A 288,358-nucleotide genomic window follows, 5' to 3' on the forward strand; every position below is an offset into this window, starting at 1 on the left:
TTGTCACGAGCTCCGGAATGTATCCACTATCTCTGAAATGATATCTTTAATGAGCTGTAAGCTGGAGAGATTCTGGACGCGTTCCAGAGCTTGCAAAAATCAGTAATAGCGCGACACAGTCATCAGCTGACAAGAGAGACAACAGAGAACAGCGCAATTCACAGATCTGGTGACGACTGCGTCATCAGCCTTTCCATTAGGCCTCTAGGTCCACACAGATTGGTAGCTTCAGCATTTATCCCAGGAAAGCAACAACTTAATGAGCGCTGTGCCCTCTTCGCCAAACATATACCAGGTGTTTCAGGGGAAACTTGAAGTAATTTTCGAAAGTAGGCTTTTTGGGGTAGAAACATGGCTTTTGCGGCATAGTATTGCCAGTGTTGGCGGACACCGGAAAGCCAATGAACTGTCTTATGTATTAAGCTGGTTAACTAATTTACGAAAATTAACTTTTAACTATAACAGCTAGGCAACTGGTTACAATTAGAGATTTGTAGCTGGTCGTTACTAATAGTCATACCAATTTTTAGAATTTCAAAAATGTGATTATCCTCGGCGCTGTGGCTCGATAAAATTTAGCTACATCGTGCCAAAATGCATGCGCTCTTCGAAAAGCATGGAGGCAAAGCAACCTTTACGGTGCAAAAAAGCCAAATTGTGTCGAGCTACAGCGCCAAGGGTAATCGCGTTTTCGAAAGGCTAAAAACATTATTATTATTATTATTATTATTATTATTATTATTATTATTATTATTATTATTATTATTGTTGTTATTATTATTATTATTATTATTATTATTATTATTATTATTATTATTATTATTATTATTATTATTATTATTATTATTATTATTATTATTATTATTATTATTATTATTATTATTATTATTATTATTATTATTATTATTATTATTATTATTATTATTATTATTATTGACAGCTATTACTAGAGACCGGCTACAAATCTCTAATTGCAACTAGACGCCTAACTCTAACAGCGAAAAAGTTAAATAAAGATTGGTTAACCAGCTTACTCCTTAAGACGATTCACCGGTTTTCTGGGGCCGGCTAACACTGCTAATACTATGCTGAAAGAGCCATATTTTTACCTCAAAAAACCTATTTTTGTAAATGACTTAGTCTTCTCCGAAACACTTGGTATGACATGTGGTCTGTAATCATTATTGCTTGCTCTATTTTTTCTTTATTTTTGGCACTCTTCACATTCATTCAGGAACACGCCAGAATAAACAATCAGTTATTAGCACTGTGTCTCGTGAATTTTCTGCCCTCTTGCCTAGGTCTGTGTGCGTGTTGAACACGCCAGAAATCAACGCAAGGTAGCTCTGCTGATGGTGTTGCTATTTTTCAGTACAGAGAAAGTGCAGAAAGAAGCGAGCGACTATAAACGACTGGTCTAACTAGAAATAAAGGAAAATTTTATAGAATTAATCCCGTAATGTACACGTAGTAAAAAAAAATACTTGGAGTGAAAGTTGGCAATTTTTTTATGAGCAGAATTATAAACAAAATGATTCATTTAACCGTGTGATTCCGGCGTATCACATGCGACATAGTGGTTAATAATGGGAATAATGTTCATTTCTGCTCGCAGAACTAGAGTAATTGATGGCATGTTTGCAGAAACCGATATTTACAAGCATATTTATCAAAGTATAAATACAAGTGTCAGCTGCCATAGATGCAGTAGGTCTGCTGAAAGATAAATTCATGCAAAAGCTAATGATAGCGACAAACCAGCTTAAACTTTCCGCGGTTGTAATGCTGTATTTGGCAGGCGATGACATAATTTTGAATTTCACTCTTGACCAGAGATAGGCATACTCACGATGCAAGCCCACATGAGGGCGTCCCTCACCCTCACCCCATGAGGATTTCACTCGGTGGGGGAGGGTGAGGGAGGATGGCCGGATGAAAATACGTGAGGACGAGGGTGAGGGAGGGAAGACATGGTGAGACGAGGGCGAGGGAGGGAAGACATGGTGAGGTAAGAGCGAGGGAGGGCAAGATGCCCGGTCTGAGGGCGAGGTTGATGGCTCGATCCGTACTCCGGCTAACGTTTTTTTCTGCGCATCCCGCTATGAATTCTCGTTTTAAAGCTCTGGTTCTTAGGGTGAAGCTTCCCGGTAAAGACGTAGTTTCTGCAGTCTGGAGGTGCACGAGGGCGAACGCGAAAGGCGGAAAGCCGCACACCTTCGTCGCCGCGATGTACTACACCGCTGACAATGCTATGCCGAAAAAAGCGATCTTATAACTAAAAAGCCTATTTTTATAAATTGTGTAAAGTTTTAGGTGAAGGGACCCTGTATAGTGCGCTAACAAGGGAGGCACTGGATGGGCCGCCGGTCCAACGGGAATCGTGGTACCCGCATTGCATTTTCATTATCAGCCCTGAGTCTGTCAGATGATCACAGTGTAGGTAAATCATGTAGAAATTATACCTAGTAAGTGTTGAATTCCAAGTCTTAAGCCTTGTTTCCAAGAACGCAGTTCGATTTCAGCTTAGAGAGGTTTCACAGAACTCGCTGCAGCGCAAAAATACTTCTAGGAAATTCCATTATCAAAGCAAAGCCTGTTGGCGGCGTTGGTGTGCAAGTTTTTCATTCACACTGTTAGTACTTCAGTGCAGTCGTATGTTTCTTTTTGAGCTGGAATTGCGGTATAGGAAAGCGGTGCCGCACTGTGGTGGGCAAAGTCAACGACTGTAGTCTTATCATGGAAATAAAGCAGCGCCTTGACCACCTTGGTCTGAATCATCGCTCGCTCCGCCTTCCATTGTACGATGTTCTAGAAAAGAAAAAGTTGTGCTGCTCTCCAAATAACAGGAACATCTCTTTGTTTATTTCTTGTCCTTGGTGAGCCGTGTGACCACGTAATCACGCGCCTGATTTTATGAACCAAATTTCTTGCAGGCATGACAGGGAATTGACACTCAGCGCTTAGGTAATGCGTAGACGTGCAAGCGAAAAAATTACGGGCAGTTCAGCTTGGGGTTAACCACGAATTATCGTGCGCTAGCACCATTGGCCTTGGTTTTGCATGGTTTATCTTGAATTTCTATTCTTTTGCTTGACCCGGTGAACTGGCTTATTTCGGTTGATGTGCGTGCGTGCGTGCGTGCGTGCGTGCGTGCGTGCTGCGTGTGTGCGTGTGTGTGTGTGTGCGTGTGTGTGTGTGTGTGTGTGTGTGTGTGTGTGTGTGTGTGTGTGTGTGTGTGTGTGTGTGTGTGTGTGTGTGTGTGTGTGTGTGTGTGTGTGTGTGTGTGTGTGTGTGTGTGTGTGTGTGTGTGTGTGTGTGTGTGTGTGTGTGTGTGTGTGTGTGTGTGTGTGTGTGTGTGTGTGTGTGTGTGTGTGTGTGTGTGTGTGTGTGTGTGTGTGTGTGTGTGTGTGTGTGTGTGTGTGTGTGTGTGTGTGTGTGTGTGTGTGTGTGTGTGTGTGTGTGTGTGTGTGTGTGTGTGTGTGTGTTGTGTGTGTGTGTGTGTGTGTGTGTGTGTGTGTGTGTGTGTGTGTGTGTGTGTGTGTGTGTGTGTGTGTGTGTGTGTGTGTGTGTGTGTGTGTGTGTGTGTGTGTCTGTGTGTGTGTGTGTGTGTGTGTGTGTGTGTGTGTGTGTGTGTGTGTGTGTGTGTGTGTGTGTGTGTGTGTGTGTGTGTGTGTGTGTGTGTGTGTGTGTGTGTGTGTGTGTGTGTGTGTGTGTGTGTGTGTGTGTGTGTGTGTGTGTGTGTGTGTGTGTGTGTGTGTGTGTGTGTGTGTGTGTGTGTGTGTGTGTGTGTGTGTGTGTGTGTGTGTGTGTGTGTGTGTGTGTGTGTGTGTGTGTGTGTGTGTGTGTGTGTGTGTGTGTGTGTGTGTGTGTGTGTTTTATTTTAGAGTTGTACTGCGGTAGAATTAGTCAATTCTCTGCGTTGACATATCCATGGGAATCCTGATTCCGCTCCTGGCGCAGAGGTACAGCGGTCAAACTACGCGACACATGCCTTGCGGTGGCAGATCTTGCCATCGGTGGGGCTTATGAGACCCATGTTGCTCCTGAGGAATTCCTCGCAACTAATCATTAATAGAGCTGTCACGGTGGGCAGTCTGCTCGCAATCCGGTGGGCAGCTTGTGATGACGTCACAACGTCATGTAACCAAGGTGTCCCACGATCCAGAAGCAGGCTTCGAACAGACATACAACTGGTTTTCGACGGAGTGGAAGCGCTAGGGCACTAAAATGACCACCACAGGAATCGTTCGCTGCAGACTCGGGGAGTTAGTGATTATCATTATTCAACCCGAATGCTGCATTTTAGCGACCCGTTTTATTTTTGAGTGTCCTGAATAATGTTTTATTTTAAGCGACAGCCCAAGAGCCTTACTGCAGCGGAAACCCGGCATCGCACTGGGGGAAGACACTAAATAAATGAAAAAAAAACTTCATAGCTGGGAGAGCGAGATCCGAACCCGCGGCGGCGCTTTTTTTAAAAATCAGTTCCGCTGGCCGCAGACCACTACTGCATCGCCACCGCTCTTTTAAGTATAATGTTTTGTTACATTGAAAGTACATTCTATTTAAGTTAACTAAATTATTTACAAAGCTTATAGGAAACGCCACGAAACATATCACAAAAAGACAGAGCAGCAGAGTACTAGACGCGAGGTAAGGCTGAGCACATCACCAAGAGGGAATGCCACTCCGATTTAAAGTCGGTTGGTTCATACAGTTCCTTCAGATGAACGATCAGTTGGGAGAAATCTTAACATCCTGCCTGTATGAACTGCCGAGCTCTCGAGCTGTACTTGCAATGTCGTCGCCTTTGTCATGTACCCGCGTTCACGCGTGTTAAACTGCCAGTCTCTCGCGCTGTAGTTTGAAAGCGTGGTCTTCATTATCTCTCCATCCGTGCGCGTGGAAGCGTCATCAGGCGAGCATGCAACAAACCGTGCTAAATGGCGGGCGATTAGAAGCAGTGAAATTCAGAAGACCCAGTGCTATCGCAATGTCATCGGGTAATGATAATTAAGCGACCTACAAACTTTCCTTGTTATGAGTCTATTCTGTGCTTTGCACCTATTGTAATTGCCGTGGTAAACGCTGTTGCATTGTTTGCTAAATATTGTGGCGTACACTAGTTTTTGTACACAGACACAACAACACGCTGACTCATTTTAGCAGTGCAAGTAGATAACAATGAAATGTTATGAGTGCAGGGGCACGCGTATGCACGAAGTGCGCGCCAGAAGTAAAGGCAGAGTGTTATCTTTGGGCTCAACTCCTAGCTGTCTAGGTTTTGACGCACGTATTAGCTCAAACAACCCATACACACACGTACACGGGCACACACAAGAATATAAGCATCTAGCCTCTCGTCCAATAATGCCATGAGGGCTTGTCTTATATGTTAATTACTCAGTAATACCGCCAGAAGTTGCCAACTACAAAAATAATTCTAGCTTTAAACCAACTGTTAGCGAGGGGAGGGTGAGGGGAGGGCCGGCAATGTAAGGGCGAGGGAGTGCATGCACATTTTTCGAAGTGAAGGTGAGGGTGAGAGAGAGTGGGGTAACTTTCAAAATGCGGGCGAGGGTGAGGGAGGGCCATGGATTCAAAAGTGAGGGTGAGTGGGCAAAGGTGAAAATGAGGGCATTTGCCCACCTCTGCTATTGATTTTCTGTGCCAGCCTGCGTATTTACGCGCAGATTCATCGTCCTTGAGCTATCAGAAATCATTAAATTAACTAAAGTAGTTATGTTGTAATATTAATTTTCTTCATAAAATTCCTGTTTCTTTTGCAATGAAGGGATCACAAATGTGATAAGTAAATCCTGGAAGTTTGTAACTTTTTTACGACGGGTTTGCAGGGTTGATAAGAAAAATGTGAGCCCTGTATATTTAAAGTAAGGAAGTTGTGAAAATTCCCGAACGATTAAGAACCGATAAAAATTCTCATACTCAGCCAAAAGCATAAAATAAAACAATCATTATCATCATCAGCCTGACTACGACCACTGCAGGGTAAAGGCCTCTCGCAAATGTTTCTCCAATTAACCTTGTCCTTAGTCAGCTGCGGCCACCTTATGCCCGCAAACTTCTTAATCTCATCCGCCCACCTAACCTTCTGCCGCCCCCTGCTACGCTTACCTTCTCTTGGAATCCACTCCGTTACCCTTAAGGACCAGCGGTTATCTTGCCTTCGCATTACATGCCCTGCCCAAGCCCATTTCTTCCTCTTGATTTTGACTAGGATGTCATTAACACTCGTTTGTTCCCTCACCCAGTCTGCCCGCTTCCGATCTTATCGTTACGCCTATTTTATTTTGTTCCCATAGCTCGCTGCGTTGTCCTTAAAGGGACTATGCAACGAATAAAAAGTGACTTGTAAATGTTTTCAATGCTTAGAAATGATGCTAAGCATTCACACCAAGTATGAGTCTTCAGAACTGAGCCGTCAATTTATTATGAACTTTTAAAAACCGTGTTTTTCAAAATTCGCGGGCCGATTGGTGTACTCGTAGTGAACGATTTTAGAACTAAAATCGTGGAACAAAGACGTCACTGTACCATGACGTCGCCAGGCCACCACACGCTCTCATTCGCTGGAGCCACGGCAGCCACGACGTCACGGGCACACTTCCGGTAGCCGTGAAAATCGTCTGCTCGTGCCGCCGCGCGACCCACTCGGGCATGCGAGCCAGGGCATTGCCTTCGCGCATATGGTTTCAATTTTCCTGTGCCCCCTCCTTCCATCGGGAGTTCCGGAGCCACTCGCACGGCTCTTAGTGCGCACGCATAGGGCTCGATGCCCAGCGCGGCCGTAAAAGCGAGCAGTCGCACCTCGAGGTCCGGGTTTATTACTGCTAATTACCACAGATGACAAGCACAGAAACCCGACGCGCGCCGCAATCCAGGAAGGCGAAGAGACCGGAGAGATGCCGCCACGCCGCCGACGCTGCTGCTGGGGGGCTAGGAGCGACAACCGGAAGTTGCAGAATAAACGTCAGCGGATGACTTATTCATAGGCGGGGCCCAGTCCCAGAGCTGTTCTCTTTATTTTTTCTGGTGCTCCTCGTGTACGAGTTGAGGGGGGAGAGGAGGAGCGCAATTTTTAATCGTCTGTATCTTCGCTGTTATTGATGCTAGCTCGAAAATTTTTGCACTGGGGTGACAAGTGATCGAATGCCTATCTCTCGTCTGCTTTACGTTATCTCAATTAATTTATTGCATAGTCCCTTTAAGCTGAACCCTTTTCGTTAGCCTCCAGTTTTCTGTCCCACAGGTGAATATACCTGTAATATACCGGTAATATATTTCAAAATAGATTTACCGCCTCCTTCTGAAGCAGTATGACCACTGAAAGTTTACCTGCAAGATTAGGACTTGCAATAAGTGACCGTTCAGCAGGCCTCCTGTATCTCTGGCGGCTGACGCTTCGATCTTTCTTCGATGAATATGTACGGAAGTATTGTTTATACAATAATACGTGGGTAGGCACTGTACATTTGACAGCATCAAATATAGCGCTAATTGAAGCAAGAAAACAGAACATCATAAAAATAAAACTAAGATGATACATTATGTAATCAATCTTTCCATTAATTTATCTCGTGATTCGCGGCCAGTACGGGCTGGTTCTAGTGAGCACGGGTCAGTCGGTCAGTCCTCGTAGCAATGTGCTCGGCGAAAAAAAAAGAATGAAAAAAATCGTTACCTCAATCGACCTAAGGGCTGCATGGTAAGGGTGCAACAACTAATATATTGAAGAAGCCGACAACTGACAAGGCCCGACGATCAGACGCGAAGCATCGTCACCCGCCATGACAACAAGGGAAATGAACTTCTCAGAGCGATAAAATTTGTAAGTAAAAAAAAACCGCGCAGTTTTTATGTCAGGTCCACATTGAAGCGCCTAGAAAACACTTCCGAGGAGTTCTTTGCAGACGTGCTACATATTCTTCTCGCGAAGCTCGGTTCCGCAGTCGCTGGCAAGAAACAAAGTATACGCCGGGAATGAATACGTGATGTGGCGGTCGAGTCTTTCACAGGTAAATATCATTCCCAGAGTAGAAATCTTTCCATACTCACTTCTCCTGACATCGAAGGTGGGACTCAATCGTTGTTTCTGGAGTTTTCTCGACGGCTCCGAAACCGACAAACATTTGGTCAGCGCGTATAATTTTGCAACTCGGGTAAGTCTCTTTTACAGCCTCTGCGATACCAGATTTTCCTGATCCCGGCAAGCCACGGGTGATGAACATCACGCGGCCATAAGAGCGCAAGAACTCTATGCTTTTATCGTTGTTCAAAAAGGGCCAGTCGCAACGTTCACTCATGGCGACAGCAGCTCCTGTTCCGTTGGCTCTAGGATGATGCCACGGTATTTGCAATCCTGTAAGAAAATTCGAGTGAAGTAGTAATCAAGTATTCACTTTATTCAATTATTCAATCAAGTATTCAATTTATGTCCGCAAACTATATTTACAAGACAGCGTCGCAGTACATTAGTCGCTCGAAGAGGAATGTCAGTGACTACAGCACCTCGATCCGCCCAACACTCGCCCTTCCACCAAGCTTGAATATTTTGTGCAAAGCTTGAAAGCCACTAACGATGGCAAAATTTCTGCAAAAATCAACAACACCAAGCACACGGACATTTTATTCTTATTTAAATATTATGACTTCAAAAACGAGAACTATATTAAGTGAAAAAAAATTTTGGGGGGGGGGGGAGGTGGGTCGAAAATTGTTAAAACAAACTTATGGTGAGTTTCTCATTAACGACATGTTTATGCAGCCGGATCTCAATAATTCGAACTCGAATGGCATCGACAATTCGTCCTAATTACATGCAGTACAAATGTAGGATCTTTATTGCGAATTATGCGCAATTATTATGCGGGGTGTTGACGGGGCCAAAGAGAGTATTGGAATAAACTTTATCCTCGAATTAACCAGATTCTACTGCAACAAAAATTTTCACCGTCTCCCAAATTGTTGACACTAATTGATCTGTAGTACTAAATTAGCACGTCATACATCGAAATTCTCTTCATTGCGCCATAAATCTGCGAAGATACTTGCTCTATCGGTATGATCCTGAAAATTCTTTTAAATTTTCTGCGATCAAGCGGTAACGGTGACCAAACCAAATCAAATTTGTATATCGTCTGCACGGTCAGCCACGGTACCTTAGCACCGGCGCACTTTAGAACGCAGCGTGGTCAGAATATGCACAAAATATGCAAATGTGTGTCCTTTTCTCGAGCTTCCTGGGGACCTTATCGGCTTCAGTCATGAATAATTATTCAGCAGGAGGAAATTCTGCAAGTTTTCACATCTCCTCAAGGGACGTACCTATAGAACAGATTTAACGGAAAAGATTCCCACCCTCCGAGGGGGTCCTTACGTGTAAGAATCGTGTCTCACCACTGTTTCCGTGGTATCATTACTCGCGTTTTGACTAATTTATGCCCTGAAAAGTTGTCATGGGAACACATAAGCAGAAGGCCTTTTAAAGCGCCCATGCTTCCAAAACAAGCACACGAAAACACTCACTCACCGCTGCTGGCGTAAAACGCGCAGGAATTCATCCTGAAAACAATTTTGTGCGTTCGTTTCGCGTGTTTACGTTCAGGGTTTACCACGGGTCTTGTCGCAGAAGGTTCTAAATGTAAATTGGAGCCATTCGCGACGCATTACCTCTCAACAGTGACCAAGACCGCGGCCAAATATGATGCTCCGCATGTGGAGACGCTGTGATCGAAGCTGTCGTCAGGGTGCTGATTGATGCACGGCAGTTGCGAGGTGACGCCATGCTCCAAATTGCCGACTACATTATCTCTTCACACGAGAGTGCGCTTCTCCTCATTTAGCCAGCCAGCTGCGATGTCCGAGGACAGAAGAGCCGGTACAGTCATTAATGCGATTGCCTCAATCATTTCGTACCTCTGTTCGGGTCAGTCTGTCCATTATTGCATAGGATACTGAATGCTGGGAAAAGAGAGCGGGGACAAAGAAGTCAAAGGAGACGCCGGTCCCGTTGTCTTTATGCGCCTTCTTTGTCCCTGTTCTCTTGTGCGTCGTCTTCAGAATCTGTCACATTTAATCGTTTCTTTTGAGTCCTTTCAGCGTGACATAAATCAAACAGCACCGTTTCTGGAAACTAATGCTACAAATAATTTCTAAGTAAAAAACGCGGGGCAATCACTGCTTCTCAGGTTTTCTGTCGACATGCTTTTGGTTAGCAGCCAAGCAAAACCACGCTCGCTTACCGTGGATAACAGCTACACCAGTGAGAGCTATGCCCTTCGACGTTCGTCACGCAGCCATTGAGCGAAGTGCGTCGATCAGCACTCTGCACAACTGCTGGCGATTTGATTGTTCTCGTGCGGTTGCAATGCATGTCTTATCTATAGCCTGTTATCTTTCTGTCACCTGTCCCCGATACAGAAAAAGCGGCACCGACAGCAAACGTAATAGTTCTATGGGGCAAATGCAATGGTATGCGACCATGGAGAAAGAAAAAAAGATTGCGGGTGCTCTTATATCATCATATACAGGAAGCCAAAAGCATATGGCATCTGTAATATGCCCCCCTTTCGTGTGCCACCGCAAATAGGCTGCAGCATCGTGCCTCATCTACTGCCGTTTCGATTCAGGTGATGACGCGTGAAAGCTGCCCTCGCGATATTGCGATTCCTTGCATCTAATCAGCAGTGCCCCTCTTGCATGTACACATCTCTAAAATAAGTTTCGTAGGTGGCCCGAGGCTGCGCCGCTGTGGCGCCCTAAAAATCCCTCAGGCGACGCTGCAGTCTCTCGACCAGCATTACGGACACCAGGCCAGTTTTGTAACAGCATCAAGAGGGTGTCAAATAAACGGCCCTAAAGCGCTCTGCGACAAAGCGAAGCAGAAAAAAAAACGGAATGAAGTTCGCACGCATGTGCTTATTATGGTCCGCTCCACCACCTCAATTCGTCACAGGCCGCTGTATGGCCGTTTATTCGACACCTATGTGATGCTGTTAAAAGAATCGGCCGGGCATCTGTGTACAGGCGCGGACAGAAGTAAACGGATCGCGCCGCACAAGAAAGAACTGCTTGTCAGCGCCGCCTAGCCAAACCACACATAAGCTCAAAATTGCGACGCGCATATGCAGGCCCCCTACCGGCGCAACCCTCTCATTGCTCCGCTTGCCTCGCATTCGGCCGGCGTGTATGTCTTGCTGATGATGATTATGGTCAGATGGTTGCGCCCTTAGTAGCGAGCGGGCATTTCGTAACGCACAGACCAGTGCCTTGATGCCACAAATCCCGCGGGGGCAACGCTACCATTATGCCCTTTCATCTGAGGCAGCTGTAGACGCGTTTCCATCGCAAATAGCGCGCGTCCTTCGAACTTTAGTTGCCTCTGAGATTCATTTCCGTCTCGCTATAGACCAAATATACTCAAAACACTCGATCCACCACCGCAGTTTCATGTTCTTTTAATAGTTTCCGTTAATTTCGGCTTGCTCCTACTATGAACCGATGGAGCGGCAAAGCATGCGCCCTGTGTGTCTGTCCTGCAGCACATTGCTCCTGCATTTGGAACCTCGCCTAGGAGGTCAGCTTAAAATAAGACGAAACCGCCGCTCTTGGCGCTTTTTGCAGCGCGATCCAGCTTCTCAAGGATAGTGACTGCTTCCAAATGGGCTGGATACAGCTGTTGAGTTGCCATGTCTCTATTGTCAAACAGACCAATGTCTATATGTAACCGGAAGCAGTGAATTAATACAGCTCACACAGAAGAGTTTGGATCGCTTGCCGGGTTCTGTCGTGGCTCATACTCTGATTAGTGGGCGCACATGGGTATTTATAAATGCCGAATTTCGCACGTGGGGCATGCAAAAGTGACGCACTACTGCCGCGGCGTTCACCTGGATGAGGAAGCGGGTGCTTGTAGTCATCCTAAGATCCGAAGGTGCACGCAAAGTGATTACCATGAGCTCTGGTCCGCACATGATAGCGCGATACGCAGCGCACTGTCTCGGTGGTGATAAGAACAGTATCCAGTATAGGGACAGTTTGCTTCGGGGGAGACAGGCAGGGTGCATGCACTAGCGCTGCGTCGGCGCCTGGCAGGGACAAGGCGAATCATCTCTGGTAACCGTAGAAAATTAACCCAAAACTGCGGTAGAACGCCTAGTGTTTCGGGCGCATTTGGTTGCGAGCGAGACGCAGAAGAGTCCCAGCGGCAGCAAAAGTTCTAAACACGCGGGTTATTTGCGGCGCAAACGCGCCCCCAGCTGTCTCACACGAAGCGGATTAAAGGTAGCCGTCCCCACGCAATTTGCCTTATTAAGACAGCGGTCTGTGTATTCCGAAATGTTCGCTAGCTACACAGAGCGCGATCATCCGATCATGATGATCATCAGCACGACATAGACGCCGGACGAATGCGAGGCAAGCGCAGCATTGAGAGGGTCGCGCCGGAAGAGGGCCTGCACATGCGCGTTGCGATATCGAGCTTTCGTCTGGTTCGGCTAGGCGGCGGGCGCTGACACGCAGTTCATTCTTGTGCGGCGCGCTCCGTTTACTTCTGTCCGCGCCTGTACATGAGCAAGATGGACATGCATGATTCAGGGCTCAAGCCCGTTCAGATCACGCGCACTTACCGAGTGATGCCTCGTGGCGCTATCAGGAGGTCAAGTGGGTCAGTATTTTGGTAAAGGGGGAGGGCATCGCCCGGAGGAATTTTTGTACGTTGGCGAGATAAAAATGTTGGGGGCGTCGTCTTTTGTTTACTGCACGTTAGCTTGAGCGCAGCACTAATGCGGCAGGCAGGGCTGACTTTGAACAGAAGCTGTATGTGGAGCTCCTTCCGCCTAGAAGCGGGCGCATCAGACTCCGAAAAGGTGGCCAAGGTCGTGCAGCAGCGCCACCCCCGGTAACCGACGACAACTGCGCGGCCGCACATTCTGCAGCCTAACAAGCCCCCCATAGGCGCACTAGCCATCTAAACTGCTACGACAGCCGAGCTCCATAACAAGCCTCCCCTACCCCCAGATATCCGCCTGAAAGGCTTCCACTCTTTCCAGTTCCCCAACTTAAGTCCTTCGAACATTCCGCGCCGGAAACACGCAGCGGGCTAGCCGACGGGTGCCAGCGGTTTCGCTCCCAGCAGTCCCGTACGCCCGGCGCATCTCCGCGGGAAAGTGGCACAATGCGACAAGCTCCACCCACGCGGCCCACGCACTGAATTTGCAGCGTTCTGGTTTCAAATGGCCAGATGAAATTAGAATTTTGGGGGACCTGGGTAGCCGCAGCTGATGCATGGTAAGGCTGAGTGGAGGTCAGTGGGAGTGGCCATTATATTCCAGTGGACGTAGATGGCTCGGTGACCATGATGACCTTGAAAGGAGTAACGACGCCAGGACTTACATCTAGGAATGCCGTATAGCGCACAAGCTCAGAAGTGCATATAAAACTTAGAAGTTAAATAGAACAGCGGAGAAATTATATATCAGCATAAGGCTCGCAGGGGAAAACCGCGAATGAGGCAGTGCAGGGAGACATGGACTGGACATTGAAGTGCGAGAAGTGCAGAGTGAAATCTTGTATGAAGCACGGCTGAGGAAGAAAGACGAAAAGAGGAAGGACAGGTATTTGTACAGAAAGAGCATTACTCACAGTCAAGGAAAAGAACTAGAGAACTAACGAATAAACATGCGGGAAACCAGAACTGTGTTACAAGAAGCGTTCAACGACAGGTCATACAGGCAGCGGATGTGTACGTGATAAATTCGACGACAAAAGAGACAACTGTGGACCAATGCAGAATAATCATAATTGGTTTTTGTGGAAAGGAAAATGGCGCAGTATCTGTCTCATATATCGTTGGACACCTGAACCGCGCCGTAAGGGAAGGGATAAAGGAAAGAGTGAGAGGAAAGGAAGATAGGTGCCGTAGTGGAGGCCTCCGGAATAATTTCGACCACCTGGGGATCTTTAACGTGCACTGACATCGCACAGCACAAGGGCGCCTTAGCGTTTTTCCTCCATAAAAACGCAGCCGCCGCGGTCGGGTTCGGATCCGGGAACTCCGGATCAGTGTATAAAGCTTTCCCCTGTCCTTTCTCGCTATTGCCCCCCCCCCCCCCCCTTGTACTTCTTGCTATCCTCTCTCCCTGTCCCTTTATTTCCACCGGCCGCAGCTCTGGTGTTTAAGATATTAGTAATTGCCAGGGCCGGCAACATCTTTTCCTTTCTTTTTGTATTTTTCTAATAATAAACAACTACTTCTACTAAACCAGAAAGGAATTGATTTACGATAATTCTAGTGCCCTACTGTTAGAAGCAAATCGAAAGTGCCTCAGAACGCGCAGATATGAAAAGAAATATGCCCATTGTTGTTGAAAACTATTTTTTTTTTATGGTAATCATAAGTACGTGGGTGGGCCAAGATGCTGACTCATGTGCAGTGTGTGGTAGGTCTGAACAGATAAGACATGTTTTGCTACAATGACGCCGTACACAGTATACACCGATATGTGATGCCAGCATGACCAGCATCAAACACTTGTGCCTCCCACCTGTATTCCGGCCTCACCTTTTTTGTGCCGATTTCTGAAAGGATCAGAGCCTAGGGGTCAAAGATGACGAAAGGAACCAGAAATTCGCGTTAAACGGCAGTAAAAAAAAACTTTTTTGAGAATCTGTGGCCGGAAAGCAGCGAATGAACGTAAAGGAAGAATTTCAAAGCTCAAATTCACTATCGCCTAAATGTTATGAAAATCTGTAGACAAAGGTGAATTCCCACGCCGCAACTAACACGGTTGAGGAAAAATTTTCGGAGATCGTTTTTCAAGAGCATGTTGCATGCTGTTATGCGGTCCTTCCGAACCGCATAACAGCATGCAACACGCTCTTCAATTGCGTTGCGGTTCGTCGAAGGTAGTAGACAGGCCCTTGCTTTCGGAAAGCTAAGAGCGAGCGTTGAGCCCGAGTGCTACTAATTGTGTCAGCGTGAGTAGCTAAGTGTGAAGCTGCTGTTTCTTCTGTACCATTTCTGAAGTTTTGTAAAAGTCCAGTTCGTCTGGCTGTCTGCTTCACGTCCAACGCCAAATAAACGTGCACCTCTAAGCAGTGAGGTGGCGAAGAAGAATCGCGATCTTTACTTCAACCAACACACAGACAAACACTCACAAATGAAAGGTCTTTTATTCGCAATAACAGTTCATTGAAAACTCCTTAAAAACCAACAGGTCTGTAAAGGCAGCGACGATGGCCTGATTACTTCATCCTCCAAAAGGAGGTCCCACACACAGCCTACGAGCAAAATAATAGCATATGTGTAAATGGTTCGTAACTCTGCAGGTGTCGACGGTATGGTGCTGCATATATTTCTCACGTCGTCCCAAAACTCGCGCACCGCGATGCAGCTTCCAAATTGGTTGTGTTGGGTTACATATGAAATATAGGGTTACCGACACCTCAGCGTTTCGCTCTGCAACCTCTACCGAACAACAACCTTCCCCAGTAACGCTTAGCACGAGGCCCCCCGCACAGCGTTTGAGAGTGTGCGTCAAACTCCTGTTCGCTGCAGCAGCACGGCTGCGTTTTAGGAGCCATAGCGGCATAAAAGAAGCTGAGTCGAGCGCGACGTCGCACCCCGAACGCCACGCCCCAGCCCGTGTTTCATTCGCCGGCAAAGACACACACGGACGCCCCAGCGGCCGACTTTGACCGCGTTTGTACCTGTGGCAGCGCCCGCAGCAACTGGCGGGCCCCTGCCATTCATCAGCACGCACTCCGAGGGGACAGCGCAAGACGAGAAGGCAGAGATGGAATGAATTCCCGGTCGGGGACCTGCCCCAAAAGGACAACCACCGACGCAGCACACGCCCCACAGCCAGGCCTTGACGCTTCAAGAGGTGGCCGAATACCGCTGGAGCAGCACAGTCTGACAGGCGTCGCAAACGCGAACGGGCTTCGCAGACGACGGCAGTGGCATCGTGTTGTCCGAACAGGCGTTGCAGAAGATCTCCCCGCAACTGCGGCAATGGTGCTGCAAGAGAAAATAGACAGGTTTAGTATAGCGTACGCAAAACCTTTGCCTACGCAATAAAATAGCGTATGTAGAATACGCATGCGCAGAACGCTAAAGGAAGCTTTGCGTTTAGCGTACGCACGCAATTTTCTGGAAATAGCGTATCGTCTTTGTGGGGCTTACGGAGGCAACATGGCGGCACCCTGCTTGCCCGCTTCGGTTCTAAAATACCTCGTCATTGCGTTATTCGGCGCCCAACTGGCTGTAAATGGTTGCATTCGCTTCCACTTCATGTTATCTCACTCGGACACAAATGTGATAAGTTGTCGGTAATTTTGAGGTAGCAGTCTATTTTCAAGCCTGTAAGCCTAACAAGACTGTTTACACTGTCGCCATGGCAACGGCCGTTTGTGTCAGTTTTGTATGGCTTTTTTTCCTCAGAAGTTTCGGTTTCGCACACGTGTGAGGGCCATGGCCACCAGCCGCGCGCGTTTTTCGGTGGCGGACGACATAGAGCTCCTGCGCGAGGTTCGCGAATGCAACCCAATCGCGAACCCGCTCAAGTGGGCCGAAATCGCAAGGACTGTCAGCGAGTATTCGGCTAAGGCGTTCGCAGTTCGCGCTGTGCGCGAACGAGCTGAGCTGCTGCTGATCCAGTACGCGGGAAACGATCGTGTGAACCTGCGCAAGTAAGTTATTTCGATTCCATGAAAAGATAGTCGAAAAGTGTAGAGTGCAAAGTTTGAAAGCGTTCTCTTGGTTGACACACAGGTCTGGAACTGAAGAGCAGTACAGCGAAAGGGAAGTTTTTTTTTTCTGACGTGTGGTGGCGCTAGGTACTTGCCCAAACGTGGCTGAACCTGGGAGTTGTTTGTCCACTGAGCGCCTGTTGCGGAACGGTCCGCAAACGCTCATCTGAAAGCGCCGTTCGCGCTTTGGATTTAGCGTGCGCAACCGTCCTGCGTGTTGCGTACGCAAAAAACGCAAACGCTATACTAAAATTGTCTATTCATGCGAGTGCGTTAGAAGAGAGAAAAGCGGAATGTGTTCCGAAGCAACGCACAGGGATAATGAGCAAGGCTGCGGGGGAGGGCTTCGGACTACTTTCGAACACCTTTGGATCCTTATTTCCGTATTTCGCGCACAACGAAACTCAAGTCCCGTAGTTAGCTGTCGAGCGAGCGGCATTCGTGTTCAGCAGTGGGGAAAACTGGTCCATCACTGCGATGTTGAGGGCATAATAGACGGTGAGGGGTGGTGTTACCGCAAAATTATCACTTCGCGCCAGTGCTCGATCGGCGTCGCTGCACACGGCACCAAAACCACATTGCAAACACGGTGTGTGCTAAGTATCCAATAAATTGGTGCATGAATGCAAAATGCGGCCACCAAAGCTCCTCAAGCACACCAGCAAGAAGACTCGTTGCAAGCAAGCGTAAATGCGCATATTTACTCTTCACGCACACATCGCTACGAGCCCACACGGCTGTTGACCTTACAAGAAGCTTTTCATGAACCGTTCTTGGCAACGGTATAAGAAAAACGGCCAAGCACTGAACTGATAGCCAAGTTTGGGGTTGCTAACGTCAGGCATCTCTCGATCCTCAACTTGTGACAAAGTTCTGCGGTATCATGCTTTACAACCGCCGCTGCAAGTTCGGCCGTCAATTCAGTTCTACGTTAGGTGAAACAAGCGATCACAACCACGTGACGAAAGAAATAAAACTGACACCACTAGTATCACAAGCACGCGCTTTCGTTCAAAGTTACCAAAATAAGCTCACCTTCCTTCGGGCAACAGAGAACGGCTTGCTACACTGCCGGCAGCAGGAGGCGTCCTTATCACTAGTCCAGACAGCTTCCTTCAAGGACAAGTTGTTTTCCTTCAGGTCGGCCACTTGCAGCTTGGACCTGCGTTTCCATGTGTACATGTGTTTGCTAGTCAGTGAGGCTTGAAAACAGCTATGCTGGGAAACCCTTTTATACTCACAAAATGACGCAAAATGGCACGTCCAAAATGTGTTGCAGAATAAACATAATTCAGAGGCTGCTTGAGCAATAAGAATAACGCCGTGTTTGACTATACTATTACACAAAAAGCTTCCGTACAAAGTCTCTTCAACTGCCAGAAGTTTGTGTGCTTTTCCTCTTCGGGCTGGTCACTGCAGAACTCCTCAGCTACACATACGCATCAACATTACTCATCACTGCACAGAAGCTGGTCAAGACCTCTAAAGTAACTCTTGTCTAAATGCGTGCCACAACAGTGACTATTGCAGCAAGTAAAATGACTCATAGTAATTAAAAACGAAAATTGCTAATAAATGAAATGTACTATGCGCAGAAATGGTTACTCAACACTCTCGTTAACACATATGCCGGCTGAGGACGAGCGAGGAGAGACCGGCGGCGGCGGCGGGCGGCGGTATTGAGCTAACAACATTCCAATTCCGCCGAAAATGCACATGTTTTTTCGACCAACTTGACGCGGCAGTAAATTTCCCTCCAGGCGTGCGACTAAAGCGCCCTCGAAACGGGGCACGCGCTGCTTAGCCCAAAATGCCCAACTCAAAGGATCCGCTGTGGGTGTCTTACTCGCTCAGCTGGCAGCCCAGCTCTTCCAAAGTGAGCTCGTGTTCGGCGCATTTTCTTTCCAGCTCTGAGAACTCCACTTTCAGCCGTTCGTGATCCTGAAAAAGAAGAGGGCGGCGTCCGCGGTTGCAGCCCGGCATTTCTAAATCGGCGTCCTAAAAGCGTTCCACATGCACGACACCGTCGTGACCACCCGCCTTCCTTTCGGCTGACTTGCGGACAGCCGATGCCGACACCTTTAAAACAGACAGCACCAAGTACACTCGCTACCGTTAAACGCAAGCTGCAAAAACCATCTCTCTTGTGCTCGGAGATGCTTAAAGGAAAGGTTCGATTCCCTTTTGGACTTAAATAAGCTTAGAGGCAGGGTCGTACTGAGTCATGTCACACGGCAAGCGCACGAGCAAAATCAATGGAAGGGCTAAACGTGCAGCAGCGAGGCATACGGGGCAGACCTGGGCCACCTGCTGGTAGGCGTCGATGCCCCGCTGCAGTTTCATGGCTTCTTCCTGCTGTTCGGCCACGGTGGCCTGGAGCGACACACGCCACTCGCGCTCAATCTTCAGGTCAGACTCCAACAGCGACCTGGCCACGGGGAGGAAAGAAACACGAAGCAGGTAAAACTGACCACTTTTTGCACCGGAATGACAAATAGCTATACAGCAGAGCCCTGAAGTCGAGCCACTGCACGGAAACGCCGCAGCGACGGCCTAGTAATAGAGCATCCGGCCCGTGCGAGGGAGGTACTGGGTTCGTATCCCGCTACCGGCTTTATCTGTGGACGAACGCTTAGAAACAGAGCCAGGCTGTTACGAAGAAAACCTTTGTTTAAAAAGGTTGTACTCTACCTAAAAGCGGACGAGATTATGGGCGCTGAATGCTGATCAGGTCTTCCCCTCTTGACGTCATTAAGACAGCAAAATGCTTTAAAATTTTTGCTTAGGCAAGGTCCATTAATGCTCCGAGGGAAAAAAAAAGGTCACTGAAGCCCGAAATGAAAGCATATATGGGGCTGCTCGAATTAATAATGAAGCCGCGGTGGCTCAGTGGTTAGGGCGCTCGACTACTGATCCGGAGTTCCCGGGTTCGAACCCGACCGCGGCGGCTGCGTTTTTATGGAGGAAAAACGCTAAGGCGCCCGTGTGCTGTGCGATGTCAGTGCACGTTAAAGATCCCCAGGTGGTCGAAATTATTCCGGAGCCCTCCAATACGGCACCTCTTGCTTCCTTTCTTCTTTCACTCCCTCCTTTATCCCTTCCCTTAAGGCGCGGTTCAGGTGTCCAACGATATATGAGACAGATACTGCACCATTTCCTTTCCCCAAAAAACCTATTATTATTATTATTATTATTATTATTATTATTATTATTATTATTATTATTATTATTATTATTATTATTATTATTATTATTATAACTGGTTTTGGGGGAAAGGAAATGGCGCAGTATAATAATTGGTTTTGGGGGGAAAGGAAATGGTGCAGTATCTGTCACAGATATCGGCGGACACCTGAACCGCGCCGTAAGGGAAGAGATAAAGGAGGGAGTGAAAGAAGAAAGGAAGGATAGGTGCCGTAGTGGAGGGCTCCGGAATAATTTCGACCACCTGGGTATCTTTAACGCGCACTGACATCGCACAGCACACGGGCGCCTTGGCGTTTCGCCTCCATAAAAACGCAGCCGCCGCGGTCGGGTTCGAACCCGAGAACTCCGGATCAGTAGCCGAGCGCCCTAACCACTGAGCCACCGCGGCGCGAATTACGGTACGACACACAGAAAGAATCTACATTTGAAAATGGGCGGTAGCATAGTTCGAAGGAAATAACCTAACTCGCCGTTATTCTACAGAGACATAAATAAATAGCCTTTTTGCAAGCGCCGTAACTAAACACGCTTTATTCAATCACTCCAATTTTAAGACCCGCGTGTCTATGCACCCTGGTAGCACAAAGTTTACCGCTAAACAAGCGCCTTGGTGGGGAATTAAACCGGTCCTCGCCTTGTACTGGCCAAGCATGACATGAATGCAAAGCTGCGACCAGCTGCACAGGAGTAAATGGCGAGTAGAGCATCTGCTTGGGTCGCACGCGGAATGCTCGTCGGGTAAAACGACAGTTCCCACGAGAAATGGTAAAAACATTGATGCTACTGGCGCGATCGAAAGGCAGGCATATGGTAACACTGTTAGGCATTCTACGCGGTCTGCAGCTGCACCCAACTAAACATGCAACCTTAGATTTACAATTTTTTTATTAGCTTATTCATTCACTTACAAAACCGGCACAAACGTGAAGCGTTAACTGAGCGCAAGTTGGGAAAAAATGCAAGCGCGCCTCTGCTTGCGACATTAGGTCGCATCAGTCTCGCACTCTGTCAGCACCACACTAGAATGGATATCTTCGCTGCGACTCATAATACCCTTCTCTCTTTCGGCGAAATAACCGTAAATTCGGCTTGACCGCCGCCGGTGGGAACAATTTTCTCGTTGGCTATACCAAGACACGTTATTCCTTCCCGTTAACATCACTTACGAATACACAAGCTCCATTGCACGAAATGGCGACACAAGTGCCTCAAGAAGCAAGAGGCACTCAAAATAGGCTCTCCCACTCTTACTCTCACCGCGGTGCTGTCGGTGTGAGAATGTCGGCGGCAACGCCATTACGGATGTCAGCGACCAATTATTCTCGGCATCATTCCTGGCTAAAGCACCCGTTCTGCGACGGCCCCAGATATACACTGAGAAACGCACACGCGTTACTTCTGCGGGTATATAGCCACAACGGTCGCTTGATGCAGAAATAAAAAAAGGTGAAATTTCCAAACCTGCATTTCAAATGCAATCGCGGAGCAACATAGGCACTACAAGACAAAGCACACGAATTACCTCTTTTGATCTTTGTCGATGAGCTGCTGTCCTAGGCTACGGGTGGTCTCTTCGAAAGCTTGCTTTTGTTTTTCTACCGACTGCGTTCTGAAAACGATCATTCGACAAGCGGTTAATATCCGTCCAGGACGGGGGTAAAACAACACTGGATACATTCACCTGCTAAAGAAATGATGCAGTCCAATGCCGCGTCATATTCACTGCAGCTCAAAAGGGAAAAAAAAAAAGGGGGGGGGCAGCAGTTTCATGCAAGGCCAGTGGGTTTTTATTTCAAGGTACAAAAATAAAATACAAAGAAGACGGCAGGTGCTGGTGGAAGCCGAACACACGCTTGACACATCACGATTAGCCGGAACAGCACAAACAAAATTAGGTGAAAGAATGGCTACAAAGAGGCTGCTGCTCCAGGCCTGCGTCAAAGCTGCATCATGTACGCCTCATCCTGCACCTTGACATCCCAGGTAGGACCGCTGCAAAAAAGCTCCACCACGCGACGGGGAATGCGACTCGCAATGCAAGGACGCAGGTTTCTTTAGGCACCGGCGATGGAGCAAAGGTGGCCATTTAAGCGGCTTTGTGCCGTACGTCGCCTTCTGGGAGGGTGGGAGAGGCACACAAGTGCATCTGGTTAAATTAACCTAACTGCGAGAATCACTGTCGACGTAGCATTTCGCAACCAGTCGCGAACCGCAAATTCCTGTAAAAGGCCATACAGTAGCTTGCTTGACGCATTCCCGAGCCAAGCACAAAGCCCGCGAACCTCTAAGATGCGCACTGAGAGCTCGAGCTGAATTGTTTCGTATACAACAGCTTGGCGACCATGTCCATGAAGAGAGCTGGGAAGTCACAACGGTCAGACCGACCACTTCGCGATAACCAGCGAAATACTGAGCACACTGCTGCGAGTGCAGTGAAACGCAGCAGCTGAATCTTCCGGATGCATGTGTGACAAACTCCCGCAGTCACTTTAAAAAACTACGGGTGGCAATTACGCCGCAGTTTCCTCCACGCTTCCACGCAGATAATTCCCGCGTAAGGAATGCATGCCGTAGCGCTGCGCGGTTGTGATCGTGCCGAAAGCGCGTTCAGGTTTCCAACCAAGCCAGCTCAGCCATGCAGCATGTGAATTCGAAGTTTCTATGGCCGCGCACCCAGTTCGTGCTTTAACGACTTAACTTTCATGCCGTGAAATGGGTACCAAGCTCAAAACAACGCGAAACACTAACTTATAACTGAATTTTGTGTAAATTCAGAGTATAAGTGCCCCTCCACGTATGAAATACAGCAAAGTAAAGGTAACGTTCTTCCGCAGGACTGCGGAATTGTGTGAACCTGGCACCTTCAACATGGGGCATGACGCGTCAACTGTGGCTTGTGCATGAACGACGACTCTCATTTGGGGCGGCCGGATTTTGCTATCTTGCATAGATCGTCTTGGCTTAGAAGTATGCAAATTGGTCGCACGGGCTGTTGGACCGATTGCAGGCTAACTGAACATGATCGTTACGCCAGCCGGGCTACCCAGGGCCACTCGGGTGTCTACTGTAGAGACTGCGGCTGCGCACCTAAGTTTGCTCGATGTTTAAAAACCGCGACCAAGTTCTTCGTGCCCACACACCTCATCCTGGTGGCGACTGCTATGTCGATATCTCGTCCATGCGGCACTACGGACCATGTTGCGCAAGGTTTCCTTTTCTGTATTTGTGATCTTCGTGTCTGTGCCTTTCGATTTCAAGCACGAGCCCTAATAAGCACACCAACTTGCTTTACAACTTTCATCCCATTGCGCTTAAACGCGACCACCTCAGCTTTACGCGCCACTGCTCTAACTCTCGCTGCAAGCTCAGGAATATACATCAAAACTGAAGTGAACAGAACTCAAGCATTTTTTTTTTCAGCCCGTCAGTACTAAAGACCGCACTCAGCGATTTCCTCACTGTCTGTCTTGCTAACCCCTGGTTGTGGGCAACCTGCCAGCAGGCTGCCTAGGTTGGCCACCTAGGCCTCGTGACCGTGTGACGTCATCCCAAACTGCCCACCGGAATGTGAATGAACTGCCCACCGTGGCAGGTGACAGTTCAATTAATGATTAGCCACGAGAGGTTACTCGGGAAGGGCAACCTGAGTCTCACAAGCCCTACCGGTGGCAGCACCTGCCATTGCAGCTGGGCAGTGGCGCATCGCTTCATCGCTGCAGCACTGCGCCAAGAGTGGTCAGACGACTTTCAGCGATCTATGAATGTAGAGAATGACCAATGCCGCATATGCGGGCATTAACACATTAACGTTACCGCGTCATGCTCGTAAGGCGGAGCTTAAGTGCCTCCTCCAGTTTTAGTGCGCTAGCACGAAGGCCCCCAATCTTTGTCTGAAGCCTGCTTGAGCTTGAGAACCGAGCCTCGACTCGAAACCGAAGCGCTAGCGTACCTAATTCGCGTTTGGGCTACGCATGCTCAATCGTCCATCATTTTTTTACATTCCTCAAACTATCTTTTTTTTTTAATTTTGCCATCTCTCCGCTGGAGATCCCGCACAGCCCCGCTAGTGTAAAGCAACAAGAACGAAGTAAAACGTAGAATATATCGAGTTCTATTACAAAAGAGGGGTAGCGTAACATTTCTTTCAGCCGGCAGGCAACACTACAAAATCGATTTCTTCAACCATCTGCTAGTAGCACGCACTTAAACCCATCCCGCAAGTTTCCCTGCAAAAGCTCGTCACATAAGGTTTCTTTGAAGTGTCACGCTCATCACCAGAAAGTTCACCAGGCGTGTTGGGGGGACCTTGAGTCTCGGACATGTCTGCTGCTGTTCACCAGCCTAAACACCGTTTGACGCGCTCCTAGCAGCGTGCAAGGAAGGAAAAAAGAACATTATGAAACGAGAGACAAGTTGCTCTAATCTGCTGGTCTATATTGGGGATTGCGGAAATGCGGAGAAAGTGACGAAATTGGTGCACATTACGAGAGAAGTGTTCGGTGCGCCCGTAAAACTAACTTCGTGCCTTGCAAGGGCCCAGGTTCGTGCACCTATTCCTCAACCTCTTTTTTCAGAACGTGCACCTCCTCACGCATTCCCCGCTAGGTCAATTTCCCTGAGTTAGCGACGAATTCGTCCCACTGGCTGAAATTTATAACGTTTGCTACCCTCCCCGCAACAAATTCCTGATCAGCCATGGAAGTCTCACGTTTTCAGCGTAATCGTGTAGCGCGTTTCGATGTAGAGTAAATACAGGAAGGAAATTGCACCCTTTAGTCTTTCTAAACAACGCCGGCCCATTCACTGGCACTAGAAGCGTGTCAACCGGAAGCACTAGCCAGCGATGGCACCTCAGCTGAAGAGTTCACAGAAAGACCACCGCCGTGCGTTGTGGGGAGTCAGAAGCCAATGCTGGACTGGATTTCAGCCGACACCCGCTGCGAGAGGGTGTGTTTTTGACGTTTAATAGCACTGTCGGTGTCGCTATTTCCAGTAAAGGGTTCGGCTGTTCACCATACCGTTTTTTTTTTGTCATAAAAAGCCCTGCAATCAAACCAGGACCACACTTTCTCTCAAACAAGCATTTCTTTTCTTACATGGGCGTAGCCAATATAATAGCGTTTTGCTATTGACAGGCGCTGGCTCGAAACAATAGAAAGTTAAAGATATCATGCAGCGCTGCACCCTGACCGTGGTAGGCGGTACATCACCCGGAGTTGAGTCAGGTACGTGACAGTCACAATATCTCTGTAATCAGTTATCTTTTCGTGACTGTCTCTTACGGCTGCTGCGTTGCCATCTGAAAGAAATGCTTTTTGCTGGTTCGTCAAAAGGCACTTTAACCGGGTCGGATTCTGCGAGACAATTAGTAGGTCCTATGGGTTCCAATGGGACGAACATGCGGCTACTTTTAGCGTTAACGTTAACTGTCCCGGCCTGATATAAAATAGTGTCACGTGGCAGTGATGGTAGTCAAGGGCGACAGCAAAGAAGACAAGTATGGCAGGCTCCCAGAGAAATCAAGCGAACTCTTCACTGGGACTACTCGTGGCGACAAAGAATAAAAAAAAAACAGTTCAGCGGCAGAGATAACAGCAGTTGCACTCGGGGATCGTCAGTGCCCGGAGCTGTCAGCAGTGACCCATTCATAAATGAGCGAGAATTTTTCCGATCACGTGCTCACATCATGGCGAACATTCCTGTACGTCGTCGAATCGTCCGCACATGATCGCGATATTGCTCGATCTACACATGTCGAGAACATAAGCAAGATAACTCGCCGCGCGCGGCGAACAGAAAATGATACAGGGCAGCGCGCCGACGGAGACAGAGAAAACCTGGTGAAAACAAAACAGATCAACACTTCACGGCACTGTTTTAGCACCTGGCAACAGATTTCCTTTTAAATAAAAAGTCAGCGATGTGTTATGCAGCTAACAGCACCTACATGTAATAATAAGAGGAACGTGGTCGATGCTTTCCAATGGTTCAAAGGTCGAACCAATATATTTATGTTCCCAGTTCTTGCTCCCGGTAACGTGAACGGCTTAATTTAGCCGGCATTTAGAACGGCACATTATTTTCGTCCCATCAGAAACGAAGTCCCATGGTTATTCCCCTACGCTTTCCTGGGGTTCAATGACTTGGCTATATATAACACGCGAGCACGACAGGGAGGAGTTAGGCAGTAAAATATAAAAAAAACAGGTAGAACATCGCTTACAAGCGGAATCAAGAAACGCCACCTCGCTATTATTAACTACTACGAAGATGAGCCTGCCACGGGGTCATTCACAAATGAAATGAGCATCCGTGATCTCCCTTGCTTTTTGATCGGTGCGCTGGAACAGGACCCTCACCTTATAAAAAAGCGGCTTACACCTTCAGCTAGCACGGTGCACAGCCAAGCGTGATGTAGGAGGGACTTTTAATGGATGACAGTGCTCACATAACCATATGTTCAAACAGCGACCAAATATCTTGGCCGCACGTAAGCGGTATCTCGTAAACAATTTCGTGCTGACAGGGAACGAACTTATTGGCACGCTTCACATCACAGGCATTCCTTCTAAAGTTGCCTGCCTTTTAGATATGAGACAGCTTACTCAAGGCTGAAAAAACGACTTGACGGCAGTACCAATAAGTCACTTTTGTTAGCTGGCTGGGAGAAGCGCATATGGCGACACTTCCGTCTTTTCGCGTTTGCCAGCCGCTTCTCTGCCGAGCTCACGTGCGTCTATACTTTTTTTGTTGTACACCAAGATATTTTTTTTTTTTCAAAATAAACCGATGCGATGACAGTCGCCAGAAAGCCGAAGAGTCTCGAGAAGTGCCTTAACTCGAACAGACAACACTGAAGTTCATCCGGTGAATGCAAGTCTTTGGCACAGCTGAGCGCTAGCAGGGGAACACTATACCATCTTTAAATCAGCTTACAATGCCGAGACTATAAAGTTAAGAAGGGTTTTAGCTGAACTGCGGGAGCACGTACAAAAAACGTGGTCGTTCTGAAACGTGAGCTCCAAGTCCAAGGACTGAATTTCCTTGCCATTCGGTAATTCAGAAATGAAATCAACGTCCATCCCGAGTACCTCGAAGACTTGGCACATTAACAGCTGTATTATCTCAATCCGCTTTATCACACAAAAAAACTAAAATATCAACATAGCGGAGGGACACCTTCAGCATTCCTTCGAGCCCACAAGCAAGCGTTCTATCAACTCTACAACGAAAAAAAAAATGTTGAGAATTGCCATCATTCTAGACTCAAAGCATACTCCGTTAGGCACAGAAAGCCTCGGCCCAGAATGCCTGACAAAACTTATCACAAGATAGCGAATGGAGCAAACAGCCCTTCGGTACATTACACAAAACCGCCCGATTTCGCTATCATCGCACATCGTGTTCTGTCCTTGCGCTTAATTACGCTTTCAGACTTCCATGCCCTATTGCAGGTAGGCTTTCATGTGTAAAAATGTCCAATCCCCCCCCCCCCCCCCCACACACACATACACATCACTAAATTTGCACCATCACCATAGGCGTACGCAGAGGGCTCGCCAGGAGAAAGTGGCTAAAAAAGTGGAAGGGTTTTAACGTAGCTAAACCCAGTATAAGAGCGAAAGCATGCGTTCATTCTTCGCCTCTTCTTTCTTCCCTCTGCATGAATACACGCAACCGCGTTTCTCGCTCTTCATCTCCACACCCTCTCTCCACTCGGCGGCAGCTGGCGCGCTGCCCTCCTCCCATTGGCTATACAGCTTGCGCGAGCTTACCCGAGTTACTCCGATGCTTCACACGAGATTCTTGCTCGCGGTCAATACGTTTGGAGTAGTGCTTTCGCACCTATAGAGATGGGGAAGGGGGGGTGGGGGGCAGATTCTATATCATATTGTTCCCTGCTACACAAGAGATATGAACGGGTGCTACCATGAACTTTGGTCCCCCCTTATCGAGAGACTGCACGCTTATCATTATCATCACGACTGCCAACGTAAGATGCAGGAGACTCGCGGAGCGACGACGTATACCAACAAGGAACGCGACAGACGGAAGTCAAACGGTTTGCTACCGTGACAGTACAAATCACGACTCGGCAGCCAGGAAAATGCAGCAGCCGGAAACATATTAACGAGGTTCCACTGTGCTGCCTTAGGAAAAGTAGCAGAGCGATTTTTGTTTGCACAACACTGCCAGACACGCATTATCTTCTACTATCGAGAAAAATATGAAAACATGTGTATATATTTGGAACCTTCAATTCCACAAAAATAACATTAATGGCTCGAAAACTTTAGGAATTACACGCTCACGGAAATGCAGCCCTATTTTTTTTAAGACATTTATGTCCACTTAGCTATTTTCTTTGTCATCCGAAGCTGATTCCGCAACGAAAACCGAGCTACAGTGTCCACTAGTAAACCATTACATAGCGTGAGAGAAGAAAGTTACAGCACCAGACAGCACTACCTAGACGCACCGCAGAACTCCGCGAAGTCCATCTCTATCTTGTTTTTGAAAAGCGATCCTTTTTTTCTACACTCGAAATGGTATTATACAGTCGAGCCCGGATATATCGAACCTGGATATATTGTTTATAACGAACAGTCAAAACATAGCCTTGAAAATCCCAAACAAAATTAGAGCACCGTTCGCGTATATCGAACCCGCGTACACCGGAACATTCGCTAAATCGAAAAGTGTGCCGTGTCCCTGCCAGCGGCGCTTTTAACGGCACTTTTGGATAACTTTTCGGACGCGGAGACGGGTCGGCTGCGCGAGCTTGGGCACCTGATGGCAACGCTAGCGCTATGAAACTGCATGGGGCCTGCGTGTGGGTGGCCTTCAGTCTTCTGAACTCATTTTCCATGCAACATCGCAGTCATTCGATGAAGCCAACATAACTGAAGCCTAGCGGCGGTCGTCGCCTGGCGTGCTTCGCTCGCTATGCTGCCGAAGGCGTTGCGGCTGCGGAAACAAATTGTATTTTAATACGACTATTCTGTTCATGCTGTACTGGTGACAAGATCAGGCATAATATGATAGGCAGTGCCTAGTTCCAAAGCGCACTGTCCACTGCCTCTTCAATGCGAAGCAGGTTAGGCCTAACAACGTCTTGTGAGCGGTGCGCTGCTAGCACGGCGGCAAGCAGCTCGTCGCTGCAACAAGCACGTCCCTGTCGTGGGCACAATATATTCTTGATTTCAGGTTACAGGCAAGCTTATCTATTACCATGTTTACGTATCAACGATCACACGTTCCCCTTCGAGTTCACATGGTATACCAGGGACGTCGTAGTGGAGGGCTCCGAAAATAGCCCATTCTTTCCGGCAGGGATTTCAAATGCAGCCAGCATCACTGACTTCGTGAAAACAGCTCTAGATGCTTCGAAAAAAGGAACCTCGAAAAGCCGCGTGCACAATCGTAGACACCGTGCCACAAAGGATAAAAAGTAACAACCACTCGGACTGCCCTCGTGAATGTACTCTAGCCCTCTTCGACCCCACCCGCTTCCGAGATAGCGCAGCGATGGGGTTGGATTCGGTTCACTCGTACAGAGTTGGTTTAAACCAGATCAAACGCATCGACACAGAAATCATAAATACAGTGCGATAAGGCCCACGCCTTGAAAAAGGTCTTTGAGGTTGTCTATAAAATGCTCGCATTGTGTAGAGTACAGGCCAACGAGCGTTCATATGCCACGTACAAGACCTCAAAAGCGAGCCGACAATTTACAATACAATTTTTAAAACTCCGATTCCGCGCCTAGCTGCGACCTGCGGTGCTGGGCCTTCGCCCGATTACGCGCTAGTTACATCAGCATCCGCGCTCGTTACATCATGTATCCGGCGCAGGGGACGAGTGCGAGGGGCCGGCGGAGGAGCGCCGACATTTCAGCATGCAAAAAGTGACGAGAGGAGAGGGAAAGGCGCGAAGACGCGGAAATCCAAATTTTGACTAGAGATAGCTCAGCTTCCACAAAACACATCTAAAAAATTCTCGCTGAAGGATACTAGCGAAGCGGCATCCTTTAGCATCCTAGGCGCATCGCATCACTGTTGAGACCCCTTTTTACAGCCCCTTTAAGTCTAGGTCTCTCTGTCTCTTCCAAAAGAAAAAAAAGTTAATGAACAGCTTTCATACAGTGAGCGTTCTAGGAACGCTCCACAACAACACTTGCGTTCAAACGAGCCTTCCCAAGCTCTAGCGAAAACCTCCTGTAAGGCACTGTGCTGTTCCTGTTGTTTTTTATGTAGATTTGTTCTGGACACACCGGAACTTTCTAATGGCGGTTTCCAGTGGTCGAACAAGAGCAGCAGTGGAGCAGCATGGACAGACGCTGCAGTTTTAAACTCCATTCCTGCTAATCTTCGGGTGCTGGAAATAGCCAGTTTACAATCACATTTTGCAAATAGGTTCGCTTGAATTGGCATTACTGCGGCCGCTATCATGGTCAATCATGCAAAGGCGCCGTTGGAAGCTGTGCGCTGCCGAGTCCGCTTATATTCAAACTGCGGACAAGGAGTTGCACACGAATGGAGTTTACGGAAGTACTTGTTAGCCACTTGTGGGAAGGCAAACCGCAGCGCTCCGATCACCGAAACATTGGGCTGTAAATTCTTGACAAAGACTGTACGTTTGATATCTATGTCCTTGAAAACGAAGTGTATGTCCTCGAAAACACAGGCGGCAGGTAACATTCCCGCTGCTACCTACAGTAACCTATCAACGCAAGCACGATCACAGAACAGTTATTCGGTTATGCCGTAGCATATGATCCAACAATTAAGGCGCAGAATTTCGGCGTTCCTGCACTGACGAGGTAATTTACAGCACGCATCCGGCCCAACAAGTGGCGATTCGGAACGCGCGTAGTTTCAGGCGGGGAACCGCGGCGCGTCAACGGTCCGCGGTGAGCGGGAAAGGTCATTACCCCGCCAACTCCACTGCGCTCACCGATGAGTTGCGCAAGTGATCGATTCGCGCGGCCGTCCCTGTCGCCCGCGCACTCCGCAACAGGCGTCGAACTCTCCAGCTAGACCAACACTCCGGCCGGACACGCTGACTCAGCCTCCTCTCCTCCTACGAAACGCTTTGGCGCGAAACTAAACATACTCACGCGTACGATTTCGTCCCAATATCGCAAGCAATATGCAATCGTTTCGTGTGGAGGCAGGACTTTTGCTGCATGCAGCGCCCACATGCACCGCGGCGCTGGGCTGCCGTGCGCAGATTGGCGGCTTATAGAGCTGCCACTAGCGGCCAGGAACGGAGAAAACGCAGCTTAAGAGCACTAAACAAGTCGAGAAGCATCCTAAAAGCAGGCCTACTTTTCTCGTTCACTTGAGCAAACACTTTAACACTACACTAAATTATCTGTTACTGTTAACTAAGTGCAGAACAAGGGCGTAGCCGGAGGGGGGGGATGGGGACTTATGAGGCTTCAGCCCCCCCCCCCCCCCCCCCCCCCCCCCCACCCGAAATTTTTTCGAACTGTCACACACCACTGAAAACAACCACCGGCGCCAGAAGTCATTCTGGATTTTGTCACCTACAGTGGCTTTTTCAGACTAGAAAATAAATTTTGGTGCGAACACTGCTAAATCGGGTTGGATTTCGTGGAAATGCAAATGCACCTCGAGTCATGTAACGCAACGGGCCCCATCCTAGCACAAACTTTCAAGGGCCTATCGATGGCTCGTTGTTGCGACTAAAATTTCGGTGCAATTACTTACAATACATGACCGGTGACAGCTGCCGCTGCGCAGTACAGTGGAACGAAGGATGGCGTCATTGAGATTTTTCCCTGGCCGTTGCATGTGTACAAAAATGTAAAGGTTCTTGAGCGACAAAAATTCATTAAAATATTTGTCCTCTACTTGCTAATTTCATGGCCTTTACGTTTTTCATATCAGCGGCATGCACTGCTTTGCTGGTTCCGGAACGATATAGTTCTAGACTTTGTGTGATATTTTATTTACTTATTAAATACGCAAAAACATGGAAGCATTGGTATCAGTTATGTCCGCCACGAGTGAACGATAAAGGGATAGTTGGTATGACACGATTACAAGAAATAAAATTGAGCAGGGGACAAGACACAGGAGAGAAGCAAACAGGACGAGCTCGACCTGTTTGCTTCTCTCCTGTGTCTTGTCCCCTGCTCAGTTTTATGTCTTGTAATCATGTCTGCTACGTTTTTTAAAGACATACGAATACATTCTTTTATTTTAAAAAATACATATTTCACTTGTTTAGACAGTGCATAGCGTTATCTAATACACAATGGCATTGTCAATGGCAATGCAGTTATTATTGTTGCGTTTGATCCTTCCACAAATTCTATGAGGAGGCTGCGGTGCAACATGAGTCCCCCCCCCCCAAACAATATTTCTGGCTACGCCTCTGGCCATGGAGGAAGACTATAAGTAGTGGAAACTCTGCTGTCTGCGGCGACCAGAAAAGGTCGCAAGCCTGCGGCGCCAATATCCTGCTGGCGGCATCTGGCAGCCAGGAAAGGAACTACTGACATACAACGTCACGGAGTGCCCACTGAAGCAAACACCCGTGTCGCCTGCTTGTCGTCTGCTCTGAGCGCGCGCTGCCGGAGAGCGCGCCGGAGCCGCCTGCCCGGGACTGCATTTGTTTTGTTTTTTTCGCTACGGCTTCTACGAGGCGCCGCATGACGCCGCCACTGCATGCGACCCCCGTCGACGCATAAAATTGTGAATTTATCTAGTCGCCTGCGCTCGCTGGCGCTGACGGGAGTTTCACCTCCTATACAGTCTTGCTCCGTGCCACTGGCGCAGAAGACATGCTCACAGCGATGTTGTCAGTGAAATGCAGCCAAGAGCAGTCTATCGAAGCTCTCAATGCTGAATTCTGCAGCACACTGGAGCATTTGATCACTACTCTTCTTTAGCCCTCCACTGACATACCAAAGCTGGCCCATTCAGCGTTAGCAACCATTCAGCATTAGCACACAAAACATTAAGACGCACAAGAATCGTGCAAGTCTCTCTGTTGCATAATGTGTTACAGTATTGGGCAAGTACCAGATAGAAAAGGAAAGTGAGAAAGAAGACAACATCGAATAGGCAAAATGCAGGATGCACTACAGTCCTAACATCTGAACTTGACGTTTTTTTGCACAGCATAAGACACCTTATTTAGAGACCAAACAATTTAGCTGGCCCTGCTTACAACGACCACATGTATAACAAACACTTAGTCTACATGAACCAAACATGTTCCGCTAATTAAACGTGTCTGGGGTTACGGTAGCACATCAAGCACACTGGAGCTGCAAGAAACGCATGTGCAGAGCCTCTAGCACTGCTGCAGCTTTTACTGTGAGCAAGAAACATGAATGCCAGTTGTTTGGGGCCAAATAAGGCTTTTACACGTTGCCAAACATGCCTGCATAGGGAAGTAGGCATGCTCAGCTTTTACAGGCTCCTTGACCAAGGATAGGAGGACTGCCCTCACAACTGTGTTTTTTAAGAAAAAATTGCAAAATCCGAATTTTTTCATGCTTTTACGAGTGCTATATTTTCAGTGTTATCAGCTAATCTCAGATATAACGTTTTCCAACAGCCTTTGCCATCCTCTGGCCTTCTATAATCACCATTGAAAGTATTCAGCTATTTGAAATAGTTGCAAGAAAAAATATTGTTCCCTGCATCCTCTATTAGTTATATAAAAGCTACACGTGTCGTCAAGATGTGAAAATATTTTTCAGAAAAAAAAGTATGCTGGTAAAAGTAGTCTAAGTGTAGGAAACCTGTGAGATTTTTTCCAACGAAATTCATGGTCGAAAAAACGTTAGGTCATTTGGCGTGGAATGACCCCATACAAAAAATATGCTAGAATGAATGGGCACCATGGCAGAAGCCATTGGAATATCAATGGTGTGTTCATGAAATAACACTTTTGGATGAAGAGGCGTGAAATTTTCCTGCTAATGACTTCACTCGCTTACCACAACACTTACAGCTGTATAACTGATGGAGCGATTCTTACCCTTCAGTATTAACAGAAGGGCTCGATCTTCCTGTGTAGTAGAAGCTATGCCCTGCACCAGAAATGTAACATATGCATGCTCCTGAACACTCTTTCTTGAGTGCACAGGTAGCAATTTCTTGTTCAGTGTTAGACCTCTGAAACTCTTTTCAGACACCCAAGAATGCTCGCATCAAGGCTTAACCTACTATAATTTGCAATGCTGTCAAAATGCTGGTTACTTGTGGCTAGCTTAGGTGGTGCAGAATGGTACCTCTGGGAAAAAGCTCTTGCTTCGGAGCCTTTCTGCACAGCCTCATTAATTTTCAGCAGCATGGTGCAAGAATTATAATTTAGCCCAGTTTGGTACAATTGACCCGGCAAATGGTGCTAAATCACTGCACTTTTTGGGGCTCTCAAAAAAAGTTTTACCAAAATGAGACATGTGCATAAAGACAGGTTTCCGATGAGTGCCTTTAGTAGCTAGAAAGGTGCTAGTTTCAAAGCACAGCACAAGAAGAGTCGATGTAGCTTTGTTTATTGGCTCTCCGTATATACATTAGAAACACTCACTGCAAGATGAAAATTAAGAAAACCAGAAAAAGGAAAAGCTTGCACACATGCAATTGTGACAGGCACATACTTTGCTTCTTTTCTTGCCCTAGCGTGGCCACATATTCCTTGAATGAACATATAAGTGTGCTCTCACAGATCAGTTTTTATCACATACTGAGCAGGCAATAAAAAACAGTGCTTGTAGACACACAAAACTAATTATTTTCCATCATTATTCAATGCACTGGACTGCAACTACATTTGCTTCTCCATCCAAGCTAGAGTTGTACACAAAGCACTCACAGACAAAGGTGGCACATGTGGAAGTGACAAAGTGTTGCCCCAAGTAATGCATGACGAAATAACACATTTTTCATCACATAAGGCTGCCTCTAGAGTAGGCAGACAAAGAACTCACTGTAGACATGAGACAAGCAACAATCACAATGTTGTTGCACAAAGGACAAACAAGTAAACAAACTAGTATGCTGTCAAAAATGGCAACCAACCACTGAATCAATGCAAACATATGAAACAAATACCATCAGCAAACCAGCACCCAGTTCTGAACAGAAAGGAATGCAACATCGTATGAGGCGAAGAACCCATTTGACAAACCTATCATACCTGAAGTTTTTCACAAGTTGCCAGCTTTGTGCAACTCTTATTTCACTGATGCATATGGATCACCAGCTGCACAGCGCTTGGTGAAAAAATCCACTTCATCGAGGTTAGTAAAATACTACATCAGTATTTCAAAATAACCAGCAACACATTTCAAGAATACTGCAAAAATGAAGAGCCAAGCCACAGAAGTGGTTGTTACCTCTGTTACCATCCTTATATAGTGAATATGCATATACATTTTAACCTGACAAGTACTGTCCACACCAGTAAAAGCTGCCAGCGAATGCAAGAGATATTCATGTCTATGGCAGAGTACAGGCAGCAATGTCTTGGCTAATATCGAAAGACATCAGGTCAAAATCATGTTCTCAGGCAACCACTTCACCAATCAATGCATGAAAGTTGCATTAAAAAAACAAATAGAAAGTATGAAGCATGCAGCCTCTTATGACACCTCCCAGAAAAGCTGCAACTTACTTCGCCTCAGCCTCCTTTAGGCTACTTGTCAGTTGTGCCACCTTTTGTTCCAGCTTTGCAGCTTGCTCTGTTTTTGCCTTCAGTGAAGACTCACAATCCTAGGTTTAAAGATTTAAAAAAGACCAAAATGAAGGCATTAGAGATGGTGCAGTTGCAAGAGGGGAAAAAACAAAAATAAGTAAGACCAGTAATCTTGACATCTTCACAAAAGCATAGCTGCAATGTCACTATTTCCTGCAAATGGATGCACAGAACCATGTTCAAATGAAACAGTTTAAGGTTTTTCATTGTGTTCTGCATGGCGCTACAAGCCAACCACCCACAGAGCATCAAATTGGGCTAGCTGGTTCATTATTATGTGGAACAATAGCGCAAGTAAATGCCACATTAAAATTTTAATAATTTCATGCCAAAACATTCAATTACTGATGATGATTTGATTTTAATAGTGGAGGGGTAGCTTGACCAAAGAATGCTATGGCTAACAAGTTTTTTGTCCTGCACGAGGCAGACTCAATAACCAATTTTCCCAAGCATTTCACACCAGACAATCCGAGCACCAGGTCAGGGGAAAGCCTGTACCTATCGGAAAACTGGTAGGTGCTCAGTAGCACTGGGGATCAAATCCCATAAGCACTGAATTAAAGTTTTTATAACTTCACGCTGTAACAAAAAGAACATGTTGCCTAAATACCAAAAATATAAATGTAATATGGTTGGCATGAATAACAGCTTTCCATGACGACCTCTTTAAGCCTTTGTGTTATACATTCTCCACAGTCGTCATCGTGATCAAGAACTATATTCTGAACTTAAAGGGACACTGAGGAGAACCCTATCAAAATTTTTTTGTTAGCAATATCTGATAGTTCGGCATTTCATGGCTTTGTTGATGCTTATCCGGGAGCGAAAGATGCATTTATTTCAAAGAAATTTGGATTCGAAGTTGAAAAAGTTTTTCCCGCCACTCCGATTCAAACTCGAGAACTCTTATGACGACACGGAGAACTCTTATGACGACACAGAACGGAGTGACGTGAAACGTGACGTAAACGGAGACTCCGTGATTTCTGGTGGCTAGCGGTGCGGTGCGCAACCTTCATTTGCAAGCCTCAGAGATTCGTGACATCCATGAAGTAAGGAAAATTCCTCCATGGTGGCGCCTCTTGTCCTAGGAAGTCATCACTCTTGTACTTGCGAGATTGGCCTATGGCGGCGATACCTGTATTTTGGTTCTTACTATTTTCTACATTACAAGAGCTTTGTTTTCAGGAAGAGTGGCGTTTTTGTGATCAGGAGCTGGTATTCTATGGATACAAGCCAACTTCAATTTCTCCTCAGTGTCCCTTTAAAACTTCACAAAGACAGACCACTGCTGTGCACAGTAATTTCTTTTTACCATGCCGCCCTGAGTTTTGATACTTTACTCACTCTACAACTCCCTCACTGTTGCGTTTCCCTTACTATGTCCATTGAGCACAGGTTACTGGTGACCAGGGTGTAAGAAAAATTGGCAGTGGCTTAGCTCGGCTATGCCAGGATATACGTAGCGAGAGGTGCACTTCCCTGACTGAGCTTGTTGTGGGCACTGTATGTTTAGCAATGAGAGACATTGGGCTCCATCTCGGCGGCTATGCACCGTCTATTACGCTCGGCAGTCTGGCATCTCCGTTTGGCAAGCCGTTTCTCTCTGTTCAGGTGTCTCCGCTGCTCTCTTCACCTTCTTAAACACTCATTCTCTCTTTGCTAAGTAGCCAAGTGCCAGATGACAACCTCAGTATCAGAAGAGCTAATCTTCTCTTGTCTATACCCCCATTTAGCAGCGGCTGGAATCTCCTTATCTGCATCCATGTCAAACGTTGTGATACAGCCTCCCATTATACCTCCGCCTTTTATATGCAATGATGCGCATGCCACACGCAGTTCGGGTGATAGAGTGGCGTGTGGTGAGGCGGTGACGAAGCGCGCAGTACACCTGTGGGGTCTTTCTGGTTACCATGGTATCAGCACATGCGCACAACTGCTCATCCACGTGACGTCACGCACGGCTCCAACGGTGGAGCGGGCGCGCGGCCGCTGCGACGGCGAAACACACGCCACACCTGCTGCTCCTCTCTGGTTGCCATGGTATGCGAACAACTGGCCTCTCCTGGCCAACACGAAATGCTCGACTGGTAGCCCAGTATAGCTCTCACTACAATATATTTAGGTGTTGACACTATGCTCGACAGCGCGACCAGATCTTGTTCGCCGCTCCTCAAGCTCCTTTTGAGCGCAGACAGATGGCACCATGCGATGTAGGCTTGTCAAGTTGCCGAGCTGCAGTGGCCGTACTGGCGGTATTGCAGGATCGTTCAGCAGCACGGCGGCATGTACGTGTGCTTGATTAGTGCGGCAATGCACAGAAGATTGAAACTGACATCGGCACCGAGTCATTTTATGCTATTTCGTGTTCTACTGGCTGGAAGGATGGAACAAAAGTGGAGATGCAAGTCTGTGATCCTTTGGAGCTCGTTAACAACATACATTATTTGCAAGGCTGTTATATTCATCCGCAGGACTGCTGAGAGCACTGCATGAATGGGCGGAACAGCAGCAAGGACGTGGCCCTGTGGTCCTTAGGAGTTTGTTATCAAAATACATTCATTTCAAGGCCTTTTTGTTCATCTGCATGACTGCTGAGATCATGGTTAACTATTACACCTCTTAGAGATAAACGATTGGCCTCAATGCACACACTCCCACATTTGGGCCAAAGAGCTGCCACTTCACAGACTTATTGTGTTGGCTAAGATAAAATAGGGACATTTCCAGTATTATGGCTATTGTAGTTGCTGTGTGTCTACATCACACAGCCAAGATTTACTGTTGCCATCTCTTCAGAGACTGTAATTTTGCATGAGGAAAGATTCTGTTCCCTGGGATGGCACTGTACCATGAAGCTAATGATAATGTGCAGTGAAGCCAAATGGATAATGAACTCAAGTAATGTTTTGGAGCTGTTTTTCTCAATAGAGACAATACAGATCCAGTCATCATGAACAGCTATGTCTGTATGCTCATCCTGAGCAAGCAAGGTGTCATTTGATGCCTGGCTCAACTAAAAAAGTATGACTGAGCTTCTACGGCTGCATCTCTACTAAAGTGATGCCAACATTTCACAGGGCATTTTACTGTTCTGGGCATGTTGCATGTCTGTACATGTCTGTCAACATTAAGGATCTGTTTTGCCCACTAGAATGTGAGCCTTAGACAGTGAAGTTATTCTTTTGCAACTCACAACGTTTTTGAAGTAATACTACTATTTTTATGTGCAGAGTTTAGTCATTTTGATTTAAAACATTCGGCACACCTGACACATATTTGCCAATTTTTCCCTTCCATGATATTCACACATCTTAAGAAATTTTACTGTTGTATTCAGAAAATTTTTGTACCTTAGACATTTTCTTGTGTATTGCTATTCTACATGTTTTCTTTAGATTCAGAAATACATTTATATAAGCTGGTATCTCAATGTGTTTGTGTTTTCCAGCAAAAATATTTGGACGAAATGAAGGCTTTGGTAGTACCTCCAAGAAATAGCTCTAGCTTCTATAAGGCAGCAAACACTGATAGCAAAGACTGATCCCAGCTAAGCACTGATAAGCCAGAGGATTGAAACTTTCAGGTGCTTCAGGCAGTAACATAAACAACCCCTTGTATATTTCAGAATATATATATATTAATTATATAAGCATAATGTTTTAAGTATAGGCCATAATTTACCATATAATGGCATGTATAAGTAGACTCCCAATAAATGTCTATCCCCAAATTTGCACCCTGCTGGCTATAAAAAAATTTAAGTGCAAATATAAGTCGATGCTCCCCCACACAGGCAGTCAAAGGCGAAATACGTCTTTAGGACATGTTTTGTTACTTATGGCATACTCGAAGTGGCGATCTGGAGCAGGTTTTCTTGCTCTGTGAAGCTGAAGAGCAAGTCTCAGTGGGTGATTTGGATTCAGATTCTGAGTTCTGATTCGAGCACAATGAATACTGCGCTCCTCTGCAGATCTGGAGAGCTGATCCCGATCACTGAATGGAATACGCCGTTAGTTTCCCACTGTATGGAATTGCTGCATGTGCGTAACTCGAAAAAACACTTAATGATGGAATCGCAAGAACAGCACGGATCAAACGTGATCAAACGGCATAACTTCCTATTTGTGTGCAACCCAGCTGACTAACCTACCAAGCGGCAAACCAAATTGCTGACGGCCGTATAGTTTTAGATTCCGGTGCAACGTGCACTTCAGGGGGTGCCACAAGCTTGCTCTGGCGTTATCTACTGCTCGACCAGAGAAGTGACTGTCAATACAAGCGAGCCCAGTAAATAGCAAACAGTTCGAATTTTCATTAGCGGAGTCAATTTGCATAACAATAAACATTTTTTTCTTTCATTTTTTAATGCATGGAGCTTTGTGCATCCTGCCGGGAACGGGCACAAGGACAGGGCGCATACTACCCCCGGCTCGGCCAAAGATACTTTAGACTTTGAGACTAGGTACACTCTGCATATAGGTAGACCTCCCAATTTCAAATGGTCATTTTAGTAAAAAAAAAAGACAGAGACAGAGAAGTTGACTTATATGTGGCAATATATGGTAACCAAATTTTTCATAAGAAAAAAATAATTTAATGTTATTGTCTTGTATTTCCCTTTGAAATGCATATTATGAAACATGACATTTATATTTAGCTTCATTTTGATGTGCTGCATGTTAATATAACTAACATATACTCCTGAACAAAAATTATATTAAAACGGAAATGCAGCAAGTGTCTATTTTCTCCACGATAAGGGAAGAGTTAATGATATTTTTGACTTTAATGAATATGTTCACAGCATTCTTTCAGGTAAAGGCCAGGATGCACACTGCATGTCCTGCAGTAAAGCAGTCTTTTCCCGTTAGCTTTACTTCGTAACACCCTATATATTCTGACGAAGAAACATTATTGTTCTCCTCCCCCAATTATCTTTACTGGCAGAGGGCTTACACAAGCCTATTTCGTAATATGCATAAATGTGCTTAACATCAGAAAGACATAGCACTAAAGTAATCCAGCAGAATTTGTGCTTCCCTCACATGGTAAAACTGCAAAAATGTATCATGAAAGAGCTCCTGAAAAATGGCGGTGCATGCTCAGACAGGAAAAGCAAGGTAGGTCTTGGAGTCTGATGCTAAACAGGTGCAAAAGAGCTTGTTGGCTGCTGTCCCGAGATATGACATGAACCCCTCTATGCTGGGATGCCAGATGGGAGCTGTATGACTAAGAGAAAGCATTAAATGCATACTAAGAGCCTGCAGCTTAATTACTGCATCATTGCTGCAGGACAAAGGCCTCTCTCAATGATCGCCAATTAGTCATTTCATGCGCCCGCAGTGGCTAGCCCGTACCCAAAAATTTCCTAATCTCATCTCCCCACCATACTGTCCCCTGCAACAATTTTCTTCTCTTAGAATTCCCTCTGAAAACCTAACACTATCGACTGTCTATTTGAATTATACATAGTGCCTACGTCAATTTCTCTCCCTGTCTCTTAACAATACCCCCACCGTTTTCCTTTGTATATATATACTGCTGTCCTCTACTGAATTTCACTGCAAGCATTTTCATTCGTCGCCAAGCTTCAGCTTCATAGGCAAGTGCTGGCAAAATACAACAATTATCACCAAGCTTCAGCTTCATAGGTAAGTGCTGGCAAAATACAACAATTATGTACTTTCCTCTGGAGGTATATTTGTAAGCTGCTATCCATGACTCATTATTATTCTCCTGGTAATTTCTCTCTCAAGGTCTAAATTTACTGTCAGTACTTGACCAAAAAAGGAGTATTCTCTTACCTCTTCCAATGCGTCACTGACTGCCGTGAGGTGCTGTTACCTTTTCAGACTGTTGACATTAGTTTTCTTCGTATTAAGATTTATATTTGCTGTCCTGCTTTGTATGTTCACGTCCCCAATAATGTGCTGCGATTCCCCTCCTCCCCTGAACTGAATAATAAAAATCAATTAACTGCTTAATTACCTGAAGTTTGTTGTACATTTGAAGGTTGATAGCTTTGATGTCTTCCAGTTGTCGGCGTAGGCTCACTATGCTGTCCTGCTTTTCATGAATGTCCTTTTCGAGCAATTTCAATGCCATCTCTGCTTCCTGGAAAAAACAAGCAAGAACTTCAGCAGTGATAACCGTAACAAGCATTATAATATTGAAGTAATAGTGAGAATTAAAGCTAGAAATCTGAGACAAATTTACTACATGGCACAAACTTTTTCTGCCTTGTAAAAGACATCCATTAAATTTGAAGCTCGGCACAGACATGACAAAAGGTCTCTCTTTTGTACCTCCACATGTGTATGCACACTTTGTATGTAACAAGTATGTCTCTTTCTTGAAACAAAATTGAAATGAAGTCAGTTACCACATTGTGAACTAGGCTAGAACAGATGCCTCCAATACTAATGCACCACTGACATTTATTTGCAAGTTTTGTTGTTACTAAAATGAATATTCCCAAGCACTAAAAAAAAGAAAGCCCAAATTAACTTTTTTCCTCCCCCTATCCACAACTGAAAAATCAGCATCTTTGCAAGCACTTTTTCAAATCATCTGGAACAATAGGTTCAATAATGAATGGTAACTTCAGCACTAGGCTCTCGTGCAGCATCTTGTGCCAGATGCAACTGTAGAACAAGATGTCAAAATGTAACAGCACCACTTTTTAGCTTAATTTAACCTTTAACTTTTCTTTCACAGCATCATGAAATTGAACAAACATACTGCCATTAAGAGATGCAGTTATGACATTATTAGTTGGAAGGTACTCAATCAGCAGCAAGTTCTCGTCCCACTACCTTCTTCAAATATTATTGAATATTCGCACAAGCCTACCAGTCAGGCAGACCAACAGCCTCCACACTGTTTGACCCTGTACATAATGAACCGGAAAATATTGCATTAATAACAACCAAAAGTCTGCACCTTGAGGTAAACAGCATTAAACATGAAACTAAGAGAAAAACTGCAAGGTGCTCTTCAGCTTATTCTAAGTGCCACTGCTACGCAAGCCAGCCTTTGATCTTGTATAATTCTGTCTTCTCTGTTGATAAGATTGCAGCATAGCCTGTAATTGTGTACGTCTCCTCGGTTATATGGTCAAACCCGCATATATCGAACTCGCAAAAAAAAACAGAATTAGTTCTATATATCGTAAATTCGATATAGAACGTTTAAAGAAATTGACAATGTACAAAACGCACCTCATTAAAAAGTGTTCTTTAATTCCTAAAGACATGTACGGCGTGCTTATTAGCGCGAGAAATAGTAGCCGATTGTCTTCTGCTTTTTCGCTTTCAAAGAATTGTTTAGCATGCACTTTTCAATGTTGTTGAGTGACTGGGAACAGCCGAGTCCACAGCCTTCTATGGACGCGCAGTGGCGACAAACAACGCTCAGCACATGAAGTGCTTCAGAACATGTAGGCGGGTTGGAACTCGTTGGGTCCTCACAGTTACCGTCGCCGGCGAGATCCCTAGCCAGATTGGCAACAATATCTTCGTCAGCGAGCTCTCCGGTACTCGCAACATCGTCGTCAACGGAGACAAAGTCTGTAGCTGCAGTCCCATCACAAACGGCACCTGGGAACTCTGACAGCTGTGTTAACAAATTGTCAAGTTCCTCGAGTGGTTCATCGACGTCGAGGGGTTCATCGCAACTTTTAGTTGAGCTGGCGCCAGTCTTGCCGGAAGCATAGAGTCCACAGTGACGGAAACAATTTCGAATTGTTTCTTTTTTCACGTCGTTCCACGATGCATTACACATTGTTATTGCGCCCAGGAGGTCAATTTTCAACTTCGGCCAGTGCGGAGATTTAGCAATAATCGTTGCACAAGGCGCTTTCTGTAGCCTGCCTTCAGTGCACGAATGACACCTTGATCCAAAGGCTGCCGCACCGACGTTGTGTTCGGTGGCAGGAAGCGAAGCTCTATGTTGCTGATGCTGACCTTACAATGGTGAGCAGAACAATTATCAACGAGAAAGCAGACCTTTCTGCCTTTGCTTACCAGGTCGTCGTCCCAGGACTTCAGCCACTTGCCAAAAACTTCGCTTGTCATCCAAGCTTTTCCGTTGGACACGTAGGTCACCGGAAGAGAGAGTGCATTCTTCAGGCAGCGCGGCGATTTGCTCTTGCCAATCACAAGTGGTCGAAGCTTGCTCGATCCATCGACGTTGGTGGCAAGCAACACCGATATTCGGGCTCTGTTAACTTTCCCGCCGTGGGACTTATCATGACACGCCAGCGTTTTGTTGGGCAGCATTTCCCAGAACAAGGCTGTCTCATTGGCATTAAATATATCGCGGGGATGATATGTTGCCATGATGTTGCTCCAATTTCCGTCAATCCATTTCTGCACGCTGCTGACGTCCACCACGCGGCTTTCACCGGTGACAGCCCGGCCGATAATGCTGTGGCGCTCTTTGAAGCGCTGCAGCCAACCCGAACTGCCTTTGAAGTCGGGTCAGTTCAGCATGAAAGCGAGATCCTTCGCTTTCTGCTCAATTATGGGGCCAGAAACAGAGATGTTCCTAGACCTGACATCAAGGAACCACTTGTACACTGCTGCCTCTGCGTCTTCATATGCAGCCGTGCGTACGCGGCGGGCGCCGGTAGCACCAGGCCTCTTGTCCGCCTTAGCCCTAATGTCGGCCTTATTTTTCAAGACCGTATACTCAGTGTGCTTCTTGGGATGCTGTATGCTGCGGCGACATCAGACTTCTTTTCTCCACGTTCAACTCTTTCGGTAATCTCTATCTTTGTGGATACTGTTAAGCTCTGCCGTTTCACGGCAGCCATCTCGTTAAACAGAGCGGACGAGCACTACGTTCCGAGGACGCGACTTGCAACTGAACTGTGTGCAGGCGCGCTTGCCACGTGGCTGTGACAGAGCGAAAGATGGGTCGAACCACTTTTTCTAGGGTGTGGCTGTCTGAGGGAGGGAGAGCCGCGCCACACACACACAGTTGGGCTAAACCACTTTGGGAGAGGGGTGTTGGCAGTTGGGCCGGTTGCCGCGCGAGAAAGCCAACTTCTGGGGAAATTTTGCGGTGTTGAAGTTCGATATATCGCTTGCGGCTGCAATTTTTGTTCGATCTAACCGTACTTTTTCCTATATGTTCACATTGTAACATTACGGTGTTTAGAAATTGTTCGATACACGGGGTAATTCGATATAAACGAGTTCGATATAGTCGGGTTTGACTGCACTCGCGGACAACTTTTTATGGCAATGCAGCAGAGATAAGGAGACGGTCCTTTGTTCCAGAGCCATGGGGAGTGGACTCTAGCACTAGCCACCCTGCCTCTCTCCAACTTCCCCTCCCCCGCACCCCTAGCCTGAACAATGAACAGCCCACTCCCTGTGGCATGGGGACAAAGGACCATCTCCTTATCTTTCTTGCATAGCCTCAGCTGCATTGCCATAAAAGGTTCTCCGCGAGTATAGACCTTTCTATCGTGCGAGGAGGATGTCAAAACGCCCCTCTCTGGGCTGTTACTTCTGTCGCGCTAGCACGGGGTGCACACAACAGACCAACGAACAACGTGGTGACGCCTAGGAGCCGTTATTGGAAAGGCCTATAGCTGCCTGTTTTGAAGGAGAAGCTGAGTTTTTAAGGAGTCAATGCAAATGCCAAGTCAAAGATGGAAAGAAAGGGTGGCTTTTGCTTCCAGGGCCCGTATTAGGGCTTGCACTTCGAATGTGGAGGCGCTTGAAGAATCATGGAAATTCCCCGTGGTGCATGCTATCGAGTTTCATTGGCAGTGACATCAAGAGCACCTGCTATGGCTCCTTTGCTATCGTTAGAGGTGGTGGTGGTATATACTAGGATGGTTTTGTAGGTAGGCTTGCAATTGTATTTGATGTTGTGCCTTTTCTCTGGATTCATGCCAGCCACTGGTTTCACTTTTGTAGAGCAAGCAACAGGCATAAGGGTTAGCAGTAGCGATATGCAGTCTAGAGATGCCGAAAAACTGTGATATGAGTGAAACTGATTGCTGGTGTGAATTTTATCACACTGCATACGCTACTACCTTGTTACATTTTCGTAGCAGCAGACCTGGTCAACAGCAAGATACATTTATGAGCTGCTCATTTAGGAGCACTGACGTTACAACCCACAGCCAAGTGGTCATGTGGATTGTTTATATGAATATTTTGTGATCTTTCTTTTCAACACAAAAAAAAAAAAACTAGCTGCAATAGGCACAAAATTTGCGAAAGTAATTAAATAGGTATTTTCTAGAACGCTTGTCAACTTTTTCACTAGGTGTTTGAGTCGGAATTTTACATTAAATTGTAAACTTGAAAGTTATTTAAACCTAACTAACAAATTAGACAGAATACAAAATACTGTCACCAGTTCAAACTGGCAAGTTCTGAAAACCTCAGCTTAAATTACGAAAGATACCTAATATAATAAGGCAGACAGCAAATTTGTTTAAATATTCATGCAAAATAAAGACTACTTCTTTAACTTTATATTGAAGCCTCCTAGTGCAGTGAATGCTGGTTCACCACATTCAAGGCGAGAAGGTACTATATTGTTTTTAACACTTCTTTAGTAAAAGGTGCACCGACAGAGCAGAAATGCGTGTAAAGAATAGCAGGCACAGCCATTTCTATACATTGTGTCAGTTGAAACTGGAAGATATCTAAACGGAGACAAAAACTGTGTCTACTTTGAAGCTCCAAGAAATAATATTTCTGCCTTCAAAAACGAAAAATGCAAAGGTGGGAAAGTTAAAAAAAAAATTGAGGGTGGATCAATTGGATTGATGTGGAGGAAATACAATAGCATTCTTCTCGTTTTTTACTTTGTGTTCTTGTTCTGCAGTCTGGAGTATGGTACCACTATGGCCACTACTGCTACTTGTAACTTCACTCAGCCAATATCATCCCTAGAACCCAATCACTACCACCTGTCACTGAAGGGTCCTTACCAAGTTGTTATCGCCGGTATTTCATTATAATCTGTCTTTCATTATAGCCGGTTTGTCATTAGGATTCCTCAATTTGGCTGCATTTTCTGCACTACAAAAGTGCCATGCCAGTGCAGTGCCAGTTCTTGTGACGTGAGTGAAACTTCACACTAGGGAGTCCGAGTGCAGCGGCCAATTGAGTGCACATATATAGAAAATTTCGTCTGTTGAGGCCATGTGCTGGTGTTTGTCGCGTGGTTGCACATATGCACGGGATGTGCTAGTTGTATTGAATGCTGTGCATTTGTTCGAAGTGGCGCATCTCGTGGCGCAGCTATGAAATTTGTTACTTCCAAAAGCGATAAATTTGATACCATCTTTCCCTTTCCGTTGTGCAAAGTGGCCCGGGTCAACCATTACCGAGTCAATGGGTACTTTGAAAAGGCAACAAATGAAATACTTGGACTGAATTCAAGAGGTTATTCAGACTCTCGCACAAGACGACCTTTGACAGTTTGTATGTGTGGTTCAGGATGTCGCCGTTCTATATGAAAAGTGCCCACGGTGGTCTGCCAATTACAGCACAAAGGGATTGCCTGATAACTTGGACTTGTTTGAACTCCACAACACTCGTTCACTGTCGGTGGATGTTGGCAGCGGACTATCAGACTGACTGGTAAGCGAAGGCATGGGCTGGCTGGCAACCTCAAAGCCAGTCGCTACTGTAGGTGGAGATGCAGATGATGTCGCAACAAGTCATCACAAACTATCACCCACATAATAAAAAACAACAATACCACACCTTCTGTCTTTTATACAAATGCTCCATTATGCTGCATGTAAAATTAACATTTGCACACAAAAGAAAAATATTGTAAAGCAACGTGCGAGGCTGGATGGAAAGGTGAGAACCCAGATGCAGTGAAACTACCAGCCAGTTGTTCTCTCTCTCTCTCTCTCGCACGCATGCACGCACGCACGCACGCGCGACAATGCCATTTTAGCTGTTTGGTGAGGGCATGGCGCAGATGCTGTGCTACCACGTATACCATGTGTATGTGGCCATTTGAACACCGGTCACTAAAACAAGCATGGTAGCGCAGAGCCGTCTGCTACTTGTCTGCTACAGAGAGAGCCAAGCACCTTGCACTACTTGCTCCAGAAGAGAACTCGCCACGAGGCTAGTGCAGAAGTGCAAAATAACTCATGCAGCACTAAGTCAAATTGAGTGCTGAAGTGCAGGTGCTGCCAGCTGCACTCAAAAATCAAGTGCGAGAGTGCTGCCCCACCTGAACTCAAGCAGCAAGTACAGCCAAATCGAGAAGACCTATTATAGCCAGTGTTTCATTCTAGCTGGTGTTATAGAAAGCAAGAGGTGGAGGTGGCATTTAGAGGGAGTTCCCCCTCTCCACCTGCCATGGTTGGCAGATGCAGACTTCACAGGGGGGCTGACGCTGGACCATTCCTACCTTCATGGCTCTCCTAATGCTCTCACATTAAAAAAAAAAAGACTGCATAATCTCTTCACTGCAGATGTCACATGCAGTGAAAAGCTCAAGCCTTTAGTGATTAGCAGGACACAGAACAATTTCTTAGTCTAAGAACACTGTAACCTTGCCTGTTCCGCATGTATCAATGCAATGTTCTCTTTTTGCAAGCTACCTCAAGGCAGTGGCCCTCAATTTTCATAAGAAAATACTGCTTTCACCACTGACAATTGCCCTGAGCATGAAGCCTGCCTTGTCTGAAGCCTTGTGCCCGGAGCTTTTAACTAATAATACAGTGTAATGCAGCAGTACTATTGTAGTAGATTGATCAGGTGATTTAAGGCCCCAATGCTCACTTCTGCGAAAGCCTCCTGTAGATGATGCTGATATATGTGGACTGCAACAAGGAATACAAGGTGGATGTTTTTCAAGCTGTGTACCAACACCTAGAGACAAATGGCAGCACGTACACCTGGCAGTTATTATAGGCATGCAGGATTAGCCTGATGTGGGACATGAGAATGATGTAGCTGAGGGGCAAGACAGAGGGAAGCAGAGTGGATTGAAGAGCTCCTAGCCGACTATTGGCACTCTCTGTGTGCTCCTTTCAACACCACCACCATTCATGTTATTAGCTTACAGTGTGCTACAGAAATCACAGAAATAACGTGAAAACACCAGCCAGCTCCTTTGCTTGAGAGGAGAGGAGAATGTGCTCACAAACACACTAAAAAATAAAAAATAAAGAAGCAGCAATGTGGGATTGTACAAATGGTCAAGCAGTAGACAGTATACTCTAGGTACCACTGTAACAGACAGTGTAGTCTAGAGTGTAGTCTAGGTACACTGTGGCCTACACTGCAGGTCACAGTTAGCAAAACATTTATTAAATGGAACACACTTTTCGATCCCTTCAGGTTTTTTTCATGACGATTCCACCTACAGCATGCTCTCGGTTTATCTAATAAGAGTGCTTCCAGTAGCTTTTCCCAATTCCAGTAAATTCCAGTATACAGTCCACAAGCTATACATGTTTAAAAGTTGAAATTCTCTGCTTTGCGAACCATCTACAGTTACAGACTATAAAGAGGTTTTTTTTCAATATCGCCCAACATAGCCTCAAATGCCCCATGAAATCCTATCACAGGTTCTGTGATACTTGCATTCTGCTTCTGTTACCATTACATGCCTGGCTAGTTTCACGCACACAACAGTATTTACTTCCATAACTTAGGCACTTTTTTTTCTCTAAATTAAGGCTTCAAAAAGGAGATGTGCAAATTACGTGAAAATTTTCTGAACACGTTCTAAAAAACACAACAAAGGTCATAACACGCAGTTTATACTGAATTATGGCGTCTATACGTAGACCGGGCCCCCATCTCACATCCTTCGCTGGCAAAAAAAAAAATGACTCCAAATACAACACGCATACCAACTACCGCCCCGCCCCACCCCACGTTATGTAGTTCCCCGCGAGATAGCATAACGGCATATGCGCAGCTGAAACAATAAACGCGCAACGATAAAATTGTGAAGCCAGCCATGGGAGGCAAAGGAGGTAACGGGAGCGATAAAATGGCGCCCTCGCGTACGGCCTGGCTGACTAGCGGCAAACCGAAGAACAAACCTTTCGGTACTTTTGGATTCGGGCACGTGCGCAAATGATCGTCCGGGAGAGCGATCGCCAGCACGAGCAAGCTAGGTAAATGGCACATAATTCGTACCCTTGCTACTCGCAACTTTAGCAACTGCACACGGCGACGCGGCTGCACCAGTCTTCCCAAGCCTGCCTTGCGCGCACCTGCATACATGCTGGTGGTCTGGCACAGCAAAGCATACAAAATATGTGCGTAAAAGTTTTTTTTTTTTAAGAATCCGGGTGAAAAGTTGGGGGTACACAAATTATGCGAGTAAATACGGTAATTAGCACTAGTTGTTCTCAATATTGAGGACCATGAAGCAACACAGACATGTGCAAGTGGGTGGTAGGATCCTGGAAAGTGATCTTTTGTCAAGTTAGCGTCAATGGCTTTGTTAAAGCCGGCTTGGTAAACATCTGCGCTCGGTGAAGATAGTAACAGTGAAGGTACCAAAGACAATTACGAGTCTTATTTCTTTGTACAAAAGACAAATTCGTTTTGCTCCAACAGCCCGGATCATACAAATCAGCATGTGCAACCTAACTTTTATACGCGGATTGCACACGGCCCCTGTAGACTATGCACTGTGTGTGGACTATCTAGCAAAAAAAACTCTCTAGTAGCCAAAATTTACACTTGCAGACTATACACCAGGTATGGACTGCATACCAGATATTATAGTACACAGTTCAGAGAGAGGCGGGAGGCCAGACTAGAAAAGTTGAGCTGTTTCAAGCATCCTTGTGCACCACTTTGACAGCATGAATGCATACTCTGCCTCCTGCGATACTGCTTAGAAAAGTAAAGATGCTTCGCGCACGTGTGAGTTGGGTTCCCTTCAAGTGGCTGCACCAGGATGAAGTCTCCTAAGCTAAAAGATATGACCACTGTCCTTAAACCCAAGCTTTTCTCTAGAATGAAAAATCCAAATGACAAGCGCAGACTCGTGGTGGCACACTGTCTCAGAGAGCACACAGTGAGGCTGCATGCATGAGCGATATGTGGCTTAGCACTGGGCTAATGGGTTCCTAGAGACGTCTTTTGACATGGTTTACACTTCTAGCAAAAGGCTAAATAAAGGTAAAAAAATGCTCTGCATGACAAATTTGCGGTAGGGAGAAACTGTTACTCCTGTAACCTGTGACCTGTCATGCTGTCTCTAGTGTATTCTCCTGAGGTGCTTTCAAAGCAGCCTTTCTACAGCTATTCCCACAGCTGTAGCAGGATTTCTCACAATGCAAAGCAACAAGTGCATCTCTAGAAACTTGCCTGTCTCCTGTCCACTTCCTCGGAAAGCTGCCTCCGGACCTCTGTGTACAGCGAGTCCAAGCCAGCCTGGTTTGCCTGCAACGTCTCCCGTTCAGCACACATGTCTGCCTTTGCATTCTGTTTCATTAGGGCACAGGAAACCAAGAAAAAAAAGAAAGAAACTAGTTATTTTCCACTGACCTTAAAAAATATGACAAAACAAAAGCTGCACATGTCCCACACAAGTATAAAATGTTTATTTCTGCATGATATAGGTACATTTTACAGTAGTGATTCACAGAAAAAAAAGAAACCTTCCCAAGTGGTTAGAAAAAATTCAATTGGCTTTTCAAGAAGGAAACAGTCGTAACAGTTTCTTTACATGCGGTCACACACCTTTTCAAAGCTAAGGCACGGACACACAGCTGGATGTATTTATGTTGCACTCATTTGCCAAAATGCAACAATTAGAGCTGGTGAGAGCATGTGCTAATCTATCAGCTTGTATCTTGCACTAGGATGTATGTGGCAAAACACAGAAAATACCGTAGACATGGCTTTCTTGTACATTATTATGGGTGATGGCATGTAGACACAGTAAACAAGATACACAATATTAGGATTTCAAGCTGGTGATAACTGATTTTTAAAGAAGGGAATGCATGATTTCCATGAACTGTTACAAGCTCAGAGATACTACTTCACAACAGAAGAATACTGCGTGCCAAAAATTAGCCACTTAAAGGGGACCTATCTTTCCATGATTCTCCCAATACTATGATACCTGTGTTTAGCAGGTCATAAAATGTGGCATACTAACTTCCGCTATTCTGCAAATAGGCATAAGTGATTTAGTCTGTAATGCAGCAATGCAATGCAACAATTCAGCAAGTATTTTAGCCTCAGTACCCAAAAAATGTCAATAAACAAATAAGGGACAACCCCCAACACAAACTTCCAAATTCCTCTATTTCTACGGAGTCAAAATAAAATGCAAGATGAAAATGATAGGGCAAGGGCTCTTGCATGCCTGCAGTGGCAAACCATCATCAAGAATTTGTCTCCATAATAAAAAAATCAAAAGCCACAAAAACACTAAAAATCTTCACACAATACAAAAACATGACTGGTAGTATATCAGCACATCATAAATTTCTTGACTGAAAAAAAAAAAAAGGGAAGATGCCTTCTTTAAGGGTGGGTGGTGTCAGCACAGGGCAATCGGTTGTAATTGCAGGCATTCATGGGGCTTTTGCCTTGTCATTTCCATTTGTCTTTTGAGTCTTACTTGCATATTTTTTCTGTCCCTTGTTTTGATGTCGAGTATTTAACGCCTGCTCTATGAACTGAAAGTAAGTTGAAAGTAAGCAGTACTGGTTGCCTCCATTTCACTTGTCTACATTTCTTTTTGTACTATGAATACCAGGGCAACCACGTCACACTTTTGGCAGTAGGTGTTGGCATCTGTGTTGCTTCTTCATCAACAACAAGTCTTAAAAAGTGTCTCAGCTTATGTAATAGGCCAATGGTCAACAGGACAGCAACAAGGATGTGTTGTACTAAATTTGACAACTGTCTAAATATGTTGAAGCACCACCTTGAAGGTAATTTGAAGGGGGCCGTTGACTATCACAAAATCATGCGGTCGTGTCGTGATACAGCAAACACTTTTTGATTTTTGAAGTGAACGGTGATAAACACCAGTGACACGAACGAGGGGATGCAACTTATTGACTGCACGCTTCTGTTGCTGTTGATGATGAGGACAGATGTTGGACTGACGGATGGACGTATGATATGAACTTTCGACTCTTAAAAAAAATCTGTCGCAACTTTTTTCCGTGTAATGAACCCTCCCCCCTCCCTTCACTAAATTATTGTCTCCTTTTCCGGAAACAAAAAAAAAGTAGCTTCATTATGCGAGTAAATGCATAATGAGTTCTCTGTAACACTGCCATGCCTGCAATCATTACATTTTGCCTCCATCAAAATGTGGCCGCCGCGGATGGGATTCAATCCCATGTCCTTGAGCTTAGCAGCCGAACACCTAAACCACTAAGCCGCTCCAGCAGGTCCGCACCTTTATCTTACAGTCGCAAACAGTGCCACCTGGGAGATGCTCGCGCCGCCTGGGAGTGCGGCCTCTGTGCCAGGGAGGCCAACAAGCGCTTGCATCTCTCGCACCTGTTGACAGTGCCCTAGAAGCAATGGCTGACCAACTCAAGTTGGCTGACACGGACGTGGTGAAAATGGTGGTAGCTTTTCTTCTGGTGAACTATTGTCCACATGACACCATTGTGATATGGGGAAGCCACCCCAGCTGGCATTTGTGCTGCCACAGTGTGCTGGCGGTACTGTGAGGAAAATCTAACCTAACTGGTGTTTGGTGCTATTTTTTCCATCCTCCAAAATGGTGCTAAAACTTCCATTGTCTAGAAGTGGAGGTGGTGTAGTCTAATTTTACAGATCCACAAAAACAATGTATAGATGTCATAGCCACTTGCTTGGGAAAATGGCCGCAACAGCAACATCTGTATTTAATTTTTTGCTTTTTCTAGCTTACACCAGCTACATTTTCAGTGAAAGTAGCCTCTTTAACATATAAATGCGGCAATGCATCATATACGCCAACAAGAATTTGTCCTCAGTGTCCCTTTAACTCTTTCCTTACCGTGGGAAAACAGGCAATTTCAGGGTGGTGCGTGTAAAAAAACTTATTTACCTATAAATTTAAAATATTTGCTTTATTGCAAGCATATCATAGTGTAACTAATAGAGCTCCCTTTGTAATGACATAAGGAAAAAGCAGGACATGCATTGCTTACAAAGAAAAAAAAATCTTTGGCAAAGTTTGAGACACACAAAAATTCACAATGATATTGAATCTATTCAGTCAGAAAATGTCAGAAATGAGTGTTAAAAGTTACAGAGCTCTTCATGCTAAACTTTCCCATCAGAAAAAAATTAACTGCTCGCACGAAGTGCTTTAGGCTAACCTGCAGTGAAGTGCCAAGGTAAAACCCTGGCAGTCTTGGAGAAATTTCAATCTGTTACGCTGCTGGTGGCACGGAATCATTCAGAACATGCCCAGTACCTTCAGAGAGGCTTGGAAAGTAGCAAACATCTTCAGCAATGGCAGCAACAAAAGTTACAGATGGGCACTGTCTATCGTCTGGGCTGGACGGAGCAGTCATCTCTGTCCGAACTAAAAAAAGGCAAATGAATGTCACCTTTACGCACAAAGCTGTTGCAGCTACAAGGCCAAGTGCCAGTGCAGTGGAATTGCAAGAACACTGCCACTGCTGAGCATGATCAGTGCAAGACGAGAATGTCACCTCAAATGGCATGCTCGCTGTGATCGCTCCACGTTGACACGTTTTGCGGTAAGTATAAAAGTACTCCCTAAAATGGATGATGAAAAAAACCAGATGGGAAACTACCGGATCCTTTTCAAACATACTACAGTAAAACCTCGTTACTACGAACATCAGATTAACAAAATTTTCAGATTTACGAATTTTTTAAAATCCCCGCCAAAATGCCTATATTTTAAATGTAAAAAACTTTCACTACTACGAATTTCAAATTACCGAATATTTCAGAATAACGTGTGTAATTTAATCTTGCAATCATCGCAAGACGCTTCGTTATTGCGAAGTTCCGTCAAAGTTTCGTACCAAATCCCTGAAGCTGACGCCTATCATCATCATCCGAAGCAGCAGCTATGCGCTGGGGAACCCGTTGCAACGGATACAGCCCCAGCGGCATCGGCATCAACACTAGTGTCGCGTTGAATTAATAATAATAGGTGGCGCAAGCTGCCGCCCGATACAAAGGGTAAGGCCATTATCATCCATCCAGCGTGTGGTCGCATACTGCGCCGTAGTCAAGCCTATTCAGCGCAGTGTCACAACGTCGACAGCGAACGGTAGGATCTGCAAAGTTATCGGCGCTGTGATTGTGTTGTGCATTAGCTTTGCTGACAATGAGTTCTCCTGGCCCCCGCGTTAAAAAGAAGCGACGCCAGTTTTCGCTTAAAGAAAAAGCGGACATTCTGTTGCAGCTGAATGCTGGAAAAAAGCAAGTGGACTTGTGCAGGGAGCTTGACATCACACAGTCAACAAATACAACGATGCTCAAAGATCGGGACAAGATCATAAAACTACATCGAGAGTAGCTCCCTCAAGAAAACGTCTGCGGCTGGGCAACTACCGTGGACAGCGACTTTCGAATTATGTGGACAGCGACAGTGTGGCGGCTACATCCGCGGAGCTCACCACCGAAGACATCGTGAATCAAGTGCATGAGCAAGAATGTAGTAGCGACGAAGACGATCCCGACACTGGATCAGCGCACGAAGAGGAAGGGATTGTTTCCGGCTCGGATGTCCTAGTCTTTCTAGAAAAGACCCGATCATTCCTCGGGCGCTGAAAAGATGTCCCCGATGACGTGCACAGGAAGGTCGAGGATGTGGAGGCGTTCGTCCTGCAGCGCTTGTCTACTCGCCAGAAGAAGATAACAGACTTCAAGCAATAAATTGTACCCAGCGTTATCGTTTATTATTTACTTACCAATACATAAATCTGCTGCAAAGGTACGTAATTTTAGTTCTTGTGATGCATTACTGACATGAAAATAAAGGTTTTTCAGTACTACGATATTTCAAAATAACGAATTAAATTCGGCGGTCCCGTGAAGTTCGTTGTAACGAGATTCTACTGTAATTGGCGTTGCTTGTCCAGAAGCAGGTCGGATCACGCAGAATGAGCGATTTCATGATCTGAACGATTTGAACAGGTGTGGTAAGGAAAGAGTTCAGAACCTCACCAAAGGTGCATTAAAGTTAATAATGTGGTTTAATGAGTGTTTTGGAATGATGTATCAGCCCTATTGCAAAACATAATACAGGTGACATGCAAGCACAGGTTGTTAAAAAAGAGAAAATGTTGCTTTTGCCAATCCTAGTGAAACCATTCCATTCCGAAACTGGTAACTATTTCCTACTCCATAGTTAAGCTTTCCTTTGAAAGACACTAAGAGCCACTGCAGACAGTCAACATATGGTTCAAAGAGACACTAAAGGATAATACCAAACTAGACAAAATGGATACATTATTCCTCAAGAACATTGGCGACATTTTTTCTATGTGGAAAGGTGGCTGTTTTGATAAAAAAAAACTGCAAATGAAAGTCCCGAAACACCCACATTCAAAGTGCCTGAGGAAAATGATATGCCGCAACGTCATTTCTATGACATTTTTGCAATCCAACCAATCAGAGGCTTTCAAACACAGGAAACCTGGCCGGAAACCGAAAACCGAAAGTCAACATCAGTGGCCACGGCGAAAAGGTGCAAGTGCAGACCGCCTCTGCTCAACACTACTTCGATAGGGGCTCTTCGCTGCAATTCGTACATCTGCAGCTTGTTGCAAGCTTGTGGGTGCTAAAGAAACTATGTGAAGTTATCGAGTTCACGTGCAGCCGCAGACTGCAGAACAAACTGCTGATTGCGCTCACGCATGTACACATCGGCGACAATAACGCGATTGTGTAGCCTGTGGTGCGTTGTCTGCTATTGTGAATTGTATCTTCAAAAGCACGCAAGCAGCTACCGTGCTCTAACATATTCATTCAAAAGACATTTGAGTAAAAAATTGCATGTGCATTTCTCATCAAGTGAAGCACTGTGCCATCGATTATCGCGTGTTTGTTGACTATTATGCAGTAAGTATGATTACAGACAACCCTTGAGATTGACTCTGTTGTGCACATGGTCAGTGAGATTTCTATCTTCATGAATTGCTTCCTGTTGGCTGTAAGCAGAAACGAATCAGGATATGTTGTGCCCAACTATGATCTGCCACCTGCCAGCTATAGCTGTAGGCAGGGGATGCACGCAAAATCTTGATGAACACCTACCAGCTGGCAGAACGTTTTTCTGGCGGAAAACCATGCCTCGTGCGCAGGTGCCTCATGTATTATGGGCATGACGACCCGCACTAGGAAACTTTTTAGTTTAATGAGCCAAATGAGAGGTGACGGTGCATACATGTTGTACTGATACTTTACAGCAAGAGCATATTTGCCTTTCCACTGTGCAGACCGTGCGCTCGCATAGCGTTTCACACGTTGATGATGTGCGTGTATGTGCGTCTGCACAAGCACATACAGAAAACAAGCACTTTGCAATTTCATAACGCCTACAGCCTGCAAAATAGCTGATTCGACAGCTGAAGTGACAACGAAACCTCTTCACCAGCGCGTAGCAAGCACATAGCATGACTATCGTTGAAAGCTAGCAGTTCTGAACTCGCTGTGCACAATGGCTACATGCAGCCCGAGTGCACAGAATGCGAGGCAAAAGCTTCGGTGCTGGTGTTTGCAATTAACCTTAGTCTCCGTCGTCTTCTTTGCACTGTCTTAATTACGAAACTCTTCGCACTGCCAGCTATGCTCTTTGCACTGCTTTCTCTGGCCGGTGTGGGAAAGGCAGGGCACCATCGCACCTATGCTGGCGCAGAGACATGACATGGTCAGACATCAGCATCATGCACATGTCGCGTTCTGTACATTGCCTCCCGCAGACTAAAAGATGAGTATGCTTAAAGTTCACCCCCTTGTTCAAATAGGGCTTAAAAACTCCGGGGCCACATTTTCAACAGACGCGGCATTGCAACATGCATTTATCCCAGCGTAGAGGTGGCCAGATATCGTTGCCATGCACACCGCCTGCAATGTACGGAAAGGTGTGTATGTGCCTGCTCGTGGAATGGGTAACTATGCCGCAGAAGAAGCAAGACAAGAGAGATGCGCGGCTACCCTGCTGGGCACCTTCGAATCATTCGGTGCAGGATAGAAGGCAAAAATCAGAAGAAAACACATAAATAGCAGCCACTGTGGGATACAGTGAGAAAAAGAAACAATAAAAAAGAAAAATACCAATGCCATTTTCAAATAAGATAAGTTTGTTTCATGCTCTGTCTTCACCTCATTTCACATACAGTGCAATAAATGCTCTATTTGCAATTATCCTCTCTGAAAGGCTATTTTATTAATTGTTTTCATGTAACATGTATTTCGACACACCTAGCATGCTCACACAACTTTTATAGGGGCACTTCTGTTAAGGCGAACTTCTGACAAGACGAACAAATTTTCTGGTTTCTTCAAGGTCGTCAAAGGAGGCTTCTGTATTTCGACAGTATTTGCCCATCGAGACTGTGAAACAGCGTTCACTCATGAATACGTCACTTGTCGCTGCTGCATGAATCTGCAAATGGCAGCGCCGTGTGTACCTTGCCTTTAGAATTTTCTGGCTTATAAAAGCGTTGTTTTTGGTAAAAATAATCTATTTGCAATCAGGTGATCCTACCCTATCAGTTTAGCCTGACTTAGTATGTATAGTATTCCCTTTTAGTGTCCCTTTAAAGCACAATATGCCACTTGTACAGTGTACTAAAGCATAAAAAACTAGCAGTTTATATTTACATTTTGTGATAAGGCACCACAACCAATAATGGAAACTACAAATAGTGCAGAAAAAATTTTTTCAGAAGTTTGGGGCAAATGAAAACAGTCCTGCATGCTTTCTTCTAAAGAAGATAGAAAAGTGCAAAAAAGGCACAGGGCAAAAAAAAAAAAAAGCACAGCATACCTGAAGCTTGCGCTGATGGTCTTCAACGATGGAATCTTGGTGCTCTCTAAGAACACGATTCTCCTCCTCCAGAGAGAGTATCTGATTTTTGCTGATGGCCAGGTCTTCCTTCATGAGTGCATTGGTTGTCTGTAGCTGTTCTACTTTCTGCTGCAAGTTTGTTACAGTAGCACTAAAACGAGAAAAAAAAAACAGCCATCACAAAACACAAAATGTTAGTAAAACCTTAGGAACCTATCTTAGTGCAGCAGAAAATTACAAAGAAGTAGATTACTCACTAATTAAGCAGCAAAAATAATATGCACTGTGATGCTCTAGTGCAGTGGAGCTCAAAAGGACGACAAATGAGTACAGTGACCAAACGAAAATTCGGACCCCTTAATTTTTGGACATTCTCGATTAATTGGACTTTTTCACAGAACTGCAACATGCCCTATAGAGCCAATGTATAAGAGCGACGTAAAATTTCGGATGCATCACAACTGATTGCGCAATTTTTTTGGACCTCAGTTACACTTGCCAGAACACCGTTGCCAATAGCCAAGCTGCCATATAATGAGTACAGTGAAATCTCAAAAAGGGGATGGAAAACTTGATCGAATAAAGTTGAACTCAAGCTTAAAAGCAGCCATTTAAATGACGGGGCTGATAGTCTCAGTCGGTTGGCACACTGCATACGCGTATATGGTTTTGAGAGTTCTTGCCGTGCTTAGACAGCTTCTGCTGCACAAACCTGAAGCAACAGAACTCATCTATGACGTCTTTTTGTCCCGAATGTACAAAGAGACAGCAGCAAAATTAGGCCTGTGCAAATATTCGATAATTTCGAATATTCAGTCAAATAGTAAATGTTCGAATCGAACCAAATGTTTGGTATTCAAAATCTTGAAATATTCGTCCCGAGAGAATAACGTTTCTGTAACTCTCCCTTCGTAGTCCGGGATCACAACGACGCACGCGCCTAATCGAAGTCCCGACTCCGCGTCGCATGCCAGCGCTACCGCACATATTGTGGAACCGGTCTGCACATGCTCGCGGCAACAGACGCGAGCAGGCGGAAGCATACTGCCCAGATCTGTAATTGCCAGATGTCTGCAGCTGCGCTGCCCGCGGTGTGAACGCGCCGTAACCGCGCTCGGTGGCGTGCATCAGTAGAGAGATTTAGCATAGCGCGGTCCGTTTCCGTGCGCCACTATTGCGCACGCGCTGATTGGTCCCGACGGAGCAAGGGCGCGAACAGCTGGCCGGTGCCTGGCACCTTGTGACATCCTCAGGACACTTTGCGCATGCGCAGGGGCTCCCCGCGGAATCGGATTGCACTCTAATTGGAGGGCGCGCGGTTCCCTTGATCTTCGCGGAGCAAGTGAGACTGCAGGTGTCGCAGCCGCTCTTCTCCCCGTGAAATTCGCGAATCAAGCACGACGCGAGCATGAGAGGAAGCTAGCACGAGGCACATTGTGACGGAGGCGGCACTGGGCAAACAGTTTGTACGATTAGCAGGCATATACTCCATCCCATAACTAATTTGCAGCACTACCTCCTCAGCCAATCGGGAGATCATGTTAGACGTGTTCTTCCGTGCCTAGCCACCTGCATGTCGTCTGCTCGCATTAAACGCAAGCATTTTGCTAAACGCAAGCTAAAGGGAAGCAATGTACGCTAAACACAAGCATTTTGCCTCACGTTACACCACTGGTCACGTTCGTAGCTTTAGTTCAGCGCATGAAAATGGAGACAGAACGATATGATGAGCCTAGTGGCGTCATCTGGCGGTTAGCATGGAAAGCATTTTTGCCAACAAACTGATGCTTCCCTTTAGGGCTAAATGTGACAGAATCGTCACTCTTAATAGAAAAAATTAAGTGAATCTATCATTCATACGCTTTATTATAGGCGACATTAGTCAAAGCGAAAGCCAGGTGTCCAAATTATGGCCAGTGAAGGTACTGAAGACGGCAGCAACAACGCCGAATTCAGTCCGAGGCGAGAGGTCCTGCTTCGAAGGGCGCAGCCATTTTGTAAACGACATTTTAAAGCACGTACGCAAAACTCGGGAAATAGCGGAAATAGCGCCAGCGCGAATGATACGAGCACGAGAGTTGCTCCTGTATCCTAAAGTACTAAGCACTGCGAACACATCTGCAACGTAGCAAGCGAGCGGTGGCGTGCACTCTGTATACGTCGTTGTCGTCGTGATCTGTCAATCACATGGTACACACCTCAAGCAGTGAGTGGTGGCCATAAATAAATCCCATCTGCCATAAACAGATCTGCATGAATGCATTTCCCATACTTCCACATACTGATTTGTTTGGATGATACAAATTTTGGATGAAACAAATATTTGTATCATCGAGATTCTACTGCATATCTTGCTTTCTAAGGCAAGCATAATGCAAGGACAGCTGTCAATTTTCCCACATAAAAGCTAAGCCTGTCAAGTACTGTCAAGAAGCATGGGGGCAAATTCCAAGCCTTCACAATGGCCCAAACTGCATGCCAAGCAAATCAAATATGATGCCTACAGAGCTAAACACAATGTATCCTGAATTAACTGGGACTGCAAACCTTATTTTTTTTCCTTTGAACGATACCAGAAAAGTGACAGACTTTCTAAACATTTCTATAAGTGAAAGTTGCCATGGTAAAGCAGGCTTTACAGCAGAAGCACGTTCTCTAGCACACGTAAAATAGAAATACTAATTTACAGATTTGTCACCACTCATGCATACTGTTGAAAATAAAAAGGAATAACAACATGTGTTCCACTTGCAACAGTGCCACCTACATGTCACTACACAAATGAGGTTTTGGTTAAAAAGGCTCCGAAAGGGGATCTCAATAATGTTGCGATATGTCTAGAATGATAAAGGGTGCCGCTTCACACATATCCTCCAGCCAGAATTTTTTAATGCGTTTTGTGGACGCTGACTTATCTGATGTTAAAATTTGAATTGCTGCGTTTTCACGCCTTTCTCTCTTTCCTCTGGTCACTTTTGCACACTGAAATCTCGGCGCTCCCCCACCAGCCCCACCCACTCGGCCCCTGCGCTGGCTGCCGACGCATGCGGGATACTCCAGGGGGTGGAACTTCCAGCCGTAGCCATGGTAGCTGCGTGACGTCAGAAAGAGTTGGCATGGCGAACCAATGATTGCCCTCCGCTGCTGACATAATGAATGCTGCATGACACGTTGCGCGCAGATTCGGGCGAAAGCCTGGCACCGCTGGTCGCCCCGAGGCATAGAAGCGCGAATTTTTAAAAATATATTGTAAATGATCGGCTTGCTTTTGAGGTCTTGTACACGGCATGAACGCTCATTGGCCTATACTCTACATAATGCAAGCGCATTATAGCCAACCTCAAACATCTTTTTCAGAGACCCTTTAAAGCTGTCCACAGCCTTTGGCTTAATGAAGAAATATAACCTGCATAAAATTGACTTGTGGTGTTTAACGCCCCAAAGCGACCTATGCATTATCAGGAACGCCATAGTGGAGGGCTCCGGATTAATTTAGACCACCTGGAGTTTTTTAACATGCAATGACATTACACAGAATAGGGTGACTTTTGCATTTCATCTTCATCGAAACACAGCCACCATGGCTGGGATTAAAGCTGGGTTCTCCCAATCAGTAGCGAAGCACCGCAAACCACAAGCCACCAAATTAAAATTTGGATAAAAAGCAAAATAAAAAAATCAGCTGCTTCAATTGGCAGTTAACAAATTTACGCTTCCTTGAATTAATGCTAAATGTAAGCATTGCTTTCGACTGTGATGTGAAAAGCTGAAATACAAAACCACCAGCACCATTTTTAATATCGCAATAATGAAATGCAGTTCTAGGCTTCTTTGCTTCACATGATTCTATTAACTAAGAAGCTCACACAGCTTGGCAAACAGACTGATGCCTAACATCCAGTGATTGAAAGAAAGTTCAATTTCTTCCTAAATGTGCTGAAAAACTCCAACTACTAATTCATCTGGAATCCTCAGAAAGAGAATCCAAGGCAAAAAAAAAAAAATTTCTTACTTCAGGTGACGGTTCAGCTCCTCAATGTAATTTTTTTGGTCCAACACTGCTGTCATACTTGCTGGTTCCACACTGTAAAGAAGGAGTCAGATGAGAAAGAATACACTACAAGTCAACGATGCAGCTTTTTTTTTTTTACTCTCCTCAAAGGTACCTAACTACACTTAGCCAAAAACTTTGCCATCACTAACTTGTACAGAGCTATCCAAGAAGCATTTCCCACTTCAACATTTCAAGAGAGTCCCCAGCAAGGATGTTTCAAAACTGTTAATGTAATGTAGCTAGTTGCAGGAATCTTAAGGAAATGAACTCAGCCTCCCTGCTTACTGTTACCTTCTTCCTGAATGATTGCCCTAATCTCAGTGCAAGAGGCTTCTGCACATTTTCTGAAAGGTGTGAGAGCACACAGGCTGCTGCACATTTTGAAAGTTGTGAACACACGTCAAAGCCATTAGCCACACTGGCGCTACTTTAATTGTGCATGTGTTTTTGCTACACCATGATCTCAAATCTTGGTTACTCTGACTTTGTATGCTCTGTATCCGTGAACACTGCCAACTCTCACACAGTTTCTTACAGTCAATGCAAGCCACTTATACTGTTTATGCCACAATGCCCTCGTTACACAGCTACTAAGTGTACACAAATGACTGTTTGAACCTGAAGACTCCCTGTGATACATTAAACGGTAATATTTGGACATAATCATGTGTTCCAGATATTGTGCACATTTCCTCACAATGTCCAAACCTGTTCAGGGCCCTTAACAATTGACTCTTTAGGGTGTTTTGCAACAGTTTTTCCACTGCCTCCTACTGCTCTCCAAAGGGCAACTCTCATTCACTGGCAAGACAAATGGGAGAAATAATTATAGAAATCAGCCCATGTAAAAGAAGGTTAATCCACATATAAAACGCTAGGCACTAATAGACCAAGGGGTCAGAAAAAATAACACTGCACAAGCCCATTTCATCACTTAGTGCCAAAGTGGCTGCCACCAATCAGTACCCTGTCTTGTACACATGCAATGGAAGCTAGCATGCTATGGGTGCCTTGCCAAAGTAAAGCAGCTTCAGTGAAATGGTATAGATGCACTTTGTAACGGTGTCGTCATTTTAAGTTCATCTGTACTGGGCGCGAGCTCAGCCACTGGAGCGAATGGCGCTAGTGTGGACTTTGTGCCACAAGGGGGATCGTGTGACTCCTTTTGCCTGCGGACCAGAGGGTGCTGCAAAGAATCTCTGCTCTTTAAAAGACACAGGTCGCACTATTCTGTTTATTTTTTCAGGTTAGCAAACTCCTGCACTGCGCATTGCGATCATCTGTTGTCATGGTAATGGCAGCGCATTCTTGACGAGTCTGTCACAACGGTTTATTAGTGCCTCAGTGCCCAAATCATGTGATAGAGCTCTGTGCCAGCTACAATTTTGATTCAAAAGATAGAAAACTGTGAGAATCATGGTTACTTACGCAGGCAAAAAAAGCACTGCAAAAAAAGCAAGTTCATACTAAGGTGTGAGCAACAATCATTTCAGTAAGCAAGATTATGTTCATGTGTCACTAAACTGCTTGGTAAGTAGCAGCCGACGCTGAAGGCATAGGCTGAAACATGACTCCACAGTTTAAGCATTTAAGACATCCAAGAACTGGCCAGTTTAAGCCATCCAAGAACTGGCAATATCCCCACTATCCTACTCGCCTACTTTAAATTAGTTCAAGCGTGCAATCGAGCAGCACTGCATCCGCTGGCACAAACCGAAACCAACTGACCTTAATTTGATTTTTACTGTACATATATGGCTTGGCATTCTGCACAGCTTGGCATTCTGCACAGCTCAGCATCTACCACATAGAAATTCCTTTTTTGCCTAGGTTTAGTGATCTGGTGGCCATCGCTTACCTCTAGTTATTAGTGCAACAGCTTTGGTGTTGTCCGTAATGGTAACAACACATGTGCTGAATGAGAGCTGGGAAATGTTGGTCGGTGCACAGTTTTGGCAGCAGATAAAACTTGCCGTGTTATTTTGCGACAGCTCGTTCTCTCAGCAGGAATGCTTTGTCGCCAAAAAAAAGTAGATTTAATGCCTCAGATGAACTGTAAACGGGACAGCAAAGATGTAAACATGAAAGCTAAATGGCCTGAGATATATTGAAAAGCAGGACAGCGACACACATGATCACTCTTCCAGCACCACGCAGGCACTGCTGAGAGGTGGCACCACGGTATGCACTCACACCCAACAGGCAGTTCGAGTGGAGCAGGTGTGAACATAAAATGGCTCCTGATATACTTTAGATGCAAATAGGACCGGGAGGCTTACATTTTAATTTTTTAGCCTCTCATCTCCCCTTAGAGGCTCTTATCTACACCCTTTTCTCTTTTTTTTCTTCTTTTGTTTTCTCTTCTGTTTTTTCAGCAGGCCTTTCTTTTCTTTTACTGTCATCATGGCATTTTCAGAATACATAGCAATTCCAAAAAGAGATCGAAGTGGGGTGGCAAATTGTGCCCCCGCAGTTATTTGTATCCTTTTTATGTGGTTCTAGTGCTTCTCCATCCTTTTCCTCTGCAAGATGCTGCTCATGAGTTGTTTTGTGGGTTCATTTGCAGAGCATGCAACAGCCACTGCACCAGTCAATGCACTAGCCAATGCAGCAGCCAATGATATTTAACCATGTCCCAGCCTCTGACGATAACTTCCATTAAATTTCTACATAACCAGCTCAAAACATCTACTTCTGATGTAGATTAAAATATTAAAGACAAAAATTTCAGCACTAAGGCTGAGTGTCAAGGCATTGCCATGTCATACACTATAGACAAACTAAACATAAAACTACATGCTTTATATGTGACACAGGGCCCCTTTGAAGGCATTGTTCCTGACAAGGGTTGCTCTGTGCAGAAATAATGACGGCAGTATCCTGGTCATGCCAAAGGCAGTGTGCACCACATCCCAACTGCATTACTGTGTATATTACTAAAAATCATGAGCAATTTTACTAACACAGTAATTATCATTCAAACATGACACATTAATATAACCTCAATTATTTAGGCTTCTTTCCTTGACTTGATCATGACGAAATCCCATGAACAACAAACATGGATTTGTTTATCTTTTCATAACGCTATGCTCTGTAATAACAAAACCGATTGCTATACCCTCAGCAGGCCTGTATTAACAAAGGCCTATTGTTCACATGAAAAATAAAAGGGCCTCAATCACAATCCTACTAACTAGCGTGGCACCAGACTTTTAGCTTTCACTGACAGATGCAGGGTCTATCCGAATTTCCAATACAAAATCGGACCAAAATCTGAGTAGGAGCCAAGGCATTATTATAGAAATACAAAGAAACAATCACAGGCAAGACAGCAACTCACCCTTCTTCAGATGAATCAGTGTGAGCATTTTCCCGAAGGTAAAGGCCAAAGTCAATGACTCCTTGCTAGAATTGGCAAAAGGAAAATAGCTGCAAATGCGAATCTTGGAAGCCAGGTGTCAGATACAAAAATGATTACACACGCAGCTGCGTATTCACTATTTAATCCCTGGTTACACAAGACAATACACGGCACTGCAAATTATTTTCAAGATGAAAAGACACTCCACAATTATACAACAATAATAACCATAAAATATAACACATCTCAAAAATAATTTTAACCTCTCTGCTATTTAAAAATACATTACATTTAGAAAAATATGAAGCAGTTGAGAATTCTTGGCAATACAGACGAATAGTACTTTAACTGACCAATTATACAATGCAATGTTCAGTTTATCAAGTGGATTTGAACAAGGAAAAACCCTGATAATTGGAACCTTCAAAACAGTTATTTGAGCAAGGCTATCCAGTAGCATAGAAAGCTTCTAGCAAAACCCTTCTGCAAAGGCAAGCCCTATTCTTTGCTTGCTACCTCAGTAGCACGCATAGATGGAGAAAAATAACAAAAACAAAAGGAGAAAAGGTGATATGATTCAGCGGTGTTTTCTGCCAGCAATGTGGTTCATTTGATTCCCTCAGAGACATCCAGAACTCATGATCAATCTAAAAAAGAATGACATGTGTCCTACTCTGTGGTGCAGGATAAGTGATGTTTTAAATGTCAGAAATATAAAATAATGGTAATATAAATATACAATCTTACAAATAATATAGAAACATAAACTAATGGTAAACTAAGCCACATAATAATAGTTCCTTATTACCATGGTGCAAAGCACACAAGAACCAGAGATGGGCGATTAGAATACCAAGAAAATACCAAGCTCGCTGCTAGTAATCTGTACTGCAAAGCACAAGGGGACCAGAGGAGAAGAATAGGGCAACTGGTCATGTGACGATTCCCCAAGGAAGCAGACACCAAGGCCACCGCAGGCGCCTTCTCAGCAGCACCCAGCTGCACGGGGGAAAGGGAAAAGATAATAAACACTCCCCCGCTTTTAAAGGAGAGGGGCCAGTCTGACTCCCGCCAGCAACATGTACTGTCGGTTTACGGGGCGCTCTTCCCGCGCCCTCCTCAGGGCACGTCGGTGACCCGTTTCAGCATTCGCTTCTAAGCTCACCCCCTTACAATACTATAACAATTCTGGCGACGAGGTAAAAGTTTTCCGGCATCGCATCATCTGCAACCATGCCAACCTACGGAGCATTGGAGCCATTCCACGGGGAAGGAGGAGCCTGGACGGAGTACTTGGAGCGAGTCAAGCTGTTCTTCGACGCCAACAGCATTCCAGAGGAGAAGAAAAGGTCCGTGTTCCTGACATGCTGCGGGTCCAGTACCTACTCCTTACTACGGAGCCTGCGGACGCCTAAAACTCCAGATCAAGTCTCTATCGACGAGATATTGTCTGTGCTTTCGGGTCACTACATTCCGAAGCCTTCCGTGGTGGTCTGCCGCTTCAGATTCAATAGTCGCTCTCGCCAACCGGAGAAATCAGTTAGCGACTACACCGCATCACTGAAAAAGCTTTCAGCAAATTGTGAGTACAGCACCTTCCTTCTTGACATGCTGCGGGACAGACTCGTTTGCAGCATTAATGACGCGTCAATGCAACGACACCTGCTTGAAGAGCCAAACTTGACGTTCAAGTCGGCAGTCAAGCTTCTAATTGCAATGGAGACGGCTAAAAGAGACTCAAGCATGTTGATGCAAGCTCACGGCATGACCGAAGCGCAGACAGTTCACAGTGCGATGAGCAAGCAAATAAAACAGACGATAAGTTGTTATTGCTGTGAAGAGCCGCACTACGCAACAGTATGCCAGCACGCCAAATCCCGGTGCAACGCATGCAGCAAGATCGGGCATCTGGCCAGAGTATGCCGCTCAAAGGCTGCCGACACGAAGCAAAAGAACGTGTCAAGGAAGCACAGTACGCAAAGGCAAACAAAGCAGCCAGTTCACAGCCTTGAGGACAGTGGAAATCTTCCTGAAATCCAGTCACAGGTCTACGGGACGTGGCAGATGAACAGCGAGAAAACAATTCCTCCGTTTGTAGCAGTTTTGCAAGTTGCAGGCAGGCCTCTTAGAATAGAGCTAGACACGGGGGCCAGTGTCTCCGTAACAGGGAAGACCGCATTCCAACAGCGGTTTCCCGAGCTCGCAGTAGACCCATCAGACGTAATTCTAAAGAGTTATTGCGGAAGACTGACACTTGTTAGGGGCAAGGTTACCGTTTCAGTCCAGTTCGGACGAAGAGAGGCAACACTGTCCTTGTTTGTAGCTCCGGACCAGTGCCCAACCCCTCTCGGACGAAACTGGATCAGTGCACTTCAGCTCGACCTAAACGACGTCAGATCCGTCGACTCACTTACGTGCGTTGACGAGCTGCTGACTTACTACAAAGAAGTATTTTCAGACAGACTAGGAACATTCAAAGGTGTGAAAGCCAAAATTGTTGTCAAGGAAGATTCACCTCCAAAATTCTTCAAACCACGAACGATTCCTTTTGCATTGCAAGACAAAGTTGCAGAAGAATTGCAAAGAATGCAACGAGAAGGGGTACTTACACCCGTCAGAACGTCTGAGTGGGCAGCCCCAATTGTTCCTGTGCTCAAGCAAGACAGCCACGTGCACATATGTGGCGACTTCAAGGTCACAATTAACGGTGCCACAGTGCTGGAATAATATCCTGTGCCGCGAGTCGAGGACCTCTGGGCGAAACTTTCAGATGGCAAAAAGTTTATGAGGCTGGACCTTAAAGACGCTTACCAGCAGGTAGAACTTGACACGAGCTCACAGAAGCTAGTGACCCTCAATACACCTCAGGGCCTCTTCCAGTACACCAGACTACCTTTCGGAATAGCTTCAGTGCCGGCCATATTCCAGAGAGAAATGGAAAATTTGCTACAAATGCGCCATGTCACCGTGTACTTTGATGACATCTTGGTAACTGGATTGGACGACGCAGATCACTTGAGTAACGTAGCCAGAGTACTACAGCGTCTACATGAAGCAGGCCTCAAGCTCAAGCTACAGAAGTGTTCATTTATAGCGACAGAAGTTGAGTACCTGGGCCATGTCATAAATGCGGACGGACTGAGGCCAACACCAAAGAAAATAGAAGCTGTCGTGAATGCTCCATGTCCCAAGGACGTCAAGCAACTTCAAAGCCACCTTGGACTCATTCATTTCTACAAGCGTTTTCTGCCTAACCTTTCGACAGTTCTCCGGCCCTTGAATCTGCTACTTACAAAAGAAACTCCATGGAAGTGGACAAGCGTAGAGGAGCAAGCTTTCAGAAAAAAGCAAAGCTCTCCTGACTTCTGCGCCGGTACTACATCATTTCGATTCTTCCAAGCAAATCGTTCTCAGTTGCGACGCTTCACCGTACGGAATCGGAGCTGTTCTCGCACACTGAGATGAAACAGGGGAACGTCCCATTGCCTTCACATCGAGAAGCCTTCTTCCAGCAGAAAAGAATTAGTCAGCTGGACAAAGAAGCCCTTGCCTTAATTTTCGGCGTATCGAAGTTTCATAAGTATCTCTGGGGCCAAGATTTTGAAGTGGTGACTGATCACAAACCACTTCTGGGACTTCTTGGACAGGACAAGCCTATTCCTGACAGATCATCACCGAGAATGATACGCTGGGAAATTACCCTGTCAGCGTACAAGTATACGCTTATGTACCGCCCTGGCACCAGCATCAGCAACGCCGACGCGCTGAGCCGACTACCGCTTCCTACAGAGCCAGGCACAGTACCAAAGCCTGCTGATATCTTCATGCTTGAAAGTACATATCCTCGACTTCTTTCACCATCCGCCATCGCAAAAGCTACAGATCGTGATCCTGTTATGTCACGCCTACGACTGGCGCTCCTTACTGGTGAAGAGCTGCCAAGAGGAACTGATTGGACACTATTTCAGAAGAACCGTACAGAGTTTAGTGTTCATGAGAACTGCGTCCTGCGAGGAACACGAGTCATCGTTCCTAAAGAACTACAAGAAGAAGTTCTTGACCTCCTTCATGAAACTCACCCAGGTGTGGAAAAGATGAAAGCAGTCGCACGGAGTCATATTTGGTGGGAAGGACTAGACAGCAGCATCACACAGAAAGTTCAACTTTGCAAAATCTGTCAAGAACACCAGAGAATGGGATGGAAAGCACAGTCTAATCCGTGGACGTTTCCGAAGAAACCATGGTCTAGACTGCATGCCGACTTTGGTGGTCCATTTCAAGGACACTACTTTTTCGTCCCAGTCGATGCCTACTCTAAATGGGTAGAGGTGGTTCCCGTTCATGCACCTTCAGCGGATGCCACAATTCAATGCCTGCAAACCATATTTTCCACACATGGCATTCCAGACATCATTGCCTCCGGCAACGGCACCGCATTCACCAGTGAGAAGTACACTGACTTCCTGAGCAAGAACGGCATTCGGCGAATCCTGATCCCGCCATACCACCCAGCTTCGAACGGAGCAGCGGAACGCGTCGTGCAAACAATTAAGGGGAAACTCAAGAAAGCGGCGCCTGGAGATTTCCAAAGAAATATCGACAGGATCCTGCTTTCCTACAGAACAACGCCGCACGCATTTACTGGGTTCCCTCCCGCTGAGCTCCTCATGGGCAGGCAGCTGCAAATGCCCATTCAGCGAATGCACACCGGCCTAAGGGCGCATGCGGACTTCAAGCAATTGAAGCAAAAGATGCGCTGCGACAGTAACGCACGCAAAAGCTGTTTGCCTTCGCCCGGCAAGCCCGTCTTTGTTAGAAACTTCCGACCAGGCACAGCTTGGATCACCGGAACGGTTCGCCATCCCACAAGTTCTTCGTCGCTTCAAATAAAACTCGAAGACGGAATGCTGTGGAACAGGCACGCGGGCCACGTGCGACCGCGAAGGACGCCCGGCGTTCTCTCAGACGACGAGTAGCCTCCTCCTGCACTAGCAGCGACAACGGACACGGAACAGCTGTCCCCACCTCGCTGCTCATTAAGCACCGAGCCGTCTACAACAGCATCGGCGCGGCAACAGCAGTCAAGTGCGGCCCCTTTACACCCCCAGCTTCGCCTTCTACCCGGGTCCGAAAGCCTGTTATCTACTACGGACTGTAGAGGCGTAAACAAGACACGGCTCGTCCCCAGTGCTGTGCAGCAGGCTTCACAACAAAGGGAGGGGTGTGACGATTCCCCAAGGCAGCAGACACCAAGGACACCGCAGGCGCCTTCTCAGCGACACCCAGCTGCATGGGGGAAAGGGAAAAGACAATAAACGCTCCCCCGCTTTTCAAGGAGAGGGGCCAGTCTGACTCCCGCCAGCAACGTGTACTGTCGGTTTAAGAGGCGCTCTTCCCGCGCCCTCCTCAGGGCACGTCGGTGACCCGTTTCGGCATTCGCTTCTAAGCTCACCCCCTTACAATACTATAACAGGTCAAAACATTTATTTATATATAAAGTACTTATATTCAAGTATCACCATCAGGTTATGTGGCCTATGGCTCAGGACGCCCACCGATAAATGTGTAAAATATATACTGTGAAAGCAATACTAGCATCATAATGCGAAAAAGGTGGCATCTGCCTATCTGTAGCCTCGGAGAGTGAAACCTCCTCCCATCAGATGCATCACCCATCAGCCACCTCCCCACTGCACCCCCCCTAGATTCCACCCTCGATCCACCTCCCCACCCCACTTCCACCCACCTTCACCTTTCAGACGCCTCATCCACCACCCACCCAACTCAACCCTCCAAAAGTTCCACCCGCCGCCAGCCCACCTACCTTCACCCTCCACAAGGCATACAAGAACCCATTAGAAGAAGCCCATGCAGCAGCAGAATGAAAAAGCGATGGCAAAATCGAATTCAAAGATGCAGTGGGAAAGCCAGCTTCCCTCCAAAAGCACCAGCCACCTCCCCAATCCCCAAAAGCACTGCCTGCCACCCACTTATCACCACCCACCTTTATTCCCCAGAAAAATTATGTTGTATGTGTGAAGTGTCGACTTAGCATAAAAACATTTATCAGAGTAAAATCATCAAAGTAATCATCAAGGGTAAATCAAACTGCTTTCATTGAACTGCCTCATCATATGTCCAATTGTCCCATTAATCTTTTATCAGAAGACTTCCGACACTTTTGGCTGAAATATCTACTTTGCGGCAGAATGAAGGTACAGCCATCACAAAATAGGCACTAGTTCTCTACAATTACAAAACATGAACTGAGGACGCCAAATGAACTTAATTAGAATCATTCTCACTTGCAGATCAGAACATATCAATCACACAATTCTTATCTGTTCTGAAGAATTTGTTTTAGAAAAAAACATTTTTCCTCTATATTTGTCTAAACTAGGTAGAATAAGCAAACAGAACACAGGACATAAATGCCAGTATAGCACACCAGCTGGCTTTCTGAAAATGTTAGGTGGATACCTGGTTGGCTGCAAAAGGGAAAGATACACACCTTGCAACAATGTAACATGAGTAGGTTGCAAGATATAGCAGTAAGCAACTACATGTGTCAAAGAAAGGCAAAGCCTAGAAGAACAATATATTTGCATTTCCTTTCCTTGTTTCATCAGCCCTCTTCCCTAAGGTGGACTTCAGACTTAGATGCTGTGGTCAATATAGCTTTACAACAGCTTGTTTCCCACAACTAATGCCACCGATAAAAAATAACATTCCCCTTAGCTTTCCTTAGTTTCAAATACTGTTGGCTTCGTTTGTTATAATTGCCTCATCCACAACCATAGCCACTCGGTGGCTCCTCATAACAAAGTTCTTGTGGGACGTATGTTTCTTTAGAAGGGAATAAAGATCAGCACTGGCCATCGCTCCGCCCTTGTCTTTCCTGTTTCACTTGGGACTTGCCCCATTAAAGCCTGTCATATATAACATGTTGCACACAAGTTGCTATGTGATAATATCCTTTCAGGTCTATCATCTCTCCTATTCTCATCTGCTCATAGCATAGCAAGTTTCTCAGTTCAGGCAGCCCTGATGCCATAGGTAATATAAGAAGGCTCTCGTACAGCTGCTGTTTTCCACTTTCAACCATGTTCCATGTGGCCCTTGTGGTGTAACAAGTCATACCACGTCCACTATGGTTGGGAGTGCCAATGGTGAACAACTTCTCAAGGTTAGGCTACAGCTAGCATTAATATATACCTTCAAAGTAGAGGGCAAGATAGCTACCATCGTAACTCTGTTTATAAAGCAACATATGCAACACGCAGTGGTAAGTGAGTTTTGCTCCCATTAATGGCATGTGGTAATCTTGCTTTCTACACCCGTTAAAATTATCTCTTATCAAAAATTATTACTTGATTTCCTCCTACAATAAACCAAAATGATAATAACTTTGCTTCTTTTATGTATGCAATGTGCTTCTAACACACAAATGGATGAGTCAACAGCATCATGTGAGAAGCATGACTGATGTGCACACCTGTGAGTCAAGGTCCTCTTCCTTAACACAGAGATTACAATCAATCACATTCAGTCCAACCAGAAGGCCCCCAATCACAACAGCTTCTTCAGACAGGATCAAGGCATCATCCTCATAGAAGTCCCTAAGAAAAATTTCACTCTTGAAGTTGTGCACACAAAATTAGTAGTGTAGCAAAATAGGAACATTTAACCGCTATTAGTGCAGCAAAGTAGGAACACTGAACTGCTTAATTTGACTACAACCAAAAACATCAAATTCAAACACTCATAAAGAATGCTGAGGCATCCGTTTTGCAATCACACAGCACTGACCATATGTGATATACAGTCACCAACCTTATTGAGATGCAGAACAGGCTCTATAGTTTAAAGGCCAACTCCAGGGGATTTTAGAACATTTTTAGTCGATAATCCCTTCAAATTCCTTGGAGTCCCCTCACTCCAGCACAAAAAAAAAACATTTTCAAAAATTCCAAGTAGAAGTATTTAAAAAGAGCAAAAACCAAGAAAAACAAAACTGGATTTTGACCAAACGATGATATCACAACAGACCGTCCTATGAGATGACGGGTACTCTCACAAAACCTATCGTGTGCACGCTGATTGGCTAAACTGGAGACTACAAGCGAGAACTCGGGTCATTATTTGTCTGAAATGACCAAAAGCCAGCCCGAAATTTTGTCCTTCAGCACATGCAGAGCGAATATCAACATCGGTGTGTCCAGTGACGTCATACATGCAAAGTTGCCAGTAGAAATCACCCGAATTGAGGTCACGAAAAGGGAAATTCTAAAATTTGTTTGCACAGCAACAACATACCGCTAAGCTGTGAAATTTGGCACAAAGGACCAGAAAACTATGGAGAACGTATTACGAAAGTTTCAGTAAAATAAGACCAGCTAAAAAAATGCCGGAGTTGGCCTTTAATATTCACAATATTAGAGAGATTTAGTACAGCGTTAGCATGGTAGCGGATCTAAGGGCAATTACGTTAGCATGCCTCAAACAACTCATTCCCATGAACAGTTTTAGTATAACGTTCTGAAAATGCTAAATGCAATCTGCTTGACATGGAGGAGAAAGCCCTTCTAAAATGCCGCTAACTTTAATATCATATTTCGGAGTCTTTTAAGCCAATTATTGCAGCAGTGCTTATTTCGCCAGAAAAATGGTCCAGAAATTGAAATAAGTGAAATAAGATATGTAAACCAGTGGCACCATCTAGTCAACACAATGCTAAGCACAAACTGTTCAATCAAGAATAGGTATTTCCCATCACATGACGTGTAATGCTCAAAAAACTTCTGTAAACTTAATATAAACTATTGTGTTAGATTATTTAAGTACATATAACACCGTGACAAAGCCCAAAATCTATTTTTGTTTCGTTCCGGACGTTTGTGTTACGTTCCGGGGAGTTGCAGATGGTTCCAGCACAGCTTGTGGTCCCATTAGACTTGAGCGCGCCAGAATTGAGAGCGTATCTCATAACTGCGCTGAATTGCAGCTTAAACTTTAACGCCGAAACAAGGTACGTCATAGCAAAAAGCAACGACACCAGCAGTTTCTGGTAAACATGCTGACCAGAATCTCAAGGACTGCTGAATCAGCTGAAGCGGGCGGCTCTCGCTTGGAAGGACGCCTCCATGTTTTCATGCCAAGGGCGCAACTGCCGCAACGCTAACTTCTGATAATTGCGTGCATATGCCAACGCTATTTCCTCGTTAATGTTCTGTGCATGGGCACTCTGGACCCGCTATTCCACTATGCATGCAATCATGCAAAGCCCGCAATGCTAAAACTCTCTATTATTATCCATTCATTAATGCACCAACAGGCTTTCCGAATAAAATTAAGCAAAAAGAAAAACCTATACAGTGACGAACTCTACACTAATAGAACCCAATTTTGTTGTTAATAGTCACATGTCCAAGTCCTCAATATTCGACTGTGCCTCATAAATAATCAATAAAACTGAGCAAACAAACAGTTGGATAACTGATTCAATAACCCAGGTGTCAAGTAAAAGCTGTAGGCAGTGCTAAGAAACATCCAAATGAGGTGCTTCTGACAGGCCACGCTTTGCGAGATTCTTTATTTTATCCTGATGAAAATCCTATGAAAAGATAAATATACTATTTGGACAATAACATGAGCGCATGCAATGACTAAAGCCTCCTCAAACACACCAAAACATTGAACTGGCTCCATCACTGACAAGTTTCCCCTGAAATGGCATTATGCCTGTGCTGGACTATTTAGTTGCTGCTCGATTAGCATACATGATCAACTAAACAAACTTTTAAATGAAATTTTCCACAAGACACAACCTCCTTGGCCTACCTTGCTGAACAAGGATATAACTTAGAAACCTGACCACATCACTATTAACTTTATTAGAATTGGCATGAAAAGAAACACACGAGTTAGACAAGCACAAAAAGAGGAGGATACGAATTGGTTTGGTTTATGGGGGTTTAACGTCCCAAAGCAACTCAGGCTATGAGGGACGCTGTAGTAAAGGGCTCCGGAAATTTCAACCACCTGGGGTTCTTTAACATGCACTCACATCACACGGTACACGGGCCTCTAGAATTTCACCTCCGTCTAAACTCGACCGCCGCAGCCGGGATTGAACCCGAGTCTTTCAGGTCACTGAGTCACCACTGAGCCACCACGGTGACGCCGGAGGATAGGAATTAAGTCTGTACATGCATTGCATCAGCTAAAGGAGAAAATTCAAAGAAATTAAGCAGGTCACTTACCTAAGGAGCTCATCCTTTTTGTCAATAACTAAGCGAAAATAGTCGGCAAGCTTCTTCTGCATCAACGCAAGCCTCAGCCATGCTCGGGCTCTGCCCAACTGGCTCCTGTACGAAGTGGAACGATAAAGCATTAACACCAAATAATAAAGAATGCAGTGCAAAACCAGGAACATGCTCTTGCAAAAAGAAATAATGCTCATAACACATTTCAGCAGCACTTTTGTTTAAATTAGTCACCCCCCATTGCTGGAAGCACAGGGCTGGCACAAAAAAATGAGGATTACACAGTTCTGTGTTCTTGTTCTTGTAACTATAACAAGACATTTTCTTTTTATCGTGTGTGAATCTGGTTTTCCTTTTAACAGTTTACCTCACCTGCGCCAGATGATTAACAATTGATATTATCTTTCTGTTCCTGTCCTCACTTTTTTGCCTACCTCACATTTCCAAATGACAAAAAGGACCGCAGTTCCAAAATCTGTACACCTACAGCAAAATCAATTGCAGCAGAAACTCTTCTCCCTTCATCAAATATGTACCAACTAGCTCCAACTAGCTCAACTCTTCTTCCGTCGAGTTTTGTCAAGCAAGTTCTATCTAATCTTCAGAATCACCTTAATATGTATTTTCTAGACTCAAAAGACATCCGTATGTGCATCAACATTTCACTTGCGAAATGAAATGGCCATGTTGTAAAACTCAGAACATATACCCATGCATTCATCATGCACTCTGTCAAAAGCAGTGTCCAATTCAGAAATTTTGTCCAGTTCAAGCTACAGATAGTAGTTCGAGACTTATATGTTGAATGCATTAACTCTTTCCTTACCACGAAATACGCCATCGGTCATATATGACGAACGTTTTTAACCGGCCAGCAAAAATTCAAGTCTGTGCTTCTCGATAAGCTGCATCACATAGTTTGCTTCTATAACACCATCTCTTAGGCTTCATTTCGGTTTTTCATTTTCTAATGCAAGGAGGTGACGTGAAAAATTAAACTTTGACCGAACATAGTTCGCCGCTCGCAGATCATGACGTCGATTTCACCGTGCACTCCTCAAAGGCAAAAGGCCACACTGAGCACTTTTGGCGGTTCTTATGCTGTCTTTTCTTTTTTTTAAGAGCAGCAGTGGTGAGTTAGACAACCACTTGGAATGTAGTACAGCACTCATATTCGCTAACTTGAAAAGGCCACGGAAAGTGCAGTGTATTAGGTACGCAGTTGAAAATTACAAGAATGGTAGCTAAGAACATGTGCAACGTTTGGTATATTTTATTTTTTTTGTAATAAACTTCTGGCTCAGCACCTCAGCTGCTTATTTTTGTTTTGCTTGTATTCTTTTTTGTGTTACCAGCATATTTAACCAATAAATTTTCTAAAAGTTTTGCACACACAACTCTGGCGTTTTTTTTTTTTTTGTTCGGAAGTAGCGTACTTCTGTAGATAGTTGCATCGGGCAAACAAATTGTCGAAACGCCTCCTCTGAGCACTGTCACAAACCAATTCTACTGCCGCTTCCCCTGTGCTAGTGCCAAGAGCATACGACAGTGTAGTGAGCCCTATGCCGATGCCTAGAAAGCACTTATTGCAAAGGCCTAAAAAACATCCGATTATTCTATGTATTCGATCAGTGTTTGTTGAAAGTGAGCAAGGTTACAGGCATGCACACATTGACTTTCCTCCTTCGCACGGTGAATTATGAATGTGGTCGCACTAATAGCCACAGAATATGCTTTTTAATAATGATGAGGTATGGAGGCACAAAGACACAAGGACACAGCTGAGAAGTGGACAGTGCTTGCATCTCTGCACTTGCATACCTCACCATGACCTACCAACAGGCCCAAATTGCTACAATTCTGGGCTTTTTAATAGACAGTGAAAAATAATGCGGCAACATTTCAGCAGCGCAACATATTACTGCTTTGAAGATATCAGTTGATTCTGGCATTCCCGCAGCTACTGCCGGCACTGATATAAACTGGCGCGTGGGGTTTGTGATATGTTTATATGTAACAACGCACTAACATTCTGTTCTCTTTATTTGTTTCGTAGAACAACACATTAACATTCTGTTCTCTCAGAAAGCAGCATGAGCTCGCGAGACAGGTCCTCAAAAAACAGCGGCTTGTGCCACGAAGCTTCCCATGTAATAAGCGCGTCTATTTTTCCGCTACTAGACCACAGGGACATTAGCTCTACATATTAACGCAACAATACACGACATCTGTACCACAGCCGGATTTAAGAGTCTCTATACATTTGTACACAAGCTGCGCAGCAGCGGTTCACCCTGCACACCAATGTTGTTAACGACAGCTCCGAAGGCCAGGAATGGCAGCCGTCCTAATGGTGCCACCTGCTGTGGACAGAGTGAACTGCTCTCTGTAAACGGTATATAGCAGATCCCTGGTCAGATGCCAAAGCTCTCCCCTCCCACCAATGCATCCCCAGATTTCACCCATGCGTAAAAAAAGCACTACTGCTTGCACCTCTAGCATTCCAGTACTCTATGAAAAATGCAATTAACAATAAAAATGCTAGTTTAGTCAGCTGTTATAAAAATTCATCATGTAGAGCTGGTACAATTTTCCACCATGCACAAGCCACTTTTCTCAAACGCCGTAGCAAACCACAGAAGAGAAATGCCACAGAAACTGTGAAAGTGCCATGAATGCTCCTTTTAGAACTATGCTCATGACAAACAGCAAATCATCATTAGCAGACAATGTTTACAGTTATTTGCTCATTCAGCACAATGCTTAGAGAAAAAAGTTTTGCCCACAGCGTATAAGCTGCTAGAGTTGGCGGCCACTACAAAGACTACTGCCGATTGCAGCCAGAAATGTGAAAATATTTCATTAAATGCAAGCCCATAGCAACGCACCTAACTACACTCAATTGAGTCAGTATCCTAAACAAAATTTCTGGTAAAACTAAATTTGTAACTTGCAAGAGCTATAATCAGATCAGGAAGATGAATCAATAAGCTGATCGCTTTGCTGTTGCTCGCTATAGCATTACGTGATTATAATAAATTTCAATAGTGAGTCCTTATTAATAAACACTTTCTAGCCACAGTATAGAGAAGACTGCATGGTGTGAACATGCACAAGCAGCAATAAAAATAAAGCATGCCAGCAACTAACTTGACGGTTGGCAGATCTCGCACACTGGTCGTGATGTCAGCAGCTTCAGGCACAAACTTCTCAACTGCTTCAAGAACATTCCATAGTTCCTTCTTGGGTCCCAAAATGCCTTTTTTAGCTGCAGAAGTCACACAAGGGAACATTACTGTTCAAATCTCATTATACACAATCTGCCTCCCAGTCCATATACAAAGCAGAAATTTCAGCTGATGGACAGCAGCCCAGTTTCAGCGCTTGTGCAAGCTAATCAACAAGGATTACAACATTCCAGCACGATATAGAAGGTAATGAGGGAAGACAAAGCACCACAAGCAGAGCTCCCTGCTTTTCAAAATCATCAGAGGTCAGAACTCAGCACAAAGGTTTGAAGTGTGCAACACACTTATCTTTTGCAGGCACCCTGCATATCTAAACGCACCTCCAAACATGAATAGTGCAATGTTTGGTACACATCAACTTGACTTGTACAGAGCAAAAATTCCCCATAGTGACAGAAGATTTCTACATTGAAACATCTAGAATGTTGAACAAGTAGACATAAAAATGCAAATATCACGCAACATGCACCTGCATGAATATTAATCCGGTTTACGTCTCTGCAAAGGCAATCTAACCTCAGGACACGAGAACAAAAAGAAAGGGGGCCACACGACATTTATGCACCATATGCCATTTTATATCACAAATAAAAACCGTGCACCTTGATGTGCACAAAACATACCAAGTAAAAAAGATTAAAGGGGTACAGACACAAAAGTTTTTCAGTCAGCTTTTTTGCTTAGCAATCATGATTATGGGCCTAATCATGAAAATGAGCTTAGTGGCTTTGGTGACGTCACAGCAGTGGGGGCAGGTGAATCTTGATGTTACTCAATGTGGGCGGAAAATGCCAAGCAGCTCCTCAGACAACATCCAAAATAATATTAAATTATGCTCCACTCAACGCCTGCGACTGAAACTTGCTAGAAGGCATCTCCTGACACCCATGAAACAAATCATATCATTCGTTTGCATTCAAAATTTTGTGTCTGTACTCTTTTTAAGTGTGCTAAAACTGTATTAGGAAAAAAAAAAGTGGGATACTATACACACACCTAAAATGGTTTAACTGGAGGTCTTTAATGATGCCTCAGAAATGGATGTAAAATGTTACAAATAAATCAGCAGCCTAATGAAATATAATTAGAGCACTCAGTAAGAAGTTGAGCCCTTACCGATATTCAGCTAGAAACACCCATTACAATGGTGTCACAAAAATGCCAATTTCTTTGAGCAACTAAAGAGCTCACCTACTAGGTCATTTTCAATATTTAAGAAGACGAGGAAGCCATACTCACGCTTTAAGCCGTGTCTCAGAACATGCTCAAGCAGTATAAAGAAATGCTGCAAAGGAGGATGGTCCGAGTCGAGCATACGCCCAAACTTGAGAGATGATTCTATGAGCTCTTTCACAACAAGTTTTGTCAAGTTGAGCAGGTTGGAGCGCTCTATAGCCACAGGATCTCGATCTGGAGTTTAAGCAGACATGAGCAACATCGAAAAGCACACACAAGACAAAAACCAAAAGGCTGTTTGCAAGCAAACTTCGTTGTGTTTTACATGGTCAGCACAGAAAACAAAATAAAGTTCAATAAACAGCTAGAAAATGAAATAGCAGACTCCTGGTGTCTACCAAACCAACCACTTAAAATCCCCCACTTATCTGTTTTTCCCTCTCCAGTTCAGTTAAAGCCACTGTCTAAAGGGTTTGAAAATGCCAAAAGTAAAAAGTAATGCACAGGAACACTGTATTACTGTGAACTGGAGCACATTCAAATACCTTTGCCAGTTTGAATGCAGGCATAATGAGGTAAAGTAAGAAGGCATCTGGATTTGCACCTATATAGCATCTATAGAGAAGCCACTTAGAATGAAAAATTCATGTCCATTCCCACTCTGGGCTAACAAGTGTTTCTATTTCTTACACCGAGTAACATTTACTAGCTTGTGCACAGAATGCAAATGAGAACAATACCAATACCCACCGTTCAATACAATACAACTGCTCAGCCTGTCCTGCCACTATAGTACAGTGCACATTGGGTGCTTGTATGACCGATTTTCCCTAAAACCAACTTTCATTTATTTCCTTCAGAGATCCCTAAACTTCTCAAGCAATTTTAACATTCCCAAATGATTTGTGGGTTTCCAAGCTGACATACACCCTATGACTGCCAATTTTGCATTATCAAACTATTAAATTGGCTCAGGTGACCTGCATATCAAACAAAAGTTGTGTTCTTTATTACAAACGAATAAAAAAGATAAAGCAGCTTATTTTAACGTGTGTTTAGTCTCTACATAATATTAATAAATGCCTAACAAAAGTCTTTCACATATACTGTGTCCAGTTTGCTAAAGCACCCTTTTTTTGCACACCCTCTTGTCCACAAAGCTAAAATTACAAACTTAAGCAAAGATCATATACACTGACATGAAAATAAAAATTCAAATGAAAAAGGCACAAAAGGCACAAAATGGAGATTTGCACAAGCATCTGTAATGTTCTCCCAGATGCCACGAAAGGCCAACTGTCAAAAGAAAGATTTTATGCTCACCACTTCGCTCAACACAATATTAAACATTACCTTAGGGTGAGAAACATCCCCATCCACAAAACTTCCTTTCACGTTCAAGAAGTACACTTTAATGGCGATGCCAAAGTCATTTAAAATCAAAGCTGGAAACTCTACTAAAAAATACAAGATACTGTGTGAGAAGTCTGCATATATTTTCTCCCAAAACATATTTGCTGTTTGCTTCACAAATGTTGATGTGTTTTAGTCAAGATCAACAAGCTACATTACAAAAACAATAGGCCTCACCAAGAACATAAAAAGAATTTCATATTTTTCATTGTAAACGTTCCAAAAGAGTTATAATTCTACAGCCCTCATAACTGCTAAGAAATACTAAAACGCAATAGCACATCCCATGGTAAGTAAAATAGAGAAGCAGTCTATACTGCGTAAACGACTCACAAGAGCTTGTGAATTATACATCAGCAGAACACAAAGTTGGACATGTTGGTACGATAGCATGGTGCACTACATTCAACAGGAAAAGTTTATCAAAAATGCCCAAAATATTGTCTGGAATAAGTGCAAAATGATGGTCAGCAAGCCATTAAAAGCATGACAAATCCAAGAATTTAATTTCATGAATGCCACCATGTAATGCGCTTTCAGAATCTTTACAGAAGTTTAGGTTTAACATTTATTACAAATTAATTACACCTATGTACATTCACATCCATTCAACACATATATTCCGAACCCTCCCAGCCGTCATACTTTGTCACCTTGCTCTACATCTTTACCACTAGGTACAGTTATGCATCTCCATGCCAATCACTACATCTGCATGACAGACAAGACACAGAAAAACAGCTAAGAAGTCTATTCACAATTCTGTTAACTTCTTAGAAATCACACAATGTCAGCTCACAGAAATAGTCTGAAAAAAATAATACAGTGAAGAGAACAAAATGTGACACTACAGAAGAAGGAGCACTGTCAGCTCTCACTATATAGGCGGAGTACTGTCATACACAGCTACTCACAAAAAAGGTATCTATTCAAACCAGTAATAAGCATGGTCCAGCAAAAGGTTATATCAGAAAAGCACATTCTTTCAGGAATGAACCAAAACTTCTGCACAGGGGTATAATCCAGAGCCAAGGCCATGCCCAAATGAAGCACAGACCCTCGAAGGTATATGGCGTTGTCACTGCAAGCGGCTTTTGAGTGTCGAACTGGACATCAGCTAGCTCCTTGAGGCACAGCCATTCCCCGTCAACCGAGACTCGGAAATTGCAGAGGTAGATTGTGTCCTTGGCCATCGGCCGGCTGGACGTGGCAGTGTTAAGGGTCTCAAGTGACCACAGAAAAAACAAATAGAAAGAAATAGCAGTGCACGAAAGTTAATTAGTCTAAAAATACTCACTTTCACCAATGCAATAAAAGTATCTATGTTCCTTATACAAATTCCAAGGCAGTAAGCAGAAGACAGCTAAAATTCTCAGCTGTTCATATGGAACAACTAGGGATTCAGAAAAACTTTTTTTTTCATTGTAGTTTTCAGATATGCAAATATGAACTCAGAAGTTAGAAACACATTCTTCACACCTGAGAATGACAACAGAACATTTCAGGCAGATTTTTGGCAGACAGGACATATCTGGCCTACCGAACTGCGCCAAAGGCCATTATTGAGTGTGGGCATAAATACAGCTTGCTTGCCAGACAATAAAATATACATGCGCAGAACAGTGTCAGCGGACAACCATATGGTTTAAATGTGTGAAAAGGAAAATGACAGTAGCACAGTGCATATTGTTCCATGAAACACAAGTTAAAAATATGAACTGAACAAAATTCATAAAGAAACTAAAGGTTTGAAAAAATTATTAATATTTTATAAGAGCTAAAAAACATAAATATGCTTCAGGACAATAGCAAGGTGGTCTCAGAATATATTTATGGTGTTCGCTCTGCTGCGAAATGCATGATGACAGTTGAAGGTGCACAATGTAAAAAAGAAATGTGCATGCTAGAAAAAAAAAGCTATGTCTCACATATGTGAGGAAAAAGTTGCATGCTTCACATGAAATGTGCAGTGCAGTACAGTGTTCAATATATGTTGAAAAAATATAAGATGACATGCTGAAAATCTAAAAACGTTTTTGTGATGCTCACGGATCTCACTTAGCTATTAAATTATTTTTCTTGCCGACCAAACAAATACAAACAACAGAAATCAAGGTGTATCACAAGTTGACATGAAAAGGCAGTTTTGAATGAGATACATATGGGTAGTCAGCATCAACCAATTTATAAAGCCGTAATCTTCACTACAGCACATTTAACAATTTATAAAACACTAATCAGCACATTACATAGTGTGCTGAGATTCTTGCAGACTATAGTCGGATACAACTTAAGTCTGCAGTGAAGCTCCGCCCACACTCAGGACCGGCGCACAGAATTCCTCCACGACAAAAATGTAGGCCGTTGTTAAAGCTTCTCTTGTCACCTAAACAAGAAGCTAACCATGAGAAAAAAGTTATAAGCTCTAGAATTTTGATACCTGGCTTGTTTAATAAAGTCAAATATTAAAAAGCTGATTTCGTTCACTTTTGTGACTGGCTAGCGGAGTAATACAGTACGCCGCGGACCGTGGCCCAGTGTTAACAACTTCTGTTTTTTTAAGTTGCATCCTTCTATAACACAAGAAAGCACTTAACAGCTGCTGCCATTTTAAAAGATGGGGTCTGACAGAATAATGTAAAATTCTGTTTCAAAACCTTCAACTGCGGCAAAAACGCACCAATTATTTACATTGCCTCTATATAAACACCGTTGCACTAAAGCCTTATTGCCAAAGACCACATAAGTGGTTTTTAGAACAGCGAGGAAAGCACATTGTAGCAGTACCACATGATTTGTCATATTAGTATTGCTCCACTGTGCCTCCTCCTCCACAAATAAAAAAGGAAGGACGACGGATGAGTTAATGATCTATAATCCTTGATATCCTACAACAACAAAATTACTCGAATACGGCAGTCTGGTCTTAACGTCAAACAAAAGCACTGCTTGCATCTGTTGTGCAAAATTATCCACGAAATACGAGCTCTGAAGTGCAGTCAATGATTTGCTAACACAGTATAATGACACTAAACGTGCACTTGCATGCTTTATTTCAGTGTACATCGACCAACACCGAACCGAAGAAACCGAAATACGGTAACCGCAAGCGATGCATCAGCGGGGGGAAACACCCTAGAGCAAGCGCTCATCTTGGTCACCGCACATGCGCCTGGTGTCCGCTCCGGACGAACGTACTACATTAAAAACGACCAATGACAACAGATTAAATGCTTCATCGAGAACCGAAACTAACGACATCGGGATACAAACTTCCCTACCTGCCATTTTGAACTCCACACAACCGTGTTGCGAACAAGGATACGATAGCTCGGCGCTCTCGGGATGGTCTTCGCCGAGCGGACTGCGGGTGTCTGCGGCGCTTTGCGAAGTCGGCATATACACGAGAATCGCAACCTTCGCTCAAACAGCGTACTGGCGAGCGGCGGCCCCCAGAACTACCAACATGGCTCCTCTTTTCTGACACAACATGGAAATCTCCGAAGGCGTAAAAGCAATGGCAACAAAAAAAAAGGGAAACGGGGGGAAGGAAGGGAGGACGAGGCATCGATCGGGGCGCTCGGCTGCGTGGACGCCGCGAGCCTGCTTCCCAAGCAGCTGAGAAGCCAGAACGTTTATTCAAATAACACATCGCAGGTGTGTGCTCTACGCTCATAATTTCTAGCATATTTCGAAATGCTTCAGCCACCAGAGTGCCTATCGATCTGTAAACAAGCAAACCGCAAGCGTGAACGCTGACAAGCGGCGCAGGGTGACTGGTAAACGCGTTCCCCGCTTCCCGCAGTGTCCCGCACGATACAAGGCGAGCAATAAAGCGCGGACAGAAATACACTTCATAAAATTTAGGATCACATTTCAGAAATTTCTTTGAAGTTTCCGCCAATCACGAGCGGTTACCGGTTAGCTTTTCACACACAGTGCGACACCGAATGCCACAAGAATGCACAAAAAGCACGTACCAACCGAGAACACAAGTAAACATACCAATATAAACACATTACAGCGTCTAAAATATAAAGACGCATCATCCTAAAGTCTAAACAAGGATCACACACGGAACAACGCTACAGCCCATAGACTGGCTCAAGGCCCATGCCACCACATCATGAACCAAAGAGACTATTTGTATAAAACTTATTCGAAAGAGGTGTATTAGATTTGACATGTTCACCAACACAGTTCACAAGAAATAATCATCAGCTAGCTATGAGACTTAGAAAAACAAGTCGGTCGTCACTAGGTTCACAACCTGACTGATGTGGTTATAAGTTAAATCAATCTAGCATTCTCACGCACATGTATGGCATAGAAAAAAATATACGCTAACGAACCCTTTACAGATGTTATCAGGAGCCCGAAAAAAAAAAACAACGAATACATGGAAGCTGACAAAAACTAACCATAAGCCAGCTCAGAGACGTAGAAAAATAAGCCAATCGTCACTACGTTGACAACGAGGCTGATCTAGCTAGTTCAATCAAAGTAGCTTTTCAGGTACACATAATATGACAAACAAATACATAACGCGAAAAGAGTTTTATTTTTGCAGATGTCACCAGGCGCCCTAGAAAAGGCAACGAAGGAGCCAGTGTGGTGGCAATGTACTACTACTCTAGGAATGCAGTCCCAGATTACAATCTGCGACGAATTTATACAAACAGCTGATGCTCGAAGGCGTACATTTTAAAAAAACAAAACCTCCCGTGGAACCAAACAGTGACAGCGCTAGCGCTGTTTGGTTCGAACGAAAGAGGAATCTGCGACAACGAAGTGTCAGTCTAGTTCTTCAGCTGTCTTGTTTGTTCTATGGCGCTCCACATAACACGAGGAAAGGCACCGTAAACGCAAGCAGCGTTGAAGCGAGGCAGGAAATTAGTGCGAACAGACGTCAATGTTCGGCGAAACATCAGTAGCGATACCAAGAGCACAACAGAGCGCAGAGCGTGACAGCACCACACATTTCAGTCATCCGATCATTAGGAAATGCTTTGGGGCTGCCCAACAGCCTAACCATACGGCCTGACAGTGTAAGTAGAAACTATATTGCAAAACACGAATAAAATAAATACACCTCGATGGGTCCGGAGGCCACAGCTTCAACAAATTCTTTCACGCTGAACGCTGTCGCAGACAGGAAAACACCCACCAAGTTTCGAGGTCGCAAGATTAAACTCCAGCTTTTCATACTGTTCGCGGCAGATCGCTTCATATATTTAATTATGTAGCACGAAAGTGATACAGGTGAGAAACTGAACTTGCACCTCTGAAACAAATGACTGCAACTTTTGTGACTCAACAGCATGCATATAGCTGTGATCGAAACTGGTGAAGGGCTGATTTCAATGCTAGCGGGACACACTTACTTGCTCGATAGTACTTTTCACGGCGGCTGTAATCAGCTGACAACAAGAAAATAGGATGTCTTTCGCTAGCAGATGCCTGGTTGCTTGTACTGTTCGCTGAGGTGGCGCTGGTAGATTTGTCACCTTTTAATACGTTCGTTTTTTCACCAGTATCAACAAAGCTGGTCACTGTAGAAGCCGCCATGACACTTGTGGCTTGGTTCGCCTTGGCTCGGCTAGCATGGCTCCGGAACCGAAACGATCTTTTTCGGGGGTGGGGGGAGAACCAAAACGTCTGCGCAAAAACGAGAACGCGCACGAAAAGATACAAAAGAACGTTGTTGAGAAAGAAGTATAACATCGCATTTCCCAGCCAGAACATTAGTTTCGCTTAACGAGTATAAAAGGGGTTCTTCTTGCCTGTCTGTCCGCAACCACAGAAAATAAAAAATAAAAGGCTGCGCGGAGGTCGCTGCTCTTTCACACGCTGTCATTCCAGGAATCCAACAAAGCCGTTATCAGCAATCTAAGCGCCCCCCCCCCCCCCCCCCCTCGGTCCTCTTCGGTTCCTGAGTGGCAGTTAGCCCGCCCGTTGCTCTTTCCCCCAGGAAAGGAACAAACACGCCAAGTCGTCAGCAGGGAAGTGCCCCTCGCCTTCTCGCACAACTCCCGAATAGCCTTCTTGCCATTTTCTTTCTTTTTCCTTACTTTCACGACATATGTCTTGAAAGCAGCTAGTTGTCTGTGTGTAAGCAGGGCGCGGAAGGGGAGAGAAAAAAAGCAGTTTGAAAGGCACCATGTTTTCAGCCGTTCTCACCACCGCTGTTTTGGTGGGTTTGGAAGCCAGGGGAAAATGTTCAGTCATTTTGAGCCTCTCCGTGCAGAAGTACGTCGCTTCGCTGCGAAACAAGCTATAGTCAGTCACGTATTTCAATCGAGGCTAAGTGCAGATTTTGAGCAATGTATTTCAAGATTGTCATGTTTCTGTGCTTAATTTTGTACTCGTGTTTTAAACAAGGAGCGACTGCGGAAAAGGGCAGTTCTGCGGACGAACCGGAGATGGACTTCGAAGCAATTCACCAAAACATCGAACATGTCATGAACCAGCAGATGCCTCACAAAGACAAGGTAAGAAGCAAACGCAGCGTTGGCCCCACAGGCAAAGTAGCGCACATCTTAAAGATGGAAAAACAGCGCAGAAACACAGCACGAAGAAAGAACACGACGGCACAACGCGCTGTGCCGTCGTGTTCTTTCTTCTTCCTGTGTTTCTGCGCTGTTTTTCCGTCTTTGTGCCGTCGTGTTCTTTCTTCGTCCTGCGTTTCTGCGCTGTTTTTCCTTCTTTAAGATGTACTATCAGCAAGAAATGAAACGCGAAGAGCAAAATGAGAAGACCTTAGCTGGAGGGATAGAACTATATAATCAGGGTGATTTCAGTTCGAATGCAAGAACACTGTCATTTAAAAGTGTTAATCAACATCGCTTCTATTTCCTCTCAGGAGCAAAGAATGGTTTTTCTGTGTTGGCATTTCAGTTCTCTTGTTCGCGTTTCATTTGTTTCTGATAGTACCGACTTGCCCAAATAGTACCAACTTGCCCGGTGTTAACATATAGCATACACGCTGATAGGCTTTTGTTGACAGGTTATTCATTCATGCCGGCAAATACATGGCAAGTGAAGTTTTTCTCTTTCTTTTTCTGGGCAACTGAGCAAGTTTCTTGCTGTGAAGCGATTCTTCACCTTTACCACGGTGTATCGGCTCAAGAAAAACGTCTCACGCGTCCCGTCCCAAGTAGCACCGAAACATTACAACAATGTGGCATTTTTGTTTTGGTCCAGTGGAATTTCAAAGTTCCTAATGTCCTTTTTACCAACGCTTGTGTAATGTTACAAATAACCGTTAGGATAACCTTCCCCTAACATTAAGGAAATATTTTCTTCCTCCTCCTCCTCCTTAAACAGCGTAAATGTGACATCAATGTAACATTCTTGAAAATGGTTCAGCCGCCCTGCACGAGCATGTAGGCGCGCAACAGTAAGTAAGCTTCGCAACATCACAACGCTTTGCAAGTACCAACAACGAGGACGACACTTGAGCTCCACAATAGGTACTGTACAAAGCAACTCCTCCGAACGGATAGCATGGAGCCAGACCGTCACTGGAGGGTGGCCCGTGGGTGATACTGGCGAATGGGTAATAAGCAAAGCTTAGCGACAAAATAATGGGGCTGTGCATGCAATCTATGACGGGAGCAGTCAGAGGTTTACAATCGAATTCACTCATAATAACGGCCGCAGTTATAACAACGCTCGCTTACACTAGCGAGGGTGGTGCTGCCGTCAAAATATGCATTCTGGCAATGGGACTGCGGCTCAGAAAGAACGAACAAGCGTAGCGGCATAACTCGGTTACGAACGAAGAGGAGCCGTTAATTCGGCCAGTAGTCGAAAACTCCGCGCAACCGCTAAGCGCGGAGTCTGAAGAGCGCCTCCGAGCCCCCGTGACACCCGCCCTTGAAAATAATGTGGGGACCTAAAAAGGCAACAGTAAAGGCGAGACACTGCCGACAAAACGGCACAGTCTTACCAAATAGTGCCGTCAAAAACGATTGCCTTGAAAGGCGACATCTGCGCTTGTGGAAGGCACCGCATGCTTTCCTGTTGACGTGCTTCTGTACGCAAGGATGAACGGCTGCGACCGGCGGGTCCTTTGTCATCGGCAAGTCTAGCAAATTGTGGTACTTTGGGAGGCATGCTTTCGTACTCTGCAGGTTGAAGACAAAAGCTTGCATAATGCCTCACTTTTTGTTCTCATTCGAGGAGTGTGCACGTGCATAAGTTTCATATGGATAATGAATGATTTTCTCGTCGAGTGGCTTGTTGAGTTCTATTATAACAGCGAAAAAAAAAGGGGGGGAGCTCCTGCTCGTGCTTGACAACTTTGCTGCGCACCACGTAATGCCCCTCTGACTGCGGCGACAATTAATGCTGTCCTCGGCACCGAATGAAAAGTGCAAGATTCAGCCACTGGACATGGGCGTTATTCAGGCGCTCAAGATGTCCTAGCATCGGCGCGCTACGATACAGGTGATAGCATCGTTCCTGTTCGGATAACTTTGGTGGCCGCTGGGACTGGTGGGACTGATGGCGGAATGCATGGTTTATGGGCAAAGAAGCGACTGAATGCGCTGTCGAACCTCCGCGTGACTAGACGCATGTGGATTTGTAATAACGCGTTGTTGATGCACTGAAGGCCGGACATGATTTCGCCTGGGACGGCTTCGTGAGGTGCGGATTATGACGCCGGCACTGAAAGTGATACACTGACGAAGCCATGGTACGCGAAGTACAAGCACTCCGCGGCTGCTAAGAATCTGGTGACGAGGAGGCCTACCTGCCACCGGTTGCCGTGAACGCTTTAGCCGTGATAGGTTAAATCGTGCACTTAAAGCAGCGTGTTGCTTGGCCTCGGCCAAAAACTTATGTACGACTGCACTTTAGAGCTTCTCTTTCGATGAACCCGAGACGCAAACGAACTTTAGTGAGAAACAAAAGCCAGTTTCATCGGTCTTCGTATTTCTAGCTGTCAAATGAAACGTCCACTTACTACGAACCTTGGATACAACGAACGCAATCCGAGCGACCCTTAGGTTTGTTGTAAGTGGGCTTGACTGTAGTTGCAAAGTACTGCTATAGTAGGATACAACTTAAAAAGACAGCAGTTGGTAACACTGACCACGGTCCGCGGCGCCCTGTATTACTCCGCTGACCAATCACAGCAATGAACAAAATCAGCTTTGTAATGGTTGAGTGGATCAAACAAACCAGAGGCATCAAATTTCTTGAGCTTAGAATTTCGTCTCATGGTTAGCTTCTTGTTTGGGTAACAAGAAAAGCTTTTACAACAGCCTACTTTTTGTGACGAAGGAATCCATTCGGCGGTCCTGAATGTGGACGAAGCTTTTAAGTTGGGTCCGACTGTAGTAGTGGCACATGTTTACGGCAAGGAGCAGTCCAAAAAGTGGAACCATGAGCTTGAAATATATTTGTAATGTTGTTTTATAGTTATGATTGAACTAATATAATAATGTTCACAACGTTATATTGAAAATGTTTTATTGGAACGGGCACGTTACACAATGCTTATTATACAGCATATAACGTTATTTGTTAATTTATAACATTATAAGAACATTTAAAAGTGAGCATAAGAATGATGTTTACTTAGAATGTCAAACTAACGTTTTTGATAGGATGATATAACGTTATTTGTTAACTTTTAACATTTATGTAACGTTTCAATCCAACATCTACAGTAAAAGTAACTAACATAACATTGTTATAACATTATTCCGATGTTCGGGGCTACCTGGATGCCGTCCGAGCCGTCTTGATTGTTTGAAACCGACGGAAGTTCACGTACGCCGGCACAGCTGATTCATTAATCATTTATTTTGTCATCCGTATGAGGCTATCACTGCATTTCATATCGCCACACCAACAAATAAAAAGCTGCATAATTATAAAGTCACGGAGCTTCTAAGCGAAGTGGTGCTGTCCCTTTTGCAAATGTGGTCTAAGATATGTACACTCTCAAGGAACTATATACTTCTGCTCAAGCGATGTGGTGTTATTGCCATAGGCTAGGGCCTATAGTCGGATACAACTGAAGAAAGAATGCAGCGGCTTTTCCCCGTCAAAGGGTTCCCTTCCAGCCAATGGCGTCGGCTGATTCCCATGACCCTGGTAGTGCGACAAAGCTGGTAGTGCGACAGGGAGTGGTAGATGAAAGGGGATAATCCCTTCCCTTTATGGTCGGGGATACACCCCTCTCTCTGCATTTTAGCGCCGCTCCCTTCATTGTCGCGCTGGCCGGGTCATGAAAATCGGCCAACGCCATTGGCTGGAGGAGGGTCCTTTGACGGGGAAAAGCCGCTGCGCTCTTGAGTTGTATCCGACTAAAGTGAATTTTACAGGGTATTATTGCACAGATTGCTAGAGTTAAATATAGGAGTGTGATCCAGAGCCTCGTTTCAAAACCTCATACAATGGTCTTTTTTACCTGTGAAGCGTTTAAGCAACTCCAGTGTTTTTTTTTTTTTTCGTCCGCGCATATTAAGCATTATATGACACGACCAGCGGTACTTGTTCGTAAAACGAGGCGCCCTGAATATCAGAAATTAAGCAAAACATGGATGAAAGGGGACAGAATCAACCTTTACTGGTTACAATACGAACTTCGATAAGCCTGTCGACCACATGACTGATTGGGCCAGCTACTCGAATTTGTGCAAGGATGGTAGCAGGGCAAAGTGTTGCAACAAATATGTCATTGCAATAGCATTAGGAACGATCAGAAAATTTGCTTGGATTACGTCAGCGTTTCGTGAGAGTGCAATCCACCATGCAACCACATAGCACCAAGCATAAAAATAATGTTTTAAAATTGTTTTGTGACTTACAATAACGTTATATGTTCAAGTCTTATTTTTATGTTGAATAAATAACGTTAAATGTTGCGTTGTAAACATTAGTTTAACCCTCAGACCAGAAATTTCGCTAATGCTTCTTCTAAATGTTATTGCTATGTTAAAAATTAACGAATACAGTCGAGCCCGCTTACAGCGAACCTCACGGTGACCCGTATATCGTTCGTTGTAGCCGAAATTCGTGGTAAGTAAACCTGCCCTATACTGCAGGCAAAATATACAAACTCACACAAAAGTAGCGTTTATTTATTTAAAAAAGGGCGTTGTGTATGTCAGAATTTCTTAAAATTAAGCGTTATCAAGCCTCTTTCTAAGCTCTCCAGCGCGGTCATGTGCTCCTTGCCGAAACCGTTGCTGCGGACGAGCCGTTTTAGGGACACGATAAATGCAACAGCGATTGAGGCGTTCACGTGGCTGCAGGTGGTAAATCGACATCCACGTCCTCTATGCTCGCACCGCAGCGTATGTGCGCGCGGAACGTACGTACTACGCGCTGCCTGCGCGCGGTAGCAGTGCCGAAGGAGGGGACCGGACGCACGCCACATGATCTGCAAGAAGGCACGCCTCGTCACTCGTATTCAAACCTCTCACATCGCTGGCATTGGTCAATCACCTGCCGTGTGCACTATATAGTTTCGCGTTTGTCGCTGCGCCTGGGTCGGGAATACCACGCGCTTGCTTCCACTTTAGACGCTTAGTTCAGCACGCGCCGATTGACCTTGTAGCCTGTCGGATTGCGCCCGTCCGGCGGTTAACTTTAGGTTAACTGCAGCTTCAACGCCACCTTTTACGCGAGAGCGTAAAGGCCCCGTGTCGCAGAAAAGCCGGTGTCGGTGTTGCCGTAGGCGTGACGGAAAAAATTAAGACCAGTCGATTACAAGAGGCTTCCATAGATGGAGGCAGCCACACCAGCGGCGCATCGGAAGCCCCTGACCAACACCCTCTCAATGCTAAGGCCTCTCCACCGGCCGCGTGACGTCACGCCAAGGGACCGTGCAGGCCCCGCGCTCCGCGATTTCAGCGCGCCGCGCCCGTCTGCACTATTCGGGTACTGCCGTACGTAGCTGCCTTATAAGTGATTCCTTCATTTTCATTTTTGTCGTTGCTGCAGAAAAGAAATTCGCTAGTTTGTGCGCGCCTTAGGCTATCATTTTATCTGCTTTATATATTTTTTTTATTGCAGAACACCTTATTGTCAAGAAAGTTCGAGCTGCTAATACAGTTTTTTATAATAAACAATTTAGCATACGGCCGCCAATTTCGCATTATTGGTCATTATAATAAAAAATTGATTAGTTAATTTCAATTAATCATCTAATTATTAGGTTCTATCACGTACATGATGTCTGCCGTGCGGTAAAATCCATCCGCACAGACCGCACATGCGTATATCTAGTTGTTAAAGTAGAAGTTCGTGAACATTGAAAAAAAAAACACCGTCTACTGCGCATTGTGTTAGTTTTATTCTGTATTGTGTTTTGCTTAAAGCTTTCACACACAGCAATAATGACACTCACAATAATGTTGCGCTGTTGAGTATTTGTACAGCTAATCTGACCCTTACAATAAAAAACGACGAGACACCAGCAATGAAGTGTGCGCAAAGCATTTTTATTGCTTGGGAATAAAACTTACTTCTTCTTAAGCGTTGCTGCTTTCCGGGCTGCGGCCTTCTGCTGCGCATTGTCTTGTATGGCATCATTTCTTAGTTTGCAAAAGTTGTTTAGAACAACGTTGGTTGCAACGCGTACTACCAAGCGCAGGAGAGTTTGTGCAGTGTGGCCATTTTCACATGTCTCAATGTCGTGTTCGTCCAGGAGGGAAATCGTCTGTGAAATCACGACACCACGTTGATTTCTACAGGAGAGAAAATCTTCCGCGGTTGCTCCAAAAGACAACTTCTCTGCAACTAGTTTAGTCATCAGTACCATGTGAACTGTGCATGGCTGGGGAAACTACAGCCCTCCTCTCGACAGGTTAGCTATCATGGCAGTATTTTCCGCTTCGATCTCTCGATTTTCAATCACCAATGTGCTGAAGCAAGCAGAACATGAAAGCTTCTTTAAAGCAGCATGAGCAGCGTATCCTGCAATGTAGACAATAGCATCCATGTCAGAGTGGGCGTGTGTAATATCGTCGTCGCTGACAGCCACAGAAAAGTTGCATGGGACAAGATCCTCACTTACGTCTTCAAACTCTGTTTCCTCGCGTGGAAATGTCAAAAGTTTTTGAAGACGAAGCTTCTTCTCACATTCGTAGAGCTGACGCACGGAAATGTGGTACTGTGATCCTGCCAGCTGGCGGTAACGGCCGAACCGGTCTTCTAGCGCATCCGTCTGAAATTTGCCCAGCAGTACGTACTTGAAGTGAAGTTCTTCTAAGCAGTAGCGCGAGAGTTCTACCAGAGAATAGCATGTCAGTCGCAAAGCACTGTGAGTCTCTTTCGTCAGCGAGCCACTGGTGATGTTTATTCTTGCCCAAGCGTCCAACCAGTCCACAACGCCGCTCAGGAAAGCTAACTGTGTGTCATCAACAGACCTTACAGGGTCTTGCATGCTGTCCCTTAGCCTCTGGCCTTTGCAAGGGGTCTTAACATTGACTATTTGCCACCATGTGAGGATAACGTCAATGAAAAGAGCAGTCGACTCAGCTTGAGGAATCTTGAACGCGGAACCATGTGTCCTGAGGGCATTTGAAACAAACTGATTAATGACGTCGAGAGCGAGCTTTACATTTTGCCGCTCCATTGAGGTTGGATTCACGGCTTTTGCGTTCAGTCTGTAAGCAGCCTTCACAAGCGACGTCTTCTCTGAAGAATAAAGCTGCCGCACAGCTGCGAAAGAAGCAGCTTTCATACGAGGAGGCCCTTCGGGCATTGCTCCACTCAAGTCCATTTCAGGGAAATAGAGGCATGTTCCAGGGTTTTTCTGGTTAATCCAATTGTTCCTAATGCACTTCAAGAGATGCACAGGATCGACCACGTAGAAAAGAGGGCGAGCGTTATCGGCTGGATGGGGATAGACAATGCTCACCTGAGGACTTGTAGCAAATAACGACATCATCTTGCGGTTCAGAGCATTGTTGTCCGTTATCACAGCGATAATTTTGAGCCCCATTTTCTCAACATTAATGATTATGTTCTTAGCATGCTCGTGCAAAATTTCTGCGCTCAGTTTGCTCACAGGTAATATGTGAATGACGTCCTTGTTTGCAGAAAGGAGTGATTGTACCATGAACACATGGGCTGTTGTTGCTGGTTCCGTTGAATGAACCGACGATCCTACTATTGTGCCCCCTTTGTAGTCGAAGTATGGTTTTATGTGGATCTCATCGATCATCAGGGTCACTGTCTTCTCGTGGTCTTTCATTGATTTGACTCGTTCTCGGATGTAGGAGAGACAGTGCGGTTGATTTTGCTCCACAAGAGGGTCAGCTTTGTAATTTGAGCAAACACGGCGCAGTGTGGAAGGATGGGGCAGAATGATTCTTGATGCAGCTCTTGTGAAGTGATATGCGTGAGGAGAAATTGAATTCAAAATACTGGCGAATACCAGCAGCTCTGCGCTATACACATGCTGTTTCGCGAGGAGAAGCTCTATCTGCTCAACCAGAAATTTCAGCAAAGAAGACTGTTCTTTCGTCGTATCACTGTCCTCAATGAGGTCTGCAAGCAGTGAACCGACAAACTGCAATACTTTAGTATGTTTCGACTCTTTCGTCACCTCAGGTATATTATGCAAGCCTATCTCGAGTTCTTCTAGCAGCAAGGACAGGCTGGAGGTGTCGCATACTTGAGCTGGCAGAATCCTGCCTGAAGGAAGCGACAGAAGCTTCACTCCATTCAAGAAAACAGAAAGTGACAGATCAGGGAGAACTACCAAGGCGCATTTCACATTAGGTGAAGGATCATTCTCGATGAGAAGGAACCTAACGCACTGCTCATCGACAGAAACGGTCCAGAATTTCGTGTTGCAGATTCCAGGCAACTTAGATTTGAACTCCTCGTAAGATGAAACTTTGTTTCTTTTCTGTTCAAGCTCATTAGACTGAAGTGACTTCCTCATAGCCTCCTGCAAAGCAGCGTTTTCCCTTCTTGCTTTTTTCGTCTCTGGCGATTCACTCCGTCCAGGCGTTGAGGACAAGTATTTTGGGCAGTTTGGAAAAACAGAAGGCGCAGCATCAATCTTCAACTGTAGCCTGTCACGCTTCACCTCTATTATTTTCCCTGTCAGTTCATCTTGGTGTGACAACGTCGTAATGAAGTCGCCTGCGTGGAAGTGCAGTTCACACACCTGCACGAGAAAATGAAGCAAGGCCATTCGCCATGACTCTCCATTGCCTAAAACACTAAGTAAAAAGAGTCTGAATAGTGAACAGCTTTTACATATTTACACAGCTTTTACACAAGCCTTATGCACATCCACAGAACTAAATGCTTCCTGGACAATTCATACATAAGTGTAAGAAGTGATATCATTGCCTACAAAGACAGCATGCCTTTCCGGGAGCGACAGCTCACAACTAAGATAATTACCAGCGCCTATTAAGCAATATTTCAGAGTCTTACCCTCGAATGCTCTGTAGGTGTGAAATCCTTCCGTGGAATGGCTCGCAACCAGGCTTTTCTTCGTACTTCGTCTCTTGGGAAGCAATAAACACGTACTTTGGGACCATTCTGGTAGTTCCCGCGGCACCCGGGAACACAGCACCGGCCCATGTTTCACGAAGTTGCACTCGCTACACGGCAGGCAATCAGTTTCCCATTCGTGCGCTAGCACAGGTACGCACGCCACACAAGAAACGGCCACACGAAACAGACACAGCCGTGCGAGGAGCGAACGGAAATGCACCCAACGCCAGGCTGAAAGACTCAAGCAGCAGCTAGACGCTCACTGCAAGACTGCGTTCGTGTCTGTGCTTGCCCGGGCAAGCGCGAGCACATCGAGGGAGACAACCGAGCGGAGCGGAGCCGCGCTTGGTGAGCAGCCTGACCGGACACTTGGCGTGACGTAGCGCGTGTGGAAAGGAGGGCCTGGAGAGGCCTGAAGAAAGTATTTAGAGGGTGTTGCCCTGACCCTCGGATTGCGAGTCAAACCCGCTACCTCTATACGCCACGCAGGCACGTTCGTGCGGCTTGGCTAAAGCGGGGCTTTATATGCATGTCGTGTGGTCTTTCACGTAATGATTGTGTCTGTGAAAGAGGAAACAGTGTCCGTGAATGCGTGGGCAAGAGGAAGCGCTGTCGCGTCACATTCTTAAAGGGACTATGCATTAAATTAATTGAGATTACGTAAAGCAGACGACAGATAGGCATTTCATCACTCGTCACCCCAACGCAAGAATTTTTTAAGCTGGCGTCAATAACAACGAAGATATAGGCGATTAAAAATTACGCTCCTCCTCTCCCCCCTCAACTCGTACACGCGGGGCACCAGACAAAAATAAAGAAAACAGCTCTGGGACTGGGCTCCGCCCATGAATAAGTCATCCACTGACGTTCCTTTTGCAACTTCCGGTTGTCACTTCTAGCACCCCAGCAGCAGCGTCGGCGGCGTGACAGCGGCGCGCGTTGGGTTTCTTTGCTTGTCGTCTGTTGTCGTTAGCAGTAATGGACCCGGACCTCGAGGCGCGACTGTTCGCTCTTACGGCCGCGATGGGCATCGAGCCCTATGCGTTCACGCCGTACCGGCTGAACGCCAGCGAAGACAGTAGCGACTCGGCGAGCCACTGCGAGTGGCTCCGGAACTCCCTACAGAAGGAGGCGACAGAGGAAAATTGAAACCACATGCGCGAAGGCAATGTCCTGGCTCACGATTGCCCGAGTGGGTCGTGCGGCGGCACGAGCAGACGATTTTCACGGCCACCGGAACTGTGCTTGTGACGTCGTGGCTGCCGTGGCTCCAGCGAATGAGAGCGTGTGGTGGCCTGGTGACGTCATGGGTGTAGTGACGTATTTATTCACGATTTTAGTTTTAAAATCGGTCAATACGAGCACACCAATCGGACCGCGAATTTTAAAAAAAACATGGTTTTTAAAACTTGATAATAAATTTCCCGCTCAGTTCAGAAGACTCATACTTGGTGTGAATGCTTCTTAGGATCATTTCTAAGCATTGAGAACATTTACAAGCGACTTTTCATTCATTGCATAGTCCCTTTAAAGGCGGAACTTGAGTGTCTCCCAACTTTTTATTCTTTTTTCGGAGGACGGCATGCACTTTCTTTGGGAGGGGTGCACGGTAACTGGAAGACACTCTTCGGTTTTCGCGCTGGCGGGCGGGAAGCGCTCATTTTTCGACTGCGGGGGCGAGGTTACGGCTCCTCTTCGTTCTTTACAACCGAGTGGTGCGGCCACGCATAGCCCTAATATATATTTTGATGGTAGTTCCGCCCAACGTTTTTAAACATAATGGTTCCGTCCTCGTTCGCAACAAGCGAGCGTTCGTTATAACTGCGGCCGTTATAAGTAGACTCGACTGCATACTGCTATATATTGTATCGTAAAGATTAGTTTAACGTTCAACCTAAACATTGCTTTAAAATCGCGTCCTAAATGTCGCTATAATGCTTAGATCATTGGTACAAAACAACATCACAGATATATTTCAAGCAATTGTTTCAGAACTTTTCCCTCTATTCTTGCGAAGTAAAGATCTCCTTCAACTACCAGTAATTTGCAATAAATCTCTTAGATTGTGCCTGCCATAGGCCACATGCACAGCCCCATTCTTTTGCTAAAAAACATCGCTAATTACCATTCACCTCTATCTCTCATGGGATACCCTTCAATAATGGCTATAAAGGGTGACTCACCTAAGGTTTTACACAATTTTTAAATATAGTCTTTTTTATTTAGAAGCACGCTGTTTTCAGCATAGTACTGCCAGCAGTGAAGTACATTGGAATACGGCAAAGAAGTGCTAACTAGCAGGCTAATAAGTAATATCCATATTAGTTTTTTTTTAGGATTTCGAAAATGCGGTTACCCTCGGCGCTGTGGCCCAACAAATTCTGGCCATTTCGACGAGTTACGTGCATTGGAGAGGTTCCTTTGCCTGCAAGCTTCTCGAAAGCGCATGTATTTTGGCGCGATGCAGCCAGAATTTGTTCGGCCACAGTGCCGAGGGTAACCGCTTTTTCGAAATTCTAAAAACTGATATGAATATTACTTAAGTTGGGGTATACACGTCTTTCAATAATTAAGGAGCCTAACAGTAATAGTTAAAGCAATAGTCAATAGTTGTACATACGCGTGGCATTCTGCTGAAGATGCCATTCATATGTACAAATACGAGGCGCCAGCAGGAAAATGAAATAATGAAAAAATATAAAGGAAGAAAGGGAAAACCATCAGCATGAATGGCACAGGGTGATAGTGCACCAAGGTCCTAATCACCATCCATCCAAAAACCTTAGCTCTTTCTTGGTCGAGGTAAGTGATGGCATGCCTACACACCCCTCTCTTGCACTAGCTATATTATCCGCTTAGATTATCTAACACACTGATATTAGTGTCGAGCAACACTCCCGCTTCTTTTGAACGCAGGCACGCATGGCATATATATTATGACGACGTGTAGATTCTACTCCGCATTTAGGGCAGTGCAAGCTATGCTGGCCCCGGTTACCGCCATTTATATTCTTGTTGCGCTCTTTTAGTCTGATATTTATGCATCTGCCTGTCTGTCCAATTTATTCGCGTCCGCAAGACAACGGCACGCGATATACGGCACCCGCATCGTAAGTGACAAAACGATTTTAGTGTCGAATCATGCACGATTTTTCTCTTTGCTCTTGCAGGAGTTTGTTTCCTTGCGAAGAATTGATAGTTTTAGCGGAGCCGAAAATAGAACATCAACGCCTACGCGTTTTCCAGTCTCCTTCAGGCTGTGGGAAGCCTGGTGGATATACGGAAAAACAGCCATTTTCTTGCGTGCATTCAGACCTGTAAAATGTTTGATCTCAAACTGCCAGACATTTTTCATTTTTTTGAAACAAGCCCTCTTTTTGACTGTCTGTGTAAATAATGTATATAGTATATTTATTTTGCATTTATAGTGTTCACTTTTAATGTTTTTATGCAGTGTATATCTATTTTATGTAGTGTACTATTTACCTCCCCCCATGTCTTTCTTCTGTCCCCTCACCTCTTTTATTTCATTTCTCCCACCTGCCTGCTATCCTTCTTTCCGCTGCCCCAGCTCAGGTGCCGCCGCACGTGATGGCAGATGCCGGGGCTAGCAAAATCTTTTACCTTCCTTTTATGGTATTTAAATAAACCACTACCACCACCACCACCACAAGCCCTCGATCGGTCACAGACACCACATAGGGTTCCGGGTATCCCGCGTCAGACAGCCGTCTATTTTGCAGTGCTAGACTTTCTTCGGGCATGTGTTTGCAAGATTTTGTTAGCGTGTTTGTAAAACTGCACTTAACAACGCTTCGCTTCACGGGCTTGGAATGGGTAGATACAGCGGATAATAAAGCTTTTTCTCGCTCCTGGTTCATAACCCAAACATACGTGGTCATTATGAAGCTTAATTCTTAGGTCTAAAAACATTATAAAATTCTTGTCAGGCAGTTCACGGCTCAGCATTAAAGGTGTTGAGTTTCGCTTGAATATGTCAAGCACGTCACCAGCTGTTGATGAAAATCCGCATTGGCGTTGTCAATGATGATTAAAAAGTCTACAAATCTAAAAACATTGAATATGCTTGTTCCTTGGAGACATTTGTCGATCTTCCTGTCATGCATGGCTAAAAACATGTCACTAAGGACAGGGAAAATACATGACCCAATGCAAATTCCGCGTTGTTGCAAGTAAATACCTTTATCGCAAGTGGCAAAATAAGATCCCAGCTACAAATCGAGCAATTCCAAAAAAACCACTAACGGATACTCCACAATGGTTTTAAAAGAGAACGGCCCCAAACCTGTCAGTGGCCTGTTCAACGTACGATAGCAGATTACCTTACGATAAAGAGTGAAAAAGGTCTTTTATATCTGTAGAGAACCTGCGCACGATTCTTAACTAGGAATGAGTCTTCAATTTTAAGCATAATCAACTTATCTTACAGAGAAAGAGCTAAACATTTCTGCCACGTTTCTTTCTCTCAAATAATGACGCAAAGCGGACAGCCATCCTTGTGTGTTTTCGCGGAAAAGAACATATCTAAACAAATTTTTTTCTTGTCCTGGATTTGTTTGACAAGTGTTTGCATTCCTAACCGTTTGCACAGTTTTGTCGCCATTGCCTTAGCTTTTTTAAGACGCAACTGGTCCATTCTTTTGAAATTGATGTTGATAGCTTCGGAAGCTATCAACAAAAACAGTAATAAATAAATATTTACCGAGCCGTAATGAGCATTGCTCGAACCAGTAGAGCAGTAATAACTCTTAGGGTTCAGTTTAACAGAGCGTCGTTGCAATTATGGCAATAACATGTAGTTAACTACCATGTCTTAATGTGTCCCTCAAAATAATCAGTCTAATTAGCAATTTACAAACTACATCATTGGATAGTGATAAGATTTCAATTTGCGGGCATATCGATTACGTACTTCATTCCTTCATGATGATTCGAAGTGCGGACAATTTATGAAAAGCATCTGATCGAGAACTGTGATCACGAAACCTCGGGGAGCCGCCCTTAAATGTCAATATGCATTGCTTCCGCTACTCACCCACAAATAGGGGTATTGAGTCTAAAGCATATCGTGACTGTAAATAACGCGAGTTCCATCCTCTCAGGTCTGCTACGACGTGGTGGGCTGCTTCGACCAGAAGGGCCTGCTAGCGCACATCCAACTGCTGCCCAAGCCTCCCAGCGAGATTGCTACTCGGTTCCAGCTGCACTCGCGCAGTGGCAGCGACGTGCTCGACATCTATGCCACCGGTGGGATGACCTTGTCGCGAGCCTACAGGCCGGGCGCACCGCTCAAGGTCCTGGCGCACGGTCTAGGCGGCAGCGGGAACCTGACTTATCTGCACCAAATGAAGGACGCATTTCTCAGGCTGGTGGGGAAAAGCGCCTGTGCCCATCGCTTATGCTCCACATAGCGTGATTTACCTAGCACCATGGTGATTAGCTACACCTCACCATGACAGTTATTCAGCCTTACTTATTCTTCATCTGAATACACGGTAATACACACAACAAAAGAAAAAGCACCGATATCTATATGTGCGGCATCTAAAGGGAAAAGTTGAACTGCGTAGTAGCTAATAGAGTAGTAAGTGGTTTTTACTAAATTAATAATAAAAAAGGAAGGAAAAGTAGCTAATGGAAGCATAATTTTTTTCTGGAGTACATAAAATATTGCGCCAAAAACTTGAAGGATGCAAAATTTTGCAATTTTGATAACTTCGGCAGTTTCTACAAGAACGGCTCAGATCAAGATTGTACAGACATATAGTTTGGCTTTTCCCTAGACTGCAACAAATTTTATTGGAGTCAGTTGGCCGAGAGTATGCATATATGTGCAGTAGAACCCGCATTCAGGAAGTAAAATCGGGAAGGGGAAAGAAGAGAAGCTTCCCTATGTAAGTGCGTATTTTTGTTTAGCTATGTAGCGGGAATCGTCGAGCATCAGTTTGAGATCATAAAAGCAACACAGCTTTCTGTCTCCAGCAGCTTGCTACCCTGCTCCTTTCCTCCATATTCGCGATGGGTCTGAACTCTGAGTGCTTATACCTCTACATATCGTTCTTTTTCCGTCCTGTTTCTCTTATTCCTGTTTTCTTTTTCGTTACCTCGAGTACAGAGCTTTTGATTCTCATTCTCCTCTCTAGCTCTCGGCTAGATGCACCTCTCCAAAAAATGCTCACTGCCGGTCGCCATGGTAAGTGTTTGACGTTTGTAAATGCGTGCTGACAAATACGAAGCCAGTGGCAGCGCGAGTTTTTTTAACGAATCTGCACTCGCACGCATGCCTTCTCGGTAGCAGAGAACAATATGGTATAAAATTCGCGCCCCCTACCCCATGTTTATAAGGATTCACTTCTCCACTTTCCCTCCCCACTGCGAGCTCCTATGTCTGCTATGTACCGAAGAAACATATCTCGGTTTCTGCTGCGAAGGCGTTGTAAGTACGTTCACACATGACATGAACTCATGCACCGTATGGTGGGCTTCAATACGCTAGCTGCTTCTGATATACCTGTCGACTCTTGCTGCGGGTGCTATGATTATTGCGGTAAATATTATGCCCTCAACGATGCGGCGCAGATACCAAGGTGGTAAGCGCACGGGAATGGACATTTTCCCTGACCCTTGTCTCGTTGTCAGCGACCTCTTCCTCGAGCCGTCGTCGAATGTGCAGGAGGACGGCAACGTGGTGGTGGTGGACTGGGCTCTGGGTGCTTCGCTGCGGGACTTCGTGCAGGCGTGCGCCAACGCGGAGCTGGTGGGCCGCCAAGTGGCCTTCCTCGTGTCCTCACTAACGCACAACGGACTCGTGCTGCCCTGGAACGTTCACTTGATTGGCTTCAGCCTGGGCGCCCAACTGATGGGCTTCGCTGCCAGGAGGCTGGCACGCACTTACGGCCTCAAGGCCGGGAGGCTTACGGGTACGCAACCGTGCACTCACGAGGAATGAGCACGCTACGTCAGATTGGAGCAAACAAGCCTATAACTAGGAAGGCGTGGGGCCGAAAGAAAATGTTAAGTTGACTGTACAACGGATACTGCTCTGTGGACCGTGCCAACCGAAACTCTTGACAATATATACGTGGATTCAGTACGTTACGTGTGAGATTTCGCTTTGCTTGGAATGGTAGTGTGGAGATAAAGCACGTGGGCCGTACGGTAGAGCACGTAAGATGATATTTGGCTCTGCAGCAAAATTTGGCTGCCATGAAGCTTACGGATAGGAAACGGCAAGTTTAACAAGCATATCGTCGCTAGTAAAGCCTGGCATCAGTACGGCGACCGCTTGATCTGCCGCCTTCAAGCGCGTATATGCTCAAGCGCGTGGCCGGCGCAACAACTAGCGCCGCATAGTGTTGGCCGTCAGGCGGCACCTGCCGATAGCGGACGAATGTACGTACTGCTCACCCCTTTTGCGCGCCGCCGGCTTGCACGTCGCAGCCGTAGTAGATATCTCTGTTGTCGACAGGTGCCGCAGCGGGCCGTGCTGCTCGTGCAGCTTCCAGGCGGTGATGCAGATTCGTCAGAAATTTGGAGCCCACGGTGTTTTGCTTCTTGGCCAAGCCCAGTACTTAAAGTCAGGGGGGCCTCAGACCCCCCCCCCCCCCCCCGTGCTAGAATGTAGGTACTCCATGAATCCGAAGCAAGCAACCATTTTTATTCTTCTTTTGAGTGGTGGTCTAAACATTTATTCTCTATCGTTTTGAAAATTTCGCTGTGAGTTTTAGTAAGAGTCACATGTTTCCTACAACCCGAGACGGATAACAATACCAAGTTGCCAGCTCTACACAAATGGTGGAAGAAAAAGGAAAACCCGTGCCCTCACATCACGGGTCAGTCCAGAGCTGGCCGCTCAGCTCTAAGGCTACACAGCAACAACGAGCACACTAGCAGAGCGTTGGGATCGTTTGTTCCAGGCCTATGACATACACTGAGCAAACAACGTCCTTTAAAAATGATTTTTCAACTTCGCATAAGAACATGTGTATAAGAGGCCGCCAGATGGTTTCTCTCTCTCCCTGTTATTTCCCTCTCTACCTGTGCTCGAATCACTAGATACCCCCCTTCGATGGAGCCAAAATTTAAGCACAGGCTACGTCGTGTGACTCATTTGCATTCCCAGCCTTTCAAATTTCTTGAAGATGAGAGCAACGCTCGTCCTCACCCTCCAAAGGTCAGGACTCCCACGGATGCTACAAGAGCCTTACCACACTGCTTAGATACAAATCACCTTGCTTGGGCTCTAAACTTTTGACAAACGTTGCACGTTCGCGCTACTATGACTACTTATCGGAGAAACTTATTAGAGGACCGACTAATCTTCCATGCATGGTTCCTAAATTCAAACCCATGCCTCCCGCATGCGAAGCAGGTCTTGGCAGCATTATATAGACAGTTCATAAGAGCGCTGCCTAGGCGTGGCCGTACTGCTAGCTGGACTGCTATGGGCACTTGGCGCGAGCATGGTGGAAACTACGCCAACCTGAGCTCTCTGCGCATGTTTGCACAGTACCTGCGCAGCACCGCCTATATTTTAAACTCACGTCGACGAGAATATCGCCGCAAAGAATTGTTTCGTCCTTCAAACAGCGCAGTGGGCATGGCCGAGAACCTAAAAGCACACATGCGGACTTTAAAAAAAATGAAAATTGGTTTTGAGGATAGGAAATGACGCAGTAACTGTCTTACATATCTCGGTGGACACCCGAACCGCGCCGTAAGTGGAGGCGAAACGTAAAGGCACCCGTGTGCTGTGCGATGTCATTGCACGTTAAAGATCCCCAGGTGGTCGAAATTACTCCGCAGCCCTCCTGTACGGCACCTTTTTCTTACTTTCTTCTTTCAGTCCCTCCTTTATCCCTTCCCTTACGGCGCGGTTCAGGCGTCCGCCGAGATGTGAGACAGATACTGCGCCATTTCCTTTCCCCAAGAACCAATTTTCATTTTTTTTTTTACTGACTTCCTGCATGTTTGCAAACAAACGAGGTGGCGCTGCAGTCGATAGCGGGCTCGCGGTAGGCGAGATGCCAGGGAGCGGTCGGTCGTCACGGGGAGGTCTTGGGCGTGGGGTTTCAAGGCTTGTAAGCGCTTTTTCAGTTTCTTCGACTCACAAGAGTGGTCCATGCATTGAACATAGTAATTTTGCTCGACGTCCAAGGGCTCGCTTTGACCTGGTACAGCGTGTGCTGGAAATTATCTCGGCACTGAACATTGTATGGTGAGCATTGTTGGTGGAAAACAGAAAGCGTTGCTGCCACTGATTTCTACCCTAAGAACTCAATAAAATCGCCAGTCTTTGACATACTGCACTAGCCAGCACTACGTTACTTCGAGACAGTAGTGAGAAGAAGCACTGGCATTGTCGCAGCCGAGGAGACGCGCGCTCACCGTCTGCTGACACACCTGCCTTGCGGTACGCTGCCAGCTAGCGCTGCAGTTAATAGCTTAATCCCCAATATCTCGTTACCGTGCTTCACCCGACAGTTTCTGTTACTGAACGAGTCTGTTGCTGAGCATCACAGGTGTTTGGAAGACGCAACGGCTCAAGTCGAAAACTACCACTCGCCTGCGAACTACGTGTGGTGGACACAGCAAAGCGTGTTCGCAATTAATTGTTTCCCCATGCCTTATAGTATCCTTTGTCCGCCACTGTCGTGCGATGACAAAAACGAATACCAAAGAACGCTGCAGCTCGGGCAATTCCTGCCCGAGGATGTTTTCTTGCAAACAAGCTTAGCGGTCACACACGACCTCATGAAGCAGATTATGACACATAATGCAATGAAAAGAGCTAAACGTACTTACGTGGCTTTTTGCACACGTTAAAGAGCGCTGTTCTAAACATGCCAACATGATCGTGCAAGAGTAGCACAACTTAACCATGAATAAAATATAATTATATCGTTCGTGTTAAGAAATAGTCCAAAGCGAATATTAAATGCAATGAACGCTCCCTTATATGTTCGTATGAATTCCACGCACGTTATATATGCTGTGCTATCTTTGGTCGCGAGTGAGCCGGCCGGTGCCCCGTGCACATCAAAACGGCTCCGGGTGATAATTGCGTGCGCGGCTAAATATGTGTTTGTTTTTACTTGCGCTGTTTTAAGCGTACCATGCAGTTGAATAGGCGAGTGAGCGTAACATCTTCCCCGCTGCGAATCCTTTGTAGTCTGGCAGCGTCGATCGAGACCCAGACTGAGTTTTATACGGCGGCCTATTGAGGTATTTATGTGCGAGAAACCTACAGAAGCTTTTTTAAATTTTCCTTTTTATGCTACTGCGCGGATCCCGCACTGACGCAGCTGGTCACTACCTGCTGTTTCTGCAGTGCGCGGGCACGATGCAGCCGGGCCGTTCTGCAGGTATCGATGGCATCTACGGCAGCTTCAGTAGATGGCACAGCCGGACGGAACCTATTTTGCCTACCGTGCGAAGGTCGCTGCTGACATCAGCGCCACCGCATTTTCGCGACGTCGCGGCCTGAAGGAAGCGTATAACGACATCTACCTCATTACTAAAGTTACGAATACTCTTAGGTCAGAGAAGAACCTGGTATACGAGATGTGTCCACTGCCTAGAGTGAAAACTTGTCTCCCTACTCACTTTGCGCCACATTCGCGCTGGCAACGCACTTTTAAGGCTCGTGTTTATGCATATGAAAACGCAAAACCTTAATCGCTATCGAAACTCCCTCAGAATAAGAAAAATGCTCATGGAGGTATAAAAACCAATTTTCACGTCAGTGTACACAAAACCCAACGAACACATCGCGACCTTTTAAAAAAATTAGCCTTCGAAATCATCTTGCATTTGTAAATCACCGAAGCATTTTAAGCTATGAAACCCATTATACTTCAGAAGTGGTGTAAGGCACCAGCAGAAGGCCCCCGAAGCGTGGGCAGCCTAATGAACATGTTAGGGGAGGACCTAAGAATGTAGCTAACAGTTTTACAGCATTCTACAAGGTGCTCAAACAAACTGTTACTTCAGAACATGCAGCGGAACATCCATATGACCTGCAGTGCACCGTTCTTTAGATCCACGTCCAAATAGTATTGTAGGTGTTGGGCTCGAACCCACCGACTTTCTAATGGTTACAAGATTTCCCCCGACCTGGTGCTCGGGTGTTCTAGGGTGAAATGCTGGGAAAAGGGCCTTTGGTCACCTCACCTTGCCTCGATGGAAAATCTATCCTCGAGGGACCAAAATCCGCCTTGTGCAGTAAAGCCCATTGTGGCTCCTTTTATCGGAGTATCTGTTCAAGCCCGCAGTGACGGGATTTGAAGGCGCAGGCTCCTTTCCCAAACCATGCAATCATAGAAAGCCGAACACCAGGCCGGGACATAGCTTCTACCCATTTTGAGAAAACCGGTGGATACCCGGCCGGCAACGGGAGTCGAACCCACCACCTCCAGACGCCGAGGCGGGGCTCAGGCTTGTAGTGCGCGACGAATTCAGCCTATAGAAGCTGCAACCGGAGCTCCTAACTTGCGCTGTGCAGGGTCAGTGCTGGCGTCGACACACAGTTGTTATGGGAACAGGCATGTACGTGCGTGTTTTTTTTTTTTTTAAGGCGAGCATTTTTTAAAACCTCAAGTACTTATGTTCAACAAGTGTTTTCGAAGTTGGGTGCCTTCAACACAAGCATGTTGCTACATTGAAATAAGAAAAAATCAACGAGCCTAATACTACAGCCAACTGTGTATTGCAGATGTAACAAAAAGGTAAAAAATTAGCGCTTTTGGCTTCTATCACCTCGTTTCCTGTTTGTAAACTTTGAGAATTATTTTCGCCGATAACCACCGCTTTTAGCGGTTCCACCGTACAACTAGCCGAAAAACTGTGGGTTTTCAAAAAGAAATGAACGGCGAAAAACCTCAGTCGATTTTTCTCAAAAATAAACGGCGTTCAGTGCACGCCTAGGTGTTGAACCTCGTTATAACGAAGTTGAAGGGACCCGGCGATTACTTCGTTATAGCCATAACATCGTTATGGCCCGTGTTGAAAGATCGAGCTTCCAAGAGGAATCGTCATTCCTTCTTTATATGCATTATTTCATTATTTCGTTATAGACCGTTTCGTTATAATGAGGTTCGACTTGTAACACTTCTGCTCTGATGTAAAGAATGTGCGTGTACATCGATTAGATGACCGCCATTGCAGTGTAGTAAGGTTGTACACTACGCAGCTCTGGATTGCGCCGCGCCACTATTTGAGCCCCGCGGTCTGCACCCCCGCAAGCAGGACGTGCTGTACCTGGACGCAGTGCACACAAGTGCCGGCACCAACCTGCTGATGGGCCACGTGGGGCTGCGAAAACCTTTCGGCCACGTGGACTTCTACCCAAACGGGGGCATCCAGCAGAAGGGCTGCGAGGGAAAAGGTGCGTATGCTTCACTCGAGGGACCTCGGCTCAAGGATGTCGAGCACTCGGATTTCATTGAGTAAGACGCAGAGGCTAGGAAGAATTCCGGGGATGTTTTACGACTTCGGTTCCCTGATCATTTTCCGTTTCTTCTAGCGTTATTCCTTTCCCTTCGAGGCCTAGCAGTGACGTTTGCGCGCCGTTTGTTTATATCTGCTTCCTTTACAACACGGGCGCGGCAGCGCAGAAATTTAAGTGGGGGGTCTGTCTTTTGTGTTCGCTGCGGACATTTTCTGACTACAAAGAATTATTAGATATAAGCTTACCGGCTTAGCGCATCAGTCAGCGAAAGTTGATTTGAATTAGCGACCGAGAGGTGTGGAGTGGCAGGTCTGTTTTGACGTTTTATAGGCGACTGCCCGGTTGGGCTTCTCACAGGCCTGTTTTGGCGTCCATACGCTCACGTGTATACTTGGCCTTCTTCCACTTCTGGTCTTTGGTTCGATCGCGTTCCGGGCACACTCCACGTACCACAGGACCCGCTTGCATAAATCAAATAGTCTAGTTCCCAGTGTTGTCTATTTCGCAGTATAAGCCCTCCGTTGGTTTTGAGGAAGGAAAGGCGCATAACTGCCTTACTGCGTCAATGGACACCTCAATCGCACTTTGAGGTACGTGGCGGTGGTGTCTACCCAACGCGTTACACAGCTGCCGTTGTACCCCCTATATTGCTTCTGCTAAATGAATTGCACAACACTAGTACAGTTTTCGCTGTAAAATTACCACGCCTTTCACAGGAACCTTTGTTTAGAGAGCTGGAAGATGCTGAATGCATGCCATGGGCGGAAACAGCTAATTCATACTTTGTCACAGTGTCTGCCGCGCTTCAAAAATCCGCACTCTACTGCAATTTCTGCTGGAATGCGCGTATCTGTGCAGGCCTGACCTGTTCGCACCAGCGTGCCTACCTCTTCTTCGTGGAGTCGCTGAGCCAGTGGACGCGCTGCCGTTTCAAATCTATCGCTTGGGCCGAGGGATGCCGCTTCTTCAGCGGCAAGCGCTGCGGCCGCGGTCCTACTACGGGACTAGAGTTCGGCCGCATGGGTTACTTCAGCCCGTCGACGAAAGCTCGCGGCGTCCACTACCTGGAGACAAACCCGGAACCGCCCTTCTGCAAGGAGTGAGCAGCAACTCGCGCTGCGATGCTCTGGAAGAGGAAGCGGCGGCGCCTTACACGATGCATACTACGTTTTGGAAGCGAAGAAAAGGGTTTCATGGGAAATAACTCTACCGTACTTCAATAAACAGGCTGCGTCAAATGCATCCAGGACAGCGTGCATTTGTTTGCACATAAAACACAGAACATGTACTCGCGAAAATATGCGGAACGCTCGCGCTACTACTTGCTCCGTGCATATAACAGTCCACCCAGCAATATGGCAAAGCGCAGAAAGCTCTTCTTGAACAGATATTTGAGTTTTTTACGCAAAGGAGCCAGAACCAGTGCTCTTTGGCTTGTTTCGGGCACGTGCACAAGTTCTGGCCTCTAGCCTCATTAGCATGCGCACAGAAAAGCTGATTAAAAGCACAACGCACACCAATGCTGCTAAATCCGTGGTACACTGATGGCGCCATTCTGCATGCGTGAAACGATTTTAAAACAGGAGGCCCAGATTTGTCATTTAAATGCTTTAGACGCCTCCATCGCAACTGCCTTCAGCCATCCGCGTAAAGTACTACTGCGCGCACCTGGCGCGAAAGGTAAGCGGAACCCGGTTCTAAGGCCGCGCTGACGCCCCAGAAGTTCAAAATTCGGGTCTGTGGGACGTTCATGCCCCAATATGGCCCTAAAACGCACACAGAGGCGCAGCGTACCACTTCGTCTTTCCTTCTGGCCTGTTTTTATTCAGGTAAAAATGGACGAAGTGGGTATAGTGTCTGAAGTCAAGGGTCTGACGGAATCACGTCTGGTCGGGATGGTGCAGTACGAATCTGGAAGACACCGACCGAAAGAATGAAGATGGAAAGACGTTTCAGCTCCCGCACGGGTGCCTTGTTCACAATGAGGCAAAACGTAGTAGCGTCGCTTTTTAAATACGGCGCATGAGCGAACCCAGGTATCTTGCGTAGATTGGGGGCAATTTTTCGTCATTCCGATTAAGCGTATGTTGTCGTCTGGATGATCAGTGATTCTAGATAGAGCCACGACTTCTTATCCCATTCTTTTTCGATTGATTTTCTCTTCAACGGCAAACTGTATGGCATGTTCCAAGTTGCTCAGGTGGACAGTAAAATTTGTGCAATGCTTCTTTTTTTTTTCAGGGTACAAAAGCAGTCGTCCACGTATCTCAGGAGAACTTTAGAGGCAGGCGTACGTGAACGTTGCGAGTGCGCGGCCTTCAAATTATTCCATTGTTAAGTTAGCGATTGTTACGTAAATAGATGCACCCACATCTGCTCCGTGAATCTTGTATGGTACATCCTCGAAAGTGGAATACGTGTTCGGCAGACAGAAGCGGAGAAGACGGGTCAGGTTGTCCACATCGATCGGAGTTCTCTCTGGTAGTGTCGGGTCGACCTCGAGGGCAGCGGTACAGACGCTTGTGAAGAGAGATTTTACGTCGAATAAGAACATGACGTCTCCGGTGTCGATTTCCAAGTGCCGAACGTTTCCGATGAAGTCCTGCAGGTGTTTCGTAATGTGTGTAGAGCTCAGAGATGGGCATCCTCACGAGGGCGAGCCCTCATGAGGATTTCACTCGGTGAAGGTGAGGGAGAGAAGATAGGATGAGGTGAGGGTGAGGGAGGGTAAGATACACTGTCTGAGGGCGAGGGTGGTGGCCGGAATCGTGCTCCGGGGTAACGTTTTTTGTCTATGCAGCCCCTTATGAATTCCCATTTTAAAGCTCTGGTTCTTAGGGTGAAGCTTCCCGGTAAAGACGTAGTTTCTGCAGTCTGGAGGTGCACGAGGCGAACATGAAAGGCGGAAAGCCGCACACCTCCGTCGCCGCGATGTACTACACCGCTGACAATGCTATGCCGAAAAAAGTGGTCTTCTAACTCAAAAAGCCTATTTTTAAAATTGTGTAAAGTCTCGGGTGAAACACCCTGTATAGTGCGCTAACAAGGAGGCGCGGGCCTGGCCGTGCGGGTGGCCGCCGGTCCAACGGGAACCGTGGTGCCGCAGTCACCATTTTCATTATCAGCCCCAGGTGTCAGATGGTCAGAGTGTAAACTAAAGCATCTAGAAGTTATGCCTAGTAAGTCTAGCGCAAGAAATGAATCTTCCAGATTGCGCTAATTTCAGTTTTGTAGTTGGCCAAAACTTTTGCGTGCTATTTATACAAATGCCTATATTTACAGCTTCCTGTAGAAGTTGGTTGTTAGAATGACTTTGTTAAACCAAGTGCTAATATGGACCCCGGCACTCATCTCTTCCTACACCTTGGAAGTACGGCGATGAGACAGAATGAAGCGTTGGATCTGTGCCCCCAGATCAAGGGCAAAAGGGTGCTTGATAAATAGCGTTGGCTTTCGGGTTAAATGCATTGAAGCTGTTATTATCTGCGGTGGTCTTCGGATTGAATAGGCTGGCAAGTGGATGAAATGTTTGGTACTTGATATAAATAGTGTGGCGTACTAGCTAATTAAACTGATCGGCGTCCAAAATATTTTAGTTAGCTCTTGCATTAAATTACGTATAAAACCTGTAGCGCCCTTATGGTGTTTTCCGAGGACAGTTAAACCGCACCGCTGGGAGACAAGAAGGCTACGCACACGTAATTTTCGACAAACGACGAGAGACAAGAGGAAGCTACATTAACAATTTTTTAATTCATGATTCAAAAAAAGGTTTACAGAAAACTACAGGAAAAATGGGGGGACAAAACTCACGAAAATTGAAGACATCATCGCACGTGTGCGATTTCCACGCAATCAATAAAAAAATGCAGGTTAAACCCTTCTATCTATGCATTCGATCTCATTCATGCTGTCTAGTAATGAATAATGAATGAATGTTTAGTAATATATAGCTTTGTGAAAACACAGCAGAAGGTACAAGATGCTTCGTATTTTTTGATGCCACTCGTTGTCCTGTGCCTTTCACTATGTTTTTAAAATTCAGTACCAACTAGCCCGTCAGCTTGCTCTTGTCGTACCGAGCCATGAACATTTCGAGAATTTGGCGTTCTCCTTTTCTCTTCGTGCGCGCTATCACTCGTGTATCAGTAACTGTGCATAAAAGTGTAGCTTTTGTGCGCAGTTATCGATGCAGCAGTTAGATTTCCATAGCGAGATGACTTGTTAGATTAATTGTGTTGTATTGGATTTAATGGCGTATAAGTATCTAAGGCTATCATGTGCGAAGCTCAAGGATTGTTGTGAAGCATGTTTATGCTCCCTTTGACATGCTATCATATATATATCAAACATCTGGTATATATATATATATATATATATATATATATATATATATATATATATATATATATATATATATATATATATATATTAAAGGAAATGAGGGGCCCGTTTGACAAATTTATGAAGGAGCCAACAGTCACCGAAACCAAGGTGCATAGGGGAACGTTAATTTTTTTTTTTTTTTGAATGTGTTATGCTTATCAGTAGGATAATAATTCTTAGATTAATAAATTGCTTAAAGAAAATTACTTATAAAGCAGCAGAAAAAACAACCATGCCGCCGGTGGGATCCGAACCCACGACCTCCGAATATCGCGTCCGGTGCTCTTACCAACTGAGCTACGGTGACGGCTGTCCAATCTGCTGCTCTCGTGGGTATTTATGTTTACTGGGTGTAAGCGAGCCTTGAGAGTGTTCACCAGCGCCACCCTCGACCATAGCGGCGGACGTAGCACGTCCTGTAATACCGCGAGCGTGACGTAGAACGTCATCTAACGGCGAGGGCGGAAACTGTGCGAGAGCCCTCTTATGCTACCTTTGGCATTAAGACTGCCAGAACCGAGACCCTCGTTAAGCTATCAGCATACAAGTTAAAGGAAATGAGGGGCCCGTTTGACAAATTTATGAAGGAGCCAACAGTCACCGAAACCAAGGTGCATAGGGGAACGTTAATTTTTTTTTTTTGAATGTGTTATGCTTATCAGTAGGATAATAATTCTTAGATTAATAAATTGCTTAAAGAAAATTACTTATAAAGCAGCAGAAAAAACAACCATGCCGCCGGTGGGATCCGAACCCACGACCTCCGAATATCGCGTCCGGTGCTCTTACCAACTGAGCTACGGTGACGGCTGTCCAATCTGCTGCTCTCGTGGGTATTTATGTTTACTGGGTGTAAGCGAGCCTTGAGAGTGTTCACCAGCGCCACCCTCGACCATAGCGGCGGACGTAGCACGTCCTGTAATACCGCGAGCGTGACGTAGAACGTCATCTAACGGCGAGGGCGGAAACTGTGCGAGAGCCCTCTTATGCTACCTTTGGCATTAAGACTGCCAGAACCGAGACCCTCGTTAAGCTATCAGCATACAAGTTAAAGGAAATGAGGGGCCCGTTTGACAAATTTATGAAGGAGCCAACAGTCACCGAAACCAAGGTGCATAGGGGAACGTTAATTTTTTTTTTTTTGAATGTGTTATGCTTATCAGTAGGATAATAATTCTTAGATTAATAAATTGCTTAAAGAAAATTACTTATAAAGCAGCAGAAAAAACAACCATGCCGCCGGTGGGATCCGAACCCACGACCTCCGAATATCGCGTCCGGTGCTCTTACCAACTGAGCTACGGTGACGGCTGTCCAATCTGCTGCTCTCGTGGGTATTTATGTTTACTGGGTGTAAGCGAGCCTTGAGAGTGTTCACCAGCGCCACCCTCGACCATAGCGGCGGACGTAGCACGTCCTGTAATACCGCGAGCGTGACGTAGATTGGACAGCCGTCACCGTAGCTCAGTTGGTAAGAGCACCGGACGCGATATTCGGAGGTCGTGGGTTCGGATCCCACCGGCGGCATGGTTGTTTTTTCTGCTGCTTTATAAGTAATTTTCTTTAAGCAATTTATTAATCTAAGAATTATTATCCTACTGATAAGCATAACACATTCAAAAAAAAAAAATTAACGTTCCCCTATGCACCTTGGTTTCGGTGACTGTTGGCTCCTTCATAAATATATATATATATATATATATATATATATATATATATATATATATATATATATATATATATATATATATATATATATATATATATATATGTGTGTGTGTGTGTGTGTGTGTGTGTGTGTGTGTGTGTGTGTGTGTGTGTGTGTGTGTGTGTGTGTGTGTGTGTGTGTGTGTGTGTGTGTGTGTGTGTGTGTGTGTGTGTGTGTGTGTGTGTGTTATCCGGCACAGTGATATGCTCGTATATATGATATATGATCGGATGAGGCTTGAATGTGCGTCTACATGAGAATTGCATTTTTTCGGCAGCACTATTTCTAATATTAGTGCCGCGATTATTTCGGGCGATGCACAACTCCATATAACAGTCATTTGCTTCTTTCACTTTCTTATTAACGGTGCTATTGACATTGTTGTATTTGTCGTTCACACGTACAGCTGTTTTTATGCTCATTGTGTAATTTTGATGCTTCTGCATGGTTGTGCTTTAATCATGGGGCCAGAGACATTCTTGTTCGGCAATTTCTTATTAAGATCATCTGTTTTCTGGAGAGCTTGCCAGTTTCTTGCCTGGCTACCGTAGCTGCTGATTTAAGTATCCACCCTATGCTTTTATTCGTAAAGTTTTCATTCATTGCTTCTACGGCATTCTTGTATTTCTCGGTTGAAGCCAAATATCTGTTCTGGGGCGAGATGCTAAACCACTGCACTTTCCCCCTTATCACCAACTCGTTTATCTGCTTACTCTGGACAAAATTCCTTCGCAGATTTAAAATCTATGGGGTAATTATAAACCTCGCGATTCTATGATCGCTACAATTCACCTTGCCAAACACTTTTACATCTGGAACCACGCCGGAATGGAATATATTGCACCACTTATTCGTCCGCCGCGGGGCCTGAGTGGTTATGGTGCTCGGCTGCAGGCCCTAACGGCGCGGGTCCGATCCCGGCCGCGGCGGTCGAAATTCGATGGAGGCGAAATTCTAGAGGCCCGTGTACTGTGCGATGTCAGTGCACGTTAAAGAACCCCAGGTGGTCGAAATTTCCGGAGCCCTTCACTACGACGTCTCTCATAGCCTGAGTCGCTTTGGTACGTTTAACCCCCTTAAACCATAAACCGTGATGTTTATTCAGAACTTTGGCCCGTTGAAAATATAGTTCTCGAGGTATAAAAGAAAGGTTCCATATCCACCCGCTCGTGCACCGCGATAGCACCGTTCTTAAAAAAAAAGCAGTCGATGGACGAATTTCGCCCCAAGCCTGCCACCAAGGCGCCAGGCTAATTGCAATGACGCAGGCAACGCCAGCGCCAGGTCCAGAGTATCGATTGAATCACGGGTGCGTCCGCAGGTCATCTACCACGCTCTGCTTTCACAAACCGCTGCGCCCGCTGTTTCGCCGCCATTAGATTGCAGTGAACGCTAATAAATGCTATGAGGTGCCGAGTGTTAAGGTGTTCATGAAAAATCAGTCCGTTTGATAGCTCGCAAAAAACCGAGACAAGTTCCAATAAGAGATAGAAAAACAATTTTTTGCTTGTTATTTAGGCACGTTTGCCTAGGGGGAGCGGTTAGCTAAACAAGCTCGGTGCACTATGAGTGAGGAATTGCAGGTAGGAATAAAATATAAGGAAGCATATTTAATTGCGTTTCCGGCAGATATTATTAATTCAAACAAAAAAAAAAGGTGAAGCTCACCTTATTTTTTTTCTCAGGCGTTCAAAAATGAAGTTAGTTAGGATACCCGCAGAAATTGACCACATTATGATAATAAGCAGCACAGTTATTTCATGCACTTCTCCAACAACCAAACACGTACACGCACACACCTGTTAAGATTTGTAGGAGGTCCTCCTCTTGTCTGACTTTCGGACCTCTTTCTGCATTTCTTATGTGCCTACACTAATGTTTATATAATACACTTTCAACTTTTAAGGACCCTTTACTGGGTATTTAAAAAGGAGAGGGAGGCAGGTCTTCGTAAAAAAATGCTAAGGACACGAGATAAAACATGATGCAACATATATCCGATCAAAACAGATTCAACAATTACGAACACAGCAAGAAAAGTACAAATGAGTTGTTCAAGTATACTTCAGCACTTGGGATATGTGAAGGCAAATTTACATAACTCTATTGTTCAAGGTGACACAGTAGCCGCTCTTTGAATTTCACAGCATCACGTTCAATGACAATTGAATCAGATAGTTTGTTCCAATCATTAATTGCTACAAGAAAAGGTGATTTATTAAAAACAGAAGTTGATTCATGCAGGAGCTGTATACTCATCGTATTGCATAAACGACGTGACGTACGTGCTGGTGGAGGAAGGAATGAATGGCGCAGTTGGCGGAAGTTGTCGAAAAACTTGTGAAATAGACATAGCCGTGATATTTTGCGTCGTAGGATGGCCGGACAGCGTTCCTTCGACTTGAGAATCAACAGATACCAGATGTCGAAAGAATCAAGATGATATGGCTAATAGTAAACAACAAAGGGAACAACGAAGAAATAATTAGGAAGCTAAACGCTGTTACGAATCACGCAGCACGCCTGATCAGCCAGGTGTCGGGCTGGAAATTCGGAGTGAAGCAGTGAGAAGTTGTAAGTCTAGTTCACGCCTTCATCACAAATAGAGTCGTATATTCAGCACTTTACCTAAGTTGGAAGAACGACGAAGAAAAAATCGGCACAATTACACGAAAAGCGGTCAAGATAGCACTAGGGCTCCCAAGCAACGCCAGCATCGCTAAACTCACGAAAATGAGGTTCACAGCACTCGACGGAATCATTGAAGGCCAAATGTCGTCGCAGATCTCCAGGTTATCTGACAGTAAAACCGGTCGTCGGGCACACGAACATGCCCGCATAGAGTGTCAGCCTACGCACTTACAGAGGAGCGACTTTGACCCATACATCTTGCAAACCATCTCAGTCCGGCCGATCCCTAGGAACATGCACCCAGGGTTCCGCCGAAGCAGAAAGCTATCCTGGAAACGTGGAGATCCTAAGAAAAAAATCTATATGTAAATGCAGCCGGACCCATCTAAGGGGCCATGACTCTGGCTTGCACGGACCTAGAGATTAAACTCCTCAGAGCAGCCTCCATCAGATGCACAAATATCACACAGGCAGAAAAGGCAGCGCTAGAGCTCGCCATCTCTACGAGAAGTCCCTACGCAAACAAGTATATAGTCACAGACTCCCAAGAAACATGATCGAGATCATGATGATGAATTTTTATTGGTCAAGGGCATCTGTAGCCAAAGAGTGCCAATGCAGAAGGTGTTTTCGTCTACTCAAACTGGGCTCAAAGACCCATTTTCCAAGCATTTCACCCTACAGAAACCGAGCGCCAGACCAGGGGAAAGCTTGTACCCATTATATTACCGGTGGGTGCCCAGCGATAATGGAGATCGAAACCTGCACCTCCCGCATGCGAGGCGGATGCTCGAACTACCTGGCCACCGCTGCGGACTCCCAAGAAATATGTAGAAACTACAGGAGAGGACGCCTGGGCAAACATGAGCTCCGCATCTTCCGAATAACACAGGATTCAGACTCGCTCTCGACCATCACATGGACTCCAGGACAGTCCTCCAACGGAGGGAACTAAGAGGCTCACGCCGCAGCCCGCGCATTACTCCTTCAGGCACTATACCGCTATGAGGATACCACAGCGGATCCAGTGACAGGGTACAGAGGCATTCTCCAGCACCACAGATTAAGTAGAAGAGGATATGCTCCACCGGACCCGTCTCTCACCAAGGAACAAGAAAATAACATTAAGACGCCTACAATCGAACATATACTTAAGACGAGCTAGACTTGACTCTGTACCCAGCAGACATACACCTGCACAGTATATCCTGTGAGCAGGTGACCTCCCTTTACCACGTGGTATGGGAGTGCCTTGGAAATGCATAATTAGACCGGATAACAGACCCAACTACGGAGGACTAGGAGGCGGCTCTGTCCAGCTCCGACCCTGAGATGCACCTACGGCTGGTGTGCAGGGCCATGACGGCAGCCGAAGCCAACGGATTCTTGGGGTATGGAGCCGACCGTCACCCTTTACAAAATCATAAATAAACATTTTAAATCGATCAATCAGCCTAGCTAAAGGCACAATCGGCGACAGTCAGTGAGGCTCTGCAGTCGCATAGGATTTCGCATTTCATGAGTGGCTGACGCCTCGGCTATCGTGTCGTCGGTTATATACCCGTCCTCCAGCGTGCGGGCGCCGGCCGCTCACGAAGCCGTCTTGACTATTGGAGGCGGCAGCTTACAACACTGCAGTGTATTTTTTTAGAGAAAGCACTGTATATGGACAGCCCCAGTCTGGTCAACGTCTATATACGACGAATGTATTATAATAAGTGGTTTGCGCATCCACTACATCATTACCAGTGCCGCTAAGCCTAGCAACCTATAGCGTTTCAATGGTATGCGACTTAGTCATTCTCTTTCTTTGTTACGTCACGGATGATGTCAACGCGCTATTGCTGAATGTTCAAAGCCATATGCTCCACCTGGATGCAGCAAGGTGAACTCGAAGAGCTTAGCCCAAATTGCCGGTAATGGCAGTGGAAAGGTTAAACACTCATTCAAAGAACGCTTCCGCTTAGCGTTTTTCTGTCTCTGCAGCAAAAATGAAACAGTGTGCCCATTATTGCATGGCTTACGTCAGAATGCCCTTTAGACACGCCGGCGTCGACGACCGTATTGCAAGAGGCTGCTCTTTTGAGATCATTGTGCTCGTACGTGAAGTGTATACTGTTATCCCGGGGCTACACGATAACAGCATCACCCTCAGTTGGTCTGATGAAGCTACATAGAAACGCTGAAAAACAAATAAGAGTGCCTTGTACTTGCGTCTCGCGGTCGGCGCAAAGTGTATGTCGCAGAGGGTTGCACCGACGCCCTGGGGAACACGACCATGACCTTGTTTGTGCGTCGCGCCACCCTTAGCGAATCACTGCGTGTCTTATCATCGCGCCTCGTCGTTACCGTGGTGCACGCAGTCGTGAACAGCGAACTGGGCAATCAGCTGCGGCAGTCGACTCCGTAACTACCGTACAGCAGTCCAGATGAGCAGCAGGGCTCCGGAAGCGCAGAACAAATGCATGAAAAGGAAGCACGGGAGCATTGGTTTTGAAGAGCTGCAAATAGACAGCTATCGTCCGCGAAGCAAAGCAGGCAGTAATTTTTTTTATATATTTCTAGTCATTTGTGGCAGCACGTGTTGTAGAACGGTTTTGGTGCCTTCGCGCAAGGTGTAGCAATGCTGGGCCCGTCTCCACGAGGAAAATGAGGACAAAGTGACGAATTTCGCAAAGGCGTCTCCTGGCGGAAACATATATGGCGGTGCCTGTTGAAGCGACAACCACTCGCCGCACGAGAAATCCGACTTTGTTTCCCCTCTGTACGCGTCGTGGTAACAAAAATCAAATGGTGCATGAGGCTTTCGCTCTCTTGGTTCGTCCGCACTGCGAAATTTTTTGGGGAAAAAATAGATTTTCTCAAGACTGCATCTCAATTTCGCGCGACTGGAAGCCTATCGGAACACCAAGTATATGCTATGAAAATACGACGCAAAAGGAGCGCATACGCACGCACGCATCACTTTCATCCAAAAAATTTTAGGTAATAATTTCCCTTTCTCCTCCGCATTTTCACTCCGCCGCTGCTAAAACATTTTCCACTTACGAGAAGTGCCAGCTTTTGCTACTAGCTTATAATAAGGTACTCTGTAATGAGGTGCTACCGTTTGGTACTGCTATACAATACTCTACAATAAGGCCCTTCTGCAGTTCGATGTCATAACGGGAGAGCCCCATGGGTTTGGCGTCTCTTTTCTAAGTGCGGCTCATATAAAACCACAAAATTTTCTTAGTTTATTGTTCCTCATGCACGCGCCCAGCGCGGTGGCTCAGTGGTTATATGGCGCTCAGATGCTGACCCCAAATACGCGGGTTCGATCCCGGCCGCGTTGGTCGAATTTCGATGGAGGCGAAATTCCAAGGCCCGCGTACTGTGCGATGTCAGTGCACGTTAAACAACCCCAGGTGGTCGAAATTTCCGTAGCCCTTCACTACGGCGTCCCTCATAGCTTGAATAGCTTTGGGACGTTAAAGAACCCATAAAATAAATTAAACTAAATTCTTTACCTATCTCACGCGAACGTCGACTGCTTCAGCGCCCTATAACGGAGTGAACTTAGAAAAGGTAAAGACTAAGCACAGACCGAACTGAATCCATGCTTAATCTCGACCTCTTTGCAAGTTCGGTCCGTCATAAGGCGCTGGAGCGCAGAAAAGTCGGCGGTCGGTTGAGATGGCTAAAAATTTGGCCGCCTGTACATGTCAAGGATGCTGACCTTTTCCCGTTCAAACCCAGTTTGGAAATTTGAATTCGTCGTACTTCCATCATTTTTTTTTTGTCAGCGGAAACCGAAAGGTCCGACAAGATAAAACTGAATCATTCTTCTTCTGAGGCAGGTTTTCTTCTAGTCGCTTAATTTGTGCTATATTGACAAACCTCAAACATCGGAGGGACCACATATAGAATCCAGCCAGTTGCCTCTAGATTTTCAGCTGAACACCGAAACTAGCAGCTACGTGGTGGTGACAACTCCTCATAAGCTCCGACTACAAATACACCCACGCACACACAGCCCCCCCCCCCCCACACACACACACAAACACACGTACCCCGCAAGCATCCAACAATCACGCACACACACGCCCGCACTCACACCGGCGCGCCCACCGCAGGAAGAGGAAAAGAAATTTCTCGAATGCAAGCGACCGTGAGCGCGTCCAAGCTCACGGCCCTGGTCCTACTCTCCCCGATGCCTCGGCGAAGCGGCGCGCGAAATGACGGTTCGAGATGGTTGTAGCGCTATCGAGAAGACAGGGGAAGAGAGACGCAGCCTAGCGAGTACTTCGGCACCTACTCCCGTTTTTCAACGCCTCAACGCGCTTCCAGAAATTTCGGATTATTTCAGAGTGTGTTGCGTGGTGTTACGCTGTTCTAGGTGCGGCTTCGCGAAGCGAAGTAGGCAGGGTCCGGCTCTCACGAAGTCGTTAAGCGCGAGCTGTGCGCTCAATTGTTGCTTATTGTGTCAGCTTCGTGTAGAGTCAGCTTTGATAGTTGAGTGCGAAGCTTCTATTACATTTGTGCGTATCTTTTTCTGTAACATTCTTGAAGTTTGATAAAGTCCAGTTTCCCTGTCATCCGTCCGTCCATCCTATGCAAGTTTATCTGCTGCCCGTCCTAAGACAAATCAACGAGAACCTCCAAGAAGCGAGATGGGAGAAAAGAACCTGATATTTACCGCATTGGTCATAATCCTATAGAATGCAAGCAGCAGTGAAACACACGTCGAGGCAGTAATAAATTTCGCGAACGAAAGAAAGAAGCTCTTTCTTATAGATTCAAATGCGGTTAAATGCCATGATGTTCCTTCGGTGCATTGATCCTGGTCATGAAGCTTCTGCAGAATGCTGTGGAAGAAAGCTTTACGTGTCCCTTGAACTGACAGCGCTTCCTTGTCGACTGGAGTCTTTTATTCCTAAACAGTTAGGCATGTAGTGCACACACAAGTTGCGCACAGCACTAGACATGCACTCTGCGCTCACAGACTACTTTGTCCTCTCTAGGTACACGTGCACACGCTCGACGAAAGCAAACGGTGTCTGAATTAGTGTTTTCTCTGCGCGACAAAATTACTTGTTCGAAGTCGCTGTAATGCATTCTTTAACTTAATTAATCAACTCTTTTCTTTATAACAGTCTGGGAGAGAAATCTCTCGGCCTCTCCGCATGTGCAGAGACGTCCGTCACAATTAGTGAGTTCCACGCTTTGCTGCCCTCATGCAAGTTGCAGTAACAACAAAGACTGCAAGATCCCTCGGACGATCGCTACTCCACTGATATTCGCACTTCTGTGATTGAACTCTTCACAAAAAAAGCAAGGTACCTCGGGCAAGGAGGGGCGAACCCAGTGTTATTGTTACGCTTGGCATTCAGTATGGAAGCGGAGGTTATCGGTCATTTAAATCTGTTGCTGCGACCTGGCTCCTTTTCGTTGCGGACAGCTCCGTACGATGTAAGCGAAGGGGTGAAAAAAAAAATGACCTACGATTACGGTACTCCCTAATGCGAAATTTGATCACAGCTTGATTTTGCGATATACTGAGACAGCAAACTTGGACGACGCTTAAGCTACCTTTAGGAGTACAATGTGAAGCATTGCCGTTTTTCCGAAAATTTTTCAGCAAAATCGAGGAAATGTAGTTCATTTTAATTAGCAATTACTGCTCACAAAAGGTAATATCATAACAATGCCATTACTTCCGAAAAATAATGCAATTACTCTTATGTTTCATGCATGCAGAGAATTGCAATGGTCGAGCTCTTGTTAACATTTCTGATTTCTTAATTTATGGCACCGCAGGAATAACCGAACTTCAAAGCGGGTGTCAAAAATTTTGTCGTTACTTTCAAGATTGTATTCAAGACTTCTACATCCTGAATAACCGCTGTGCTGACGCCGATGAGGGGGACCAATTGTTTTACATGGAAAGCTTTTTCACCCTTTGATATCACTCGAAAATCCCAAACTCGCTGACTTTGCTCTTCACCCGGCGGTGAATTTAATCTTTCGATGTGTCATATAGTCGCATCCTGTTGATTTTGAAGAATTCGTTGTCCGCGTCCCTCATGGGTGCTACAGCAATTTTCTATTCACTGCGGCGTCTCTACAGCCACCGCAACCCGGTGCTGTAAAAATACACCCCAGCTGCTGGTAGAAATACATATTTCTAATTCGCAGCGCTTCCAAACGGCTTCAAACTTGGTATGCAGGGTGAGGGGACATCTACCTTCTGCGCTCTATGCCTCCTTTCTTCTTCTTCTTTTTTTTAAATTCATGAATGATTCCTTGTGCTCCACTTCACAATGCGTACCGGTTTCTTTTGGTGTCGATTTTCACTGGGTCGAGTTCGTAACGGATCCTAAGCCATCCTACGCCGTCCTAAGCCTGTCTTGAGAAGCATTTCCTGCTGGTATCAACACGTATACTCTCGGAGACAAGGTATATCCCACATTTTGTTTTTATTTTTGCAATATACAGAGAAAAACTGGATGAAAAATTCATGTTATTCTTAAGGGATGTTCTACTTTAGACGGTGTCACGTGAGAAAAAGAAAGTTACCTTTTCGATGGTTTTCATAGGGCCCCCGGCCATAGCTCACGTTTCCCGCCCTTACCGCGGTCCTTGCACATGTAGGGAGGGAGTGGGAGGAATTAAAGAAACTGCCGGCATAGACTACCGTTCACCACGAAGGTGTTTTCTTCGTTTGCTCGCTCGCTCTTTAAGCATGAATAGAAGCGTAGTACTGGTGATGCCGCGCTGCTTTCCACGGCGCATGAATTCGCGACTGAGGCTGTCCAGAAACGTCGGTTTGCAGATAATGTAGCCTCTTGAGCTATACTCACGTTGTGCACGCTTTCGTTCCAACAGTTAAAACAAAACTGCAGAGCAAGGACGGGTCACTCTTTATGAATACTTTTTTGTGTATTTTTTATGGGGGTGTGGGATGGGCCGCCTTATTTGAACCACGCATTTTTTAGTCAAATAAATGGGTTCACAATTGTTTTCCTATGTAAAATTTCCTCGCTCGGAGAAGAAAGGGCAGCTTCCCCCCCCCCCCCCCCCCCCAAATTGCTCCATAAATCCGCCCCTGCTGGAGAGGCGCTGTACCTGCTATCAAAAGCCTGTACTTTGACCGGTTTTTGTTTGTCATGGGAAAGTGGCCGGCTCCATCAAACCTTCCGTCGACCCGAAATCCCGCAGTGAAGAAACGCACAGGAGAATTCGAAGAATGACAACGTGCATATTTGCGCACGCTGAGCTTTCCTGCAGTAACATACGCAGCATGTTCAGAACTGAACCTGCAAACTTAAAGTGGCACGATATGTAGCAAACCAAACTAGTCCTATATATAATCCTGGGAATCACCCAAGATAGAATAGCTTAGTAAAAAAATATTGTAAATTTTGCTATCAAACATCCCGAAGCGACACATGCATGGGCTATGAGAGGCGCTGTTGTGGAGGGCTCCGGATTAATTTAGACCACGTGCGATTCTTTACCATGCGCTGACATCGCACAGCCCATCGACGCTTTGTCATTTCGCCTCCATCGAAATGCGGCCGCCGCGGCCGGAATCAAATCTGCCACCTTCGGATGAGCGCCCGAACGCCAGAGCCACTGAGCCACAGTTACGAGTAGGAGTAGATTTGTAACAAAGGAGTAATTAATCATTTTCATTCTTAGCCATACGGCTCAAAAGGAAATTGATAAAGCTTCCACCGAGACTTTGTAATCGAAAAATTTGTTCTGATTAGGGGATCCCGGCACCACCGCCTGTCAGAGGCAATCACGCTACCAAATAAGCTAATAAATGCAGGACGGCTAGCCTGTCCCGGGTCTGATCCCCGGAGCAGAAATTTTTTTTATTCAACTAAAAAGTTTGCATGGTAGCTCTATAACTTTCCTTTGTATAGCCGTATGGCTTCGCTTGGGTGGACGCTAATTAGTAGTTGTTCTCTTATTAGCAAACCAAACCGTAGTTGACGCAGACAGCGCCGAAAGCCCCGCCATCCACGAGCACTTATATGTTTGTAAACTTGTCGCTGGGTCACACAAGTTTTATTGAATAGAAAAAAAGAGCGGTAATTCATCTATATTTTCTGCAATGAGATAACATGCTCCGGCTGATTGAGAGAAAAGAGGGCGAGGATGAGCCGACTGTGTCCATCTGGCATTGAGCTTGAACTTGACAAATTGGCAATACCCCACGACCTAACTCTTCTTACTCTGAAACAGAAATAAGGAATTTTCAGGTTCATAGCTCACAAAAGGTACAGCCTTGCTGTTCAGGATAATAATTATTTTGTCGAAGAAAGGACTGTCAAGCTAACTTTCAACCGTCCGCACGTTGTTCAGTCGGCAGGTCAAGCAACTATATATAGTGATTAGTGATTATTTATTTAAAATAACAAAAAGGAAGGTAAAAGATGTTTGCTCACCCCGGCATCTGCCATCACTAATCGGCGGCACCTGAGCTGGGGTAGCGGAAATATAGGATAGCAGGCAGTTTGAAGAAGTGAAACAAAAGAGGTGAGGGGATAGCAGGAAAGAGATAGGGGTGAGGGCATATATACACTATTTACAAGTCAAATGTTCAGGCCGCGCGCGTTCAGCCGCCGCGGCCGCCGGGCGGGAGAGGGGGGTGTCGCCGATGAGGAGGCGGCCGGCTGCGTTGGGTCGCCGCGTCGTCTCCAAGGGGGAGGTGCCCGTGTCGTCACCGCTAGGCGCCGCCTGGAATGCGGATGGCTGCGCGCGTGCGCCAACAAACAGAAACCACCGCGACACACGCGCACAGCACTTGTACACAACAGCTGGTGTGGGGCGGCCAGCTGTTTTAAGCGTCCGAGGTAGCACAAGCGGAGCGTTCCGTCACTGCCTAACACTACCTGGCGCAGAACAGACGGGACGTCAGGCCCGTCTGTTCGAGGAAAGCACACAAGCTCACCATTGTTCGCTCACGGGTGCGCGCACTGCCCTGCGGCCACAACAGCGTCTTGAGCGAGTCTGGTAGGATGCCCAGCGCCCTGTAGGCCGCGAGCATATCACGACGAGCGTCAGCGAACGCGGTGCAGCGAAGTAGCAGATGTTCCAGTGTCTCCACTGCACCGCATCTAACACACACTTCGCTCGTCGCTAGCAAGCAACTGCAAACGTGGATATTGAGATTCTAAAAGTATGTATCTTTTGCCGACAAACTATGACTGGTAAACGTCTCTGTTTGCCAATGCTGATTAACTTCCTTCGGAATGAATGCTGAAGAAGTACAAAAAAATGGCTCGTATTGTTTTTCTCCACTAAAAGGCTTTGTCCATGCCCGTCCCGAATATTGTGACCTCAAAATTCTTCACACTTTCGCCAGTACTGACACAAACATCGAGCATTTCTGTGCTGTTGATGTGAATTTGAATAGCATAAATAAGGTAACACATTCAAATAAGCCAATTAACTTGCTTAAAGTGCATTAATATAGAACTTATAAAAACACTTCACCGTTCTTGCCAGCGCCGAGACCAAATTTCATTATTGCTGCTAATACTATAGCTCCCGTAAACTATGATATCTGTCAGGCATTGGCGTTTAAACTCCACACGACTTGGTCAGGTTCGATCGAGTCTACACTTCTGTTACGTTGTGTGTGCAGCATACAATTACTATTATTCATTTATCCACCGCAACGCAGTACCTCAGCAAAAACCCCACTGGCTTTGATATGCACCGTGTTTAACGGTATATCGACGTAATTATGTACTAATGAGAGTATTATTATTATCCTACTAATTATAAATATAATATTCGAACGTGTTACAGAACGAGAAGGTTTCATTCCTACTTACCGAGCAGCAATGAAACGCGCATTGCCATTCATATGCGAGGTAAACTGGCTGAGACGACAAGACAATAATTTGAATAGCCTGGCAAACTGACAGACACACTGTGCATGTCATCGGCCAACAATAAAAGCAGCGATATTAAAGGAAAAATGTTCGTTGTAGCCGCACAAGGCAGCTCAGTGCAGAACAAAGACAACACGTGAGCGCTGAAAGGTATGCTGCAAGTCGGAATAAATGCACGGTTTGCGTCATCACCGAGAGGCGCGCGTGAGCTGGCGGGACATACGTAACAATGTCGTGTGTACCGTTCCAAACAGAAACATGGAAAAGGCGATGCGCGCCTGTTTTTATGCTAATGGACCTTGAGCTTACTACGGCATTCCTCACAACAGAACATAACTGGGGACAGAAGAGGAACAAAGGATTTTCGTAAACAATCGAAACATTTCGCTGACGTGTGAGCTAAGACGCGCCCCTGTAAAAGGGACCATGCTGAAGAGGAGCGCCCGATATATATGGTTCACGTGCAACTAGCAAGACGGCCAAGGAGGCGCTTTAGTGGCCAGCGCTGACATGCCGTACGCATCACGTCATTCTCTCCCCTCGAAATGATCAAGTTCACCTTTGCGCCGTGCAGCCTCACAGGATGTTCCCGTCTGCCGCCATCGTGAGGGCGGTGCTGCTGGTAATTTCGGTGGCTATGTTAGCGATACATAACTACCCAGGGAAATGAAAGTAAAGACGACTGTTCGTGTCACTGCCCGGGCTATGGCTGCCATTCTGTTGAGTTCAGCTACTGCAGAGAGCACAGCGCCTAGCCGGGTGCACCTTTGCTTCTTGTCATCACCCATCCCCCGCTGAAGGGCGCGCACTCAGTGATAGGGCTGCGCCTCCCCCTTCTCCCCCTCTCCCCCCCCGTATGAGAGTTCCCAATAACCACTTTAGTTTAGTTTAGTGATAGGAAACAAAAGAACACAGGTTCATATGGGGCCAATGTCCAGTGGCGATCAAGAGCGCTCTGGCTGACCTTATTAGCATCCACTGCGGCCTACACGAAGTGAGTGGACTCGAGACATGAAACGCGAAAGCAAGCCGATATTTCAACAGTGCTTCGTTAGTAACACCCCCCCCCCCCCCTCCAGCAATGCTTTTTACTTACTTCAGTGAGCTTGAAAAAACGCGACGAAGTTCTCACGATATGAGGCGTATAGCGGTATCATATGCTTCTCACAAAACTCGCAGTTCCTTTCTCAGAGGGTCCCTGGCTGTCGTAAAGACGGCATTATTGTTAAAAATATCTCGCATATTACTCTGTGAAAAATATTGCTTGGTTTACTCAGCGACTGCCTCCAACTGCCGCTTTCCGCGATCGAAGATCCTTGCGAGGGCCACTAAAAGCAATGAAAACGAGAGTGCCAAACTTGTAAACTACCTTGTAAATTACCTTTGACCTGCTGCGGTGGATTCCTGGCTGTGGCGTTCTGCTAATGAGCTAGGTCGCGGGTTGGATCCAGGCCGCGGCTGCTGCATTTCGATGCTAGTGCACTGAGACTTCGATGCACGTTAATCAAAACCCTGTAGTAATCAAACCGGGGCCACTGCAGCCACTCATTCGGATTGGGCACTCAAAAATCCAGGAATTCATGCCAAGGTACTTGTACTTTGAAATGTTTCATGAATAAGGAAGAATGTATCGATTGATATAGAGGTTACCATACCTTGTAAATGATAGAAAAGTAATTCGGGTTACTGAAAGAGTTAAAATAACAAAAACATTTATTTTAGGATCAATTTATCAGATATTTTATTTTTCAGCCAGGAATAGCGTAGGGGTTAGATAACATATGTAGTAAAATAATAAATGAGTAACAAAAACATGGCGCGATAGCCCATGACCAAAGCAGGACGAAAGCAATCAGATATATTTGATTCCGAGGCTAAGCAGTAAATAGAATAATAAAGAAATCTTATTAGTGAGAAATGACAAATTGAACGCTTGAAATACAAGACATCATCATCAGCAGCAGCAGCAGCCTGACTAAGCTCACTGCAGGGCAAAGGGCTCTCCCATATCTCTACAATTAACCATGTCCTTTGCCAGCTGTGGACAGGTCTGACCACCGCCGTTGTCAGTTGCTCCGCAGCGGCTAGGACCGAGTGTTAATTGGTCTGTTCGTAAAAGGTTGTGGCCAAGTACTGCACCAAATTGACCAAATCCGGTTCTGGTGAGGGAGTGCGTTTTCGGTTCTGGTCACCGAGATCAGGCCGCACCCCAGGCCTCGTTATGCAATCCCATCGACACGTGCAGATTTTTTTAAACCCGGTGGAGAATTTCGCGGTAGGTACCGGGATTCGAGTCCGGTCCTATTGTACGCGAGGCGGATGCTCTACTTCTACGCCATAGCTGCATCATGACAATTAGACATTCAGTGCAAAGCAGTAACCATACTGACGCGGGCGGCTGGTCTAGCAAGCTACAGTCTTGCGCGAAAAGCGATGATGCAGTTCTGCGAAACATAAAGACTAGTGAAATAGCCATTGAGATTTTTAAAAGCGTTTCCTTTGTAGCCTCTAGTGCGGGCCACGGAGGCTCGATGTGGTCTCTGTATTATTTATCAATAGGGACTTACTGGAAGGCGCGTAAATTTTCTTCCTCTACGAAATGCTCCGCGCACTAGGTGCACGTCGAAAGAGACTAACATTTATCAGGTGTAGCTCCGTTTCAGTGAGTATTGTGAGACAGAGTGCAGATCTGTAAATATATGTCAAAATAGAACACTTGCATAGATTTTTTTTAGGAAACACCCCAGGCCTTTTTTTATTGTTAATGCGATGCTGCAAAATAACGTATACCTGCTTTGTTCACATTATTTCTTTCTCTAAATGAGCAACAGATAAAGCAGGTGTGTGTGTGTGTGTGTGTGTGTGTGTGTGTGTGTGTGTGTGTGTGTGTGTGTGTGTGTGTGTGTGTGTGTGTGTGTGTGTGTGTGTGTGTGTGTGTGTGTGTGTGTGTGTGTGTGTGTGTGTGTGTGTGTGTGTGTGTGTGTGTGTGTGTGTGTGTGTGTGTGTGTGTGTGTGTGTGTGTGTGTGTGTGTGTGTGTGTGTGTGTGTGTGTGTGTGTGTGTGTGTGTGTGTGTGTGTGTGTGTGTGTGTGTGTGTGTCATTGCAACACTTGGTATAGTACCCCCGCTCCTTTTATGCACCACCTTTTATCCTACACCGCACGCGCACACACACACACATGCGCGCGCACATACACACACACGCACGCACGCACACAAAGACACACACAAACAAACACACACATGCATGCACGCACATGCAAACACACACGCACACACGCACGCACGCACAGAAACGCACACGCATACAAATACACGCTTACACACACACACACGTACACACACGCGGCGCGCGCGCGCGCGCGAAATTCTTGAGGCCTGTGTACTGTTCGATGTCAGTGCACGTTAAAGAACCCCAGGTGGTCGAAATTTTAGGAGCCCTTCACTACGCCGTCCCTCAATGTCTGAGTGGCTTTGGCACGTTAAACCCCCATAAGCCATAAGCCACAAGCACATACACACCAACACCAACACAAACACGCACACGCAAAGCAAAAAAATGCTCACATGTGTCAGGTTTCCATGCACTTCGTGAGAAAAATTGGAGGTTAATTTTTCCTTTTTCTATATTCGATCCCATTCACGCAGTTTAACAATGATGGTTCATTGACACTGGTGTGTCATCAAATTATGAGCGCTTCGAGACTTTGGCGCTCCCCTTTCCTCTTCTGGCGCGCTATCACTCGCGTATCGATAATTTGCTTAAAAGGTAACTGAGCTTTGCATAGCGAGAATTATTAATTACTGGCAAGCATATTTATGCTCCGTTCTATATGCAGGCATATATATTAAATATATGGTACATACCAGATGTTTCAGGAAAAACTAATTAATTTTCAAAAATATGTATTTGTGTTAAAAATATGGCTTTTGCGGCATAGTATTACCGGTGTTGACCGAAACCAGAAAACCGGTAAATCGTTTTAAGTATAAAGCTGGTAACTAATTTTCAATAATTAGCTTTCTTTACGATTTGAGTTAGAGGCCTAGTTGTAATTAGAGACTTTTAGCCAGTCGTTAGTAATAGCTATATCAATTTTTAGAATTCCGAAAACGCGATTATCTTCGGCGCTGTGGCTATAGACAAAATTTGGCTACGTATTGCTAAAATACATGCGCTTTTGAAAAGCATACAGGCAGAGCAACCTTTCCAGTGAACGTATCCAGTCAAAAAAGCCAAATTCGCTCGATACCAGTCCGTTCGTATACGCAGTTCGCATGTATAACCAGTCCTTTCGATAGCTCGCAAAGCTTCATGGGAACAGGGCAAGTCTCAGTAAGAGATATTGCAGCTTCACCTTCGGAAAAGCTATTTTTTCCTTTTTATTTAGGCACGTTGTACTAGGGGGAGTGGTTAGCCAAACAAGCACATTGTACGAAGAGCGACGAATAGCAGGTAAGAATAAAAACTAGGGAAACTTTTTGCCGGCTTTTCCTGCACATCGTACTAATTATGACGCAACATGAAACGAAGATCATCTCTTCTTTTTTTCGCCGGCGTTCCAAACCTCAGATTATCAAGGATGCCCGCAGGAGTCTACTACATTATCACAATCGGTGGGATAGTTATTTAATACACCTTCCTACTACCCGATTCGGCCCACCTCTCAAGAGCAGCCTCACATTACTTCCTCTTCGCCTCCCACATTCGTACCTGCGCTTCACGGACTTTCGTAACCTCTCAATGCTTGCAGATAGCCCCGGACCTCCCGACTCTATCGCAAAAATTGACCGATGAATACTGTATTCCCTAATGCGAAATTTGAGCGCAGCTTGTTTCGCGATATATTAAGGCAGAAAACTTGGACGAAGCTCAAGCTACACTGATGCGGTCCCGGCTCATCCGTGTAGCTTGAACCTCGTCCAAGTTTTCTGTCGTAATATATCACGAAACCCAGGCTTCCCAATGGCGCCGACTCCAGACTCGAACTGCTCCCTACCCTACTCTCCTTCACGCCTGCTACCCCGATCATCTCTTCCTGTAAGCTCTCCGTGAAACCGGGAGACTTCCTTCACGTCCTCCTCACATGTCCTACCTCCCCACACCCTCCATCCCCAACCACGGCGGAGTCATACTGGGAGACTCTCCTGGCCAGCTCCGCTGCTGCTGACCAGCGCCGGATAATTACCGACGCCCTGAAGCGGACAGCCCTCCAAGGGCAGTCCTTTGCCCTGTAAAAGCAGCCCCCTAAGGGTTGCTTCGTGCCATGTTAGGGCGTTTGACCCCCTCTGTATTTGGCAGTAAATTTTTCTACCACCACCACCAAGCTACACTGAAGAGTACAATGCGAAGCACTGCCGCTTTGTCGCGAGGGGACTCTAAACTGTCGCACTCAACGAACACTCCTCGGTGGTGCAAGGCGGAACGGTACAACCATTTCCCAGTTGTGGCGTCCTCTCCCGCGTTTGCTGCTCCCTGCGATAACGCGTTGCAATGTGATTGGTTGGTTGGTTGGTTGGTTGGTTGGTTTGTCGGTCGGTCGGTCGTTCGGTCCGTCGGTCGGGCTGGCCGGCTGGCTGGCGGGCAGGCTGGCCGGTCGGTCGGTCGGTCGGGACTATGAATTATTCTGGGGAGGGGGATACTGGTCGCGACGTATCTTGGGGACCTCAGTGCTTCAAGTAGGAACGCGCTGAAGCCACAAAGGGCGCGTCTTTTGGAGCGGGACACGAGGCGCGTGGCAAGCAGATTCAGGGTAGCGCGTACCGGCTGCTGCTGTTGCTGGTAGGAAGAAAGAAGAGGAAAGCGCACGGGCCTGCCTACTGGCTCAAGCCGAGCCACGCTCGCTGCCGCGTGCTGCAAGTAGGAGAGTTAAAGGATAGGAGAGCAAAGATAGAAAAAAAAAAGGCGCGCGCTAATATGCCCCGGGCCGATCCCGGAGAAAGTGCAATACCGGGCTGACCCGTGTCAGAGTGCTTCAAGCCGAGCACTCCGACATATTCCAAAAATAAGTTTAATATCTTGGGTCCAAGTAGCCGCCGCAGATGTTAAATCAGGTATCAGGTATCGTGCCGGCTCCCATGGTAAACTTTTTCTCCGTCTGTTGTCGCCAGGAAGAAAGAAAAGGAAAGTGCACAGGCCTGCCCACTGGCTCAAGCTGAGCCACAATCGCTACCACGTGCAGAAAGTAGGAGAGTTTAAAGATAGGATTCATGGTAAAGGCGTGGACGGCGTGGACTACACAAACAGCCCCAATAGACGTCCACGTGTGTGCTGGTTGACGGTTCGACTGCCGATACGTGGCTGACTCAGGTTGCGAAGCGAATAGCAGTTTTGTGGCGGAACTTACGCTGATTCGCACATAATCGGCCACGCACCTGTGCGACAATTAAGGGAGGCACAATCTCTCCGAAATGAATCGCCTCACTTAAGGCAGAGCATACGTCGTTTTTCACAAACCCTCAAATGTGTGCCGCCTGAAGCGGAGGAGTTGCGGGGGGGGGGGGGGGGGGGGGTGCCTGCTACTGCATCCATCGCAGTCACTTATACGCAGGTGGTTGTGGTACACGTTCTAAGCATGACTGCTATCTGTAAACGCGTTTAAGAAGTCATTATGCAACAGCCCTCGCATACTGAGTGTGGCCCCTCTCGTCTGCCCTCTGCCGTACACTCACTCCTCTTCCACTTTTCACCTTACGCCCCCCCCCCCCCTTTCGCCTCGGTCTCCCTCCTCCGCCTTTTAATTGACGCCCTCCATTCATTTGCCGTGTTGTTCGCTTTGCTATAGCTCCGCCGGTAACTCCGACAACGACGACGGCGCGCTAGCCAGGAACGGGCGCCTAAGAGAGCTGTGCATGAGGATAACAGCGACAACAGCTATCCTTTGAAAGGGAACTGCAAGGGCATTATTTAAGGGGCTGGGGTCTATCGTTGCCACTGCTTACTCGTTCGAGTCCTGCCCGGACTGAAAAACAGGCTCGGGCTTGGTCTCAGTACTAGGAAGACGGTAACTGTCCACCGACCCGACAGCTCTCTCTCTCTCTCACACACACACAAAGGTCGAACAGCGTTGCTGAGGATACAGACGGCAAAATTCAGTGAGGCTCTCAAGTTGCTGCGATGTTCGCCACTCATGTGTGGCCAGCATCTCGGCTGTCGTGTCATCGGTTATCGTCTCCAAGCATGCGTGCGCCGGCCACTCACGAAGTCTTCTTGTTTGCTGGCAGCAGTTTCATAAATTTGCACCCCGATTCGCTAAATCCACCAGCAGCTTCTACAACACCACAGTGCATTTTTTTAGAGGAAGGCGGAGGGGAGAGGAAGATGCGATAGGGTTTCAGTCGTTAGTTAACAAGAGGGCAAATCTTCCGACCTTTTCTCGGGGCTGAAGAAAAGAATGCTTAGTCCAAATCGGGCGCGCATGCCCTTAAGCCCATGGGAGTCTTGTATGATATAACTGCGTCGTTTTAGCTCGAAAGTACTACTTCACGCGGTCACATAGGCTGGCAGAGTTCGTGTGAAGCTTGACCTTGAGGGTGACCTTGACCAAATAATAAATAAATAACTAAATAAATAATCTGCCGCGACTGGGATTCGAATCAGCGGCGGCGAGAATAGATCAGCTTCGCTGGCCACTGCACAAGAGCACTATGCTATCGCCATTTTTTTTACATGGTATTTATTACAGTGGAGCAATGTTCAATGTACATGAACTATGTACAAACTATGAAGAAAACAATCGCAAATCAACACAATGTATAATATGGCACACCTAAAAAACAAACATGAGAAAAGACGCGACACAGGGCACATCACTATTACATCATAATATGACACACCCAAGCAACGACTCACTAGGAACAAGGTAATGAAGAACACAACGCTAGGAGTGGTTACCTCTCTCGTTCAAATTCAGTCTGGGCATACAATTCCTTAAGTTCAACAATCATCCTGCTGAAGTGATCACTTCTAGAAACAACAGGTTCACAATGTCGGTCCATTATGCGCGTTTTCCAGAAGTTGTGTAGTCCTATCAGAAAGGACATGTCTAAAGGTCTATCGTCGCAGCTGACCATGCCTCGTGTTAAACTGAAACACACTCATGCGCTGTGCACTGCATATCGTCGTCTCCACCAACTAATACTACTGGAATGAAGATGGCCATGCGCCGACGCCAACGACGACGAAGCTCTTGGGGCGGCCGGCTGACGCTCGTGCTGGAGAACTGACCCTGCATCTCGCCCCGCTGCTTCATCGATTACTTGTGCAAGAGTGGTCGTCGCCGGCGCTTCCCACGTCCCAATAAACAAACCCTTCACTAATATCAAACTGATATAGTCGCCAGACGTGCCGACGACCCAGCAATGCAGCACCATGCATGTGCTAACTGTAGGCTGAACACATGTTTTCGCATGTCCACTCGATTTAACTACTTTAAACCCCTACCACATTTTTTTTCTATGAAACAGGTTTTTGTCTAGTCGCTTACGTTTCTTAACAAATCTCACATACTGGAGGGACAACACATTGACGGTAGCCGGTTGCCTCGTTTTGCAGTTGAACACCGAAACTAGCAGGTATACGTGGTGGTGATACGAGCCCCGTATTGTCACCTTTTAGTCAGCCGATTCGACACTTATCGCAGGTTTAGAAAATCATGGATGGTATCCCCAGCAAATCTGCTGTGTCGGCAATTGAAAGCGCACATGAAGGAACTGCAGGACTCTATCCTTCACCACTTCAGCAGCGGCTTCCAGCCTCATACCTTGCTCCTCAATAACTTTTAGCATGTCAACAATGCCTCGAGGCTGTCGTGAAGATCCCACAAAAACCAACTAGCCGTCGACATATCCAAATAACCGTACGGTAAGGCCTTCCAAATTATATTCTAGGCATTTGTCCTCGTGTGCAAGGAAAATGTCTCGGAAAGTGACGGTAGCACTTAACGCAGAGCAGACCTTCTTTTTCCTGGTAAGGGACCATTTTGCAACTTCACATACATTGAACCCAGGAAAAAGAAAGTCCACATCAGTGGGAATATCTCTCCTGAAATCTCACAGTTGTCGTGAAATGCCATTTTATCATTATCTTCCGTGATGCTGTCCCACACACAATTGATTAAAGTTGCGTGGGGAGGAGAATAACTGAGGTCAACCACATCCACGCTGAAAGCATAACCAGCCCATCTGAATTATTTGTACTGGAAGGATACCCAAGGCACAAACCAGGCAATACCCCTGTGATGAAACCTCAATCTGCCACGTGCTCCTCTGTGACAGATTGTTTGGAAGGAGTTGTCCAGCTTATGGGTCTTTGTGGTTAAGTAAATACTCGATTCCTTGAAATCGGCAAGCGGTGTATGCTTGGCACCGCTGACTGTCTTCCTAGTAAGCAGAGACCTGGGAACAGTCTTATTCGGTAAGAGATGTTTTTTTTTTTTCAGAAAATGTGGACGTTCTTTCGTGAAGGCGGTTGAACCGGCTGTAGGTAAAACTGAGGCTTATTTTAGTAGACAGTACTAAGTTAAAAGGTAAAAGGTAATGTTGCAGGATCTTGGTCTTGAATGCTTGCCTGGAAGATCAAGGTATGTTACTGGGTAAGTTGGTTGGTAATTATGATTTTTACTTTAGAAAGGAAGCACTGCTCGACGACGTACAAGGACAAGAAGTGGACACAAAGGCGCTGGAAGAGTTGGGAGAGAGAAATCCCGCGAAATGACAAAAATCGCGTGAATAACGGCTCTTTCAAAATTATTGCTCATGTGGCTAGAGTGCAAGCAGCAGTCAGTACAGAAATAGGCTCTTTCTAACAGATTTAAATGCGGCCGAATACCATAACATTCTCTCTGTGCATTGTTCCTGGTCATGATGCTTCTGCGTAACGTTGTGGGAGAAAGCTTTACACTCCGCTCAACATGGCCACGCGTGGCGTCGACTGGAGCGTTGTTCGGAAAGAGCTAGGTGCATCGTGCACTAAAACGCAATGCGCATAGCACTAGACATGTCGTCAACGATGACGAACTGTTTTGTCCTCGTGCAAACGCACCGACAAAAGCGAACAACTGAAACAGAGGTTTTCTTTTTTTTTTGCGCGACAAAAATGTCTGCTCTACATAGCTGCATTGCACTCTCAGCTTGATTTTTCAAAAATCCGCTTGTTTCTTTATGACAAATTTGGCACAGCAGTCTTTGCGCATGTGCAGATGTTTTGTCGTGATCCCGCACTGCTTAATGATGGCTTGCTGCCTCTGATGATGTTGGCGGCTCTCGTAGTGGTCACATCTGTCCCCGTATGCAACTTTGGGGGAAGTTCCGGGACTAACAAAAAAAACCATCAAGACACCCTGTACCTTGGCCGTACTGAAGACCCGTAAAAAACCCTAACACACTGAAATTTGTGATTGGGCTTCATAAAAAAAAAAGCATGATACCGACATCTCACGCCGGAAGTTGTCAGGAGCTCACACTTGATTAAAAGGTAGGGGTGTGCGGATAGTACTTTTTCAAAGCCCAATCCAGTGTAGCGTTGCTACCTAATCGAATACCAATAGTTCAACTTTCTACCGAATAGGATACAAATCGAATATATTCATGAATACGCGGTACTGGTGCGAATGCTCGTACAAAACTAATAATCATGCGATACAGCAAAGCGGTACCTATAGCTTCTCTAAGGCGCTATAACTATGGGGTTATGGCCACTGCCGTCAAAAGACGCAGCGCTGATCTCGACTAAGGGATGCGCAACACGAAGTCAGTGCATTACCTCTATGACCGTCATGTTATAGCAATAGGAAAATTACCTTTTGATACTGATGTCGACCGCGAATAATCTAGCGCCACACCTAAGACAGACGAGAGCTACATATATGAGCCATGACTTCTGAGATCGAGCATAAAAGCAGTTCCTGCTGAAACATGCCTTGGTCATCAAACCTCCTTGAGGCTATGGAGTCGGTCATCAAACAGGCAAAACGTCAGGTGCAGCGGAACAAGGAAAGGCGAAATCTTGTAGAGATAGCTGGAGGCTTGACCGACTTTCTTAGGGGAAACGGAGATGCGTTGGCAAGGCGCATAGCAAGTGGAGTGGAAGTCCTGTGAACAATGACCAAGCAGGCGTGGATCGCGGTGTGCACACTGCCAGTGTGTGACGGCGCTAGTGGTACGCAGCTTGATGCAGGCTGCTACCAAGCGGAGGCTTTTGACGTTAGATTGGGGGAAAAAATAGAGAAAAGGGTCCCTTTGCATACAGCAACGGGGTTGGACACAGTACCAATGAGATTAATTACATTCCTTGATAAGGAAACAAGAAATTCTTTGTATGCTGCTTTAAGTGATATATTGAGACCTAAAGGAACCCCAGCAAGCTGGCGAGAGAGTAAAATGAGCCTGATATGCAAAGGCACAGGTGAAACAGATCGCATTAAGCACTATAGGCCTCTAACTGTAACATCGACATTGTATCGAATAGCAATGCAAGCCATCAAAGATCAGCTACAACGTCGGATTTGAGAGGCAGAGGTTTTAGAGGAACTGTAGAATGGATTCAGGCAGGGACGTAGATTAGACGACAACTTGTCCACACTCATCCAATGCATCGAAATTGCTGCAAGTGAAGAGCGACCACTGTGGATGGCGTTTCTAGACATCAAACGGGCTTATGGCAATGTAAACCACGGCCTATTATGGCAAATTATAAAAAAGAGGTTGTGGGCGGTGAAATAATATATTTATTATAAGCAATTTACAAGGAGAACAACATAGCTGTGAATTGGAAGGAAATGGAAGGTTCAGAAAGAGTTTCGCTTAAAAAGGGACTTAGGCAAGGACGTCCTTTATCGCCAGTGCTATTTATGCTCTACATGGGGGAGATTGAACAGAAGATAGAGACGAGCAGATTAGGGCTTACTATGTCGCGGCAGCGAAGCGGCCAACTGGCGACAAGTCGCACACCAGGACTGATATATGCCGACTACACCGTTATTTTAGCAAACGGATCGAGAGGCCTGCAAGACAAGGCAGACATTTTCAGAAAAGAGACGGAGTCTCTAGGTCTAAGATTTAGCGCTGAAAAATTGGGAGTCATGGTTTATAATGGTCGGCCGGTAAGATCACGCTGCAAAACTTAGAGTTCCCCATAGTTAAGGCGTACAAGTATCTTGGTATCTGCATATAAATGATGGCAGAGACTACATGCGAGACGAATGGGAGGAAACTTTAAAGTAAAAAATAAACGCACCTGTCCTGAAGAATCACGCGCACTGGGTATATAACGTATATGCTATTCAGAGAATCTGGACAGGCGCAATGGTACCGGTCTTAACATTTGCAAACGCTGCCGTGTGCTTGGGATCTGCCACAAATTCGGCACTTGAAGTAAAGCCGAGGACAGTCGATAGGCTTGCCTTCGGGACGCATGGAAACACTACTAATGAAGCAGTTCAATGTGATATGGGGTGGTCAACATTCCAAGCGCGTGATGCAAAAAGTATGGTGCACTATGAAGAACAATTGAAGCATACGAATCAGAAGTGATGGGTGGCAAAAATTTTGAGGTACTTGTAGCGATGCAGTACAGGTACTACATGGAGGCGAACAACGAGATGGCTTGATAATGTCAAAGGAAGAAACCGGTACTAAGACAGCCTTGAAATATAAATTGCGATACTCAGAAAATACTCATTGACATAGGAAAATGCTGGATAAGCTGCAATTGGAGCCCTCTTGGACGGTTAAACCTAAGATTAAAAGGGAAAAGTTTGTTGACAGTTCCAAAGAAAGAGGTTTACTTTTCGGGGATAGGGCTGGGTGCTTGAGGACGAAGTGTTACTGTCAAACATTTGACACCACTGATAACATTTGCTGTTTCTGCATGCAAGACAGGGAAACGATATAACATATTCTTATAGAGTGTAAGACCCTCCAACCCTCATTGGACGATGCCGCTGCAGGAATCCGCGAAGTGCTAGGGTTTCAGAACTGCCAGGATGTGCTCAATTTTCAAAAAAGTCAAAACAAGAGACGACTAGAAGATTGGTGGAGAAAGTCAAGAGAGTATGGGAAGAAAATTGGCAATTAATCCGAAGATTTGGAGCACGATAGGAATAAATAGCTAGATGACACTTGCAAACCCCAGAAACAAAGGGCAGGCTAATCTATCTATCTATCTATCTATCTATCTATCTATCTATCTATCTATCTATCTATCTATCTATCTATCTATCTATCTATCTATCTATCTATCTATCTATCTATCTATCTATCTATCTATCTATCTATCTATCTATCTATCTATCTATCTATCTATCTATCTATCTATCTATCTATCTATCTATCTATCTATCTATCTATCTATCTATCTATCTATCTATCTATCTATCTATCTATCTATCTATCTATCTATCTATCTATCTATCTATCTATCTATCTATCTATCTATCTATCTATCTATCTATCTATCTATCTATCTATCTATCTATCTATCTATCTATCTATCTATCTATCTATCTATCTATCTATCTATCTATCTATCTATCTATCTATCTATCTATCTATCTATCTATCTATCTATCTATCTATCTATCTATCTATCTATCTATCTATCTATCTATCTATCTATCTATCTATCTATCTATCTATCTATCTATCTATCTATCTATCTATCTATCTATCTATCTATCTATCTATCTATCTATCTATCTATCTATCTATCTATCTATCTATCTATCTATCTATCTATCTATCTATCTATCTATCTATCTATCTATCTATCTATCTATCTATCTATCTATCTATCTATCTATCTATCTATCTATCTATCTATCTATCTATCTATCTATCTATCTATCTATCTATCTATCTATCTATCTATCTATCTATCTATCTATCCATCCATCCATCCATCCATCCATCCATCCATCCATCCATCCATCCATCTATCTATCTATCTATCTATCTATCTATCTATCTATCTATCTATCTATCTATCTATCTATCTATCTATCTATCTATCTATCTATCTATCTATCTGTCTGTCTATCTGTCTGTCTATTTATTAGCCGCCGCGGTGGCTGAGTGGTTATGGCGCTCGGATGCTGGCTCGAAAGACGCGGGTTCGATCCCGGCCGCGGTGGTAGAATTTCTGTGGCGGCGAAACTCGAGAGGCCCGTGTGCTGTGCGATGTCAGTTCACGTTAAAGAACCCCGGGTGGTCGAAATTTCCGGAGCCCTTCACTACGGCGTTTCTGATAGCCTGAGTCGCTTTGGGACATCAAACCCCCATAAACCAAACCAAACCTGACCGACCGACCGTCCGTCTGTCCGCCTGTCCGTCTGTCCGCCTGTCCGTCTGTCCGCCTGTCCGTCTGTCTGTCTGTCTGTCTGTCTGTCTGTCTGTCTGTCTGTCTGTCTGTCTGTCTGTCTGTCTGTCTGTCTGTAAGTGTCGGCTGAGGTGGGAACCGTATAAACAAATGTACACATAATTATAATAGTTGCTCGATTTCGCAGCGCAGCTGTGATGCTGGCCCTTCGTCAACAACTAGGATTACACCTTAATACTGCATGCGAAAACACGCAACATCATTTTTAAGTGGATGTATTTTTAAAACTGTGCTATAAGTGCATGCCGTTTCGCCGGAGACATTCTAAAATGCATGCAAGAAGCTAATTTACCGTGAAAAACATTTTAGGCGTGCAAGCGAAAACTTCGCTCACATGGTAGCAGGAAAGGGACGGAGCTGCTGCAGCAGCCGAATGCTTGACCGCGGTAACGTCTGCTTGAAACACGCTATATTTTATTGATGGCGAAAGCCAAAAGCAATCAAAACTGCACCAGGCAAGCCATTCTGAGGTGCTAGCCACACCACCGGAGAGAAGTCGGTAAACGCACTACTCACGATCTGGGGATTAGCGTCCCAATGCAACTCAGACTATAAGGGGCGCCATAGTAAAAGGCTCCAGATAATTTCGACTGCCTGGGGTTCTTTAACGTGCACTGACATCGCACAGTACACGGGCCCCTAGCATTTCACTTCCATCGAAATGCCACCGCCGCTGCCGGGATTGAACCCGCGTCTTTTGGGCCAGCAGCCGAGCACCATAAACACTGAGCCACGCACTACCCACGGGGCTGAGCGAATATAAAGAAACAAATGCTGACGACACGCCATGATGCATTGAACAAGTGATAGGTAATACTTTTGAAAGCGCTTTATTTCAGCAAATGCAGCAAATCGCAAAGGGCGTGGTGTTGACACCTTGCGGTAAAGACAAGCTGTACCAGGCTCTGTAATCGTACATAAAGAAAAGGCGCAGAGCAACCACAGAGTGCAGTGCCGATCAAAGTTGTCCTCTTGCAGGCAACGTCTATCAGTGATCATGATGAAACAGGCTTTCGGGTGACATTAAAGGGGGGTCATTTAAACTTGTCTTTCGCAGCCATAAAAAAAATAGCAGACGGTATGCATGGCTAAGAGCGGAATACCGTGCAGTAGCACTACTTATGGTGGGCACTTAAGGTCCTTACGTGCTAAAGGCATTTGACCTAAAGGTCTTCATCATAAAAGTCTTCCGCCTAAAGGTCTTTACACGGAAGCCATTTACCATGAAGGCATTTACACTAAAGGCCTTTGGGTAGAGGGGTAGAGACCTGGGTAAAGGGCGAAAGGCCTGCACCCAAATGAAGACTTGCCAGGTGTACACACCTGGCAGGCCTGTTGCCAACAACGCGGTGGGCAGACGGGCTGCCTGCCACAAAGCAGGCTTCGGGGACGTGCAGCCTTTTTCAAAAGCTTGGAGCCCAGGGGGTTTGGTTCTGAGCCACACTTTGTGTCTTGTACTGCACCTTAGTAATCAAAATCTTCTGACAGTAAGAAGATTTCTGCTTCTGCCCTTCCAATCGGTAGGCCTTCCACAAATGCTACAGGAGCCTTACTACACGGCTTAGAGGCGAACCCCCTGGGCTCTAAACTTTTGCCCCCGATGGTACGTACGTACTCCCGCAACTGGAAAATGTGCCAGTAGTGCTACTGCACTAAAAGACCGTTCCGTGAATTGCTGCCCTCCTCATTCAAGTTGCAGTAACAACGAACACCGCATGATCCTTCGGACGATCGTTACACCACTGATATTCGCACTTCTGTGAATGAACTCCTCCAAAGAAGAGCAAGGCACATCGGGCAAGCCGAAGCGAACCCAGTGTTATTGTTACGGTCGGCATTCAGTGTGGCAGCGGAGCTTATCGGTCATCAAATCGATTGCTGCGAACTGGCTGTTTCTCTTTGTGGAAGTCTCCGCCTGAAGTAAGCCAAGCGATGAAAAAGAAAATGAAGGGGTAGAGGGGGAACCGCAACATGTTCCTGAGAACATTCTAACGTTATCCACGCTAATGCAGCCTTCACTCCTATTAGCAGGAGAAACAGGCAAACATCTTAATGGTAAATAAACACGCTCGTGAGTGGATCCCGCCTATAATTACACAGATTCGTAAATTCCATGCTATTCTCACAGCACGGCGTGTCAGTAACCTTAAACGCCGTTCACTCTTGGGTAATTCACTTCACTGCTCGCACCCAACTTCTAAAACAGGTGTTGGTGCACGGTATTCTAATGATGAGCACCGCAGGACGATCAATCAACTGTTGCGAATGATTTGTCGCTGCAACGCGAACCGTTCAGCGCAACAGATCCAAGCGCTAATGTGAAGGATAGAAAGTATTTAAATGCGCCACCACCGCTGGAAATAGGCATTTTCCTTGTGATCTTTAGCAGTTCTCGAATGGCTTCAGAGTTTTGATCATCGTTACATCATCGGAAAGATGACACGACGTATTGAGACACTGAAGGCAGCGGGAGGTGGGCGTCTTCCTCCTTCGCTCTATGGCTCCTTTTATTTTTCTGAATGCACAAAATGCCTCCTTGGGTTCCACTTCGATATCCTCGCGTGCGATTTTTTATTGTATATTTTCATTCCCTCTGCTCAGTAACACAAGTCCTAAACAATCAACCGTTTTGAGGTTTTAAGGTTTTAAGGAGGAAGTTAGCTCAACACTATTCTTCTGAGAGCTGTTATTAATGCAGAAATGCGTTTGTTGCCTCCGCCTCGTACTTTCTGAGTTTGCAAACAGTGGCCGGTTTTAGTGTTCTTCGCCGCACTCGCTGTTATCGCGTGGGACGCGCAGTCGTACGACGCCGCCAACGGCTTCGAAGGTCCTCTCGACGTTCTGCTAGCGTCTGTGTAGGTGTTTTAAGTCGCTGTTAGGAAAGGGGTGATAGCAGTGCGCCTTAGAGTGGGTACACACGTGGACCGTACCGTGATGTAAAGGATTAAGGAAGGGATGAAAGGGGAGCAAAGATTAAGAAAGAAAAATAAAGAAAGAACAATAGCAAAAGTCTACTCGTGCTGCCTTGGTTTCGGTGGCTGTTGGCTTCCTTTATAAGTAAGGTAACTTATTCAAAAAAAGGTAACTTGATTAAGCTGCTTGAATTTGTAGCTCATGAAAAGATTTCACCGCTTTTGCTTGGCCCAAGAACAAGTTTCATTATTGCTGTTAATTCTTTAGCTCCCGTAAGCTACCATGCCCGTAAGGAATAGCCATTCAAACTCCAGATGACTTCGGCAGGTTCGATCGAGTCTCCGCTTCTGTTCCGTTGAGTGCGCAACAAAGAATTATTATTTGTTTATTCACCGCAACGCAGTATCTAAGCACAAACAACGCTGACTTCGGCACGCCCCTGTATAACAGTGTATCAACGTAATCTTGCACGAATGAGCGCATAATACTGTTTTAGCTATCAGTTTACTTAGAGAAGTAATTAAGAAAAAGTTCGTATTCCTAGATATCCCCTTTGCGGTCAGAACCCTACCTATCCACAAACTGAGCTACATTTGTTCGTTGTGCCATCACTGAGTTGCGGGAAAACGTAATCTCGGTTTTAGACGCTGTCCACTTTTGTATTCAAACTGCGATGGAGCATTGGAGCACTTGCACGCTTCGGTTAGCCAGTATTCTCTCATACACAAGGGGCAAAACTTATTTTTGCATATTTTTAGGAAATGCCTTGATCTATAATAAGGCTTCATTAATACTTTCTCTTGGGCGTGCTGGTTCATTCTTGAAAGTTCTCTCGAGCTCAATATCAGTTACACTCCGCGGCACGGTGGCTGCATCTCTTCAAGCCAGACGCACGGTGGCGCCGCCGACAAGCGGCGCGCTTGAAAACAAAGGGAAAGGATCCCGCCATTCCAACTGTCAACAGCCTGACTGAAGTATAAGCTTGCTGTAATTATATCAGTGATTACCTCTTTAAATACAATGTGAGCAACGCATGCTAAGCAAGTCGGTCTACAGTTTTCCAGGTTGTTATATCCGCTTGGATTTGTGCTTACGTTGCATATGCGTCGTCGGCCAAAGGTTGGAGAAAGATTGCTTTAAAGTCCATTTGGAAATAAACGCAAAAAAATGTTCACCAGAAGGTAAAAGAAAGCGTTCGCTTGAAGAAAAAACAACAACTTAAGACTGTACAAAAGTTTAACCGAAACAGAAAAAACAAACAAATAAACGCTTCGGTACTACCGTATTATATTGAGAACATGGAGCTTTCATGCTATGTTTTAATGAAGCCCGGTGTTAACTCTAGCAACTCTATTGCATGTTTTCATCTTGCAAGTACGTACTTTTAAATATATAAAAGCTACTACAATCATCACGATTGTCTATAGAATACGGGTAGTCCCAACATTTGTTATGTCGCAAGACCTCGAATAAAAAAAAATATCTTTGACCATTACGGCCCCCACCAAAGTTCGTAATGGAAAAGCTTTGAACAAAAAAGTATCCTGTTGTTCCACTCAATAAGCTCCAGTGCAACGAGTTTTATTCGCCACTGCCTGAAGTATAACGAGAACAGTGTTCGCATAGCCTGGGCTGTGCACGGCAGCTTCCGCTCAACTAGAACGTGGTAAAGAATGAAAAGGTTGCACTGCTAAGTACTGAGCTGCAATGGAGCACCTACTGGTATTCATATGCGAGGGTAACTGGCTGAGACTACAAGACAATAATTTGAATAGCCTGACAAGCTGACAGACACACTGTGCATGTCATCAGCCGACCATAAAAGCAGCGATATGAAAAGAAAAAGGTTCGTTGTAGCCGCACAAGGCAGCTCAGTGCAGAACAAAGATAACACGTGAGCGCTGAAAGGTATGCTGCAAGTCGGAATAAATGCACGGTTTGCGTCATCTTCGAGAGGCGCGCGTGAGCTGCAGTGGGCATACATCACAATGCCGCGTGTGCCGTGCTAAACAGAAAGCTGGAAAGGGCGATGTGCTCCTGTTTATGCTAATGGCATTCGAGCTGACCAAGACAATCCTCACGCGATAACTTAGCCGGGGACAAAAGATGTGCACAAGGCTTCTATAAAAAATCGAGACTTTTCGATGAAGTCTGAGCCAAACACACGGGCTGTAGAAAGGGACCCGACTGCAGAGGAGCGCCAATTATTTTCGTTCACGTGCACCTGGCTGTCATGTACGACACGGGCACGTGTGTCCTCGCTGCACACAGTCAGGAGGGGAGGCGGAGCATGGCCATAGGTCACGAACCAGTGGCGTGTGTGTGAGCTATAGCTCCGCGTTTACAAGAGAAAGAGTCTGGTCTAATGTGTAGAATCAGAAAAGACGAATGCATGAGGAAACAGCTTGGGTGGCATATAGTAGCTGACTAGTAAAGAAGGGCCTTCTACCTCACGGTCCTCGTCCTGTATGCGCTGCATAAGGCTCTTTTATAAACCAACCATCCCAGCAAGCAAATTTGCACTAAACAAGAGCACCGAAAAAAAAAAAAACGTCACATGCGCCGTACTTGCCTGAGGGATCACAGCGATAGAATGATAGGTGCCCCGCCTCATAATTGAGGAGGCTGAAGTCATTATCACCGCCATCGGTCACCTTCCAGCCTGGTCACCCTACGCTCATACACGGACTAGGCGGCGGGACCGGTTGACGGTTCGGAAGCCAGCAAGCGTCATCTCCGAAATCTGGAGTGCAACGCGGTTTTGATTCCGTAGCACTGAAGCGCTCGGCTGAACGGCGACGGCTGCTTCAAGCGGCCGCACGCGAATGCGAGAAGGCAGCCGAACGCGTCACTAACAACAAAGAGTAAGAGCGGAAAATTCAATGCCAGATGCACATACAACCTGGTCGAAACCTATTCAAAGACTGTGCATGACTAGCAGCATCCACGACCTCTGCTACAATTCGCTACGCTGTTCCTGAAAAGCTCTTCATCCTGTCACCCGCTTTCGGCAACGAGACAAATCGCATCTTTTTTTTTTTAATTTCCTGTCGTGCATCAAAAAACACGCAGACACAGAGCCCGACGGACGAACAAATAGCGCTTCAGTGTTCGGGCTTCTGCTAGGAACACCACTAGCACCGCTCTCACCGTGGCAGCAGATGAGATACGTCTTCTGAAAATGCGACGCGTAAAGGTTAACTTAATTTGACAAAGTTAGTATATGGTGACTGGCTGATAAACTATCTTGTCGCTGCGTTCCGCCCATTTGTCTGTGCCAGTTGTAGCTCGTCAGTGCTCCGTTGACCTGGCGGCTCCGCACTGCAGATGCGAGCGGCGAGAGAGCCGAGCCAAAATGGCCACGGAGGCGCGTACGCGACAGCACTGACATGCCGTTGGTCTCACAGGATGTTCCCGCCTGCCGCCATAGGTGAGGTGGTGCTAGGAGTGATTTTTATGCACAGGGTAAGCATACATTTGCCAAACTACCCACGGAATAAAAGCGAGGACGACTCTGCATGTCACTCCTGTGGAATACAGCGACTGCAGGAAGGACTGCGCCCAGCCGGGTGCACCTTCGCTTCATGTCGTCATCGCTGTCATCCATACCTGCGCTTTCCCCCCTTGCCCTTACATTTTCCCCAACACGGAGTCGGCCAAAGCTGCCAGGCCGATCCATCCGGCAAACTGTCTCTCTTGAATCTATAGCAACACCCAACAGAATGCTTAGGCATACCCTGCATATATAGAAACTCGTATCCTTTTCACGAGAGAAAGAACGCGCATTACAGTACGGGCATTGAGGAAACCCCTCCTCACAAAAAAGAAAAACCAGAACAGGAGCCAAGTTTCTTGGCGCCTCAGCAGTCAGTCATTTCAGCGTGGCAGCCGCGACAATCTCAGTTGAACAGGGTCACGAAAAGCACGAGCCAGAAGTGTCTGACTGCTTTTCACAGTTATTTTCCTTCATCGTCCGACTGATTTCCTTGGACTCTTATCTGCATACGACTTCTGAAGGGCGCACTCAGTGATACGGACCAAAAGAAAATAGGTTCATATTCGACGAGTGTTCTGGCTAAATCGAATTATAGCTTGCATTGCGACCACCATCCAGTGAATAGATTGCACACATGAAACGGGGAAGCAGGCAGATATATATCAACACTGCTTTATTAGCGATATCAGCAATGATATCAGCAGTGCTTTTTTCTTACTGCAGAAAGCTTGGACAAACGAACTGAAGTGCTCACGATAAGGAGCGCAGCGGTATCGCATGCTTCTCACAAAAGTTGAAGTTCCGTTCTTTTAAAGTCCGTGGTTGTGGCATTAAATTTTTCTCGCATATTACTCGGCGAAAGACCAGAACTAACTAGGCGACTGACCACCACTGCCGCTTTCTGCGACCGGAGATCTTGGCGTAAGCCACTAAAACCAATTAAAATGAAAAGTACGAAGCAGAGTGCATGATGCATCATGCGCAAGCGGAAAAGCTTCGGGTGCGTTCAAGGGGCTTTGAAATGGGCTCTTAGTAAAGGTGCGGTATTACTGGGATGTTAGAGGGCGCTGCTTTACGAATATCCTCCAGCAAGAGCTTTTCTGGTGAGTTTTGTGAAAGCTGAGTTATCTGTAGTCAAATTTGAATTTCAGTGCCTTCGCGCCTTTTCTCTCTCGTCGCTCCTTGCGCACTCAAAAGTCGGCGCTCCTCCGACAGCCCCACCGCAGGAAATCCCCGGGGTCGAAGCTTCCTGACCCGCCGGAGTGACGCTACTGACTGGCCGTGGTCATGGTAGCTGCGTAACGCAAGAAGGAATGTAGCCAATAACCGTCTCTGAACAAAACTGCGCAGCATGCTTGCGACGGAGGAGAGCACTGGCACGAAAAAGTCGCTGGAAAGGACTCGCCAACTTTCGCACGCTATTATGGGTTCTCTGCTGCGTGTAGAAGTGCATTATTTAGCTCAGGTGCTCGTGACGAGAGAATGTAATGACTGAGCGAGTTTATGTACTATCTTAAGAAGGTGTTTCAGAGCCCCTTTAACATTCTTGGGAGTTGAATTGTTTATATTGTCTCCAAAACATGCAAATATCAAAGATGAACACCACTAAATAAACGTACTTTCATCGAGGAGTCAGCAGGCTGCTTTTAGAACGCGAAGGTGCTAAAAATAGCTTCCGAGTGTTCTCTTCTACCTGCTGTGGTGGCTCCGTGGCTATGGCGTCTTGCCAATGAGCTAGGCCGCGGGTACGATCCCGGTAGCGGTTGCTGCATTTCGTTTCTTGTGTACTGAGACATCGATGCAAGTTAAACAACACTATAACAATCGGACCGGAGCCATCGTCGCCACTCCTTTGGAGTTGGCACCAGAAACCCAGGGATTTATGTCAAGGTATTTTCACTCAGGAATTGTCCATGAATAAAGGAGGAGTTATCCACTGGTATACATAATACCATACCTTGGAAATGAGAGCGATATTATTTTATTTACTGAAAGCGTTAAATTAACAAAAAAGGTTACTTTTACTATCAATTAATCATATTTTCCCGCACTTGAAGACGAGAAAGTGGGCAGTGGCGCGGCACGGAGCGGTCGCGCTAGGCCCACCGCCATTAATTCATCTCTTGTCCATCGTTCATCGCGCCTCTATCTTTGGCCGGCCGCCAGGTAACAACATATATTTTTACAGCCAAGAGCAGCCTTGTGGTTAAGCAACATAATGAGGTGAAACAATAAATCAATAGCAAAAACAGGGAACGATAGCCCAGGAGCAAAGCAGAACAGAGATATGCCTAATTGCGAGGTTAAGGAGTAAATAAATTAATAATGAAAAGCATATGAATATGTCATGTCTAATTGAACACTCAAAATAGAAGACACGAACACAGAATGGAACGCGAAAAGATAAGATGCAATTTTGCAAAAAATATTAAGACTAGTAGAGTAGCCATGTAGCTCTTAAAAGGCTTTTCCTTTGTAACGTCTAGTGCAGACCAAAGAGGCCCGATATGACCGCTGTTTAATTTACCAAAGGGGATTCACGGTATGCGGGTGAATTGTTTTCCTCCAGCGGCATGCACCGCGCACTCGTTGCACGTCGAAAGCAACAAACTTTGATTTTGCGGTGCCAGCTGTAGCTTCCGTTTCAGAGCACATTGTGAGACAGGGTACACATCTAAATATATGCATGATAAAAGAGCAGTTGGCCAGAATTTTAGAATGAACAACCGAGTCGTTCTTGGTTTTTAATGCACTGCTGCGAAATAACATATACCTACTTCGTCCATGGTATTTCTTTCTCTAGACCTTGCAATTACTGCGGAACAGATAACTGCAATTACTGCGGAACAGATGTGCGTGCGTGCGTGCGTGCGCGTGCTCGTGTGTGTGTGTGTGTGTGTGTGTGTGTGTGTGTGTGTGTGTGTGTGTGTGTGTGTGTGTGTGTGTGTGTGTGTGTGTGTGTGTGTGTGTGTGTGTGTGTGTGTGTGTGTGTGTGTGTGTGTGTGTGTGTGTGTGTGTGTGTGTGTGTGTGTGTGTGTGTGTGTGTGTGTGTGTGTGTGTGTGTGTGTGTGTGTGTGTGTGTGTGTGTGTGTGTGTGTGTGTGTGTGTGTGTGTGTGTGTGTGTGTGTGTGTGTGTGTGCGTGTGTGCGTGTGTGCGTGCGTGCGTGTGTGCGTGTGTGCGTGTGTGTGTGTGTGTGTGTGTGCGTGCGTGCGCGTGCTCGTGTGTGTGTGTGTGTGTGTGTGTGTGTGTGTGTGTGTGTGTGTGTGTGTGTGTGTGTGTGTGTGTGTGTGTGTGTGTGTGTGTGTGTGTGTGTGTGTGTGTGTGTGTGTGTGTGTGTGTGTGTGTGTGTGTGTGTGTGTGTGTGTGTGTGTGTGTGTGTGTGTGTGTGTGTGTGTGTGTGTGTGTGTGTGTGTGTGTGCGCGTGAACTAGTGTTCCTAATGTCCTAGTGGCCTAGTGTGGCCTAATGTAGCAGCAATACAACGCCAGTTGTATTGCTGCTACATTTCAGTGGCTGCACTGAGGATCCTGGTCTCAAAAATGCTGGAAAAAGCGCTGGGCCTTTCGTATCCTCTCTCCGACGTCTCCCTGATCAGTCTTGCTGGTGGCGACAAACTTTAATCGCTGCATAACTAGTCAACCATTCTTCTTCACAGAAAAAACCATAGTTAAGATTCAGTTCGTGCACAAATACTTAAGAAGGATGTTGTGTATTACAACAGGCGTAACTTCTGCCCTCCACAGTCCGTATTGCATCGCAAAATGGTTATCATGTTCAAGGACGCGGGGTTGTTTCCTGGAGCAACAGTCCCAGCAGCGCATTTATGACAAGGCTGCTGCATATCTGCGTACTGCCTCTTGCTAGAAAGTAAATGTGAAAAAGTGCCCTAAAGTATTCTTTATCTCCTCGCCTGTCTCCTACATTGACTGCTAGCATTTAATATCAGAACAGTTACTATGAATCGTTATTTCCAACCTGCTTTTTTAGTGCGAAAGCCCTTCAAGCCGCACTGCCTGGGTTTCAGCGTTGTCCGTCTGAAGCCTCTGAGTGGCGAGTGTATCTGGGCAACTGTGTCAGTGAACTCATCAATCGAGCTGTGAGTAGGCGCTGGCAACCAACTACATATTGAGGCAGTTATGCGCCTTTCCTTTTCTCGAAACCGGCGCAAGATTTAAACTCCGTTGATTTTGAGGAAAGGAAAGGCGCATAACTTGCTCCCTGGATCAGTGGACCCATCAACTGCGCTTTGAGGTGTGCGTGGCGGGGGTGTCTAAATGCAAAAATTAGTTTTCTCACAGCGTTTCGCGCTTACAAATGCTAAACCGCCAGAGATTTTTTTGTGGTTGAGGTTATGATAATGACAGCGAATTCTTTGCCCCTAACTTAGCGCTATCGGTTTTCCCAAATGCTAATTGTTCTAATATGCTTAATTTTTCAATTAATACCAACACTGCCGAAAGTGTTGGCACGGACAGTATTCCTAATATGCTTTTAAAGAGGAATTTTGAAAGGTAGGCTCGGTGACAAGAGATAGTATTCCAAAAGTTGATCTTTATTGGTACTTAGATTTCGGTGAAATTGTTCGGTACACTTAGTTTGTACGCTGACGACTGTGTTATGTACTCTAACTTGGAATATGATGATGATAAGTTTTCCTAAATATTTGTGGGACTGGAAAAATTGACAAATAGAAAGTAGGCGACAAGATGGCAAAGCAGTTTGAATATTAAGAAAGAGCGTATGAAATTCATGTGTGGCTGTCGAGAACACTGCCTGGACAGCGTCAGAGAATTTAAGCATCTTGACGTATTTTTTAAATAAAATTTCTTAAACACGTAAAGTATGCGCAAAAAATTCGAAAAAATCAGGTTGTATAAAGAGAACTTTGAAGGGAATGACTAAAGAACGCTATCTCGCAGTTTATAAATAATTTTTAAGGCCTCGTCTTGTGCATGCACCAATTGTGTTGTGCACATGACGATGCTAAGGCCGCATATGCCGAATAAAGCATAAAGCCAACAGATGATTTTTTTCACAATTACGAGTGCCGTATTTCCGCTTCGACGCATTCCCATATTTTATCACTTAATTATCGGCGCACAGACGAACGTAATATCATCTTATCATGGTACGCGAACTAAGTTCCGCTCTTTATTGCCGCCCCCATTGCACTTGTCTCTTCGGCACGGGTAGCTTGCCGGACCGACGCACTGAGCGCAGTCACTATCAGGTAATTTCCTGATGGCCATAAAGTTTCCTTTTTCTCATGCAGAGATGAGTTCTGGAGTGGCATCGATGGCTTGCTGCGACAGCCACCACCTGCGCAGGCCAGAAATTATATTATTGTCCTTTTATGTGTCATACTAGTTTTCGTTTGCACAGTACCTAGCCACTCCAGCAACGTCTCAAATCTGTGGCAGGACAGTGCGTAATTAATAAATAATATTAGTGATAACAAAAATAATGATAGAACTGCACCAACTTCATCTATTCATAATTCAATCTACGCACGTTTTTTGTTGGTTTCGGAACAAGAGGCAAGCACCGACTTGCTGTGGATAACGTCATAGTCATATTCCTAAAGCACAGTGGTATGCTGTACAACATGAACTGGTGGGCGAGTTGGTCAGACATAGTTCTTGTAAACCAGCGCAACGGCTCGAAGACAAACAGAAAGGGACAAAACACAGCGCTGATCCAATGTCCCTTCTGACTTGAAGACTGAAGAAGAAGCCTCAGATGATCCTTGCATAGCCTCACCTGACGTTGCCATTCGGACCTCAAGAACTTGCATATCCTTATGCCGTGGCTAACTGAAGGCTGGAAGCCCACAAACAAGCCCAGCACCTCGGGAGGCAGAATGCGCTTTCGAATGCAGAAGCCAAGCATTCGCGATTTACACGAAGCATTTGCGATGACGGCTATGAAACGAGGCGGTTCGGTGAGACAGGGCGAATAAATAGAGCCCCTTGTACAAGAAATAAAGCTGTACAACATGAACTGGTGGGCGAGTTGGTCAGACATAGTTCTTGTAAACCAGCGCAACGGCTCGAAGGGCAGGTCCAGAAATCAGCGCAGGCCACGGGTGTCCTGAACTAAGGAGTCTGCCCACCTGACTCGTACATCCTTTAAATTACCAGTAAAGTTTTATCACTCTCTCTCCTAAGGTAAAAAAAATGCACAACCCGATGAGAGCATTGCGTCGCTATCTTACGATCGTACGAAGGTCTCAGTATTCCTAGATTATGGGACTCCTGGGTGACTACGACCTATTCTTTTGTTCCCAGCAGGAAGGGCGCAAGGCAGACATAATCTCGATAACTTGCAGCGAATCAGGCTGCATTATCGGGAACACGCCACTTTTCGATTCTTATTGTGCCGTGTACTCCAGTGCTCTAAGAGTGCGCAAAAAAGATAATTCGCACACAGCTGAGCTCGTGGTCATGAGTGATAATGACCGAGTGAGAAACACAGGAGTGGCCAGAGGCGATAAGGAATCCTTCTGCTATCACGTGGCCTCTATCTGCACGTCCCTTCTTTTGCCCCAGGTAAAATAGTACATGCCCTCCCTCTTTGCACACGCCGCCTGCGTCCACACCTGGAGTGATAAAAAGCTGCCAGCAAGGGGGCCTCCCCAGCTTTCCACGGCGCAGTCACATCATTGGCTTCCGAAGGTTTTGCTGCTCGTAATGCTTCTCAAATTCTGCCTCGGTGAGTGCACGTGTTGCGGCGCCCCTCTTGCCTGGATCTCGTGTTTTTGTTTTTGATGCATGAATGCACAGTATTCTCGCTGCTTTTCAACCTGTACGTACTAGTCACTGCATGTGACTATTCGTGCACAGATGGGCATTGTTCTGCAATAGAAAGTCACTTTAGTTTCTTCCTTCTTATACTATCCGTTTCTTAGTGTCTGTACAGGTATTTCACACGCGCTCACAGAAGTTTCCAGAACATGAAAGTCATGAAAAAGAGAAAGTTCCTCGCGCTGTGGACTCAGATCCTGGAACTGAATGGTACACTCTGCAGCTGGCATATGCAAGCGCAAAGAGTACCCCTCGATTCCTGGTCACAAGGTTAGGGTGTGAGGAAGTTTAACTTTTTAGTGACTTCCACATTTCGAAAATTCCTGTGTTCTCTCTACAGCAATGGGAGCTAAGCCGCAACGACTCTCGATAAGACAAATTCGTTTTTACTGCTGGGCTTGAGCAGAAGAATTTCCCTCAGCCGGCAGCTTCAGATGGAATTGACGTAACAATCCATGCGCAATAAATAAATAAATATAATAAATAAATAAACTAGAAAATAAATAAATTAGTAAATAAATAAAAGTAAATAATTTTGCTGAGGGTTACTACGTTGAGAAGCTATTTTTAGGCGGCAAGAAGTCGTTAGCATTCAGAGCGGATGGCAAATTGTTTGAGGATGACTCGGAATATTAGCAATCCAACTTACCCAACTTTTCAAAGTTGGGTAATAGTTTATTCATATAGTTCAACAAAAGTGACGCTTGGGTTAACCGTAAGTTTAAGTAAAGGGGCTGGGCGTAGCCCAACAAAAATTGCGACAAATGTCAGTGCTCTGTCATGTAGACCTACCTTTCATTGCTGTGTCACTTTGAGCTACGCTACTAAGAGGTCTCTCGAGTCACTGCGCCGGAAAATTCGCCATCTCACGATCAATGCTTGTCACGACCCGGATGACACGTCACCACTCAGTCCTCGTATAGTGCTTTAGCGTTGATTTCTGCTTCTTTTTTTTTTGTAGACACTGGTGCATTTCAAGCTGGACATAAGGGTGCTGCTTGCAACAAGAGCCTATCTCCATGTACTTTCCCTGTTGGCGTTGGTTACGATGTTATCGTGCGTAGAATGCTGACAGTAAGGAACACTAAAAACGGTGCTGTAACAGTCCAACTGACTAGGTGATGAATGAGATTACAATGTTTGCAAGCATGAGACGCAAAAAATAGCGGAAAAACAGCTTCAGAGCTCCGTCGGCAGGTCTTAATTGCATGAGTCCTGCGTATGCAAGAGAGGTGTTAGTGCATACATTTCTTGTGTCGTTTATCTGTAGCAAGAAAAATACCCCAATAATGTGGTACCCGCACATGAAGTGTCTCACGGTGATGCCCTAATTTGTGTTGATTCTCAACTCATCCATCTTTCCTTGTTCCTCCTGAAAACTGACGAAAAGTGTCTGGCCCCCTTGTAATACCATGACATGGGATGCTGTGTTCACAAGAGCGTTGAAAGACACGAACCGACCTTTATTACTCAGTGCAGCTACTGATTCGATCATTTTCTTTATTGCGGAGAAATTTGATGCTAATACACTTCAGAAATACTAATGTGCTATGTCGTGCCTGTTTAAGGGCCCCAGGTGGTCGAAAGTAAAGAAGTGTAGCTTCGGAACGTTAAGCCACAATGACATGCCTTGCCATGTTTTAATTTGCAGTTCTGGTTTCTCAAAGCACCATGTACCAAATCAAGAAGTTATTTTTGAGACAACCGCACTTAGACATTAATCTTCGGCGGGGGTTGCGCCCAAATTTTGACAGCTTTGCGGTAGTTTACTTGAGTGTAATTAGTGCAGTTGACATTCTGCGAGTATTTTAACAGCGAGAGACGTTATGTAGTTTATTTACGAGAATAAAGTGACACCCTCCGGCACATGTTACGGGCCGCATAGGAATGAATACTGGTCAGTGCTTAGGAACGAATGGAGCAAAAGGTGTTTGTATAAAGAAATTAGTTGATTTTCCAAAAAAAAGAACTGATTTAGCTTTTGTCTACAATAACGCACAACACGCGTGCTTCATTTTTTTTATAAACTGGTTGTGCAAATTTTTGTTACCAGTAGAAAATTGCTGGCAAGAATCCGGTAGTACAAGAGCGCGGGACGTTGTACTAGTTGGTATTGGATTTCTTCGTACGAGTCCTTGCAAACGCGAACGAGGAGAAACATAACCATCACGTACAAGAGCTCACTTCCAACTGTTCCTTTATTAACACATATCACTTGCTTGTAAAGAAACCATGTTTCTAAGAGCGGCCATCAAAAGTCGGCATCTAAGTGGATGCGTCATTAAAAAAAGATGCATGTATACATGACTCAGTGTCAGTAAAGAAACAGTTGGAAATTAGCGCTTGTGATGGGTGAGTCTCTTCTCGTCCTCATTCGTATGCGCTCGTTCGAGTTCTGATGATGGCTAGTTTACGAATGTTCGTCTAGTGTGAAAAGTCGAGTGCATGTGACCGCGGTGTTCCATAACGGTTTTGCGGGCGCTGCGTACTTACGAAATACAGATTAAGAAGTAAAAAAATGAGAGGCGGGCAGCATTGTTCAGCGTATTACTGGTCCGAACACTGGCTATGCTTTGCACATTGTTGCTGGCACCCGCAAGGCGCAAGATGTGCGCCTCTGACAGTTGTGGTGAAGAATGTCGTGTAAGTATATGAGCTGGAGAGAGCAGTGATTCGTAAAGTTGGATACACTTGAAAGCACACATGTGTCACTAAATGCGACAGCATTTTTACGTCAAAAAGTATGATGGTGGCTTGCGTCCGCATATACTTTGGCTAGAGCGCAAAGCTTTCTGTTTTAGGAGCGTTAGCTCTTACTCATCACGTTTCGAGATTTTGTGGGGTCCGCTACCACCGTGAGATCACAGCGCCATCTGTGGCAGCAACTAGAAAACAGCGCGTCTCGCACTGAGACTTGTAGCGTGATAGCATTGTAGAAACAGCCACCTGCCGCCTGTCAATGATGACGTCACGGTCCAATACGGTGGATAGAGGTGGAACTATGTTAGTATGACGTCAGGAAACGAAATGGCGGCATAGTTTCGGTTTCTGGAATCCAAGATAGCGCCGTTTAAAACTAGTAGTGTTTTCCCATTCATCCCCCCCTCACCAAAGAATAGCAATTGAAAATAGCAATTGATGTACGGAAGTCGACTTAAACCACATGCATATTTTTATACTGAAAAACGAAACACTGCAAAATTTCTATTGAATGAGATTTTTGAATCAAATTGCGTCTTACCAAACAATCTGAGCGCGTTTGTACAATCAGGAAAGCACAGAGGTCTTAACGCAGTTGAAACGAGTTGTTTTGTCAACGATGCAGCGAAGTAGGGGCTATGTAGGTGCTTTCACACGGCTACTGTGAATGTGAGGTAAACTCAGCTCACCTGACTGGTATCGTTTTCTTTTTCATCAGTGGCGCTCTTGGCTGCCTCGCATGCCGAAACGCGAGATGCCAACAAATCGCATCATGTCCTTAAGAAGCTGGCTGCTAAAGGGAAAAGCGACGGATGTTGTTCGGACATGGACATGATCTCCGCTGAAGAGTTGAAATGGGGGAAAAAGATGCTTCAAAGCATTCACCTCGCCAATGAAGCAGTTAAGGTAAATATCAAAATTGTCCTTCATCTTGCGCTCATTATAGCCTGAAGCTTACCGTCACGGATCAAGTGTGTTGGTAGTGGGTAGGTCTGATGAGAGCGCAAATATTGGGCGCCACCTTAAGTGGTACGGTGCGGATACTGAACAGCTGAGTGCGAAGAAATGTGGAAGCGCAGAAGGACATGAACAAAAACTTTTCGAATTTATCCTTGAATTTGGGGTATTTCACGCAGTTATTGTATATTACAAAAACCTCTGCATGTTATTTTGTAGCGATAGCTACACTACGTCAGCCACTTCGCGAGGTCAGCGTGGCTGCGCTCTGAGCCGAGCCACCACCGCTCCGCCAGCTGTGCGCATGCGCGGTGTGACGTCAGAGCACGCAGCTGGTGTGCGCGCCGCGCGCCTACATTGTGCTGGCATTTCGAGCCTTCAGCGTGGCGGCGCCGTGGCCACCGTGGCAGCTGCCGGCGGCGCGGCGCGCAGGAGAAACCGGGTGGGGAGGAGTGGAGAGGGAGAGAGAGTGAGTGAATCCGCTTCCAGGGACGAAGATGAAGAAGGAACGCCCAGCGAAACGCATCGGCGAAAGACTGACTTTGCAATTCGACTGAGCTAGTTCCCTCGGCCAGCTGTAGCTATCGCGTCACTCCAGGTTTAACCAGAGCTAAACCACAGCCATTTTTTTTTCGCCACATCGTGCTCTCAACATACCAGCACGCTGAAATTGCACATCCTGCAAGCTGTAAGCCTGTGCAGCATCTCAATCGAATATTCGGGAACGTTGCTTCTAAGTGAAGCACAAAATTCATCTGAAACAAAATGACACGCCAGACGCGCACAGGGAGCACGTTTCAGCGCAAACTGTTGGAGGCGTCAGGGGAGGCATTCGTTAAAAACTGACCAAGAAAAAAAAATACGGAGTGCAGTTATTCCAAACACGCGAATCTTTATCATATTTTTTTTTCATCGTGATGATTGTTGTCAAGAATGACCTCAATATGAAGCTATTTAATTTTTCCTGTTTAAGCAGGAGGTGTGTATACTTGACCCGATTTATTTGTTGTCAAAGATTGTCCGCACTGTTAAGTGTTGTAGCCACAAAATGTGAATTCATCCTGAGACACTAATCAATAGAGTGATAAAATTCACGGTAAAATTTAACATCCTGATTGCATGTGCTGACTTGAATGCCTTAGCAAAATAACAAGAGCGACGTCTATAGAGCCTTGCTTTAAATACAGCACGAAAACGAGTCCTCCTTTAACACGAAGTTTAAAGAAAAGCTAGTATCACGAGGAGCACGATGTAAGTACGGTAAGCAGTAAAATCAAGGTATAGTAAGAGTGTGTCATCCTAATTACATTGTGTGTAAAAAGAATAAAAGAATGCGTCAAAACACATTGCAGGCCTCATAACTGCTGTGTTCTAGCACTCAGCCGGCTGCAAACGCCTGCATAAGTTCGGCCAAACGGCGAGATCGCCCGTGGAAGCGTTCCTTTATGTTGTAGGGAAACAGTCTTGTAATCAATGCGGCTGGCTCTACTAAGTCGAAGGATTTGTATGCTGTTGAGCATGCAATGGAAGCACTCAAAGCTTTAATTCGTTAAGGCAGCTACACATGAGCGATATTCCCGCACACATCGTCTTGACAAAAGCAGAGTACTACGAATGTATGAAATAGACGGCACCCGAAAACTAAGAAAGAAGATTATCTCGAGATTGTTGCCATTATGTGGACGGAAAAATCGTCTCGACTGCGGTAAGAAGTTTGGAAGATAACATAGCATTGTTGTGTGCTTTGAATATCACAATATCTCGCACCGAAAAAGGTCTTAGAAAATGTTCCTATCTCTCCGTGTCGGTCTTGTATAAGCATCGTGCATAGCAGGCTGAATCGAACGCTTGTGACCTGATGCTAAAAAATATGCTGTCCTCTAAATAGTAGCTTCCCTCAGAAAACAAAACAGCCTAAAGAATAACAGCTTAGAAACAGTAACACTGGTCGGCATGAAAAGCATTCCTTTTTAATTTTTTTTCGCACGTGCACTTTGTACGCTACATGATATATGAAGGGCGACCTCCAAGAAAATTGGAATACTTTTTTTGACGGCAACATATTCAGTGCAATTATAAAATATCCTCATCAATACCATGCACTGTTCTGAGTGTGTGCCAAGTGTGCCGCAACTCAAGCTCCAATGAGCCATCTTTTTTTCTACGAGATCTTGTACTTGAGTACATCAAACGTTCAAAGATTTCCCGGTGACATGATATTAATTTATCAGTCACCACAAGATAGTATGACATCATTTTATTCTTTAAGTGACCCTTGCTTTATTTCCGGATCAAGTCGTACGTTTCTTTTGGACGGCGGCCTTTGAAAAGAGCCCACGACTTAATTCTTTAATTTTTCGTAATGCTCACAAGCAATTCCTTTTTGCCATGCGTGTGAAAAAGAGGTGCGCTTTATTTGTACATTTGCCAACATTCGCTCGCATAAGCTATGTGATGCATGCTCGCGCTTCTGGAACCGGTCGGATGTTTTTAAAATTGTCGCATTTCCTATCATGTATAATCGTTTTAGTGTTTCGTCACGTCAGGTGATATTATTTATGATGTCACCTCTCAATAAAAAACAAAGCATTCGCAAGCTGCGTCTCACCTGAACATTCGTACACAAAACTTTCAGGAATATCTCCACTGCTTCCTCCGCTGTATTTTTCTTTTTTGAAACAAATCAAGACATCACAAAACTTTTGATGCTTTTTGTAGAAAAGCCACCGTAAAATGGCCGAGCGTTATCATATAACAGCACCGCCAAAAAACACGACGGGAGACATAAAAGTGAACAGGATGGGCACTTTTAGACGTCAGTATGTACCAGTAGCCCATACCAAGATTCTGCTGCTCGGACGTTGAATGTGCCCATAAACGAAGCTTAGTGCAGTAAGCTGTGTCAGCAAGCTAAAGATGAAACAGAAAGCACACTACCGTGGGGCACACTACGCTAGAGATGCCTAGTGGAGCGCTCGGCTTTACATAATCACTCACAGGCGAAAGAAACAGACTCTGATCTCTCCAATAGAATTGCTTATCACCCTTGCATGAAATTACTGCGGGCCTTAAATAGGGTCATATCTTCTACAGCCAGGCTATGCATCGTTTTTTAAAGGTAAGGACGCTGAAAATTATTATTTTCTTCTGCGCAGAAACTTCCCAAGACCTCCTTCTACAGCGACCAGACAGTATGCTACGACAAAGTCGGTTGCTTCGACCGCCTGGGTGGGAAGTTCTCTCACTTCGTCGCCCACCCTAGATCACCAAAGGTGATCGGAACCAAGTTCTTGCTCTTTTCACGACTGAACAGAAAGGTTCCAGCACACCTAGACTACAACGACAACGCCACTCTTGACGCCAGTCATTTCAACAAAGCCAAGGACCTCGTGTTTGTGATTCATGGCTTCGGATCTAACGCTGAGAAATCGTGGGTTACCAGCATGCGGGACGCCTTCCTTCGACTGGTGAGTCACCCAGACTGAAGGATCATTAAAAGTGCAAGTAAACGGCTACCCTTTGTATGCGTCCCGCAACAGATTCGATGCGTCGCCAACTCCACCAAATATGGACTCGAACCTTTCGAGTGCGGCGAACGATCAATACTTGGGCGCACGACGATTAAGCCGTCTCCATAGTGGTCGCATTTGGTGCAATGAACCCTTTGTGAAGCTCAGTGTTTATAGCAGACGCGATTTCCTTTCTTCACAGCTAGCACCTATACGGAATGATTGAAATTTCAGCAAAGTAGCCCTCAGCTAAGAGCAATTCTAGAAGACAAATCTTTGGTTCGTTTAAACTGCTAAAAATAAAAGAATAAAAATGTATGTCTTTCGCAAGGAACCTGTAAGAGCACATTCCGCACGAATTGACTCTGTCGGAGCCCCAAGGCATCCCAGCCTTTTCTTTTGGTTGTAAATAAAAATTCAAAATGGAAAACGTAGTCATACAATCGTTAGAGTGTTGTTCACGGTAGAGTCCCAGTCGGACAAGCAGTGGAGAACCCGTGCGCATTTTCTCACAAAACTTTTTAATGAACGTCAAAATTATTGCATTTATGCTGAATGCAGCGATTACATGAGCGCCGTTTACCAGTAACGGATGCCAGTCCAACTGTTCCCACAAAAAGCAAAAGAAGCGGCTTACTTACAAAAAGAAAAATGGGAGAGAGCACTTAAGCGTATGACGCGATAGCGTAGTGGGTTAGTCTTTTCATTCTGAGCAGTTTGACACCCTTGAACGCATTTTTTTCATTAGTTTAATTAATTAATTAATTAATTATACACTCTAAATTTTCTTAATGAGCATCATCAAGCATTGGCTTTTCATTCTGAGCATTTTAACACCTTTGAACCCCCTTTTTATATTTTTCATTTCTTTAATTAATCAATTAATTATGATGATTTCATTAACTTTTCATCGCCTATCACACACCAATCAATCATCATTCACTAGAGCCACAAATTACCATGATACAGTTTTTTACGCAGCCCCCGATTATTTCCGTCACGCGATGCCTACTACGCCGACGGCTTTTCGACTGAACGAGCTGCATGCGCTATCGTGTAAAAAGACTTCAATTACACCAGTGGCCTGCCGCACGCGAGTAACTAAGAGAGCTTCGTGTGACTAATAGCTGGCGCTGGACAGCTAATAGAGGGGCACTAACAGTAACACTCGAAGTTTCATGATGCCTCGGTAGCTGCATTTTCATCATTAAAACGAAAAAAAAAAATATTTGACGCCGTTTGAGCTCCACATCTGTTATCTAAAATTCGCCACGACGAGAATAGCTAGTGTAATACACCTCTCTCCCGCTCGCTTCAGTTTTTGGGGGCTGCTTTTGACAAACCAAAGACTGGCAAAAGAACTCATGCATAAAATGTTCAAAAAAAAGGGGGGGGGGGAGAGAGAGACGAAATTACCTGATTTGAGATAGCAAAGCGTTTTCTATGCAATGAATTCTTCGATCTCTTCTGGTGAGGAACCAATTGTTTCATGCGGATGTCATTTTGTAATCGTTATCATGTGTTTTAGAGCGCAGTAGCGCAATCGTCGACGGCAAAATGATAACAGAGCACCGATGAATTGTTGAGTGGATGTGCGTTCATCTATTGGCAGTGGTTGCATCTGTTCGGCAGTTTACTGGCAGTTACTCAACATGTGATAATAGTTACTAGAACAATGGGCCTGCAACGGATGCTTAGATTTATTGGTGTGAGCTTGTCCTTGCAGGACTTTCAGATACGATCTGTTAAAGTTTGGTCTGTAGTACGTCCAACCTACATGTGACACGCAGGTAGGAGTCGGGCATAGCAAGTAAAGAGTTTTATGCCGGTAACAAAAGGAATGCTTAGAGTAGAGTGCCAGACAGATATTTTTTTCACGTTTGCGTCATTTGCAGGAGATTGCAGGACTGAGACTGGGAACAATACTTGACTCACTGTTTCGGATTGGTGTAACGCTTTCAATACTTATTTTGTTGGTTAGCAAAGCCAAATATTCCGTTTTTCAGCTCCAGGTTTGCAGGCACGAATTTTTAGACTGCGCATCAATATAGCATCTGATATGCTAGTGTTTACGACAAGCTTCATGGGTGAAATTTGAATGAAACGGCACCGGACCATTGAAATTATCCACCCTATGTTTCCTTGGAGCATGGTAAGAGACCTTGCTGAGCTATTATCAGACTGGTAGTGACCCAGGCAGCTTAAGCTCCCGGTCCACAGCACCTTGCGCAACTTTCAACGCCGGCGTTTTATTTATAGGACATGCGCCGAGAACGGCATACGCTGTTGGAAAGCTAGACTTTACACTCTGACCCCGCGGAGCCATGAAAGGACGAAAGTTTGTGGTAACACGCTGAACCTCCAGTAGAAAAACCTGCAGCTGCCGAAAGGTGACTTGCCTTTCCGCTCCCGCATAAACATCTAAAACTTGGCTCTTCACTGGCATTTACAGAAAGACGTGAATGTGGTCCTTGTCGACTGGAGAAAGGGCTGTGTCGCCCCCGACTACATGGCGGCGTCCGCAAACGCTGCTCTCGTAGGCCGCCAGGTGTCTCTGCTGATCCAGGCGCTCATACTTCACCACCCGAAAACCGTGCGCGCCTCGAACGTCCACCTGGTGGGCTTCAGCCTGGGTGCACAGGTGGCCGGATTCAGTGGTCGCCACTTCATCAACGCCACGGGAACAAAAATTGGGCGGCTTACCGGTACGCACAAACGGCTTCTTTCTTGTCGGAGTTTGACTTTATTCATGACGGGAGTGCCTAAATTTAGCCATACCGTGACGCACAAACGAGACTGTCTTGCAAGTGCCGCCGCGTTCCAAGTTTTCAGGAGGTGTGCTAAAGTGGATACTATGCGCGTGCCAAGGCACGTCACGCTCAACTATTTCTAGTAATTTTGACAATCAGCCGAAATAGTGTGCCATGAAGTTTGTTTCTTCGGAACCGACACGGTGATGACATTAAAAAATGTGAATCTTCTAGCGTGACGGCCTGTGTAAGATTCGTGATGCATTAGACGCGAGCTTCAGCAGTCGGATTATTCACGACTTATCAAGGTTCTTAAGCACAAGTGAGAGTGCTTCAATCAGTATTCGTATGATTCTGTACAGTGCCCTTTAATGCATTGGTGAGCGGTTCGCACCCAAAACTGCACAGGTAATCAGCCCAGTATTGCAAATGGATGGGTTCACTCTGGTCCTTTGTAGGACCGGCCTTCGAACCGATTACCTGTGTTGCTTGGGTGGCAGGAAATGGAGAGTGGTGAAATAGGCAGTAAACAGTTGCAGAAAGTCTGCTCTGTGGACTCCTGGACCTCACTGTAGTCACAACTGCTGCTATAACCTAGGACATAAAAATAATGAGACTTGACAGAAGCGCCGAGAATGCTTACCGTATTGAATGGAAGAGTACTTAGCCAGATACAAGTGCTAGTCAAGAACTGAGGGCGAGCCCTCCTCCCAGGAGACCCTAGAGGCAATGCAAGTCCAGCTTTCTCAGGCAAAAATTTTGAAAATGGGAAAATTGTATGAAGCTGTTATGGAAATATTGAGGGTAGTGGTTCATTATTCTGATATGTAGCGAAATCTTTCTTTTAAAGTTTTTCCAGCGATCGCATCGAACAGTTAAGATTGCCAAAGAAAACCAATGTGGAACGCTTTTGACGATACCAATAAAAGTGAATAGAAAAAAGTACAAGACTGCCGTAGGATGATTTGCGGATATATTGATTGCGATACTGAAATCTTACATTACATGAAAAAAATTGCGTTCATAAGCGGTTCCCCGCTCAAAAATGTTTTCGTCCTGAATTGCTGGGTATGGACCGCTTGTCGTGATGTCGTGGTTAATCCGCTTTATTCTCGGTTAATCCCTTTGCATATACAAGCTCCGGGTTTTCACTCTAACAACTGCAAGAGGATTAAGCACGACATCAGTGTAATCTGTCCACGCCATTGCCTAGAGAGCCTCCTTTGAGAGGCATTCGCCGCCTCGTTCGTGAGTTTTACCGAACTACAGCTAGATGCACGAAGGTATCGGCGGTCGACTGAATGCTGGCAGCGTAGGTCAGAGCTGCTGCTAATATATTTTGTCGCCATCAGCGACGAATGAGGGAGTGCAAGCCGGCATCAAGCGTGTAAACCGTGGCCTAGCATAATGTTGTATTTTATTTTAGGTTTTTTTGGAGCATACTCTACTAACATCACCATCACGATTTTTTTTTTTTCCCTGGGCTGTGTTTGCTGATTCGCAGCGCTAGATGCTGCTGGTCCATTGTTCGAGACATATGAATTCCAAGTGTCTAAAGAGGACGCCTCATTCGTGGACGCCATTCACACGACAGCCGGCAGCAACGTTCTGGCTGGACTGCTCGGTATGGAGTCGCCTTTTGGCGACGTCAACTTCTATCCAAACGGAGGGAAATCTCAGCCAGGCTGCTGGTTTTTTGGTAAGAGCTCTGAGATATTCCTAGATTTAATTACGTTCAGTGTCTATACATAACAAGGTCAAGCTTTGTGTCTCGGTATTGAAGGCAAACAGGCGTTAATTTTCATGTGTGGTGAATGAAGAAGTGCACCCCATGGCCAATTTTACTGAACAGCGCGTGAGAAATATTGGCTGCTCTTGGAAAACGAGTAGAATAAAATGAATGTATTCAGGGACGTTAAGCAAAGGAGCATTCGGTTATATATCCTAATCCGTGGGAAGGGACGCGGGAATGCAAGCGGTAGCGGGAAGAGAGAAAGGGAAGTAACTGTCGCGCAGTTCGCGAGAAGGGTTCAAGTGCCACTGACAAGCTTGCTTGCATTGTGCGCTTGTCGGCTGTTTTTGGGTGCGTGTGCCATCTGAAACAATGCAGCGAGCGGAGAAACCAGCGATTTCCCTGACGTTCTGCGTCGTGTTCTTCTTCAGACCTCTACTGTCACCACCGCCGAGCTGTGCAGTACTTCATTGAGTCCCTCCATGAAAATCGGCACTGCCTATTCATGTCAAACCCATGCGACGATATCGACACCTTCCTGAACTCAAAGTGCAGCGTCACCGGTCCTCAGGGCGAGATGGGTTACTTCAGCACCAAAGCCAGCGGCCGTGGATCCCAGTTCTTGTGGACCAACGATGACAACCCGTTCTGCAAGGACTCACGCCACAAGGCAACCTCTCATTGAAATATGTAGCTCTCGAATAAGACTGCCCAGTGTTTGCCAGTAGGCCGAGCAGAATTACTTTAAAGGAGCTATGACACCTTCTGAAATGACATCTGCGCAAAGATGAATTATGCGGTCATGCAAACATAAAAATCAATGCTAATTGTTACATTTTTTTTGTTGCTTAAAGAGTCTGTATGCATTAACATTCTCCTTATTTAATTTACGGCCTGTGCTCATGCTGCAGATTTGGAGCCATGGTCATTTTGTGTAAAAGTCGTGCGTTGTTCAAAGTTCCCAAACAAGCAGCTGGCTCAAAATATTAGACGGACGGTCAGCCTTAGGCTTAGCTCAGTTAAGCCCCCCGAAGCTTGGGTCTCTGATTTCGTCTGACACCGATGAGTCGCATGCAGACGGAAGCTGCTCGTCGTGGTTCGGTGTGTGGGGCCGGAGTTTTCTGCAGACATCTCGAACCAAGCTCTATTTTTACAAAATACATTACCACCATTAATGAATCCGTGGAAATATCAACGTGTGTTCTAAGCGAAACATTAAAGTTTGTTTTTTGCAGATTTCTGCACACGAGTTCTCGGCTTGAAAAATCGACAGCCTCAGCCGATTGTCAATGAAGGCCAATGCGAAAACTATCGTGTATACTCATGTTTGCGCGCCGTTGAGCCCCAAGTGCTCGAAATCGGTACAACGCTTGGCACTATAGCGTGGCTCAGAGCCTTTCCCTTGGATATTAAGCTTTCAGGTATAAAATGCATTTGGTACTAACAATTACTTCGTAAAATAATCAAATAAAATAAGAAATAACATCACTTGTGCCTACACGATGGTATAATATGGCTTCATCTGTTTCATAGGTGTCATGGATTCCTTAACACTTATTCGTAAAGACACGAACTGTATTCTATACTAACAGCAAATAACACTCGGTACTCTATAGCGTCGCACGTCCTTCAAGAGATAGCCATTATCACAGTAAATTATTCATGCCACAAGAATAAAACATGGTCACCCACGCAACTAGTTCGTCAGACTCTGAGATTAGGAGTATCAGTTTAACAACATTGGCTTTAGTTAGGCAGACAGATCATAGAAATCATCTTTTTAGTAAGCAGTTATAGTGACCATTCCCAGCACACAGCCGTTGTGTGACTGTCTTTGCCTGAAGCCGCTTTTGTGGCAGGCTGCTCTCCTGGTCACCGGGTGGTGGGCAACCGGCCCAGGCATATATACTTATATACCTAGAAACCTGCCAGCCGTGTCAGGCGGCAGATCCTTTAATCGCGAGAGGCTGCTCTGCTCGGCAACAGCAACCTGGGTCGCAACCCAACTCAAGGAGCCCAAGTCCCACCGATGGCAGCACTTGTCAAAGAAGGTCAGTGACGCATCGCTTGACCGCTGCGCCACTGCGCCAGGAGTGGTAGGAAGACTCGAAGGGTCCTATAACTGGAGAGAATGACCAATTCTGCATATATGGACATTAACCCATTATCGCTATCCGAACAACTGCCATCCAGGAACACTGGAGCTGATCAACAACGCAACCGAAGGAAAAATCGAACTGCTAGCGTACCTAATTCGCATTTGGCCTAACTGCACAAACCAACCATCATTTTATTTATCTTGAGAACTAGCGGTCAACACGCAAGGTTTTCGCCATGTCAACCTACTTTCGCATAAAGACCCATGTGCGAGGCTACGGGTCCTTGCTCGCCTATGTGGTCCATGCAGTTAGTGGAAGCACCTTCAAAAAAGCATACGCCCGGGTGACCCTTGCGCTGTATTTTGTGCTTGCGTCGCTTCATGCTGGAACCAACAATAGATTCGCCTGACTACAGAATCTGCACATTACATTCCCTCGTGCTCATTTCACATGTCAAATAAACATAAGCAAATAATCTAAATATGTATCTCAAAAGTAAGAGAAATAAAGTAACTCGATTTTTTTCCACTCAAGGTTTCGTTTTTCATTTCTGGATCAGAATTCAACAAAAGGTAAATTGACATAATTTTTTCTTTCTGATAAAACGCAGTTTTTGACAAGAAGGTTATGTGCCGTTTTTCCTCATGTTCTCACCATGGCAGCCAGTGCGTCATTGCCAAGAAAACATAATTTGAATCGCATTAAATTATGCTGCCTCCTCCCTACCAACAAAATACAGAATGAAAAACAATTATTAATGCATATTTGCGTGGCAGAGCGGATGGGAGGGGACCGACGGCACACGATCCTACCCAACAACCTCCTACAAAAGAAGTTGCCTGTAAATCTCTCGACTATGACGACTCTCATAACCAACGTACAGCTAGCTTCAGGACGTTGAACCTCACATGCCATACCACACTGCGCCATACCGTACCACTAGAGCCAATTTTACATATCTCAATTTTGCATATCCTGGTAAAGCCTAATAAAATAAGCGTCACGGTCATTTGGACGCAGAAATCAATGTGTATATTCGTCTCCAAGAACATTTTTAGAATTTATCGCGGAACTCTATATCCCAATGCTCGTTAATGGCTTTTTAAATCAAGTGGCCGACCACTTTTCTGCAGTTAGGCCTGTTAAAAAATCCCTCAATCCAGTGCCAGCATGTTAAGGCTGCGCGTACAAATAAGTACAAAGGCCTGCAAAGTGGGACGTACTACATCGAGAAAGCAAAGCACGGCAGATATGTAGGTCACGCGAGGAGCGGTGGGAGGGGGGGGCCAACCTCCAGGGCACCTGAGTGTGCTATGACCGAAGGTTGCGTTACGAAAATTCACTGTGTACACAAAGGTGTGAGAACTGAGGAAACAATACGCAAGAAACAAAAAAAAATAGAGGAAACGCTAACGCAATTTGCCCCGTTCGCTCAGGCATCGGGCTGTAGTAGCATGCACGCATTGATTCGCTTATGCATGCAGCTCTAATCTCGATGTGGAAGACACGGCAGCGCAGAAACGTACATCCTTGCCCGCATGGATTCATGTCAAGAGCAACAGACATCGGGCACGATCGAGAGATGCAGGCTGATGTAGGCGTGTATATATGGGCATTCGCAGCGCGCAATTCGCAACTCTTTTACCTTTCTCACGTCAAGCAAACGCGGGTCATGAATCAGGGAGACAGAGTATACGGGCGGCCATGATGTCGTAGCATTTGACAATCCCGGACGTTCTACTAGGAGGCAGTTACCCTGCAGCAGTGAAAAGTGTGCAATTCGCCCCACTTTTTGTGCTTCAGAGCTTATTCTGCAGTGTAGCAAGAAGTGCTCCGAGGACTTCACTGCAGAATCCATGTTTAGCGCAAGGCACAACTAAGGTAAGAAACGATGTGTATCATTGTAAATGTTTTGAAAATCGGCGCCAAGAGTGCTACCTTCTGTTCTGCCCTGCTAATAGCGCTGGACAGAATAATCGACACACAAATTTGTAATACGAGAATGTGTTTTTAAACCTTTCCAGTAACTTTCATAATTTTCCGGGACTGATACTTCAGTTTCAGTGCGCAATTAGTTTCAATGAATACGCGTCGGACCCATACCGGACCCATCGCTCTGCGGGACGGCACAGCAGGCTGTCCGCGGAAGAAAAACCGGCTTGTGCGGGAAGCGGCGCGCGGAAAACGTTCTGCGTTGCGCGTTTTCCCGCTAATGTGAGCGCGCCTTCCCATCGCTCTGCGGGACGGCACAGCAGGCTGTCCGCGGGAGAAAAACCGGCTTGTGCGGGAAGCGGCACGCGGAAAACGTCCTGCGTTGCGCGTTTTCCCGCCAATGTGAGCGCGCCTTTACGCGTTTCCGCGGAAGAATGACAGCTCAAGGTTGAGCATGCAGCTACTAGTAGTAAATATATTTGCACAACAGTGGCACATTTGAGCTTGTGAAACCATTTTACTCGCCTACTTGCAAGTTAAATTCGGAATGAATGTTTCTAAAGCTTCTTTTACCTAGCGAAAATTGGCATTGGAGCATTACAGGTTATAACTGGGAAAATAATCCTTAATTTCTGCGAAATGTTACATCTCGAAGAGAATATTTCTACAGGAAGTGATAATAATACAAGCTAAAACAGGTAATATATGTGTTGTCTGAACATAACCTGAACGATAGTGTGCCGTGCATTGCATTTTTGCACGCGCAATATAAATTCGCAAATCTAACATGCGCTCCTTTCTGTAATAGTCTAGACGGCAGCCCTCTGTTGATACACGTCATGTGGTCTACGGAAATGCCAAGCGCAGTACGAAGTAGTCGACGCATGCTGCGGGAGCGTCCATATCATGCAGTCTCGACACCTACGACCATGTTTTTCACCAGTTCTTATCGTCTGCTCGGGAAGCTAGTCTGTGTACCGCACAATGGGCTCCGCGGTGATATATAAAAGACATCTTGTAGAATTTCAAGCAAATAACAGTGTCTATATGCCTTAATACTTAATGTAGCTTACCTATGAGATATGTCCACCGATTTTCATAGGAGATGAGGGGCGGCATGCACTTGCAGAAAGGATGCATTCAGTTGGAAATGACACCATGGTACAAATATTCAACATTTATTGCGATACACAAGTGCACACATATAAAAAAGCACTGCTTGGAGAGATCTTCCTTGGAGAGATGCAAACGGAAAGGCTGGTGTAAACAAGAAGTGGCAGAAGAATCCTAGAAAAGTTGGGATACAAATTAAAAAGAATACTAGAAAAGGAAGCAGACATCCCTAACAACATCAGAGCCACTATCAGACTGCTCACTCCCCAAAAACATGGACCCAAACCTACACCCGGCTAGGAAAAAGGCGAGAGCAAAATACATAGAAGAGAAACTGGCGGTCAAAGAAAATACAGTATATGCGGACGCGTCCAGATATAGAGGAAGAGACATGAGAACGGCAGCGGTAGCACTCAACTGGGAGGGCACAGAATTTGCTAGCGCATCCATTAAAAACGGAACGGCTGATGAGGGTGAGGAACTCACAGTTGCTCTAGCGATCGCTGAAGGCAACCGGATCAGAAAATCTTTAACCATCCTACGGACTCGAAAGAGGTGTGCAGGAACTATATGAAAGGAAGGATAGGTGAATGTGCAAGACAAGTCCTAGCACAAGTGGCTCCGAAAAAAAGGCTAGGCGATATAGGCATGTTATTTTCTGGGTACCCAGACATGCGGAAGTATGGGGAAACCTCAGGGCCAATGAGACCGCTCGAGCTTACACGAACCGAGCCTCTCATCCGCTCAGCCCGGAGGGGGCCTCAGAAAAAGTAATGCCCCCTCAGAAATCACCAACTACTATAGGGGGGTAAAGAAAAGATTCCAGAACCGCACTCTAGCCTGATTCAGGAAGAAGCGGTCATATGGAGGAGGCTCCAAACAGAAACCCTAGCTAATCTTTTCATTTTAAATAAGATGTATCCAACACAGTACAGGGACATGTGCCCCAAATGCAAAGGCAGACCCACGGTGTATCACACAACGTGGGAGTGCAAAGACAATTAGTTTCCTTAATCAGAAAGAACCGTGTCGGGAGCAGTGGGAGCAAGCGCTTTCCAGCCACAATCCAGCCTTCCAACGAAGGCTTGTACAACATGCTGTGAAAGCTGCCAGATCCAATGGGGCCCTGGAATATGGGCTCCACCCACTGAAGAGGGCGAAGACATCGCAAGATAAAGATGACGTCTGAACTCTCAAGTGTATAGAAACGAGCAATGATGTTTATCTTATCCTATCCTATCCATCTCCATGCAGCCATAAATGTGGCTGCTGATAAAGCTATCAACCCCCTCCCCAGCAAAAACGAACTTAAAATTCCTTTCTGTGCATAGCTATAAAGCGCTTTGCACTGTGTCTAGGCTTTGAAATTGTAACTCCAAAGAACAAATGCTCTATGATGCACAGGAAGTTGTAAGCACCGCTTGGGTATGTTAAAAGCCAGAAAGCTGCCATGATGGCAGTTATGGCAGCTGGAGTGTCGATGACTTGCATAAGCTTGCGTCCCTCCACATACAGGGACAAGTCATCTGCCTGTTCCAGATCACCTCCAGAGAATGCTAGCATGGGGTGACGCAAGGTACTGCTTCCTCGGCATCCTGCACAAAAAAAAGAAAAAGATGATCCATTCGACAATTACTGAATTACTTGTTCACAATTATTGTGATCTTACACGTACTGTCGGCAGCACTTAGGGTCCCTGAAATGCGGTTCAGAAAGTGACTATCAAATGCGTGCATTATATAGAATAAATGCCAATGAGTGTGCGCCATGTACAAGTCATCAGAAGTTAGCCGAAAATTTACATATAATTTTTTTTAAAACTCGCTTTAATGTCTCGCAGCGGCCTGCAGTGGCAGTTTTTCGCATGGCACCTTGCACAACAGGTCGTGTAGAGCGCATGCTGTCAGCAGTAAGGGCTGTCAATGGCTTGCCAAAAATCGCAGTGAAGACTGGGTGAATGGCTGGCAGCAGATTACGGCATCTTCATTTCGGCCCTCTGCTGTATTGTCTAACTGTGGCAGGAGAGTTAGTGCAATAAGAAGAGCTGGAATGGCTAGGTGGTGTTTTCTTGGGCAGTGTGGTTCCAGTGTGTAATCTTTTGTTTCTTGCTCAGCGAACTGAGAGGGAAAAGGTGGAGGCTGTTTTTAATCACCGATATCTCTTGTGATACACATGCTAGATCAAAAATTTTTGCACAAGGGTATAGGCGATGCAACATGTATCAATATTTTGCTCTCTTTTTTTATCCTGAGTGACATCCGCGACTTCGCAAGGAAACGAAATCCTGTAGCCAAATACTCCTAAGATTCAGACCACAGAATCAACTCTGACGAAACAGCATCCTCGGAACAGAAACGAATTACCAAAAAAATGCTCTTACTCGAATCCTGGCACATTCAAACTACCCGAACAGGAAACCTGCCCGCAGAATATGCACAGGGACTTCGCTCTACAGCTCAAACAAGACAAGTTGCCACTGACTGCCTCCACAGAGTCAGACATGACTCATGGCCTTAACCCCTCCCCCCATCCCCCGCGCCTTTCGCATCAGCACTTTCCTTCTTTCGACTTCCTGCTCCCCTCCATGCACACTTAAAGACGCTAGCTACTGGCCCCAGTCACCCCTGAAGAAGGAGCCGAGCCGCCTCCGAAACAAGTATCGGCAAATTCATCTGACAGTTTACTGTACACATAATGATGCCCTGTGCAGCCAGCAAGCCGCAATCGGGAAGCTCACTTTTTTGATGAATAAGCTATGAAGAAACTCTGCTAGGAAAGAAGTTTGGTTTTATGCGGTTCAAAGTCCCGAAGCAACTGTGGATATGAGGATCGCCATAGTGGAGGCCTCTGGATGATTTCAACCAGCTGAGGTTCTTGAACGTTCACTGACACCACTGTACACAAACCTCTAGCACTCCACCTCCATCGAAATGCGACCACCCCTGTTCGGGATAAAACCCGCGCCTTTCGGGTCAGCGCCGAGCACCATATCAACTGAGCCATCGCAGCAGCTTGCTAGGAAGGTAGTGAGCCTGGAAATATTCTGCTCCTTTCGTGCACACTTTTCTTCAATCTGTTCAAATGTGGTGGCTGTAGATGCCAGAGATGTTAGGAAGGTTAGCACTGTTTCTGGCCTTTAATGATTTTGCAAAGATTGCATAGAATAGAAAGCATGTTTTTTGTTCTATGTTTGGAGTATTTGTGTAAGCAGTGCCAGTGCTTGCAGGGATTCAGACATCAGTTATACTGTTACAATGAGTCTGAGGTGGTGAATAGCTGACCATGCAATTGTGAACATTGTAGCATCACCCGAGTTTTCTCATCTTCCTCATTGTGCTTGTGTAGTTTGGCTTGCGGTTTATTCTGCACCCACGAACACAGTTTTTAGTTGCAACACATCTCTAACCAACCTAACCAATTGGTTAGAGATGTGTCAAAGTTTATTATCAGGACACAATTTTAGTGCCCCTCTGAAAGCTGTAAAAAGTAAGCAAGCACTGGCTGTTACCCATTACCCATCAGCCCGTTCAAGAGGACCACTGTTGTTTCGACGATATTAGTAGTTCAGAATAATAACATGTTAGTGACAGACCCAATTGATCATAAAAGGAACATGGATGGTTTTCTTTACCAGAAAAGGCAATTTTGCAACTGCAACTAACAACTGTGTTCGTGGGTGCAGAATAAACTGCAAGCCAAACTACACAAGCACAATGAGGAAGATGAGAAAAGTTGGGTGAAGCTACAATGTTCACAATTGCATGGCCAGCTATTCATCACCTCAGATTCATTGTAACTGTATAACTGACATTTGAATCCCTGCGAGCACTGGCACTGCTTACACAAATACTCCAAACATAGAACAAAAAGCATGTTTTCAATTCTATGCAACGTTTGCAAAACCTTTAAAGGCCAAAAAAGTGCTAACCTTCCTAACATCTCTGGCATCTACAGCCGCCACATTTGAACAGCTTCAAGAATATGCACAAGAGGAGCAGAATATTTCCAGGCTCACTACCTTCCTAGCATGCCGCTGCGGTGGCTCAGTTGATATGGTGCTCGGCGCTGACCTGAAAGGCGCGGGTTTGATTCTGAATAGGGGCGGTCACCATTCGACGGAGGTGAAATGCTAGAGGTTTGTGTACTGTGAGGTGTCAGTGAACGTTCAAGAACATCCAGAGAGAAAAATCCTCCAGAGGCCTCCACTATAGTGTTCCTCATGGCCATAGTTGCTTTGGGTCGTTGAACCGCATAAAACCAAACTTCCTTCCTCAGAGTTCTTTCGTAGATGATTCAGCAAAAAACTGAGCTACCCAATTGCTCTTCTTATCCCTTCCAGAAGATATGGTGGCATAAGGATGCATTCAGGGGCAGTCACAAATGCTGGCTGCACAGGACATCATTATGTGTCTTAAGAAACGAAACAGCACAACTAACATGAAGGACCAGAAAAGGAGACACGGACAAGCGCTGACTTACAACTAACTGTTTTAATCGGAAAACCGCAATCGGAAGATGCGATACCAACTCGCCCACTATGCTATGTTGCGTCATTATGTGTACAGTAAACTGTCGGATGAATTTCTTACTCTTGCCGATACTTTTCTCAAGCATTCAGGCACCAACTAGACAACAGAACTACAAATTGATTGAAAACAATGGTTCAGCTGTCCACCCTTACGATGCAGTGAGTCTGGAAGAGCAACTCAATTCATAGCACAGAAAGAGCTTGTTGCCACGTCATTTTACCTTATACTAGTTGTTACTAATCAGATGTACAAAATGAGAAGAGGTGCCGTAGCATAACACTGCTTACTGTACAGGGGCTATAAACCTTCTGAAGTGGTAATAACTTTCATTCTCCCCTTTTTCTAAATCTGTAATGATGACAAAAATAAATCCTTCTTTATGTTAAGGGGACAGGTGGCAGCTTTTTTTTTTCACAGTGGTCTTTTTATCATTGATAGCTGGAACGTTATGCCAAGGGGAAATAACACCAGCGGCAGGCGCATTCCCCTTATGAAGCTGCAACTGTACTTAATGGAAACTTGCCAAAGGAATGAACAGCAAATTCATTGCTCCAGGCTGGTTGATTTTGGTTTGCCTAATAGGTGGAGTACACGTGTAGCTTGAATGCCTGGAGAAAAACATTTACGAAAGGCAATGTAAATTTGGTAGTGCATATGACATAGAGCTACTAAAATTATGCAAGCAGGTCAAATTGCATTCTACCTACACTGGTATATCTTTAGAGCTTTGAAAACATATGCTGTTTTGAAAACTAGGCAAGCAATAAACTCAAATTTCATTCAATGCAGCAATGTAAAGGACTCCACAGTAAGTTTATGACAACACAGTTGGAGGTCTATAGCTGGAAATGTTGGCTAGCCTACATTAATTTCACAGGTAATTTAACCCTGCAATGTATAGCGTATTAAATGTGATACAGAGCGTAAAGATGCGGATTTTTATTTTTGCTCACATCAGTATGTGAATTGCCGGCATAATTAAAGTTTAATGTAATGGTCTTCTCCAGCATGTTTATCAAAGCAAGGGTAAGCTACCAGATATGCAGGAGATCAAAAGATAAATTCATGCAAAAGCTAACCCCAATGGCAGAGCAGCCTGAAATTTGTGGTCGTAATGCTGCATTGACAGGGGATGGACCAGGTCAGCATTTTGATCCCGATCTACTGTATGCACCTGGGTATTTGAGTGCAGTTGTATCAACCTTCAGCGCACAAAAATAATCAAAATAACCTCAAAATAAATATGCTGTAATCACCTTTCCCTTGATAAATCTTTCAGTTCATACTACATAACAACTAATACTACAATTATTACTACATAAACAACTCAATGCAAGTATGAAACAGTGACATACTGTCACCGACAAACGTCACAGGATGCGGGAAGCACAACTGTTTACTGGGGCAAGGCTTGCCGAACAGCCCCGCACATTCGAGAGAAAGAAGACTTTCAGCCACGCGCTGGGAGACAGGTTCGGCTACCAGGTGGTGCCGGCAGAATGTCAGCAATGTGGCACTGGCCCCCTCCCTTCCAAGAGGCATCGACTTGATGCCACACGCGAGGGGGGAAAAAACATACGTAAGGCTTCCAGGTAGCGGCGCGAGTGTCTTCGTGTAAAAGGGCTAACGGGAGTAATACGGCTTCATTCGCAACACGTGGGCTACTTAGGACGTCAGTTGAGACGACTGGACAGTTCCTTGAGGGAGCACCTCGTAGGTCACCACGCTGAGGCGGCGTAACACCTGGTATGGACCAAAGTAACGGCAAAGAAGCTTCTCAGACAGCCCTCGTAAATGGATCGGACTCCATACCCAGACTTGGTCACCAAGTATGTGAATCACCTCCCTGCGGCAGAGGTTGTAGCACTCGGTGTCGCATTGTTGTTGGCACCAGATTCGCTGTCGAGCAACTTCGAGAGTGGCTTCGGCATCACGAACAAATTGTTCAGCGTCCACGACAGAAGAGGGAGTAGGATCCGGAAGAAGCATGGTGTCCAGCATGGTCAAGACTTCGCGACCGTGCACCAAATAGAACGGAGTGAAGCGTGTCATTTCGTGGAGCGTAGTGTTGTACGCGAACGTGATGTAAGGCAGTATCCAGTCCCAGTTCGCATGGTCATCGTCGACATGCATAGAAAGCATGTCGGCAATTGTCTTGTTAAGCCGCTCAGTCAGTCCGTTCGTTTGCGGATGGTAAGCTGTAGTCTTGCGATGGCTGGTGCCACTGAGTCGAAGCACCTTGCTCGTAAGTGCCGACGTAAACGCAGTGCTCTTGTCAGTTAATACGACTGTTGGGGCTCCATGACGAAGCACAATGTTGTGAATGAAAAAATGTACAACTTCAGCGGCGGTGCCACGGGAAAGGGCCTTGGTCTCACAGTAGCGGCTAAGATAGTCAGTGGCAACAGCAACATACCGGTTACCCATGGAAGACGCCGGCAATGGGCCATGCCGACCTGTTGAAATGGGAGGCGCGGGAGATCGATAGGCTGCAGGAGCCCGGCTGGTTTAGTCGGTGGCGTCTTCCGGCGCTGACACTCACGACAGGTTCGCATGTAGTGGTGGACAACCGCAGCAAGCCTGAGCCAGTAGTACTTCTGGCGTATGCGCGCTAACATGCGGGAAAACTCGAGGTGGCTCGAGGAAAGGTCGTCGTGGCACGCACGCAGAACTTCGTCACGAAGCGTTGTAGGCACTACAAGCAGATAAACAGTGTCCGTTGGGCCGTAGTTCTTTTTGTAGAGGACACCATCGTGCAAGCAAAACGATGACAGTACGCGCTTGAAGAGTCAGGTGGTGATGGAGCGGTTCCTTTCGAGGTACTTGATGAGGGGCAGCAGTTCGAAGTCGTCCCTCTGTTGGCGGGCAAGGGTGGATGTGGTCACAGCACCTAGAAAAGCGGAATCATCGTCGGACTCGTCCGTGGGGCAGGGAATAGGAGCACGGGAGAGACAGTCAGCATCACTGTGTTTCTGGCCGGACTTTTGCACGATGGTGACATCAAATTCTTGTAACCGAAGGCTCCATCGAGCAAGCCGCCCTGAGGTGGCAGGTAAATACAGAATACGTGTCATGTTTTCGGCGCCTTGTAAGCTGAAAAAAGTATGTCTCCTGCTCTCAGAAGAAAACAAAAACAAGAACGCAGGTAGTGCAAGAAAAATCAGACCAAATTCACCACGTGTGCCTCCGAGGTTATCTACCAGATACCTCTATCTTGCGGACAGGTTTACATCGGCCAAATTGGCCAGTGTTTCAATAAGGGAGCCCTGAAGCATAAAAGGTTGATGCACATCAGCATAGGCACCAATCTACCATTGCATTGCAAAAGCTGTGACAGCCGCAACTGCGTTCCTTACCTGGACAAAACCGCTTTCCTCTCTAATGCACGCAGCAAAACAGAGAGGTTATCGAATCGTTCCTGATTGCCAAAATGGGTGGCGACTGTGTTAGCTCGCTCTCGTTACCGCTATCGACACAACAGATGGAGTTTTTAGAAGGGCATGTTTGTGTTTCACAACGGCTCTGATTGTCCTGTAAAATTCTGCTGTTTTTTATCATCGAGCCCTATGGCGATAGTGTTTTTCTTGTTACGTTCATGGGCCTTATAAACCGTGTGTTTTCTCAAATTAAATTAGTTGGAAGTCTGTGCTTTGTGTCCTTTTGTGTGCCTTACGTCCCGTCTTGTTCGCGCAGTTTGCACTCATTCTCTTCATTATGAACTAACTAGCCCACCAGAACGTCTTTCTTCAGTTTATTTTTGTACAATGACATTAGAATCACTGCAGGCCTTAGAAGACACAGGGAATTTTGACTACAGTTCACCGAAGAAACCCTGCAAACTGTGCACAAGAAATAATTTTGTGACAGTGATGTTATCTGGCCCTGATTCCATGTAGAGCGGTGATTTCATTCTAATGTGTTGAACACTAATGTGCACAATGAAGGCAGCTGCTTCCAAGGTACTCAATCCTTCATAAATTGCACACATGCTCTGATGTACTCACCCACTCAATGTGCATAAAATACGGAAACTTCTCGAGAGCTGCTGCTACCGCCATGCTGGCCAGCTGCTTCATGCGTGCCGTACGCGTGTGTTAACTCCAGTCTGAAGCGCATTTGAGCAGTGTCTCGGTTTGGCTTCTTAAACTAAGCCACAAGCCAAGCTTCATGAAGCCCGAGGCTGTGGGAGTCTTGTCCACAAGGAGCCAAACTCTGTGCCTGCATTAAATATAACACTAAAATAAATAAAAATGCAGAACGATTAAGTTTCAATCACTCACCAAGGTGCACCCAATAGTGCCATGTTGCAAGTCAGCCCCGTTATCGTCAACAGCAGACAGCCTTTTTTCCACACTGCTTCCATACTTCAGTCGGTTCTTAACAACTCTGTCCGATGCAAGCTTGCATCGCTCATTTTTAGAGGCGAATCACCATGATCCACGAAGCCTGGAATGTAATAAACGTGCAAACATGTACAACTGATTTTTGCTAATGCATACGTCTCCCTTTTAAATAAATTGTGGGGTTAAACGTACAAAAGCAACATATATAGGAATAAGTTGGACTACCTGGTGTTCTTTAAAATGTAGTACAGGGGCAGAATTTTTGCTTATATGTCTTTCAAATGATGCGTTACACATTAGTATACATGGATCACCCTGCAACTGCTGAATAATTAGTAATTTAGTTTCTATCTTTATGCCATTTCAGTTTCGACAATTGAATGATGGTGACATGTAAGAAGTGTTTAAATCACTCAATATCAAGCAGAAAAAAAGGACCGCACAAAGGAGGGACGAGAGGACATATGCTACTTGCAACTCTATACATTCCACAAGTGGCTGATTATATAACTTTGAGGAGAGGCTGGAGGGATGGGAGAGGAAGAAAAACAAGTATATAAGCACGTGGCAGAACATGAGTAATGCTAAGGAAAGTACACGTCAATCATGAATTTCTTGGAACATACTGAACAACTTATTTTCAATTTTGTGTATAATCAATGATGGAGTGCCAAAAGAGGATCTCTCACTTTTTCTGATATAGTGCGGCTCTATCAGATCTCGTGCAGGCGTGAGTCTTCCTTACTTCCGCTTACAGTACTAACATCTTGAGGCCTTGCTTCACTTATTTTCTGTTCTTACTTCCCGCAGTCCTGACACTGACTCGGCAAATGTGAACCTGTACAATTTTCAACGATATTTCCTCTTAGCCGCAGTCACTGATACTTCAGTCCAACTGGCCAATATACTCTTTCCCACACAACATAATTCTATGAATGAACCTTGTAACACACTTCACAAAAGGATTTGCATGCTTCATTTGACAATCTATTTTCTCTACTAGCAGATTCAACCGTGTGGCGGGTGCAGTGATAAGGGAGTTTTCAATTAGGGTGTAATTACTCATTGACATCCACCCGAGCGCAGCCACATGGCTACAAAGGAAAGCTAAACAGCTTTCCTCGACGAGGACGAATTTTTCTTTAACTACAAAGTTTCTGAGAAAGCTGTATCCTTTGTAGCCATATGGCTGCGCTCGGGTGAATGTCAATGTGTAATTACTCCCTTATTACAAATCTACTCCACCTTGGGGGATTCCCCTAAACATTTGACCAAGAGAGTTTTCAGGGAGCAGAAAAGACCATAGGAACTTTGTACCAATTGATAGCAGCAGGCTTCAGATCCTGAGCAACTCTGTGGGACTGAGCATCAACCTTTTTCAGTAACTCCTCAGCGGCTGAGCTTAAACAAAGAAGGAAAGCCTACCTGACTTAGCTTTTGAATCTGTCCATCAAAGCCTTCCTGCACTGTGTGACTACACACAGTGCAGAAAAGCTATGACAGATTCAAAAGCTAAACCAGAAGGCTTTCCTTCTTTTGTTAAGCAGAGTCGCTGAGAGTTACTAGCTGTTCATAACCTTAGTACTTAAATCCTGTTTTTTTTTTCTGCTCCCCAAAATCTCGCACATCACTGTCACATAATCAAACCTAGCCAATACAGAGAAAACAGAATGTCAAACAAAGAATGCACACCCTTTTGAGAAATGTGCTGCGGGCGTTGCTTACAGAATTACAGAATTTACAGAACATTTCTGGCAATTAGATGTCTACTTGTACTTGAAACAGAAGAAGGTGCCCTGCCATCAGCTTGTATCACATAGAACAAAATAACCTAAAAGTTGCAACGCAAAATACATGCCCACTACCACATGTATCAGCTAGGTGTGGGTAGCACTGCACAAGTGAACATCCTACTTTCTGGAAAAACTTTTTGAAGGGTACCTGCAAATTATGATTCCCAATAAAATAAATGAGTAATAGAACAGACATATTAAAATACTGAAATGCTAACGAAAGACAATGCCATCACGCTTACAATGTGTGCTTTAGCATCTCTTGGTACATAGCATCAACAATTCTTGTTGCATAGGAACCAATGGGGCTGTCTTGTCCTTCATGCAAAAAGCTGAAATTCGGGAGAGAAACACTTTTCCCATCGTCATCTTTTTGGCTAAAGAGAGGAGATTGGTATATCTTAGTTTAAAAAAAAAAGCCCCCCCCCCCCCCCCCCCTCACCTAGAGAAAAAAGTTGTGCGAACTGAGAACTAAAGCAATGAAAAACAAACAGGGAAAAAGAATGAAACACTTTGTCAGCAATTGCATCATGGCTCGAAAAACAGCAATGCCTTCATACTAGAGGCTTAGTGTGCCCAATGACCCATTAATTGCATATAGTAGAACCGTGGACTCAAAACAGATTTCACACCAACGAGGCATTTAATATGAAAGTGTTCAGAATGTTCTGTAAAAATCTTGTTAAGATATTCACAGTGGAATGGTGTGAAAAATAAAATAGTGAGGAGAGGGAATTAAGTTCTTGGAAGGCATGATGCAATCTGCCATACTGTAACAGCACAAAAGATGACAGACCAAGAAAGAGGGAAGGCAACAGAGCGCAGGCTAATAACTGAATCTTTCTTTAGAAATAAATGTTTTATAGGCTCCAGCTGAAAAACGGCACATGCAATGAAAAAGATGGCAATAAAAATGTTTAAACAGATATCAGTGTAATCACAAAGTGAAGACTGCAGGAAAAACGCAGTCAGAATCAGTGAGTTATGCCTTGCAAGGACAGATTACAGGGCTGTGCTCGATTTTTATGCAGGTTCACTGAAGCCTTTGCCATACACAGTTCCCCCATCTACCAGGATAGAAAATGCTTCTACCACTTCAAGTGACACTTGGTTCCGTCTTCTGTACAGTATCCGTGTGCCTTTCAAATCTGGTTAACAACCCCTGTGGTCCATCACTGAGTGACATGATTAGCTAGCTAGGCAGTTTGCCCAGGGAATGCAGGCATTCTTTCAGGTGTGTACTTACACAACACCCAGTTTACCCTGTGTATGTCTTGTCACAGCAAAGAGGAATTTCATACACTACCCCTTCCCTGCATGGCAAAAAAGCAGCTTTGTGACGAATACTGCACCTGCTCCTCGTGTCGTCATCTATATTGCTCAGCCGCTTGCCAACCGCTGGACATATCCCTTTTCACCTTATCTGCTGTCATCGCACATGTTCACGGGGTTTCACACCACTTAACAAGATTGGCAACAGGTATGAGGTTCAAGTCGTTTTCAAAGCAGAAGATAAGGTGAAAAAAATAAGTCCAGCAGTCAAGCAACTGAGCAATTTGGAGGATACCAGGAGCGAATGCAGTATTCGTCATGAAGAGGTTTTGCCATGCACAAAAGGGGTAGTGTATAAAATTCCTCTTTCCTGTGGTAAAACATACACAGGGCAAACTGGGCGTAGAATACACACCTGAAAGAACACACCTGCATTCCCTGGGCAAACTGCCTTGCTCTAATCACGTTCTGCGATGCTGGGACTGCGGGGGTTGTCAATGTGATTTGAAAGGCATGCTTGTACTATACGGAAGCCAAAACCAAGTGTCACTTGAAGTGGTAGAAGCATTTTTTATCCTGGAAGACGGGGAACCGTGTAAGGCAAAGGCTCCAGTGAGCCTGCCTAAAAATGAGTGTGCAGCCCTGAAATCTGTGCTTGCAAGGCATGACTGATTGGCTCCGACTGTACGTTTTGCCTGCCATCTTGGAACTCCGTGTTTGAAGAGCTGGGGCAAGTACAACATGTCACACTGGTATCTGTTCAAACCATTTTATTGTCATCTTTTTAACTTCTGGAAGTGTTTGTTGCTTATCCTCTTTCCATGTGTAGCCTTTACATAAACACAGTTCTTTCTTAAAGGATTCCATTCAATTATTAGCACTGCATTGATTTGCATCTTTCTTGGTCTGTCATTTTCAGTGTTGTTAGAACATCACAATTCAAACCAACTGCCCAGCTTTTTGTCCTCTGGATGATGCTATCGTGAGAGCTTCATACATCCATTTGTAGTAGGAGGCTCTTGATGGGTTGCATTATCAGAACACAGCCTTCGCTTCAGCTTCTCAAGAAAATGAATCACAATTTTCACTGTTGCTGCCACCCCTCACTTTTTCCTTGTCCTCGCCAATGCATATAAATTACTGAAATACTGCTTAGAAACCTAATCATGTGGGCCCTTCCAAAATCAAATCAATAAGTTCATAACCCAAACAGGTCAATGTATAAATGTCTGCTTCGCAGACTGAAAAACAAAAAACTTTCCGCTGCTAAATAATGTCATGCTAAAGCAGATATTTCCTCCCTATTTTAGTACAGCACCATATCAAGCAACCCTGATTTACCTTTTCGTTAAGATGAAGTTGAGCTCTTCCGAAGACAAGTCTGCAGGGCTAAGTACACTTGATGTCATAGGGATTGGACTAGGTGCCCTAGACGTCATACTGCTAGGTGCACTTGATGTACCTGCCTGAAAAATATATTCAAAGAACAGGAGTTAGTGACTTTTATTTTGGCTTATGCAACAGTGGTGCAGTTAATGTGGGAGTAAAATACGTGCAAAAGGAAATAGGTGCCAATCATAATGCTGCATGCATCCAGAGTTCCATCTGCTAGCTTCCAGTTCGACCAAATGACACTAAAAGATGCAATATGTAAGAGACATTAGGACGAGATTTTGTTTGTGCATGCCACACTGCCACGCAGAAAGTGACTATGTATGGTAATGTACTATTCAGGACCACACTTCTCAAATTTTCCTGGCATGAACCTGTGAGGCTGAAAAACTGATACTACCACAAAAGTATCTTCATTTTAAGACAAACACAAATGCTGTCTTCAGAGTACTTTTAACGCAGAGTTAGTTTTTTGTGGGACTATATAAAATATGACAGCTAACACGGCAGTTCAGTTTTTCATCGCTTGGTTGCAAAATAACAGCACCAGACATGGGCTATTATTGGTTCCAGCTTTAAGCGAACTTGCTTTTATTCACACTTCCTTGCCTTTCATCAGGCTTGGTTCTTTAGTTCTGAAGCTTTGTGCATTGCTTTGGTAAGGGTACTACTGGTCATTCTAAACGTCCCTTCTATTGCACAGTGCAGCAAAAAATAGCAAGAGCAACATGCATTAATATACCTTCTCTGTTTTGATCCATGTGCCAGTAGGCTGCTTACCACAACCCGATCAACAGCCTTGTCAGGCACTTCATCATTATCATCCATGAGGTCAACATAATCATTGAAATTTCTGTCTAGGGGCTGCGCAGAATGTAAAAACAAGGATGACTTGAGAAAGTTTGTAAAGTAAACCGGGTACAACATATCGGTCACTAGAGGATGATCAAAACTGTAAGCTCGGCAATACTGTGTAAATGTAACATTGTTACTGATTCTCTTTATTACTCACTCTGAAACATCAAATTGCTCCTCACTTTAGAATTAGGAAATAAAAGCACCGTTCCAAGCTTTCCTTTTTTTAATATTCGGCAGCCTCTGCAAGACATCATAATAATAAACCTATATTTGGTCTCTGAAATCCAGGCATATGTTCATGACAAAAATGCAAAGTTATGATGGCGTGGCACCAGGAAAATAAACAATACAAGTGATGGGACAGAAGTGTGTGATACAAAGTAAATTTTTTCCATTTATTATTCTTTGTATGATTTCTTAGCCCTACACACAACAGTGAATGCATGCTCACTAGTCCAACAATAAATACTATAAAATAACCAAGTTAAGTCACCACATTTCCTGTTTTTGCTCCAAACTACACCAGCAGACCGATTTAAAAAAATGCAGAGCTCATTTGATAGCTGGATTTCTCAACATTGAACCCATGGGTGCTTCATTGATGTCAACTGCTTATTGAAAAAGAACAAAACAAAAGAACAATAGAGTTTGGTAGCTGCACAGTCCTACATTTCCATACATCTACCATGTATCATTTGCAATTTGGTGAAATTATGCTGAATTTCTAGGGTGCCTAAAATAACTCATCATCAGAATTAATCTGTACTTTTGGCTAAAAAGCACACTACTGAGTGGCATGTACCTCACATTTCTTTTCCATAGTAGAGCAACATGTGTGAAGTGCACGTTCTGACCTCAATAACACAGTAAATGTGCAACACAAGTGCTCCCTGAAGGGGGGTGCAAAATGAATCAAGGCACCTGCAAACTTCGTGCTTGCAAAGTCGAGGAAAAGGGGAGAATTTGGTTGCCGCCGAGTGGCAGGCATCCTTCTACCCTATGCAGCCAAGAACATGTTCCATCATTGTGTCAGCCTGGTGTGTGGGGAAATGCAGAGCACTACTGAAAAAAATGCCATCCCTTCGCTTTTTGGGCTCTTCAACATCTCCAAGGTGCACACCTCCACATGTAGAGCAGCCCAAAAAGCAAACAAGAGATTGGTACGTTTTTAAACTTCTGAAATTAGAAATAGTGGAAGGCATGAAAAAAAAAATACAAGCAAAAAGAAACAGCACCCCTGTGCATTATTGCCGAACTTAGTAAAAGACAAGTCCCAGCAGTAGCATGCGAAACAACCAGGCATGACTTTTTCTTTTTTAGAGGTGGGGCTCCCTCATTGCCCTTAGTAAGACATTTTATGGCAAAACCATGAAAAGCCCCGTTTTTCTACAAAGGCAGTTTAAGAAACGCATTGCGCAAAACAAACCGCCCCTCCCCTCCCCCCTCGATTTTCACCTGCCATCTCCAAAGCTAGCTACAAATCTGCCCCTGAAAGCACCGATTGTTAATTTTTTCCAGGCAGCGAAGCCCCACCATGGGGAGGTGTAGGGCAGTGGCTGCGTGCGCAGATATCTGCACAGCAAAACTATTACCCGGCACTTTCTTCGGACGGATGTGACAGTAATCCAGCCTGCAAGTCTCTTTTTCCAATAAAACTCAATAATGAACACGATGGCGCGAAGCACTCGCTGTTGAATTTTCATTTTAGGTAATTTTGAGGAGCAATTCCTAAGAATATCGTGCCTACTGAACATACAGCCCCACTCCCGCTGCCCAACTACCCTTCCCTGTGTGGACCTTTGAAGGTAACATGAATAAATAAGTAAATCAGGTTCTCGGACATTACTACAAATACTCAAACACCCACTTCAGGACGCGGTAAATGCCCTTCAAAGACAATGTCATGATGCCACAGTTAATCACCTTGCAGCTAGCTGAGCAAGGGGAGTGCTAGCCACAACAGCATAAAAATAATACAATTGCAACAGGGCCTCTTTAAAAGGGACATTTGACACAACATTTTTTACTTGTAAGGGCAAATTTATCTCCAAAAATTCTCCTCGTACACTTCAAGTGCGCGATTACATATATAATTATATACTTGAAGTTTACGCGGAGTCGTAAAGACTTGCGCACTGGCGTGCATGGTTTCGTTCTGTTTGGTGGCGTCTTTGGGCCCTACCCCATGCGGCCCTGAGTTGAGGCCGGATTGAGACAAATCGGGCCGCAACTTATGACATCTGGCTGTTCAACGTGGAATCGCTCTAATTCGGTGAGCCAGATGTCAACAGTTGCGGCCCGATTTGTCTCAATCCGGCCGCAACTCAAAGCCGCATGGGGTTAGGCCCAAAGACGCCACCAAACAAAATGAAACCATGCCTATATACTAGTGCGATCGAGTATTTGCGACTGCACGAAACGGCACATATGAAATTTCTGTGGAAAGCAAAAACAGTCCCTGCGAGATGATGCGCATACTCTGGTGCCCTTGCGCCTGTTATAATCATTACGTTTCACAATCAGCGAACGATGCGCCGGAAAAGAAGCAAGCGCGCCTGCCATCTTGGGCTCCTTCCCGTTTCTTCGCGATTTGTCGTGTGTGTACAATCAGCTTCCATCCTGACTCACGTTAAGTCAATTTAACCTCTGCACAATGAGAAAGCAACAGACAGCGTGCAACAAGCGTTTACTGGTGGTTTTCATTACCCTTGATGAATATCAAACAAACGAATATCAAACAAGGCGGCCGACGCCAATGTCAACATCTCCAGCCAGGATACCGCAGGCATTGATGGCGGCTTTCAGATCTCGTAGACTACGCCCAGCCAGCTTCAACTTTCTCCGAGGGCCATCGTCGCCCACCCGCAACAAACAAACCGCACCTTCGTCGCACGCCATCTTGAGCTCCGAAGCAACTGGCAACTGCCCATTTGAGCTGCAGCCCTGCAGCGTACCAACCGCGCTTGCTGAGTCACGTCCGGGCAGCGCGATACTGGCGATACTCCGTCAGAATTCGAACTCGGCGCTCCGCGGCGCCAGCATGCGTCAACGTCATTGTTGAACGCCACAGCTGCGAAAAAAAAAAACGACTTGGCCGCGTGCGATCTTTCACTGCTTTTATTCTAGTGCACAAAAAGCGTACGCCTGCCGAGTTATCCATCTCTGTACGCTATCAATAAGGATTGTTTTTTTGAGGCTCATACGGTAGAAGCACGCGTGAACGAACACGCGCAGTAGCGGCGTCTGGCGTCTGCTTGTGCTCTGAAGCAGACGACGCTGCACCCAGTCGTCGCGAGCGGTGAGCAATTGCTTTCAGCTCCTGCATTTTCCACCAAAATGCAAAACTTTATTTGATTTTCTTATTTTAGCCTTTATTCCATGTAAAATAAAGCAACTTACCTATGGCGGCGAAATACAATGTGGACGAGAAACGTACATATTTACGATCCACAAACACTGATAGGTTATATAGTTCTGAATTCGGCTTGCACCGTGCCTTGCATGGGGATAGCGCTGGCAGTCTCTTGGCGTGACTATGATTGTAACTTGAGATACTAACGGCAAGCCCAGCAAGACTGTAAGCATCGTAAGATACCGCAAGAAGGGCCCCGCGCTTGCTGCATGAAACTTCAGAGCGTACCGTCGGCGGTAAGTATCATTTCTTGTTGAAATTTCCCCCATCACACTTCGACACGCAGAGTACATCGCTCGCGGGGATCAAATCCCGCATGGAGGGCGCATCTCCTACTCGCTTTTTTTTTTAATACAGAGGCATATTATATGTCCAATTATACACAAAAGCCGCCGTCCGTCGCCGTCCATGGCACGAAAATTCGCCGTCCGCCGTCGTCTATGGCACGAACTTCGGATGATGCAGTACGCCGGTGTACGGTGTCACAACAAATATGTATCGAACATGTACAAACTATTGCAACGCTAAACACGCACCGTAAAATGATTCTGCCGCTTAAATCGCCCGCTTATTCGCGCTGGAATTTGACGCAGAGATGGTATACGGCAGTCCTGCTTTTTCAGTACCAGGTTTGGTTTATGTACTTTCCTAGGCCGAGCAGAATTATAAATCTGCGTCGTCGGTAGCATTGCATGGCGACCCCCCTTTAACAAGCAGCCTTCGCATAGTGCACGTTTAGGGTTGCGATAGTCTGTATAGTTATGATGAAATGTACGTACTATGACCAATGAAAGCCATGACTAAGTCGTTCTGCAGCATATGATGAGCACTTTACAAGTAATTAAAGGTGTATAGAGTTCGTACAAAGTCCTTGTGTCATAATCTTGACCCATGACTCATTCTGCAATGCAGCTTGACTCAGCACTTTACAAGTAACATAATGTAATGTGTGTTGAGTTTGAACAAAGTATGCCTAATCATGGCTCAGTCACAGCCATCACTCAGTCACTCTGCAACATAGCATGACTGAGCACTTTAATGCTTTCCATTCTCACATGTAAGCAGTCTTAAGTGTGTCTGCCGAATTTTTTGCTCATGCATACTAGCCATATTGAAGGGCCCCGAGTGATTAAATTTAAGAAAACTGGGCGTCACCTGAAATCCAATTGCGCCTGCAGTAAAATAACTTAATTTCATGATGAGTCACTGATTCTCAATAGTTGAGATTCTAGCATGAACTAGAGAGAGGTTAAGTGAAGATATTTTTCTACTACTCTGACCAGCTCTGAAGCAACCCGCAAGCACGGGGAAATTAGTTCCTCTGCAGCAACCTGTGACTGAGCGTTAACCTTCTTTTTTTTTTGACTGTGCATAGAAGTGCGCTGGCTCCTTTTATCAAGAAATATGGTTAGGTGTTTTATGAAATGAACTAGCAGCTGTAGAAGTGAATTTTCATGCAACAAGACGCTGCATATTGCGCATTAAATTAGGGTGTTGTTACTTAATGTTCCTAGTTGCTTGTAGGGGGCGCACACTCAAATAGTTGTTCAGAATGCCGTCAGCAATCACCGGCAGTCATAAAAATGAAAAATATATGCTTTGCCAAACACGGAATTTCTGCTGCTTGGGCAGCAGCAATTTGGGGCTGTGTGTCTGATGCTATCGTTCTGGCTTTCTGAGCACTGGGAGTTAAAGAATTGTAAATTGTGAATTGGGGGTTTTAACATCCCAAAGCAGCAAATTATCTATGGGGTTGCCACAATGGAAGGCTCTGGTACAATTTAGACTGGGTGGGGTTCTTTAATGTGCCCCGACCTCGCACTGAAACAGAGGGAATATTAGTGGAGAGCATCACGTGGCTTGCCTTTAATTCATGCAGAAACTCATCATGCTTTAAAAAGCCATGGTTGCTGCTGATATGTCTGGAGGCTATTACCATGATTGCTAGACCAAACCCCTAATCCTGTGGCGGCCATGAGGATGCGCATGCTGTTACAGTACTACCTCTAGCAATATGAGAGGTGCTTAGCACCATGACTTAAGGATTAGAGCCTCAGAATATGAGAACAGTTCCTTAGTACCTCTTAGTGCCATACTTCATGTGTTCGATTTGGTTGTTTGCTACTTTGGAATTAGGCATTAATTAAACTTGCAGATTAATTATGGTATATATGCCTCTTGATACTTTTCAGATGCCCGGAATGCGCTTCTTTCAGTGCCACAGATGTCGGAAGAGAGAGGTGACACTGAGATCACTCTTTCGACACTTCCATGCAGCGCATGACCATGAAAGGAACTGGCTATGCGGTCTGCAGGGATGCCTGAAGACATTTAGAGCATATGGAGCACACCGGAAACATGTGTCAAGGCATCATTTGGACAGCTTCAGTAATAAGGATCTCGGGTTCCACTTGCAAGCAAGGGTGGAAGACAGTGGTGACGTCAAAAGCAACAGTGACCCTAACTGTGCAGAAGCTGACCATACCAAGGCAGGTGCTGCATTTAGTGAACATCCAGATTTTTTCAAGCGGTTTGCCCTCCTCCAGCTGAAATGGAAGGAGGGAAAGTGGCTGCCAGGTACAACACTCCAAGATATATCAACTGATTTTTTTATGTACCTGAAATCATTTTCAGACAATTTCTTATCTACGGCATCTGAGGGCACCTCCAGAAACATCATTTCTTTTATTGAAACTGATTTACAACGTCTCCTGATTGAACACTAGCGTCGAAAGTACTGGAAACATGTTCTGCCATTTGTTTCAGCTGAGACTATTTCTCTTGATACGGACTCAAGTGGAAAACAGGAAACCTACAGTTATGTCCCAGTACTGAAAGTTGTGGAGTACTCACTCCAAAAGTCCTTGGCTGATGCATGTTCCAGACATCAATCAAAGCAAGGAGATTACCTTGTTGATGTGTTTGATGGGAGTGCATTTTGACAACATGCCTTCTTCCAAGGAGATACACGAAAAATTTGCCTTCAACTTTATGCCGATGAGTTCGAGGTCTGTGATCCTCTTGGAAGCACGCGTGGCAGGCACAGGGTAATGGCAGTTTATTACACTGTTGTGAATGCTCCAGTCGATGCAAGGTCATGGCCGTCATCTATCCACTTGGCAGTGCTTGCTAAAGAAACCCTTGTGGCCAAGTATGGATTAAATGAGATACTGAAGCCTCTACGTAACGAAATAGCTTCCCTTGAAACTGTCGGAATTGTTATCAATGGAGAAGTCAGAATAAGATCCGTGTTTTTTGTTACTGGTGACAATCTTTCCTTACACAGGCTTGGTGGCTTTAAATGCAGTTTTAGACATGGTAGAAAATGCTGGCACAGCATGGCACTGCGTGATGAAATATCTAGAAAACACCGGCCATCAGACTTTGTTGAAAGAACACCAGCAGTACATGACCAGCATCTCAGCTTGATTTCTCATGGACTGAGCCCCTTGTCTCTGTATGGAGTGCACAGCGACTGCGGTGTGCACTTTTCAGGTTTCCAGCCTTCCCAGCACCTTCCTCCTGATGTTATGCATGATTTGCATGAAGGTGTCCTTCCATTTTTCCTGAAGCTAGCCATTTCTTGTCTTGTGAAAGATGGGCTTTTCACAATAGAACACTTGAAAACTCGGCCATTGCTGGATTTTCCTACCCTCAGAGTGATAGGCACAATAAGCCTGAATTGGATTCAATGGCTATGCTGCGAAAAAAGACCATCAAAGGAAGTGCCTCCCAAGTTTATTGCTTGTTTCGATGCCTACCATTCTATGTGGGTGAGTTGGTTCCAAGAAGACAAGAGGTGTGGGAACTGCATACCTTCTTTTAAGAAGAATAGTTGACATAATTATGAGCAGACAGGTAAAGGTGGAGCATATTTCCTACCTTGAGCGCCTCATTACATGTTTCTGTGTAGATTTCAAGGGAATTTTTCCATCTGTAGCTGTACCTTGCAAGTTGCACTTTTTGATTCACTACCCAAAATACATGATGTATGGTCCACTTGTCAATGTTTGGGCCATGCGGTATGAAGCAAAACATCAGTACTTTAAGGACTTGGCCCAAAAGCTAGAGTGCTTTAAGAATATGATGCTTACTCTTTCAAGCCGGCACCAAATCTATGAGATGTATCTGCAGTCATGCTCCGAGAGTGATACATTAGAGCACACAGTGGGATGAAAATCTGTCATCTTTGAAGATTTGCCCTTGGATGCGAAAGACTGCATTTCTGCAAATGGTATGAGCACCAAAGAGATTTTTTCTCTCAAATCAGTCTGTCATACTGGTACTGCATATGCTGCTGGTAGCATCATAGTTACAGACGTGTCTTCAGATTTGCCCACTTTTGCCCTGCTCACTGGCATTTATTCTGCAAGCAGGTGCTTGCTTTTCATCTTGCAAAAGCTTGAAACATTGTACTTTGATGAACATTTCAATGCCTATGTGGTAAGGAAGTTTTCACAAAGGACTGTTGTAACTGACATGACGTGTCTTGGAATGGACAGCTTTGCAATTCATGTTATAGGTGAACACCTTGTGTCTGCAAAACATGCTATAATTTAAGAGCTACTTCCCGGAAATCTGTGTGACATGTGGCTTGCTTAACTCTTGAAAACATTTGTGTTGACTACAAGCACATGTCATCTGATGCTTATACCATTTTTCTCTGACTTTTGCTGTATTACTAGATGTGCACTTGTGATTAAACCTTTCTTGACAGATAGAAGTGACTTGTTTCATGCATACTTGAGATCTCTTATTGGTGTTTCATTCATTGCTGATAGTACCGTCACAAAGGCTCAACATACAGAGTAAGGCTTCTATTTTTATTGCAATTGGTGCAATCCAAGAGGATTAAGAACAGAGCTGCTTTACTATTTAGGAGAGTGGAGGCTTTGAGCACAGACACCAGAAAGAAACGGAAAATAGTAGGACTCGGAGAAAATAAAACAATTCTATAGAGCAGTAGCCACCCATATACCGGGTGGATGCCCCCAATCTAAGAGCATGCTGATGCTAACGAGAGACTATTAAATTTCGTCTAGAACTTATGGGCTGCAGTACTACTGCAATCCATCTCACAACTTCTGTCAATGGAGTGGAACTGATGCGATTGAGCTAATAGCTTCCACAGCATTGCGGCTGGCTCTCAAGCATCTTCGAGCAGCACACTTATCAAAGTGATTGCCTTTTGCTTGAAGCATTGAACACAAACAAGTTTTGAGAGGTAGTATATGCTACTCCTATCTCAGCGTGTGACGAACGTGCTAGGTTAGGAGCAGTAGGCATAATGGCCTTGATGCTCCCGCAAGTTCAAGCAACTTGGGGCTGGGAATTGCTTTAAGGGTCTTTTAAGTGCTGAAGCAACACAGTAGGAGGTTTTCTATAGTGCAGAATGCAAGGTTATTTTTTTTTAAGCACCTTAGGAGTCCTTTAACATATGCATGAAAACATCTGTGCAAAATTTCAGTCTACTTCTTAAGTTGCACACACAAGTTGCATACATGAATTTGACCAGTTAAAAGGGACTGAGCTTTATTTGAAGAGAGGTTGTTGGCCTGTTCCTGAGAGATGCATGGGGTGCTAAAATCACTTTGGAGTGTAAACTGAACTGGATACTTATTTTTGCATTTAAAAGTTACTAATTATTGCCCTATACTTAATTATTTACTTTTTGTCCCTTTCTTCCACTCCAGCTGTAATTTGACGGAGGCGAATTTAAAAAGAAATGCAGCTTATCTTGTCATTGCAAATGAATTCAAGCATGAAAACCACAGGAGGCAAGGCATAGCACATTCTATGACAGCCCTCATATTGATACTGAATTTGCTTGGGATGGCGCACGTTCCATACTTGGTTCGATAGCCATTGACAATGGTGCATGTACATTGGCACAGGGAGAATAGGAGCAGGAGGAAGAAACTTTTATGAGAGTCGTGCGGTAGCATTCATTTGAACACATGTGCTCTGCACCATGGACTGTTTGGTCGTCCTTATAAGTACTCTTACATAGATACATGGTATGTGCTTGTTGATAAATTATTTAGCCGCGCAAGCTGGGGCGCAAAACTTCTCATTCTCCATTCGCGCGTCGTCCTGGCCCACGGTTTTCGAGTGATGAGACTGCTCGAGTTATGCACTGGGCTGGTAACACGAGCAGTCTTCGCTTGGTCCATCACTTTCGAAGGCCTGCACAGGTGCGGTGCCAAAGCATTCGTGGCGGGGGGGGGGGGGGGGGGGGGGGGGGGGGGGGCAAAGAAGCAAGGAATGGGTGGGTAGGTCGGGATGTAAATGTTTTGTGGTTGACTTTAGTGTTAAAAGCATAACGCTAGCTTTTGTGTAGACATTCATAACATCGTCATACTAACGCAACAATTAAGTTTGCCAGGTTGAGGTTTACATACAAAAAGTTTTCTTCCTCTAGCTATTGTCATCTTGTTTAATTATGCTCTTGAATGATAAATAACATTTCTGATTCGTCTGCCTCTATGATGTACTCCGACTGAAATTCATTGTCGCATCAAATAGCAATTTCGCCATGCGCTACAGCTACAGCATTGCAGTTGCTCGTAACTGCTTTATCTCACTTAATATTGAGTGGAGCACGAGATTATCCAAAAGAGCAATTATTCCAACCATATATTCTTTACTGGCATTCGCAAACAAGTGAAAAGTGAAAAATTTGTTTCTTAGCAGGAAGTAAGCAAATATTTCAATCCTCCCCTAGCTTGCATGTACGTTCTTGGCCACACACCTAAATGAGAGTGTATACTATCGGCATCGTCAGAGCATTCATATACTGGATGCCTTTCATAATTCGTTAAGTTCGGTTCGCATTGTGGCATAATATACAGGGTGTCCAGGCTATCTTTAGCCAAGGGTTAAAAAATAAGATATTTGTGATAGGCCAGGGAAACCACTTACATACACTTACCAAACAGCTTGCGCATCATAGACAATTTTTTGTTTTCCAAATAATTAGCAATGAAGATTATTTTTCTTAATGCGTAATTATTGACGTTAACACCAAATGTGAACAGCAAAGTTGGAAAGCACCTTCAGAAACCCCCATTTCATTTATTTGTGATACGGAAAGCCTCACCATGTATCCTTTTTCCGAGCTCCAAATAAAGCCCGCGAAATACAAAAAAAAAAGATCACGTGACTAGCGCATTCGCGCGCCACGGTCGTGCTGCTCTCAATCCTGGCTTGAGTGAACGAAATCAGCTGCTGGCAAGGCGCGACGATCCCACTGCTCCGGCAGGCCGATATGTCGACGGTGGTTGCGACGCCTGCGCGAGCCAGTCTGCAAGCGTGACGTTGCACCGTCAGGTTTAGCTTTCGCACATGGAACGCCGCATACCACAGCATTTACTTTTTTATAGGTTGCAAAGGCACCTCCTGCTACTCGTTTCGTCTTGGGGAGCTACGTACGTCGAGACAAAATAAAATTTTGTTTTGCCCACTTTGCACTTCCTCAAGCTCTTCTGGGGACCTAATTAACTTCAGTTCCCCAAGCTGCCTTTTTTTTTTCATTTGAAACAGTGGTTGCTTCAAGAAATAGCTAAGTTTGGACCTGTTTCTTGTGCATGGTTGGTGTGTAAAGCCGAATGATTTGGCGCAGAGAGTACTCCGACTGAAACATATTGTCGCAAGCTTAACGTCAACGTAATGATTTCTCTATTCACTGCGATGCAGTCGTAACTGCTTTGCCTTGATATGGATTCAGTACAGGAGCACGTTATTATCAAAACAACCAATGAGCCCCCACATTCACGGCATAGGTATCATTCCAACAATTTCATTGGCATTTGTAATAAAATCAATCACTTTTTTTTTTTAGGCTGCAAGTGAACCAAATTTTTCTTGCCGCTGCATGTATGTTCTCGGCTGAAAGTGAAATCCTAATGAGCGCATAGTATCGGCACCATCAGCGCGTTTGCACTGCTTTAATAATTATAGTTAACTTTTATCGCCATGCATGTGGAATGTTGCCTTAAAGGGACCCAGAAATGGGGTCTCAATAAAGGTGCGATATGTCTGGGATGTTAAAAGACGACAGTTTATAATTATCGCCCAGCAAGAATTATTCTAATGCGTTTTGTGGAAGCTGAGTTATATGCAGACAAAGTTTGAACTTCCGCGTCTTCCGCCTTTCTCCTCTTACGCGCCAAAACGGCGGCGCACCTCCCCGCCGGCCCCACTCACTCGGCCGCTCCCCTACCTCCGCTGGCTGCGGCCGCTGTAGCGCGTGACGTCCGAGTTCGGCGCTGTGAACCAAAGATAACCCCCGGCTGCTTATCTCATTTGCAAGACGTGGCGTCGTATGCCAGGTTTTCGTGCGAAAGCCCGGCAGCTGCGCGTCGCCACGAGGTGCGAAAGCCGGAATTTTTAAAAATGTATTGTAAATTTTCCGTTCGCTTTTGAGGTCTCCTACGCGACATGGTCGCTCGGCGGCCTGTACTCTACATAGTGCAAGCATTTTAAAGCCAAGCACGAACACCCTTTTCTGTGGCCCTTTAACAATCGCGTCGATGCAGTAGTAAAACGTGGATAAAATGCCGAACATACATGTTACCACTTCACATGTGCATGTGATGTCACAGGAACTACGCTAGCACACTTTGTTCCGTAAAGCACATGAGCTAGGGCTATATTTCTGTTTTCTGTTCATTTTTTCTTCCTCATTTAGTCAGACATGCAGCACTGAGGTGAAGCCAGCTTTAAGTTTTTGAAAGGAACACCCTTGCACCTCGACGGCACTACCAGGAGTATTAGGGCCACATGCACCCGTTCATGCAAACTTCTAAAATTCTTGGGGTGCAGGATGGGAGCATGTGTTATAGAAACTCTTAATTTGTCAGGTGTAAGGGTGTGCATGGAATTATGCACCCTTTAAAGGTGTGAAATTTTTTACAGTGTAGCGAGCGTTCTTGATCCTCCTTTTTTCGGAGAATACGAGACACATCCCAGCGTTATCAATGAACAGCATTTCAAGGCATTCGCGGAAAACGAGGATGGCTACTCTTTGTGTGGTAACGAGACAATTAAGGCGACACGGATCAGAGTTTTAAAGAATGAGTGTCAGTTCATTTTACAAACTGTGGTGGAGAAGAGGTAAAAAGATTCGTTTCGCAGCTTTTTACCTCGTTTACATGTAGTTTATAAAGAAAGAAGTAAAAGGTTAGAAAAGCATTTTCTGGCCCGCTTTATTGGATAGGCACTTGAGCTAAGGATCCCCGTAATTAGTATTTTCAAGAGGCCCTGGGCATGACATCACGTGCGAACTAAAGGGTAGGCGTTCCATGGGTGCCACGCAGCGATCCGTACAGTTGAGCCTTCTTAGCTGGAAGTTACTTGAAGTGTTCGTCTCGGTGACTTCTGCCCCTTCTGTCATCTGTTTGCGTCTATGATTTTTGTGGGAATCAATCGAGCATCTCAGCAAAATTGTGTCTAGGTTCTCACTAGGACCTCAGCAGCATATTGCTTCAATTAAGCCAGTACAGGTGTGCGCTGCGCAAGTTCTAAACCCACATATGATGTATTTCTCGATTCAATCGCTCAATGAATGCGCCCGTAATAGAACCGCGATTTTCGTCGATCGTCGAGGGGCGCTAGAAATTGCGAATTATCGTATTATGCCGAAGGTTGGCTGTATGCATGCTGGCCACATAGCATCAAGAGCATGCAAGAACACCGTTCGTGAAAGCATGCAGGGCGTACCATTTGTGAGAGTGAGCAGAAGACGATCCGGCAGGGACAGCATGGTCAGCGTGACTGGAGGCAACTTCCCGCGCTAGGCTTTTTTTTTTTTTTGTTCCTCTCGCGGTCCTGAAAGGGTGATCGCACTTGTAACCATTATTGAACTTTGCCTGGAAAAGCTCAAGTTTTAAATTGAGGGAAGTTATCACAAGATCATGCTGCGTAATATACGCCGCTCTAATTTTTGCGGAAAGAGCTTGAGTATACTGAGGGGCCAGTTGGTCAGACATATTATAAACAATCCCATATTATAAAAAAATATAAAAGACATATTATATAAAATACATATTATAAACGTCCCGTCCATATGCCACGTTTTTTATTATAATACGGCAAGAGTTTCCCTGCATCTAAGTGAACCTCCAGGTAACCGCCGCTGTATTCACAGACTACGCCAACACTTCCCTGTGACCTTCAGAAGTACGTCTACTTGTGCGTGAAATGCAATAAGTAGTCTACTTCAGTCCTTAGGCAACTATTCGTGCTATGAAAATACACAGTTTTGCCCTTTATTTTAACGGTAAGCAGGCCGACGCGCAACGTTTCGCTAGGGAGTCCGAGACATTTCTGCTTCTCATGTAAATGCCTTGCCACCGCGGCCGTTATGCGCGGTGGGAATCACGGAAGCCATAACACATCATTACGACAGCGGTTTTTGTCACTTGCTGCCCCGCGCATCGCACGAACGAAGTAAACTGACAGGATGGTTGCCACAGCGTAACACGAGAGTCAGCGACAGCTGTTTGTGACGGCGAATGCAGTATTGGTTATCCATTGTTATTTGTCTTCTTAGGTGCAATGCGCGTGACTTAACTAGGCTGACACTCGTGACGTCACTGTGTTCGGACAAGTCAGCGTGGCATGTTACCATCACCCGTTCTAGTGTTATTATGCCCATAACATTGCATGCTGACCAATCAGCTTCGCATCTCTAGGCCAACGTCGCAGAACCGCGAAAAGTTCCCTTAACAGCTGCCACTGTAAAATAGGGTAAAAATTTTGCAGCGAGAGCTGTATTTGCGATGTCTCCCTAAACGCGCGCGAAAGTTTGGCCGCGATCACTGCACCGCCTACAGCACGTACATCGAGCCTCGCCTTCGTGCAACCTTTGTTGCTGTCGGTTGGGATGCGCGGTGCTTGTACACTTGGGCCGTGCTGTCAAGGAAGGGATTAAGGAAGGGGTTAAAGTGTAGCTATTTCAAATATTGACAACGTTTGCCCTAAAACACTCACTGAATTTCGTCATTTACGCATCAAGCGTTAACGTACAATTTGTTAATGCCTTCGCATTAGAAGCCCCACCGTGAAGAAAAAGTGTATGTGCAGTGTTGTTTACGCTTGTCACCTGCTATGGTTGGTACACGGAAGAGCCATCTGCCACGGTTGGCAGGTGGAAAAGTGGAGAGAACGAAATATCTCTCTCCACTTGTACGGAACACTAATGCCAAAGGATACACTGCCGCATTAGCCGTCTCTACTTTTTGACCAATCTGCCTGAGGTTTGTCTGGACACTGGCGCTACTGTTCTGCGCGAGTAACAAATAGACGAAGCAACTGATTACCATCCCTATAGGCACACAGTTAATTGATCACTGTGCATAAAGCTTCATGGCTTGCTCGCATTTGGTGTACGCAGAAACGCGATAGGGGGGCTCGCTTTGGTTCCCCACATGTTGTTCGCAGTTTATTCCCCTCACATGAAGTGTAAGAAGGCAGTTATGCTTTCCTTTACCTCTTAGCCGCTTTTCAGCCCATGCGCTCAGCGAAACCGGATGATCGCAGTGTCCGTAGTGTTCGCACGTGATATTGGCTGGGTTTCCGTGGTTTCCGGCGCTGTGTGACAGTATAGTCTCGGGACATAGTTACCCCTTATTCGTGTCGTACCTTGCTTCGAGCACCTCCACCTGCAAACTCAGGCGTAGCCTTAAAGTGCAACTGAAGATGTTCTTGAAGTCGACGATATTGAAGGGGAGGGATGTGTGAAACTAGCATGTAAATCACTCAGTCTTTTTGGGCTAGCCTTTGAAATGGTGCCGTAATTGTGAATTAAAACCGCGACAGCTTCCAGGCTTGCACAGGGTATAGGGGGGTCTACGTTGACGCCATCACGGTGCCAAAACATTTATAAGGCAGAAACGCTTGCTCTGAAGGAAGAAAACCAATACCACCGAACGCAAAGCCCGCAGAGCTTTGTTTGGCGGTACCCAACGACACCACGATAGGGAGGTGTACGAAGGCAACGGAAATTTGAAATCTCACCGCCCAGGACGTCATCACTGAGCTTCTCCGCACTTCTCTATTGCTGTGAGGAGAAACCTCAGCGTTAATCGTCGATTACGTTACCACTATAAATTATAGTGGAAAAAAAAACTTGGCACGCTTTACCTTCCGCCTTACAGATTTTAGCCCACGAATATCGTGGATTTCTCAGTAAGTGCTCAACTGCCCTTTAAGGAAGGTGGGCACAGAAAACATGACACTCATATCACGTACAGCGTCTTCTTGTCGAAACGACGGAATCAGAAGGCATTCAATGCAACATTCGATAAAACAGCTCTGCACCAAGCGACGTTTTTCTCATCGAATGATGACTGCGGAATTTTCATTTCATTTCATTATTGAACCCTCAGGGCGAACGACCCTAAAGAGGGGAGGGGTTACAAGACAAAAACACATAGACAGATGCAATGCATATTACGAAACAAATTATTTTATCCTCCTGTTGTACATAGCCGCCGCGGTGGCTGAGTGGTTATGGCGCTCGGCTGCTGGCCCGAAAGACGCGGGGTTCGATCCCGGCCGTGGCGGTCGAATTTCGATGGAGGCGGAATTCTAGATGCTCGTGTACTGTGCGATGTCAGTGCACGTTAGGAACCCCAGGTGGTCGAAATTCCCGGAGCCCTTCACTACGGCGTCTCTCATAGCCTGAGTCGCTTTAGGGACGTTAAACCCCCATAAACCAAACCAACCTCCTGTTGTACAGTGTTAGCTAGTGCAGTAGAAAAATGTGGTTGTCACTTATACAATCTTAGCTGTTGCAGTACAAAAATAGTGGTTATCACTAATGTCGATGACATTTGCGGGAAGGCGTTTTCATTCACGTGATGTGCGAGGCAGGAAAGACTGAAATGCCGGTACAGTGTTACATGTTTCAATGCTTACTTTGTGGCGATGATGTAGCACGTACCTGGCGGACAAAAGGGCATCTCGTAGCATGGGATGAGGGTACCGTTTATGAAAAAGGCTCAGACGAATTATCTGCCAGCGGGATGCTAAAAGAGGTAACGAAAGATTAGCTTTCATGCTTGTTACACTCTAGGCATGGTTAAAGTTCGGCAAGATATAAAACGAGAAGCGTTATTTTGGACCAGCTCGAGCAAAGTAATTCGATTTTAATGATGGGGATCCCATATGGCGGCGGCGCATACCAGTTTAGAACATATTAGTGTTTTGTCAAGTAATAATTTCAAGGAAGAGGGGGCTTTGGAAAAGTTACGGCGTACGTAGCCCAACATGCGGTTAGCTTTGTTAGTAATGTACCCAATATTGCGCGTCCAGCTAACGTCAGCAGAAATATCGACACCCAGGTTTTTATATGAAGTGACCGCTTCCAAGGGAACGTTATTTAGGTAGTACACAGGCGGAGTGTTGGCGCATCTTGATATTCGCATAATTTTACACTTATTAGCATTAAGTTTCATAAGTCATTCATTACACCATCGTCGGGAGATTTTATTTCGCAGAAAACAACAGAGTCATCAGCAAACAAAATAATGTTAGATAATACAATGGAAGGGAGATCATTGATGTAAATAAGAAATAAAAGTGGTCCAAGCACTGACCCTTTTGGCACGCCTGAGTAAACTTCGCTGATAAGGTGAGTTAAAGCTGTTACCGGAAACGAACTACGATCGGCTAAGAAAAAATTATTCAATCCATTTAAGGACGTTGTTTCGCCTCATAACTTTGCACATTCTCTATACTAGCCTTGCAATGGGGCGCAGTTCACTGCTGTGGTGGCATTAAATATAAGCTTTGTGATTTTATAGACAATTGAAACGGCATGCTAAACGAGACAGTAGAAGAGAAAACACAGACGCAAGCCCTGTTAAGCGCGCTGTTCTAATTGTCGGTCATCTACCAAGAGGCCCGGCTATTTCATTTCCGATGTCACAGCTCCTAATACTTCGTCTGTAGCTTTGGCCGCATGCCGCAGCTGGCGCTCCCCTCATGACCGAACTACCCTTGCTAGACGTGTTGCTTTTCTGCAAAACAGCTTCCAAAGTGCAATAGTAGCAGACCCCCTTTCAGGGCATTCACCTTTTCGTGCTTGAACGCAAGCCTATCTTTTTTCTGCCGCTGATCGGTCAGTGACTGATGGCGATGCCCCGTTACCGCTATCATCGAGCGATTTGCATGAAGCGATCTGGCCTGCATTGTAGTACGAGAATTTTCTAATCGTTCGAAAACAGCGTGCGGGTGTTTGCTAAGCGCACTGACCGCTGTCTCACTTTGGGGTACAAGGAAGTAGCAAAACGAGGAAAAATTAGGTTAGAGCAAGCTGAGGGTGCTACCGGCGTTGCAAAGGCGGCGTTTCTGAACATTCGCGCTGCCTAGACAAAACTAGAGCGTATGTCAGAAGCAGATTTTACTAGTAAATTAAGATTATTCTTCAGAGTTCAGCGCAGCCTTGAAAATCGCAGCGTTGAACTTTCTCCCGTCTGGTTTTCAAGTAGTGCGGACTGTGGGGCCAGTGGGTCAACCATCACTGAAGAAAAAAAAATTGCGCAGAGCAGACGGGACGAAGGATCACAGACGAAGCGCAAACTTACAAGTCCACTGAATGAAAGCGGATTCCACCCGTGAAAGAAAAATAGACAAGCTCAGAGACGTCAAAACATTAAACGAGTAAAGGGAATCAAAGTCTACGTCATTGGTGGAAACATATCGGCAGAGATAAAATCACAAAAAGAAGACCAGCAAGCGATATCACTAAGCATAGCAAAAAAAAAAAAGCAACCAAAGAAAACACGCCTAAAAACCACTCACCGACACTGCAGCATACAAGACCAGCCGCCTTTATTTAGTAACGATAAAATTCAACTCTTCCTGCAGGAGAGTAATAGATACCATGTTCATGCATGCATCTGACCCTGCCTATAGCTAATGAGCAAAATCTTCAGAATTTCGATATCAAGCCTATCAGAGACACGCCCAATTACCTCAATAGCACCAAACAAGGACGGAAGTTCGCTGGACGCAGCATATGCTTCCTCAAGCTGTCGTTTACACAGCGCCCCGCCTCTCCTCTGTAAACAAGGCCACAACTAAGCGGATATACACACCCAAAGTGCAAACAATAAATTCAGTTGAGTGTTTCTTTCCAGCTTCTTTCCAGCTATTCGCCCTTCGGCCATAGCACTCAAACTACACAGTTTGCAAGGGGCCGAAAAAGCAACGCTGACGCCGAACTCGTTTTGCGACACTTTTTACACGTACGGAAGGACTTAGATTTCTTAATTTCTTATTCCTGCGTCGGAAAAGGACCCTTCGAACCTCAAAGGTTTTCCAAAGATGCAGTGATACTCGCTGGGCCAAGTTAGCTTGAACGAAAGCCTTTAGAGAATTTGTGAGCGGTAAATAATTGCTACTCAAGCTCAAGCGATATAGCTTAACACTCAAACGATACAAATCCCACAATCCATCGTGAACGTAAGCCGATGAAATCAGTTTTTACCCTGCAGACAAATGTATTAGATATTTATTCATCCGAGCACAATTCCACACCAGTGCATAGTGACATGCGTACAGAATTACATTTTCAGTAATACTTACCGCACCTATTATCAATGTAACTGGACTAAAAACTCACTGTAGTTTATGAGTTGACAGTTACTTTCACTAAGTGTCCCATTGGAAGCACAAAATTAAGCAAACTATTACATAGCTGCTAGATACAAACGAAAAACCAGCAGCTCCAGCTCCAGCATTGCAGCGCTGGAGCTCGTCGCCTCTACTGTGCTTTTCTCGCGTTGTATATCACCTGCAGTAGGCTAACCTTGACGACAACGCATGTCGCAGTGTCGCTTCGTGTGTGAAACAGGCTGCACAGAAGTCCAGGAGTTTTTACACCAACTGTTGCTGCAACCCAAAATATCGGCAGTAAAGCTCTGCGTTGTTGGGAAGAAATTATAAAGCAGCATAGGGCTGTTGAGAAACTCTGCTTCTTCTTTCTCCCGAAAAGTACAGGAAGCAGACATCACGTGACTTATCATTTCGACCCACATTGCCGCCCCCTTGGTATCACAGGTTGAAGAGCGAAACGAGTGGAAGAAGTTGCTTCTGTTCGACATCAGAAAACAATGGCTATCGGCTGGATACTGTGTGAGTACACTAGATAAACGCTGGTGCAATATACAACAAAGAAACAAGTGTTCTGCTACTGTTTCCCACTGGCCAGTAATGGAGTCGAGATATATGAAGGATCAGAGCAAGAAACTCGCTGCCCCCATTCCCATTCCACTACCCATAGCCCATTTCACCCATCCTCTCCGCTACGTCCCAGGAAAGGGGGGGGGGGGGGGGGGTATCAGGGGAGTCTTTCCAGACCCGCTCCCCTGGCTGTGTGTCGTTATGTAGCTTTTTACCCCCTCCTCATTTTTTCCATCCCCCTCCCCCCTACGTGTGGTAAAATTATGCCATTGCCATCGGGCCTTTTCATTCATCTTCAGATTGGATTAAGCCTGTTGTACGTTAGTGGTGCAGGCAGGGCCTTATTATTTTTCAATCTTTTTAGGTTGCCCCAACCTAACGAGTGCTACTGCTCTCAGCGACGTGAATAAGCGCTGGACTCATGTACAGGGCAACCCCGTACACTGTACGAACATAAAACCATAGATATATGTGCCATTTCAAAAGGGGTAATGTAAGATGACAGCGAAGTTAAATAACCTTCATGCGTACTACGGCATGTACAACAAAGTCGTTTACATCTGAATGTAAAACAATTAATTAGCTAAAATGGTGCACCTTTATGTGTCGCAAAACCTTCACAACAACTGTAACTTATAAAAAGCTTAATCGTATATTTGTAACTGAAGTCATAGAAACTGAATGCTAAACAAATTTCACGATGACTTGCCGGCGTCATCGCACTGAAGACTACTTTGCTAAAATCCACAGCTGTCTTATTCGAACAAACTTGATAGCCTAAAGCTAGTTCTAAGGATGAGGCTGATATCGATTGCGAGTATTTTAGTAAGTCTCGCAGCCGAATGCATATTGAAGAAAGTTCAACCTTCAAAAGACAATAAAAATGTATGACGAATATTATACCTAGCGCACTGTCTTCTGTGTTCGATAGTCGATGTTCAGTGCGGATTTAAAACGCAAAAATTATTTATGCGCACGTATTTTTTAACCCCTGCCGACATTTCAGTGGGAGCGAGGCTTTTCGCGCCAATGCTAACTTTTGCCGTTCTCGGCGCTTCGCACCAAACCTACACTGAACTTGGACAAAGCAAATCTGGAGACGTTGAAATTGTCAAAGCTATCGACTATGACACTGAAGTCGCAAAGGTGAGTGCAGAACCAATAGCCATGTCTCGGCTCTTGCTTTATGCGTTAGACATTAGCATACATTCGTGGTATTCGCCACGACCGTGAAATAATTTTAAATTGAAACCCTTCTCTCATGCTGTTTCGGTTTCAACAACCGAATGATGGCTGTGACGTCAAAGTTAGTTTGGGTCACTGTGAGGCATGGAAAAAAAAAATTGTGGTTTAGTCCGTGCTACTCCTGCACTACTCAGCTCACTGCAACAATGCACATGTACGTATACTGCGTCATGTTTTTCTGGCATGCTTCGACACCGAGCATAGTCAGTAAACAAATATTTAGCACCCGTTTCGTTGCGTTTATGGTTTATAGAGTTTTTAACGTCCCAAAGTGACTCACGCTATGAGGGACGCCGTAGTGGAGGGCTCCGGAAATTTCGACCACCTGGGGTTCTTTAACGTGCACTGACATCGCACAGTACACAGGCTTCTAGAATTTCGCCCCCATCCAAATTCGACCACCGCGGCCGGGATCGAGCCCGCGTCTGTCGGGTTTGCAGCCGAGCGCCATAACCATTGAGCCACCGCGACCTCGTGGCGTTTGCCTCACGCAGGACGGCGACCAAGTGTTTCGATATTTCGACGAGCGAACCCTGCCGCGCGTCCGATACAGGTGGCCGTGCTTCGCCTTTCACGTGCCGCTTACTTGAAAGCCGAACCACACTGAAAGCGTTTCAAGTGTTTGGCGTCTTCTTGCGACTGCACGTCCCACCCGACCACTGTAACTCCCCTGACGGAACCGACCGCGCATCCTACTGGAAGACAGTGAAAGTGGCAGATTTCGCGAGGCACGGCCGGCGTGGACGGGGTGGCGACCGCAGTTTTTCGAGGAACGGTCGCGGATGCGGCTCTCTCTGAAAAAGCTGCAACGTTTTCAAGGAGTCTCTCGTTGGTCACATCGTGAGGATATCGTGCATAACCGGATAAAATTTGTTTCTCGCACGGTGTCTTGGTATATAAATCTTTCCTTTCGTTACGTACGAAATTAACGCCAGTTTTTAGCTAGCAACGCTGTTGTTCATGTCGCCCTGACAGCAAGTTAAATATTAAGGCGAAAGCCTCTAATGGCTCATGCTCGCGTCCGTTCGTCCTTTACGCTCTTGAACTCCATAAGAAAAAAAAATAGGCACGATGGGATTCGAACCCATAGGATCCCGCTCCGCAGCCGGGCGTGCTAACGACTATGCTACTTCCTGCAAACACATCTGTAGTTCCCCTTGTCTAGGACGCTGGAGAGTGTTTGAAGAAAGGCGTCGAATCAGACGGATGCCTCCCAAATGCCCTCCAGTGTCTCCAGTACTTAAGATTCACAAAAAATTGTGTACTTAGTCAACATCTTAACCACACATCAGTGACGCAAGCAGCAACACCGCGCTAAAAGCTTTCGCCTCACCGCACTTAATGTCAACAAAGTGCCCCCCCCCCCCCCCCCCCCCCCTGAATTTTTACTTGAGCAAGTTCCGTTTCCATGGATCTTTCTACGACCTGCATGTCAGGTGAAAGCAGTAGCCCTATCTGCTTGTCTAGACACAAACGACCTCTGCGCGCCATGTCGTCACTACCCATACTGTTACGTAAAGGACGTAGGTTCGAATCCCACACAAACATATACCTTTATGCGTATTTTATTTTCTCGAGTTGCCTCGCGGTCTGTACGGACGGAAAAATATGAGGACAAAGAGAGGTGGAAAAATTGCCCTAACATGCATTCCTGCATTAAAACTGCAATGTAATCGCTGATACGTAGTTCCAATTCGCTGCAAAGCTTAAGCCAGCCTGCCTCAAGAACCGGGATGACAACAAACGACTTATCAACAATTAACTACACTGCATTGTTTTCGTAACTAACCTGACTTAAACGGACCGTCGACGTCACAGCCATCGTTCGATTGTTGAAGCCGGAAAAGCATGACAGAAGAATTTCGTTTATAAGATATTTCAAGGTCCTAGGCGAACACCATGTGGTGATCCATGCATTCATGTCTTATGCACAATTGCAAAGAAAATATGTAACTAAAATCAGGTGTCTATACTCCTTTAAACTCTCAACAGTCGCGAGTTGGTTTCACGGGCAACATGGTTAAGCATGCAGATAGAAAAGCTAAAGGCTTTGATTGCCTGAAACATTATTATTATTATTATTATTATTATTATTATTATTATTATTATTATTATTATTATTATTATTATTATTATTAACAGCTAAAATATTTTGCAGTGAAACGCCAGGGCGCCTGCTGCTTTTTTCTTGCTAGTCGTAGTAGTAAACGCTTTTATCAATATGACTGCCACGGGGACCAGTGCAAGATATCGTTCCAGCTGACCCATTTTCAAACGTGCCATATGTGCTTTACTGTGCAGTGCTAATTTCTTTTCATTGCTACGCTCAGTTCAGCCAGCGCTACGACGAACGCTCTTCGGGGTTCCGCAAGCTCTGCATCACAAAACATTCGATATTTGACCATTTGCGGACCATGTACGTTATAGGCGTCATGTTTCAACAAACGCAGCAAGCGTCTCTACTAATTGTTTCTCATCGTCCCACCGCCAAAAACTCCATCCTTGCGCGACAGGACAAGCAAGTGGTGTTCGTGAAGGCTTCTATGCTCATGCTGTGCAATGATACGATAAAGATCACGAAACTTGAGCCAGAGGCCCGGAAGCATGCTACCCCTTCCCCCCTCCCCTTTTCCGAAAAAAAAAAGAAAAATAGCCTCTGTCTACTCTTTTGCAGCAACAAAGAAAGAAGATTGAGGTACTTCCGGAGAAAGTGTGTTACACCGACGTAGGATGCTTCTCAAGATGGGATCGCATGACTCATCCAGTGGCGCTGCCCCAGGACCCGCAAGGTGTACGCACGCAGTTTCACTTTTACAATAGGGAAAATAGGGACATTCCGGCAGTGATTACGGAACCAGGCCCCAGATCTCTCGTCTCCCAGGCGCATTTCTTCCGGGAGCCAAAGAAGTTAGTTGTTCTTCTCCATGGCTTCACTCAGTCCGTCGTCTCGCTCTGGCTTCACCACACAAAGGCAGCACTACTCAAGAAGGTAAATGAGTTACTCATTGGGGAGCTTCACATTGGGACACTAAATCGAATTGTGATGCCGGATGCATGCTGCAGAAGACGATGTGCGAAGTCCCATTAGACGGTTCGGCCACACTGGAAGTTTCCTTTTATGTGTGTGCGCGCGGTGTGCGTGCGTGCGTGCGCGTTGTGTGAAAAGAGACGTGAACTGTTGAACTTGGGGTAACGACAAATCGCATTCCCCTTTGACGAAGACGCCCTGAGCATGTTAAGTAGTGGCCCGCGTCGTTGTCCACACCAACGAGACAAAGTCAGGGAAAGCCTCCGTCGCAGTGATTGCCACACCAGTCCCAGTATCGCACAACAGTATTTTTAAAGGGAGTTAACAGATAAGATATCAGTCGTTCTGAGAGTGTGGGAATTAAGGACCACCACTTTGAAGGCGCTTTTTTTTTTTAAAGCAAATGATTACGCATGAAAACTAATGGACGTAGTCTAAGAACCCTCAACTCCACTTTCCAGAAGGAATTGGATGCACGAAAACGAATTTAGTGTTCACTATAGCGGGCATTCCTGACACTAGACCCGCGGGCTGAGAACTTCGTAGTGTAATTCACTCCATTGTTGCATGGTGCGTGGTCAAAATGCGTACCGGGAGTCGACTGAACCTACTGTTCAACGCCGCACTCCCGCTGAGAGTAACAGATGTCATGTAGTGCTGAAAATGCAAAACACTTTTTAAATTTAACCAATTTTCTACTTTCACAGTACCGTCGCTTTTTCGCGAAGCTAAATTGTTCTATCCTGCTAGAAAATCTCCCTTCCGCGATGATTACATTGTGATGTCATATCCGGCGATTTGTTTTTCTGGTAGTCGTTTTGAACTTTGTGATGATTTCAGAGTTTGACAGCGGGTACAAGTGGATAGGATTTGACTGTAATGCAAATGACTATGCTATTTATTGGCTGATTGTGCTTGCCCAATTCGAACTTTAGTAAGCCCTTTGAACAGCGCCAATCCTAAACTGTTCCCCTTTTTAAATGGTAACCAAGAACTGTTGCGCGAGGTTTACTGCCGGCAGATGTAACAGAAAAATATATCGCATATATGTGGGTAAGGGCGGCACTCCAGGCCGCTCCCCTCGACTTGGGAGCCGATAACATGAATAAAAAAAATAACGACTGAAATCAACTGCTCAACACGTGTGAATGCGTTCCTCCAAGCTGCTGCTAGATGACGACTGCCCCTGCCTGGTTCAATCATTATCAAAATTTTCCAGCATGCGCCTATGTGCATCTGGGCTCTATCTGCCAGTGTCTTAAAGATTCGTCCACGCATTCCTGCACCATTTCCATTCGTGCTGTATCTTGAGCAGTCCATTTTGCCAACTCTGCCAACCGGACGACTAAAACCAGCCCCATTTCCGATAGTGTGCTGCTGGAATTTGAATGCGTACCGTGCCCTGTCCCCAGTCAGTGCTGTTAAACGCTGTAAAGTTGCGGTTATTTCGAATCAAGATGGACAGAACGGAAGACGACTGCATTTACGAGGGTGATGAGGATGATGGCTCGAGCGGTGGCGACAGCGACAAAGAAGTTCAGAGCTATCTTTAACTATAGGCTCTAGATATAGCGTCCAACTGGAATGGACACTAAAGTAGTTACCCCATAAAATCTCGTGAGAGTTGAACTGACAAATGCCGCTTTCGGGTATGGGCAGCACCCTGCCGAAATTTCGAAAAAAAAGTGCGGTTTTTACTCGCATATACAGGGTGTATACCCAAAAATAAAGCGACAAGCTTAAGCAGTGGGAGTGGCACAGACTTCTGAAGATTATTAGACTTAGACTCTTGAGCGTTTTTGGGAGGTCGATGCTTTTCTTTGCACAAGAAATAAACCAATATTTTGGTTACCTATACGATGCGAGAAGCGAAAGAGAGGGATAGCCTTCAAACCCCGAAAGCACCTGCTTGAAATAAACTTCTCTTTGACACTCGCATACGTTACCTTTGTTATGCACGCTTGGCCCCTAGCTGAAGTTATAAAGTTCGGACATGTCACCGCTACGCGCAGGAGGACGTCAACGTGATACTGGTTGACTGGTCCAACGGCTGCCGCTCGCCCAACTACTTCTCGGCCGTCGGCAACAGCGCGCTCATTGGGCGCCAGGTGTCGCTCACCCTGCAGTCGCTGGTGCGCCAGTTCCCGGACACGGTGGATCCCGCCAGGGTGCACGTGATCGGATTCAGCCTAGGTGGCCAGGCGTCCGGCTTCTGCGGCCGCCACTTTCTCAACTCGACCGGACGCCGCCTTGGCCGAATCACCGGTGCGAGCGCGTTGAGGGGCCTTAAAGGGACTATGCAAAGAATTCAAAGTCGCTTGTAAATGGTTTCAATGCTTAGAAATGATGCTAATGAGCATTCACATCCAGTATAAGTCTTCGGAACTGAGCCGGCAATTTATTATAAATCACAAAAAACGTGCTTTTTTTTAATTCGCGGGCCGATTGGTGTGCTCGTAGTGACCGATTTTGGAACTCAAATCGTGAAAAAAGACGTCACTGTACCCATGACGTCACCAGGCCACCACACGCTCTCATTCGCTGGGGGCCACGGCAGCCACGACGTCACGGGCACACTTCCGGTAGCCGTGAAAATCGTCTGCTCGTGCAGCCGCGCGACCCTCTCGGGCAAGCGCGGGCCAGGGCATTGCCTTCGCGCATATGGGCTGCGTTCCAATACTCTAGACGTCTAACAAGACGTCTAGTGTGACGTCTAGGAAGCAGTCTACATGTCCATGTATTGGAACTTGTCTACTGCTCACGCCGCCTCGCGGCATAATAATGTAACTAAAGCTTATGAACAGTTGTACTACTATTTTTCACAAACTGAGCAATAACGATAACTAAAAACGTGTTTTCAACAAGTTTACACATTTCTTCTGCAATGACTTTGCGCGTAAACCGGACTGGTGGATGTGCCTATCGGTCAGTCTACTTGTACCAGACGGGGCCGCTCTCCGAAGACGACGCTAAAGAGATACGCGATTATTCTTTTATTATTGATGCTAAACTGTACATGCTCCTCGAACGTGCTCGTCCAGACGGTCCTGTAAGCATAAGAAAGAATACGAAAGACTGTAATCAATATGCGCGAAATGCGATACGGCTAATATACACTGCAACAGGAAAACACATACGTGACATTAAACCTGCTGTCTGCCGTACGTGACACTCGGAGACAGCGAGAGACCTAAATACAGCAGCGATCTTTAATCCTGCAAAGACTAAAATCAATTCGCAACATGCCGGTGTATTTGTTCTGAGAGTGTAGAGATAAAAAAGAATGCACGCGAAAGAGTTGATGCAACTAATACAGCAACAGAAGAACACATTTGTTAACCGTCACGCCAGCCGTCTTAACGCCCGTCGAGGAAACCAACGCCAGCGACGAGTGTTCTCTAAAATCAAGGTGCTAATTAAGATCCGGCATCGGCAGATGCCGGATCACGTAAACTGACCTACAGCGTCCGCTGCTGTAGCAAAGCTCTCAACTGCACGATTTTCTCCTGCGTGATTCACTGCTAGGAATCGCACGTCCACGAAGATTAGCCACTAGTTTGCGTACCAAATAACATAATGGAATGACTCACATTTTTTCTTTCCTATACTGCGTGTACAGTCCGACGCCCGCAAGAGCACGACTCGCTCAACAGCGTACATCAGCTCCGCCATCTTTAGACAGCAAGTTAGCCTGCATCGATGTGGACTTCGGCGAAGCAGTCTCATAAGACTGCTTCGCCGAGAAATGGAACGCGTCCCAAGATGGCGGCTGTCCGGCTACACGTCTAAGTAGCCGTCTACTTGGGAGTATTGGAACGCAGCCACGGTTTCAATTTTCCTCTGCCGCCTCCTCCTGTCGGGAGTTCCGGAGCCACTCGCACGGCTCTTCGTGGGCACGCATAGGGCTCGATGCCCATCGCGGCCGTAAAAGCGAGCAGTCGCGCCTCAAGGTCCGGGTTTATTACTGCTAACTGCAACAGATGACAAGCAAAGAAACCCAACGAGTGCCGCAATCCAGGAAGGCGAAGAGAGACCGCAGAGATGCCGCCACGCCGCCGACGCTGCTGCTGGGGTGCTAAGAGCGACAACCGGAAGTTGCAAAAGGAGTGTCAGCGGATGGCGTATTCATGGGCGGGGCCCAGTCCCAGACCTGTTTTCTTTATTTTTGTCTGGTGCCCCGCGTGTACGAGTTGAGGGGGAGAGGAGGAGCGTAATTTTTAATCGTCTATATCTTCGTTGTTATTGATGCTAGCTTAAAAATTCTTGCGTTGGGGTGACGAGTGATGAAATGCCTATATCTCGTCTGCTTTACGTAATCTAAATTAATTTATTGCATAGTCCCTTTAAGGCGTTGATAGGTGTTCAAAGTGGGCTCAGAGTCAGACACATGGTGGCCAAGTCACAGGAGGCAGTGTTCTTGCTGAGTTCGGGAAATGCGTTGTGAATTGAGCGCAAAAGTGCTGTGAAACAATAGCCATTAAATTGAATAGTCAGACTAAGACACTTAGATGTCGACGTACTTTAGGGAACCGCAGGCTGCAAGAAATCATTTGGAGCCGTTTACTACGGCGTACCGCATAGCCTACATCGTAGCTTTGAAATTGCAGAAATCATTTAATCGTAACCATTAGTATTTTAGTGCTTTCAGTTATGTTACATATACAGAATGCGACTCATCCCTATATACAGAAAACAACACCAAACAAGAACACCCCTTCAGACGTACTTGTTTTTCTATTTCTGCCGCGAATCGACGCGGATTTTTTTTTTTCGTGTGTGTCCTCTGTATTGTAGATGGCAATGGCAACTGGGTTTATCACTTTCCAAGTCGAGGATTCTTTGGCATCAATTTTAATTGTGAGGCAACTGTGCAATACTGTAATTGTTATAGAAAAAATTTAACGTAAAGGCCCATTCTTCCGATGCGATATCAAAAGCTTTCTTTCAATGTTTGTCGATCGCTCGCATCGATTAGTTAAGACTGCCTAATAAAATCAGTACGGAACGTTTTTTGATGGTGGCCAAAACAGGAGTAGCAAAAAAAATACAAGCCTACCGATCTGCGGTTATATTGATTGTTGATCTGACATCTTGCTACATATGAAAAAAATTTATTTGTAAATAACATCGAGTTGAAAAATGCGCGTAAGTAGAATTAATGGCTTTGTAAACTAGCAGAGTTATTGCCAAGATTCGAAAATCCTGGGAAGTTTCAAATACATGAAGCCCAAAAGACACTGTGCCTCAACTGTTCCGTAATTTCCGAACCTTCGCGTGCTTTCGGTGGGCAGCCCTGGACCCCGCAGGCCCGCTCTTCGAGGACAGCGACGTGCGCGTGAGCAAGGCTGATGCGCACTTCGTGGACATCATCCACACGAGTTACGGCTGGAACATGCTCAATGGAGACCTCGGAATGCAAGCTGCCACCGGCCACGTGGACTTCTACCCTAACTTCCAGGAGAGGCAGCCTGGCTGCGACGCGTTCAGTGCGTATCATGTTCCGATACGACGTTCGCGCGGATCGCTTATTGATCCGCTCATGCAAGGATGCAAGGGCGATCCGCTTGTCGCCTGGTTTCGTCATCTCGCAGAGGTCGCATATAATCCGGGGCAATAAGCACAATGTGGAGCAAGAATTTAATTGCTTAATTGCAGCCTTTGTGTCAAAAGCACGTGATTTCGTTATTTTTCTGCGCTCATTACTTAGCGAATTAATCACAACAGCACAAGTAAAATGAGCCCAGCAACCTCTTGCAGATAACTGCCCTACGCTTTGCAGCCACTGCGGCCCAAGATCGGAAATCTATTCGATATCTTTTCAAGTTATTTTCTTACACAGAGTGACCGATCGAGCGCTATGTTTTCTAATTTTTTTCTTCGCGATGTGTCTCAATGCGTAGGGTTTTCATAAGCCCGGTCAAGAGGAAAAAAATCTAGCCGAGGGTAGAATATACAAATTACCGCCTGCAAAACCAAATTCTTCTCCCTTGAGAGCATGTCTACCCAGCAGGCACGGCAGAAATTACGGCTGGTGCGCTAACCGAGTGCTTCGACCTTTCGTGTCGTGCCGCTACGTGGCATATTCAGATACCCAGCTGCATTGCTGCGCTAGCTTGGCGCAGAAAAATTATAAATGGCATCCAGAGCAGGCAGCTGGGTACGAGTAAGCGCAGGTAACAAAAGGCTCGCTCTTGCATGGCTATCGCTGTATGACAGACTTTCTCCATCGTAAACGGCGTCGGCGATGTATGTCGTAACATAAAATTCCGCGCAAACCAGCTGGCCTCGCTTACAGACTCAGCTATGCTTTAAAGCATGCGAACAAGGCGGGCGCACAGGGGCACGCAGCCACTGCACGCTAACTATAATATACTGTGAATGCTCTCAAATTCCGGCAGTCATTTTTAGCTTGTATCAATGCATTATACGACGCGGGAAGCCACCCACGGCTTACTGCTGACAGCCTTCCAAATGACCCAAACACTGTCACACTCGTGGTACAATTGGTTTCCTGTGAGGAAATCGGGGGATAATCGCTAACTTCACCCGTGGCGTTCGGGCAGCAAGCGCGAGCGGGGTATGAAGGAAGGAAAGGAGCGTTTACTCTCCGACTGGGGTGACACTTGAACCAAAGCGTGAGGGAAGAGACAGCGGGAGCGAAAGGGGGAAGAGAGAGTGAAGAGTAGGCCCTTCCTTAAGTGTAGGGCAGCTGAAGTGAAAATGATCGAGAAAACCGATATCCGTCCAGAGTACTCAGCCAGAGTAAGCCTTGAAACAAAACTCTGAAAAAATCAGCTTTCAGAACACACAAAACCGTAAGAATGGTAAAATATAGACTATAATGATAAAAATGTCATGCGGTATTACATTTACCATCTTTACCAAAAGTAACTATAAGCTGCCGTTACCAAAGAAAAAAACGGGCCGGCGACGCTGCGGCCGTGAACTCATCGGCTGCGAGGATAACGTGCGGGACGAGAGTAGGCGCCATTGCCATCCTGGTTACTTTAAATAATCAGGGCAAACTGAATACTTTTGCCAAAGTCGGTAGGTGTACGTGTACAGAAACGTGGCAAACTTAAGTATGGCAGGTTACCACCGATTTCTGCAGTAGGATCTACTGCGAACGTTAGGAAGTGCAGAGCGGCTGCCTGAATCAGTAAAAAAGAAAGACCATAACTAATCCTCATGCCGTAATCAGCTCAGAAAGATTTAGTTTATTCTCGCCGTGGCTTCTAAGAAATAATGTTAATGATAAGCACAATACTGCCGTTTTGTGAATGAGATGCGATTAAAGCTAATATCCGATTTGCGCAAGATGTACAAGAGTTTCAGGATAGAACAGTCGACTGCACAAATAAGAGTCAGTAGTAGTGAGCAGGCATATGCTTGCATGACAACGACATCGTTGCTCGAAAAAAAATCGTCCTTATGTGTAGCAGGTGAGCGTGTGAATGAGTTGCCTATTCTTAGCTGTCTCTTACAATCTCCGCCCGCACCCGCCTGGCCCAATTCCAGCCTGTAGCACGCAAATTGCCCCCCCCTCCTCCTCCTCCTCTTGACTTGAAAAAAGGAATGTGCCGAGCGCCAATTTCGCTTTCCGTTTGCTTCTAGGCCTATCGTGCCGCCACAGGAGAGCGCACGTGTACTTCGTCGAGTCACTTGTGCCGGACTCGTGCAAGTTCGTCTCCAGGCCGTGCCTTCCGGACACTGCAGACCCTCAGTGCGATCTCCTTCCCCGGGGCGAAATGGGCTACGGGAGCGAGCACGCCCCTGGACGCGGCGAGCAGTTCCTGAGGACCAACTACGAACCGCCTTTCTGTCTGTCCACTGCGCTCGACGATACTGCGTGACAACGGCCGAAAACCGGACAGACTGAGAGGACTTGGAGCACGTGGCAATACGATTGTGTGAGGGAATAAATCAGAAATCAAGCCACCTTTTCCTTTTTTTGGTTTTGTATGGGCGTCGCCTTGCCGACCGAATTACTGTGTGTTCCGAAAAATTCACAGGGGGACAGTCATGTCTCGGGGCACGCCCCCACGCAGTTTTTAAGAAACGTTGCTAAGTGGGGACAACGACTTTTGCGTTCAGAGGTAGTGCGTTTTTAGTGTAAAGAAACTAGAAACAAGCAAGCTGAAAAAAGCGATAAATAAAAATGACGAATAATAATAACTCCCCTTCAGTAGCTGCAGCCCGTGATGGTCAGCGATTGTGACAACACCAGCATGATCACTGATAACCGTTTATGTACGGAATATGTTGCATTGTTGCATTTTGCACACTCTCTTCCACGGTATTTGAATATTTTGAAAGAAACTGTCGAAACCCTGCACATGATGTAGGCAGTAAACTATAGACGGCAAATAAATTCCAGCCTTTGTGAAAATCTGACCATTATGTTTCCTTTAGAGCGGAACTTGAACAGCGTTAAGATTCCCGTACCTTTTGAGTGCTTTTGGCTACTTTTTGGTACTTTTTTTGTGAGCCTCTGTATTCCACGGGTACAGGTGCTACAAAAGAAATAGAAATCAAGTAGCCCAAAGTGTTTATGGTCAAGAACCCTCAAAGGAGTTCAAATACCCGTAGGTTACCTAGGAAAAAATACAGACTACAAAATGCAAAATAACGAGACCTAATTTATCTTAGGCATAGTAGCCGCGCAAAAAAAAAAATACACACACACACAAGAGAAGAATAGACACCGAGAGACACGCACAGTACACAAGAGAAGAATAGACACCGAGAGACACGCACAGTGCATGTCTCTCGGTGTCTGTTCTTCTCTTGTGTGTGTGTTTTTTGCGCTGCTACTATGCCTAAGATAAGTTACCAACTCGCCCAAGAGCTCATTTTACGGAACGAGACCTAAAAGGGATACCGTGAATGTCAAGGCTGACAGGATGCCGGCTCCTATTGTTCCCCAAACGAACGAAACGTAAATAACCCGTGTACTAAAGCCACGGTTGCTTTGCTCCTGGTTCTTCACCTCCGAGAGGCGCTTAGCACAAACATCCGGTGGGCTTCTTTCATAGTGGACAGTGCTGGCTAAGGGGGAATAGTAGGAATATGCAGTACGTGCTGCCACCGGGCCCATGGGCGCTCGGAGATTCGACACACGACGAAGTTAATGAATAATCCCTTCGTCCTCAGCACGCTGGAGCTTCTGAAATTTATGTGCAGTACACTACTCGTGAGATGACATTTCATCAGAACTTCAACTGTTCGTAATCATTATCGTAGTACAAAACATTCTCCTGGTACGCACGTGCGCGGCCACCTGGAAGCCGCGGAGACAACGTGACCGGGTCCTGTGCCCTTTCCCTCGACCGAGCTGTGAAGAAACATCAGGATCTCCCCGCCGTAGGTGGTACCTTCAGTGCCATCGTGTGATTGGACATCATTCTTCGAACTGTATTCCCCAGCTAGAGATCTGGGGAATACGAAGAGTATTTAAGGAGCTGCTGGTTTGATACCAGGAGAGAGCCCCCTTCTTGAGAGGTATCAGAGACTCCCGACTCCTAAGAAGCTCTCTTTACTGAGAAGCACTCTCAGTTGCCCGTACTTGTGCATAATGTAAATAGTCCTTGTATAAAGTTTTCCTAGTTTTCTTCCTCCGATCGTCTTCGTCTCTTCTCCGGCCCAGTCACGCTACCTGAATCCCAACAACTGGTGGCAGCGGTGGGATGCTGCTACCTGAATCCCAACAACTGGATGGCAGCTGCGGGAAGTCCACGTGAAGTTACCGGCTCCAACGGACCTCCGCAGCTACGGGACTGACAGGCGTCAGCTATACCTTGGCAGGGTGAGTGCCCAATGTTTTTCGTTCATTTCACCAGACCGTACTAGCACAGGCAGATGGTAGGTGCGGATTCGTGTTGTCTGGGAAATTAATTTAGGGAAACTGCTTGGTCCACTTCAAGCTAGGGCTTTTGTTTTAGTGGGCTTGCTAACGCATGGTGGAACTCGCGATGGAGAAGTTAAAAGTGCACTAGGACCTGCTCGAAATTTGCCAGGAGCTGGGGATTTCGCTACGTTCTGCGAAAAGAAAAAAATTCTCGAGGTTATGCGGCAGGAGGAGGTGACTACTGAGGAGGTCGACGAGGCTTTGGAAACGATTGTTGGACGCAAGAAAGAAAAAGAAGAGCTTCGGTTGGCTCAAGAGAGACGGGAGGTCCGTGAGGCAGAGGAAAAAGCGAGAGAACATGCTCGAAAAATGAAGGAGCTGGAAATCGCGTCGAACGGAGGGAATATGGCGCGTCTTTGCCCTGTAGCTTCGGTAGAGGAGCAAGGGAGGCAGAGATTGCAGGATCTCGTCTCACCATACCGCGTGGGAGGCGATATTGCACTCCTTTTGATAAATTTCGAACGCGCATGCGGGAAGGTGCACATCGACAAGAGCGCTTGGTCTGAGAAGTTACTTCCTCTCCTTCCGTGCGAGGCGGCCGAAGTGGTGGCTCGCCTCTCACAGGAAGAGTGTGATGACTACGAGAAGGTAAAGAGCGCACTGCTTAGAAAGTACCGGCTTTCTGCTGAAGCCTTTAGGCAGCGATTCAGGCAGGCAAAGAAAGGCGGAGAGTCGCATACTGACTTCGCGTACCGGCTTAAAGTCAACTTAAACGAGTGGCTTAAGACCGCTGAGGTGCACGGAAGACATGACAAGGTACTGGAGTGCATCGCACTAGAGCAGTACTATAGCGCGATTCCTGAAGATCTGAGGATATGGCTGCAAGATAGGCTAACAGATATAGATCTAGACAAAGGAGCACAGCTCGCAGACGAGTATTACGTTCGCCGAATCCTCCAAAGCAAGGCAGGGTACGATAATAGGTTAGGAAAGGGAGAAACCTATTTAAATAGAATCCCCGACCGAAGGGTGCCACCAGCACGCCACGATCGCCGAACAGAGGAAGCGGGATCAAAAGGAGGAGGTAGCGAAAACAAGATGGAGTCACCCAAATCTGCCGATTCGCCGAAACAGCAGGCACCTGGAGCTCGCGCGTTTGAAGCGCGAAAGCCCATTGTCCGCTATAATTGCAACAAGGAGGGTCACATCTCAGTGAACTGCAAACAGCAAAAGATGGTGTTCGCGTGCATGCGAGAGTCGGAGGAAAACCTTAAATTGCTGGAGCCATACATGCGGGACGTGGTTATAAATGGAAAGAAATTCTGGGCACTGCGGGATTCAGCGGCTACCATGGATGTTGCTCACCCGTCCTGTGTTTCCTCCATGGACTACACCGGCGAATGCGCCTGGATTAAGCAGGTCGCCGAAGAACAGAGTGCATGCTTGCCTATAGCGAAGGTGACCCTAGAGGGGACTTTTGGCAGGCTAGAAACAGAAGCGGCAGTTAGCGCAAACTTGCCGACACACTTGTCCTACCTGCTTTCGAACAAATCCGAGCAGCTGCTGAAAGAGAAAGGTCTCTCTTTCACCTCTGGCTTGGCTTACATGGCGCTAACACGTTCTCGAGCACGAGAGCTAGCAAAGAAACTCGACTACGCTCCGATAAATGAGCAGCCACCAAACCATTCTCCAGACCAGCCGGGCAATTCTTGCAGGAAAACTGATCCGTCAAAACCGCATGAGCATGACCATGAAGGTGTTCCCGAACAAGCGGTAGCTCATGAAATCCAAGGAACTGCAGATTCCGTAGAGAATGGGGCAACAGGAACCAACGCGAAGGGTTCGACAGTAACAGCTGCTTCGACTTGTTGGGAGGAGTTGACTAAGGTTGATAGGAAAGCATTTATTGCAGAGCAGAAAAACGACCCATCGTTAAGAACTCTAAGGAATAAGGTGAGCGAGGGAGTCGCCAGAAAGAACACCAGCTTTCATGAGAAATCAGGCTTTCAGTACCGGAAATACTGCGACTCAAAGGGACGCGCATATGAGCAACTCCTAGTGCCTGAGAAGTACCGACGGCAGCTTCTAGAGCTCGCACACGGAAATGCATGGGCGGGCCACCTTGGCATAAAGAAAACAAAAGCTAGATTAGCCCTCGAATATTACTGGCCTCGCTGCTGGAAAGGTGGAACAGGTAGTTAGATCTTGCGACACCTGCCAGCGGGTCGGCAAGTCGACGGATAAATGGAAAGCACCCATGACACTAGTTCCCATAATTACAGAGCCCTTTCGGCGTCTTGTAATAGATACTGTCGGCCCACTGCCAGCGTCCAACTCTGGCTGTCGCTACATTCTGACCTCACTGTACGTGGCAACCAAATTTTCCGAGGCCATTCCGTTGAAGGAGCCAAGTTCCGCATGTGTTGTAGACGCCCTTTAGTCAATTTTCTCTCGCGTGGGGTCCCCTGCAGAGATACAAAGCGATAACGGGAGCGTGTTCACAAGCTGCTTGACAACAACGTTCTTTGAACGGTGCGGGATTAAAATAATCCGCAGTTCCATTCACCACCCTCAGTCAAATCCAGTCGAGCTTATGCCCTCAGTTCTAAAGCGGATACTTAGGTCTCTGTGTTTTGAGCATAAGGGAGATTGGGAAGGCTGCATTCCAGCAGCCCTCTTTGCAATGAGGTCCGTCCCCCACGAAAGCACAGGATTTAGCCCCGCTGAACTAGTCTACGGACGTGACTTGAGGACACCATTGCGCATGCTAAGGGAGTCATGGGAGGGTTACGGCGAGGATCCCTGTGTAGTGGAATACGTCCTGAAACTACTGGAAAGACTTGCGAAAACCAGAGACCTCGTGAAAGCAAATGTCAGAGCAGCGCAGTCAGTATAAAGTGTACTACGACAAATCGGCACGCAAGCGCACCTTTCAACCTGGTGACCAGGTGATGTTGCTGCGTCCGTCAAAAAGGAACAAGCTTGAGGTGTAAGGGGAAGGGCCAACTAAGGTGGTGTCCAAGCTTTCGGACACCAACTATTAGGTCAAATTTAGGAACAAACCTAATCGGATAATCCACAGTAATTTGATGAAGCCTTATGTGCAGCGTCAGGCCATGGTTAACATGGCGCTGAACATGCCAGAGGAAGAGATCTCAGACATACCTTATGTCATACATGAGGACGAGCAGGCAGCGAATGAGCTGCTAAATTCAATCGACAAAGAGCCACGTTTGTCGGAAAATCAACGAGGAGACATGAAAAACGTCGTCCGCGACTTTGAGGCGGTGTTTTCAAACATGCCAGGAAAAACAACCCTCGCCGAACACGACATTCAGCTGTCCAGCGAACAGCCAATCAGGTAACATACCTAGGAGTACGTTTCCTTATTTCGGCCAAGGATAAGTAAGAGCGAGTGGTGTAACGTACCTTGACTCTAGGTATTGGGGCGGGCAAAATTGAACGCCACGTCGGCCAAATCAAGTCACCTATTCCCGTACCGCGTGCCCTCTAAGCACCAATCTGATTTCATTTAGCGAATTTTTTTCCTATCCAAGTGCGCCTCGAGCGGGAGCACACGCCTTGGACAGGTGCCCTGTCAATACTACTCGTCGGGAGACACCATGTGTTCATTCAGGCAAAACATTTCATCTCTTCAAGTTTTAGTTGAAGTTTTTTTGCTAAGTGCAGTTTTGGCCCTGAGTTTTGGTCTGGCGGGATGAGTGGGCTCTGAGGGCACGTGCTTTTGTCAGGCGTGGTTTGGCGTCTGTGATCGCTTTTGGCTAGCATTGCAGATAATTTCCCAAAATGGCCATCTGACGAGGGGAAGCGATGCCGAGCTTCGGCACTGAAGGTCATCAGAAGACTCCCAAAGAGCATCTGGTTCCTGGCACGCCCAGTCAGCCGAGTTACGCGCGAGCAGTTTATCTTCCGGGGGCATTATCTGGCGGCGGGGGTGCTGTTTTGCTCGCGCTTCCTTCCTGCTGTGGAATTCGGCGAAGTTTGGCATGGGGAGGATTCCACGAAGACCAACGCGAGGGTGGGTGAGCCCTCTGGGAAAGACGTGACTGCAGGACTGCCAGAGGGAACGACAATAGCGTCCCCAGGTGTTCGAACAGGAAAGCTGGAAGCAGCGACGACAATAGCGTCCCCACGTGTTCAACAGGAATGTCAGCGACGACCATAAGCGTATTCGTTCCGGCCCTCGTCACGACGAAGTGCGGTATCAGTGTGGTCCCCTTCAGTCACGCTGGATTTGAACAATTGCCCGAGTGCCGCACCTGCGACAGAGCTTCCGCGTTCCGGTCACCAGTACAAGCTCTTTCGACACCTGCGGGGAGACAGCCTGCATTCCTGTGTCATGCAGGTGCCCTCCGGACGCACGTGCGCGGCCACCTGGAAGCCGCGGGGACGACAACGTTACTGGGTCCTGTTCCCTTTCCCTCGACCGAGCTGCGAAGAAACATCAGGACCGCCCTGCCGTGGGTGGTACCTTCAGTGCCCTCGTGTGATTGGACATCATTCTTCGAACTGTATTCCCCAGCTAGGGATCTGGGGAATACGAAGAGTATTTAAGGAGCTGCTGGTTTGATACCAGGAGAGAGCCCCCTTCTTGAGAGGTATCAGAGACTCCCGACTCCTAAGAAGCCCTCTTTACTGAGAAGCACTCTAATTTTATACAGTTTTCCAAGTTTTCTTCCTCCGATCGTCCTCGTCTCTTCTCCGGCCCAGTCACGCTACCTGAATCCCAAAAGCGCTGTGTAGTCATGTGATCACTTTGGAAATGGTCCTAGCGAAGTAGACCCTGAAGTGGACTCTCTCACGGTAAGGCTAGCTGCTTTACAACTTCTGTCAAAAATTATTGCCCCCCCCCCCCCAGCTCCCAATAAAGTGAAAAAAAGTCTAGAAGTGTTTTTTTTTCCTTCCTTTTTACTCTTCCTTCTGATGTCGGGAGAAGGGCGTACGTGTGAAATGAGCGTTTCAAGAACGCCGAGTTGCGCGGATCGGTGTATCTTGTGCACGTAGACTGCTTGAAACCTGTCAATATCCGTGAAAATCCCCTTTGGCTGATGTTGAGAACTTCCGCTGATAACAAAGAAAAGTTTGTAAGCGGGGGTAAAATTTAAAGTTCTGCCACGTGCTTTCAGAATGCTCGATCCCCAGCAAGGGACCTGGTCCCTTGTCAAAAGAATTCCGCAGCAGATAACGCCGGGAATTAAGCTCCAAATGCTACCATGACGTTGCTGCAAGAGGTCGAATCACAACCACCAAATTCCGCAGAGAGGAAAACATGTCATTAATCCATTATATTGTTTTTTGGGGCCAAAGGTTCAACCCCGATGATGCCGATTGAGGCTGTCATGCACTGCAGGCTCAGGAACCAGTCGCCGGGAATTAAGCTCCAAATGCTACCATGACGTTGCTGCAAGAGGTCGAACCACAACCACCAAATTCCGCAGAGAAGAAAACATGTCATATTAATCCATTATATTGTTTTTTGGGGCCAAAGGTTCAACCCCGATGATGCCGATTGAGGCTGTCATGCACTGCAGGCTCAGGAACCAGTCGAAAAAAGTTTCTTTCCTTCTTGCAAACAACAGGTAGTTTTTCGCTGGCATTGGTGATTTGAAGAGTACGGCGATTTTGTTGAGGTTTGGTAATGACAATTATCCATTATTTCGATAGACCACTGTGTCGTTTCACTTTTCCGCTGCTCAGCCACTTATTCTAATTAGACAAAAAATTCGGACGGGGCGTTGTACAGAGTTGACACCGGCGTAAGGAGTAGCCATCAATCTAACCGGTTTTTGTGTGTTGAAAAGCCATTGCGCTCATGTCCCTCTAGAGTGCAAGCCTTGGCTCCTAACCAATTTGCCCTAATTTAGGACGAAGAAGTAAAAGAAATGGCAGTACCTGCACGACAGCAAACAATGCGGAAGCTGCACCGAGTTGCGACTCACTGCACACGTGTGATGGAGGTGCTTCATTTTTTGACGCCAGTGGTTCGACAGCCAAGTTTTATTGCAAAACTTGCAAAATTCAAGGTAAAGTCATGGAGCAAAATTCGCGGGATATGTATTCACGAAAAAAAAAGTTTTTTGTTTCTCCGTGATCAGGCAAAGACTGTCAATTAAAAGCATACACGCAAGAGGAGACATGCGTGCTCTCTACTAGAACGAATACGAGCTGACTGGGTAGGGAGTCAACACAGATATATTTTGTTTCCGCGACTTTTGTCCATGACTGTACGTCTAGCTTTCTCCGCCCTCTAACTTCCCTAAATCTTTTCGGAGCATGTTTTGCTCAGCCACTTCTTCTAATTAGACAAAAAGTTCGGACGGGGCGTTGTACAGAGTTGACAGCGCCTTGTGGAGTATATCATTAATCTAACCGGATTTTGTGTATCGAAAAGTAACCGATGGTACAGAGGGCAAACCACTTGTCTAGAACACGTTCTGGGCGTGTTTCAGGCTGAACACGCGATATCTAGCGATAATAGTTGGTTTAAAATAGTCCGGATGTAAGCATCGGAAGATAAACTCATACGATTTCATCGTCATGTTTTGCCTTCCTGGTCGCAGCGGCTTTGGGTGCTGCGGAACAGACATTTCAGTCGTTCTAGACATTTCTAGCTCAGTCGTTCTAGACTGATGGGGCCGACCGCAAGCGTGAACGCCATTAGTGACGTATCTCACCTAACGTACTCAAACAAACACCGCCAAAAATGTCATAGCAGTGGATGTGTGCTTGCGCCGTTTGGCTGAGCAGAGGGGTTTCCACTTCCGGAAAGAAAGATTGTGCTTCAATATTAGCGCTAGCTCAGAACGCGTCCTTCGAGTATGTTATGCCTGTGTGGTTTGAGTATCAGCTCTGAACCACACATAGCCACTACACCTGTCATGATCGCCTTTTTTTGTTAACTTGCTGGTTGCCTGAACGCTAGTTAATTTTAAGCCCTTTAGAGGGACACTTAGTGAAAATTAAAACCGGCCTGTATTGACAGGGCACCGAGTTCTGGTCACAAAGACACCAACCACCCCCGAAACGAAGCTTTTATAAGCTAGAAAAAAACACTGAACGAAATACAGGTGTCGCCATCGTCGCCCAATTTTGCGAGTACTATGTAGACGCCAACATCAATTTTAGTCGCAGATCCCAGAGGCCACGCTGCATCGCCATTCACTTCAACACGGAGGCAGAGGCGTCGGCTCGCGCCACCATGTGCGTTTTCACAACGATCACTGCGGCTGGTCCCAAACCGCGGCACAAAAAGCTGGTTCTAGCCAACTTTGTTCGTGCACGGTGCCGAACACAACGTCGAATCCGAGAACCTCACGTCCACACCTTGTGACTCACAGTGGCAGCGCAAGACACCGAGAAACACGCCAAAAACGGCGCTGAAAACAGCGCAAACCGCTGAACCAATAAGCGAGCGAGCCGAGCTTTCGGCAACGACGCCGCTCGCGGGTGCGCCGAGCGACGAACTGCGCTATCTGCTCCTTGGCTGCCGTAGTCGTCGCCAAGCCTATCTGGTTTCACATCGATGCCGCAGCTGAGGGTGTTTCGGAACTGACCAGCGCTGTAGCCAAGATGCTACTTTCGTCACGGCTTTATTGTGAACCCCGTCTTATGATAATATAAAAATATGCTCGATTTCCGCGACGCCTTCAGCAGCGGAGAATGCAGACGCCAGGCGATCGAGCCGCTTAGGGCAACAGCAGCAAAGCGGCTATGAGAAGAAATTTGCTTGTATCCAGCAGCTCGGTATTGGCCAACGACCCTCAAAACTGATCCATTTTTGAATTTCGACTTCCCAGAGCATGGTATGAAAGCGAACAAACAGCGTACTAGCACATTTTTCTGACACTAGCGGCCGGCGTCCAGGCTGGCTTGCAGGCCGCTGGTACGGCCGCGGTGCATATTGCCGCTATATCTTCCTCTTCGCTCAGGTCGTCGCAGTACATTGCTTAATATCGAGGGACCAGAGCACTTTCGAGGGCCAAGCGCGAGCGCAGAAGACGCGGCCAAAGCAGACGAAACTCTCGAAAGCGCGCGAACGGCGTCATTCCCAAGAGTTCTCGTTTCAAACGAGGATCGAACGAGAAGGCGACCCGCAGGTCGCCCTTGGAACTGTGAACATCGGTGTTGACGAACTGCGGAGTAGTCGCAGGCGACTGCTGGTCGCGCGACCTCTGCGACTCTCAAGTGTGAATGAGCCCTTGGCCGAGTCCGCCGCGCCGCAAGCGAATGGCCCCTTCTCCGCGGTGCCCCCGCATGTAGAAGAGGGCGAACATCATGTGTTTACGCACTCCCCCGCGGCAGGCCTGCAGTTTCAACACCTAGGATATTCTTAAACCGTTCCCGAACACCACAGTTTTCGCTGCTTAACGAGGTTAAACAGTAATTAAACCGCAACTATCTTGATTTCTTATTCAGGGGGATGGCACGAGACCATCCCCCACTACCAAAAATTACGCGCCCATTTAACCGACCGGGTAATGGCGAAGGTCAGCGCGGACGTCGCAAAAGTGACCGCGTCTGCCACGGAGGTGCTGTCTGTTTTAGGGCAAACGCCCCAAACACATGTGTACCCATCTGTCTTTTGATTTGTTACTCAGGGGTATGGCACGAGACCATACCCCACTACCAAAAATTAAGCGTCCATTCCCCCGACGGGGGAATGGCGAGGGTCAGCGCGGAAGTCGCAAAAGCGGCCGCGCCTCACCCCGGAGGTGCTGTTTGTTTGAACACAGACACCCCACGCTAGCCAACACCATAACACTGCATGCACACGGACAGCTTAACCACTAAAGCAGCCCTGCGTCTTGTCCCAGCGAGCTTATCCGTGAAGCACAGAAAACTGCGCGTTACTGATCCGTATTCCGAATTCTCTTCAATTACTAACAAAGCACCGATAACATTCCACGCGGCTTTTAATTGAGATACTTTCTTAATGCTAGGATGGACTTCTATGCAATTCGAATACTTTCTGAGCGAGCGTTCAAGTCGCTCTGCATTTACATTTCTTTCTGGCAGGGGGCGCCCTCGCTATTACAAGGGGCGTGCCGATCGAGTGGGAGCGCCTGCCGTCTGCTGTCGCGCCGATGCCGCCGTCTCGCGCGATTGCTTAGGACGTGTAAAATCAATGTTTGACAGGCATCATTTCTTGGACTGTGAAGCTGGAAGACGCTAAACGTGAGCAGAAACGTCCTGAGATGTTAAAGGCTAAGAGGCAATGCAAAGAGAGGACGTGTTTTGTTCCGCATCCCCAGGATTCTGGACCATGCGCCTCGAAAAACCGGTCGCGCCATCTCGCGACAGCCGGCGGCGCGGCGGCGCGTAACTCAATGGCGACGAAAAATAAAAATTGATATTTCGTCGCGCATAACAGTTAGAAATTAGCTCTCTCGCCTAGATGTTAAATGCATCTTAAAGTTTCATTTAGTCGAGTTTCATCGATGTAGCTTACATATTGCGTTTGCCATGAGCAATGATCTATGACAGCATGGAGCCTATGGCGAGGTCCTGAAAAATACCCCACTTGACTTCAATTTATCGCTCACTACAGCCCTATTTTAAAATATATCGACAAGCTCTAGCAGGTTCACGTAGGGTAATGTCCTACCTTTAAGGAAGTATAAGGTATTTTACATTTCAATGGCGTAAAAGTCTTCCTGCGCTATTTCACTATTGATCATGCATCATCAGCTTTTTCATGAAACGTGTGGCGCCCTCTCTCGGTGCGTTGGAAAGGCACACGTCCCTGCTCGCGGCCGGGCTCGAGTAGCGGAGGCGGCTCGATTCCGGCCGTGCCCTGCTACAGTGTCCCTGCTTTGGTAGGTTGCTTTGGGAGGTTGAGCCTGCCGTACGAATGCGCAGTTTTATCAAAAGTGCCCCCATCGGAGGGAGGCTATGGCCATGGGCTGCTACATAAAATGCTACAAGAAAGCGTGTGCCTTCTATCAGGTATATAGAGGAAATTATAAGAAGACTCTTTTGCTTGACAGGTACATTTTTCATTAAGCGCGTACAGTGACCACACCGGCATAGGTGATAGTGGAATTGCGTACGCAATAACAGTGCAAAGCAATGAAGCTTTTAGGTACTTTCGTTCAAGCAGTGAAATTTGTAATTCCCGGACGCTCATACTTAGAGCTCACTCACCGATACTTGTATATGGTTCTTGCACTGTGCATTCAAAATTGTAAAATCGTGTCTTAATGTCTACATTTCAACACTCATGTGATTAGCCTCAATAGCAGAAAGCTCTTCCAATCTTTTGTCGATGTGGTGCAAGTGCAGCAAGGATGCGTTGAAGTGAATGTTGCATGTGTTGCACATAAGAGGCGGCAAACCTGATGCTGCGTTTTATGCCAGTAGGTTATTTGTCCAATGTAACAATTAGTAGTGTGGTAGTTCACATTTTTGTCTAGGTTGGTAAAGTGCTTCTCACGATTCGATCGTTCGCCGTCGAGAAGGGGTTTACCATTGCTGTAACCGATGCTAGTTTCGGCAATTCGGTCAAAGATGTACGTGAAGGATGAACCGCTAACGAAGACTTCATAGAGTGGCATGCTGGGAACTATTCTGAAGAGTGTGCCATCAGTTCGGCAAGCCAGTAACTACGCCGTTACCCAGAGCAGCAATCAAGAGTCAAACTCTAGTTAAATGTTCTTGATTATAATTTAAATCTGCTAAGAAATGAACAGAAGTTATTGCCGGATAACACGATGTTTAAAAGATTACTGGTTTTCTCCAGTACGGTGACTCGGCACTCCACCCAACCCGTTTGTGCAATGCGCCGCTAGCGCGATTCATTAGCGACAGGACGCTACATGCTCGCGGCCCTGAATATGCAGTGAATTTACCGTGTTGTGAATATGTGCAACAATACCCATAAGCACTTTCGCACGAGTGGCGCGAACATATTTTTTTTTTTTTGCATAAGTTCCAACCTACCCTCGTTTTTTTTTTTTCTGCCGCTCTCCTATCTACTTTTCCCTATCCTCTCTCTTTGCTTTTAATTCCACCGGTTGCAGTTCTAGTGCTTGAGGGATTAGATAGCAATCGCTGGGCCGGCAACATTTTTAGCTTCCTTTTTGTATTCTCGTCAGTTGTTGTTGCCTCTGAATCTGTTGGCAAACTACTACTTCTTGGATGTGTGACTCCCGGGGAGTTAGCGCGGCTTTTTAAGCGCACAAACCGCGGGAGTCAGAAGAGGGAGCCGTTTCCACGGAACGATCCAGCGACTTTTAAATGTGCCATGCATCTCCATGATCCTGGTGCTGGCTCCCTTCCCCTGTCGAGCGGACGGAGAGAATTTCAAGCCGTGGAGAGAAGGGGTTGGGGGCGATGAAAGAACAACTTAAGCCGCGAAGAAAAGTTCGGGGAACCTGAAATAGCTTCAAGCCATGAAGAAAAGAGCCCTTTTGTGTGCCCTTTCACTGATACGGCTTATGTGCGCGCGCATCTCAGTGCGAGTCTTCGTTGTTTTCTTCCTTTCAATAAAACTTCAGTTGTTAGTCCAGCCTCGTCTTGTTTGCTTCTTCCTTTGTGTCGCGTCTTCTGGCTGGTTTAAAATGAAGAAAAGAGCCACCGAGAGCCCGGCGATCCTTCCATTGTTATAAACCGGACCCCCCTTCCAACGCGTACACGAGCGCCCGCGCGCTGATGCCGACATCTAGCACGGACGCCTCACCTAGGCTTGCTGGCGTCTCCTGCAGTGCGCATGCGCAGACCGGTTTCGGCTTACGCTAAGAGCGCGGACGCTGAGCGCGTACGCCCAGGAAGGGCCATTCGAGTTGGCGCCTCTAGGCCTTTTTTGGGGTGGGATGACTGTCTTTGAAGTGGCACAGGAGGCCTCCGATAATGATGTCCGGCTTGTGTGTAGTTTGCATCCCTTCCTTTCTGAGAACACTGGCCAAGGTTTCGCAGACACCCTTTACGTACTAACTGCATACGCGTTTTTGCCACCAGCGTGTCCTTAGCATAAGCATATCGAGTTGTTTTCGTTGCATCCTTTTCAGTCTTAGATGATACATCGAGTGAAGAATCTTGGGTATCCATTGCCTAGAAATGTTTTCTTTTGCTTATGATGAGTTTTAATGGCGCACTGGCAACCTCGCACCAAGCGCAATGGGTTGAAGTGTTTTCTTCAACACAATGTTAGGTGGAAGACCATTTTCCGAGCACTTCAACTCAAAGAAACCAAGCGCCAGGCTTCGAGAAAACTTCTACCCATTGGAAATCAGTGGGTACACGGCGACACTGCGGAACGAATCACACACCGTCCTTGAGCCGCATGCTCAAAGCGATGTGTCATTGCTGTTGTCGCTGATTTTAAAACAAATATGCAAGAATTGGGAATCGTCTTAACCAAAACTTGCTTGAATTCCACCCTACCCTTAGGGCACAATTTTCAGCACTGTTCCTCCCAAAAAGGCTACGGGAACAAGACGCACAACACGCAGCATCAAACGGATGAAGAACGTAGAGAGGCGGTAACGGAAAGGGCCAAGGATGATTTCAGCAGGTGCATAGGTACGGAGAAATTCTTTTTCAAGAGCTACACGGGCAGCCGGTAGCAGGGTGGTAAGAGGGAGGAAGAAAAGGACAGTGGGGAGGGGTCTCCTGCTGTGCCTTTGCCTGCCTTTCTTGTTTTTTCTCCTTTTACTTTTCCTCGAATCGTGGAGCGCAGTCCATGGTTGCTTTTTGGATGCGCTATGTTTCTGTTCCCTATGGTGCGAAGCACGAGCTGCACGACATAGTCGGCGCCTCTGCGAAAACGGCCCGGAAAGGTCATGGGCGCACTCTTGCCTCCAGGCTGTCACAAAAAAAAAACTTACAACCGCTAATGTGTCAGTCCTGGCAAAGGGTTTCTCCACACGCAGACAAAAATCTCCCGAAAAAGACATCAGAATTTCTGCAGAAGATTCTTTACTGCCTTCCGCCAAACTAAGGAATTCCACCAGCCTTGTTAAAAGCACAGCGCATGGCACAGGTAGACAGTGCCACCAAAATCAATTTCGGACGAGTTAGCGTGGTTACGCCAGTTGCAACTAGGAGTGCTAGCACTTCGGTTTTCAGTGCTGTTTCAGTGTTCGGTTCCGTTGCGCATAGATGCAGCTGATGAAGACGACGATATCCAAAATACAGCGCAAGAGACTGGTATTTTATGACGCAAAATGTTCGGCTGCGGCGGTGTGGCAGTCGACGGCGGCAAAAAAGCGCTCCGCTGCCACCGACGCCGGCGAATCGCCCGGAAAAACGCTCCATGCGGGCCACGCTTAACGCAGTAACCAGCAAAACGTATGCGTTCTCGCCGCCTCGGGTTCGAAACTCACTCGCGGCCGTAAAACATTTTCGATTATTTTATTTCAGGTCAAGTAAATTTCAGACATACAAAGAGGCCACGTCGAAATCCAAAATTGAAGCCTCAGTGCTGCAATGAAAAATGCGACCCCGTTAGCCCGCTGTTCTACCAGCTTGTGGAGGCAACGGTTGGTACCAATGCGGCCACTCGATGGAACCGCATCACCGAGTGGCCGTGGCTCTCATCTGCTCACTCACTGAAAAAGGCAGCGCGTTGGAAATGTTTTCCTTAAGCCCCAACTCGATGGGCACATCCTAGGCGTACGGCAGAGCGCCTGCGCGCCCAGCCCCGCGCCGCGACGAGGCAACACAAAGCGGACGTCCGACAAATGAACCGTGACCGCAGCGCTGCGGCCGAACACTGCGAGGCATGCGACCACCGAATGGACGTTGACGGCACTAATGTACTGGAAACCGAAGCTAACCCGCACAGGAGGGTTCTACTTGAGTCGTGGCACATCCAACAGACAGGGAAGAATGTTAATCGCTCCCTGGGGACACTTCCCGCTTCTTACATCCATGGTTTGCAGCCACTGACCCGGATGTCTTCAACACGAGGGCTTAAAAAGCCGAGGTACGAACCATCCGAGGGTTTGTCGACAGCCCGGCGCCGAGATGCGGCGATTTTTCTGTTAATCCCCGTCAGCAGGAAGCATGCATGGCGAGGCAAGCGGGCGTAGACGGGCGAAGGCAAAGACCGAGCCAGAGGAAAGGAGCCAAGACGTTTTCCTAGGGAGCCTACATACATGCCGCCTGCCGGGAGGGGGCGCGACATGTAGGCTCCCTACGTTTTCCCGAAACCGCCCGCCCCCCTTTGCCCGTCTAAGGAAACCACCGCAGTGATAGCGTAGCATAGCGCATGGTCAGCGCGGACGCGGCAAGCAGACGCCGCGTCTAAGCCGCGACGGCGTCGAAGTCAGAGGATGGGGCATACCAACGGGTCCCGAGAAGCGGGCCTGCTTAACGAAACGCTGAAGCGTGTTCAGAGGCAGCAACGACAGGCTGGCGCCTCTTTTCAGATTTTGCGGGGACGCCTGTCAACAGTCGTCCCGAAGACGAGTAGTCTACTACTCGCAGCGGTAGCGATCGGTTGAATATCGGTAATTGGCGTAAAGCTGGGAGCCGCATGGGAATGTTTTGATGTATTTTCATATGTTTCTCTTTTTACTTTTTAAGGGAGAGAGTTTGAGTAATACTGTGGGAGAATGGGGCGTGGCACGTAAACCTGTTGGCCCAAGCATTTCGAGGGTTCATTCCCGGAATTACATTTTCTTATAGCAATTTAGATGTGCTGTGTATTTCAGGGAGAGGGTTTGAACCTTGCCGAAATTGGAGGGCGTGCCATGAAGTTTGTAAACCAATGATGGGTTAGTTTGCTGTTGATTGGGCGATGCAAGAGGTGGGCCGGGTTTCTAGGTTTTTAAAACCAGGGTCCGGAGCCATGGGAGATCGTTCTGAGCTAGATTTAGATCCCTTGCATCTTCGGCGGTGCCAATGAAGGAAGATTTTCCCTTAGCCAGTTTCATGTAACCGCCATCGCCCCCCATACACCTTGCCCTCGTCTCCCGCATCCTTTAAGCTCCTCAGGACCTGGCTGTCTCGCTACTGTCTGTCATCAGCTGCATCTGGTTAGCCAGTTCCCTGCGTCCATTGACTTTCTTCTGCTGAAGATTTGATGTACCACCTGGTCGAGAGAGTCATTGCCAAAACGGTAAGTAACAACCTTCCCAAGCCATTTCTTTAAGCACCTCGGTCCATGTTACGTTTTGTGTTTGTTTGCATGTCCTGATTACACAATTCAGGGCGGTCTGCAGAGCTTGTTGGTAACTTTTTTTTTAATTCCTACAGCATGACAAGCGTAGAGCTTACATGCGTGTGCAATCACTGTGGATTTGGTTTGTGTGGAAGGATTGTCACGGAAATTCAGTGTGGGGTCATCGTTTCGATTAAAGATAAGAGGCTTAGGCAGAATTCGACACAACCACTAGGTTGCGAACCAAACGCGCTCGAGGCCACAAGCACGCTTTGGTGTTTTGGGGAAAGGAAATGGCGCAGTATCTGTCTCGCATATCGGCAGACACCTGAACCGCGCCGTAAGGGAAGGGATAAAGGGGGGAGTGAAAGAAGAAAGGAAGAAAGAGGTGCCGTAGTGGAGGGCTCCGGAATAATTTCGACCACCTGGGGATCTTTAACGTGCGCTGACATCGCACAGCACACGGGCGCCTTAGCGTTTTTCCTCCATAAAAACGCAGCCGCCGCGGTCGGGTTCGAACCCGGGAACTCCGGCTCAGTAGTCGAGCGCCCTAACCACTGAGCCACCGCGGCGGGTAATGATCTGGGAACAAGAACAAACAAAGGACGCGTCTTCGTTTGGAGCTATCCACGAGAGCCACGATTAAACATTAATTCTTTCGCATTCCATGATTTCACAAGCAGTCTTCAGTGTCCTCAAAATTTCTTCGTTTTTTTTTCTGACATATAACTGCGAATTTGTAAAGATAATACTTGTACATAGTTCCTGACCACTCTCCCTCCTATAGTTTATGGCTATAGTTATTTCATTTCTCTAATCTGCCTGATATCCCTTTATTTGCGCTGCCCCAGCTCACGTGCTCGCAGCAGGAAAAATCTTTCCCTTCTTTTCTTTTTATTATTTGGATAAAATCACGGCTACTACTACTACATAGAATTGCCACCCATCACAGTTAGCATTCAACATTGCACATGCGACACGTGACACGCCGCCGCGGTGGCTGAGTGGTTATGGCGCTCGGCTGCTGGCCCGAAAGATGCGGGTTCGATCCCGGCCTCGGCGGTCGAATTTCGATGCAGGTGAAATTCGAGAGCCCCGTGTACTATGCGTTGTCGATGCATGTTAAAGAACCCCAGGTGGTCGAAATTTCCCAAGCCCTTCACTACGGCGTCTCTCATAGCCTGAGTCGGTTTGGGGCGTTAAACCCTCATAAAACAACGACCATAAAAAATGTACACAACGACCGGTCGTTCATGTTTATAGCATGCACACAGCTTAAAGCCCTTGCTTACATGGTGCTAATTGCGGTTTACGTAGTGCTCTCATATTTTATTAGGTAAAATTACAACATTTGACCAGAAAAAAGCAGTACAGGGAGACGTCGGAGCAAATGTATTATTATTCCAAAGGATATCCAAGGCACTGCAGATAATTTAGCGAAGCTTAAAGAGATAACATGCAAAGGTCCGAATAATGCAGAAATACAGCAGGCGCCTTCTGCTGGACATAATATTTCTGAAGTACGTAATTAACAAGTAGCGCTATCTCTCTTCTTATTCATAACTTTAGCTCAACATTTTCAACACAAATGTAGACCAAGTGAGGACTTTATTTACTAATGTACGCATGCCAGCGTTACCGGATACGTTGTCATTCACAAGTAGACATGATGCAAAGCATGCAAGGCGAGCGAATTAAAGAGGAATCGCTCGTGGGCGATGTAAAACGGTATAGCATACCTACTGACAGAGGAGTGAAGCGGCAAGATTTGACACATAAAAAAAAAACCTGCAGCTGGTTCGCTTTCCCATCTCGAGGAATAAAAATAAGCGCACAACAATATGTTTGGATAGAACAGATGACAACCTAAACCTTGCAAGTGCAGAATATTTGCAGCGCGCGCATTTGTTTCTTCAAGCTTTCCTTAGCATTAGCTGAGCGACTCTGAATACCAGGTGTTACCTGGAAGACGTTTCAAAAATATGCGTTTTGGCTTTAAAATATGGCTTTTACGGCACAGTATTACCAGTGTGAATTGTTTCCGGTGAATCGTTTTAACTATTCAGCTGGTTAACTAGATTTTAATAATTAACTTTTAACAATTCCAGTTAGGCGCTTAGTCGTAATTTTAGATTTGTAGCTGGTAGTTAGTAACAGCCATATAAGTTTTTAGAATTTCCAAAACATGGTTACCTTTGGCCATATGGATCGACAAAATTTGGCTGTTTCGACTAGTTACGCGCACTGGAAAGGTTTCTTTGCTTGCATGCTTTCGAAAGCGCATGTATTTTGGCGCTAACTGGTTCTTGAAAATTGGCTTTTGAGGAGAGGAAATGACACAGTAACTGTCCCGCCTATCTCGGCGGGCACCCGAATTGCACCGTAAGGGAAGAGATGAAGGAGGGAGTTAAAGAAGAAAGGAACAAATAGGTGCCGTTGTGGACGGCTCCAGAATAATTTCGACCAACTAGGGATCTTCAAAGTGCAGTGATATTGCACAGCGCATGGGTGCCTTTTGCGTTTCGCCTCCATAGAAGCGCAGCCGCTGCGCTTGAGTGCCAACCCGGGTACTCCGGCTCAGCAGATGAGCACCTTAACCACTGAGCCATCGCATGATGTAGCCAAATTTTGTCGAGCCACTGCGATGAGGGTAATCGCGTTTTCGAAATTCTAAAAACTGATACGGATATTAGTAACCTACCTCTAACTGCAACTAGGCGCCTAATTAATAGTTAAAAGTTAATATCAGAATTAGTAAACGAGCTTCCTTCCGGTTTACTGCCTGTTAACTACTGGGTAACTACCGGTTAGCTACAGTTTGCGGGAACTGGTATACTATGCCGCAAAATCCATATTTTAAAAGCGAAAGCTTTTCCTGCTTTCGTCGGAGCGATTTCGCCGTCACCTCACGTTTGATCTTGAACGTCCTTGCTGCGCCGCTGCCATAGCAACCCAGCAAGTGACTTCGCCGCGCCGCCAAGCCTAGTCTTCGCCGTCTCTGCGCAGGGGCTCCACAGCCGTGCAGCGGCTGCTGCCTGACCACGTTATCTAGCCGAGTATCAGCTGGATAAAAAAATATTAGCTGTTGCTCAACTACTGCTGAACCTTGTTAGAGAGCGAGAGCTGTGATGTATCGTGCAAGCAGACGCGGCTTAGCGTCTGTAGCGTTGAGTGCGTTCCGCACACTGGATGAGCAGTGCGCCCAACCTGCCACCCTGGCAGGTGGCATTTGAATTAATGGCTGATCGCGAGAGGTTGGTCAGGCTACGGCCTATTGCTGCAGTGCCGCGTGTCTGCCACAACGTTGTCAGCGCTAATGCATGCAGCCCACATCTTTCTCTCACCAACATCACGTACCTCAAAGAGCTATTGAGGCGCCCACTTACACAGGTGGCCAGTTATATGCGCCCTTCCTTTCCACAAAATCACCAAGAAAGTTGCCAACGCCAACACCAATGAACACAATGAACGCCGACGACTTTCGCTTTGTTAGCTGAGCTAATCCGAGAAAGCTTAATTTTGATGATGACTTAGTCTTCTCTGTAACACCTGGTATGTGTTACTGCTGTTATCTGTATAAGAGAGCCCAGAAAAATTCAAACCTTTTTCTTTTGCATTTGTTTATTGATGTTTGAAAAAATGTTAGCTTGCATATAAATAAGCTGCGAGGAATATAAACTTAAGAGGTGTCTTGATCACGTTTTCTTTAGGTTTTTAGGTTTTCATGACTAAAATGTGTTAGAGAAATTGGTAAAATTGCACAGTAGGAGGCCCCAAAGCGCGGCAGTCAGGGAGACTTCATGTCTCCGCAATTGGTATACCGCCAGTTTTCACTCGGACTCACAAAAGGGACGACGAAAGGCGCGAGTGGACTACCTGCGCCGCACACACCGACAGGCATGAAATGCTGTATACGTCGACGCAGCCATGTACCCCAATTCCACGAACGCGGTGGCGGTAGTTTTGGACACCAACTTCAAGGAAATCGCCAGCGCCTCTCTACGCAACGGCTCTCCCACAGTAGCAGAAACGGCCGCAATCGGTCTCGCCATCCAGCACGGCGATACCACGCGAAACGGACTAAAAATTGTTACAGACTCCCAGTCGGCGTGTCGGCTCTTCCTCACTGGCAGACTTCCACACTCCATCGCTCCCATTCTGACTACCCCACATGTTAAAAATTCCACATGCAAGCACCAAATCACTTGGGCTCCTGGGCACGAGGGGCTCGAGGGAAACGAGGCCGCGGACAGTCTAGCTCGAGATACACCAACCGAGCGACTAACCTCCCCGACGTCACCCCTCTTCCCTCTATGTACGGCGAACGCCTCCTCCTTCTCCGAACGCAAAGGCAAGTCTATCCCCCACCACACTCGAAGCTAACGGCGGCAGATGCGAGGGGCTGGCGACAACTACAGACGAACACCTTCCCAAACCTACACAAATACCATATCATGTTTCCCGATAGATACGACGGAATCTGCCCCTGGTGTGGCGGAATTCCAACAACATACCATGTAACATGGGGCTGCTCCGGTAGCAAGCCCCCCGAACTAGACAAACATCAATCCGAGGAACAGTGGGAGTCTGCCCTGCTCAGCTCCGATTTGGTGACCCAGCGTAGCCTGATATCCCAAGCAAGAGCAACTGCGGTGGACATTGGGGTCCTGAAATAAGGACTCCACCCAAAATCTGTTTTTTCCCGCCTCTTTATCCTACCTTTCTATGAATAAATTTTTTCTACTACTACTACTACTACTACCGCCAGTTTTGAACACTCGACTTCCAAACTTAGTGATGATGCCAGAGACAAAGCATTTTTCATAAATATATTTTTTCGCGCTAAGCGGGCAGCCTGAGTCCAGTAAGGTAGATAACGCGATCAAGATTTTGAGCAAACCCTTCAATCCCCAGTAACTTAAGTCCTCTAAGGCACTCATTTCGTCACAAATGGATATGTTAACATTTGCATAAATTACCATTCAAGTTCATTGGCTCTTCATTTCGTAGTGACATATCTTTCCTTTGTCTTTTCTTTGGTTCACTTGTGCTTCGTTTTGTCGTTCCTCGGCGTGTGCGAGTTTTCTTGCGCTAAATGTTTCACCATGCCATCTTTTTTTTTACAGAGCAAGGGATACCTTATAAAATGGAAAGGATATTCCAAGTGGCATTGCTGCGTTGAACCAAGAAAAAATCTGAACGGCGCCTGTCTCCGGGAATTTAAGCACCCAAGCAAGCCATCGCCACAACGACTGGAAGCTGCTGCTGAGGAATTAATTTACGCTGTGCAAAAGAAACTTTCCAACAGCCGTCGATCCAGCGGGCTTGTCAAGGTGAACATAGACCTGAACATCTTTAGATGGGTTTTCAGTAGGAAAGGAAGGCCGCTCGAAAAGGGTTGGATTGTTTGCAATGAGTCAGACTTTTCAAAGCTGAATCTTCCCTTTGGGTGGCATACTCGAGAAACGAAACTTGGCAGTGTAGTGGCAATTGAGTTCCCAGTGCGTGTGAAGGCTGCTGTGACACGACAGAAAGCTTGCAAGCTCTTTCCAAACGGCTATCCTGTGGAAAGTCTGCAAATGTTCCTTGTGTCGAAGGTTGTTGCATGCAGAACCTAACCCACAGAAATAGTGAGCCTTCCGCCTTTCACATATATGTTGCCAGCAAACGTTTTGGAACTTTTTTTTTTCGATATAGTATTGATTCTTGCATTTCAATTTGTGTTGTTTAGAATTTCTTAAAAATGAGTTCGGGAGCTTTGCGCTTAGAGATTTCTGAATGTGCAATTTCATTTACATTGACAAATAAGACAGTTCTGGAAATCTTTAGCAACAAAACGGTTTTGGAGAAATCTTATTTTGAGACAATAACATCTTTTATTCCACTTGGCATGTCCATCCCAGAGAGTTTAAAGGTTGCAGTAGAGACAAGATTTAGAAGCCTCTGCTCCTCGGTAGATACTCAGTACAGAAAAATTAATGGCCGAGCAAAAGAGGGGTTCCTTAAAAAAGAGCGCCATGTAAAAATTCCCTTCGATAAGGAAAGTTCTGTTCAAAATTCAAATAACAGTATCAAGGACATCATTATTCAAGCTTTACAAGAAGAAGTGAAGCGAATGGAGGGTGTATCAGAACGGTCTCTTTCTGAACTGCGTAAGTCCATTCAGGATTTTAAGGCAAAATGCCTTCAGCTGCAAAAAGAAAACAAAAGCCTGTCATCACAGGCAAAAAACTGCCGCTTGCTCAACAACTGCGGAAAAAGGGTCGGGGAAGGTTCGAAAAGCACCGATAGAAGAAAGCTGCATTCTGTAGGCAGCGTGATAGTTCAAGGGCTAGAAGAAATTTTGGAAAGCTATGGCTTGGACTTATGCCAGTTGGTTGTAGAAGACCTTCGAGGGCTACTGCACAAAATTACTTTTTCTGACATTGACGGAATCTCCGTGGAGCGAGGAATCAAAAAAGAATACCGCAGTAATGGTAAAACTGACTATCAGGATCTTTCTTCCCCCGAGAAGAAAAGCGTCCGTGCAATCACCGCGCTCTTAGACAACCACTTTGTAAGCAATGTTTTTTGGGAAAAAATGTCTTCAGCTGTCCCTAATTTACCCTCACTCCGTGTCATCAATTCATACAGGCAAAAACTAGACGAAAGCACTGCTGTGTTTAAAACCCTAGGAGAAGCAGCTGGCGCTCAGGTGTCTTTTGTGCACGAACTTAAAACTGCCGTTGGGGAGTACGCAGTGAATAGAGGTATGACAGGAGAACAGCTCAGGTGGCAGCCAATTTTGGTCAAAATAGAAGGAGATGGCTGTGTAGTCAGCACACGAACAAGCTGGACAACTCTATCTTTTCTCCTGATTGACAGCAGCCGGAGGCTGCAGAGCCATACCTTACATCGCCTGCTCGCAGTCGTCGAAGTCTCTGAAAACTATTTTCAGATTAGAGAAAGTTTGAAGGATTTGATAGACGAAGTTAACAGTGTTGTGAAAAGGGGCAGTGTCAGCTTGGAAGGACAGGAAGTTCCCGTCATAGTCTGTCTGGGCTCAGATCTAAAATTCTTGCTCATGGTTCAACGATTGCAGTCAGCGTCTTCTAGGCACTTATGTCCTTTCTGTCGTATTAATTTAAAGGAACGAAGCAGAGCTGGGGCAAACACAGAGGAGTGTAATAAGCCGCCTCTTCTGCGCACTCTAAAAAAACATGAGGGAGGCCGGCATTGTTGAAGAATTCGGAATGAAAGTCGTTCCCCTATTCAACATTGAACCTGCATTTGTGGTTCCAGACATTTTACACATGCGCATTAGAGTCGTTAATCGCCTGGTTGATGGATTGATTGTCGAAGCAATGGACAAAGACAACCGCGATAAAGTTACGAACTTAAACACCAAGAGCACTCACGTGGAAGCAATTGTGCAGGCAATTAATAGCTGTGGTGTAAAATTTGAACTGTGGCAGGACGAAAGAAAAGGAAAAAAATTTCACCTGTATTCAAGGAGACTCCTGCGAGCGCCTGCTCGAAATGCTGCCAGAGAGGCTCACTGGAAAACTCAGCCCGGAAACAGAAAAAAAATCGTCTCACTTTGGAAAATGCTTAGTCGCATTTTTGATCATTTTGAACATAACACGACCGGCGAAAGCATCGAGCAAGAAATAGCCAAATTCCATAAAACGTACTTAGAACTTGGAGAACGAGGGCATAAGGGTTACGGGGCTGAAAGAATGACGCCATATATGCATATTCTTGTCTGTCATGCCTCAAATAAGCATAAAGAATTCAAGTGTTTGGGGTGGTTTTCGAGCGAAGGCATTGAGAAAAAGAATGATATTCTGAAGCATTTGCATCATGCAAGATCCAATAAATGGAATGCGGCCGCCGATGCGCTGAAGCTGGCAAAACGCCTTGAGAATAGCGCGCACGTAACAACAAGTCGAGCGTACAAAAAACACGATCGTTCATACTGGGTTGAGGGTATGATTGAAGACAGACGCACAAATAGGGCTCGAAGCGCTCCTGAAATGGAGTGCGAGGATACACCTCCCGCTTGCATCGAGGATATGGACGCGGTTGAACTGCGGGCCGAATTGAAAGCTGCTGGCATTTCAACGAAAGTAAAATCAGTTCCCAAACTGCGTGAAATGCTTCGCAAAGAAAGAGAAAAACGATGTTTTCAGCAGTCGACTTGACTTCTATTAGCAAAAATTGCCTGCAATTAGCAATTGCCTGCTCGCGATGTTCCACAAGTCTGTATGCCTCAGTTTTTATCATTTCTTACTTTTTTAATGAAATATTCATCAAAAATTTTTTGTAGTGCAGTATGTGCACACTTGCAGCTTGAACGGTTTACTATGTCTCTTCACTCAATGCTAAAACTCGCATTCTCGCTGGTACGACTAAACGAGAGTGAAATGCTTTGTTTGTGCTTGTGGCGACTTATATGTGCAGTAAATGTTCTTCGTTCTTCGCCATATTTGTGATAATCTTCCTTGATGTGCAATATTTACACGCTGTATCTGTATACATGTATGATATGTTTATATTTTTTGTATCGCGCCACGCTGTGTTGCTTTGTGTTTTTTGGGTTTCATCAAGATTAGGCCAATTGTGTTTTATAACTGCTGCAGTGCACGCTTGAAATGCCTTCGCAGTGCACCTCTGGCTGCCTATGTTCCCTGCGAAACGGCGCGGTTCATGTGGCTGACCTCATTGTAGCGCGAATGTTGCACCTCTCCTTTCCTCACAATCAGCCTAGTGATGTGTGGCGGTTGCAAGTGGTACACGTCTATGTAGAAAGTGTAAAGTTTTGCCATACTTAATATTTACTACCGACACTTTCTCAAGCTGGTTCTGTGCATAAGTGCATTGTGTATTTCTAGCAAACTGTCGAAATGTATCGTTTAGACTTTTTCTGCGCCATGATGTGATGCGATAATAAATGTATTCTGTCATGTCAAGTAAACTGCCGCTTTGATTTTTTGTACGAGTTTTTGTAGCGATTATTACGGCAGCATTTCGAGCCTTCAACGTGGCGGCGCCGTGGTGGTGGCGGCACCGCCACCCTGTGGCTGCGTTGACACCCTGTAGATGCGCCGCCACCCTGTCACGTGGTTGGTCACGTGGTGCGGCTGATCACGTTGTTGGTCACGTGTTTGGTCACGTGACCAAGTTCCACTCGGGCAGCTGTAGCTATCGCGTCACTCCAGGTTTAACCAAAGCTAAACCACCGTTTTTTTTTTTTGCAACTTGCACAAAAGGACAGGAACAAAGAATTGAGCAAAACACTCAACAGGTTAGGAAATTCGGTAGGCTGAAGAAGTTAAAGTGAATGTACGCATTGCTACATTTAATTTTCGCTATTTTCAACTTCACTCCTAAACCTGATATGGCCTCCTTTTGGAGATTCTCATTTGCGATGGCATGTTCTATCTGCGGCCGCCTCAGCATTCACAGTTGACGGCGAGGGGACCGAATTCCCGGGGGTATTCAGCGTCGGTCGTAATCGAGTCATGTCACCATGCTGGTAACGTCATGTAGATCCGGGCGTCAGGGTACGTTAGTAAATTTCAGCTTTAACATAAGTGATGTGTCTCCACTTAGATCCCAATTTAGATCAGTTACGAAAAACAACAGAAGGAACGAAGAGGACCGGGTGGGACGCATTGCTGCCGTTATATGATCTCTAATCGTCTTTGAAACATTTGTCAGGCAGTGCTTTCAAATACGTGAAAAGGTATGTTTGGCGCATCACAGCTCCAGCTGCCGCTGAGCGAGTTCTTACAACGTGAAAAAGCAATGCTTGCTTTCCGATCCCTCATAGTTATGTCACACCCAAAAATAATTGTGGAATCTCCTTCATCACGCTTTTCCATAAGCCGTATAATATTTCCATGCGTTTTGGTTTATGGTTTATCGTCCCAAAGCGACTCAGGCTATGAGGAACGCCGTAGTGAAAGACTCCGGAAATTTCGACCAGCTGAGGTTCTTTAACATGCACTGAAATCGAACAGTACACGGACCACTAGCATTTCGCCTACATCAAAATCCAAGCGCTCCATAACGATCGCAAAGTACAACATTGATGACTTGACTACACAACTCCTCATTGCGGCAGCACTATGAGCAGTACTTTTGAACAAAGAAAAGAAATCGCGCTGAAATTAAGAAATTTGGGGAACACTTAGCTCCACCTTGTTGGTATGATGCTATAGCATTAACAGGTCTTTTCTGCGGCTTGGTGTCCTCTGCATATTTTGTATTCGAAATTTCAGGCTATTTCGCATGGTCTCATGACGTAACATTTAGCCCGGCGAGCAATGAGCACTCGACCGTATAACCAGCCAACAGCCACCCGCTAGTGCACCTCCCATCTCGGACATGTGACGGCGCTTGGTCATGTCACCAGGTATCGTAATCTAGTATCTTAACCCCGCTCAGCCACAGCGTTTAATGCCGGGATGCATGAGGCGTTTTTACGGCGTGAGGCCGGCGATTTTCACCCGATGGTGAGCGCCGCCACCAATGTGGACCTACCAGATAATTTTCGCACGTCGTCCGACGACGGTTGATGAGGCGGCGGCTGACGCGAGCGAATAGGTGCGCAGAAAGCCCGCTCTTTTCCGATATGACTGCTTGCGCACGTCGCCGTCGACGAGGCCGCCATGGCCGACGAGCACGTGGCGACTTGGGGGGCGGGCATGGAAACGTGACTGTCTTGAAGATAAACGATTCATCAAGCATAGCATGTATTTTTTTATGGGGACATGAATTACTGTCGTATGAAAATGGGCGCGCGCGTTTCCTCAAGGCCGGTGGAAGAAAACCACGCGCGCAAAAAGCCTGTGTTGTCTCGAGCGTGTGGTTCTCGATATCTGGACATGTTCATGCGGAGTAATGTGATGAAAAAAAAATCCGAGGGATCTGGTTGCATGTTACATTCTCGAATTTCCTGTTTACATTATCCCTACGTCATAAGACAGGCCGGTGATCAGCCATAGAACTTAAAAGCTTCACATCCTGAGCCGGCCCTCGCCCTCCTAACCAAGCCAAACTTGCGACAAGCCAAGTGGGAGCTCCGCGTTTTTGCGCCACTGCATGCAATGGACTCTACCGTGGCGCGCGCGCGCACACCCACACACTCAGCCCAACACACACACACACACACACACACACACACACACACACACACACACACACACACACACACACACACACACACACACACACACACACACACACACACACACACACACACACACACACACACACACACACACACACACACACACACACACACACACACACACACACACACACACACACGCAGAAAAAGGCAGTGAACTAGGGCGCCAGAAAGTCACGTGCATGCAGGTACAATTCCTATACAAGCGCATCCCGAAAATGGTTACACGTTTAAATGGTATTATTCAATAATTTGTACGCTGAGCAACCTGTCACCATACTTGTGTATAAATGCAGGAAACACATGTTGTGTGCAAGCAGCCTAGGTAAAATGATCAGCGCCGTTCGTAAGTAGAAGGCAGCATATTTTCATTTTTGCGAAAGCATAGCAGCTCATAAGGAGGAAAATCGGGCGTTGTCCTCCCCAGAGGTTTGGAAAAACCACGTGACCTAATCAGAAAAAGAAAAATTAAGTTTCGTAAATAAAATACTTTCCGAAGTGGGTTCCGCACCCACGAAGGGAACCCGCCGCATTGGCTCAGTGGATAGGGCGCGATGTCAGTGCACGCTAAACATCCCCAGGTGGTCTAAATTATTCCAGAACCATCCACCACGGCACCTTTTTCTTCTTTTTTTTTCACTCCCTCCATTTTCCCTTTACGGCGCGGTTCAGGTGTCAGCCGATATGAAAGACAGATACTGCGCCATTTCCTTTCTCAAAAAACCAATTTTCAATTTTTACTTTCAAGGATAGTTTCTAAAATTGGTTTTGAGGAAAGGAAATGGCGCAGTAACTGTCTCACATATATCGGTGGACGCTCGAACCACGCCGTGAGAGGACCGACCTCTGGCCCACTTGAAGGTCAAAACCGTAAGCACCGCGAAATCGTTACGAGGTAGCATAGTGAAGCTTTCGCATCAAAAGTGAAGGAAAATAATGTTGCCGGCCGTGGCAATTGCTATCTAATATCTTAACCACCCGAGCTGCGGCCGGCGGAGGAGAAAGGGAAATGATATCGAGGAGAAATATAAAGGGGTGCGATAGCAAGGAAGCACAGGATCGAGTATTCGGGTGTGGCTCAATCCCCGGTCCGCTTTCGAAGGGGGATGCCATTCACATACCTGGCTTAATATCTCATATGGGCCCTTGAGGCTTGGGTGTTACGCATATTTTTGAAAGTATGGCGGAGTGCTTGGCGTAACGCACTCTGGCACAGGTCAGCCCGGTATTGCACTGCCTCCGGGATTGGCCCGTGGCCTACGGGCTATTGCGCGCGCTTTTCTTGTCTCTTTACTCCCATCTTTCACCTCCTACTATCAGCACGCAGGCAGCTGGGCGTGGCTCCGCATTGAGCCAGTAAGCAAGCCCGTGCTTTTCCTTTCGTCCTTCTGTCGACAACTCAACTCAACTCGAAAAAAGGAAGCACAGGGGCTCGAGCTGGGTTTGGGTATCGTCGCCTTCATCAACTTCCATTCGCGCGGCGTGAACTGATCAGCTTGGCTGGACATTGCATTAGAGCAGCACGCCATCTCCGCAGCCGAACACCACGCTGCAAGCTTTCTCCTTCACAGCTCGTCAGTAGACTTAATTGTTGTCCGTAATTTTTTTCCCCGTTGCGAAAAAACTTGACAATTATGGTGAGTCAGGTTATAACTGCAACCTCTTTCGAAAAAATAAAAACACTGACGTGTAAACAAATGCGCAACACAAGGTTCTTACTGATGCTTATACGGCCGCTAGTTCTGTTCTGTCACCAGTCATCAGATTTTCTGTACAGCAAAACACCATTTACCATGAAGACACAGACCGTCCCACGGGGAGAAGTTGGGTGCAGCGCTAAAAAAATTCTATTCCACGCATTATGCTCTGGACTCACTGAGTGATAGCTGGGCCTTGGCACAATTCTGGAACGTTTAGCCATATCTTGTGTGATGTGCATATATACCGCCAGTAGTTTTTGACAAATGGCCCCTCAAAGTCGGACAAAGACGGGGCGTGTACACCGCTTCAACCCCAACCCGACTTCTTTCTTTTCTTGCACCGCAGTAAAGGAACAGACTAGGGGAGCCGCACAGTCAACCCGTGTCGAATACGCTGGGTGGAAAAAAAAAACAGAAACGCGAAGGGTGCCCCCCTCCCGAGGAGCTTGGCTTGAGGGGAGGACACACAAAGCGGACAATGGGCGAAGCTTACTAGCGTCTCTCTCTCAAACCGGGAGGAAGAATGTAAGAGAAGGAGGAGGAGCTCAACTTCATAACTTCATACGGCCCGTGGTGGCGGCGTTGTGAACTAGGAGCGGATGAACCAGAATCCTGGCCATGTTCTGTCGAAGCGGTTATCGGTCTAACGATGAAAAGGTGTCGTTGTTCACTGCACCGGCGGACCCAGCACGGCTTGCTGAATGGAAAAATAAGATCAAGAGGGCAGACAGAAGGCTGACACCGAAGGCTGTCGTGTGCGAAAAACATTTTGAGAACGAATGTATCGAAAGATCTTTTAAGATCACGGTGAACGGCATCGTGAACGAACCCGCCCGAGAGAAGCCACGCCTGAAGCCCGATGCTGTCCCTACAGTATTTGAAAATTACCCAGCTCATCTTGTGCCTAAAAAGACGGTGAAAAGGAAGGTGCGAAACATTTGCGACCAAGGACCGGCACCTAAACAACGGAAGCGAAATGTTGAGCTGGTGGATCCCGAGTTGTGCTCAGTCGACGGTGATACGTGGGTTGACTTTCACTGCGTCTCTCGTGGAGGCGCATCGGAGAAACTCCAAAACCGTTCCGATTCCGAGCAGAGAGACATTGCTACAGGACCGGTGTGTGATACCGAAGTGATACTGCTGTCTCTGTTCCCAGGTGATGTTCGGCACCCGTTCGATGGAATTCTGATTCCGGTGACATGGGTGAAGTTGCCGGCTGCGTCAAATGGCGCTCTAACTTATGCCTGTTGCGGGAGCGAAGCTGGTGACTTCTCGAAGCTATTCATCAAAAGAATGGTGACTTTAGGAAAACCTTTGCGTGAGCACGGTTCTGCAATTGCCAGAATTTGCTTCCGAGGAAGAGAAAAGGAAAAGCGCGTGCTTACAGCCCGCCATGCGGCAGAGACATTAATCAAAGAAATGGCCCTGCGTGGTCTCTGTAATGGATGTGGCGTGATTCCTGTTGCAGACAAGCACACCTCATACAGAAATATGGACTTTGCAGAGAAATGCTTGCTGACCACCGATGGAAATTGAGAGTCATGCTTGCACTGCAAATATTTACGGAAGCTCTCGCAGAACATGTACATAAAATATGGTGGGGACAACCTAAAAAGAATGAAAAATAATAAGCCCCTGCCTGAACCACTACGTATAACAGACTTTATCCAATTTTAAAATAAACGAAAAGGCCCAAAGGCAATGTTGTACTTTTGACACCCGTAGGTGGGGAAAATGGAAAATAATAGGGGGGGGGGGGGGGGGGGGGGGTAAAGGCTACTAAGCGACCCACAGCCGGGAGAGCGGGCCCGAGTAGACTCCCCTGATCTATCTACCCTGGGACGTAGCGGAGAGGGTGGGATGATGGGTTGTGGGAATTGGGATAGGGTTATGGGAATTGGGAGGGGAATGGGGACAGCGAGTCATGGCTCTGATCCTTCATTCGTCTCGACTCCATTGCTGGCCTGTCTGGCCAGAACAGGGAGAGCAGCCGCCGTAGTGGCTGAGTGGTTATGGCGCTCAGCTGCTGGCCCGAAAGACGCGGGTTCGATCCCGGCCGCGGCGCTCGAATTTCGATGGAGGCGGAATTCTAGAGGCCCGTGTACTGTGCGATGTCAGTGCACGTTAAATAAACCCAAGTGGTCGAAATTTCCGGAGCCCTTCACTACGGCGTCCATTATAGCCTGAGTCGCAATGGGACGTTAAACCCCTATAAACCAAGCCAGAACAGGGAGAGCATGGAGATTGCCCAATGGTACGGCTTGTAAGGTTTCTGGCGACAGCCGGTCTGGTTCAGCTGCGTATTCGGCCCGGGACACCTGCAGCCGGGGTCACTGCAAGGCGATAGGTATCTTCGTTCCCACGGCCCGTCCAAGTTTGGTTTATTGGATTCGAGACGGAGGGCTCTGCTGCCGTTTGTAAACAACATTGTTCCCGGAAGATCGACCGTGCGGTACGGAGGCAGTTAGCGACCGCCAAAACCGAGCAGGGGTGCGTGTGTGCATGTGTGTGTGCATGTGTGTGTGCATGTGTGTTAGTTATATTGATTTTAATGGCACAAAAGCAACTATGGCTATGATGCGCCAAACACAAGGTTAGGTTCTTGTTAAATGTTACACTTTTTATACCTAGAGTTTGTTTAAAACATTGGCTTCATTAAGAAACTTAAAAATGCTTGAAAGATCAACCAGTGCTTGATCACCTAAAAGCAACTTGGGGTGTAATGGGATGTATTCATTGTAGAGTGTTGTAAAATATTTTTTTCTTAGTTGTTCCAGTTTTCTACATGAAATTAAAATGTGGTTTACAGTGAGTACATCGCCGCACATTTCGCAAAGAGGTTTGTCTTGTTTTGTCAGTAAAAAGTTGTGTGTAAGGTGTGTGTGCCCAATGCGTAGCCGACATAAAATAACTTCGGTAAAACGTTCTTGATGTCTACATGATTTCCATTCTCCTAAAACGGGTTTTATAGAATGCAGTTTGTTGTTTGCCTGTTCTTCCCATGCAGCCTGCCACTTAATTCTGAGTTTACTGTGCACTAATTTCAAAAAATCCCTGTGTGGTATGTTATCTTGTTTTATTTTATCAATTCGAGCTTGTGCTGCGCATGCATCTGCTCTCTCATTACCTACAATTCCAACATGGCTGGGCACCCAGCAGAATATAATGTTATGATTTTGTTTTTTTATTTTAATTATGTTATGTATGATGTTTCCTATAATGGGTTCAGCGGCGTTTCTACAGTGCAGCGCTTTGAGCATACTCAGTGAATCGGTGTAAATGACGCTATTTTTAATGTTTTCTTTTACTATTTGGTCTACGGCTACAAAGACTGCATAACTCTCAGCAGTAAAAACCGATGCATACTGTGGCAGTCGTATCATTTTTTCATTTTTGTCTTGAATTACTGCACATCCAACATGACTTTCTGTTTTTGACCCATCAGTGTAGAATTCAGTGAAGGTGTCATATTTTTCTTGCAGTTCAAAGAATTCTTGTAGTATGAGCTGATGTGGCATTTCCTTTTTATGTAAGTGTGTCAGTGTGAAGTCGCACACTGAAGGCAGGTTGTACCATGGTGGTAAATTTTCATATTTTTGTGCAATATTCGGCAGGGCATCCAGTACTCCTAACTCTTCACATTTATCTTCAAAGCGCATTATTAGTGGTCGGATGGATTGTGGTTTATTGTTAAATAATCTTTTGGATGGGCACTTGGTAACAATGGGATAGCAGAGATGTTTAGGGAGAGAACGGGTTTTTAGGATGTACGTGCATGTTAGTGCGACTCTTCTATCCTCTAGTGTGGGCTCATTAGCTTCAACGTAAAGACTCTTTACCGGGGATGTTCTATAAGCTCCAGTTGATAGGCGCAAACCAAGATTATGAACAGGGTCCAGTCGTTTTAAGTAGGACGCTCTTGCCGAACCATATACCACACACCCGTAGTCTAGCTTGGAGCGCACCAAAGAGCGATATATTTGCAATAGGCATGCTCTATCGGACCCCCACCGTTTTCGTGAGAGTACCTTTAATACATTGAGGGCTTGGGATGCTTTCTTTTTCAGGTTGTTAATGTGTGACAGAAATGTAAGTTTCTTGTCAAAAGTGACGCCTAAAAATTTATGTTCCTGTTTGACTGGCAGTGTGGTTTGATTCAGGCACAGATTGGGATCGACCTGTAGGCCTCGTCGTAATGAGAATAAAACAGCTACTGTTTTTTGAGGGGAGAACTTGAATCCATTTTTCTCTGCCCAAGCAGCCAGTTTATTGAGTGTGATTTGTATTTGTCTCTCGCAGGACAGTATGTTGGAAGAAGTGTATGCTATCTGTATGTCGTCTACATAAACTGAATACATTACGGACTTAGGTATTACTTTGGCCAAAGAATTCATTTTTACTATAAAGAGTGTCGTACTTAAAATGCATCCCTGGGGTACGCCGTTCTCTTGGGTGAATGTCGTTGATAGAGTTGCTCCCAGACGGACTCTGAATGTGCGGTTAGTCAGGAAATCGTTCAAGCAGTTCAGCATCCTGCCGCGGATCCCTAGGTCTGCTAGGTCATGGAGGATGCCGAACTTCCACGCGGTATCATATGCCTTCTCCAAATCGAAGAAGACACCGATACAGTGCTGTTTGTGGATGAACGCCTCTCGGATGGTGTTTTCTAGGCGGACAAGGTGATCAGTGGTCGAGCATGCTTTCTTAAATCCACATTGATGTAAATCTAAGAGTCGGCGAGATGCAAGTGTGAATGTCAGTCTAGTGTTTATTATGCTTTCGAAAGATTTAGCGATGCAGCTGGTGAGGGCTATCGGTCTGTAATTGTTAGGACTTGTTGGTTGTTTTCCGGGTTTCAGAAAAGGTACTATTATTGCTTTCTTCCACTCCTCAGGTATATTTCCAGTTGTCCATATTTTGTTAAAGAATTTCAACAATGCCTGCACGGCAGCCTCAGAGAGATGGGCAAGCATTGCGTAATGCACATTATCTGGGCCTGGTGCTGTCTTTTTACCAGAAGATAATGCCCTAATCAATTCCTGGAGTGTGATGGGTTGATTGTAGTCCTCGTGTATACCTGCTGCGAATGGAAGTTTTTGTTTTTCTGCTATTGCTTTGTGCTTCTGGAACGTGTTTGTGTAATTGGACGAACTGGAAACTTCAGCAAAATGCTCACCCAGTATGTTGGCCTGTTCTTCTAATGATGTTTGTGTCCCGGGTGTTGTCAATAGAGGAAGTGTGAAAGGGGTATGGTCACTACTGAATCTTCGAACTTTTTCCCACATTTTTTTTGAGGTTACTGAGCTGTTTATAGAGGACACATATTTCTGCCACGAGGATTTCTCGGCAGTTCTCCGAACGAATCGCGCTCTGGCCTTGGCCCTCTTAAAGGCAATCAAGTTCTCCGCTGTGGGATACCGACGCAGAGAGCCCCAAGCTTTATTTTGTTGTTTTTTTGCCAATGTGCATTCTTGTGTCCACCATACTTTATGTTTTTTGTGTACGAGTCCTGTTGTTTGTGGTATGGCTAGTGTAGCGGCCGATATTATGCATGTAGTAAATTTTCCATTGATTTCGTCTATGCTGAGATCTTCACAAAATTCTTTTTCTAGTGTGGCACTTGCTGTAAAAAGTGACCAGTCGGCGAGGTGAAGTTTCCAGCGCCGTGGTCTTGTGGGGATGACTGCAGTAGACGATGAGAGGCTGATGATAATAGGTAGGTGATCACTTCCCAGGGGGTCATTTAAAACATCCCATTTAAAATCTGTAAAAAGCGATGGTGATGCGAAAGCTAAATCGAGAAAGCTCATTTTTGCCGAGCTTGGGCAACAATAAGTTGCTTTTCCTGTATTTAAAAGACAGATGTTATTTGAGAGGATAAAATCTTCGATTGTTTGCCCCCTAGAGTCGCAGCGTTCGCTTCCCCAAAAAGGGGAGTGAGCGTTAAAATCCCCAACTACCAGATATGGCTCTGGAAGTTCATCTATCAATTCTTCTAGATCATGGACTGTTAGTGTAAAATGTGGAGGAATGTATACGGAACAGATTGTTAGTGTTTTATAGCTGACGATGCTGACTGCAACCGCCTCAAGTTTTGTATTGAGCTTGATTTCTCGAGCAGGGACGCCGCTTTGGACGACAATTGCGACGCCTCCTGAGAGTCGATTTGCCTGCTCGCGATCGCGTCTAAAAGTTTGATAATGTTTCAGGATATGTACATGTTGTGGACCAAGATTGGTCTCCTGAAGACATAAAACTATGGGTAACATTGACCCTAAAATATTTGTTATGTCACTATAATTCCGCATAAGTCCTCTACAATTCCATTGAATTAAAAAAGCCATGCTTGTGTTTTTAAAAGAAAATGAAAGGAGATCTACTTATGAGGTGGGCCCGTTATGAGGGGCCTGTCTTTTTTTCGCTCAAGAGAGCTGTTCCGCCGCTGTAATGGAGGCGGAGTGGGTGTTGTATCCATCACCTCAACAGAGGTGCTGGAGGACCGCGCAGCCGCGGTTGTGTTAGTTTCAGGCCTCTCCCGACGGGGGGAGGTCCTGCGGGATGCCGACCCATGGACCGGCGGTCCCTGCTTTGGCAGTGACAGGGCAGCTTTCGCTGACCCTGCCTGGGGCGTGGGTGGCCCTGCCATAGGCTCGGTGGGAGCGGCCTTGGCAGGTGCCGGAGTGCTGTGCGGTGCTACGCCCCTGCGCACCACATCAGCGAAGTTTTGTTTTGCTGTGAAGGAGAATGTGTTTGTAAGCGCAAAACGCCTTCTCGCTTCTTTAAAAGAAATGTTTTCTTTGGTCTTTATGGTGATAATTTCTTTTTCTTTCTTCCAGGACGGACACGCCCTGGAGTATGCAGCATGTTCTCCTTCACAGTTTGGACAGCACAGGGCTGCGTCACATACATCAGACTGGTGATCCTTAGAGGCACATTTTGCGCAAGTTTTACGACCGCGGCAGCTCTGTGAGCCGTGGCCGAACCTTTGGCAGTTGAAACACCTGCGAGGGTTTGGTATGTATGGTCGTACATTGATTTTCAAATATCCCACGTCGATTGTGTCGGGCAGGGTGCTGGTGTTGAACGTCAGGATCATGTGTTTTGTGTCTATTTCCTTGTTGTCCTTCCGGATTTTGATTCGGTGGACATCTATGACGTCTTGGTCGATGAGCCCTTCGAGCATTTCTTTTTCAGTTATGTGAAGGAAATCATTTTCCGATATTACGCCTCGGACAGTGTTTAGTGAGCGATGAGGAGTCACGGAGACCGGGATTTCCCCTATGGACGTTAGGTTGGAGAGCTTAGAATGTTGGACATTGTCACACAGTTCGAGCAGTAAGTCGCCGCTGGCCATTTTTGACAGCTTATAACCAATGCCTAGGGTTTCAGTCAAGCACTTTGACACAAGGAAGGGGGATATTATTCTTGCCTGTTTATCTTGTTGTTCACTGTGGATCACATGGTATTTGGGGAAAGTTACTTTTCTTTTTTGAAAGAAGTTGTCTGCCTCGTTCCGCCCTCTTTTGAGAGAGCGATCAGGTTTTGAAAGTTGGGGAGCCATAAAAAAACTTTGTTTTTCGGTCATGGTGCCAGCCACCCACCACGGAGTCCAACAAGGGGACGGGACAGGAACTTGATAGCAAGTCCTGCCCACGCCAGCTGTACACCTCAACTATAACCAAATATGACGCAACTCAGGGTAGTTGGTCACACAAGGTTAACCCTCGCCGCCAGGAAAAAGGAAAAACCAAGAAGTGAGTAGGGTATAGGAGAGTTGTGAGACAGAGATAGGAAAGTTAAAGATGAAGAGGAGGATAGGAAAAGGCGACTGCCGATTCCCCCCGGTCGGGTCAGGCCGGAGGTGCCGTCTGCAGGAAGCTGGGGCCAAAGTGGTGTGTTGCTTCCGCCAAGGGGCCTTAAGGGTCCAAACGCTCGGCATCGGCTCAACCACCAGGATCCCCTTTTCCCCGGACACGGCGATGCCACGCACGGCGAGGCGCGGGTGCTCGGGTCCGTGGTGATGCACAGTTCACCATCATCCCCTTGCGGAGATGTCCCTGCGGATGCTCGGGAACCCGCGGTGTCGCCACTTACCGTCGCGACGCCTGCAAGCTGCAGGCGCCCCCCTGCGGGGTGTGTGCATGTGTGTGTGCATGTGTATGTGCATGTGTATGTGCATGTGTATGTGCATGTGTGTGTGCATGTGTGTGTGCATGTGTGTGTGCATGTGTGTGTGTGTATGTGCATGTGTGTGTATGTGCATGTGTGTGTGCATGTGCATGTGCGTGTGTGTGCGACAGCGTAAGTTAGGCCACGCCCAACCTGGCGAAGACCTCCTCGAACCTGGGGAATCCTATGGACCGGACCCTTTTAAAACCGGACGACGAGTGCCATGAGAAGGAATCCTCGATCATCCTCAGATGTTCTCAAATCCTCCGACCTTCCCCCATCACCCTTCAATGGGTTGCTAAATCTTGTAAATAATGTAAAATAAACCCCCTATACAGTTTCCTTTATAACCAAGTCCGACAACGTCATTCGGAGAAGGGACCTGCGGCGCTGAAAGAGTCAGCTCACTCAAGGACCCCTCATCTCCAACAGGCTGCACTCACGGGATGCCCGACCACCCACAAATGCAACGGGCTCCGACCGCCGGAGACGGGACAACCTAATCCGGAGTCAGCTACCTCGGGCTCCTCCACGACTTTGGGGCTTTGTTTTGGACCTGCCAGCTACTAGCCGTCGAGTGCTTTTCACGGTTTTTCGGACTCCGGAAGTATGTGTGGTGTGAGCCAGCCAGTAGAGGCTCGTGTCGTCAGCCTATCGGCTCACCGGCCCTCGGCACCATGACCGATCACCTCCGGGAGGACCCACCTGTGCTTCCTACCAAACAAACATGCACTTATTTTCTCCCCTAGCTTACTCCACGCCTGCTGAGGAGGGAGTGTTTTGGGTTTCCTCCTTTGCCTTACTCAAATTTCTTAACCCTTGAGCCTCGAGGAATTGGTCTGCAGTGTCGGCGAACTCTTCCAACGAACACTACTTTCTTTATTTCAGGAATAGCGCCAGCTTTGAGCTGCAACACGCTATAAATTGCACTGTGACCAGCTTGTCACGCACACCTTCAAAACTCTTTTATGTGTTTGACATATCAAGCCACCTATCAAAATAGTTGGATAGCCTGCAGGAAAACTGCTTAGCGGTTTCCGAATCCCAAGGTTTCGCGGTGCGGAATCTCACGAAAACCCTCTACCGTCACCCTCTACCGTAAGAATCTTTGGAGGAGTGCCTTTTTGACTTTCTCGTAGTCCATGGAATCAGCAGTGGGCATCCTTCCAAACACATTAAGCGCCTCTCCTACTAAACACATGCTCAATGCCGTGGCCCATTCACTGCGCTCCCAGCCTTGCCCCAAAGCTATCCGCTCGAATCGTTGCAGATATGCGTCCAGATCATCTCTTGTCATCGAAAGGAGCCATCAGCTTCCTTGGACAAATTCTGGCCGGTCTAGGAGATTCTCTACCCGCTAAGGAACGCTGATCACTGTCCGTGATCTCCTCACATCCTCCCGCGAAATGCGCCTGTTTCCACAGAAGAAACTCTTTCTCCCGTTCTGTCCTTTTCTCCTGTTCTGCTTTGCGAGCTCTTCTAGCCTCTCGCTCTTCTGCCTCGCGAGCTCTTTTATCTGCTTCGCGAGCTCTCTCATCTGCTTCGCGAGCTCTTTTATCCTCGCGCTCTTCTGCTTCCCGAGCGTCTGCGCGTGCTTGCGCCCTTTCCTCTCTCTGCCTATCTGCCTCCTCTTTCTGCTGGTCGCAGAGACGCATCGCCTCTTCCTTGTTTAACCCAAGCTTGAGCGCCAGTTCTAACGTTTTTGCCAAATCCATACTTTCTGCCGTCGAGAGATCGGAAAGATCCGAGACAAAGCAAAAAGAAAAAAGGAAATGAATCCTGGCACCGGCTCGCCACTTATCTTTGTCACGGATCTCTCCGGAGAACACTCGGACGGAAAGAATGGACTAGGCGACAGGTGTACCCACACAAACGCACATTTAATACACCCTACGTGAGACACCCACTAGAACACAAAACTAACAAACACAAAACTCAAAGACTATAAATACACACGACCCGGGCACACTCCTACCAGCGTCTACTACTAGCGTTCTACTATTAGCGGTCGGCGTTCGTGCTCACGGTTGATTCGGTGTGGCTGCGGCGTTGTATGGATCCAGTAGGCGGCGTCGAGGCGGCGTTCGACGCGCTTGGTCTGGCGTCGCTGGCTGCGTAGTACAAGCTGCCCGTCCAAGCGCCCGTGGAGGTGATGCCGGTGTCGTTGGCGTCGGGGGCACCACCCGGATGGGTGGCAACAGCGCTGGAGACACCCCTGGCCGTATCAGGTGGTAGCGTGCTCCGTTGACTCCCCGGAACGGGCTCAGGCACGGCAGAAGGTCCCCGGTGCGATGCCGTAGAACGCGAGCTCACCGGAGCAGTGGCCGGCGTCGCTCTCTTCCGGCCGATGTGTCCCTGACCCGCCGGAGCCTACGCTTCTCTGCTGTTCCCCCCGAGCCTCGCTCTCCCTCGCCCTTTTATAGCCTCGGTGTTAGTCCACGTAAGCCTTGTCGTCGTCTTCTCTTTTCCACCAATCATCTCTCTCCACCTCACCGAATGCTTCATCTTCCTCTTCTTTATTCTTCGGTTAATCCACGTCGTCTTCTTCACGCCTCTTTCCTTTAAATTTTTAATTTAGGCTCCTTAATGTATGTGACAGTCTTTTGTTAATACTGTCAGCCTGTGTGTAAGCATAATAAATATCTTAAAAGCGAAATTTCACAATTACTTGAAATCTCCACATAATGGCTCTTAAATTGTATATAAATTATAGGCTGCAATGGATTCCTAATAGTGTAGTTTTTATCTGTTTCCGTACTAATTGTTAGAAATTACGCTTAAGATTAAATTAATGTTACAAATACGCGCTGAAGAAATGAAACGATTAAACACTAATGTGAAGGAAATAGAGAAGGAAGGATATATCTACAAAATCTTATTTACACGCCAGAATACATACTCGCAAATTCGCACAGCGCTCGCGCACTCCACCGTCGAGCATCGCACACACACTATGGTCCCTTCTCGTCCGTCACTTGGCTGAGTCGCCTCCCAGCGCCGCAGGCTACCGCGCACTTGCAGTGCACCGGGAGCGCGCGCACACACAAACACACGCACTCTCCCGGGTACACGTGCACGGCGCACTTGAAAGGGGACGCCGCAAGGCCCTCCAGTTCGTACCTCGGGTAGCGGGGCATTGCCCGCGGCCCTAACGACTACACTAATAATGTACCGAAGCGGGCGCTCATCAGTCTTTTCGCAGAACGGAGGGCGGCGCCAAGGACGCCCCCGCAACGAAAGCACGCATGTGGACACAAAAGAACGCTCGCTGCACGGAACGACACTCGCGGAGAATAACAAGTGTATGAGAAATGGCCCTTTCTTACACAATATATAGTCAAAAGCTGCAAGTTTGATATCCTGCTGCTGTGGTAAATATAAAAATGTGGTACTCTATCACACTCAAAGTTGTGTAGGTGAAGCCTACACAGTATCTCTCTGTTGCTGGCTTTTAAAGACATTGTTCTCGCATCATTTTGTCGTTATCTAATGTACAAAACGTTTTTTCAATAGGTTCTGCTACTCATCTGATAAACAGCACGAAGCACCCTGTCGACCCTAAGAAGGCAACTTTTCTTCGTCTCAGACTTTCCACACCTTTTGAAAAATATGCGGAATGGATTGGTGTCCAAAGGCTACCTGACACCGTCTGGCTACGTTCACAGCGGTATTATCGAGACAGCGTGGGAGTCGGACCGCGACAATGTCACGCTGAAAGCTATGCCCAACATAACAAGTTCACACCTGAAGCCAAATTAATTCGAGAAAATGAAAGTAGATTTAGCAATGCAGTTTTCTGGTGATCAGGTGATCAAGGGACTCTATGTGCACAGAAAACGTGCACATTCTGTGTACAGGAATGCGGAAAACCAACAGAGGAATTCGTCAAGCAAATGAACAGGCTTATCCGCATAATGACCTCAAGGAGGAGCCAAAAGGCTTTGAAGCCTGGAAATGCAGATGAAAAACTAGAATTCTTTTTACATTACCTAGACGCATGGCAGCGGCATGCAGAATCAGCTGGGGGCGGATTTCTTACTTAAAACATGGCTTGTGGACTAAGAGTGTCGATAAGAGGTACATTAGACTTGCTATCTTACCTTAGCTCCACTGTAGGATACAACTACTTCTTCACATCGCGTTTGAGTCAGGACAAACTGGAAAACGTTTTCAGCATTATAAGGCAGTCATCCGGTTGAAACGACCACCCTAGCGTGTCACAGGTTCAGGTGACTGTTTCGTTTTATAACCTGGCAAAACCACCGAGAGGTACGAACTGCTCACCAGATGTTATCAAAGCACTCTTGAGTGAAGCACTTGTATCACAGTCTAGCACAAAGGCAGCGCCGCTTTTGAATATTATTGATGATTTATTTCACCATGGAAAGGTTGATGAAGTCGAGGAGGCAAATGATAGTGTTCTGTTCAGAAATGACCGTTCCGGGTACGTAGAAAGGAAAAGTAACGCTGCATTGATCAACTATGCTGCGAAATAAATGTGGCAAAAAAGACAATCGCAAAACCCATGCCCGCAGTGTGCATCTTGCCTTTGTGTGACACCAAATTAATGACGCAAACATGGATGAGAGTTCTCACTTCACGGCTCATTTTGACAACGGTGGACTTGTTTACCCTAGTTCCGCCTTGTCCACTGCAGTCAAGCTAATCGAGGAGGAATTCACCGCCTTCTGCACAAATGTTCTGCATGAAGAGAGTTTGCTAGATTTCGCCAAGTGCTTACGTTCATTCTGCACTGTCGCAGCTTGGCTGCTCTGACCATGAGAAGGAAAATTTGTCCGAAGTGGTCAAGTTTTATGTCTTGTTAAGGTTCAGATTTTTTGTTAAGGGCCTGAGCAAGGAAAGAGAAGGTCAAAGGCAGCGACAAAAACTCCTTAAGTTGCGCCACTGCCAGAAGCGTGAAGTATATGAATAATTCTACTTTGTCCTCTTTATGTAGCACTTGATTTGTTATATAATACTGTACACTGTTGTGTGAATAAATTACGTAGTTTACATTTAATGTGGGCAGTAAATGGAGGCGACCAGATTTTTGTTTGCATATTTTTGTTTTCAGATATCCGTAGATCTCATGCCCGTAATTACCACTGGCTCGACTCGATCCGACGGAGTGCTTAAACAGTGGTATAAAATACAACTTTTTAGAAGCTTGTTTATTCTGGATGGAAATGAGAAACAGGTTAAATTGCTGGCATGCTTTGGGCATGCCAACCTTTATGTGCGGCATCGAGCTTGAGTTCTCAACATCTCGCTATCTGGTAAGTGGGCTAGTTGAATTAGAAAGAAGCTGTTGAGATCGGTGGAGTTATTATAAATCGTGGTTGTAATATTCTGGGTTAGGCCCTTCATGAAAAAGAAATAAGAAAATGCTTGTTTTTTAATGTCCTGCATTGTGAAGCACAACTGTTCCAAGATTTTTAACGGAAATATTATTACCTTAACATATGTCACTATAGTAGTTTTTTTTAAAGCAGTGTAAGTTTTCTGCATTTTTTTAAATGCTCTGATTAGGGAAATTTTCATTAAGTTCATTATTCGCCTTCAACAAGATCAGCCCTTTAAAGTCATTTCCAAATATCAGCGTGTATTTAAAATTAATCGAGGGTAACGCTTTAAATTTTTCAACGTTTTAATTTCCAGTGCAATGAACATCTCGCACGTTCCTTCTGCTAGTGTGCAGTTTATTGCTTAACCTTATTGTGATTCTTTATTTTCACTTCAGTGTGTCCAAATGAAGGCTATGTGGTAGCTATGTGGTAAGGGGCTTAAGACTTTCTGAAATAATTTTGCACTCGATAGCTTAGTAAATAAAAAATCGGTTGCATGGTTAGTATCGAGTTTTTAGCGGGCGAAAGCGAACTGCTAGAATACGTCAACAAATTGATCGATATTTGGCATTGCAAAATGTGCGCACTGTGATCGAGCTCGCGTAGCTATTATATTACGAAACATTTTTTTTAAATGGCGCTCCAAATACAAAAAAAAATTGGAGGCTTATCAAGGTTAAGCCCAGTGGATGCGAAGCATGTTAAGCAGCTGCCTCAGTGTGGATGGGGCTAAGTAACGGAGACGTGGTTTTAGGTTAATCGTCGTACTTTATTCTTTGCAGCCCGACAAACACACTCTTATGGTCCGTAAATGCATGACTCTTGGTTTGCACGTCACTTTGGAGGCATCTTGACCGCATACACGCCCGGCGCAAAGACGCTGGCGCGGTTGCGGGCACAGAGACTGACGCGACGGCGGGCGCGCGCCGCTTCATCCCTGGCGTGACGTCACATATCACGTGATGCAGCGATGGTGGCGCCGCCGCCGCGTCGCGCGCGACGGCACGAACCGAAGCGTGGAGGCCTCCGACGGCGCGATATGAGGCCCCATCTGCAGCCGGTGTGACGTCATCACGTGACGTCACGTGACCTACTTGAAGGTCACTTGAAGGTCAATGGTGGCCACCGCCGGGAGGCGACCGACGGCGCGATATGAGGCCCCATCTGCAGCCTGTGTGACGTCATCACGTGACGTCATGTCACGTGACCCCACTTCAGGGTCAATGGTGGCCATTGCCGGGCGTCGCGCGAAGGCCCGAAACCTACGTTAATATGCTTCGCATAAAATAGTTTGCTTCGCGGTCCTCCGAGCGCGCGTATCACGGCGCGAACTGAACGCAGATGCACCCACCTAAAGCCACCAGCACAACAGCGCACCAAGGGGGCGCCGCTGGAAGTCATCGACATTGGGCACTTCGCCTAGCCCGCGCTTGCCACACTTGCAAGCAGCCATGCCAAACCTAGCAGTCATGCCAAACCTAGAGATTTATCCCTAGATCTAGATATTTTTTCTTTCCTTTAGGGATCTTGCGTCTTTTTGTGAAATCTAGGGATATTAAAGGCTGTATAATTGCTATAATTGCGACTAGACCGACTATTTTCGTTCTAATTGCAGCATATGAAACGGGCCTCACATCGAAAAACGTTAAACTCGTGCTCAGTCGTATTGAGGCCTGTGAAAGATAATGACAGCATCAGAAACTGTTTAATACGCGTCAGTACTGCAATAACAAGAGATGTGCGCCTCCATTTTCTGGACTGTGGTACTAGATTTTTTCTTTGTCCAGCTCGCGTGCATGTGCTTCGGATCACGTTTTCTTTTTGCAGTGTACAGGCGAATTGTGTAATTCTGTGATAAAATAAAAACACAAGCTTTAACTAATTAATGTCAGGATGGCTAATTTGTAGTCAGTGAAACCGAACGATGCCACGCGTATTTAGTTTCCCTTGTTTGCCAAGTTCGAAAACAAGTTATTTTTTTAAACGAAGCGCAGAATTACTGGAAGGAATAGATGAGTCCTGGACTGCTCTGTTTAAAGATCCCTGTGGCATAATGATGTGTGCCACTGTGCCGGTGAGACCGCAAAAGGAAGGAGCCGGGCATTTCCATGCATGAGATCCCCGCCCATGCAGCGCTGCGTGGCCAGTGGCTGGTAGAAATACGAAGAGACGACTGAGTCCCGAACAGCACCTCAAACTATTCGAGGGAATGCAGCAAACATTTCAAAAACTCGAGCTTCGTAGAAGGTAAAAGGCGCTGTCTGAAGAAGGGAGCTGTGCCATCAGTGTTCACCGACTGCCCGTCGTACTTGCAACCCCGAACTCTGAAGGAGGGGAACAGTGTAAGCATAAGAAATACATCAGCTTTGGAAATCCACCACGGCCAAGGTGAGTCCGCGAAAAAACGTAAGAAGCACGACGAAACCAAGAGCGTTGAAGTGCCAGGGTTTGATGTTGAGAGTAAGGTCGCTGAACCCTCTCCTTCTGCTGGTGGCAGCTATTTTGAAGTGACACAACAGCATTCAGAGACATTTTTTGCAAACCAAGATAAAGTATTTCTTGTTCGCACCGACAAAACAACGCAAGCTGACATCAGATCTTCCAACCTTCGGACAGTGGAGAGAATGAAGTGGAAGAGGAAGGCGAGAGACCTAAAGAAACAAATAGAGAGGCTTCGTACCGAAGTACATCAATATGAAATGGAGCTGGAAAGGCTTAAAGAAGACTAATTTTGGTGATATGGTTTATATCCGGGAACAAGCTGAAGGAAAAAAACGTTGCTGCAGTATTACTGCTAAACGAAGTTGTCAGTTTCAAGCGAAAAATGCCAACATGGTCTGTAGACGTACTGCGACGTTGCATTGTACCTATAGCACTTTTCAAAAAAGGCCAATAAGCATATCCGAAAGGAAAGATTGTTCAAGCTGCCAAGCAGGTACACGCGGCACAAATCTTCAGTGGAAGTACTTCTGGAGAGACTGGATTTAGTGCATTGGTGCCAGCCCGGCTAAAATCTGAGCTTGACAAACTTGAATCACCACAGTCAGGAGTACCGTATTTACTCTAGTAATGAACCCGCCCTCTCCCCACTTTTGTCGGTAAGAATTTACTTTTTTTTTCAGCCTTTGGCTTTTTGTAGCTGGTTCCTCAGTTTTGGTGCTGTCTGCTGTCCGCAGTGCAGACCTTAGCAGCGTGCCAAGATGCTGCTGGCCAATAACATTGCTTGTTTGTTCATCTTTTGAGGAGAGCTGCCAGAAGGAGGAGGGGCACACCCCTTGGCAGCACCCCAAGATGCTGTCCACCGCCGATAACACCACCACTTCATCTTTTGAGGAGAGCTCCTGCCAAAGGGGTGGGGGGGAGGCGCGCTTCCCGAACAGGCCGCCCGCTACCCCGAAATTGCCAGATCCCTTTAAAGTGAACAATGCTAAACACCGGGCATGAAAGTGTCTGACCATCTGACGATGCGCGTTAGTTGATGAGGGAAGGACCCACGGAGGTATGATATGAAATATCGACCCTTCCAAAAAAAATCTGCTGAAACTTTTTTTCCCCGCCTAATGGACCCTCCCCCCAAACTGATGTCAACTTTTCTGGAAAAAAGGTGGGTTCATTACGAGAGTAAATACAGTATGTTCTCTTATCGTCGATGAGAGGCGAATCAAGCCAAGGCTGCAGTATAATTGGCCATGTGGACATTGGTGTAGCCACCGATATTGACAGAAACCTTGTACTGGCAAATTCTTTGCTTTGTTTTATAGTTAACGGTCTGTCTACTTCTTACAGAATTCCGGCATCACACTTATTTTACTAAAGGGCTGAAATGGTGCACAGCTGTCCAAATTGATGCAATATGTTCTCACTAAGGTCAAGAGGTAGGCTTCAATGTGGTGCGCCTTGTAAGCGACAACCACAAAATGAACGTGAGTGCCATGAACGACCTCTGCCATGGATTCCTCACATAGAGGATACAGCATCCATGTAATCCTGATCGGCTGCTGTTAAGCTTTGTTTATTGCCACGTTTTGAAAATATCCGCTCGAAGTTCCTTGCACGTGACCTAGGGAAGCAGGGAGAAGTGAATTAAGCTGTCGAAGTGCTTGCTCCAACTGTTACATCTGCTCTGGAGTTTTTGAAAGGGCAAGCAGGACACAGTTGCCATCCATCATCTACCTATGCGGGGCCAACGATAGTGTTTATGCAGGATATCTATCGGTGGTTCCCACTGCACGACACAAGCAACAAGCGCCACAATATCGAGGAGAGGTTTCCTGACGTCAGACACTTCGACGATAAAAATGACGACAGGCTGGAATGTCTGGTAGTGTTTCCGCTATACATCGACCAACTAAAGAAAGATGCCACTTATGCTCGTGGCTTCTTCACAGCCGAAACGTACGAGGCCCTTGTGCTCAGAACGTGCTCAACTGCTGCCTGCATTCGCTCTCTTAGCTGAAGAGTACTTCTGTTTTGTACTAACTAGAAAATTCAACAGTGATCCGATTGAGACGCAGCTTGGAACCCCGTGGCGGTCACTGGTATGCAACGACCAACTCGACGTGCCGTCAGCATTATCATGACCAGAAAAGTCTTCAAGACTGGAATTTCCCCGGCATCCGAACACAGCAACGTGCTCAATCATGAGATTCAGCATAGCTCTGCACGTGAGACTGCAAGCCTGCATGCACCTGACAACAGTGATGAGCTGCCAGTGGCTGCTTTGGAAATTTTGGAACGCTTGAATGGCCAGCATGTCCCTGATACTCTGCCTGCCTTGCTGTTGTCTGCTACTGTCTGTGTAGGTGGCTACGCAGCTTGTGTAATAAATGAGCATATGGAGTGTGAGCCGAGCTGTTTGCTCACAACAAAGCCACCTACTATTCAGCCACTGCAGCTGTTCAAATGACAGCAGGACAAAGGTGAGTTGCTCCGTATCTTAGACACGTTGCGGCTGCTTGTGGAGGAAAGCTTGAAAGAAAATCCTCGACTTCAGAAGCCACTGAAGAAGCCGACCGACGCAGCAGTTCCAGCCATCTGCAAATCACGCTTGCTGAGGTGCCCTGCCAGTGTCAGAAGTCACCGTGAATGTTTTGCTCAACTTGTGGCCACAAGATTCATCAGACCACTGCTGGTGAACTATGCCTCTACAGTAACAGACAAGAGTGACATATAAGCCACTGTTCAGTCAGAAATCACTGTTAAGAAAAACCATGAAGCTGTAAAGTAGGTGTTCTTTTGTGGCACAGCTCTTGTTGTGGAATGTGTAAATACTGGTGCCTGTGTTCCTGAATTTTTGTTTTACGTCAGCGTACTATCAATATGATTTTTCCGCTTGCCACTGACGCGAACGGAGCACTGGCGAGGCCTACTCGTACTCTTTCAAGCCGCGCGCGCAGTGCATAAAACTGCGTCAAATAAAATGTCATAGCGTTAGTGTCCAGCGTGTACAGTGATCACTTGTTATGCACAGAGCGAGTCGGCCTCACAAGTAGAATATAATAAATAGGTACGATTCATGTTTAGTAGCAGTTATCCCGCGAGTGGATAACGGCGGTGAGCAGCACGCATCGCGTCGACATTCGTAGCCGGGCGCCCCGACACCTACGTTAGTGCCGCCCTAAGCAACGGGAACGGTTGCGCCGTGCAAAATTCCCCGACGGCGCCGCTGTATTCTCGCGGTGCGTTGACAGGCATATGGTGCGACATAGCGATGCGCGCGCGCGCACACACACACACACACACACACACACACACACACACACACACACACACACACACACACACACACACACACACACACACACACACACACACACACACACACACACACACACACACACGGTAAGGCCCCACGTGTCCGGCTCCAAAAAATGCGACGCAACGAACACTCAATTCTTTTCTTCCTGCATCGGATTCAGCACACATAGCCTGTTCCGCAGCTAAACACGCGCCGTAGAATGCACCTTAAAGCTAGACCGGTGAGTTGTTCGAGCTCAAATTTCGTACAGAAATGTCATTTGGTCAGCAGAATTCTTTGTACAACAACATTTTGGGGAACTTGCATGAATCAGCAGGTAAAAGTCGGATATTCGCATCGTCCGCGGCAGCGACGAAACGAATCAGGCCACTTTCTCAGCGATTGCACTGGTGGCGCCATTGCGTTTGTCGGCCGTGGATATTCGGCAAAGGAAGTGTGGGCATTGAGTTTCTAAATACCAGGTAAATACTCTAGGAATTTATTAACCTTGAGGGGAAAGCCACCGTGTTAACTTAAGAGCCCACGGCGCTGATGGGTCGTTCCCCCCCCCCCCCCCCCCCTCGCACCTGTTCCCGGGAGCGGTCATCCCAGTGGGAAATACAGAGAGGCGACGCCAGCACGTAGGGTGCCGCGATGCCGGCTACCGGCACTAATCATTTTGGCGCCGAGTCATCCCCTGCTGACCGGCATGGGGCCAACGACCTTGCCCTGCTGAAAACATTCCTTTGCTGTCAGCGGAGACGGCAAATCCAATGCGTGGCAATCGATGGAATGCACATGCAGCGAGCTATGTACGCGGAGTCACGCGCCCAGCGCGTTTCAGGCGTAGAGATAAATGGAGGAAAGTGATCCTCGTGTGACGTGTTTTCAATGACGTCGTTTCAAAATGGCGTCTATCTCTGTACTTTTCTGGGTACGTTTTGTTGCAAAATTAGGTATAAATGGTGCTGAAAATTTTTGAAACGTCTCTAGCCGCAGTTCCTAGGTCGCTGGCGTCTCCATGGTTGCCACGGTGACCATCGCTGCCATCGCCACGGTGGTTTGTTTACATGGCTCTTTAGCGCGCGGTTCATTGACGTGTGAAACAAGTGGTGTCGTCAAAGGCATGAAAGGTTAGCGCAAAGGCGAGCGATATTGACCGCGCTAACGTCCGGACTTGCGTCCTATTGCTTTCTTTATTGTGTAAGCTTGCAGTGCGACCGGTTCCAGCTAGTGGTATGATATGGGAAGCTCGTAAAAACTACATTTTGCAGGCGGTGCTTGCATTGAATGTGTCGATAATTATGGTTTCCTAGTGTTCCGCGTTACTGATTGTGACCTGTATGTACTGATACGGCGAGCTCGCATGCATAATGTCATCTCTATGTCCTGTGCGATGTCTGTATTCTGTCATCCCATTTATCAGTTGCAGTACGGTACTTAGTATGTTCATATAGTCCTGCATATGTGCCCACCGGCGGCAAGCTATGCGCAAAAAAGGCACTTGTGTACGGAAAGAAGGCGGACAGGAAGTACTACGCTAGCCTGTGAAAGGACAACATATCTTCCGTCTCAAATGCTTGATATGCCTGCAATGTTTAACCGCCAACTAGCCAAGCTGTAATGGATCACTTCGCGTTGACTCCCATGTTGCGCAAAGCACACGGTAGGCCACAGATGGACGGACGGACGGACGGACGGATGCGGCTGAACCCTTTAAATCGGGCGGTGGTTCAAGCCACCTAGCCATGATTTGTGAAATTTCTCTCTTGTCTTGATTTTAGCCATCAACCGGATAACCTTCGCTTGGTTACTTCTACCCGCTTAAAATGTACTTTCCCTTCACTGTCCTTAAACCCCAATGCCTTGGATAAATCAGCCCCGCTTCACTGTAGGGTGAAGTTCTTTACAGAAAAGTATCAAGTGTTCAGCCGTTTCCTCCTCCTCTCTGCATGCAATGCACAATGTGTCTATCTCATGGTACCTGGCTCTATATGTCTTAGTCCGCAAAACTCCCGTCCTGGCCTCAAACAGCAAAGAACTTCCCCTACAATTATCATAGATATTTTCTTTGGCAATTTCCTGCTTAAAGATCGTGTATGTTCCCAGTGCCGATTTCGTCAGCATCCCTGTTTTCCACAGAGCTCTCTCTGTTTCTTTAACCTTTTTCTTAATCGATAATTGCTGATTTACCCCGACTGCTGTCCAGATATTTGCTTGTCAATTTTCTAGTTCGCTTTCTCCATTTCGTGTCAACATTCCTTATGTACAGGTACCTGAAAACTTTCCTAGCCCACTGCTTTTCCTCCATTTTTCTCAATCGCTCCTGAAATGCTTACTTACTGCTAGCTTCTCTGCTCTCGAACGACGCCCATCCCATATCACCCTGCATCCGATTTGGTGTATTGCCATGTGCTCCCAAAGCTAGCCTCCCTACGACGCGTTGTTTGATTTCTAACCTTGTTTGAACATCTGGTCTTATGCACAGGACCGCATTGCCTAAAGTCAGACTAGGAACCATCACCCCTTTCCAGATCCCTCTTACCACTTCATTCCTCTTGTAATTCCACAGTGCCCTATTTTTCATGACAGCTGCATTCCTACTACCTTTATTCATTACATATTTTTCATGCTCTGTCAGATACTCAGCGCCGTTATATATCCACACCTCAAGATACTTGTACTCATCCACTATTTCTAGCGTGAACTCCTGTATTCTATGCTCGTCGACCTCATCATTAAATATCATGACTGCAGATTTTTTCTTACTAAACTTGAAACCTAATCTATCTCCCTCTTTACCACAAATGTCTATTATCTTCTGCAATTCTTCCTTGTTGTCAGCCATTAGCACTATGTCATCCGCATATATTAGTCCCGGTAATGACTGTTTAATGCACGACGCCGCAGTGTTCCCAGTGGAAAGACCTCACGCAACACAACGCATTGTGCCACATGAGCTGTGGCCCCTACGCTGCTTCCTTCACTGATAGGCTCTTAGGAATTTTTTTAGTATGGTCACACCACCTAACCTTATCATATCTGTAAAAGCTGTTTTTCTTTTATTTATTTTGTGAAGTGTTTTTATATCCATTAAGTAGAACTTGTGGAAGTAACATGGCTTTTGGTGTATTTTTTCCAACGTTCAGCATTGGAATGAAGGCAGACAAGGCTAAAACTTGTTTTGCTGGCTCTGTCATTCCTGTAGTGGTTTGTGATAATGTAGGAGGCATGACTGAAGCTTTCAGCATCTGCGTAGCCAGAGTCACTACAATGTGGCCTTAGGGTTCACTTGGAAACGTTCGGTTATTGCATGGTAAGTAAAACATAACACAGAGAGGAAAGTAAACACTCTGGATGAGCAGTCTCTTGCACCTTCTGTGTGTTACATTTTCTGAGCTTAAATTCCTAGACACCATGAATGCATTCCAGATTTCACAGCTGTTGTTTCTGCTGCTGCAGTTAGTAAAAACGCATACTGATGGGCTAGTTAGTATGGCATAATAAGGATAAAGCAGCGCACCTGCACAAGGACGAGACTGTGCCTTGTCTTATCTTCCTTTGTCCTTGTGAAGGTGCGCTGTTTTAGCCTTCTTAGTAAAAGTATGCTGTACATGGACGTTGGATGCCATGCATGCTGAAATCTGCTGCATGAACTTAGTGCTAGCATATGCTAGAGGGGTTTCTTTTTGATGTTAGCACTGTATAAGTGAATATAATTTATGCACGTACGTGAACAACATGCTGACTTGGCCTTATGTAGGTCAATGGATCATTACGAAGTGCATGAGGTGTCACATTAATTGCATGCCTGGTACTACAGCATGTTGCCAGTTTTGAGGGGAAAATCTTTTTTTTTGTGGAATGGGTACTCTGCAGTGGCTAGGCAAGCTACCTTTAACTTCAAATGAGCTTGCACCTTAGATGGCAGCTCTGTGGGGCAATGGACGCTAAAAAAAAATAGTAGCCATGATCTTTTAATATAAAGTGAAGAACCAGCATAAACAAACATCAACACATCACGCATGTGACATGCTTGTGTGCATATAGTGAAGAGCTTAAAAATTCATGAAAATGTAGGCATGGCTTGTCTACTTATATTTGGATATTCCTTGTAGAGGGAAACATGTTGTTGAATTTTTCTATGGTTTAAGGCAAACGTCTAAAGTGGAGTGCAATTTCAATAAGGAAACAGTTACAATTGGCCACATGTGAGTATGAAGTCTTCAACTTGGAAGGTCTGAAAAAGCTGTGTGCATTTCCTTTCTATCTGTATCCTGTTTTTAATTCCTCACTTGACATGCTGCTGAATGGATGGATCTGCTGGTTTATGAATTGCTGGTTTTGTAACATGCACAGTCAGAACATATGCACACCGCAATTACGAGGCAACATGGTTAAAAGCGCAATGAGAAAAGAGCTTATCGATACATTTTTGAAGGTAGACAGCTCGGTTTGCTGATATGTTTAGGTGCATTTTATATTGTTAAAGTCCAGTAGGTATTAAAGGAGCAGGGGCACCAAAATTTTAGTTGTTTTCTTTCAGTTAGAATGATTCGCAGTAGCTTAGAAAACCTAGACAGCTGCATGGATTGCTCCAACAAGAGGCAGTATATTTATAATTTCATTTTTTCTCTCGCTCTGTTTGGCTTAAACAACCGAACGACGACTCTGAAGTCAGAGGTGCGTTCAGGTCACGTGAGGCATGCAAAGACTGCAGTATTGTCACAACTTTGTTCGTTGTTATTTACATCAACTCGTACACAAACCTGTGAAGAGTTGTAATGACATTAAGTGAACCGGCAGCAATTATATCTCAATTTTTTGCATGCCTCACGTGACCTGAACTGACCAAAAGTTAAAAGGCTCAAGTGTGTAGCGAACCGAGAGCAGTGGAAACCAAGGAGGGCATTGGGCAATTGTAATAATTTAAATGAAGTGGGGAAATTGCCTTTTGTTAATTTTTACATTGCAGGTATAGTAAAAGTACACTGTACCCCCACTGTCGTGTCGCCACAGTGGCTGAATGCTTAGGGTGCCTAACAACTGAGCCCAAGGACACGGGCTCAATCCCAATTGCGGCAGCAGAGTTTCAGTGGAGGCGAAATGCAAGGCGCCTATGTACCGAGTGATATCAGTGCACGATAAAGAGCCCCATGTGGTCAAAATCCGTATCCCTGCACTACAGTGTCCCTTATAACCCATGTTGCCTTGGGGCATTAAACCTCATATTCCATACCATAACATAACTTTGGTGTATGTTCTGTGTGCTTGACCATTTGAGCTGCAGTAAATGCTAGCACTCTTGAATTTTGACGTTATCAGATGTGCGTACACGTACCTCTCTTCTCACCACATCGTTACCCATCAGGACCCTCTTTCTTCTCCTCCTCCCCTTCCCGAGTGCAGAGAAGCATGCCAGATATCAATCTTTCTGGCCGACCTCTTTGCCCTCGTTTCATTAAATTTATCTGTCTTGAATTTTCATGAGTATTTATGCGTGCAAATCATCATCATCATTTAGTGTACCCTTAAAGACCCTTCACAGGGTATTACATAAGGGGGGAGGCGAGGTACATAGGACAATACAAGAAAAAAGCCAAAGAGGTAAAAAAAAAAACAAATCTTGCAAAACAGATATATATATATAAACATACAATGAGGGCAATTAGGACAACGAATACAATCAGTAACATCAAATGAGAACACAATTAAACCAGTTACGAAAAAAATTTAATCGAGTAGAGAAAGGGAATTACAAACGAGTTGCTTAAGAAGTGTCAAACTAAGGGTGAGAAAAGAAATAGACAAAATTTAATGTTGAAAGACAGACAGTAACCACTCTTTGAATTTGACAGGGTCACTTTCCATGACAGTAGGATCTGGCAACTCATTCCATTCCTGTATTGCAGTTGGTAGAAATGATTTATTGAAGGCAGATGTTGATCCATGCAGGCGCTGTACACTTAGGCTATTGAATAAGCATCGAGATGAACGTGCTGGTGGGTGAAGAAAAGATTGGCACAGTTGCGTGAAATGATAGAATATTTTATGAAAGAGGCATAGTCTTGATATCTTGCAGCGAAAGACCAATGAGGGGAGATCCAGTGATGATTTTATACTGCTGATACTGATTTAGTAGTCTTATTTTGAAGATATAAAGCGAGCAGCGCGGTTCTGCACAGATTCTAAAGATTCGATGAGGTAAGCTTGATGTGGACACCACATTGCGCATGCGTATTCGAGTTTCGATCGTACGAAGATTTCATATGCGAGTTTACGGACGGCCGGGGGCAACAGTGATAATGTTCTTCTAATAAAGCCCAATGTTTTGGAGCTCTGAGCGACCAGTTTAGTGATATACTCGGACCAATTTAAATTGCTTGAGATTAGGACACCGAGGTAACGATACGTTAGTACTTGTGAAATATTGACTGAGCTTAAAGAGTACACGTGGGTGATGTTAGAGCGTTTGCGTGAAACTTACATAAACTTGCATTTTGAAATATTAAGCTGCATCATCCACTTATTGCACCAGTCAGCTATTAAAATTAAGTCATCCTGAAGCATAGTCTGGTCGGTTTGAGATGAAATTCGGCGGTAGAGGACACAGTCATCTGTGAAGAGACGTATTGATGATGAAATGCCACAAGAGGGTCGCTAATATAGATGAGAAAAAGAAGTGGGCCAAGGACTGAGCCCTGTGGAACGCCAGAAAGAACCTTGGTTGAGGCTGAGCGATGCCCTCCTATGAGGGTGAACTGAAAGCGGTCGATGAGGAAGCATTTAATCCATGACAAGAATAATGGGTCCAGGCTGAGAGAAGAAAGTTTACAGATGAGTCGTAATTGAAGAACATGATCAAAAGCCTTAAAAAAGTCTAAGAATATAACATCAATTTGAAAAAATGAATCAAGGTTTACATGAAGATCAGTGGTGAATTCAAAAAAACCTGCGACTCACAAGAAAGACCAGAGCGGAAACCGTGCTGATTAGCGAAGAAGAATGCGTTCTTATCAAGGTGTAGGGCAACTTGAGAATAAATGATGTGTTCCATTAGTTTGTAGGCGATGCAAGTTAAGGATATTGGGTGAAAATTTGATGGATCAGACCGGTTGCCACTTTTAAATACTGGAACTACTTTGCTAATTTTCCAATCTGTCGGAAGAGCGCTTTGAGCGAGGGACTGGGCAAATATCTGCAATATACCACTTGTTGGGGCTGTGGTGGCTTTAAGTACTTTGGCAGAAATGCTATCAGGACCCGGCTACTTGACAATTTTCAGCTCGTCGATAAGCTTTTCTATACCTTCCACAGTGACTATATTGGGCGGCATCTGTGAAAAACTGGTACCAGGAAAGTTGGGAAAACTATCTTTCGGCTTATGGGTAAAAACTGAAGAAAAGTACGAGTTCATTACATCGGATCGTTCGTCTGGCAGCACATGTGAACCATCCGAGTTAGAAAGTGATACGTTGTGCTTATGATCACAAACCGGAGAAAGTAGATTTCAAAACTTTTGGGGATTTTTGTTCATTATCTGCAGAAGATCCTCGTGGAAGAACTTCTTTTTGGACTGCTTCAGTAGGCTTGTATAGTCTTTAAGACATGTAAAATATTTTTCCCACCTGACGGCTGAGTTGGATTGATTAGCAATGCGAAAAAGGCGTTTTTTTCTTACGTGAACGCCTCTTTAGGGTACCACTGAACTATGGTTTACCTGCATCGCCACGAATGGAAATGACTGGGACATGGGTTTCAATTAATGTCAAAAGTTTCTGTTTAAATAATAACCAATTTTGGTTGACAGTTATTGAAGAAGCAAGCTGTTGGAAAGTGTGAAAGAAGTTGTCCAGTTTGGCATTTATGAGAGGGAAATTTGCCCTCTTATAACCACGGATAACTTTAGTGGAAGGGTAGCGAAGGGGCTTCGGCACTGCTACATTAAATAACATTGCACATTGCATAATATGTGGTGTTGACGAGGTGCATATCGGCAATTATGTATGCGTGCCACCTATACTAAGATTGGCATGCATGTGTGCATTCATGCCTGTCATGTATATAAATGTAAGTAGCACAGGCTCTATCCAGTGGCCAGAGAATGCTGCAGAGCAGCATTGCTTTCAGCACTGCCGTGGCAGGTATGACGATATTGGAAGGCTAACGCGCTGGCTGCACTACTTGCTCTCAAGTCCTTGCTGCGTTTTGTGCATGACCACCGGCCGTGTTCTTGCTGCATCGTGCGCTGTGCTTTCCAGTGTTGCAAGTGGCCTTTTCTGGTTTTATGCCCATTAAAGGCTTGTAGCAATGCATTGTTCCCACAGCTCTGAAAGGCTTAATTCAGTTGCGCTTTATTTTATTGCGGAAATTCACTCTTTGGCATCAGTGGAATGTAGGACTCCAATGAGTAGTGCATACCATGGTTGTTAAGGGACGATTATGGTGTATGAAACATGTCAGATACCTATCATCTTTTGAAGGTCTCCTGGTGTCATAGACCCGGCTAACTGTAGTAATTGGCATGCGTTCCGATTGCACTTTTCTACATACGTTCACAAGGTAGTTAGTGTAGATGCTTGTTGACTAATTCGACACAAATTCGTAGCTATCACTCTGAACATAAAATAAGAAAATAAATCGACTACAGCTAATTTGCACTACGGCGCGGTATGCGCAAGCCGCGCAACACAGGCAAACAAAAGTTTATAGGACATAGAGATCGTAAAAAAAGCCCAATTGCTTGGAACTCTATCTAAGCATGCAGCCACAAACTGGAACATGTTCTTTGCATTTCCCTGTGCGAACTGCACAGTGCACCCCTCAATGCCTGGCCCCACCTCCAGCAGGCGAGGAAATCCAGCTTTTTCGTGATTTAAATATTCAGAAAGCTTGTGGGTGTCAGTACGTGCTATTGGCAGCAAAGATTACAGGATGCAAGTTCTCGGATTTAAAAAAAAGTTGTAGCGCCACCTCTTATTCAGTCGCTAGGTAGTATTACCAGTAAAAGGAACGCCCCGTCATGCATTCGTACATTTCATGTGATAAGCTTGCGTGACAGTGCTGAAATAATTCCACTCCCTCCTCGCTCACATTACATTAGTTTCTGATTCCGACAGCACGTACGTGTTTCAAATGATCGCAAACATCAAAGAAACTCAAGCGCGGTGAGAATCCGAACAAACGTCAAAAGTGCGGTTAGATGTCCGCTATTAGAAAGTAGCTCTAGCGCTATCAAAATTCTAAATGCATGTTGCAGGAGTTGTAACGTGTACATAATTTGAAAATGTAGCTTTAAATGCGCTGCAGTACGACTGACGTTGAACATGACAGAGGTTCTTGACTCCGTACTGCTACAGTCCACATCTCAGTCGTGCAGCCTACCCAAAAGCTTGCACATTTTGATGCCAAGCTTCCTGCCCGGCTGTGATAATTCTGGACGCAGCATAACCGGCAGAAGTGTATTTTGCTTCCCGAAATTTCTTAGGTCATTTCCGCTCGTACTCTCAATCGTTGCAGTGCCGTGAAAGCATCTGAAAGCGTGCTGCAGCATGTGGCGCTTCCGCTCCCCCACCCCACAGTTTCGTGAAAGCTGCAATAGTTGGTGCAGGGCTCGTGACCGAGCTTGACTGTATGGAGCCTATAAGTAGTGAACTAGGCATGGTGTCAAAATGTGTGTAAAGCAACAAATTACCATGTTTGCATGTGCTGATGAGTCATTTTTATTGTAATGGCAAGCGTGATTATGTTCAAGATTGCAGCAATATATCAGCACAGTATGATTTTGAATGGTCAAATTTTTTTGCTTGCGTCTGTGGCAGTGTAAGTACCCATTACTGCCAATTAACATTAGTGTGAATCGTTTTATTGTACAGTGTTGGGAGTGAGGCTTCCAGTCCATCCGAAGTGCTTTGATGAAAAGTGCCTTTTATAATGGTACTTGAGTTTGCTTCATGTCGTTAAAACTAAACTCAAATAACAAATAATGTGATTTTGAGCCGTATAAGTGAAAGTTATGTGACCGTTGGTGGCAAACAGCGCAACGACGCGGACAGTGTGGAAGAAAATACAGGACAAGCGCTGACTCACAACTGAAATTTATTTAAGGAAAGCAGTACATTTTATAAACAAAGTGGCCAACTTATCAGCTAGTACCTAGACAAAGCCCAAGTTTCTACGTGGCATCGAGGTATGCAACCTCACTGTCATATAATGAAATAGATGGCTTACTGACACATAACCTTGTTTTTTTTCTTCATGTAATATGCATCCATAATCTCACGTGTTAATCGGGACGGGTGTTTGTAGAGGATATCACAGTAAGGCAGTGAAGGAAAACAAAATTGGCAGTCTCGAACATGGTCAACTAGATGATTAGATTTGTTAGCTTCCAGATTATTTGCATTCTCTTTCAAACGGGTATTGATGCAACGCCCCATCTGCCCGATATATATTTGTCCGCATGACATTGGGATTTTGTACACAACCTCTTCTGCGCATGGCACATACATTGTTTCGTGCTTAACCCCACAAGTTGTTTCAGATTCTTTTCGTTGTTCAGCCTTTCTTTCCAAAACAGCACAAACCCTTTTAAGTTTCTTGGGTGCTGAAAAAACCACCCCTACGCCATACCTTTTTGCCACATTTTTAAGATTATGTGACATACGGTGTACGTATGGGAGAATGGCAAACTTTTTTCTTTCCTTCTCTTTTCCCGAACTAGGGACCAAAGATGGATTCCTAAGCTTTTTGGCTACCTTGTTACAGCCCAATAACATAACACCATCCGTGTATCCAGCTTCCTTCAACCTTTTAATTTGTTCGTTAAAGCTGTTGGTTGCCCTATGGATACAAGATTTTGATAATGAGGACAAAAGAGATGAGACCACAATTCCTGTTTTAACTGTTTTGGAATGATGCGATTTATAATTTAACAGCGGTTTTCCCATCCTTGGACGATATTCCCAACAGACGTGCCCCGTCGCACGGCACTTGGCAATATGAAATTTCAGGGTATCTACAGAAATTCTTGGCTACTTTGGTTATTAAGGACCCTTTCAGAGTTCGCAACTCTAAAAGTGTGGTAAATTTTCTGCGACATGAAAATCCAGGCTCATGTACAGTGTTCAGTATTGACGTGGTCGATCTGTTCTATTCCCTCCCTCACAATGAATTGATGAACGCGGTTTCAAAATGTGTAACAATTGACAATGATGAAGGACAGTTTATTAGAGGGTGTGGCATTTCTGTGGCTAGCTTTCTTGAGCTGCTGTCTTTTTATTTAAAGTCAATGTTCGTTGAATGGGACAGTAAACTATATACCCAAAAAGCGGGTGTTTGCATTGGATCTAGGGTGGCACCAGTGATTAGCAATATATTTTTGTCCTTTGTTGATCGTGGTATCCAGGAAAATCTGTCGGGAATGGCGTCATGCATCTTTCGTTACGTCGATGACTTCTTGATTTTTGTAGAAAAAACTAACTTTTCAAGGCGCATGACTGATGTGCTAAAAGTGTTTAAAGAAAATGCTTTAGGTCTAGAGTTCACCACTGAGGTCACGGTCGGTAGTAAGCTACAATTTTTAGATCTGAGTTTGAAGGTTGCGACGGGGCACGTCTGTTGGGAATACCGTCCAAGGATGAGAAAACCGCTGTTAAATTATAAATCGCATCATTCCAAGACAGTTAAAACAGGAATTGTGGTCTCATCTCTTTTGTCCTCATTATCAAAATCTTATGTGTCAGTATTATGTGTCAGTAAGCCATCTATTTCATTATATGACAGTGAGGTTGCATACCTCGATGCCACGTAGAAACTTGGGTTTTGTCTAGGTACTAGCTGATAAGTTGGCCACTTTGTCTATAAAATGTACTGCTTTCCTTAAATAAATTTCAGTTGTGAGTCAGCACTTGTCCTGTATTTTCTTCCACTCTGTCCGCGTCGTTGCACTGTTTGCCACCAATATGTACCACCAACTCGCCCGTTTGGCTATTGTTATGTGACCGCTTTGTTCATGACACTACATTTGGTTTGGTTCTATCTGCTACAATGATAGAAGGCTGTGCTGCTTTGAAACAGCAAAGAGACATGCACTCAAGCTTTGGGTGCACAGCAAGAGAAAAACCATGCATATTGTTGACCATGCAATGATGACTCTTCTGTGTCGTACGTCTTCAGCACCTATTGCAGTTTTTTTTTGCTTAATTTTCTTATGGTCGCGCAGGGCGACCAGATTTAGAAATCTGCTAAAAATGGTCGCACGCCTCAGCTTTAGTCTTAACCAGGCAGGAGAAAGCGCACATATTTATAATGTGTTTTTTTTTTCGTGAATGACACTGCTGGATCAATTTTATTGGCATTTCCTTTCAATAAATGTGTTGATTAATGCCAGATGCATAGGTGACTATCTTATTTATGCTGTAATTTTTAACTCTGTTTTGTAGTTTATTGCCAATATCAGCTATTTTTATTTACGCCTCTTTGAGGAAGAGCGCGATGATAATGATGGATGGATGGATACGGCTGAACCCTTTAAATCAGGCAGTGGCTCAAGCCACCTAGCCATGACTTGTGAAATTGTACTCCTCTTGATTTTAGCCACCAATCAGATAACCTTCGCTTAGTTACTTCTACCCGCTTAAAATCTACTTTCCCTTCACTGTCCTAAAACACCAATGCCTTGGATAAATCAGCCCCGCTGCATTCTACTCTAGGGTGAAGCCCTTTACAGAAAAGTATCAAGTGTTCAGCCGTTTCCTCCTCCTCTCCGCACACAACGCACAATGTGTCTATCTCATGGTACCTGGCTCTATATGTCTTAGTCCGCAAAACTCCCGTCCTGGCCTCAAACAACAAAGAGCTTCCCCTACAATTATCATAGATATTTTCTTTGGCAATTTCCTGCTTAAAAATCCTGTATGTTCCCAGTGCTGATTTGGTCTGCATCCCTGTTTTCCACAGAGCTCTCTGTTTCTTTAACCTTTTTCTTAACTGATAATTGCTGATTTTCCCCCCTACAGCTGTCTAGATATTTGCTTGTCGTCTAGTCCGCTTTCTCCATTTCGTATCAACATTCCTTATGTGCAGGTACCTGAAAACTTTCCTAGCCCACTGCTTTTCCTCCATTTTTCTCAATAGCTCCTGAAATGCTTACTTACTGCTAGCTTCTCTGCTCTCGAACGACGCCCATCCCATATCACCCTGCATCCCTGATTTGGTGTATTGCCATGTGCTCCCAAAGCTAGCCTCCCTACGACGCGTTGTTTGATTTCTAACCTTGTTTGAACATCTGGTCTTATGCACAGGACCGCATTGCCGAAAGTCAGACTAGGAACCATCACCCCTTTCCAGATCCCTCTTACCACTTCATTCCTCTTGTAATTCCACAGTGCCCTATTTTTCATGACAGCTGCATTCCTACTAGCTTTATTCATTACATATTTTTCATGCTCTGTCAGATACTCAGTGCAGTTATTTATCCAAACCCCAAGATACTTGTACTCATCCACTATTTCTAGTGTGAACTCCTGTATTCTATGCTCGTCGACCTCATCATTAAATATCATGACTGCAGATTTTTCCTTACTAAACTTGAAACCTAATCTATCTCCCTCTGTACCACATATGTCTATCAACTTCTGTAAATCTTCCTTGCTGTCAGCCATTAGCACTATACCATCGGCGTATATTAGTCCTGGTAATGACTGTTTAATCAATTCTCCTTGCTTGAAAAAAGAAAGGTTGAAGCCTAGTCCGCTCCTTTCTAGCTTGGTCTCCAACCCTTGCTGGTACAACATGAACAACAAAGGAGACAGAGGTCATCCTTGCCTAAGCCTCCGCTGCATCTCTACGGGCTCTGATACTTTTTCCCATTTTATAAGCACTCTGGTACCTTTATATATATATATATATATCTTTTAAAAGATTAATTACACCATCTTCCACATTTAATGTGCCCAGTATGCCCCACAGATACTCTTGAATAACGTTGTCGTAGGCTCCCTTAATATCCAGAAATGCTAGCCATAGGGGCCTGTGTTCCTTTTCAGCAATCTCTATACACTGCGTCAATGAAAACAGATTGTCCTCCAACCTTTTTTGTTTCCGGAACCCTTTTTATAGCTCCCCTAGCACCCCCTCGTTCTCTACCAAAGCCTGCAATCTGTCCTTTATAATCTGCATCACCACCCTGTACACCACAGATGTCACTGTTATGGGACGGCAGTTAAGTCAGCTTTGTCAGCTTTGTGACAATCTCTTGTGACATGACTGCTTTTGCGTGATGAAGAGGGAAGCATTGAAAGATTTTATTGTACAACTGAACAGCATAGAGCCAGCCATACAGTTCACCGTGGAAGAAGAAATCGATGGCCGTCTCCCATTTTTGAATCTGCTTGTCACAAGAGATTCCTCTAGATTACATTTCAGCGTTTACCGGAAACCTACACATACCGGCCGTTACCTCAGTTACAGGTCAATTCACCCAGATTGCCAAAAACGTTAGGTTGTTTCATCGCTCCTTCGACGCATGAAAGTATGTTCCAGGCGGGAAGACCAAGCGGCTGAATCGAAACACATACGACGTGATTTGACGACCTGTGGTTACCCGGTGCACATCATCGACTCCATGCAGCGAAAACTTGACCGCCCTAGGATGCAGCCAGCCGAATGCACAGAAAAGAGAACGGCTCTCCCATACGTCCCAGGCATCAGTGATGCACTTGCGCGTATCTTACGTTCATATGGTGTGCACACTGCTCATGTGCCATCTCAAAAACTGAGAAGCCAACTTGTCAATGTCAAGGACGGGCTTAAGAAAGAAAGATTCCCTGGCGTTGTTTATCAGGTTCCATGTGCCGACTGCCCATCAGTATACATAGGCGAAACAGGAGATTTTGCATGCAGATTACGTGAATGACGTGAAGAACCGGCGCGCAGAACAAAATGTGCTTGCCGAGCATTCAGTATCTGCCAGCCACAATATCAACTGGGCAGAGGCACGTGTGGTCGCCAAAGAGAAAGACAGGACATCACGGCTCTATCTTGAGTCGCTGATCATCCAAACAACAGCGCATACTATTAATCGAAATGACGGGAATTTGCCACCTATCTACGCGAGATGCCTGGGATCGCATATACGCCGCATAAAAAAGGCACCACTGCAACGTTTTGCTTCATTGTGAACAAGGCTCCCGTGTGGGAGCAGAAACGTCATTACATCTTTATTTTTGGTCGGTGCCACTCACTTATATCATGTACCATCCCGACCAGACGGGATTCCGTCAGACCCTTGACTACAAACACATCTATGTACACTCCATGCACACACCAGCAGCACACGTGACAAGGTTGGAGGTGCCTCTCTCACACACCATCCAAGCCACTGCCACATGGCTGCGCACAATACCACATCTATGTACAGGTGCAGGCAGTACAAAAAGGAACATGTGGCCAAGAACAGTTATTCCAATTTACCAATTCAGTGTGCACTGCTGTTCTACTTTTCATGGAGGACAACTGAAAAGCGTGACATACTTGTTTTTTTAAGACACATTGAGGAAAGCACTGGCTTGCTTTGGGGCATGCTTGCGTGTTCCCTTTCATAATGGCTGCACTTGTATGTTACACGAGCAACAGCACAAATTAAGATCGAGGTGCCTCTTATGTTATAACAGATGCACTATCTGACTTCCCTTATTTATGCTTGCTATTGACTGTTTTCAGTCAATGCACTCCATGAACATTTTTCCATTTGCCACACAGGGATAAACTGCACATTTCTCAGCTCTGGACAAAGTTCAATCCGCAAAGAAGCATGATTTTACTTTTACTTTACAGTAATCGTGGTCATTTCCAGTATGAATAATCAGGAATTCTTCGTCCAGTTCATGAGAGAGAAGCTGCCGTTTTACTGTTTCCTGCTGCAGCATAGTGGGAGGATGACCTAATGCAGGCTTGATTTTGCTATGTTTCGGTGCTCTATACCGTGGCTGCTTTTTAACGTTCTTACTTGCAGGTACCAGCCGTAGTTTTTTTTCTGTTGGCTGTTTTGTGGTTGCAAGGCTATGCTTTGCAGCACTTTGTCAGGTCTTCGTCTTATCTTTTGCTCCTCGGCAGATTTCTCTGGAAGCTGGTTAATCAGCATTTGCAAAGTAGAGCCAGCTTTCACTTTCAGCACATCAGTTTTTTCTGCTATTTTTAGTGTGGAGCCTTGCTGAGTGCTCTGCATAATATGTTGAGCACTGGCCATTAAGGAGCCTGCATCATCGATAGCATGGTATTGGATGCCATCTTTGAAAGGACAATTGGAACAGGTGGCCTGGCTGCTCTGCAACTTGCGCGACAGCAGCTCCATTAATGTAACAGCACGCATGTGCTTGCACATGTGCACATACATTGCATGGTCAACACATGTGCAAGTGAACATGTTGTGGCAAGCCTCGCACTGCTTGCAATGAAGCTCACAGCCACTGCATGATTTGCTAGTCCTTTGCACTGTGTGCTTGAAGTTCACCAAGCTTTGTGACTTTACATGCCATTGGCCATCTCCAACTCAGTACTGGTCTTACAAAGCTCAATCCCCACTTTATGCTTTCCATATAGGGCAGATTTGCAGTGGTCTGCTCCTCCTTTCACAAGTGCAATAGCCCTGTTGTAAGCTTGTCAGACGCCAAATAAAAAAATACTTTGATTAATTTATCCAATTGCCCATTTATCTTTCCACCAAAGTGAGAGTACTTCAGTGTCTTGTGCATTCACTCCAAGTGATTATTAGTTGTTAATCCAATGTACTGCCAAAAGCAGTAAGCCCACTGACATGCTTTCTTTGCGTGTTTTCTCAAAATATCTGACGAAGCCATCCAGCTCCTTTGGAGCAAGGCGATTAAGCTACTGCTCTTTGGCATGAATGCCAAGAAATGCAGGGAGCAACTGTTGAAACTGTCTCTGTCTCATCTGTGCGCTTCATTAGAGTGTGTGACATGTCCCTTATTATACCCCAGCAGTCCTTGTTTGTGACTGTATTCAGGTGCGTGCTCCAGTTGTGCAGCACGTGCCAGCTGCAAAGCAGTCGACTCTTCAATGTACCCATCACCTGCTCCCGTGCATTGCCATAAACAGGGGCATCGTCAGACATAAATACCTGACACTGTACAGTGCTTGTTTTTTCTATGATGGCCTCAAAAAACCTCACCATATTGCCCATGTTCACCCTTTTTGAAATCACATAGGCACACGGGATACCAGATTCATCTTCAGATATTGTGAGCAGGGTTGTCAGTTGGAATTTGTACTTATTTGTGCCATCGGTGGAGTCAATGCACAGTTTCTCTGTCCCAAAGTTAGAAAGTAACTCATGGGAATGTCATTAACGCTAGCTCAAAGTCACCATCATGACTGTTTGTGTCACCCTTCTTCATGTAATACATCAGTGGTGACTCATCAGTGGTGGATCCCTCTGCTCTTCTTTGCCAATCCTAAACTTATCCGCAATGTTACGGAGGTCCTTAGTGGTCACAAGTTGCATCCGTGGGCTTGATCCACTTGTGCCTCCTCGGATGTTGTGCACGATGGTTTTTGCTGGCACTCTTTCTGCTAACCGACCTGAAAATTGTACAGAAAAAAAAAACTGTTAGCATGTCTGGTACATTTGCTTACTGCCATGAAATAAATTGACTGATACTTCTTGTCAGATTCCTTAGTCTTCAACCTTGTTCCTATTTTACAGATGACACAAAATTGATCATAACTTTCACTTTTGTGGCAATGCACAGCACAAGACAAAATGATTGTTTCACAGCCAGATAGTATTCATATTATGTGCCTGAGTGTTTAAACATGCATAGAATGCAAAACAGGAAAGTTCTATACGGCCTGATATAAATGCAGGATATAACAGCTCTGAAAATGTGGACAAGAAAAGAACAAGGACATGTGCTTCTCGTTCAGTCCCGTTTCATTCTACATATTCAGAAAACGAACCAATTCACCTGACTGCACCTTTAAAGGAGTAGACACACCAAATTTTTGAACGTGTTCTTTGTTTCTTTGGACTGGAGCACAATACTGTGCATGAGGCACAATGTAGAATCCAGAATAATTTCTAAGTGAATATTTTTCTCAAGCTGTTTCAGTTTCAACATCCGAATGATGCTAAGTCAAAGACTAAGGGTGTGCAAGTCATGCATAAACTGCAATATAATTGCTGCTTGTTCTTTTTTTTTGCGATTTGAACTCTTGTCCAGGCTTGTGCTTAGTGGTTTTTGAGGTAAGGAAATGGCACTGTGGGCACCTGAATGTGCCATGAGGGAAGGCAGGAAGGTGGGAGTGAAAGAAGCAAGGGAAAGAGGTGCCGTAGTGCAGGGTTCCGCAATAATTCAAACCTTCGGATCTTTGGGCACTGACAATGTGCAGCACATGGGCACCTCTCGCATTTCGTCTCCATCGAAACACAGCTGCCGTGGCCGCGTTCAAATTCTGGTATTCCGGCTCAGTAGCACTCAAACCACTTCAGCGGGTTAGGCTTGCATAACAGTTGCTACAAATTGAAACGACGAAAGCAGTAACCATACTGCAGTTTTTATATGCCTCACGTAACATCAAATGATCTGCGACGTCACAGCCATCGTTCGGCTGTTGAAACCGTAACAGCATGAGAGAAAAACATTTTTAATGTCGTTTGTTGGCACAATTCACATGATTGTCCATATCTTCTCATGTGCTGTGCATCATTGCAAAGACTGAACGTAGAGCTAAAATTTGGTATCTCTACTGCTTTAATGCAGCCTGTTATAAGTTCTATAGACGGCTTATGAACATGGGCTCACAAAAAACTTTTCTGCACACAGTACCAAATTTGGAGAGGATAGAAATGTAGTTATGGTCACGCAAAGTAATGTAGTTATGATCACCTGCACGACTTCACAATTTTTGCATAGCTTGTGAGATGGCCAATGTTCATATGAGGCACTTCCGGTCCTAGAGTGGCATTGGCATGGTTAAAGCAATATCAGTAGTTAAACTTCGTGCTCATTTCTGACGAATGATGTTTCCAGCTGGCATTTTTGGAAGCGACACATTCTTGATCCGGGCTTCCAAGTACTTTTTTTATATTCCGCATGTCAACAGGAATGTCGGGACCCCATTTGTGAGTGGATTTAGTAACTGGATGCACACTACTCGGTTTTATGCTTGAAAGTGTGGGCGTCGGTGAGGAATCATTACGATTAGCAATGACTCTGTTCCAGGCATGCATTTTTAATGCAAAAGCGTTATATAGCTTATCGGAACGATACTCTGCATCAGCATTAACCAGCAGTGATCCCAAAAATCCCAGATGACATCTCTATGACATCAAATAAAAATAAAATTTCAGAGGTGCAGGGACCTGAACCCAGGACTTCCAGATTGCAAAGCGAGCGTGGAACTCACAATCCACAGAACCACGTTGCGTCTGGGCTGGCAGAGGTGAACCAAGTTTATGCGTTACCTTACAAATGTATGCTAATGAGTAGGTGTGTAAATAGAAAGAGAAAAATTTGAAACCAAAAGGAACTAAAATAAAAACGACGCTTTCACACTCAAAGCATGTAAGTAGTTTAAGTGCCCTCAGTAATTTTTCTCAGTATTGCATTCACCTAGTGACCTAACAGGTTTGAATTGTTCATAGTGAAGGGGGATCTGATCACTGAGGAGAAATTACAACTATTCTTCAGCTTTCTAGATGATTAAAAGCAAGGCACTGAATGTCTTCGGCAGTGGTTTTCGAGCACCCTCCACTTTGGTTCTCACAGAGACATAAGATTGTGCAAAGCCAACACCAAAGGAAGCTGCAGGATCTCAAGATGCATGCTCAACCAGTTGACGATGGTAGGGAAAACGACAATGGGATGGGCTGCTGTAAAGCTTACTGACATTCCTGCGAGCATTAGTGATGAAGTGACAACACAGTGAAAAAATCCGAATTAATGAAAGTTCACTGCAGACGAACCGGTCTTGTGAGAAAAAACATGCCCCT

The 288,358-nt window shown here is 45.8% G+C and overlaps 5 protein-coding genes, 1 long non-coding RNA gene and 1 pseudogene across 12 annotated transcripts in view; 3 read left to right on the forward strand and 4 right to left on the reverse strand.

Annotated features, from left to right (window-relative positions):
• Positions 1-3,878: 3,878 nt before the first annotated feature.
• On the reverse strand, positions 3,879-10,377 carry LOC144114512 (uncharacterized). The gene is made up of 3 exons (XR_013311045.1): positions 10,263-10,377; positions 8,077-8,380; positions 3,879-7,973 (listed from the first exon to the last, which is right to left on the reverse strand). It is a non-coding gene; the product is annotated as an uncharacterized LOC144114512 (long non-coding RNA).
• A 4,796-nt stretch (positions 10,378-15,173) lies between these two features.
• Positions 15,174-87,825, reverse strand: LOC144114513 (RUN and FYVE domain-containing protein 2). Of its 5 annotated transcripts, none has more exons than XM_077648308.1 (17): positions 85,562-85,747; positions 83,294-83,436; positions 80,887-81,057; positions 79,550-79,667; positions 76,397-76,501; positions 73,630-73,753; positions 66,114-66,178; positions 62,729-62,800; positions 58,696-58,867; positions 51,063-51,137; positions 41,713-41,838; positions 35,638-35,735; positions 21,500-21,586; positions 19,069-19,198; positions 18,617-18,711; positions 17,806-17,932; positions 15,174-16,039 (listed from the first exon to the last, which is right to left on the reverse strand). In XM_077648308.1, exons 1-17 carry the CDS (start codon positions 85,633-85,635, stop codon positions 15,899-15,901), a joined length of 1,923 nt encoding a protein of 640 aa, XP_077504434.1. In that variant the 5' UTR covers positions 85,636-85,747; the 3' UTR covers positions 15,174-15,898. The 5 variants fall into 5 exon arrangements, with proteins under 5 accessions (XP_077504434.1, XP_077504431.1, XP_077504432.1 ...); XM_077648305.1 differs by having other exon boundaries at positions 51,063-51,179; XM_077648306.1 differs by having other exon boundaries at positions 41,713-41,834; positions 51,059-51,179.
• Positions 87,826-88,281: 456 nt separating this feature from the next.
• LOC144094728 (pancreatic triacylglycerol lipase-like) lies at positions 88,282-111,335 on the forward strand. The gene is made up of 5 exons (XM_077628640.1): positions 88,282-88,727; positions 102,843-103,109; positions 104,414-104,660; positions 109,931-110,125; positions 111,047-111,335. Exons 1-5 carry the CDS (start codon positions 88,560-88,562, stop codon positions 111,289-111,291), a joined length of 1,122 nt encoding a protein of 373 aa, XP_077484766.1. The 5' UTR covers positions 88,282-88,559; the 3' UTR covers positions 111,292-111,335.
• Positions 111,336-134,722: 23,387 nt separating this feature from the next.
• LOC144116795 (U2 spliceosomal RNA) lies at positions 134,723-134,863 on the reverse strand (annotated as a pseudogene).
• A 21,270-nt stretch (positions 134,864-156,133) lies between these two features.
• Positions 156,134-170,671, forward strand: LOC144114514 (pancreatic lipase-related protein 2-like). Its single transcript, XM_077648310.1, has 6 exons — positions 156,134-156,299; positions 159,810-159,997; positions 163,204-163,515; positions 166,010-166,262; positions 167,812-168,006; positions 168,471-170,671. Exons 1-6 carry the CDS (start codon positions 156,149-156,151, stop codon positions 168,722-168,724), a joined length of 1,353 nt encoding a protein of 450 aa, XP_077504436.1. The 5' UTR covers positions 156,134-156,148; the 3' UTR covers positions 168,725-170,671.
• Positions 170,672-171,595: 924 nt separating this feature from the next.
• On the forward strand, positions 171,596-219,342 carry LOC144114518 (pancreatic lipase-related protein 2-like). The gene is made up of 7 exons (XM_077648314.1): positions 171,596-172,019; positions 206,851-206,925; positions 207,980-208,119; positions 210,893-211,207; positions 213,259-213,511; positions 216,538-216,732; positions 218,861-219,342. Exons 2-7 carry the CDS (start codon positions 206,904-206,906, stop codon positions 219,097-219,099), a joined length of 1,164 nt encoding a protein of 387 aa, XP_077504440.1. The 5' UTR covers positions 171,596-172,019; positions 206,851-206,903; the 3' UTR covers positions 219,100-219,342.
• The window catches only part of LOC144114519 (uncharacterized), a 184,717-nt gene continuing 69,573 nt past the window's right edge, over positions 173,215-288,358 (reverse strand). The window contains exons 4-9 of one of the 3 annotated variants that reach the window (XM_077648316.1): positions 200,503-200,610; positions 186,462-186,586; positions 181,993-182,158; positions 181,717-181,930; positions 178,236-178,320; positions 173,215-174,778 (exon numbers count right to left, since the gene is read on the reverse strand). The gene's annotated coding sequence lies outside the window, so the exon portion shown is untranslated. Of the gene's footprint in view, positions 174,779-178,235; positions 178,321-181,716; positions 181,931-181,992; positions 182,159-186,461; positions 186,587-197,836; positions 198,086-200,502; positions 200,611-213,573; positions 214,294-288,358 lie in introns of those variants that run through there. The other 2 variants (XM_077648317.1, XM_077648318.1) reach the window with 2 other exon arrangements.

This window comes from Amblyomma americanum, chromosome 1 (assembly GCF_052857255.1).
Source record: "Amblyomma americanum isolate KBUSLIRL-KWMA chromosome 1, ASM5285725v1, whole genome shotgun sequence".
Classification (NCBI taxonomy): domain Eukaryota; kingdom Metazoa; phylum Arthropoda; class Arachnida; order Ixodida; family Ixodidae; genus Amblyomma; species Amblyomma americanum.

Coding starts and splice junctions, on each gene's coding strand:
- LOC144114513 (XM_077648305.1), bottom strand. CDS start 85,635: ATGCCGACTTCGCAAAGCGCCGCAGACACCCGCAGTCCGCTCGGCGAA. Junction 83,437..85,561: donor CCCGAGAGCGCCGAGCTATC/GTATCCTTGTTC, acceptor TGCCACGTCCAG/CCGGCCGATGGCCAAGGACA. Junction 81,058..83,293: donor AACGCCATATACCTTCGAGG/GTCTGTGCTTCA, acceptor CTTAAACTCCAG/ATCGAGATCCTGTGGCTATA.
- LOC144094728 (XM_077628640.1), top strand. CDS start 88,560: ATGTATTTCAAGATTGTCATGTTTCTGTGCTTAATTTTGTACTCGTGT. Junction 88,728..102,842: donor AGATGCCTCACAAAGACAAG/GTAAGAAGCAAA, acceptor CCATCCTCTCAG/GTCTGCTACGACGTGGTGGG. Junction 110,126..111,046: donor GAAGGGCTGCGAGGGAAAAG/GTGCGTATGCTT, acceptor GTATCTGTGCAG/GCCTGACCTGTTCGCACCAG.
- LOC144114514 (XM_077648310.1), top strand. CDS start 156,149: ATGCCCTCCCTCTTTGCACACGCCGCCTGCGTCCACACCTGGAGTGAT. Junction 159,998..163,203: donor TCGCCAATGAAGCAGTTAAG/GTAAATATCAAA, acceptor TCTTCTGCGCAG/AAACTTCCCAAGACCTCCTT. Junction 166,263..167,811: donor AAAAATTGGGCGGCTTACCG/GTACGCACAAAC, acceptor GCTGATTCGCAG/CGCTAGATGCTGCTGGTCCA.
- LOC144114518 (XM_077648314.1), top strand. CDS start 206,904: ATGGCTATCGGCTGGATACTGT. Junction 206,926..207,979: donor GGCTATCGGCTGGATACTGT/GTGAGTACACTA, acceptor CCGACATTTCAG/TGGGAGCGAGGCTTTTCGCG. Junction 216,733..218,860: donor GCCTGGCTGCGACGCGTTCA/GTGCGTATCATG, acceptor GTTTGCTTCTAG/GCCTATCGTGCCGCCACAGG.